The sequence below is a fragment of the Delphinapterus leucas genome, chromosome 2 (assembly GCF_059928025.1).
Source record: "Delphinapterus leucas isolate spDelLeu-1000000601 "Yukka" chromosome 2, BTC_Dleu_Yukka2, whole genome shotgun sequence".
NCBI lineage: Eukaryota > Metazoa > Chordata > Mammalia > Artiodactyla > Monodontidae > Delphinapterus > Delphinapterus leucas.
Genome location: NC_143130.1, coordinates 132,264,625 through 132,552,982, shown reverse-complemented (window position 1 = coordinate 132,552,982; position 288,358 = coordinate 132,264,625). Strand labels below are relative to the sequence as shown.

The following is a 288,358-nucleotide window of genomic DNA, read 5'->3' as shown; positions in this document are numbered from 1 at the left end:
GACTGAACCAGGAAGAAACAGAAAATATGAACAGACCAATCACAAGTAATGAAGTTGAAACTGTGATTAAAAATCTTCCAGAAAACAAAAGTCCAGGACCATGTGGCTTCACAGGTGAATTCTATCAAACATTTAGAGAAGAGCTAACACCCATCCTTCTCAAACTCTTCCAAAAAATTGCAGAGGAAGGAACACTCCCAAACTCATTCTGTGAGGCCACCATCAGCCTGATACCCAAACCAGACAAAGATACTACAAAAAAAAGAAAATTACACACCAATAACACTGACGAATATAGATTCAAAAATCCTCAACGAACTACTAGCAAACAGAATCCAACAACACATTAAAAGGATCATACACCATGATCAAGTGGGATTTATCCCAGGGATGCAAGGATTCTTCAATATGCGCAAATCAATCAGTGTTGTACACCATGTTAACAAATTGAAGAACAAAAACCATATGATCATCTCAATAGATGCAGAAAAAGCTTTTGACAAAATCCAACACCCATTTATGATAAAAACTCTCCAGAAAGTGGGCATAGAGGGAACCTACTTCAACATAATAAAGGCCATATATGACAAACCCACAGCAAACATCATTCTCAATGGTGAAAAACTGAAAGCATTTCCTCTAGGATCCGGAAGAAGACAAGGATGTCCATTCTTGCCACTGTTATTCAACATAGTTTTGGAAGTCCTAGCCACGGCATTCAGAGAAGAAAAAGAAATAAAAGGAATACAAATTGGAAAAGAAGAAGTAAAACTGTCACTGTTTGCAGATGACATTATACTATACATAGAGAATCCTAAAGATGCCACCAGAAAACTACTAGAGCTAATCAATGAATTTGGTAAAGTTGCAGGATACAAAATTAATGCACAGAAATCTCTTGCATTCCTATACACTGACAACGAAAGATCAGAAAGAGAAATTAAGGAAACAATCCCATTCACCATTGCAACAAAAAGAATAAAATACCTAGGAATAAACCTACCTAAGGAGGTAAAAGACATGTATACAGAAAGCTGTTAGACAATGATGAAAGAAATCAAAGATGACACAAACAGATGGAGAGCTATACCATGTTCTTGAATTGGAAGAATCAATATTGTGAAAATGACTATACTACCCAAAGCCATCTACAGATTCAATGCAATCCCTGTCAGATTGCCAGTGGCATTTTTACAGAACTAGAACAAAAAATCTTAAAATTTGTGTGGAGACACAAAAGACCCCGAATAGCCAAAGCAGTCTTGAGGGTAAAAAATGGAGCTGGAGGAATCAGACTCCCTGACTTCAGACTATACTACAAAGCTACAGTAATCAAGACAGTATGGTACTGGCACAAAAATAGAAATATAGATCAATGGAACAGGATAGAAAGCTCAGAGATAAACCCAAGTTGACCTATGGTCAGCTAATCTATGACAAGGGAGACAGGGATGTACAATGGAGAAAAGACAGTCTCTTCAATAAGTGGTGCTGGGAAAACTGGACAGCTACATGTAAAAGAATGAAATTAGAACACTCCCTAACACCATACACAAAAATAAACTCAAAATGGGTTAGACACCTATATGTAAGACTGGACACTGTAAAACTCTTAGAGGAAAACATAGGAAGAACACTCTTTGACATAAATCCCAGCAAGATCTTTTCTGATCCACCTCCTAGAGTAATGGAAGTAAAAACAAAAATAAACAAATGGGACCTAATGAGACTTAAAAGCTTTTGCAAAGCAAAGAAAACTACAAACAAGACAAAAAGACAACCCTCAGAATGGGAGAAAATATTTGCAAACGAATCAACGGACAAAGGATGAATCTCCAAAATATATAAACAGCTCATGCAGCTCAATATTAAAAAAGCAAATAACCCAATCCAAAAATGGGCAGAAGACCTAAATAGACATTTCTCCAAAGAATACATACAGATGGCCAAGAAGCACATGAAAAGCTGCTCAACATCACTAATTATTAGAGAAATGCAAATCAAAACTTCAATGATGTATCACCTCAGACCAATTGGAATGGGCATCATCAGAAAATCTACGAATAACAAATGCTGGAGAGGGTGTGGAGAAAAGGGGACCCTCTTGCACTGTTGGTGGGAATGTAAATTGATATGGCCACTATGGAGAACAGTATGAAGGTTCCTTAAAAAACTAAAAATAGAATTACCATATGACCCAGCAGTCCCACTACTGGGCATATACCCAGAGAAAACCATAATTCAAAAAGGCACATGCACCCCAGTGTTCACTGCAGCACTGTTTACAATATCCAGGTCACTGAAGCAACGTAAATACCCATCGACAGATGAATGGATAAAGATGTGGTACATATATACCGTGGAATATTACTCAGCCATAAAAAGGAATGAAATTGGGTCATTTGTAGAGACATGGATGGATCTAGAGACTGTCACACAGAGGGAAGTAAGTCAGAAAGAGAAAAACAAATATCGTATGTTAACGCATATATGTGGAACCTAGAAAAGTGGTACAGTTGAACCTGTTTGCAGGGCAGAAGTAGAGAATCAGATGTAGGTAACAAATGTATGGACACCAAGGGGGGAAAGTGGCGGGTGGTAGGGGTCGTGGTGTGATGAATTGGGAGATTGGGATTGACATATATACACTGATGCGTATAAAATTGATGACTAATAAGAACCTGCTGTATAAAAAAATAAATTAACTTAAATTTTTAAAAAAACTAAATAAAAATCAGTCTGCTTTTGAAGTCACTGTGACTGTGCTGGTCTTGAACTAAATATCCACAATTTCCAGATGGTGTGGCCAGCAGAATTATGTAGTGACAGGTGACAAGTATCAGAGATCTTTAAATGGCATTCCTTTGAGGATTAGCAAATCCTGTCTTCTCAAATTCACCAGTAATCTTTTTATTTGTACTTATTACAGGCTGGATACATAGTAAGAAATCAATAAGTTCTTTTTTTTGTTTGTTTGATTAAATTTTCCCATTGTGTAAATACACACCAAAAAAATCAGTCTGCTTTTTGTTATCATCATTCAGTCATTGACAACTCTAAACAATGTCAGTAATAAGATCTTCTCCTTGATAAAAACACTCTTCTCCCCTCAAAACAACCTTTTCCACACACACAGAACCTACTATGTGCACTTTAATCAATTTTGTTGCTGTACCCTACATGGTCTCTAGTTTCTCCACAATCTCTGTTATCAAATAGGACACACTATTAAGAGTCTGACCAACTCAGAAAATAATGGAAGACCTATTCTTAGCTGTTCAGACATTAAATTTCTTCAATATATCTCTGTTTTTAACAATATTTAAGCAATAGCACTGCCATTGCTAGTTGATATTTGGCTTTTGAGATCAACTATACCCAGTTCTTCTTTCCTCTAGTGTTTAGCCTTAAGCTACACTTCTGTATCTTAAATTTTCTATTTGAGGAGGTTTTTTTTTTTAATTTCCCCTAATTATACCATGGGATCCTTTTCCCTTCTGAAATCTGCCCATTGTTGAATTAGTCTTCCAGTTGGTTTAAGTCAACTTAAAAATTGTTCCCGCCTCCTAGAATCAGGAAGGGCACAGTCTTAAGTTAGTTTCCCTAGAAGCAGAGCCTGCAGTAGGGATTTAGGGTGTTTTATTGAGGGACTGGTCTTCAGAAAAAGGGATTGGGAGCTGAGTGAGGATGTGATCTCAGTGGTCTATCCTTGGCCTGAGCCACTGGGTTGTGTGTGCCTGTATGCGGAGGGTGCTCTGGGGTAAAAATCACAATGCAGAATCATCCTGCCTGTAACAGACTATCATTGTCTGTCCCCAGGAGGGAAGTATATAACCTCCCAAGCATCCTAGCCATGGGACTTGAAGAAGATGGAAGATATAGGTCTGGTTCTAGGTTATGTGGGGGGAGCACCAGCAGCATCTACTACATGTGCAGTGCTCAGGTTCACTGGCTTCCCACATTAAGTTCACTCCATCTAGATACAACTTCTCCAGGATTCTAGTTGGTCACAATTCCTGGGGAAGCTTGCAAGAGGAAGGTTAGAGGAAGAAGGTAGATTTCTGCTGTGGCAGTTGGTCCCAAGGCTATAACTAATGTTATTACTGCCTTTTTTTACCACCTGTTCTAGATTCCCCTCATCCTTGGCTAGTACTTCTACTAGTCTAAGTGGTTTGCTTGGTGGAATGACCTAGACCCACATCACTGAAGGGTCTGGGCTACACTTCACTGTGCCCTATCAGTCTGTGGTTGCTATACTTGCCCATTTACAGTTAAAATCAGGTATGGGAGAACCACAGGATGCCTCAGTAGATCACCTGAGTGCCAAATATATTCCTCCCACCCCCATTTTGTATCAGGCTTACCTCCTTATAATGATCAGGGTCAACTCCATCTGGCATTGTGGGAACTCCTTTGTGTGCCTGCCAGTCTACTGGCACAAGGAGCCTTAAGTGACCACATGGCAGCCACAGAAATAAGTGTAATAGGTATCTTGATGCACCACCTGTTGGAAATACCCCCCTTTTGTGAACCAGGACTTCTAGACCCACAGGGCCAAGGGTTGTGAGAAATGGGAAGCACAAAGTCCCCGAGTGGGTCACTGGGAATACCGGAGAGCAGTGCTACTCCTATTTCTGTCCCTTGGTTCCCCAGTCTATGTTGTTCTTCCACCTGTTTGGGCCATAGTACCATAATATGGCTTTTGGTCTACATCTTGAAGGATAATACCCCCTCCTCACAGGGTGTCTACCTCCAACTCGGCATGTCAGCGGTGCCTTCAAGTGTCCTTTCCACAGCTCTATCAAGCTGGCAACTTCTGGATGATGAAGTATGTGATAGAGCCAGTGGATCTCATGTTCATGTATCTTTTCCCACACTAGTGGTCTTTGCCATGAAGGTTCACTTAGTCCAGGGTGGTGTTTTTCAGGATACTGTGTCAGGTTATCAGGCAATCTGTGAACATTTGGATAGTGCTGCTGTACTGTGGGTAGGAAAAGGCAAACCTATACCTGAATTATGTGTCAGTCTTGATCAGTGATGAATCATTGACCTTTGCAGGGTAGAAGGCACCTGATGGAATCACCCTGCGTCACGTTGCTGGTGTGTCTCCTCAAGGATTGGTACAATATCAGGGGGGAAGTTTGGGTTTCTGTTGCTAGAAAGTGATACATTCAGCAGCAGGCATGGCTCCATGTTCTGTTGTGCCCAGACAGAGTCTCCACATATGCCTCAGTGGCTATTCTGTTCTTGAGCCCAATAAGTAAGCCCCGGGGTGGCCAATGACAGAGGCTGGCTGACATCTACTGACCAAGTCATCTTGTCTACTTGTTTACTTAGTGTTTCTTCTACAGTGGATGCTCGCTGGTGGGCATTATTGTGCAATATGAAGATCTTACACTTTGTTCCCACTCTAAAGTTCATTCACCTGCCTCTTTCACAGAACACTTTTGTTCCCATACCCTCTTGGTGGGCTGAGCTAGGGTATATATATACACACATTTTTATATATATTTGGAGAGAGAGAGAGTGCGCGTTATAGTTATATATATAAATCTATTAGTTTACACCAGTATCTCTAATTCAGTCCAATATCCGGGTGATAATTCTAGTTTTCTCCCTTTCTATATTTGTAACTCCCTTCTCCAACATTGAGAAGTCCAGTTCCCATTTTCCTTAATAAGGTTATTTATAGGAAATTTATAATTTCCCTATATGTAATCTATCTCATATTGCCGTTGTTGCCCCCTACCCATTATGGACACCCTCCTCACCCCGCTTGGGCTCCAATACCTGACACCAGTTCTTCCTTCCAAATGGATGCCTTCCTCATTCTGCTGAGGCTCTAATACCTCATGCCAGTCCTGTCCTTCTGCATGTCCTTCATTCTATTCCAACTTCGACACCTCTTGGAGGGAGGTAGGGCCCTCACACAGTCCCCGGGTCTGAACCACATGTTCCAAACCATCTTTACCAGAGCTTGACAGTAGAGACATTGGTTCAGATAATGAGGTAGAATTACCTTGTTTTTTTTCATTATCTTTTTTCTTTGTGTAAGTCTCTCTCTAGACTCACCCATGAAGGGGACAGGGCAAGAGGAAAGGATTGTTAGCAGGGCAGAATTGGAGAATTTCAATACCCTCAACTATTATGTTTCTAAACTTAGGCCCAATAAGTGATGAAGATGTAAAGATAAAAATGGAAAAGTATAGAAGTATCATTGTTGTGTGCCAGTATATGAGACATATTAATTTTCTTTGTTGTAACAGACGCTATACAGAACTCCTTGAGTGCATGTCAAAATATTCAGATTAACAAATTACAAGGTAATCACAATGGCCACATACAGTGGATGAGAACTGCCTTGAGTAACAGCCTTTTAATTTCCATCTACCACTTAACACCATAAAATTGCCCTCTTAATTTTATTATTCCACTTACTCCTGGAAATGCTTCAGTTTCAAAAGATAAAGGCAGGGGAAAACTTTCTCAAATGAAGTACTTCTTGCTGTAATAATTGTGTTTTCACCATAAATGATGAGCTCATGCCTATATCTCCTTGGCCTTAAGAGCTGGAAATGGACATTGAACTGCAGTTATTGCTGGTAGGTCAGTCACGGAATAAAAGCAAGAGCAGATTTTGAAATGTGTTAAGACTAGGGTCACCAAATAAAATACAGGTTGCCCAGTTACATTTGAATTTCAGATAAGCAAGGGATACTTTTAGGACAAGTATGTCCCAGATATTAAATGGGGTATACTTATACTAAAAAATTATTTGCTATTTATCTGAAATTTAAATCTAACAACATGTCCTGTATTTTTATCTGCTACATCTGGCAACCCAAGATGAGAAGAGAAGCCCCAAAATTCTAATCTATTTGTTTTTCTAAAGCCGTGGAACAATCTCAACCGCTTTACTCAATAAAAAGAATATAACCCAGAGAAAAGCAACTGGCACTAAGCTGGGAGTTTTTCCAGATGTTACCAGGATTGAAATTAACTGGTAAAAATGGAAGAAACAGACTAGGGGAATATCCCAATCCTAGGAGAAACAGAGAGAGTGAAAGAGGGAGAAACCAAGAAGGCAGAAGGAAATATAAGGAAGAGAAAAGAGAACAAGAAAGAAAGAAGACAGAAGGGGAGAGAAAGAAACTACTAGGAGAAGGAAGGTGGAGCCACAGAGGGGAGGGCGTAACCATTTTCACCAGCTTAGCAGAAGCAGAATGGAGACAAAGTCCACCATGGGAACCCCATGGCCATTCCGTCTCCAGCTCCAAAGCAAAGATATCTCCCATCTCAGAAATCATGATGAGATGCATATCAGATGAAGAATATAGTCAACTTAATGTCCCAGCCCCCAAAAGGACAAGCAATTATATCTGTGCTCCAGAGTCAAGCCATAGGCCCCGAGTGATTTCTTATTTTGAAAAATGCTTCTATAACATACCCACTTTCTCCAAAATGAGCCTCTCTAAATGCGTAACAAACATCCTTTCTTATTCATGGCTTTGGAAATTATTGCAATAAAATGTACTGGAATAGAGTCATAATAACATCCCAAAAGATCCTACCAAGAAATCAGATATTTTGTTACCACATACCACAAACAATATCCTAGAACTTCGTTTTCTTACATAGTAGAAACTTCTAACATTGTGTTTATATTGTAATAGTAACAAGATAGCATTATAATTCTGGCTGCAGAGTTTAAGCAAATGAGGAAACTGAAAAATATCATGGAAGCTTTAGAAACTATCTGATCCAAATATCTCTCCCAACAGATGCAGAAATTAACTATTAGGTCAACATCTCATCTAAGTTGAGCTTTAAGAAGTCTAGATCAGTTACAAAGTAATGGTATCAGACACTCTGGTGTCCCGCCCATAGTTCCCACCCTCACCAGGTTACTCTAGCATGGTTTCCAACTGCCAACACCATCATGTATTTGTCTGAGAGCAAGAACTCCTGCTGCTGGAACCAGCAAGATAAAACTTTACTTCCATCACTTTGTGATGGTCAGTGGGTGGGAAAATTAGCTCTTCCTGGGATCAGCCCTCAAGTGCTCCCCTATTCCTTAGGTGACATAACTGAGGTGTGCATGAGATCCAGGCTGGCTCCACACGTTCCTCCAGTGGGATCAAGCACAATCTCCCACATGGATAGCTCCCTGGATAACACCCTTTATTGGCTGACTTCCCTTCTTTGTCTCATTTCTTCACTCTTTTATCGGTGCTCTTTTCCCCTCCCAAATCAACTATTTGCACTTGAGTCATTGTTTGCTAGTGGGGAACCCAAACTAAGGCAGTCAGACTTCTAGAAGCCTGTTGTATCTCCAAATTTCTGATCAATATGATAGGTTATTAGAATGCATTTGGTCAATAAATCATTTTATTATACTTTGATAATATACTATTGTGCATAATAACAACAATAATTGCTACTTGGATCACAATATTTTCAAAGAATTTATATAGACATAAATATATATATTGCTAATTCAGTATTCTTTCATTCATTCATATTTTTTCTTTTAGATGAATTTGTGAATTAGCAAAATATCAGCAAGAAAAGTGAAACTTTACTATCAGTAGGTAGAAATCACTAGGCCCTTAAGATAAAACAAGAAGAAAAACATAACTGCTTTAAAAAAAAAAAAAAGTGAGGTGAGGCAGACAGAGAGAGAATGAAGTCCATTTAAACACTCTGGCATCATTTAAGTTGCTAATTATTTCTTATAGCAGCTAAATGGGCTAGGTTACCTTTGTCTGTGACCTACTAGATCAGTCTAAAAACTCTAGAATTAGGAAGTTCAGAGGTTTCTTTGAACTCTAAACATTTCTTCTTAAGTAGCCTCAGGAAAGTCATCTCAGTGTTTCAAGCACTCTACTTCTCAGGCAAGAAAGGATTTAAGAAAGTTAGGAGGAAAGAGACACTTTATTCGAGCCCCCATGGGGTAGACAGTTGATATATTTTGGGCTGCCCTACTCTTGGATCACCCTTCCTATATTGGGAAGTTCTCCATCTTTTGAGTCCTGTCCTTCCCCTGGCAGAAGCCAGAAACGCTTTCCCACCTCCCATACAACTAGGCACCAGCATGTGATAGGGGCCTCCCCAACCAGACCTACTCATGCAACACCTCAGTTCAGAGACTGGTGACCCACCTGAGCTAGTGCTACACAGATTCATTCTGGGGAAGGTGAATTGCAAAGACATGGACTTCCAGTGGCAGAGAGGGCCGAGGTTCAGCTGCAAGCTACAGCTTGTTTTGGGGGGCAGTAGTGAGCTCTGGCCTTGCCTCCATCTGGTGACTCCATGGGACCATACTGTGCAATGATTTACGTGTTGCTCCTGAGACTGCACACCTCAGATGAGACTCGAACCCAGCCAAAATTCACATTGGGACTGGAACCCACAGGCTGGGACTCAAACCCACTGCCTTTTAATTGAGATTGCACACCTGGTCTCAGGACTTAGTGAAGCTCAGGTTCTTTATGTCTCAGTGCAGAATGAATTCAGAGAGAGGCAAAGTGATTGGTTAGAAGTAGATTTGTTGAGAGAGAGAGACACACTCCATAGACAGAGTGTGGGTCATGCGGTCCATCTCAAAAGGCAAGGGCAGCCCCGAAATACGGGGTGGTTAGTTTTTATGGGCTGGGTAATTTCATAGGCTAATGAGTGGGAGGATTATTCCAGCTATTCCAATATTTCGGGAGAAGGGGTGGAGACTTCCAGGAATTGGGCCACTGCCCACTTTTTGGCCTTCTATGGTTAGCCTCAGAACTGTTATGGCACCTGTGGGTGTGTCATTTAGCATATGCTAATGCATTACAATGAGCATATAATGAGGGTCAAGGTCTATGGGAAGTCAAATCTTCCGCCATCTTGGACCTAGTTGGTTCTAATCAGTTTATGTCATATCCTCAATGGCTCTGACAGCCTTTTAAATGTTGTTCCCTGTCCCCTTCCCTCCTATTTCATTCTGGGCTATATAATCTTTAAAGCTGATTCTCTGGTCCTTTGGAAGAGGCGTTGTGCTATCAAAATCACTTGCTACATTTCTTTTATGCTTAAACTAGCTAGAGTTTGCAACTCTGTGGCCTGCAACTAAGAACTAGCTGACATACCCTTTATAATATGCAAAACTACAATGCAGGAAATTTGAAGGTGAATGTAATCTTTTCCTCAAGGAGTTTATATAGCACAGTGGAGAGAAAAAAAGCAAGTGACCACATGTACAGTAGACTCTGAGAAGGCAGAAGAATATTGTAGGTAGACCAAACCCTTTGGAGCCATACTGCCTGGGGTTCAAATCATGGCCCCACCATTGTTAACTTTGTTTCAATGGACAAGTTACTTAACTTCTCTGTGCCTCAGTGTTTTTATCTGTAAAATGGGGATAATAATATAACTATTTTATAGGGTTTTATCATGGAGAGTCCTGAATGTTTTCTCACATCCATTCTCTCCTTTCTGGGCACATGGCCAATCAACTAAAGATTTTATTTTCAACCTCCCTTAGAACTAACTCAATGCATCTATGTCACTAAGTGTTAACCACTGGAATGAGATCAGAAGCAATGTGCACTACCCTGGCTGTACTTGGTTAAAAGGAAATTCGTTATCCTGGACTTATACTCTTTCTTCCCTTCCCTCCGTTTGAAAATGTTGATTACGGGTGATGAATGGTGATGGTGAAACTTAATGTTGAGGATGGGCCATCCTGCTAGCCTGGGTTCGTGGATGACTCTGTGGAGCAGAGCAACCCTTCTACCATCATTGCAGTGTTATAAGAGAAATCAATGGCTGTATTAGTCAGAGTTCTCCAGAGAAACAGAGCCAATAGGAGATAGTTAGATACATACATACATACATACATACATACACACACAGAGATAGAGATATGTTAGAGGAGATTTATTAAGGGAGTTGGAGGCTGAGAAATGCTGTTGTTACTGAACCAAACTTGGGTCTGCTCACCTGCCACACAGCAAAGCCAGTCTACTGACACCAGGGTGTGATGAAGGAAAGTACAGTGTTTATTGCAGATGCCAAGCAAGGAGAATGGGAAGCTTATGCTCAAAAGATGCAAACTCCCCAATTGCTTTCAGGGAAGGGTTTTTAAAGGCAACGTTAAGGGTGAGGGTTGCAGGGTGCATGATCAGCTCATGGACTTTCTTCTGATTGGGTGGTGGTGAGGTAACTGGGTGGTGTTTTGGGAATCTTAATCATCATCCTTCTGGTTCCAGCCAGTCTGAAGTCTATGTGCTTGTGGTCAGTGTGTAGTCATCATCATCCACCTGGGTAGACGTCTTAGTTTCTGCAGAACAATTCAAAGATATGTGTCAGATTTTTACGTACATCCCTTGAGGGGAAACTAGGGGTCCTGTGATTCTGCTTTATCACTGAACTATTGTTTCAAGTATCACCGCTTTTCTTGCTTGATCACTTTTCCTTTATTTCTGCATTCCCTCACTTCCCTAATCAGTAACTTCTTGTGTCTGCTGTTTGGAACTCAGGGAAGACCTAGGAGACTAAAGCCTTTTTCTTTTTCTTTTATTTTTTTTCCTTATTGGCTTTTTAACAATTTGTTACTTATTAAATAGTTAGCAAGACTTTGAGGAACAGGGCTATGGTATCATATGAGGGGCTTTCAAACTTTTCTCCATAAAGTTGAAGAGTTCAAGGTGATCCTACATGACAATGATGCCCCAAAGAGTTAAGACTATAAATATGCAAAGTATAAAGGACTTGCCACTGAAGGGCCAGAGAAGGCATATAGGAAATGCACTACAGTGCAATAGTTTTGTGTACTACTAATATCATTATTTATAGGTGAATTCGTTTTTCATTTCATTACAAAATGCCATCATTAAGTTTCAGTAAGTTCTAAAAGTGAAGCCTTTTTCTATAAACAAGAAACAGGGGACATAGAGGGACTTTTATATCCAGGAAGGCCCCACAGGTGCTTGAGTTCATTGTTTGCAAACCGGAGAACCAGTTTGCAGTAATTCAGTCCAGATCTGAAGCCCTGAGAATGGGGGTTGGGAGGATAAAAGGTGATGAGGGGACACACTGGTGTAAGTCCAAAGGCCTAAGAACCAAGGGCTGCTGTGTCTGAGGACAGGAGAAGACAGACATCCCAGCTCAAGAAGGGAAAAAGAGAATTTGATCTTCCTTCACCTTTTTGGTCTCTTTGGGCCCTCAAAGGATTGGATGATGTCTACGGCCATTGATGAGGGCAGATTTTCTTTATTCAGTCTACTGATTCAAATGTTTATCTCTTCTGGAAACACTCTCATAGACATACCCAGAAATAATGTTTTACCAGCTATCTGGACATCTCTTAGCCCAGTCAACACATAAAATTAACCATCACAATGTCTTTATTTTTTAAGCCTTTGCATCACTGGGGCTCTTTATCACAGCTATGCTGGCTTTTACCCTAAATACTATAGTTATTACAAGGATTACACATGTTTTACCTGAGCTTAGAACAGTACCTGGCTTAAAGTAAGCACTATATACATTTTGCTTGTATTAGCCCCATTTTTTTTTTCATGTGAAGATACTGAGGCCTAGATAGATTAAGCAATTGAATCGTGGCTATACTCAAAGTGTCAGAATTAGGATTTAAACCCAATCTGTCTGCTGTAGAATGATGTATAAGTTTCAAATTATAAATGTCTTTGTTATTTAAACAAGTTTCACGCTTAAATAAAAATATCAAGGTCCTAACTGATATTGTCATCCCTGAGAATTTACATTTATTAGGTTCCCTTGAAGATCAGGAGGGGGCCTTTCTATCCCAGGCTTCCCTTATTCTCTTATTAACAATGAAATGAGTCATCAGGGGAATAGTAAGTGAGTGGCAGTGTCTCTAGAGCTGGCGTCCAGGAAGGTGATCATGAGAGAAGGATTCTAATTCTCACTGAACAGGCGCTCCGTGGGGTCCAGCTAGGAAGGGAGAAAGTGAGGGTAAAAGGACCAAGGGGGGTACTTCCCTGGCGGCGCAGTGGGTAAGAATCTGCCGGCCAATGCAGGGGACACGGGTTCGAGCCCTGATCCGGGAAGACCCCACATGCCGTGGAGCAACTGAGCCCGTGCACCACAACTACTGAGCCTGCGCTCTAGAGCCCACGTGCCACAACTACTGAAGTCTGCACGTCTAGAGCCCATGCTCCACAGCAAGAGAAGCCACCAAAATGAGAAGCCCACACACTGCAACAAAGAGTAGCCCCCACTTGCCACAACTAGAGAAAGCCCGTGCACAGCGACGAAGACCCAACGCAGCCAAAAAATAAATTAATTAATTAATTAGTTTTTTAAAAAGAGGACCAAGGGGCTTTGAGCCCAGGTACCAGCTCTCTGTCCCTCTAGGTATATAAAGAACAGGTGAAGCACAGGGAAGACTGGGAAAGACAGAAGGATGAGAAGTAGCTGTCACACAGGGTATTTCAGACCAAGCATAAAGACTGTTTCAGCCTTTGCCTTGATGGTTTGTACAAATTTGGTTTTCCCCTCCATTTTTTAAAAAATAAATTTATTTATTTAATTTATTTATTTTTGGCTGTGTTGGGTCTTCATTGCTGCGCACGGGCTTTCTCTAGTTGCAGCGAGCAGGGGCTACTCTTCGTTGTGGTGTGCAGGCTTCTCATTGCGGTGGCTTCTCTTGTTGCGGACCACGGGCTCTAGGAACACAGGCTTCAGTAGTTGTGGCACGCAAGCTCAGTAGTTGTGGCTCACGGGCTTTAGAACCCAGGCTCAGTAGTTGTGGCGCATGGGCTTAGTTGCTCCGCGGCATGTAGGATCTTCCTGGACCAGGGCTCGAACCTGTGTCCCCTGCGTTGGCAGGCGGATCTTAACCACTGTACCACCAGGGAAGCCCCCTTCCCTCCATTTTAATGGTCAATGAGATCTCCCTATCATCTCTTTGGGAGAGGTATTTCTTTTATGTTAACAGCTCATATCATTTCACTATCTTCTGCTTGCAAAGGATTTAGTCATTTAATGGTTCATTTGCTCAGTCTGATGATTGAAAACCTATACAGATTGCTTCTCGCAGCTTGACTGCATATGGATCTAATGTGACTTTTGATCAGTAGCCCTACTGTACAGCAATAGTAGGGGACTGCCAGGATTGCAAGGGAAGGAAAGGAGAGCTAGAGTTTATTGAGCACCCACTATGTGCTTGACATCTTAAGCATATAATTTTCTTTACTTTTACTAACTCATGACATTTTATCATCCCAGTTTTCAGACATGAGAAACCCAGGTTAAAGAGGTTACATAACTTATATGTAACCAGGGTCACAAATATAGCACGTGGAGGAAATGGTGTTCAAACTCAACCCCTTCTGACTCTGAAGTCTGTGCCCTCCACTCTACTCTGCACACACCCGTGAGGATGCTACCATTCAGACTGAACTGAATTTTCTCTATAAAATGGGGAGGATAAAGTTACTTACCTCACGTAACTGAATAAAATGAAATAATGTATGCAGTTAGCATGGTGCCTGGCACATAGTAGATGTTGAATGTGCTTGGAAACACGTACTCATTTTCTGTATGTGACCATGAATTGATAGAGTTCTAATGGCATTTCATTTTGCATCGAAATCTACGAAGCTGACTGATTTGTCATCTTGATCTGCCTCCCTAAGCTGTGAGTGGACCCTTGGGCTAATTGTTCCATTTGGTAGTAAATGACGTATTATTGTGTGAAGACAAAAAAATAATATGGTAGTTGAGTTTTCTTGGTTGCTGCAAAAGGTAAACAAAAGCAAATGGGTGGAAGTTATAGAAAGGCGGACTTCAACAATATCTAGAGAGAGAAGTCCAGTTGTCAGATGTTTCCTAAGGAAGTAAAGGCCACTGAACATGTCCAAGCTGACTGGGGGACCCCCTGATGAAGGTCGTGTGTGACAGCATCCTCTACTGGGCAAGGCACCGGACTACAATGTCTCACCCAGTGTCTTGGCCAAGTTTCTATTGCTTTTTTGTAGGTTGCAGAGAACAGTTCCTGGGTGATTTCAGGACATCTCAATCTTGAAATTTATATGAATTATGCTTGATTGAAGACTTTTCTTCTTCAAAAGTCAGTTTTCCCATTTGTTTTTCCCCTGCTGCACCTTTTGAGGGATGAACTGTGTTGAGCATCTGCTCCCAGATTTCTGTCCTGTCCTCCAGCTATGAAGAACACCCCCGTTCCCCTGTGGGCGGGAGGCTTGGCTCTCCTTTTAGAAATTCCCTTCTGTGCTGCGCTAATCACATCCTCAGTACATTTTGCATCTTATTTTTAGGAGCAAAGTATAAAGAATCCTAGCACCAACAGCAGTTTCTGTGGCAACCTGCATCGCCCCCTTGCTTGTCCAGCTGTGCAGAATTAAATTCTAAAAGAGGCCATTTTACATCATGTAAAGGAGATCCAAAGTGAGGGTGCTTTTTAAATGCAGGTTTTCTTCTAAGTTAAGTGGGAACCAGCCAGGAATTAGGTTGGGAGGTGGGTGGGTGAATAAAAGAAACAGAACCTTTACTTAGAACTAGAACTCTTATAAAGTGCCAGGTGTTCACAGGCATGCCCTAGTTGCCCTGATTTTTTCCCCACAGGACATCATTTTAGATACAGAAATAGCATTTAGAACAATGAAAACTAGGTTTGAATATTTATATCTGGGGAGTTTGTTGCTAAGTCCTCCCTCCTCTTCCTCCTCCTCTCGTGGGGTCTGCCTGCATAACCTTCCAGGTTAGACTTGATTAGAAAATGACATGCTTTTCATGTTTATCTTGAATAGCTCTTTCAAGCCAACTATCCAAGCTTCCAGGAGGCTTTCACCAAACTCTCCCTTCCTGACACAGTCAAAACAGGTTGAGTCCCCCTGGGCCAGGCCAGAGGGTGTGCCTGTAAAAGTTGTGCCCTGAGAATGTGATTTGGGGGACATGGAAAGACCACCCATCCAAAATAATCTCCTCCAAGGCCAACTGATGTCCCAGATTATTGTAATAACCACTACTTTGTGTTGTCATTTGGTTCCATCTGATTCTGGGAAATTACAAATATGATTCTGGGAGGAATAACATATTCTAATGAACGTTATATTTTACATTCTGTTTGCTTCTAGGAAAACATGACGTGGCCCATAATTTTTTTTTTTTAAAAAAAAGACATTTCTCCTAAGACCATTAGTTTAGAGACCACAAAAAAGAAAAAATAAATATGCCCCAAACTTAGACTATGCTTAAACATTGATTGAACTCCAAGTTTCCTGAATTCAAGTGAGTGTTTTAATTATGATTCATCACATGATTATCACCTGTTAAAAGATACCAGTTTGTCAGGAGAGAGACATTTTTCTGATACAAAATACTTTTTTTAAATTAATTTTTATTGGAGTATAGTTGCTTTCTGATACTAAATTCTTAAAAGGGATGCTTCTATATAGGAAACAGAAGAATTAACTTTTTTAACAATAATTTATGAAAAGATGCAAAATCATTCTCCACAGGACCATTTATAACATTGACCTTTGATAAAATCTAAGGTTATAACCTAAAAGTAAAACTCAGTAAAGCTACCAATGTAATGCATTAAAAAATTTTACAGTCAAAATATATTTTATCCTTGAAGTGTTTTTCTCTCCATTAGATACAGATTCATCAAAGGACAGGGACGCATTTTATCCATCTTGGCATCCTCAATACCCAACACAATAGCTTACATACATATTTGTTGAATGAACTGATAATAAGACCAGTTCTTCAAAGTATAACCTGTAACATCCCAGAAAAATTTACCGTGGCACTGGATTTAAAGAGTGTTACTCTTTCTAACGGGGACATGAGAGAGGAGGGGAAGTCTCATTTCTGCATCTCCATCTCCCTCGCCATGCCTGCCCCAGCAGCTGCTCAGCTCATGTCAGCATCCTCTTATTTGGCTCTATAGATAATTTGGGAGTTTGTGTAATCTTTTCTGGTAAAAGTCGTTGAGGCTGGGGAGATGACATCATAACAGGTGCCGGCATTAGGAGGAAGTCCGGCCAAGTGGCCCCTGAAAGAAGGCATGGCCAAGACTGGAGTGAGTGACGAGAATGCTGGCATGCTGCTTCCGGCAGCACAAAAACAGAACAAGCTCAGAGAAGCCCAATGACTGAAGGCTTCCTCACAGTTTCTGAGAATGAGAGTTTCTCCTTTACCCATCACTGGAATCATGGGTCCTTCTCTGTATTTCTCTAGAGTTCTTCTCAGTATCCATAAGATACTGAAGCATACAGTTTTGTATTAAATGTAAGGGAATGGTAGAGGCAACAGTGTGTACTAATCCGATGATTTACAAGCAGTTGAACCCATTCAATTGAACTTGGCATGTGTTCTTTGGTGGAACCTATTTTTAGGTCACTTCTCCCTCTCCTGTACCTGTGTGGCTCCAAGGATGTCTCACCACGTGCTCTTTGGCTCACTGAAGAAGCAAAGGCTGCTTTCCGTCAGTCCCTTACTTTTCAGTTGAAATGATTTCTGATTTTCATAGTCAGTTTCCTAACATCTACCTGGGATTTTGCACACAGAATTTCTTGAAAGTAAAGTTCTCCCTTTCCTGGGAAGATTCCTTTTTTTTTTTACAATATTTATGTCCATAGTTTTATTTCTGTGTACATACTTTTTTCAAATATGAATTATACTATATATTCAGTTTCATAATTTCTTCTTTTTCTTTTAATATTCCTGGGAAGATTCTATCCACACCAAGTCTCTTCTGTTGTTGCTTCTCTGAGATTCTCCCACTCTTTATCGAAATGCCCCAAATTCCCTAACAATTCCAGGCTTGACTCATTGTCTTACCTGACGAATTTTCACATATTTAGTGGAGGACTTTAGCCCACTCACATTTATTTTAACCACCAGTATATTTAGTCATATTTTTTACTTTATATTTCAAATTCTCTTTTTCATGATTTCCTGTTTGCTTTGTTTGTCCCTCTTTCCTGATCTGTACTGGATGGAGTTTTCTTTTTCTTTCCCTCTACAGCAGGGATACTTTTTCTGTTATGGGCCAGATAATAGATATTTTAGTCTCTGTAGGCCATACGGTCTCTGTCACAGCTCCTCAATTCTGATGTTATAGTGTGAAGCAGCCAGACAATACACAAATGAATGAGCATGGCTGTGTTTCAATAAAACTTTGTTTACAAAACAAGCAGCAGGCCAGACTTGGCCTGTGGCCGTAATTTACTAACCCTTGTTGTGGAGGATTAGAAGTTCTATATCCTTCATTTTTAACAAACATACCTTGCATTTATTAGAATATACATTCAAATTCTATGAAAGATAATGTAAATAATATGACTTAAACAAGACAGTTTATTTCTTTAATTATATGTGAGCAGTCAGGGGCTGCTTTGCAACACTGCAGTTTTGGCACGCAGGATTCTACCTCGTTGGTCCTAGTCACTAAGGTGTTGCGCTCACCTGTACCTACATCATCATCCACATTTCAGCCAGTGGAGAGGGGGAATGGGAAGTGGAGGACATGGCCCTTTTCTTTAGGGGGCACAGCCCTGAAGATGCACAAATGACTTCTACCTGCATCCCTTTGATTAGAAATTTGTCATAGGTCACACCTGGCCTATAAGGGAGCCTGAGATATGTAGACAAACTGGGAGGCCATGTACCCAGCTACAAATCCTAAGACGATGGAAGATGGGGAGGATAGATACTGGGAGGCATCTGGCAGTCTCCGCTGAAACTAAAATTTTGATTTTCTGACTTGCTTCAAAGATTAATTAGAATCTATAACCCCTCATCCAATCAAAACAAGACCTTTAGCATATATTTATTTAGCACAGTTAAAATCCAGTTATGTTTTTACTGCTGTCATCTCGCTAGATTTGGGTTCTTCTAACTCCCTTGGGAGTTTTTGCTGCTCCATGCCCCCTTTTTAATAGATGTGATTGGTTTCTCAATGATCCTTTTCTAAGATCTGACCTTCAGACTTTCAGGACAATTATTCCACACATCTTTCTCTCTTTTTTTTTTTTTTTTTTTTTTCGTGGAGAAAGAAGCAGCAGTACATGGGAAAGGCTTAATATTTTTGCTTAGAAAGGCCTGGGTTTTAATTACCGTAATTTACATATGAGTTTTGTGTTTAGTGGTGGACAGTGTGAAATGAAATATCTGCTAATGAGACATGACACTAAGTGAAGGAACAGCCCTCCACAGACAACATGTCAGTGAATTAATTCCCTGCTGTCGTATCTCTTCTGAGAACCTTAGTCGTCATCCCCAGTTATGAATAATTTTCCATTTGTATGTATGGGTGTCTGACAGTTTGTTTACATGAACATTGGGAGGAAAAGCCAAAATTATTTGGCTTAGCATCAAAAGCTGCCTCTATTTTTGTTGTCTGCACTGCTCTGATTCAATGCATTTTAATACGTTTTTAACAATGCATGAATTTGAGTCAGAGGAACTGGAGGGAAGGCTAGGATGACACATTACTTATTATAGGCCATAAAGGGATGAGACGTCATCTATTGCTTGCCATGCCAACAGCGCTTAAATTAATGCCCTTTTGCCTTCAGAACTGAATTGTTCTCATTACGACCAGGCATGAGCAACTTGGCATGATTTGGTGTGTTCCTTTAAGAGGTTTTAAATCTGAAGTCATGCTTGAGTTAATCTCCAAGTTCTATGTCACCTAGATTTTATCAGCTTTCTTCAAGGTCCAGGCTTTGGAAGATTTCTTCCCTACATGACCATTAGACGTTTGTAGTTCGTCATGTGGGAGTATATCTTAACCCATACAAAGGCAGACAAGAAATGCAGTATTGTTTTCTTTAGAAGCTGGAGAAATCCCTTTTTCTGCATGCTTGCCCTCCTGCTCTTTGGCTTACAATGTTGAACCAACAGTGTAACAAACTAAAATTTAAAAGCATTGGGGTATTTTAGTTTTTTTAATAGGTGGAAAAGTAATTTGGACTCTGTTATTTAGTCTTACTGAGTAGCCCCTGTATCAGGGACAAACCAGCATTGTTAAGCTGCCTGCAGTTTCTTCCTGTTGCTAGAGGTAGAATTTGAATTTTAACTGAAAGCCTGCTATCTGGGGGTTCATAACTAATTTCTGCATATTAAAATGGAAACAGAAGCTATTCTGCAGGCAAGCCCTTTTTAGGTTTTGCATTGTGGATAGATGTAAAGCAAATAATTCCATATTAATTTTGGGAAAGCCCTAAACCACTGAAATAATACAAATATAGTTGCCTCAGACTGGAATGTTTTCATTCAGTTTAGAAATAGGAATGGGATGTGTCTTTAGTAAGACTGTGTCCTTGCGGAAAAACCTCTTTTTTCTAAATATATATTTGAATTGCCCTGAATGTGTCCCAAAAGGGTAGTTATTTAGGACTGAATAACCTACACTTTTAATATGTTGCCTATTATTATGATTGCCTTGCAGTGGAGGGGGTAGGACATCAGACCACACTGACTTTCCACCCCCCCCATTAGTCATAAAAGGGGTGGAAAAAAGAAAGGTGGGCTTTAAGCTGAGGGAAAGGGAACTCTCTCTCCTAATGGCTGAGAGAGATGGGGAACTAAGCTGTTGGAGAAAGAACAAGGAATGAGCTATTTGTGGGGCATAAACAGGTGCCTGTATATAGCGGCAGATCTGGAGAAATGATCTGTAGGGGACCTCTGTGAAGGGGCATGGACCATGGGCTCTACTTAAATTTTTTAGCCCCAAATTTCCCAAATTTATTCAAATAAGGAATCCTTCTGTTGCATAACACTTGTTAACATGTCTTAGAATACTTTCCTGAAGAATACACCATGGGAAATAGCATTAGTCAGACAACCTCGTAGCATGTGTTGGAATCACCCAGATGGCTTGTGGGAACACAGATTTCTGGCCCCACTCCCAAAGTTTCAGATTCAGTAGGTCTGGGGTGGGCCTGAGGATTTGCATTTCTAAAAAGTTCCTGGGTACATGCTGATGCTGCTGGGTCCAGGAACCACATTTTGAGAGTGAATCGCAGACCAAAATGGTCTGGTTCCTTCTTTCTCTTTCTAGAGTAATACAAATCAAATCAAGAAGTAGTCACTGAAATAAAGACCACAAATATGAAAAGCCCACATCTAACATTATAGTTAATGGTGAAAAACTGAAAGCTTTTCCTCTAAGATCAGAAATAAGGCAAGGATGCACACTCTTGACACTTCTATTCAATATAGTACTAAAAGTTTTAGCCAGAGCAATTAGGCAAGAAAAGGAAATAAAAGACATGCAAATCAGAAAGGAAGAAGTAAAATTGTCCCTCTTTGCAGAAGACATGATCTTATATGTAGAAAACCCTAAAGACTCCACAAGAAGACTCTTAGAACTAATTAACTCAGTAAAGTTACAGGATACAAAATCAACATACAAAATTCAGTTGTGTTTCCATACACTAACAGCAAACAATCTGAAAAGAAAATTAAGAAAAAAAATCCCATTTACAATAGCACCAGAAAGAATTAAATATTTAGAAATAAATTTAACGAAGGAGGTTACTTGTATAGTGAAACTACCAAACATTGATGAAATAAACGAAAGAAGACACAAATGGAAAGTCATCCCATGTTCACAGTTTGGAAGACTTAATAATGTTAAAATCCTCATGATATCCAGAGCAATCTACAGATTCAAAGCAATCCCTATCAAAATTCCACTGGCATTTTCTACAGAAGTAGAAAAGCAATTCTGCAACTCATATGGAATCATAAAAGACCATGAATAGCTAAATTAATCTTGAGAAAGAATAAAATTGGTGCCATTACACTTCCTGGTCTTAAAATATATTACAAAGGCTATCATAATCAAAACAATATGGTACTGGTATAAAGACAGACCTACAAACAAATGGAACAGAATGGAGAGCCCAGAAATAAGTCCACACATATATGTTCAACTGATTTTCAACAAGCACACAGTAGGGAAAGTTTAGTCTCTTCAGCAATTTGTGTTGGGAAAACTGGATATCCATATGCAAAAGAATGAAATTGGACTCTTACACCGTACAAAAATCAACTCAAAATGGAATACAGACTTAAATGTAAGGCCTGAAACTGTAAAATTCCTAGGAAAAAACATATGGGAAAGCTTCATGACAGTGGTCTACACAGTTTCATAAATATGACATCAAAACACAGGCAACAAAAATAAAAATAGACAAGTGGGACTACATCACACTGAAAAGCTTCTGCACACCCAAGGAAACAGTGAACAGAGTAAAAAGGCAATGTACAGAATGGAAGAAAATATTTAGAAACCACATATCTGATAAGGGGTTAATCTCCAAAAAATACAAGGAACTCCTAAAACTCAATAGCCAAAAACACTAATATACCAATTTAAAAAATGGGCTAAGGACTTGAGTAGACACTTCTGCAGAGAAGACATGTAAATCACCAACAGCTATATGAAAAAATGCTCGATGACATTAAACATCAGGGAAATGAAAATCAAAACCACAGGGAGAGAATTGCTGAACAATCATCGACAGGAAGACACTGGAACTCACCAAAAAAGATACCCCACATCCAAAGACAAAGGAGAAGCCACAATGAGACAGTAGCAGGGGCGCAATCACAATAAAATCAAATCCCATAACTGCTGGGTGGGTGACTCACAAACTGGGGAACACTCATACCACAGAAGTCCACCCACTGGAGTGAAGGTTCTGAGCCCCACGTCAGGCTTCCGAACCTAGGGGTCCGGCAACGGGAGGAGGAATTCCTAGAGAATCAGACTTTGAAGGACAGCGGGATTTGACTGCAGGACTTCGACAGGACTGGGGGAAACAGAGACTCCATTCTTGGAGGGCACACACAAAGTAGTGTGCACATTGGGACCCAGGGGAAGGAGCAGTGACCCCATAGGAGACCGAACCAGACCTACCTGCTAGTGTTGGAGGGTCTCGTGCAGAGGCAGGGGGTGGCTCTGTCTCACCATGAGGACAAGGACACTGGCAGCAGAAGTTCTGGGAAGTACTCCTTGGCATGAGCCCTCCCAGAGTCCGCCATTAGCCCCACCAAAGAGCCCAGGTAGGCTCCAGTGTTGGGTCACCTCAGGCCAAACAACCAACAGGGAAGGAACCCAGCCCCACCCATCAGCAGTCAAGCGGATTAAAGTTTTACTGAGCTCTGCCCACCAGAGCAACAGCCAGCTCTACCCACCACCAGTGGACTGGACAGCTACATGTAAAAGAATGAAATTACAACACTCCCTAACACCATACACAAAAATAAACTCAAAATGGATTAGACACCTGAATGTAAGACTGGACACTATAAAACTCTTAGGGGAAAACATAGAAGAATACTCTTTGACATAAATCACAGCAAGATCTTTTCTGATCCACCTCCAAGTGTAATGGAAATAAAAACAAAAATAAACAAATGGGACCTAATGAAACTTAAAAGCTTTTGCACAGCAAAGGAAACCATAAACAGGATGAAAAGACAACCCTCAGAATGGGAGAAAATATTTGCAAACGAATCAATGGACAAAGGATGAATCTCCAAAATATATAAACAGCTCATGCAGCTCAATAGTAGAAAAATAACCCAATCCAAAAATGGGCAGAAGACCTAAATAGACATTTCTCCAAAGAAGACATACAGATGACCAGAAAGCACATGAAAAGCCGCTCAACATCACTAATTATTAGAGAAATGCAAATCAAAACTACAATGAGGTATCACCTCACACCAGTTAGAATGGGCATCATCAGAAAATCTACAAACAACAAATGCTGGAGAGGGTGTGGAGGAAAGGAAACCCTCTTGCACTGTTGGTGGGAATGTAAATTGATACAGCCACTATGGAGAACAGTATGGAGGTTCCTTAAAAAACTACAAATAGAACTACCATATGATCCAGCAATCCCACTACTGGGCATATACCCAGAGAAAACCATAATTCAAAAAGACACATGCACCCCAGTGTTCATTGCAGCACTATTTACAATAGCCAGGTCATGGAAGCAACCTAAATGCCCATTGACAGACGAATGGATAAAGAAGATGTGGTACATATATACAATGGAATATTACTCAGCCATAAAAAAGAACGAAATTGGGTCATTTGTAGAGACGTGGATGGATCTAGAGACTGTCACACCGAGTGAAGTAAGTCAGAAAGAGAAAAACAAATATCATATATTAACGCATATATGTGGAACCTAGAAAAATGGTACAGATGAACCGGTTTGCAGGGCAGAAATTGAGACACAGATGTAGAGAACAAACGTATGGACACCAAGGGGGGAAAGTGGCTGGGGGCGGTGGGGGTGGTGTGATGAATTGAGAGATTGGGATTGACATGTATACACTGATGTGTATAAAATTGATGACTAATAAGAACCTGCAGTATAAAACAAACAAACAAACAAAAAACAACTAATGCTAAGCTTTCTTTGGGTTATTTGTATGGAAATATGTTAATATAAATGTTTCAGACATCACATGAAATTTCTAAAAATCTTATATGTTCTCGTATAATGTTATAAGTCATAATTCTAGTTATTACTTTAAAATGTATATCTCAGAAATTAAAAAAAAGAACCTGCTGTATAAAAAAATAAATAAAATTCAAAAAAAAGAAAAACCACAGGGAGATATCAGCTCACACCTGTCAGGATGGCTATTATCAAAATAACAAAAGACAACAAATGTTGGCAAGGATGTGGAGAAATTTTTAACACTTGCAGCCACCATTTTATGGAGATATGGTTATATTTTATGGAGATACCTCAAAAAATTAAAAATAGACCTACCATATATCCTAGCAACCCCACTTCTGGGTATTTATCCAAAAAAATTGAAATCAGGATCTCAAAGAGCTATTAGTACTTCCAGGTTAGCAGCACTATTCACTGTAGCTAAGATATGGAAACAACCTAAACGTCCACTGACAGATGAAAGGATAAAGAAAACGAGGTCGGAATTCCCTGGCGGCGCAGTGGTTGGGAATCTGCCTGCCAATGCAGGGGACACGAGTTCGATACCTGGTCCCGGAAGATCACACATGCCGCGGAGCAGCTAAGCCCATGCGCCACAACTACTGAAGCCCACGTGCCTAGAGCCCGGGCTCACAATAAGAGAAGCCACTGCAATGAGCAGTCCGCGCACCGCAACAAAGAGTAGCCCCCGCTCGCTGCAAGTAGAGAGAAAGCCTGCACACAGCAAGACCCAACGCAGACAAAAATAAATAAATAAATAAATTTATTTTTTTAAAGAAAGAAAATGTGGTATATACATACAATTGAATTCAGCCTTAAAAAAGAAGGAAATTCTGCAATATGTGACAACATGGAGGAACCTGGAGGACATTATGCAAAGTAAAATAAGCCAGTCACAGAAGACAAATACTGCATGAATCCACTTATATAAGGGATCTACAATAATCAAATTAATAGAATCAAAGAATAGAATGGTGGTTGCCAGGGACTGGGAAGAAGGAGAATTACTAATCAATGGGCATAAAGTCTAATTAAACAAGATGAATAAGCTCTAGAGATCTGCTGTTCAACACTGGCTATAGTCAACAAGAATGTTTCGTAATGTTTTGTTAAGAGGGTATATCTCATATTAAATAGTCTTACCACAATAAGAGAAAACAAAACAAACAAAAAAGAAGTAGTCATTGAACTTGTCATTGAACTCATAGCATAAGCAGGGCATATAGGATTTGTTCTGCCCCAGAAACTCAAAAGCACACTGGTGAAGAAGATCCCAGAGACAACGATTTAAAATACAGTCACCCCTCAGTTATAGCAAGGGAATTTTGAAAATTAATAAGCACTTACTACATTATCCACACTTCCTGGCTATTTTGACCATTTTATAATGCAATAGTGTTTTGTTTCAAGTGTAAAATAATTGAAAGGAGTTTTACTCATTAATATTAGCTATAGTGAATTTTCTGCCATCTTGCCACCTTAAGAGCCATTTGGGCATGCTGGCTTATGTTGTCACAGCGGTCCAAGATCTAGTCAATTAAGTCTGAAGAAACCCAGTTAGTCATTAGGTGATTTGGAATTATAACAGTAAACAACTGGCTTTGTTGATTGCTTTGGCTGAATTGATTAAATGCCTCAGAGATATAGTAGAAACACTTCAGTTTGTGTGACAGCATTGCATTTCTGCTTTCCAGTAATTATAGTCTCTGTTGAGCCAATATTTCCAAAGGAAATGCTGTGAAATATTCTGAATTGGTGTCTCATTTTCAGTATATGATTATCTTTACTATATTTACCTGAAATAGGGAATTAGCAAAACAAAACCACAAATAAAGCAGAATAGATGAGCTTCCTGTCCCCAGCCAAAGTTCACCTGGAGAAGTTAAATATAAACACAATATTTCTATATCTGTGAGGCAATTAGAAAGTGATGTGCATTAACAGCCCACAAATGCAAATGGGCTTTCCTCCAAGTTGCTTTAGGCATTGCCTCTTGGCACATCTGTCTATAGTGATGAACTTTAAGAAAATGTCACAGGGCTTCCCTGGTCGAGCAGTGGTTGAGAGTCCGCCTGCATATGCAGGGGACACGGGTTTGTGTCCCGGTCTGGGAAGATCCCATATGCCATGGAGCGGCTGGGCCCGTGAGCCATGGCCGCTGAGCCTGCACGTCCGGAGCCTGTGCTCCGCAACGGGAGAGGCCACAACAGTGAGAGGCCCGCGTACCGCAAAAAAAAAAAAAAAAAGAAAGAAAATGTCACAGTCACTCATTCTGTGTTTCAGAGACTTAGGGCACCATTCATCTATCCATCTTGTAACGTGCATCTTAATGACTGTGGTGACCCTGAACTTGTGCTGCTCAGATATCCACTGTGATGGGCATAACTGACTGTGGCCCTCATAGCTGCCCCTCTGAATGCACCACCACATTTGTGCCAAGGTCACAATTCCCACAGGCTGCTTCCAGTCAGTGACTGAGCATGATGAAGATAGAAATGTGTTCTGTTCCTAAGAAACACAAGGCTCCTTCAATGGCTAACTTAGCTCGAGGACTTCCCTTTGGCTTGGCTGAACCTCTTTGGGAGCCACGCTGCAGTCTGAGACTCTTACCACCCAACCTTCCTACCCCTCTCCTTCCACAAGAGTCAGACCTTTGTTTCCATCTGAAAGCTCTTTCTGCCTTTTCCTGCTCTCCCTTCCTTTGTCCTTCACAGCTGTTACCCTCTCTTGCACATCTTACCCCATCTTGGCATCTACTTCTTGGAGGACGCGAACAAACAATGACCTTGATTTTTATGCTGTCACCCAAAACAAAATCAGGAAAACCTGTGGGAAAAATAATGCTGGGCCTAGTGTAAAAAAACAAACAAAACCAGAAACGAACAAATAAACAAAAAAACCCAACCAAAATCTAAAAGTTTAATAGTTTTCTTGTGAGAGCCACAAATTCTCTGTAAAACCAGTTGATATTTTCTGATGTTACTTCCTTTGTATTTTGCATGTCAAAACTATCCACAGCAGCATGTTACTATGAGAAGAAAGTCTGGCTTCTCCTGATATGCACTCTCTCTTATTCAAAGACTGATGCAGAGTTATTGAAAACTATCTTTCCTGCTTAAAAATTTTTCCCGTTAGAAAATCATTATGAAAAGTATAGAACACTATTTTTTAAAAAATTAAAATCACCAGCTAGTTCCAGCATCCAAAGATACATGATATCCAGTTACCATTTTAGTATGCTTTGGTCTGTGTTTTTTCTATGCATGTATTGTTGTCTACGTAGGTGAGATAATACTCTCTATATAAATTTAGTATCCTGCTTTTCCCCATGGTATTAAATTTTTTATGGAATACTTCTTATTTTTTTGGAATACTTTTAATGTCTCACAATATTCCATTGTACATTATCCTATGATTTACTTAACTATTATCTTACTGTCAGAATTCAGATAATTTCTAATTTTCTGGCTATTATAAACAGCCTATAATGAATATATGTGTTCATAAACTTTAGCCTACATCTTGGGATTTCTTTCCTCTGTATAGATCCCTAGAAGTCTTCCCTGGTTTCCTGATAAGCTTGCAGCTTGAGGAGAATCAACAAGTCTACTCCCCACATTCACATAACATGTTAGAAGGATACAGGCCTAGCAGTCAGAAGACTCACTGCTGGGCCTGTATCCTTCTAAAAATACCAAATCTCTTTACCTCAGAGTCCACAAGTGTAAAATCAGGGAGATGAATTAGATAATCCCTATTGTTCCATCCATATTTAGTATTTCTTAAACATTCAATTAGTGGACCTAGCTCCTATCCAGTGCCATAATTTTTCTTATACCTTTTAGGGCTGTATAGACACAAAAGTACATGAATGATAATAATGGATCTAGGGTATTACTATATTATTATCTTTATACCATAGACAACACTCCTTCATATAGGAATATAGTTGGCTCTATAACTCTGTTCTCTCCAACCCATATAACTTATAGCTATCTGTGTGTTTTTAAATTACTTTTGGCTTCTAAGTATTAAGTACTATATTATAGCTATGTGAACCTACTCACTGAGCCTTTTACTATTAACCCAAGCAAAATTAGATGTTAAAATATCACATTTGAAATTTTTCTTTTGTGTTCCCTAAATTTACATCTGGCTCCACCTTCATAAAAAAGACTGTATTGGGCTTCCCTGGCACAGTGGTTAAGAATCCGCCTGCCAATGCAGGGGACATGGTTTCGAGCCCTGGTCCAGGAAGATCCCACATGCCACGGAGCAGTTAAGCCCATGTGCCACAACTACTGAGCCTGCGCTCTAGAGCCCGCAAGCCACAACTACTGAGCCCATGTGCCACAACTACTGAAGCCCACGTGCCTAGAGCCCGTGCTCCAGAACAAAGAGAAGCCACCGCAATAAGAAGCCTCCGCACCGCAACGAAGAGTAGCCCCCACTCACTGCAACTAGAGAAAGCCCATGTGCAGCAACGAAGACCCAACACAGCCAAAAAAAGAGACTGTATTAAGTGTTTCTCTGTGCATGACCTTATGCTAGGAACTGAGTTATAAAGATGTTATTTTTGATGTCAAGGGATTTCTAATTTAAAAACCACAACACTGAGGACAAAGGAGCATCTAGCAACCAGTCTGGATCTCAGTGCCTGCCAGGTACTGAAGGCCTCTCGTGTGAGGTCAGAAAAGGGGGGCTCTGAGGAATTCTGGGTTTCAAGAGGCTGGAGCTGGTGTAGTATTGTGCTCCTCAGAGAGAAGATCTGTGGAGGAAATGGGATTCTGGAAGCTTTTCAAACTGAAGTGGTGAGGTTTGGGGTTTGCCAGAGAGAGAACATTTCAAGATCTGGGATCTAAATCAGGAAAGATTATTTTTCCTGATAAAGGTGGAAACAGAGCCATCTAATGTTTTACAGATTGAAAATATGTCAGATTCAGAATAAACAGGAATGATAGTAACTTAGGAAAGGCAGGTCTTAGCAAATGACAGTGCAAACAAGCAATGAGAGTGTGGAGGATTAAGGCTGAGCACTTGGACACACTGAAATGCTTACATGAGAAAATGCAATTACTTTCAGGTGCACTAGACCCAATTAGGTCCCCTTATTGCTTTTAATAACAGCCGCTCTTTATGAAATACAGTAGCTCTGGCGATTCGCTCATACATTGTATTGTGAGCTTTACCTGGCTCTGCCATCCATGACTGCATGAGGGGTATGGGAAAATGTTTTGTGGGAAAAATACTGCCTCTCCCCTAAATGGACCTGGGGTGGAGAGTGAAATGTAGTTTCGAGAATGCTAATATTACCAATCATCATTTAATTCTAAGCTGGGATATGTTTTCCAAGTGAGGATATTTAATAGGCTAACTGATGCCCAATGTACTGTGCCACCCATTCATGAAGTCTAGGAACTTGAAGTTCTAGCACAGAAGAAGAGCCTTAGATGCGGCTCCCCTGAAAGCAAAGTGTGAGACACAGACTGGAGTGTGGAGTTGAACTGGGAGGTGACCCCAAGGAGTGGGAGTGAGGCTGCTGAGAGAGGGAGACAGAGCAGGAGAGAGAATAATGCACAGTGACTTTTGACTTTGGAGGAGCCTGTATCTGAGGCCAGTAGAGGGAGAATTTTTACCGCCATGGACGGCAGGTACTCATCTCGCCACAGGCCCTCAGAGGGACTGTGGCCAATGTGTCCCAGGATTATCCCGCTGAAGGACAGGGAGGTGGGGGGATTCATTCACTAACTGCTCGTTCCTCATTCCCTGAAGTTTGTCCCCTGAGGCATTAACACACCCCACTTCCACATCACGTCCACGTGGACTGAGCAGACTCTGGAGAAAAGCTTCTGGACCCTCTTCCCGCGGAACATAGTCACTGGTTAGCTTCTCAGTGTCTGTCCTATAATAAACCAGTACAAACATGCCCTTCTGACTCTTCTCTCCACACTTTGCCCAAGCAGTTGTGGCATTTCTGCCTCATTTTTTGTAAGTTATTTTCATGTCCAACCAACAAGAACCCGGCCAGCAACTTATTAAGTGTCCCTGCCTGGAAGTTAAATCCTGAGTCATGGGAGGGTGCTCCCAGGTCAATAAATGCTCACTATACAATGCTCCCCCTTCACACTCCACCTCCCTCTGTCCATCACCCTCAAGATCCACTCCCACACTTGTTTCCATGTTCCTGTCAGTACATTTTAGTCCTTCCCCTAAGAAGGCTGTCTGCTCCTGCAGCAGGGACTGCTTGGGCAATGCAGAGAGCTGACCCAAATTATTAAAATCTGATGGCATCCGTGTCTTGACTACTGATAATAATGCTGCTCTGAACATTGGGGTGCATGTATCTTTTCAAATTAGAGTTTTCGTCTTTTCCAAATGTATGCCCAAGAAGTGGGAGTGCTGGGTCAATATGGTAGCTCTAAGCAACCTAAGTGTCCATCAACAGATGAATGGATAAAGAAGATGTGGTATATATATATATATATATATATATATATATATATACACACACACACACAGACACACACACACATGCAATGGAATATTACTCAGCCATAAAAAAGAATGAAATAATGCCATTTGTAGCAACATGGATGGACCTAGAGAGTATCATACAAAGTGAAGTAAGTCAGACAGAGAAAGACAAATTATCATATGATATCACTTATATGTGGAATCCAAAAAAATGATACAAATGGACTTATTTACAAAACAGAAACAGACTCACAGACATAGAAAACAAACTTATGGTTACCAAAGTAGAAAGGGAGTAGGGGAGAGATAAATTAGGAGCTTGGGATTAACAGATACACACCACTATAAATAAAACATATAAACGTCAAGGACCTACTGTATAGCACAGGGAACTATATTCAATATCTTGTAATAGCCTATAATGGAAAAGAATCTGAAAAAGAATAGATATATCTGCAGACACACATATATATATACACATATATATATGTATAACTGAATCACTTTGCTGTATACCTGAAACTAACACAACATTGTAAATCAACTATACTTCAATAAAAATAATCTGATGGCAATGATGGAAGCTGGGGTCAATCTTGATCAGGACAAGTATCATCTTACATCTGCCTCAGGTAAAGCCCTTGTGTCACCTATTGGCAAAGGGGGTGCTGCTCTTCTCTAGCAAGATAGAAGGGAATGTTTCTTCCCACTCAGAGGAATCCAGGGCTTCAAATTCTCAGGTACATCCACCTACATGCCTGATGAAGGTGAGGAGATGCAAGTCCATTAAAAAAATTTCCTTCCAACCAGACTCCTTTCTGAATGGTGCCAGTCCCATTCTTTATTCTGGTATCTCTTGGGCTCCTGGTTCCTTTCTTGGAAATAATCATCATGCTGATCTTCATTAAGGAACAGGTCCTGGTGCCTCCTGCTGCTCTCTTGGGACCAGCTAGACAATCTCTGAACAGATGTCTTTTTCTGGAAGAGCTCCTGCTGGCACCCACACTGTAGGACTTGGCTTCCGTGCCATGAAGCTCTTAAGGGGGGAGATGAGGACACAGCAACACTCATCACTGACGACCTGAGACTGTTTGATAACAGTAATAGCTGCAAGCATCATCTCAATCAAGTCACTGTAATCCCCTGCATGGGCTCCAGAAATCACTTTGGAAGTGACACTGTTGGAAATTGCTCTCTTTTGCTTCATGGTCTCTCCAAATTCAGCTTCACTCACCATAGAGGGTGGAAAGCCCAAATCTTGGCTGCAGTGGTGGATAGAGGGGCCAAAGGCCTTCATGTAAATATCTGGTGGAGGCCCCACTGTAGCATTTGGTGGGGGAGAGAAGGCTGGATCGAGGTAAAGGCTGTGGGATGACCCAGGAGAAGGTACAGCTAAATAAGGAGATAATGGAGGGGCATGAGATGCTCATGGTAGATGCCAGAAGGAAGAGGAGGGACTCCAAAGCTTGAGGAGAGAAGTGGTAGGGATGGAATTGGGACTGGGACCAGACCCATCAGGTGAAGGGCTGAAGGAGGGCAATTGAAGTTGGGCAGCACACTGAGGGACTTATCCATGTGGACGAATGAGAGTACAAGTTGCTCAGAGTGTGGCCCATCCACCAACAGAACCACTAGAATCTCGGGCATGGTCCCATGGAGCTTTTTCCACTCTTGACACTCAAATACATTCACGTTCTGAGCCCCTGCCTCAAACTGTGGCAGGTTCTGCCAGGTGGCTGACCTCACATCCACTTTTTCTCCATTAAGTACTTTTCTGGCAAGAATTTCCAACAGTTTTGCGGACAGTTTTCAGGGGCTTCCACCTCCTCAGCATACCCCCTTGGACTGGCCATTTGCTCCACTCTCTGTAAATTTCAACTCCACCACACCACAGACTCCTACGAAGTGAATAACCTGGCTCAGCTGCTTGTCTGTGGCCCAGCAGGAGAAGCTGCTCACATAGACAGCAGTTTGTCTGTTACTCAGGCCACTGTAGGTATGCAGAATTACAGGGCTTATTGGGCTTGGAGTTGACTCCTGGTGAACAGGAAGAGGTGGCTTAGTACTGCTTCTTCTATCATGTGAGGGCTGTAAGGTGGACATCAACAAATGGGATTGCTTTTCCCATAACACCCAAATTGTGATGTGGTTTCTGCCGAAGGAGGCGCGGCAACAGGGTCCTACAGTGCCCACGGAGGGATGGTACTTCTGCCCGCACGGCAAGCTGCATCTCATATGAGAAGGGATGGGGCATATAAGGTGAGACTTGGCACGTGAGAGGTAGGGTCACTGGAGACCTCTGGCTCAGCGGTGAGAGACTGAATTGGACTGAATTCTTCCTCTGTTCTCTGGACATTTCTAACATAGCCCTTAATCAGTCACTGAGGGAGTCTCCCCAGGGTCAAAGAGGCACATTGCCTTGGGAAAGAGGCTACAGGTTGTAGCATTTTCCCCCCGTCCCCCAACCTAACCCAACCTCCCCTCAAGAGCATGACAGCTGTCCAACCCGTCCAGTGGTAAGTGATGTGCTCATCCTCAAAGGGCAGTTCTGGGTGTCTTTAAAATGTAGAGATAACAAAATAAGGTGATAATTTGAGGAAAAGATATAGAATGCCAGAAGAGCCATTTACCCAGAGAATTTTGTCTCCCCATTTTTATTTTGTTTTTACTCAATAATACAACTTTTAGCTTTAATACTGAGAGCAAACAGAAAAAAAAGCCTTGTCCCTCTGTTGTCGGTTATTTGTTTATCTTTCTGGTAGGTTGAAAACTGTATAAGAAACTTGATGCTGTCAGCGTTTTATACTGCATTGTATTTTTTTCCTCTTCCCACAAAACATTTTAAAATGAGAAATGAGGTATGAGCTGTTAAACAAAAACTAAAAGACAAATATGTGATTCCACTTATATGAGTTAACCTAAAGTAGTCAAATTTATAGAAAGTAGACTGGTAGTTACCAGGGGCTGGGGAGAGGGGAGGGTGGGGAGTTAGTGTTTAATGGGTGCGAAGTTTCAGTTTGGGAAGATGAAAAGTTCTGGAGATGGATGGTGGCAGTGGTTTCACAATGTGAATGTACCTAGTACCACCGAGCTGTACACTTTAAAATGATTAAAATGATAAATTTAATGTTGTATCTATTTTACCATGATACAAAAGAAAGGAAGAAAGGAAAAAAGAAAGAAGGAAAGAGGGAGAGGGTGGACGAACCCAGAGAGGAGACAAACACTTATCTGTAGACAGAAAAAAATTCCGCTCGCAAATCAGGATCTCATCTTTCAGTCATGGAAGGGATAAAAACAAGACAGACTCCTACCAAATCTGTACCCAAGGGCAGCCCTCAACAGGCTCCCTCCCTGATGAGCCTTTCCTTCTGGAACAGAAAGCAAAAAAAGAGTATTAAATTGGATTTTTATGCCATTCGATATTTCAGACTCTGGGTGCGGTGTGATTGCTGTATTTACTGAATGCCTGCAGCGAACCAGACACTCTGTAAACCTCAGAGTCACTCCTATCAGATAGATCTTATTATTCTCTCTCTCTCTCTTTTTAAAAGATTAGCAAACTGAAACTCAGAGAGGTTGAACCACTTCCTGAGACCTTAATGGTCTATTAGGCTATTAATGGACTAGAAGCAGAATTTAGTCCTGGCTAGGCCTGTCTCCCAAACCCCACCCCACCACCCTCCCTTTCCTTCAGTAACACTTGCAATGCTCTTTGCTGGCTGGACTCATACCAAGAAGGGACATGGTTCAGGAGGGTGCAAATTTAGTTCATTTCAACAAATGTGACAGGATTCTGGTCACTGTGCTAGAAATTGATAAGTGGTGTGTGACCTTATATTATGTATTTCCATATAGTCTATAAAATGCCCTTCTGATTGTGACAAGAAAGCTAAAGTGGACAAAACATTTTGAAGGAGCCAGCTCAAAGGTGTTGCCACTGGCCATATGGAATATCATTTTGAAAATCCATGATACCCCTAGTGATACTCAGAGAGAGAGAGATAGAAAAAGAGAAAAGAGGAAAAGACCTTTATAGAAGAATAACTTAGAGAGAAGGAGATAATAAATAGAAACAAAATGATCTCATTAGAAATCATCATTTTGTAACCCTTATATAATAATTGATTCGGGCAAGGATTAATAAAGGATGCTAAAACCATTGGGTGAAAGTTTGTTGGAGAATAAGATAGTTATATTATTCAAATTATTACCCCACAGATTCTTCTTTAATCAAAAATGAAAAAATATGTTTACGGTGAAGATATCTGGCAGACGCGCCTTAACCAAGTGATCAAACTTGTTTCTCAGTAATAACAGAACAAAATTTACATTCTGTACCTCTTTCTCATAAGCTACAGGGGGAAATACACAATGTCATTTATGTAGTTGTCCTGCCAAAATGTTTAACTTGAATCTTATCATTAGGACCAATCCAGAATTGTGGCAAATCTATAAGACAGTAACTCAGCTTCTTCAAAATGTCAGTGTCAGGAAGGAAAGAAGAAAAGGCAGAGGGATACTATTCTGTATTAAAGGAGACGAAAGAGATGTAACAGCCAGACATAATGCATGAATCTGGATTTCATCTTGGATTATTTAAAATTATTTATTTATTTATTTATTTAGGTTGCACCAGGCCTTAGTTGCGGCAGGCGGGCTCCTTAGTTGCAGCACGTGGGTGCCTTAGTTGCAGTCTGCAGGCTCCTTAGTTGTGGCAGTCGGGCTCCTTAGTTGCAGCACTCGGGCTCCTTAGTTGCAGCATGCATGTGGGATCTAGTTCCCTGACCAGGGATCGAACGAACCTGGGCCCCCTGCATTAGGAGCTTGGAGTCTTAGCCACTGCACCACCAGGGAGGTCCCCTCATCTTGGATTTTAAAAATATGTAAATGCCATTTTGAAGATAAGTGGACTGTATGTTAGATGATATTATCAAGTCATTGAAAGTGTCATTTGGGGTGAAGTGTCATGATATTTGCAACTTATTTTTAAATGATTCAAAAAGTATGTTTTTATATATTATATGTTATATAAATATATAAATATAAAAGTTATATACGTATATAAATATATAGAGACAGACAAAGGCAGAGACTGAGTAGAAACAATGACCGACCTATTAGCAATGAGCATCCCTAGGGCCCACACTGTGGCCTTGAAATACTATTTCTCACTAAAAGAAACCAGAGCCTCTGGAAAAAATGGCTAATTCCAAGTCTGTGGCAGAAAATGACAAGATGAGCCGGGAATATCTTGTCTATCAAATACCAAGGAGGTTATCAAAGACTGTTAGGATCACCTCAAAACATTTCACAGCCCACCTGAAGAAGATTTCACTGGCCAAAGATGAGAGAACTGGAGCTTCAGTCATGATAATAGTAATTTTGATGGATTAAAACAAATCAAATATGTTTAAATCTATGAGCTCAAAAAGAATTGATCACCTTCAGAATGTGATAGGGCATCAATTCATTATCTTGAAAAATGGTTTAAATAAAAATAAAGAATCTATCCTGCCTTTCTATATGAACTGTATACCACTGGGTAACCAAATAATAGATTGGGGGAGTATCTCTTTATAATAGTGTTTCAACTAACAAATGAGTAGAAATTATTAAAATTAGAATATCTCCATTCTGCAAACCAAGTGAACTACTAGATAACAGGCAGTAATAATCACCAATGGCTGCTGACATCACACCGAGGGAGACAACCTGATGTGCCTACTACAGAATTGCCCGACACCTGCTTGCCTTGACAATGGGATCAAGGTGATCCAGCTGCCAATTTGCAGGAAATACAGAGGACAGAGAACCTGTTGAATTACACCACGAGCATGCACTCAACAGAATCCAGGCTGTGGGAAACTCTGCCAGTCGAAGGACGCAGATAAAATGTAAGGGAAAGAAAGAGATCATTAAGTTAAAACTTAAAATATATTTTGTAATAGGCAAGACTAAATTATAATGTCCAGGGACATTTGATCACAATTGGGTGATAAAACTATTTGCAAAGCAGCAATTACTGTAAAAGTAATTGGGGAAGAAAGTGTTCATCATTGGAATGAGTCTCATGGACAGAGCTTCTGAAGTGGAAGCCAAAGTTTTATTTTCTGACCTGGGTTGTAGTTACAAAGCTGTTCACTTTTATAAAAATTAATTGTCATACATTTGTTTCATGTAGTTTTCCATATCTTTATTTTATATTCTAATAAAATTAATTGTTTTAAAAAAGAGAAAGAGGGGACTTCCCTGGTGGCGCAGTGGTTAAGAATCCGCCTGCCAGTGCAGGGGACACGGGTTCAAGCCCTGGTGCAGGAAGATCCCACATGCCGCGGAGCAACTAAGCCCGCGAGCCACAGCTACTGAGCCTGCGCTCTAAAGCCCATGCTCCACAACAAGGGAGACCGATGCAATGAGAAGCCCACGCTCCGCAACGAAGAGTGGCCCCCGCGCACCGCAGCTAGAGAGAGCCCGTGCGCAGCAACAAAGACCCAACACAGCCAAAAATAAAAATAAATAAATTTTAAAAAATAAAATAAAATAAAAGAAAGATACTTTAGGAGACACAGCAACCAACTGCAATCGGTGGACCTTGTTTGGATCCTAATTTGAACAAACTATAAGCTATTTATGAGATAATCAGGCAAATTAAAACATTGACTAGATCTTTGATGATATTTAGGTATTATCGTTTAATTTTAGATGTAATAATGCTATTGTGTGTTTTAGAAAAAGAGTCATTATTTAAAGATACACACTGAAATATTTTAGATAATGCCTAAGGTTTACTTCAAAATAATACATTGGGGGTAGAAATGGCAAGTAGATGTATAAATGAAACAAATTGGCCAAAGTTGATAACTGGTGAGACTGGTTGCAGAGTACATGGGGAGGGGGGTCATTATAGTATTCCCTCGACTTCTGTGCATGTTTGAAATTTTCCATAATGAGAAATTTCTTTCATGATTTGAGCGAGTAGTTTATAAGCAAAGAAAGCTGGACCCCTAAGTTCTGGGTGTGGATGGCTCAAGTAGCTCCCTGTCTCTTCAGTGAACTGCTCTGAAAATTCTCCCTCCATGGAACAGTTGTTTAAGTCAACCAAAACTTCAGGGCCAGGTGTCATTTGTCAGATAAAATGTCCCTCCGTACTGAATATTCCCAACACTTCTTTCAGATCAGACTGGCCAAATAAAACATGTTTTCAGTTCTCTGTGGAGGGCTGAGGACTGTGAACCACAGCCTCTCTGCAGTGTGCATCCTGTCTAGGAGTTGAAGCCCAGATTGGTACCTTGTAGGACAGAACCTTCCATTCCATCCTGCAGAATTTCAGGTCCAGACCCAATATCTGTCTCTGAAGTGCCTCCCACACTTGTTGAACAGCTGCTCAATCTCAAGTTAGCACCCAAAGTAAAACATAATAATATGGGTTGTTTTTTAAGGCCTCGCTGCCTCAATTTTGTCATGCTGACATCAGCACCATATGCCTACTGGTGTGGCAAATTGAGAAGAAAGTGTTTCTATGGCCATGCTGCTGATTTCAAAAATAGCATAGCTAATGAGCCAGCTGTGGTTAGACAGAAAAACATTAATAATCATTTCTGCAGTTTCTTTCATCCTAAACAGTTCTCACATATTACTCTCTATCTTTTCAAAACTGTAATACAGATGTCATACAAATGGCCCATTTGATGGGTTCTATTCTAAACAAGCCACCTGGGAGATCACTGTTTTTATCAAAAGGTAGGGAAAATAATGTATCCCAGGTCAAATGGGCAGCGCTAAAAGTAAATTATGATTTTGACAAAATGATGTACGTTTTATAAGACAGTGTTATCAGTTCATGAAGATACAGTGATGTGTCCCCCTGGAACTTAAAAATGAGGGAAATAAAGATTCACTTGAGCATTAAACTGTGCAATCAATATATAGTGATCAGAGCTGAGAATATAAATCTGCTTAGAGACCAGACAGCTGTCAGGTCAGCAAGACTGGGCTGTCAAAGAATGAATATATTATGATACCTAAAGAGTATGTTCACCCAAAGTGTGTGGGGGGGGTGGTGTGTGATGTTGGTCCATCAGAGAAATACAGGAAAAAGTGTCACTCAGACAAGTGTTGGCTGTGTGTGTCTAAACATTGTTCAGGGGACGGGAGCCTTAACCAATGGCTCTGAATTACTTGAGTCTTATGGCTCAAGATCATGTGAGCCAGATGCATCAGGCTTTGGAAATTCAAGGCAGAGGTCGCAAACTGGAGTACTGGGCACCTAACCTCGCTTACAGCTGGATTCGTCTGGCTCTGTTAGGTTCTTTTTAACTGGAAACTTTGTTTTATTGAAAAGATTTTACGTAAGATTATCCTTTTATTACTTTTTTTGAAAAATCCCACACTCCCACGTGGCAGCAGTCAGCTAGAGCTGTGTAAGAGCTGTCCCCTGCAGACGGCTCTCTGCTGTCCACAGCCCACACCAGGCCCCTTCACTCAGCTCGCTTACGTCCCTGGCCCCTGGATACATCTGCACTGGCCACCCCCAGCTTAATACCTTCAGCTGGCCTCATTTCCTGTGTTTTGAATCCATGCTGCTCACAAAATCTTCTTTTCCGGCCTGACTTCCCTTGTTGGTCTTCTACAGGGAGAAAATGAGCTGGTCATTCAATGTGAGGATTCCTGACTTTGTGACAGTTTTATGTTTCAAGGCTCAGTAAGACACTGGCATTTTGATTTTACACAGCAATCTCCGATACATCGGCCCTAGAGAGATGGCTCCACTCTTGGTGTAACAACAAAACCAAGTGTCATTCTCCAAGGCTGACAATCAAACTTCTGTTGCTGCTAAACTCCCTAATGCAGTGACTTGGGACTAAACTATTCAATGTCACCATATGGAATCCTGCACAAAGAAGACATTTTCCAATTTTTACTTTATTTAGAAGATACTGTATGGTCTAATTTTGTTTTATAAATCACATTTGCTTACACTATACTTTTGTATGTAAGGGTGTGTGTGTGTGTGTGTGTGTGTGTGTGTGTAAAATCCAAAAATGGGAGATTAGGTTAGTGGAAGAGCATAGAAAATGAAAGTTTTGGTTCAAAAAATATGATCTTTGCCTTTCTAGCACTTCTTCCTGCAGAATGCTGAGGGTATGTTTTTGGTTCCTTTATCCTTTCTATTAGTATCACATTTCATGACTCTTTATTAATTGTGAAAGAATTAGTGCTTTTTCGAACTCTCAAACCTTATCTTCTCCACTTTGAATGCCATTGCCTCTGCAGTCACCCACTAGCCGCCTATATTTTATAATATAGAAAATGTCCACCTACATGTTGCACTTCCGTTGTGTCATCTGGCAAAAAGCAAGATGATTGGGAAAGAAAATCTTAAAAGCACTTCCTACACGTTCACACATTGCAGAGGCTTTACATCATAGGCATTCGGGAGTCCCACTATGTCTGAAAGAACTTTGGAATGATTCGTGCAGGAAATAACTTGGGAAAAGATAATTCTGAAAGATGCTCCTTAGCATGAGTACTGTATTGCTGACTCATGTAACAACTCTGAAATATTTAAGATCCTCCAACTCTTTCCCATTTCAGCCATAAACATAGACATCTCATTCATTCATTCATTTAAAAAAAAAAGTTACCAAGCATCTACTATGTGCAGGTAATTAAAGATATATCTAAAGCCAATAGAAAGCAGTTTTCCTAGACTTAGTATCAAAGATCATAATAATGATGATAACAATAAAACAGACAAGGACATTTTTGCCTTTGTAACCATGTGAGTGGTTTCACTTGTTCTGTTGTCTGTACTTCAGGCTAGAACTGTTTGGCAGCTTACAAGAACTTCCAAAAAGTGCCAAGTGGTTCTACACTTATGATTTTTGTTTTCCTCCCATAAAGAGTATCTTTGGACATCAAACTGGAGTTTGCTACAAAATGTAGGCTGAAGCCGGCAACTGTTTAGGGAACATTCCTTTTTTCTTTTAGTTTTTTTTTTTTTTTTTGCCCGCGCCACTCAGCATGTGGGATCTTAGTTTCCTGACCAGGGATCAAACCCGCACCCCTGCATTGGAAGCATGGGGTCTTAACCATGACCGCCAGGGAAGTCCCAGGGGAATATTTCTGAGTATTGCTTCTAGATAATTTTTAAAACACAACAGAATATCAGAAACTCTTTTTCTATCGATCTCTGTCCCTCCTATATCATTTCTATGTATCACTTATGGTGGAAGCATCTAAAAATGAAGTGAATATGTGGCATATTGAGAAACAATAACTAAACATATTTCTTAAAATTATGTTTTTGGAATCACAGATGCATTTGCTTTATACATTAGTCACACATAAAAAGATCCTAATTGAGTAACTTCTCAGACCTTTCATTTCTGCAAAACGGAGTACTTCAAGGCTGACCGTTCAATCTCTAAAATACATCTTCAACGACAGGAAGAAGTACTTGGGTTAATTCTTTATCAGGGTTACAAACTCAAGTTTGTTTTAGATCTTGCTTTCTAAGAATCAAAGAGAAGAATAGAAGAACAGAAAAATGACCACATTTTTGAAGGGCTGAATATTGATGTATTAATTACAGAATTGACAGTCCAGCTCCAGTAACTCAAATAAAGCATCTGGCTTTGGCCTGGGAATGGGTTTTATCCCATAAAGATATTACATTTGTTGCCTTTAATGAGTACATAGAATTCAGATAGAGATAGGAACATCAGAGATACAATTTTAATGTAGACATTAATGTAAGTAGGATCTATTTTTTTCCTAAAATAGATCTACTTGACTAAAAAATTGTTTCCTGTAAACTCTGTCAGCAATAAATCAAGGAATTTAGTCACCTAACAAATAGTGGTCTGGAAGCTATGTGAGATTATGTGTTCTTAAAACTTTTAAATAGCAAAACATAGTAACAAAACTATGTTTATCATAGTAACAAAACAATGACTCTGTGAGTTTTATGTGGCAACCCTGCAATTAATTTTAAAACTGCCTTAGCAACCTGGAGGTAAGCTTAGTGATGTGACAGTCAATGAAGACGTTTGATGGCCTCACAAGAGTGGATTTGATATGGTATTTTATAACAAAAGGGGAAAAAATATCAAGCTGAATGCCAAGTATGACGCATTCTGTAAGTAACCACAGAATGATAGCATTACATACATTGCATACATATTTACCTGTACTACTCAAAGCCACTGCCCAGCTGCTCTAAACATGAAGGACAGAAGGCAGATGACTCCCCTGCCTGGTATTTACTTTCCAAAGCAAGGACTGCAGTGAGTCTAATCTACTCCAGAATCTTTGGCTTCAGAATTAGACACTTAGGGTCTTTGTGACCTTGGCCAGTTTCCATAACCTGAGTTTAAGATTTTTATATATAAAATTAATAAAGTTAATCTATAAAAATAAAGAGAAATACCCTTCCTGCAAGACTGTAAGAATCAGATGAGATAACGTACTTAGCAGGGGGCCTGGTACATAGTAAGTGCTCAATAAGTGAGAAGACTTTATATTACCCTCTCTATGCCCTGTCTGCTACTGCCGGAAGCAAAGAAACAGATTTGCTTTGCTTTACCTCATAGATGTGGTCACCACAGCTGAACTGCAGCAGCTTCTGGTTTCTTCCTAGAAGAAGAAAATTTTATACTAGCAATATAATGTGTGTTTTCCTGAGGAGGATTGACTGTGGGGTGAATATGTGTATCCCCTTCCATGTGGCAGTGTGTGCCGGCCTCCCAGTGTAATTGAGACGGCCTCTTGGTTACATGGGAAACACAGGTGAAGACCATTTTCTCATTATGAATGGGATTGAACTTTTCCCCAATGGGTATTTCTCAACTCAAGTCGTTGCTCAAATATCACCTTCTCTACAAGGCCTCCTCTGACCACCACGTTGAAAATAGCAGCCCACCTCCCCATATTGATTCTCCTTGACCTTCTTCATTAGCCCCATTAATCTAATGGAAAATATTGTTTTCAAATTTATTACGCCTATGGTTTATCATCTGTCTCTTCCAGTTAGAATGTCATCTTTCGGGGGACAGGAATCTTTCTCTGTGTTTTGCCTGGAACACTTGATAATTTGTTGAATGAACAAATAAATCAATAGATTTATTCATATTTGCTTGTATATGCACAGAGAAACTCCGGAAACTTTCCTGAGAAAATAACAGTTGTTACTAGGGCAGGGAAAGTGGAAGACGTGGTCTGGATAAATTGGGGATGGGGTGGGAGGGAGATTCCAATTTTTGATTTTTGAACCATGTGAATTATATATATATAATAGATATATAAATCAGACATCACTATTTCTAAAGTTGCCTACCATCTCTGATAGGCCTTATTTCCTTCTCTCCACTGTCTCTAAAGAGACCTCTCTCTCCCATCTCCTTTTCCTGCACCCCCTTAGTTTCTCCGTTAAACCTCAAAATAACAAATTTTCTTCCTGCTACATATGCATATGCGTCTGTGCGTATCTCTTCTATACAAATGAATGTTGTAAGAAAAGTGTGAAGTTGAACTTCAATTTCAAAACAGAGATACTCTACTCAAATACAGGATATGACCAAGTAAAGGTTTACCAAACAAAAACAACAACAAAAAGTTGAATCCAAAGAGGAATGTCAACCAGGAAGAGTGATGGTGACTTTAGAGAGTTTGATAAACACATGGTATATGATGCTTTGCGTGCATCCGCCCTTGATCCCAGGGGTCACGTGGTGGATGTCCACTGTGTAGTAGGTGAAGTGACCTCTGTGCTGGGAGCAGGTGCTCTGAGATTCTCCCTGAGGCCAGATATCTGCTTCTGGGCCGCACACTCCACCATTCTGATCAGAGGACTCCTTGGTGTTGGGGCATCTGAGGCAAATGTCCCAGAGAGACTGAGGGAACACAAACAAGCAGATCTGCAACATGATGCAAAGAAAACAGAAGGGGCACGTGAGCTGGCATGTGTTAAGTGTTATGAATCCATTTACATAGTCACCAGTGGAAGCAACATAATCCAAAGTTTAGATGAAGCCAAGAGCCTTGCCTTCCTTCAAATCTCCAGGGAGTCAGAATATAAGTAAAAATTTTAAATATAGATGCTTTCTTCTTCCCTTCCAGCCTCTTTTCCACCTCCCTCCCATGTTTTCCAGCCAGTTTTAGGCAAGTGAATTATTATTCTAGCCAAATTCCTCTAGGAAGGAAAGAACAAGCTCAATCCATCTTCATTTCTCTCTTCTGACAAAGTAGGTAAGACAGTGATGATATCAGTCTTTTAACTCAAGGGATTTTGTTCACAGGGATTTAATGAATATTCGTTAATACACTGTGATAAGCAATGCAAAAATATGAGGCACAGCAAAATGATAAAAGCCACAAATTACAAATTCCTAAGCCCTTATTATGCAGAAAACTAATTTCTTCTTACTACATTAAGGTCTGACCATCCTCAGACCCAGTGCCTTTTATGTACTTCTATGAATTTTAATTATGTATAAATGAAAACCTGAAGAAAGGAGTCATTTTAAATACAAAGATCTATTCCTAATTTCTTACAAAACCATTTATCTTTACAAAAAATGTTAGTGAACAGTGGTCCTCCAGCATCGACAATGGTCAGAGTCACATGCCACAATGACTTGTAAATATTGTGTATTAAAACGAAGTCTAAAAAGATGCTTTAAATCCACTTCTCAGATTGTGCATTCTATTTAATCCTCTAGCCTAGAAAGTCATGTTAATGAAATTGGAAATTGAAATCAACATTTTCTAAACTGCTGCTTGATATTTTTCAGTGTTGGCTATTGCTTCTATCCTGAAGCACTATTATGAGAATCTCCCCTCAAAACTGTCACATGATGCCAGAGAAGCACATCATTCAGTTCTTTGCTTTTTCCCCCTACTTACTCACCACCATGGCTGTAGTTATTTTTCCACTGTGGGAGTCACACAGTGGGATAGGAGCAGGCCCCGTCTCATCTCCAGGTTACGTAAGCACCCCCCCAAAAGGGGCAACCCAGATCCTCTGAGGAGCACCGGCAGAGAGAGGGCTCAGACCCCAAATAGCAACTTTTGCACTGAGCAGCGAAAAGAAGACACAATTCCACTTATGATGTTCAGAGACTGCAGCAGTCTTCAAAATTGGGCTTTCCTAAAGCACTTAACAGAAGTCACACTTCACCGTCAAGTACTGGAGGAAGGGCCAAGACAGCACCAAAACCTCCAGCAGTTGCCATGGCAGCAGCGACAGGACAGGTTTCCAGAAGCAGGTCTGTCTCAAGAGTTTATAACACAATCACATGCTGTCTGTGTTTAGCACAGGCCGAATGAAGACAGATACAGTCTGTTTTCCAACTCCCTCCGTCAGTTTGCATTATGATTATGTGGTGAAATTCCGGCAAGGGAAGTGTGATGCATTCTCTGACCTGGGTCTTCAGGTTTGCCTGCAACAAAGAAGGCTCGAGCCTTTCTCCCCAGCTTGTGCAGGAAATGCAGCATAAACCAATCGCTGACTTGGGCTTAACCTGGTTGGCTGAAATTTCTGGTTATACTGTAACATTTACCGGTTAATGCAGTGTTTGATCTAATAGCAAAGCTGATTCTACCACTATAGTATTACTTGGAAATATTAAGACCTAATCCAGGTGGTACAAGGAAATGTTCTTTGAATCTAAATTCATTTCAGAAGAAGCAACAAGGAGTTATTTCTTTTTCTCTTTGTTCCTAAGTAATTTGCAGGGAAAATTAAGCTCTGATTGCAGATGTTGCCTCTTCCCTGGGACAAGAGGCCAGACCCTCAGATGTGGCTCCTTTCTGTAGATGAATTTTACCCTTCCCCAATCCCAGGGAGACCAAGTTGCTTCTTTATCGTGGTAAAATACACATAACTTAAAATTTATTGTCTTAACCATTTTTAAAAATTTATTTTTATTTATTTTTGGCTGCGTTGTGTCTTCCTTGCTGCGCGCGGGCTTTCTCTAGTTGCGCTGAGCGGGGGCTACTCTTGGTTGCGGTGCACGGGCTTCTCATTGCGGTGGCTTCTCTTGTGGAGCACAGGCTCTAGGCGCGTGAGCTTCAGTAGTTGTGGCACGTGGGCTCAGTAGTTGTGGCTCGCGAGCTCCAGAGCGCAGGCTCAGTAGTTGTGGCTCACGGGTTTAATTGCTCCGCGGCACATGGGATCTTCCCGGACCAGGGCTCGAACCCGTGTCCCCTGCATTGGCAGGCGGTTTCTTAACCACTGCACCACCAGGGAAGTCCTGTCTTAAGCATTTTTAAGTGTACAGTTCAGTGGTATTAGACATGCTAACAAAGTTGTGTAACCATCACCACTATCCATTTCCAGAACTTTTTCATCATCCCAAGTAGAAACTCTGTACCCATTAAACAATAACTCCCCACTACTCCCTCCCCTCAGCTCCTGGCAACCACCATTCTGCTTTCTGTCTTGATGAATCTGCCTATTCTGGATACTACATATAGCTGAAATCACATAGTATTTGTCCTTTTATGTGTCTGGCTTCTTTCACTTAGTATAATGTTTTCAAGGTTCATCCATTGTTGTTGCATGTATGAGAAGTTCCTTTTTAAGGGTGAATAATATTCCATTGTATTTATATTCAACATACACACGTTGTATGTATATTTTGTTTTTCCATTCCTCTGTTGATAGCCATTTGGGTTGTTTCTACCTTTGGCTACTGTGAATAATGCTGCTATGAATATTGATGTTAAGTACATATTTGAGTCCCTGGTATCCGTTCTTTGGGGTATATACCAGAAGTGGAATTACTAGATCGTATGGTAATTCTATGTTTAACTTTTTGAGGAACCATCACACTGGCTCCCATGGTGGTTGTACCATTTTACATTCCCAAAAAGTTCTCCCTTTTAATACCTTTGAAAAGATATAACCTCTGTGTTACTTTCCCAAATTTCAAGGTACTGGGGGAAGATTGCCAGTAGAAGCATCACTGTTGACAGTACATTTCCCTGATGTCACGCTGAAATCCTAAGTTAAAGTCAGTAAACATTCGTTGAATGCCTACTATGAGCCAGGTAACAACAGGGCCAGGCATTAAAGATACAAAGAGCACAAAGCTTAGTGAGGAAGATAGACATTTAAATGCAAAAGTATAGTGTGATGAATCCAATAATAGAAGGATATGCAAGGCAATAAAGGGGCAGGAAAAGCTTTGCAGAGGGATGACCGAGCTGGGTTTTGAATGACGAACAGGAGTTTGCCAGATGGGAGGAAGGAGAATAGCCCAAGCAGGGAATAGTAAGTTCAGAGAATATCCAAGAGAACATGGCACTCTCAGGGAACGAGGGAGAGTTCATTATGGCAACAGCTTCCTGCTTTTACTGGTTTCTGGCCTATTGGTGTCCCCTCAGAAGTTCTGTGGACAGGGAAGGAAGACAAGCATATGTGTGAGCATATGTTCATATATGTACTTGCATCTGAGGGTAGGAAGAGGTGGGACTTTACCAGGTGGTATCTGGAGTCTTGTGATTTGTGGCCCATAGTGATGCTGAGTGAGGAAGGTGATTGCAGGGTGAGAGCTGACACTTTGAGGCATTGAAGTGGTTGTTACCAAACAAAACTTTAAGGCCCCCAGAGATAGGAAATATGACTTAGAACTTTAGAAAAATCCACTTTTGATTGATCCAGTTTCAGCAATATGGCAGACTAGGAAACCTGAAAACCCTCCCACTGCAACCCCTAGAAAGGGTTTGTAAAATACAATAAAAATTCTTATAAATGCAAAGCCAAATTAACACACACACAAAATAGGGACATCTCCTGGTGCCAGAAAGGAGGTCAGTGGAAGCCAGAGCTGTGACCTGAAACCGTTACCGTGGGGACAGGGATGCAGGATGCATGGTGAAGGATAGGCAAAGTTTCCTTGCTCCTATAAAGCCAGCAGGAGAGCAGGAGTGAGAGTCAACAACAAGGAGTGTGATCTGATGTAATGTAACACAGTCATGGGAGTGCCAGCCCATCGCCTTTGCCATGTTTTCTTGGTTAGAAGCAGGTCCTGGGTCTCACTCACAAAGAGAGGGGATTATACAGGCCATGAATATCAGAAGACAGGGATCATGGGGGACCACTTTAGGGTCTGTCCACCACTGTCCACAGACCTTCATTGGTGTCACATCCCAGGAGTATCTGTTGAGACGTTTCTACCAACATCAGAGTTCAGACTTCTCATGCCACCTTTGGGACGCTAATGACATACTTTGTCCCATGGCCATTGCCTATAAGTGTTGAAGAATACAAGATTTATTAGTTTTTATTTATTTTTGAAAATACTACATGGTTATGGAAACATTCCAAACAGTGCAGACAAGGATAAGTACAAAGGACAGAGTCTCATCTTCTTTCCCATTCACAAACCCCATACTACTACTCAGAAGTTATCTTTGGAAATGGTTTCTGGATAGTGTGTGATATCAAAACTATCATCATTTCAGGAAAACAAAAGCACCATCTGTCCAAGAGAAAATTGGAGTTGTCCTGGAGTTGTTCAGCTATTTAGTTTTTTGAAGTTCCCAAGGTGAAGATGAAAGAGTAAGAGATTCATTAAAGGGGCAAGAGAGGCGACAGGGCAGCTGCAAAGGTGGCCTCCAGTCTGCCCTGCTGTCCTGTGACTTAAATAGTAAAGTTCAGTGGTAGGTTAAGAATAGAGTGCAACCGAAAGGTTACTTATAAAATAAGAGGATTAAAAATTAAAAGGAATGAAATAAATAAATTTACATAGAAAAAAACCACAAGAGATTATTTTGGAGTAAAGACAAAAATATTAACATGAAAACAGTACAAAGTATAAAAGTAAATAAAGGTCAAAAGTTAAAAGATACCACATTGAAAGTTAAAAGCCAAAGAATTACAAAAGCTAGGCTTAATTTTTTTAGAAAATATGGATGAAAAGATGAACTGACAATTTACAAAGAAACACAGATGGCCTGTATATGTGAAAATATTATAATTTAATCTTCCTTGTAACCAAAAAATAATAATAAAAATCACAATATACTATTTCTCACATATTAGATTAGCAAAGATTTAGAAGTTTGATAACATTCAGTATAAGCATGAGGAAAACAGTCCCATACACTACATTTCTATGAACTGTTTAGATGGCAACTTGACAATATCTACAAAAATTTACTTAGCTACTTGAATTAGCAATTCCATTTCTAAGACTGTATCTTAAAAGTATATTTGCGTGGTGTGTGTGTATAAATACATAAGATAGATAGATAGATGCATAGATACATGGATGCCTAGATTCACAGATAGATCATCATTGATTGAAACAGAGAAATGGTAGAACAACCGACATGTCTATCAATTGGGAATTGGTAACATAAGTTACTATTATCTCCATTAAATACGATTTATTCCCACAATATAGCTTTCTCCCACCTGAAATGGGCTTCTCTTCATTCTCCTCCTTCAGGAAGCCTTCTCAAATTATTCCATATCCAGTCACCAATTTGGGGGGGTTCTGTTTTCTCCCAATCTATCCCAGTTTCATCAGTGGTTCAAGACCTCAGTTGACACAGAACTGGTTTCAAATCCAGGAGAAAGAGGTATACCTGCAATCAATTACCCATGGTAAGGGAATTTTTTTTTTTAAAAAAGCAGGAAACTGTCAGATTGAGATGAACATGGCTTTATTTTGATCTTGAAAAAATGTCAAGCATTTTTTACAATGCTGTGTGACACAAATTGATTTAACCGTCTGTCCTCACTTTTATACTTTTACACTTTTATACTTAAAGCCTACGGAAAATAGATACTACAAAAGGAGAAGATGCCAGTGTTAACATTTTAAATCCCTAACTTTTAAATCCATCAGCTTTTCTTTCTGCTCAGTGCCTTTTCTAGAATCTCATCTTTTCCTTGCATTCTGTTTTTTTTTTTTTTCTTTTAACAGTCTTCAATTTTCTGAAACAAAGGAGGATTGATTAGAACCTTCATTCATGCTTCAGGTGCCCCATTCTTGGAAGACGTGTTTCTTCAAAAATCCTTTCTAAACAAGCTCTCAAGTCAATTACTCTCCTCTTTTGGTGATGTAAAACAAAGTGTACCATTAGTCATTTAGCAAGAGCAAAATGTCTCCCTTTGTGAAAACCACCAACCATTTGGTTTAAAAAACTAAAGGATAAATCAGTTCTAATGGGTGGAACTTGATAATTTTTCCATACGTTATTACTAAAGTTGACATGGCCGAAGTTGCCAAGAGGAAGCAATAAGCAGTAACACTAGAGGAGGAAGAATAGTTCTTGAATCCTCATTAAACGTATCTTTGTTTTAAAGTTTGATTGTTTTTCCACCGTGAAATTAATTGACATTTTCACTTATTATTTTCACTTACAACTAAACAGCTTGAAGAGAGTGGTTTTCAAAATACTCTTCCCAAAATCAGTCTATGGAAAAAGTAGCATTCCCAAGTAACTTTTTATGACACTTGGTTACCAGTGAGACTTATCCACATGCCCTTTTTATACCTAGCAAAGCAACAAAAAGATGCCCACATCTGCATCATTTGTCTTCTGTGATAGTGGACCTTGGCACAAGTAACATCAATTACAGGAAACTGGAATCTCCCAGAGCAAAATGACCTAAGTTCACATTGCTTTCTCTAAGTCCAGCCTGGATCTCCTAAGGTCATTGCCCATATTCAAAACATACACTCCTTTCTCCTGGCAATTATGTTGTATACCAATGGAGCTTCCTCTGAGAAGCTGAAAATTCTATTAATTTAATTCAATCTCTTTTTTGCTATTTAGCAATGGTTTCCCAAAAAAATTAATTGAAAAGGCTGTAATGGCAGCAAAAAGCCACTCTTACTGGATGGCAGGATGCCATTATTTTATATATATACATATATATGTGTGTGTGTGTGTGTATATATATATATGTATACATACATATATATGGGGGGAGAGTTTTGTTTTGTTTTGTTTTGTTGCCTCACTAGTCTCCTTTGTTTTTGTTTTAAGATGTTGGGGGTAGGAGTTTATTAATTAATTAATTTATTTTTGCTGTGTTGGGTCTTCGTTTCTGTGCGAGGGCTTTCTCTAGTTGTGGCAAGCGGGGGCCACTCTTCATCACGGTGCACGGGCCTCTCACTATCGCGGCCTCTCTTGTTGCGGAGCATGGGCTCCAGACGCGTAGGCTCAGCAGTTGTGGCTCACGGGCCTAGTTGCTCCGCGGCATGTGGGATCCTCCCAGACCAGGGCTCGTACCCGTGTCCCCTGCATTAGCAGGCAGATTCTCAACCACTGCGCCACCAGGGAAGCCTCTGTTTTTGTTTTTTAAGTAGTTTTTTTTTTTGTTTTTTTTTTTAACCTATCTGGACAGGTCATGACAGAAGACTGTTTCTTTTATAATAAAATTACATCCATGTTGTGGTTCTTTGAGTTGTTGAAAAATGTCCCCTTTTATATCCACTAAAGAGAGGTGTGATTCAAACAGAGGGAAGTATAAACTAATTTAGGAGTAACCATGAGCCAGGTGCTTTACATATGTTAGCTTATTTAGTCCTCCTAACCACTCTGTAATTTAGGTGTTATCATCTCTGTTTTCTAGTTGAGGAAATTAAGTCTCTTTAATAGATGAGATAACTTGCCCAAGACCATGTATGGAGTCAGAATGTGATCCCACGTGAGTCTGATCCCTTTCTTATTATCCAGTCATATTTTTTTTTTTTTTTTTGTGGTACGCGGGCCTCTCACTGCTGTGGCCTCTCCCGTTGTGGAGCACAGGCTCCGGACGCGCAGGCTCAGTGGCCATGGCTCACGGGCCCAGCCGCTCCGCGGCATGTGGGATCTTCCCGGACCGGGTCACGAACCCGTGTCCCCTGCATTGGCAGGCGGACTCTCAACCACTGTGCCAGCAGGGAAGCCCTATCCAGTCATATTTTAATAAAATCTATTTGAATGACACTTATAAGAAGGCACCAATATTCATCTCATTTAATTTCTATATCCATGATTATTTTCTCCTGTTTTTTTATTTAATCTACTACTTGCTTATATTTGACCTTTCTCAGTTGTCCAAAATGTAGGTATACAATTAAACTACAGTCCCCTATTACAAAACCCAAAACTTCCGTGACTTAACAGGCAAGAGAGGCAAGCTCTTTGCACAGACTCAGGACAAGCATCATGGTTTAAATTCCAGGCCCTGCCATCAGGCAGGCCTATTTCAAATCCTCAGGGATTTTTTGAGGACTAAACAAGATCATGTATTAAGCATCTGTTAGATGTACAGTAAATAGAAACTTAATTTGAAAAATACAGAGTGGTAAACAAAGCTGACCCAATTCCCACCCCCATTAGACCATGGAAGGGGAGAAAAGGAAGGAAAGGTGGAGGGAGGGGAGGAGGGAAACAGGAAAGAGCCTTAGGGCATGGAGCTCAACCAGCTGAGAACGCAAAGACCAAACCTTCTACTTTACAAAGTCAAGGGCTGTGGCTTTTAATTGTATCTGGGGCTTGGTAAAGCTTTTTTCTCCCGTTAGAGAACCTTCGCATTCCCACTTGAGAGAGAAACAATCAGGCTTGGCAGATAACAAGCCTCCCTGTGATGACAACAACGCTCTAACATCAAACCTGTTGACAGAACAAGCTGACAGGTTCATACCCTCTATGCGGGATTGCGAATTCTCAAATGTATTTTGCCACCTTCAAGTATGGACAGATGTATTTGGGGGGAAAAAATGACTTTATAGCAAATTAGATTTTTCGTGTATTACTGAGCAGCCCCTACAGTTTCGACAGGTGCAAGAGAGGCAGCAGAGGTAGGTTTGCAAATCAAGCCAGGATGCCTCCCCCAACTGTGCGAGGTGAATGATCAGCAGGATATGCGTGTAGGTTCCTGCTGGTATTTGTTCCATCAGGATAGACGTGACGAGTGCTGCTTGGAAGAAGCCTTCCTAGCTAAACTCACCCCACGTCCATCTTTCAGCCTTTGCGGTACATTCTTTTAGGGAGCTTACTGTGTGCACGTAGTGTTCTAAGTGCTGTATGTGTAATAAATCACTTTATGTTCACATCAGCCTATGAGGTAACCACTATATTATCCCCTCTTTACAAACAAGGAAACAGAGCCGTTAAATAGCTCACTCCCAGTCACACACCCAGGGCCTTGTACTGAGAGGCTGGAAATGCTGGGATTCTGTCCTGTCTCGCTACCTCCTCATGGCGAAGGCTACATTCATCCAGTTCATGTTGTGGTCCCAGCCCTGTGCTAAGCATCTTCAGTACATTTATCATTTAGTACGACACCTGTGGGAGGTAAACACTATTGTTAACCTTACAAATGGGGAAACTGAGGTTTAGAAGGGGTAAGGAATTGGAGTTGGAGCCAAAACTAAAAATTCAATCTGTCTGACTCCAGAGTCCAAGGTCTTAACTACTACAGTGCTCTGCTTCTGCCCCTTACTAATTGTCTTGAGTATCTGATCTCTCTCAGCCTCAGTGTCCTCATCTGTGAAATGGGGATACCATCAATAACTATCTCAAAGGACCAGTGTGTGGGTGAAACAAAGAAAGGTATGTGAAAATGATCTAAGAACCATAGTGTGCTATGCAATCTTAGTTACTATCATTTTTTCTGCATTGCTCTAGATTTGCTCCTTAGCTCTTTCAAATACTTATCCAACCATTCCCCCAACTAAATGCTAGTTTCTCAAGGGTAGACACCATGACTTCTCTGCTTGTAAGTTTATCTCCCATAGAATTTGGCCCTTTCTGGGTACATAGTTGGGGCCTGATAAGTGCTCCTTAAATAAGCACAGGCATGTGAAACAGCAATGCCAGAGGTTCTGTCTCAGGAGGAAACTTGGTTAAGCCATTTTGCAAAGGTTAATTCAGGCTTTTAGCCAAGAATTGTCCTGTTTATAATGATCATGAAAGACGTATACATTCTTCTACTTTAAAAAGTACATAAGCTAATGTAAATCAACCTCAAATCAATGTTGGAAAAGACTCAAAGAAAAAAAAGAGCTCTGTCATTTCACTAAATCCCTTAACCTGCAGCATCCATCCCCCACAGCTGTTCCAAAGGGTCCTGTGCTTAGGACAAGGAGAGTCTACTCTGTGGAAGTACATGATTGATGTAGCAGGACTAATGAAAATGGCTCCCCTTTTCTTGAATCTTCTAACCCATTCTCTACAAAGATAAACTTGTAAATCATGTAAATAAAGGTATTCTACTAGTAGTTTTAATCAGTGTGTGACCATTATATTATCAATTCACACACATGATCACCACACAGTATGGTAATTCATACTCTTCTCCAACCAAATTAATTCAATCCTTCCCAAAGCTGAAGGCTTTGGCACCTGTGACCCCTCATTGATTTATCAACATGATACATTTAGAGTGTGAAAGGGAGAAAAGAGAAGGCAAATCCCTTGCCTCTGTCTCCCCCACCAAGTGGTTTTGTGCAGGAGAACCCCAGACAATCCCTGTAGCATGGCCATGTCTTTAGTCTTGAATGAGGTAATAGCAAATATCTGAGCCTTTTTCCTTCAGACACGACAAGTTCCTTATATCAGGGTCTTTGCATTTGCCACTTCTTCTGTTTGGGGGTGCTTGTCCCTAGATTTTCCTTAGCTGCCTCCTTCCCATCTTTTTGGTCCTTTCTCAAGAGGCCTTCACCCCTGGCTAAAGTAGCCCTCCTGACTCAGTCCCACCCTGTAACCCTGATTAATCATCTCCACGACATTTCTCAGGGTCTGATGTTACCTTATTTGTTTAAGTTTATTGGGCATAAGCCCTCTTGGGTATAAGCTCCTTGAATGCAGGAAATGCTGCTGCATCCCCAAATGCTTGACACAGAGTAGGTGCTCATTAAATATGTGTGGACTAACTATAGGAAGACAAGTCCTCCTCTCAGAAACCCCACCTTTACCTCCATCCCATCTGTAAGCCAGAAAGGAGGTACAGAGGACATATCTAAGGAAATGGCACTCCCTGGTCCTTGGTGGTGATTGTCTGGTGGTGATTGGAGCACCATGGCTCTGCCTGTGGCAGCCTCAGTTCAAATTCTAATCCACACATTTGGTGTATTGTTTCAAGGAGTCTATGTCACTACTGCCAGGGTGCAAATTCCTGCTCTGGTTCTAACTAGCTGGGTGATCTTGGGCTAGTTATTTAATCCCACTATGCCTACATTTCTTTACCCTTGCAAAGGGGGGATATATCACCTATCCTGCAGAGTTGTGAAGGTTTACTAAGATAATGAATGTACCCGGCTGAGCCCAGTGGCTGGCACAGGGTCAGCGCACAATGAATTGTAGCTTTGAATTTATTAATGATGGAAGCTAATTTATACTCGTGCCACTAGTCTCTCTCCCATAGTAGACCTCACTAACTGATTATGCCATTCCTTCTTTTAAAAAATGGCCTCACAACCTTCATATAACACCACCCTCTCCTAGACAGTCACTACCAATCAATCATTTGGAGTTGGCGTGCAAACTGAAACCTATTAGCCCTTCCTGATTCAGGAAGCTCTTAAAAAGCTGTCAAGCAGGGTTATTAACATTGAGCTTGGTGTCCAAAAGTAAATTGGTAGTTAATTTTGCCACCGGAGAAGTGGCAAATTCAGCAGGATACATCCATGGGCAAATTCACTAGCATGGGAGAAGAGAGAGTCACGGGAGAACCCACTCTTGATAGATGAGGATAGAGGGGAAGGCCCTGCCCCTCCCATTAGGCTTGGTTCCCTAGAGGTTATAGAAATCAGGGCTTTTAGAAGGCAGGGTGTGAGCAGTGCTCAGATTTACTCTCTGATATATTCCTTTCCATGAAACAGCTCTGCTGGAAATTAGGAGTTCACCAGGAAAAAAAATCCCTCATGATTGGCTCCCTTTGAATTCTTATTAAATATTCCAAACACCTCCTAACAATTTCTGGATTCCAATCAGTATCAACAGAGGACTATAATGTTTACTAACTTATTTTTAAGTGATAGTCTAGCAGATTATTACCGGTGTGTGTGTGTGTATGCGTGTGTGTACCATTTTATAAGTGACAATGAGGTCATTGAGGAGCTTTTCCAAGAGCTAAGGAGCCTGCCGGCTTGGATGGATAGCAGTGACACTTTCAGAAAAGAAAACGAAGCGAGAAAGATGGAATATAGAAATAAAAATAAAGTAATGCTTGTGTTTGTTTAATTTACTTCCATAAATCTGGCTCTACCAAAAGTAGCAAATTAGGGCTTCCCTGGTGGCACAGTGGTTGAGAGTCCGCCTACCGATGCAGGGGACACGGGTTCGTGCCCAGGTCGGGGAGGATCCCGCGTGCCGCGGAGTGGCTGGGCCCGTGAGCCATGGCCGCTGGGCCTGCGCGTCCGGAGCCTGTGCTCCACAACAGGAGACGCCACAACAGTGAGAGGCCCACGTACCACAAAAAAAAAAAAAAAAAAAGTATTAGATTAGGAGAATGCCAGCTTTCTAGCATCCCCGGGTCCCCTTTCTTGCTCATTTTTCTTCATTCTCTAAAGGACCCAGTGCCCCAACTTTCTCCATGAGTTTCATCATCAAAATCTTTCTGCAGGAAATTAGTTGTAGAAAAACTAGTTCATACCAGAGTAGAAATGACTAGTGGCTTAATATTTCCTCTTATAGGCAATACACAGATTTTGTGACTTAAAGACACGGGCCAAATTGTGTTCACCCAAAATTCATTATGTTGAAGTCCTAACCCCTGGTAACTCAGAATGTGACTGTATTTGGAGATAGGGTCTCTAAAGAAGTAATTAAAGTTATATGACATCATTGAGGTGGGCCTTAACCAATATGACTGATGTCCTTATAAGAAGAGGAGATTAGGACACAGACAGGTACTGAGGGAAGACGATGTGAAGGCACGGGGAGAAGACAGCTATCTACCAGCCAAGGAGAGAGGCCTTAGAAGAAACCAACCCTGTTGACACTTTGATCTTTGACTTCTAGCCTCCAGAACTGTGAGGAAATAAGTTTCTGTTGTTTAGGCCACCCAGTCTGTAGTATTTTGTTATGGCAGCCCAAGCAGACAAATACAAATAGCTTAGAGGAGTTGGTAAGACTTGTGTTAGAATCGCAACTTTTCCATTTAGGAACTGTGAAATCTCAGTCAGTTAACTATCTGAGCTTCAGTTTTCTCAACCATAAATGGAGATGATAGTGCCTGTCTCATGAGGTGTGTGTGAGGATTTTTTTTTTAGTTTCTATTGGAGTAGAATTGATTTACAATGTCATATTAGTTTCAGGCGTACAGCAGAGTGATACGTATACATATATATCCACTCTTTTTTAGATTATTTTCCCATATAGGCCATTACAGAGTATTGAGTAGAGTTCCCTGTACTATACAGTGGGTTCTTATGAGTTATCTATTTTATATATAGTAGTGTGTATATGTCAATCCCAATCTCCCAGTTTATCCCTCCTCCCCCTTTCCCCCCGGTAACCGTAACTTTGTTTTCTACATCTGTGACTCTGTTTCTATTGTGTAAATAAGTTCATTTTTACCATTTTTTTTAGATTCTGCATATAAGCGATATCATATGATATTTGTCTTTCTCTGTCTGACCTACTTCACTCAGTATGACAATCTCTATGTCCATCCATGTTGCTGCAAATGGCATTATTTCGTTCTTTTTTATGCCTGAGTAATATTCCATTGTATATATGTATCACATCTTCTTTATCCATTCATCTGTTGATGGACATTTTGGTGTGAGGATTAAATGAGACAATACACATTATTGGTTAGCACAGTGTCTGTGTGGTACCTGGTACTTAGCACTTCATAAAGTGCTATTATTACTATTATTACAGTAGAATTTTAACTTGATGCAAAGTACTGACGAAATCAGTACTTCTGTACATCATTTGTCTTTACACCACAGATACTCAAAAAATATCTGTTACTGGATCACACTGCAATGGTGGCTTCTCACTACTAAGGGGCCCTTAATTCCCATACAGTTGGCATCAGAAGTTACAGATGTGGTCTTGGTCTCCAAAATGTAGACAAGAATTATGGGAAAATATAAGAAAAATCCGTACTGCAGTAAAAGAGGCAGATAAGAGTCTACCAACAAATGAAATAAAATTTAAACTTAAAGAACAGTGAGTAATTATGCTAAAACCTCTATATTTATACTAATAAGTAAGTAGCTTGTTTCTAATTAACTTTCTGAGGAAGCCTCTTAAGTGTAGGTTCTCAGGTAAATGTCTTGACTTGGAGGACAGTTATCTAATAACTGTGGTTTCAGGCCAGGCACATTAAATTTCAAATAAACATTCTGTATTTTAACACTTAAGTTATTTTTGGTATAAATGGTTCCTCTAGCAATCAAAACTCCCTACATGGGAAAGGAAGACAACACTAAAACTTATACCATTCTCCTGCCCCACAGTTTTACAAAAAAGGTTATGAAACAGATCACTGAAAACTATTTTCCCTCAAGGCAATCTACACAATCAGTATAATATGTCCGGTTGCCTTGTATCCCTCCAGGAAGCAGGAACAGAGCCACTTTGGACCTCTGGGTTCTGGGATTTTAGAGGTGAACACATTAGTATCCACTGCATATTTTGAGGCTTTTCCTGTGCTTTTATCTATAAATGGAAATAAAGCTGAGGTTGAAACAGCCAGGTACATAATGCCAAAATATAAAACCAGATGTAGGGCTTCCCTGGTGGCGCAGTGGTTGAGAGTCCGCCTGCCGATGCAGGGGACACGGGTTCGTGACCCGGTCCGGGAAGATCCCACATGCCGCGGAGCGGCTGGGCCCGTGAGCCATGGCCGCTGAGGCTGCGCGTCCAGAGCCTGTGTTCCGCAACGGGAGAGGCCACAACAGTGAGAGGCCCGCATACCGCAAAAAAAAAAAAAAACCAGATGTAGCCTTCTTCTGAGTCTTATTCCCAGTGTGCACAGTCTACCCCTGGCCATTCCTCCTCAGCAGCAGAAAGCTGCTCTGTCTTCTCTTTATCTCTGTATCCCAACTCTGGCATGAGATGTCTCCATTCATTAATCTGGAGTCCATAATGTTACCCATCCTGCAGCTCTGTGTTCTACTCTGTCCTCCTCACTCCTCTTGCCAGGCCCACTCATTTGTTCTTTGGTACCCAAAGCCCACTACGCCTCCCATTCTGACTTAGCTAGCTATCTCTTATCTATTTCCCTGTGCAATACAGCTGATTGCATTGTGCAACAGACACAAGAAATCCTGAGTAGAGAGGCTGAGTACCAGGTCCCATTCTTACATCAGGCCTCTGGAGCCTGGCTATTAAGAGTGTATCATTAGCCTGATAATTTAGCATCTCCCCAAATTCAAAATTCACCCAAAATGAATATACATTAAAATTTTTGGAGAAGTAGCCTAACAAAAGAAAAATAGAGAAAGGTTTGATTTTCTAGACTTCTATTTTCTCTTCAAGAAGAATGTAAGCAAGTAACCTTTTGAATTGAAGTGAAATTCTCTGTTGTAAATGGTTCTTTACATGAGCCTTGCCGAAAACCATTTCTCAACATCTCCATCAGAACAGAAAGGACCACAATGACACATTCCCTCAGCTCCTGTTAGTCTGACACCTCCCCATTGTCTAGCAGAAGAGAGAAGAAAAACTGACTTGTGGTTATTATAAATGCTATAACTGAAACTTTATTGCATATATATTTTCGCTCACTAAATTGCTGAACCCAGTAAAGATGTATTTGTTTTCTGCTTTTCTTAAGTAATGATGAATCAATAGGTCTGTTTAGCTCAGCTTCTTTACAGTTAAATCCCCTAGTGAAACATGAGGGTGGAAGAGAGGACCACACTTGATTTCCTTTGTATTACATTCTTCTATCTCCGAAAAGCTTCTCTGACTGTTCAGGTGACCTCACTCCCTAGGCTGGCTTAGCTATTCACGGGTAAACTTGGTTTGCAAGTGCACACCCATAGTCTTTGATTCACTGATTCCCCACATCACTGATTTTGTGTCTGACTGCACTATGCTGTCTCTCCTTTCATCACACTGTAATTTGTCAGTCAATTTTATCAACCAGTCAGTGTGATTTTTATTTTTTTAATTCTTTTAGGCTATACTAATGAAAGGAGACAAAAGCCATTAATGATTTAATCCTCTGAATTTTTTTTAGCGGTTCACGGAGGAATTTGGATTGATACAACTGGATGTGACAGCTTCCACAAATGTCCTGCAATGCCTTTTGCAGGACCTGATAAAATCTTCATATGCTCTCACAAGCAGATCTATTATCTTGTACAGGCAAAAGAACCCACTAGAGAATATAATTATGACTAGCTCAATCACAGAATCCCCTTAGAATAAAAATTAAAGGAATAAAATGAAATTAAAAGCAGCTAACATAATGTAATGCTCCCCATAAGCACTTAGTAGATACTCATTAACAGACAATGAGACAAAGAAGATACCAAAATGTGACTCGAGTCTGCACCTTCACAGAGCGCAGTCACTGACACACCACAGACACTTATGATGTCAGGCTTAATCGTCTCCTGCATCAGGTGATGGAGGCTTGAACTGGGGAAGTGTCATTTAAAAGGGAATATTTTTTTTGTCTTTAGCAGTGGTAACATCGATGGAACAGATTCTTTTCTGTTGTTGTTTTTACTGGAAATCTCCTAACTAAGCAAATACTCACCTTTGTTTGGTGGAAAACTGCCTTGTCAGCATTAACTAGAATGCACATACTTCCAAATGAGATGTTCGGTGTTCAGTCTAATAATGTATTGGGTCTATCTGTGCCCTTAGTAGGAGGAGAAGAATTTTTTCCCTATTTACTCCTAAAGGGAATGGATGTTTATCTGTCAGTCTCCGGGGACAGGAAATGACAGCTCACTGCCAGTCATCTTTGAATAGGAATGGAGGTGGGTCTTGCAATGAGGGTGGGAAAGGACTTTCTCTAGAGCCAGAGGTTGGACTGGCAATCTAAGGTATGGTGGTGGTTGGAGATTTTAATTTTTAAGGTTGCCTAACCTACTACTACTCAGAGGCCTATCCAGCCATGGGCCTAACAGTAGCCACTTTTGTGGGTGTATCTAAGCTATTCTCAAAGGTCGATTGACCTACACAGGCAAAGCCTCACTATTTCTTCTTCTTTATCACTTGCAAATCTTATCCTGAGTCTAAAAACAGAATGAAGTTTCTTATTTGCCATTGTATCCCCTAGCATCTAGCATAGTTCTTGGCCCACATTTTATTGGATTGATTTTGTAAAATTCAATGAAATGATCAGTACAGGAGTTTTATCTATATTGAATAAAAGGAGCTAGTCCTTTAAGTGACTTATTTCTAACTTGAGCTGCATTTATGGACAAAGTCTCGATCAACTGGCCTGCTTTCATTTTTGTAAAACTAAATTCATTGGTCATGTCATTGAAAACAGGTGAACCCACTGGTGCTCCCAGACAGATACAGAGGAGAGAATCATGGATTCGCCCTCCTGTCGCTCTGTGCCTTGTCTCCATTTCTCTCAGCACAGGCTGTGGCTGAGCCAGTGTAAAACATCACAGCCAATACTGGTTTCTTTTTCTAATCCATGGAGAGAGCACATTTTCATGGGGCTCTTGGGCCTACAGATATTAGACCACATATTTTTAAAAACCAGATGTACAGTCATAAAAATAAAAAAGTAATTAATTAATGAAAGATACAGTTAGTACATCTTGATCTGAAGATGGAAAGAAAGTCATGTGTTTAGAAACCTGGTACATGAAAGATACTGTGTTAGAGGATTTCCCTAACATTTTCTTATTTAATTTCTCAGTACAACTCCTTGAGTTAGGTATTATGTTTCCCACTATATTAATAAGGAAATTGAGGTTCAAAAGGAGCATTAATTTATCCAACAAATATTTACAAAGCGCTCATTATATCTCAGGCACTGTTCTCGATGCTGGAATACATAGCAATGAGAAAAACAATGTCCTCATGGAATTTATGCCCATGTTCTTGTGGCTAATAAGTGGGTTTACATCCAGATCTGTCTGATCCCAGTATTCATGCTTTTTTTCACTGCACATGGCAGCTGGAATGGAGGAACTCAAAGAGACAATTACAATATTTGTGTAACCTGAATAAATTCTATGTGACCCTGCCTTGGCTCTACAATAAAAGAGCTAGTGTACCCAAAAAGTAAAAGTACTTCAGTTCTTGGTTCTAAGTTATTTATTCTTCTTTTTATGACTATTATTTTTTAAATTTATTTATTTATTTTTGGCAGCGTTGGGTCTTCATTGCTGCACGCAGGCTTTTCTCTAGTTGTGGTGAGCAGGCTTCTCATTGTGGTGGCTTCTCTTATTGTGGAACACAGGCTCTAGGCACATGGGCTTCAGTAGTTGTGGCACGTGGGCTCAGTAGTGTGGCTCGCGGCCTCTGGAGCACAGGCTCGGTAGTTGTGGCACACGGGCTTAGTTGCTCTGCAGCATGTGGGATCTTCCCGGACCAGGGCTCGAACCCATGTCCCCTACACTGGCAGGCAGATTCTTTATCACTGTGCCACCAGGGAAGTCCCTAAGTTATTTATTCTTTTAAACGATTAACATATACTATTTTTTTTTTACTTAAAATATATTGTTAATTTCCCTTTTTCCTGTCTAGACTCTGGAGAGTATCAGATTTTTGTTAGTTAACAAGGAATTATTCTGACTCTTTCAGAGGATGCTAAGGCTCATGGACATGTTTCTGCCCTTTTGGAAAAAGTCCAGCTCCTTCTTCCATACATATGTTCTTGTGTCCTATACACTAAAATAATAACTCTGGGTTGATTCCCTTTACTACAAATTTTGTTTTCAAAAGACCCCAAACTCCAACTTCTCTGTTTACTATGTTCCCTACTGAATGTTCTTCCCAACCCTAACTGTTTCTTCTGAAATCCAACCCATGAAGGCTTCATAACCTCATCCACACATGCTCCCTCCTCTGACCCCCATGACACTATGGAACACATTTATGGCACTCACAGTCTTATACTGTGATCTTGAGGGATTTTGTCTTATTCTCTAATAAACATTCACTCTGAGAGGGCAGAGATGTGTTCCTTTAGTCTCTCATAATCAACAAATGAGCAATAAATATTTTTAATTGATTGTGTTATTTTTAAAAATTTAAGCCCATAATTATCTCTACCCAGATTTTTTTAAACTGTCATTTTACAGAACCGTCTATTTTCAAAACCACAAATAAACATGCCACTCAAATAAAAGCCCATGTTACAGTTATTGAATCTGTAAGAATGTAAAAGAGGATTTTTCATTCAACCCATAAATAATTATTTGTCCTCTACACTGCACAAATAATAATTCCAGGATAATTGGAGGTTGCAGTGAAGAACCATATGTACATCCAAATTTGTGAAGTGTTATAAAATAATTTAATAGCCAATCAATTAAGAGGTGATTGCAAGCAATTCAAAGAGATTTGAATTATGGAGTTGGAGCAAGAAAAATGATCTTACTCATTCAGGCTCTCATCAGAAGTAGATCAGGAAAATTGGAAAATCTGGGGCTCAAAAACCAGCAATAAATGAAACTATCCTAAGATCTACATAAAGGCCTTCTAATACACTATCCATTGGTGGCATCAAGGAAGAGAAATATGGAGCAATAAATATTAGCCACTTCATAAAAATGGCACCTCATTTTCTATGTTACTACCCAACAAATATCATTGAAGCTGAGAAAACATTGCATAAGAGAACGCTGCTATTAGAAATTATGACAACAAAATATTCTCTTACAAGTTGGTTTGGCTACTCCTATGTATGAACTGAATTATATAGCCCAATGCCATCTGCATGACCCTAGGCACGCCACTTAACCTTTAAGAATCTCTGTGTCTGTAAAGATAAAGTCACTTACCAGGATTATGAGAACCAAATGACATCTAATACATGAAAGTGTTCATGAAAAATGGGGTATCATGCCAAAGGTATTATTTCTTCTCTGCTTAAATATTAAATCAATATGTTTATTACATTAAACTTGTATTTTATTTTAAGGCATAAATAGATATTTTCTGCTTGATATTTGAGTAAAAATTCATACCAAAGAACAGAAATTAATAATGAAATGTCTAGAAGTACTACAGCCATATTTTAGCAATTTTCCTCTCCCAAATGAGTTTGAGCTCTATTTAATCCTATTTAGATGTCATCATGTAGCAAGTGGTTCTGACTTTTCACTTACTGCAAGAACTCATACAGAATGCTTTAAGTATTACGTGTTCCCCAGAGCCTATTCTCATTCTCAGTCAGCCTGGGGAGAAAATGATATGAAACATTTTTTCCTTGAAGACTATAGGACACATGCTCTTCCTCCTCCCCCTCCCCATCCTCTTCCTCCTCCTGCTCCTCCCCCTCCTCCTCCTCTTCCTCCTCCTCCTGCTCCTACCCTTCCCCCTCCTCCTCCCATCCCCTTCCTCCCCCTCCCCCTTCCCCTCCTCCTCCTCCTGCTCCCCCTCCCACTCCCCCTCCTTCTCCTCCCCTTCCCCTCCTCCTCCTCCACCTCCTCCCCTCCCCCTCCTCCTCCTGCTCCCCCTCCCCCTCCTCCTCCTCCTCCTCCTCCCCCTCCCCCTCCTCCTCCTCCTGCTCCTCTACTTCTTCTTTATCCCCTTCTCTTTTGCCTCCTCCTTCTTCCCAGAAATATAATGTGGATATGAAAGCCAGAGTTTCATAGAGCTTCAAAGGACCCAAGGAACCATCCAGGCATTCTTAAGACTTGGAAATTTGGGACCCACATGGTACAGGACATGCACAAGATCATATAGCTCAAATAATCCTGAGAAATCTAATTTTAGAACTGTAATCTGTGCTTTCTTCTTCAAGAAGCAGCCAAGTTGAAAGAATCAGTCCATTCGAGTCTTCACATTCAAGTCCAAGATCTTTACAAATTTCCTTAACTTGTTCTCTCCCTCACCAACATTAAGCAGTATGTAAACAATAATTTTATTCTTGTTTTTCTGATAGCTCAATGTAGGGGAAAGAGAATTGGACCAGAAGTAAGAAGTCCTGGCTTAATGTCCTGGCTCTGCTCCTTAATTTTTAACCTTGGATAAGTCACTAGATTTCTTTAAGTCCCTGTTTTTGTACTTGTAAAACTAAGATGCCTGTCTTAATTACCTTACAGAGTTTTAACAAATTAGAAGGTGAATCTGAATACCTTTTATTCTATTACTATATCTCTTAATGTGAATATCTTCTATTAAATTATACAGTTCCAAGTGAACACAGGCACTTTTATTATTTATTATTTGATCTCCTGGAAGGTTTCTGAAGATTAAAAGAGAAAATTTTATGGGGCAGAAATACAAACCACTTAAATTCTCTTTGTAAAATGTAGGATAAGAATGATGTCAGATTCTTGAGTTAAGTGTCCTATGAGGAGCTTCAGTGCACGTCCCAAGCTGAGGTGTCGGCTCAGCCGTTTCACGAGGAACTCTGGTCTGAAGGGCTGGGGGCAAGGCCTCTGCATGGGGCCCGTTATGAGCAAGTGAAACAGACTAAGCACAAAGGGAAAAAAGGTGGATGGGCTAAGCCTGAAGTGAGATTGCCAGATTTATGTCCTTTCCAAATGAAATGTGGACCCTCTAGCAGCAGGAGGTGTGAAGAGAGAGGACCTTCAAGATGGTGCAAAAGTAAGATGTGGAGATCACCTTCCTCCCCCAAGATACATTAAAAATACATCTACATGTGGAACAACTCCTACAGAACCCCTACTGAATGCTGACAGAAGACCGCAGACTTCCCAAAAGCCCTGTGGCTGACAAGGTCTTGGTGCTCTGGCCAGCTGTCAGGCCTGAGCCTCTGAGGTGGGAGAGCTGAGTTCAGGATATTGGACCACCAGAGACCTCCCAGCTCCACGTAATATCAATCAGCAAGGGCTCTCCCAGGGATCTCTGTCTCAACACTAAGACCCAGCTCCACTCAACAACCAGCAAGCTCCAGTGTTGGAAACCCCATGCCAAACAACTAGCAAGACAGGAACACAACCCCACCCAAGAGCAGAGAGGCTGCCTAAAATCATAATAAGGTCACAGACACCCCAAAACACACCACCAGATGCAGTCCTTCCAACCAGAAAGACAAGATCTGGCCTCATCCACTAGAACACAGGCACCAGTCCCCTCCACCAGTAAGCCTACACAACCCACTGAAACAAACTTAGCCACGGGGAGCAGACACCAAAAACAATGGGAACTACAGACCTGCAGCCTGCAAAAAGGAGACCCCAAACACAGTAAGTTAAGCAAAATAAGAAGACAGAAAAACACACAGCAGACAAAGAAGCAAGGTAAAAAGCCACCAGACCAAAGAAATGAAGAATAGGCAGTCTACCTGAAAAAGAATTCAGAGTAATGGCAGTAAAGATGATCCCAAATCTCAGAAATAGAATGGAGAAAATACAAGAAACATTTAACAAGGACCTAGAAGAACTAAAGAGCAACCAAACAATTATGAACAACACAATAAATGAAATTAAAAATTCTCTAGAAGGAATCACTAGCAGAATAACTGAGGAATAAGAATGGATAAGTGATGGGCTTCCCTGGTGGCACAGTGGTTGAGAGTCCACCTGCCGATGCAGGGGACACAGGTTCGTGCTCCGGTCCAGGAAGATCCCACATGCCGTGGAGCGGCTGGGCCCGTGAGCCATGGCCACTGAGCCTGTGTGTCCGGAGCCTGTGCTCCACAACGGGAGAGGCCACATCAGTGAGAGGCCCGCATACTGCAAAAAAAAAAAAAAAAAAAAGAACGGGTAAGTGACCTGGAAGATAAAATATTGGGAATAACTACTGCAGAGCAGAATAAAGAAAAAAGAATGAAAAGGATTGAGGACAGTCTCAGAAACCTCTGGGACAACATTAAACACACTGAATTCAAATTTTAGGGGTCCCAGAAGAAGAAGAGAAAAAGGGAATGAGAAAATATTTGAAGAGATTATAGTTGAAAACTTCCCTAATATGGGAAAGGAAAAGGTCAATCAAGTCCAGGAAGCGCAGAGAGTCCCATACAGGATAAACCAAAGGAGAAACACACCAAGACACATATTAATCAAACTATCAAAAATTAAATACAAAGAAAAAATATTAAAAGCAGCAAGGGAAAAACAAATAACATACAAGGGTATCCAAATAACGTTAACAGCTGATCTTTCAGCAGAATCTCTGCAAGCCAGAAGGGACTGGCAGGACATATTTTAAATGATGAAAGGGAAAAACCTACAACCAATATTACTCTACCCAGCAAGGATTTCATTCACATTTGAAAGAGAAATTAAAACCTTTACAGACAAGCAAAAGCTAAGAGAATTCAGCACCACAAAAACCAGCTTTACAACAAATGCTAAAGGAATATCTCTAGCAGGAAACACGAGAAAGAAAAGATCTACAATAAAAAACTCAAAACAATTAAGAAAATGGTAATAGGAACATACATATCGATAACTACCTTAAATGTAAATGGATTAAATGCACCAACCAAAAGACATAGACTGGATGAATGGATACGAAAACAACACCTATATATATGCTGTCTACAAGAGACCCACTTCAGACCTAGGGACACCTACAGACTGAAAGTGAGGGGATGAAAAAAGATATTCCATGCAAATGGAAATCAAAAGAAAGCTGGAGTAGCAATTCTCATATCAGACAAAATAGACTTTAAAATAAAGACTATTACAAGAGACAAAGAAGGACACTACATAATGATCAAGGGATGAATCCAAGAAGAAGATATAACAATTGTAAGTATTTATGTACCCCAACATAGGAGCACCTCAATACATAAGGCAAATGTTAACAGCCATAAAAGGGGAAATCAACAGTAACACAATCATAGCAGGGGACTTTAACACCCCACTTTCACCAATGGACAGATCAACCAAAATGAAAATAAATACGGAAACACAAGCTTTAAATGACACATTAAATAAGACGGATTTAATTGATATTTATAGGACATTCCATCCAAAAACAACAGAATACACTTTCTTCTCAAGTGCTCATGGAACATTCTCCAGGATAGATCATATCTTGGGTCACAAATCAAGCCTTGGTAAATTTAAGAAAACTGAAATCGTATCAAGTATCTTTTCCAACCACAACGCTAAGAGACTAGATATCAATTACAGGAGAAAAAATGTAAAAAATACAACCACATGGAGACTAAACAATACGCTAATAAATAACCAAGAGATCACTGAAGAAATCAGAGGAAATTTTAAAATACCTGGAAACAAATGACAATGAAAACACGACGACCCAAAACCTATGGGATACAGCAAAAGCAGTTCTAAGAGGGAAGTTTATAGCACTACAATCCTACCTCAAGAAACAAGAAAAGTCTCAAATAAACAACCTAACCTTACACCTAAAGCAATTAGAGAAAGAAGAACAAAAAACCCCAAAGTTAGCAGAAGGAAAGAAATCATAAAGATCAGATCAGAAATAAATGAAAAAGAAATGAAGGAAACAATAGCAAAGATCAATAAAATTAAAAGCTGGTTTGTTGAGAAGATAAACAAAATTGATAAACCATTAGCCAGACTCATCAAGAAAAAAAGGGAGGAGACTCAAATCAACAGAATTAGAAATGAAAAAGGAGAAGTAACAACTGACACTGCAGAAATACAAAGGATCATGAGAGATTACTACATGCAACTCTATGCCAAGCAAAATGGACAACCTGGAAGAAATGGACAAATTTTAGAAAAGCACAACCTTCCGAGGCTGAACCAGGAAGAAATAGAAAATGTAAACAGACCAATCACAACCACTGAAATTGAAACTGTGGTTAAAAATCTTCCAACAGACAAAAGCCCAGGATGGGGTAGCTTCACAGGCAAATTTTATCAGACATTTAGAGAACAGCTAACACCTATCCTTCTCAAACTCTTCCAAAATATATCACAGGGAGGAACACTCCCCAACTCATTCTACAAGGCCACCATCACCCTGATACCAAAACCAGACAAAGATGTCACAAAGAAAGAAAACTACAGGCCAATATCACTGATGAACATAGATGCAAAAATCCTCAACAAAATGCTAGCAAACAGAATCCAACAGCACATTAAAATGATCATACACCATGATCAAGTGGAGTTTATCCCAGGAATGCAAGGATTCTTCAAGGTACGCAAATCAATCAGTGTGATACACCATATTAACAAATTGAAGGATAAAAACCATATGATAATCTCAATAGATGCAGAAAAACTTTTGACAAAATTCAACACCCATTTATGATAAAAGCCCTCCAGAAAGTAGGCATAGAGGGAACTTACCTCAACATAATAAAGGCCATATATGACAAACCCATAGCCAACATTGTTCTCAATGGTGAAAAACTGAAACCATTTCCACTAAGAGCAGGAAGAAGACAAGATTGCCAACTGTCGCCACTGTTATTCAACATAGTTTTGGAAGTTTTAGCTACAGCAGTCAGAGAAGAAAAAGAAATAAAAGGAATACAAATTGGAAAAGAAGAAGTAAAACTGACACTGTTTGCAGATGACATTATATTATACATAGAGAATCCTAAAGATGCTACCAGAAAACTACTAGAGCTAATCAATGAATTTGATAGAGTAGCAGGATACAAAATTAATGCACAGAAATCTCTTGCATTCCTATACACTAATGATGAAGAATCTGAAAGAGACATTAAGGAAACACTCCCATTTACCATTGCAACAAAAAGAATAAAATACTGAGGAATAAACCTACCTAAGGAGATAAAAGACCTGTATGCAGAAAACTATAAGACACTGATGAAAGAAATTAAAGATGATACAAACAGATGGAGAGATGTACCATATTCTTGGATTGGAAGAATCAACATTGTGAAAATGACTATAATACCCAAAGCATTCTACAGATTCAATGCAATCCCTATCAAACTACCAATGGCATTTTTCACAGAACTAGAACCGAAAATTGCACAATTTGTATGGAAACACAAAAGACCCCGAAAAGCCAGGTCAATCTTGAGAAAGGAAAACGGAGCTGGGGGAATCAGGCTCCCTGACTTCAGACTATAGTACAAAGCTACAGTAATCAAGACAGTATGGTACTGGCACAGAAACAGAAATATAGATCAATGGAACAGGATAGAAAGCCCAGAGGTAAACCCACGCACATATGGTCACCTTATCTTTGACAAAGTAGGCAAGAATATACAATGGAGAAAAGACAGCCCCTTTAATAAGTGGTGCTGGGAAAACTGGACAACTACATATAAAAGAATGAAATTAGAACACTCCCTAACACCATACACAAAAATAAACTCAAAATGGATTAAAGATCTAAATGTAAGGCCAGACACTATAAAACTCTTAGAGAAAAACAAAGGCAGAACACTCTATGACATAAATCACAGCAAGATCCTTTTTGACCCAGCTCCTAGAGAAATAGAAATTAAAAACAAAAATAAACAAATGGGATCTAATGAAACTTAAAAGCTTTTGCACAGCAAAGGAAACCATAAACAAGATGAAAAGACAACCTTTAGAATGGGAGAAAATATTTGCAAATGAAGCAACTGACAAAGGATTAATTTCCGAAATATAGGATTAATTTCCAAAATATACAAGCAGCTCATGCAGCTCAATATCAAAAAAACAAACAACCCAATCAAAAACTGGGCAGAAGACCTAAATAGACATTTCTCCAAAGAAGATATACAGATTGCCAACGAACACATGAAAGGATGCTCAACGTCACTAATCATTAGAGAAATGCAAATCAAAACTACAATGAGGTATCACCTCACACCGGTCAGAATGGCCATCATCAAAAAACCTGCAAACAAAAAGCTACAAACAATAAATGCTGGAGAGGGTGTGGAGAAAATGGAACCCTCCTACACTGTTGGTGGACATGTAAATTGATACAGCCACTATGGAGAACAGTATGGAGGTTCCTTAAAAAACTAAAAATAGAACTATCATATGACCCAGCAATCCCACTACTGGGCATATACCCTGAGAAAACCATAACTCAAAAAGAGTCATGTGCCACAATGTTCACTGCAACACTATTTACAGTAGCCAGGACATGGAAGCAACCTAAGTGTCCATCAACAGATGAATGGATGAAGAAGATGTGGCACATACGTACAATGTAATATTACTCAGTCATAAAAAGACACGAAATTGAGTTATTTGTAGTGAGGTGGATGGACCTAGAATCTGTCATACAGAGTGAAGTAAGTCAGAAAGGGAAAAACAAATACTGTATGCTAACAGATATATATGGAATCAAAAAAAAAAAAAAACTCGTTCTGAAGAATCTAGGGGCAGGACAGGAATAAAGACGCAGATGTAGAGAGTGAACTTAAGGACAGGGGGATTAAGAAGTGTAAACTGGGACGAAGTCAGAGAGTATCATTGACATACATGCACTACCAAATGTAAAATAGATAGCTAGTGGGAAGCAGCCACATAGCACAGGGAGATCAGCTCGGTGCTTTGTGACCACCTAGAGGGATGGGATAGGGAGCATGGGAGGGAGACGCAAGAGGGAGGGGATATGAGGATATAAGTATATGCATAGGTGATTCACTTTGTTATACCGCAGAAACTAACACAACAATGTAAAGCAATTATACTCCAATAAAGATGTTTAAAAAGAAATAGAATGATGTCAGAAAGATAACAGAATAGGAAGCTGCAGCCCTCGTTCCCACACAGAGACACTGACTCAACAATATATAGACCAAAATGCCTTCACAAGAACTTCAGAAACGAGTCAAGATGTTGCAGAATGCCAGGTGAGTGCAAAGCCAAGAACAGCTGCGCTGAACTGAGTAAGGAAAGCCATTGCATTCTGTCTGCATTTGCACCTCACCTTAGCTGGCACAGCTTGGCACAATAGGGAGAGATCACCCAACTCGTGGCTTCTCCCTTGAGAGGGAAAGAGAAGCTTGGAATGTGCATTCAACATTCTGGCTTCTCAGGGGCTCCCCAAGGGACTGACTTCTGTCTTCCTGATATTTTGAATGCCTGGGGGTCATGGAGAACAAAAGAGAACTCTGGGACTTGTTGCAGCACCAAAGAACCTGCAGTACCACAAACAGAAAGCATGAGATAACAAGCTCCTAAAAAGTAAGCCAGCAGATCTCTCTGATTGGGAAATTATCTGCATAAGCCCACAGAAGATGGGTTCCCAGGAAAGGCTTGAGAGGTCCCCAGAATCTCTGGCCTGTCTGATTGGTGAAGGTCTTCCCTTGTACAAAACTGTTCCATAAAGACTGGAAGAGGTGGCTATTTTTTCAAATATCCCACTCTCAGAGGAAAAAAATTACAAGGCATACAAAGAAACAAGGAAACATGGCCCAATCAAAGGAACAAAAGTAAATCTCCAGAAATTGACCCTGAAAAAACAGATGTCTATGAATTACCTGACAAAGAATTCAAAATTGGTGTCTTAAGTTCAATGTGTATAGAACACAAACAAACCACTAAGTGAAATCAGGAAAATGATGCATGAAAAAAATGAATCATAAACAAAGGATGGAAACTAAAAAGGAACGAACTTAAGATTCTGGAGTTGAAATTAGGTAGTATAAAAGGCAGAATGGGTCGAACATCACAAAAAATGGGGGAAAAAATGACCATTTCATGAGATGAAGATTCTCTTCATTGCCTTCTTATGCACACAAAATGGTTATTTTGGTTTGGAAGCACATCTGGAGACATGAATTTAAGTGCAAGTATTTTATTTGGGGGATGATCCTAAGGAACACTGTTAAGGAATTGAAATAAGAAAAGACAAGAAGGCAGCCAGTAAAGGGTGAGTTATTAAGCCACTTTGGGCAACTTGAGCTGATCCTACTGGGGAACTCTGGGAGGCAATGTGGAAAAAGTCTCAAAATTATCTCAACCAAGAGATGTTAGGAACCTAGTTATTTATCCACCAACCCCTCACCTACCCAGCATCACTTGTTGGGGCTGCTTCCAGGGGCATTAATTCTCCAGGCTTCCCCTGTGTCTTGGCTGAGCATGCTCCTTGGGTAGAAAAATCCCTCAAAAACTCACAGTTTTTTGCACTAAGTGGCCTTTGGCATGAAGAGGTGCATGCTAAAGAAAAGTGAACAGAGCACCAACAGCATCTACGACAATGCAGATCTCAATATCTAAGTGATTAAAATGTGACTAACTGAATAGTTTGATTTTGGTCTTTTGATTGGAAGGAAAGAGAGCACACTTCAGCTAACCAAGAAAAGTTAAATTTATTGTAAAGATACCAATAAATTTGTGGCATACCAGTACAGAAACCAAAGTAATGCCAGGTCTAATGGGAACTATAACAAATAAACAGGTAAGAAGCAACATAGCTACTTTGTCTCTTTTAAGGGCTATACTCATGACTTGTCTCTGCCTATCTCTTCCATTTATCTCTCTTTACTACTATATTAGTCAGGTTAGGCTGTGCTGTGTTAGAGTAACACAGAACCCTCACATCTCTGGCTTAACACGCAAAAGCTAATTTTCCTCAGTTGTTCTTCAGGCAGTGAATCACCAGTTCTGATAGCTGCTTTCTATGTGCAGATTCAGGGATCCAAACAGCTTTGATCTATGGTTCAACAAAATCTCAACACATTTTCCATAACTTTGTGCAGGAGATTTTCATTAACTCAGTCTGGAAGTAACACACATTACTGCACACATTTCTATGGCCAGACCTGGTCACAAAGTCTTGCCTAACAACAAAAGTTTGCATAGTCTCCCATACATACGCCCAGGAGGGAAAAGATATTGCTAAGCACTGATAACATCTGCCACGCCAGACATGTTCCTTGAAACTTTAGCTTCCATATAACCGTACTGGCTAATTTGGCCTCTAGTACAGTTCATGACCTTTCTGGTTTGCACCTCCAATCAGTTTCCCAAATTCAAAATCCTAAGAGAAAAATTCCTATATTCCTATGTCCTATATTCTCCTGTATTGGTCTCCCAGCATTACCAAAAGTAATAACAACTAAATTTAAAAGAAATTGTGAATGACTCCTGACTTTGAGACTTAAACAGAGAAGAGCTTGGGGCAATGTTTACTGAACACCTACAGCAAAAGAATTCTGCTGACAAGTTAATTTTTCTAGCAAATTATCTGCTTCTTAAAGGCAGGGAAAAAATATTTGAAAACTTGTAGAAAGTAGAGAAATTCACCAGGAAGACAGCTCCAGAGAACACTCTAAGGCGCAATGGCATGGGAACTGTACTGGGAAGCTTAAGAAGAAACTAGCTCTGGTTTACTGTCAGGATAGAATACATGATATATTGTCAGATTAACACTGTAACAGCATATGTAAAGTAGAATTCCGAAATTTCAGATCAGAAACATGAGATGCTTTTTAATTCTGGCATGTAACAATATTAGATAGGAGAAAGGGAATTACAAGTAACAGTAGTCACACTCCTTCAGAAATTATTTCAAAATTCTTGTAAGAATTATTTTTTAGATATTTTTCAAGTTATAACACACTTGTAACACATTTGTTACAAAAAGTGAAATAACCTAGAACAAAGTGTATAAAGGCTAAGCCAACATTTTTCTTTGCTTTTTGAACTTTTTAACCTTATTGATGTTTGTTTTTAACTTTAATAGATGTTCCCACACAGCTTACTTAGAATCTTTATTTACCATTAATTGACCATAGATATATGAGTCTATTTCTAAACTCTATTCTGTTTCATTGATATATATTTCTATCCTTAAGCCACTAACACAACAGGTTAATTACTGTAGCTTTTTAGTAAGTCTTAAAATCAGTTAGTATAAATCTTGCAAGTTGGATCTTTTTCAAAATACTTTTGGCTGTTCAAGCTTCTTTGCATCTTCAAGTAGATTTTGGAATCAGCTTGTCAATTGCTTACCCTCAAAGACAGCCTTCTGAAAATTTTCATTGGAATTGCATTGAATCTATAAATCAATTGGGGTGAAATTGCCATCTAAACAATATTGAGTCTTACCAATCTATGAACATGGCATATCTCACCATTTATTAAAGTTGCTTTCATTTCTCTCTGAAACATTTTGTATTTGTCAGTGTATAGATCTTATACATATTTTGTTAATTCAAATTCATGAAATTTTGATGCTGTTATAAATGGTACAGTTTTAATATCAGTTGCTAATTGTGCATTGCTAATGTATTTTTGTATATTCAATGCTTCCTCTTCATTCCGGCTAAAGAGAATATGAACGATTCCTGGTCCTATGTGTGCTCTGAGAATTGTTTATATTACAAATCCAATAATTGCTCTTTCCTCAGAAGTTGTTATTGCCCATTCTTGTGGAGAGTAACCCTATACATGCTCACATTGTGTTCAAGCACTCAAGCAAATCCACGTGCAGATTCCTTGAAACTGTCTGTCTGATTCTTTCCTCTCTCCAATTCTAGCTTCCTTCACCTTCCCAAAATTGAATCTCTTTCTCCTCAACTCAGGGAGATTGGTGGGCTTGTTTGGATTCCTCCTCTGTATCACAGTCTGGAAATTACCATTTGGTCAAAAGCCTGGTTGAAGGTAGGGCTCACCTCTTTGTCTGCCTTCTCTCAGGAATTATAACCCTACACTGTCTGTTATCTAGTGTCTGACAATAGTTGATTCCTATAGTCAATCCTGCTTTTTAGTCATTTATGGAAGGAGGATTATTCCCATATGGCCAAAAGAGGGAATTTTGCCCCTTTAATTTTTCATGTAATAATTTGTGTTGATAGTTTACCTGACACTCAACCGTACTAAGATTCCTGGGGAAATCCTAAGATCCTAACCTTTTGCTACAGCGTTGAAATCTGTTTGCTAATATCCTACTTAGCATCTTTACATCTATTACTTAGGTGGTTTAGGTCTATAGTTTTTGATTTATTGCATTCTCTGTTAAATATATTATTATATTGTGTTATTAAACTTATGATGGCTTTATAAAGTGGACTAGGGAACACTCTATATTTTTCTTTAATTTAGGTTATTTCAATAACATTAAAATTACTTGTTCTTAAAAAGTTAACTAGAGCTCATCTGTATAACCATGCTATCCTTTTTAATGATAAATCAAAACTTAACCTTTCAAATGTCTTTTATGGAGGTTGGTCTATTTAAGCTTTCTACTTTGAAGGATTAATTCAGTTAATATAGCATTTTGCCAGGAAAATATCCATTTCTTTAAGTTTTAAAATTTGTTGTCATTGAATTTCACATAGCACTGCCCCCAGGTTTGTTAATTGTGAGTTATATTGTACTTTCCATTATATTAATAGTTATATTTCCTTTCCCAGGCCTCATAATGTATGCATATGTTTACTCTTAAGTGAAAAAGAAAAGATAATAAGTAATCCCTCCAACAAAAATATTCTATTTCTCACCTATCCTTTCACATTTTTTCTCTCTCCCCAATTCTGAGGTCCTCAGAATACTTTTACTTTCCCATCAGCTCCTTACGCATCTTGTGGACTCTAAGATTCATTTGTTATTTAGTTTAAAATCCTTCTCAAGTATTTTTCTTAGATGGAATATGTGAACGCTGTATTCTCTAAATTCTTGCAAAATCTTTTTTTAACCTGACAATCAAGTGATCTCTTGGCTGGCTATAAAATACTTAGACGTCTTCTTTTACTTCTAGTAGGCTGTAGACTTTATTTCACATTCTTCGTGCCTTCAGGGCTGCAAAATAGAAATCCAATGCCAATCTGATTCTTTTCTTTTTATAATTAAGTTGTTTCTGTCTGAGAGCTTATAGATGTTCTTTTTTCCTTGGAGTTCAAGAATTGTATCTGTATGTGCTTGAGTCTTTTTTTTAAATCAATGTCACATATAATTCTAAAATCCTTTCAATCTGTAATCTTATATCTTATATCAGGAAAATTATTTTTTTCAGTTGTGATCTTTCCTCCATCTGTGCCTTTTCCTCTTTCTAGGATTCCTATTATTCACAAGTTGGGTCTCCTGGATTTATTCTCCAGCTGTTTTACCTTAATATAAGATTCATTAAATTTCCATCTTCCCAGATTCTCCTGTCTACCCTTTCCAAAGTACTAGTCCCATATTACTCGTAGTTAGAAACAGAATTTGAATAAGGTCATGTTCCAGTAGTACTAAATGGGCAAAACATGCTTAATTTACTGTAATTATTGCATAATTAAAAAGAAAAAAAGAATATCAACAATAAATAAATGTGTAAGTTATTAAAGGATGACACAAACATTACAAGTTTAAAATTAAATATTAATGGGTTAAGTTACCCCATTAAAAAGTTTCCTCAAATTTCTTTTGAAATAGAACATCACCTCCATTATTTTCAAATAATGCAATTTTTACAAACCACATTCAGGAATACCCTTAATCACAAAATAAATACAGAATATGTTTATCTATTTGTCAGAGAATCTTAAAGTGCCAGAGCCTTTAATCAGCTCCTTTCATTGATTTTTTTTCCCCCTGTACCTAAGGATTGATGGCACTAGAAGAGAACGTGCGGGGAAGAGAGAGAATTCTTTCTCCTCTGAGTGTTCATTCTTTAGAATCAGAGACAGTTATGTTAATAATCAAGCACTGTAGTCAAAAGTAAATAGGAAAGCACCTAAATTTTTCATTGGAAAACACTTGTCTTTAAAAAAAATGGAAAAGCTGCTAGTACATTTTAAGTTTGCTCAACTTATTGCTAAAGAACATCATTTGGGTGAATAGTAAGTTTCAGAGGCACTTTACACAAATGAGAACATCTGCAGTCACTCCAGGATGATAAAATTACAGGGCTGTCAATCCTCACGCTTCAGGGCATGGGCTGATCACCAGCTGGAAGAGAGAAGATAGTCCCTATAGTATTTCTATAGTATCAACTACATTCAGATTTTTATTTCCTTTCAATACAACTCATTGGAGGGTTGTAAAGTACATTATGGCCAAATACTGCAACATGAGGGGAAAATATAAAATATTTTAGAGAAACAAATTCAAGAAAATGCTAAACTATCAGAGAAGGTAAGCAGAATAAGCATAGAAGTTAAAAAAGATCATTTGGTTTACATGCAGCTCAATAACAAAAAACAAACAACCCAATCCAAAAATGGGCAGAAGACCTAAATAGACATTTCTCCAAAGAAGATATACAGATTGCCAACAAACACATGAAAGAATGCTCAACATCACTAATCATTAGAGAAATGCAAATCAAAACTACAATGAGATATCATCTCACACCGGTCAGAATGGCCATCATCAAAAAACCTAGAAACAATAAATGCTGGAGAGGGTGTGGAGAAAAGGGAACACTCTTGCACTGTTGGTGGGAATGTAAATTGATACAGCCACTACGGAGAACAGTATGGAGGTTCCTTAAAAAACTACAAATAGGGCTTCCCTGGTGGCACAGTGGTTGAGAGTCCGCCTGCCGACGCAGGGGACACGGGTTCGTACCCCGGTCCGGGAAGATCCCACATGCCGCGGAGTGGCTGGGCCCATGAGCCATGGTCGCTGAGCCTGCGCGTCCGGAGCCTGTGATCCGCAAGGGAAGAGGCCACAGCAGTGAGGGGCCCTCGTACCGCACACACACACAAAAAAACTACAAATAGAACTACCATATGACCCAGCAATCCCACTACTGGGCATATACCCTGAGAAAACTATAATTCAAAAAGAGTCATGTACCAAAATGTTCATTGCAGCTCTATTTACAATAGCCAGGACATGGAAGCAACCTAAGTGTCCATCAACAGATGAATGGATAAAGAAGATGTGGCACATATATACAATGGAATATTATTCAGCCATAAAAAGAAACGAAATTGAGTTATTTGTAGTAAGGTGGATAGACCTAGAGTCTGTCATACAGAGTGAAGTAAGTCAGAAGGAGAAAAACAAATACCGTATGCTAACACATATATATGGAATCTAAGGGGAAAAAATGTCATGAAGAACCTAGGGGTAAGACGGGAATAAAGACACAGACCTACTAGAGCATGGACTTGAGGATATGGGGAGGGGGAAGGGTAAGCTGTGACAAAGTGAGAGAGTGGCATGGACATATACACACTACCAAACGTAAAATAGATAGCTAGTGGGAAGCAGCTGCATAGCACAGGGAGATCAGCTAGGTGCTTTGTGACCACCTAGAGGGGTGGGATAGGGAGGGTGGGAGGGAGGGAGATGCAAGAGGGAAGAGATATAGGAACATATGTATATGTATAACTGATTCACTTTGTTATAAAGCAGAAACTAACACACCATTGTAAAGCAATTATACTCCAATAAAGACATTAAAAAAAAAAAAAAGATCATTTGGGGTATTTATCACACACAGAGCCTGACAGAGAGTAGAGCTCAGCAGTTGTTGAATGAATGAATGAATGAACAAAGAAAGAAAGAAGCCCCTGCCTCACCAATATTTGACCTTCAGAACTTTGCTTATCCTCAGTTTACTCATCTTTAAAATGGGGATAATTATACCCATCTCTTCTTGTTATTACAGAGATTGAACTAGGTATGCATGTAAATAAATTAACTTACGTCCTGGAACAGTGTGAACACTAAACAAATGATACTCATTTAAATCTCCTGGGTTTGATTTAGCTAATCCTGACCAAATAGATCTAACAAATCATCTCAATATATTTCATATTTCATAGATTTCATATATATCTGTTACAGGTCTAGAGACTGGGAAGTACAAGGTCAAGGTGTTGGCAAATTTGGTAACTGGTGGAGATCCTCACAGTGGTGGTCTTCTCATGGTAACCTCACATGATGGAGGGGGCAAGGGAGATTTCTTGGGCTACTTTTATAAGAGCACTAATCCCATTCATGAAGGCTCTGCCAAGGGCCACACCTCCTGATACCATCACCTTGGGAGTTAGGATTTCAAGATAGGAATTTTGGGGCGACACTTTCAATCCATAGCAGATGTTATACTGTGATAAGCAAAGTTCAAACTCATAAAAAGAGTAACAGCAGCACACCTTGAAATGTCCAAAGCACTGGCTCAAGGCTACTACAATCAGCCAAATGCATATAAAAGTCATTTGAAGGATTGTAAATTATGAGTGGTACTGACGCTCCTTTCTATTTATTAATTATTAACTACTTGTTATTAGCAAATTATCTTGGGACCTATAAATTAGATGTATCCTGCAAATAGATAATGTTCCAACCTCGAAGAAGTTCAATGTTTATAAACAGAGTACATATGCCTTTGGATGCTCTGGACTCAACTAGTTAAAAGCTAGGTTAAAAATAAATCACATAGAAATCAACTATACTCCAATATATATATTTTTTAATATCACATAGCATTTGTAATTAACATAACTTAAAAAACAATGAAAAAAATTTTCCCCAAATAATGATCACGTGCTGTTTTTACTGCAATTGAAGGTGGGAAAGATAACCTAGTTTACGGACTATTTCTCCAAGGGCAGGGTTATAAAAAGTCCTTTTTTTTTTTTTTCTGCACAGTAGAGTGATTTAAATGAGCTGCATATAATCAAGTTATCTCTTTTTTGGAAGGCGGAAAATTGGAAGATTTGTTAAAACTTGGAAAGAAATTTTGTCATTTACTTCATGAATCACTCAGCAAAACAGCCATGTGCAACTTCAAATAAGTTATTACCTCAGAATATCACTAAGTCACTTAACCTAAATATGAGTTTTTTGTTTTTTGGATTTTCTTGTTCGCCATCATCAAATCAACAGTTCTGCAGGCAAGGGTCAGGACCAATTATCTCCAGCGATGTTTGGGGAGAGGGAGAAGAATGGAGCTTAATATATGAGGACTAACACTAGAACTAGGCCCCCACCATCACCATCACCTCTCGCACTTCACTGGAAGAAACAGAAAGAATCCATCATTCTGGAAGCTGTGGTAGATGCTCGGGCCACATTACATTGAATAAAGCTATTTGGAGTCACACACTGAGACTCGACAGTGACACAGTGATTCACCTACAGAGCTAGTTTACTAAACTATGGGCACTCAGAAATAAGCAACCCATTCCTGCCTCAACTGAACCAAAGGTTCTACTGGCCTTGTGAAAGCTCAGCCAGGTGCTGAGAGCCCCGGTGAGAGGACAGCTTTGGGGGGAGGAGGACTGAAGAGGGGACAGAAGCTCTTTTACATGAAGAGGGGATATAGAGACACGTTCACACCGCAAGGTAAGAAGCCTCTGGGCCAAGCCTGAATTGAAAGCGTGAAATGAAGGGGGCATAGATTTTAACTAATATATTGAGCCTTTACGTGGGTCGCGTAGTTTAAATCTCACAGCAACACTAGGAAATCGATACTGTCGATCCCCTTTTAGACACCAGGAACAGGGAGAAAAAGAAGCAAGAAGGCTGTTGCCAGGCCTGCGCCGTCAGACCCCCGGGATGCAGGAGCGCAGGGGCCGGCTTTCGCGAGTTCCTGAGCGGGAGAATGGCCCGGCTCGGGTACAGAAACCTAGGCCTGGGTGAGGCGCCAGCAGCGGGAGAAGGTGGGGTCTCCCGCGCGGCGCAGCACTGGCGAGCGGAGATCGGCGCGGAGACTACAGCTGCAAGCCAAACGCAGACGCCGGCGACAGGAACCAGCCCCTCTACCAGCCCCCTCGCAGCGCGGAGGGGTTTCTCACGCCCCGCTCTTGGGCGACTGAGCCGGAGGTCGGAAGGAAGCGGGGCGAGGGATGAGTCATCCCGCCTAATCCCTCCTTCCCGGTCCCCTCGCCTCCGCACGCCGGCCCCCTCCCGAGATTATGCAGCCCGAAACGAAGACTCCCCTCATCCTCAGAATCCTCCACCAAACCCCCCGTGGCCTGCGGAGGAGAGGAGAAGGACGGGGCGTGTGGCCAATGAGAGCTTTGCTCTCTCGCCCGCCGTCCAATAAGCCGCTGCTTACAGGCTGGGGCGGGACTAGAGGGGCAGGAGGGGGCGGTCCCGGGTTGGCGCTCGGCGCCGCGGTTCGGAGGCTCACAGAGAGAGCGCCTCACAGGGAGTCGGCGCCTAAGCGACGCGGGAAGGCGCCACTGCCAACGCCACCGCCGCCGCTGCTGGCCAAGGTGCTGGACACGACAGGCCGGCCGGCCACCTCGTCAGTTCAGGATCCAGTTGCAGCCGCCGCTGCTTCGCTCCCAGCCAGGTTCCCATGGAAGAGATGGAAGAAGAGTTAAAATGCCCCGTGTGCGGCTCCTTCTATCGGGAGCCCATCATCCTGCCTTGCTCTCACAATATATGTCAGGCGTGCGCCCGCAACATCCTGGTGCAGACCCCGGAGTCGGAGTCGCCCCAGAGCCGACGGGCCTCGGGCTCCGGGGTCTCCGACTATGATTATCTGGACCTTGACAAGATGAGCCTGTACAGCGAGGCGGACAGCGGCTATGGCTCCTACGGGGGGTTCGCCAGCGCCCCCACTACCCCGTGCCAGAAGTCCCCCAACGGCGTACGTGTGTTCCCCCCGGCTATGCCGCCACCGGCCACACACCTGTCACCGGCCTTGGCCCCGGTGCCCCGCAACTCCTGTATCACCTGCCCCCAGTGCCACCGCAGCCTCATCCTGGATGACCGGGGGCTCCGCGGCTTCCCCAAGAACCGCGTCCTGGAAGGGGTAATTGACCGCTACCAGCAGAGCAAAGCGGCGGCCCTTAAGTGCCAGCTTTGCGAGAAGGCACCCAAGGAGGCCACCGTCATGTGCGAACAGTGCGATGTCTTCTACTGTGATCCGTGCCGCCTGCGCTGCCACCCGCCCCGGGGGCCCCTAGCCAAGCACCGCCTGGTGCCCCCGGCCCAGGGCCGCGTGAGCCGGCGGCTGAGCCCGAGAAAGGTCTCCACCTGCACAGACCACGAGCTGGAGAACCACAGCATGTACTGCGTGCAGTGCAAGATGCCCGTGTGCTACCAGTGCTTGGAGGAAGGCAAACACTCCAGCCACGAAGTCAAGGCTCTGGGAGCCATGTGGAAACTGCACAAGGTGAGTCCTAAGAAAACCCACCCCTAACTCCCCGCGCCTCCGATCCTCCGGTTTTGCAGCAGACGGTCCCCCTCTTCTACGCACAGAGCCTCCCAACTGGGGCGCAATGCAGGTGGCTCCAATATCTGCTTCCCCCGTCTGGTGCATTGCAGGAAGCGCAGGGGACCGTAAACTGCGCACAGGGGAGTTGAACCTCTCCAGAGAGTTGAACCTCTCCAGAGAGTTGTTTCGGGGATGCGTAGAGCGGGTCTCCCGGTGCACGCTGCCTGCGAGCCAGGCTTAGGGCGCCCCCTCCCCGCCGCGGACGTGCAGCTCTCAGCGGCCACCAGCGTGCGGGAAGGCGATGAGTAGCTGGGCCGATCCGCGACTGTGCTCAGGGCCGCCAGGGAAGCTCCAGGGCAGAGCCGGTTGTGGGGCTCCGGCCGTGGTCCCCGGTGAGGAGGTGGGCGCGGCTGGGCGGCGCGGACCGCTGGGTGCTGGAGCTGCTGGATAGGCTGGAGCCTGGATTCGCAGAGGGGGCGGGGAACACGCCGCGAGCTGAATGCTGATAAGTCGGCGCTGGCCCAAGCCCAGCGGCAGCGCAGTAAGGATGCGGGTCCGGGTGCTTTTTGCACAGAGGTGTGCGAATGTGGAGTGGGGTGGAGAAAAAAAAAAAAGAAAGAAAAAAGAAAATCCTGTAGTCGCCATGGCAACACGGCCTGAAGGCTGCGGCCCTGACCCTCGCGGAGGGGATCTGGGCTGGAGTAGCAGGACTGGAGGTTTCTGCGCGGTCGCGGCCTGAAAGCTAGGCAGGTGCATCTCCCAGTCTCCCAGGGTAACCCCCTCCTATCGATCACCCACACACCCATTTGTCCAGAGTCCAACCCTTTTCCTCACAGTCAGTAGTTGTCTGTGAAAATTTGGGGACACCTGTTACCAAATTTATCTTTCTGATGTCATTTGATGGTACCTCCGCCAAAGCTAGCCTCCAGAACAGGGCCTTTAACGACTTGTTAGGTGATGCCACTCCTCTGTTCAAAATCCTCCAATTGCCCCCCGCGTTTCTTAGATGGTCCTTAGGGTAGTCCACCAGGACTTCACATGACCTGTTCCCACTTGGCCTCATCGCCCTCATTTCCTCCCATTCCCTCTGCTTCAGCCACGCAGTCCCTCTTGCTGTTCCTCCACCAACACCAGGCCCCTTCTGAACCCGGGGCCTTTGCATTTGATGTTCCTTCAGCCTGCATCTGAACAGCTCACTCTCTTGCCTCCTTCAGATCATTACTCAGATGTCACCCTTGCAGTGAGACCTTTCTGAACCCCTTGGTTCCCTCCCCGCTTTATTTTCCTCAGTAGTACTTACCACTAACTGGGATGCTATATATTTTAACTATCATGTTACTTTTGTATTTATCTATTGCCCCCCCCCAACATACACACACAAAATAAGCTTCCTGAGGAAAGAGATCTTTATAATGTTATTGCCCACACTGCTTAGAAGGAAGGGAACCACTCTTGAGGAGATGTACATAAATTGGACTTTTACTTTTTAAATAATCGACTTAGTTGGGTGTGCAAAGGGCAAGGCAGGGGTTCAGGACTCTCGTAGGGAGGTTTTCTTCACATCATTGAGTTGCAAGCCCCAGGATGAGGCAGGGCAGTAGAGATGGTGTTCAGGCATCAGCTCTGCCCCACTCAGGGTTTCCTGGAATTCCTTGGAGACTAGAAAGGCTAGCCTTTGAGAGAGGCCTTGGGGTTAAGGAGGAGAACATTGATATTTTATTTGCAGCAAGAAAAAATAAAATAAAGTAAAACATCACCATATTCAGCAATCTGGGAGCTCAACTCAATACTAAATGGGATCCATGTTTACAGTCATTTATGTTCTCACATATAGTCTATTAAACTGTATTAGTACTGATGGAGAGACTTAATTCAGCACAAATTTGAGCTCCCCTCCTAGGTACATGCCACTATTTTTTAAACACTTCAATTTGTTTAAATGATGTTTAATTTTGAAAGTTTTCAGAACTTTAGTTCATGGCCAATTTTTTCTTCATATTATGATTTCACTCTTAAACTGCTAACTATAGCCTATGTTAAATTGCCCTACAAAACTCTCCTTGGAACTAAGAAACTAATCACCTGTCTGGAAAAAGAACTTAGAGGCACATGCTAATTAGGATGGTCAAACCACTGCATTATTCTTCTATGAAGAAGAGCCTATACTTTATCCATTAAGACCAAAGGCAGCCTTTAAATCTCCGCCAAGCCCCGTGTAGATTTGAAATGTTAAACCATTTGTTTTAACGGTAATGGACATTGTGAGTAGACACTGTGGTGTGGACAGGGTTGAAATTTGGATGTCTGCTAAAAAAGAATAACGTAAAGCCCTTCAGACATGACATAAGTAGGCTAGGAAGGGAATATTGGTTCATTTTTTAAAAAGACCATTTCTTCTCTGACCTTTTGCACATTTTTTCAAAAGAGTAAATAGTTATATTTTTGTTCAGTCAATATCAAGATTATTAAACTGCCAATAAATATAAGGCAGAAGGATGACGGATTTTAACATTTACTTATCATCTGTTAGATGAACAACAAACATTATTCCCCCACCTTATCTCCTTAGTAAGGTAATGTGATAATGTGCGATTTTCTCCTATGTCTATCTTCCATCCTCACAAAAAGCTTATGGGCCAGAGTTTCTATGTCCTTCAAAACATAGGAGAGCAAAGAATTACACTAAGTAGTTCTCCCAAAGTTGGGCAGTTAGTTATCCACACAAGTTATCACCAGACCTGAAAGTTTTCATTAATATTTAGTCATTTCCAGTGATAAAGAAAACCCTGTAAATAACTGTTTCCCTCAGAAAGTCATCATCTTACACATTTAAGACAAAATGGCTGAAGTTTATCTTTTAAATGGTATTAAAAACAACTAGTTGAAATTCATTAGTTGTCAATTGACTAAAATACGTTTCAGATATAGATGGCCTTCAAAATCCATGAAAAATAATGCAGGAAGTGGCCTTATAGGGCAAATATCTGGTGACACTTTTTATTTAGTATCAGCACTTGCTCTATTCCTTATCAAACTTGGGTTGGTATAAAGAATTGCTACTCACACAAAAAAAGATTTTGTAGACATTTTCATATAGGCAATTGGAAACATTATTATTACCTTGTAATTTTGGCAATTCATATTTCTAAATCTAACATTATCCTTGAATTCTTGGTGTATTTTATCAATCACTGAATCAGTAATACATTTGTAACCGTTCCTTTGTGTTTGTACTGTTGAGCAAGAATTTTCTTTTCCTTTGTACTCTAAACACTGACTATTCATTCTGAATCTTGTCTCAAATGTTATTTCTCTATTACCTTCTTTTTTTTAAACAAAGATTTGCAAGTTAAACATTTTAAAATAAATCATCAGTTATTATGGTTTCACCTTCAAAGCCTTCTGGAAAAAATACCTGCTTTGTAGTATGGTGGCATCTCATCAAAAATTTTTGTACTAAATGTGTTATTTCATGTAACCAAAGTGGTGTTCAGTTTTATATATATATAAATATATATATTACATTATAATTATATATTATATTATTATATATATTATTATGATATATTACATATATTATAATATATGTAATATATATCAGCAGTAAATACAATATAATCTAGATGTCTGTATGGTAAATGTAACAGGTAACATATGTTCATGTTTTTAACTTCTTAAAAATTTACTTTTAGTATAATCAGAACGTTCTGTGAGCACTGTAAATATTCTTACAGGTATTAAGGAGAATGTTACAGAAGAATGAATTGATCCTCTTTGTGCTGAGGCAGAAATAGAAAGAACTAGATGAGGTTCTGGGTTCCAGACCTGATGCTGCCACTTACTCGCTGGTAATTTTAAGCAAGTCTATAACCTCTCTGTGCTTCCTACACACAGGATGTAAAGCACCTAAAACTATATTTGTGAAAATATTTTGAAAAAGTAATTTAGATGTTTATAACTTACTAATTTCAGTTTGGCAAAATAGAAAGTTTTTGCATAAAACGGAAGTTATTGTCTCACTAGTCAACAGTTACTGCATAAAAATCTCATCCCCCAATTTGGGATAATTTGCTTGCTCCTTACAGAGCACAAGGTGCCATACAAAGGCTACTCTTAAAGGTGGCCTAAAAGAGTGAGCCAGATCCTCATGCGTCCTCGGAGAATAGTCAGTTGAATTAACCCCAAGGAACAAGGACACACACAAAGATTTTTTTGTTTTTTTTGGTTTTTTGTTTTTTTGCGGTACGCAGGCCTCTCACTGTTGTGGCCTCTCCCATTGCGGAGCACAGGCTCTGGACACGCAGGCTCAGCGGCCATGGCTCACGGGCCTAGCCGCTCCGTGGCATGTGGGATCTTCCTGGACCGGGGCATGAACCCACGTCCCCTGTATCAGCAGGCGGACTCTCAACCACTGCGCCACCAGGGAAGCCCTTATTTGTATATTAAACAAAGGTATTTTGTTTTTCAATTACAAAGCTAAAATGATAACTGATATGATTCAGTTTTGAAGATATTATCACTTTTGAAGCAGCAGAAATTTTTCTTCCTGTATATACCATGAAAAGATGCTATTAACTGGAATTTCAGATCAACTCACAGTTTTCATAAAATTAGAGAAAACTGTCACAGCCATCTGTCATTGAGTAATAAATATAATGCACAGGCAAAAATTATCCTTACCATGAGTACAATAAATTGCACTTCTCTCACCTAAGCACCTTTCAAAGTGTGTGTATTCGTATAACTTAGTCTTGGCACAGAGGAAGCTAGAACCTATTGTATGATAAATGGTTAAGAAAAAAATAGTTCTAAATAATATTGCTTTTTATCAGTTTTATCAGAGATTGTTGGTAGTAAGGAACAGAAACCCACTTAGGGGATCTCAGAGGATTTCATGGGAAATAAGATCAACTCACAGGGAGACTGGAACTGGAAATCTAGAGATTAAATTCACTTCTGTGTATCAGTCAGCTTGGACTAAGTTATGCTGCAGTAACAAACAATTTTTTTGTTTTAAAAAACAAAAGAATAATTTTTAATTAAAAAATTAATTTTGTAAATTCTCAATGAATTACAACAATATCATATAATTTCTTACAATAATACCCACTGAAAGTCAGCTCTGGCCCTTCTCCACATCCTCCTTATTCTTGAACTTAGGCTGAAAGAGCATGTTTGGAACACACCAACCTTAGGGCAGAGAGAAGGGAGTAGAGCAGAACCACTCAATAGCACATAAAGTTTCCACTCAGACATTGCATGTCTCTTCTGCTTACATTCCATTGGCTAAAACAAACCATGTGACCAAGACTGACATCGGTTCTACAGGAAATTCACTCTTCCAACAGAGAAAGGCACCGAGAAGAGCCTTGTAGAGGAGGAAGAGAATATTTTGAACAAATAATACAGTCTGGCATATGCCTAACTCTCTCATGCCTGCTTCTGTCTCTGGATGGGCTTCCTTGGGCTGCACGAGGCCTGACATGACTCCTCCAGCCCCAGTGCAGCATGACATTTCTGTTCAAGTATCCACTCTCATCTAACTACTGTCTCTGTGTCTCTTAGGCCACATTTTGAAGTTTAGAGAAAGAATGTGATTGGCCCAACTTGAGTCAGGGGTCTACTGATGACTGCCTAGGTCACAAGCCTACCCCTTTAGTGAGGTGTATGCAGAAGACTTGGGTGAGACAAGTGAGGCACTCACCTTGGGTGAAAAACATAAGGGGGTACCAAAAACTCAGTAATCAGGATAAAAAATATTGTAAGGCAATATCTTAAAAAACAAAGATGAATACAAAAGCTCCATGATGAGCAGAATATCAACATTTTAAATGTTGATCAGTAACAGTGCCATGCTAAGCCATATTGGAGCCTGAGTCTGAAGGGAAAATCAGTACTATTGATCCTATCTTTGTTTAAGATTTTGCTCTTCTGTTCATCATGTATTTTGGGGCATTCATTTTTATTTTTAAAAACATTCCATTAAAATATTAGTGTCGACTACTGAGGTTTTTTGGCACCCTTTTAAATTCTGCATCAAGGAGAGTGCCTTACTCCCCTCACCCTAGTCCTGGCCCTAATGAACAGACACTTGATACAAACCTGGCTCCTGGTTTCACTGTTCAGCTGGAGGAAAGCCCAGGGCAGAATGCCTTTGTGAGCAGCAGGGACAGGGAGGCACTGACCGGCGCCTCTTGTACAGTCTAAGAGGAAACCATTCTGAGTGCAGAAGAAAGCCTTTTTGCTCTCCCTGGATCTTCTGCATTTTAAATACAGCACTAATTTCTTGAGATGCTTCAAAAGTGGAGCAACAGGGGCTTCCCTGGTGGCGCAGTGGTTGAGAGTCCGCCGGCTGATGCAGGGGACACGGGTTCGTGCCCCAGTCCGGGAAGATTCCACATGCCACGGAGCGGCTAGGCCCGTGAGCCATGGCCACTGAGCCTGCGCGTAAAAAAAAAAAAGTGGAGAAACAGAGTTGATGAAGAAAAAGAAGACAGAAAAGGGTAGAGAACACTCATAGCTATAGCTCAGTGCTTCCTCTCCCCAGTAATGCTCCACCACCAAGCAGTTTGTGTGGTTATTCCTACTGCTATTATATATTATGGTAAATGTGGCCACCTAAGAGCAAAGTGATCCCTCACTTGGCTTGTGTATGAGTGAAGGAAGGAGGACAGAAGGTGCCAAAACACAATTTTGCACTAACTTCAGGTGCCTCTTGAAAAGTATGTGATTGGGTTGGGAGTGGGGGGAATCATATAGTTTCATTTCAGTAATTCCATCTATTTGTTAGAAGAAAAGAGTGTATAGCAACCATAGAGTTTAGTGTTTTGTGTTGTTTATGTTTTGGTCTCATAACGGCAGTATTCTTCTTACTTAGTTAAGTGCTTCCCCACACCACCACATTCCTGCCTCTGCTCAGTCCTTGTGATTCTGGTGGGCTGCCAATCCAGTGCTCTGCCTTACCTGGCCAAGTGGGAGGGCATGTGACATAGGCCTGACCAAGCGTCACACCCTATCCCACTGGCCAAAGTGATTAATTCAAAAAATGAGCACATGAAGCAAGCCAATCCAATCAGAGTCCTCTTCTGAGGTTTATAGATACTGAATCAGGGACAGAAGAGCATTGCTTTCCTCTGGGCTTGTTGCAGCTAGAATAAAAGCCAGAGGTGTCTGTGTCCCTGACTCTTCCTCTTCCTCTTACATTAGTAGAAGAAAGTAAGGCAATCCCCAGAGTTACAGAGGTAAGAAACAGAGACTTCTGAGAACACTGTTGAGTCCCTGGAACCCTTCATAACCCCTTTCTACCCCCTCCTGCCTTTGCAGTTAAGTGAGTCAGCAAACCTCCCCCTCCTTTTTCTCTTTGGCTAGTTTGTATTGGTTTTCTGTCACTTTCAACCGAGATTTAGCACGTATAAACATTTGTATCTGAAGATACTAATTCTTATTCATTTTAAGTATTATCTCTAGAATACTATAGTTGGAAGGCTGCATTCTGATGCCATAAATACAAAAAAAGCAGTTTTGATTCAATGAAGCAGAAATTATATAATATTTAATCTAACTCTGTCTACTCGTTGACCACTGTGTAACCTTCACTAGTTTTTGGCTAGTCTCCTCTATTCTTATTGAGAGATTGCTTACAAAGAAGCCTCAGGGATTTTTTTTTAACCAATTCTAAATTACTTGGCATATATGGTTATGTTATGGTTAAGACCAACAGGCTGGACAGGGAGGTTCTGAAATCAAACTTCTGCCCAAAATCAATTTTGTTTGTTTTCAAAGGCAAGAAACTTCTGAAGACATGCATGTTGTTTTGACCCATTCTCTAGGTGGGAATTTTTTTAAGTGTATTCCCTCAAAGTTTCCATAATTAAAAAAGTTTGAGACTCTCTACTCTACACATGCTCTTGGTGATCCACATTCTGCATTGTTATATCCATATACCGATAGATCCTGAAACAAAGAAACCTGCTTGGTTCAACCTAGAATTTTCCAAACTTATTTGACTTTGGAAACTCTTTTCTGTTTGTTCGTTTCCTTTTTTTTCAGCTTTATTGAGACGTTATTGATGTATATATAAATTTAAGGTGTACAACATGATGAGTTGATACCTGTATATACTGTAAAATGATTACCACAGTAAGATTAGTTAACACGTCCATCCCCTCGCATAATTATCATTCTTTTTTTAACTTTCAAGTATATAATACAGCATTTTGAATTATAGTCACCATGCTGTACGTTAAATCCCCATAACGTTTATCCTATAGCTGGACATTTGTACCCTTTAGCCAACATCTCTCCACTTCCCCCCACCCCCAGCCCCTGGCAACCACCATTCTACTCTCTACTTCTTTGGGTTCAGATTTTTTAGATTCCACATATAAAGTGAGAACATACAGTATTTGTCTTTCTCTGTCTGACTTACTTTACTTAGCATAATACCTTTGAGGTCCATCCATATTGCCACAAATGGCAGGATTTCCTTCTTTTTATGACTGAATAATATTCCATTGCATGTGTGTGTGTAGGGGTGTGTGTGTGTATATATATATATATACCACATTTTCTTTATCCATTCATCTGTGGATGGACACTTAGGTTGTGGAGGCTCTCTTTGCTTCCACACAAGTTTGGGAGACATCATTCTAGGCAATGACTGGCCAATAAGTCAGTAAGGAGGCCAGTGTTCTTAATTTCTTGTGTGTGCAGAGTAGACTGCTCTAAAACTCCACCCTGTGGATAAATGTCCCTAATTAGCCTATCCTTAAATCTTGTGTTAAATCTAAAATATTAAAAGTTAAATTTATATTGTTCCTTAAATATTAAAGTCAAAGACAAAGAGGTAAAGCAATTATATAAATTTTGTAGTATGTATGTACATATATTTAATATATGTTGCTTCTCTTTCTATCATAAATAACTAAAAAATGATTTTGGACATCAGTAATCCTAATGTAATATAATTAAAAATAACTGCTTTGATCTACTTCTGACTACTTTTACACTTTGTATACATGATGCCCAATGACTGGCTCGATTGAGTTTTTCATTAAATTGTGATAGAAATAGATTGTTTTAAACATTCTATAAAGCAAAAAAGGACAATTTTTTTTTTTTTTTTTTTTTTTTTTTTTTTTGCGCTACGCGGGCCTCTCACTGTTGTGGCCTCTCCCGTTGCGGAGCACAGGCTCCGGACGCGCAGGCTCAGCGGCCATGGCTCACGGGCCCAGCCTCTCCCAGCAGCATGTGGGATCTTCCCAGACCGGGGCACGAACCCATGTCCCCTGCATCGATAGGCGGATTCTCAACCACTGCTCCACCAGGGAAGCCCAAAAGGACAATATTGAAAGGTCAAAACTGGTGCTGCTCTTGTAACAACAGAGCAGAACAATGTGTGAAAGTTAAGAGTAGTGCTTTGCCTGTTACATCCCAGCCTTTCTAATATTTTCATATTGACATTCAGGATCAATTTTTAACCTTGGAAAAGGAGTTATTATAAAATGGCCATCAGCAGAGAACCTAGATTATCAGAGACCATCTAGGTTTTGTCAACAGCATGTCTAATTCATCCCCTAAAACATCTCAAAGCCAAAAACCACTGTCCTGGGGTGTTCTCACAGCAGTTTTATCCCTAACCTGAAACTGGGCCCCTGTCTTAAACTGAGAACTATCTCAGAGTAAGATTACTAGGAAAAACCCAAGCGGAATGCACAGAAGGCACTTGACATCATTGTCAGGGAAATTGTCATTTCACTTCTGTTTGGCCCAGACTTTGCCATCTTTTTAACTTTTCTGGTTTATGTTGCAGATACAGCCATAGTCCCACCTGCCTGTCTAAGTTACCTCTTCCTTCTTGACCTTCATGGCCTTCCAGCTTCCCCACCAGCCCTCTCCCGGTCCACCAGGCCTCCCTCCACCATTTTCTTAGACTAGACCTTCAAATCACCCCACTAAGCTTGCCAGGCCCAGCTCACAGGAGCCAGCCTCAATAGCCTTGCCCCAGAGCAGCACGCCCACCGGGAACCTGCGTGCAGCTCTGTGTTCCAGCAGAGCCTCTCCTGCACCAGCAGAACTCCCACCCCAGCTGGGTTTAATTACAGACACTTTTTTTCCTTAACTGTAGAAAGAGTTTTCTTCATTTTGACTGATTGATTTTAAGCTGAAAGAGCAAGAAAACTCATCTTGAATTTCTAGTCACGAATAAAGAAACATCACTGACTTTTCTGTTCTCAACACACCTGTCTCTAGAGACTCATCTACCCCATGGCTTCAACTCCCATTTGTACCTGCATGTCTGGAACAGAACCGGTCATTTCAGTGCCCTGCCCGTTCACAGTGTGGTCCCAAACTCTGTTCTACCTTCTGTGCGCCCCACCCACCAACCCTCGCAGAGCTCCCATCTCTGTGTTCTAACACTGAACATCCTCCCACTGTATTATAATTGCATATTTTAGAATCTCCCATTGGACCCTGATAACTCAGTCATAGACTTTTCTTATATATCTCTGTTTTCCCCCATTTCTGCACTCTGAAGATGTTTTAAAAAGGTTTGTTTAATAAAAAGAAGAATCAGTACGAAAAAGATTAATGATTAGCAACATATCCTAATATTTTGTTTCTCATACGAGCCTGACTGTAATAATTAGACTTGAAAACCTGTATTTCACACTTTTTGTTAAAAATGTACTGAACACTGGGACTTCCCCGGTGGTCCCGTGGTAAAGAGTCCGCCTTACAATGCAGGGGACATGGGTTCGATCCCTGGTCAGGGAGCTAAGATCCCACATGCCGCGGGGCAACTAAGCCCACGTGCCACAACTACTGAGGTCTTGCGCCTCAACTAGAGAGCCTGCGTGCCGCAAACTACAGAGCCCACGTGCTCTGGAACCTGCGTGCCACGACTAGAGAGAGAAAACCTGCAGGCCACAACTAGAGAGAAGCCTGCACGCCGCAATGAAGAGCCCGCGTGCCGCAGCTAAGACCCAATGCAGCCTAAAATAAAATAAATAATAAATAAATAAATTATTCTCTTTAAAAAAGATGTATTGAGCACTTACTACATGCAAGGCACTGTTCTAAGCCCTTTCTAGCCACTTTCTCATTTAATCTCCAGAATTCACATATTTTCCTCTGAGAAAACTGAGGCACTGGGACTTTAAAGGTTATAAAGTCCTACCGGTTGTAAGAGGCAGAGCCAGAGTTTGAATCCAGGCTGACTCCAGAGCTCCTGTGTCGAACTGCTTTTCTGTCCTACCTTCTGATAATCCCAGGAAACATATGACTGCAAAGCACAGTTTTATGTTCTTACAAATTCAATGACATAACTGAGATCTTTTAGTTCTCGTGTATTAAAATTAGTGAGAAATTAAAAGTCATTTGTCTCCTAAGTCCCCTTGTGACAAAATTAATTTAAAGAGCAAAATAGGGGGTAGAGGGAAGGGAGAGACAAGTACGTTGAGTGTTCCATAGACCAGATCATCGGAAGTGTGCTGGATACCTCGGCCTTGTCAGAACCAAGCAAGCGACAGATAGGCAGTAAGGTTCTATCAGCTCAGCCAGGGGTTCATTGTCCTCTTCTAACAAAATAATCATCTTAAAATTTATAGGCAGAAATGATATAAAAGAACAAGTAGATTTTTTGGCATTTTAAGTATATTTCTGTAAATCTAAAACATTTATAAGTCTATCTTGGAAAACATCAAAATGCATTCAAACCTGTAAGCAGTTATTAATTCTGTTTACTTTCAGTTTTTTCTTGCACCTTTTGCCAAGATGGTTAAAAAAAAATTATGTGTATTCCTGTTCAGGAAAAGACTTAACCTGCCTTTTACCATAAATATAGAAAGGAATATGTGACCTGGAAAAGCCTATTGTTTAAGAATGGATTAAAGCACAACCAAATAAAATGGTTTTTCATAAGCCTTGCATAGAACCAGAACTGCACATTTTATCCTAGTAGCTCTGATCAAAGAAGAAACTGTTCCTTAAAAAATTAGCTTGGGAAGTAGAATGCTGAACCTTGTGCTTTGGTATGGGAATAACTACCTTCTGTCATTAGCCAGTACACATAGATGGTTCATCCTCATCTACTGCTGATTTATTCATTGAAGCTGACTGAGATTTTCCTTTATCCTCTCTTTACTCTTACTTTCCTTGCAGCTTGCATGTTAAGAAGCAACTGTTTGACACCAAGCACTTATCACTCCCTGCCACGCTCCAGGAAGAGCCTGCGAGAGGGCCGTGCTGCTCTGACCTGTGTTGTATATCAGTCTAAGACATTATCTAGTCTCTGAACAAAGCCGGTTGCAGAGAGAAGTAAATGTGAACGTGGGGGATTAAACAGTTTCTACCTAAGGCAGGTCTTCATGACAGGCTTTTTGATTTTGTAAGGAGCAAATGCTCAGAAGGTCAGATATACACAGATTCAGTTATAATTATAACTCACCCAAAGCCCAAGGGAAGTGACTTTACAACATAATCTACCAGTTTGGATCATCTGTACTTTAATTTCTTTTCATCAGTGCACATAATCAACAGCTGATTTTACTATAGATGTGCTACTTACTGAGGGTATTTATGCCATCACCCAGACACACCAATTCATGAACTTGAGAAGATGGTGTCACTTGTGCTGTGCCATCCCTACCCCCACGTCTATGAAATGTTATCCCAAGAGAATTAGTCACATAAAATCAAATGTAATATTGGGCTTCCATCCAGTCTAATAAATCTTACATGGCACAGATAAATCTGTGGTGCTTTTAACAAGCAGTTATTATTGATTTTATTGACCATCAATCATCTGGCCCAGACTCAGCAAGGAAATACGATAAACAGCTTTTAGCACACAGTCAGTGCCGTGTGAAGAAGCTCCATGTTTACATTCAACTTGTGTTACCTGGCTACCTTCTGCCATTATGGAAGCAAATCTCCCATTCATTGGTGGAACTAAAATATTATTCAGAATTTAATAAAATTTTCTCTACATTCTACTTGAAAGAACAAAAAATATGGAATATAGGAACTTGTATGAGCACTGAATTTCCAGGATAGCTTCACGAAGCATGATAAGCAAGTGTACAGAGTGTAACTACCATTCCCTTACCATTCAAAAATGACACCTTTCCACGTGAACTAAGAATGGCTGCTCTGGTCACTGTATATAGAAATTTTGTGGAAAAGTTTGACTTGACAGTAAGGTCCTGCTATGTAGGTTAAAAAACATATTAATAAATATTGGTATTAATTGGCAAGTCAACACACAAATATTTTACATTAATTTAAAAAAACAGCAAGCCAAAGAGAAAATTAATGCTTCCAGCATTGAGAATATCCTTGATTCTTGTTTTCCAAAGAGGCTGCATCATCTTACATTCCTACCAGCAATGGATGAGGGTTCCAATTTCTCCATATCCTCCCCAACACTTGTAATTGCCTGGTTTTTTGCCTAGAGCCATCCTAGTTGATGTGAATGGGCGTCTCATTGTGGTTTTGATTTGCAATTCCCTAATGACTGTGATGTTGGACATCTTTCCATGTCCAACATGGAAAGATATACTGGCTATCTTTATATCTTTTTTAGAGAAATGTCTATTCAAAGCCTTTACCCATTTTGAAATTGGGTTACTTCTCTTTTATCGTTGAGTTGTAAGAATTCTTTATATATTCTGAAGTTTACTCACTTTTTGAATGAAAGGAACAGAGGTGTGAGCCTCTCATCTCTCAGAGACACAGGAAATAAGAAAAAAATCAGACACAGATATGAGTGGGAGAAAAAACTTGTCAAGACTGGCCTACCAGGACCTACTGCTGCTTCCTTTCCCAGTAACCTCTATCAGCCAGTTCTGAAGCAGAGCTCAGATAGGCTCTACCAGGATTGGCTCATGACAAATAGGAAACATGGAGAAATCCAAAAGCGGGGGGAGGAAATAATTTCGTTATCAAAATCCCTGAATGTGATGGCTGTGCCTCCTCTTTACCTCAAGTTCTACTCCTCCCGACTTTAGTGATGGAGTTCACTTTAGTACAATATCATAAAGTTCCAGTGGTTCTGCGGTTCCTGTTACTTACAGGTTACCATTGTGGTATTCAAACAAGTCACTTCAGGGTGTCAAAGTGGTGGACGTTTCCCCTATATTTGAGAGTTATAAAATGATAGAATCGGGATCATTTGCCCAACCCCCTCAACAGTCAGAGAAATAAATCCCAGAGCACTTCAGTAAATTATGTACAGTATGTATTACCAAAAATGCCTTTGATTTCTTAGAACTTATATTAATTGTTCTGAACAACCAAGGACCTATTTTCAGTTGCTTCTGTGTGTATGTGTGTGTTTGTGTGTGTGTGTTTGCACGCACATGCGTGTGAAGCTCAATTGAAACACCTTTTCTCTCTTTTGGAGGCCTTCGCGTGCCCCCAGACAAGCATAATCACAGTTTTTTTCCCACACTCCATGACTACAACTATCAAAGTTTACCTTAACCTTGTTGTTCCCTCTTGAAGGGGAAATTATATATGTCTATACTATTGAATAATGTTCCTTCATTATAAATGATAGTCCTTTTTTAACATTTGCCTTCAGTATGCAGTGCCTTTGCTCAAAGCATCGATCTAATGGTAGGAATTTCAGCATAAAGGCTGGAAAAGGAAGAATTTGTAGGCAACAGGCTTTCCTTTGTCCCTCTCGCAGGGAGAGCTGCTGCATTGCAGCATGGCTGTCCCCTGATTGGCTCCTGCCCTGGCCAAAAGCACAAAAGAAGTTTATGAGACGATGCGAAAGAGTCTCCTGTTGCTCCCCTCCCCCTTCTGGTGCACTGCTTGCCAGCTTTGTTGGCACCTTACTGGCCACCACCCCTTTCTACTCCTCCCCCCCTCCCGCTCCCACTGTGGTCTCCTGTGAATCTCCTGGTTTCTGCTCACCTGTCTGCGGGCCCAGCTTTGGTTTCAATGTATGTCCCTTCCTTCCAGCCATCTCCATGCCTTGCTCTGACCAGTGTGTTTCCAGTCTGCTCATCTAGCTTCAGACCCTTGATAGCAACTTCCGGGGAGTCTCTCTGCCCAGCCCATCTGGCCTGTGCACCCTCTGCCTCCAACCTAACACTGACTTTCCCAGCCCTGGCTTCCTTCCCAGTGAACGTCCCAGTGCTGACAGCTCCTCAGCTCATACCACGTGGGTAGCAGCTGCAGGGCCGGCACTGATCCCAGCAAAAGATTACTGTAATGTACTTGGCCGATCACCTGTAATGTTAAAATAAGATTACAACGTATATATCTGGGTTGTATAAAAATGAACTCACATGACACTTTTCTTTTGAAACATGCCATAAAATGATTTAACTAAATACAAACACAGAATCCATTGACTTATAGCCACCACTGAAATGAAATATGGCAGCTCTTTAGTAGAACCTGGAAGCTCTGCTTACATTGAAGGCAGGAATTAAAGAATAATTTATAAATTTTATCTGCAAAACTGGGAAGGAATGAATTAGTAGGTAGAAGATTATTACCCAGTTTGGAGGCTGGCCAAGACTGGTCAATTACTCTCTTCTGAGTGGAGCCAAATAGTTCAATTATATTACAATTTCACTCCCTTAGGTCTTATATTTACTTTTATAAGAACAAAGTCATCAATTTACAATTCACATTATTTAATTTGCATGTTATGAGGGCTTTTGGGTTATGGTCAGTTATTAAGTTTTCTAAAACTATGTATAGAAGGTTATTATTGTGAGACACAGCCATCAAAAATTAACCCAGTGTTTTTAGAGAAATTCTATAGTTAGTATATCTGAAGGGATTGGTATAAAATTTGCATAAATATTAGATTTGAAAATTAATTTCATTTAGTATTTGTTCGTATCACATGATTTTCTTCAGGGATTAAATCGTATTTATCAGTGGTCTCTAAACCCACTACGTTCCTACTGTTCTTTAATCTTCCCAGCCATGTTAAGGAATTTAGATGGTCTGTATTCAGAGCTCAGTCCTCACTGTAACTTCCCCAAGGCCTAGTGTGGGCTGAGTGAGGACCTTACTGTTGTTGAATCAAGTTCAGGATACTGATGGTGCAGCGTGAGACCACTGGCTGTTTAGCCAGCTCTGAGCTCCGGGTTTATTCAGCTGCTCAACTGGGGAAACTCATACAATGAGGGAGATTTCCATTTTGATCATAAAAACAAAGCACTTTTATGTACCCAGAAAGAGGAGTGGATAATGGTTACACAGATAATGGCGTGTGACCATTTTAACTCCCAAGCACCTCTGAGAAGAACTGGTTCTTGTAATGTATTAAAACAAAGGTCACGGAACAGTTGTTGCTAGAACAGGATTTGCTGTGTGAACTGTGCTATGAGATGTGATGTCGCATCAGTGTCTTTTCCACCATGAACTATTTCTTTGATTTAACAGTGATCATCATTATAACTGGGTTAGGAGGGCTTCATCCATGTTGAAGTTGAGACTCAGGACCAGGACTAAAGTCTGACAGCTCATGATCACCTTACCTCAAACCTTAAAATACCCTATTGAGGCCACCATGTCACCTACCAGAAACATGAGACTCCTTCCTCCCCACTCCTAAAAGCAGTTGACCATGTATGCCATTGTGAAGTTGCCACATCAATGCCTTGTTGGCTGAGAGCAAATGATGGCAAGCATTTTAAAACTATATATAAACTAGAAGAATCTGAGTTGCACAGCAGGAATTCAGGTAACAGACAATAAAATAGGAGAAACAGGAAATAGAATGAGCATGGCGGAATGTAAAAACTAGTCTCTGGTTAAGCCCTTTTATAGTAAGCGCTGTAACGGGAGTTAGAACCAAAGGACTAGAGCCCAGCTGAAGAGGCCTTTTCATGATAAAGCTGTAGTGGAAGTGCCTGCATGGTACTGGGCCAGAAAAGTTAGTATAGGGCCAGAAGAGCTGTGTTCTGTTCCTGGGTCTGCTATTATTCAGGCAACACAATGGAGGAGTTAAGAACACGGACCTTGAAGCAGACTGCCTGGGTTTAAACCCTAGATTTTCTACCATTTAACTGCATGCACTTGGGTAAGTTACTTGACCTCTCTGTGCCTTGGTTTTCTCATCTGTAAAATGGGGATAATAATCAGATTGATCTCCAAGGATTGTCGTGAGGATGAAAGGAATGGTAGATACAACACCCTTGGAACAGAGCCTGACCAGAATAAGTGCATGATTAATGTGAGCTATTGTTACCTGTTAAATAGGACAGGAAATAATAATAAGTCATATATGTATATGACTTATTTTTAGGAATTGGCTCACACAGTTGGAGGCTGAGAAGTCCCATGATCTACCAGCTACAAGCTGGAGACACAGGCAAGCTGGTGGTGTAGTTCACTCTGAGTCTGAAGGCCTTCGAACCAGGGGAGCTGATGGTGTAATTCCCAGTCTGAGGGCAGGGGAAGAGCAAGGTCCCAGCTCAAGCAGTCAGTCATAGAGAGCAAATCCTCCTTTCCTCCACCTTTTTGTTCTGTTCAGGCCCTCAGTGGATTGGATGATGCCTGCTCACACTGGGAAGGGCAATCTGCTTTACTCAATCTACCAATCCAAATGCTACTCTCATCCCAAAACATCCTCACGGGCACACCCAGAAATAATGTGTAGCCAAATACCTGTGATCCAGTCATGCTGACACATAAAATTAACCAGCACATTGGGTTAGTCAGAAGCTGGCAAAGAGCAGTGAGAAACTCAGATAGGCTTGAGAGTGAGGGTAGCGCAGCCATCCACATTGCCGTCTGCTCTTCCCCAATGGCTGCTCCAAGGATTCCTGACTCTCTCACTCAACCTCTGGGTGTTTGTGAGGAATTCGGGCCATGACTTCAAGGAGGACAGCAAAAATGGAAAAAAAGATTGACAGGCAACAAGCTGCTAAGGACTGCTTCCAAAATGCAGCCCCAAGTGGGCATGTGTTCCTGTAAACTTCATGTAAAAAAAACCATATTTAAAAAAATTTTTTTAATTAATTTATTTTATTTTATTTTTGGCTGTGTTGGGTCTTTGTTGCTGCATGTGGGCTTTTCTGTAGTTGCGGCGAGCAGGGGCTACTCTTCTTTGTGATGCGGGGGCTTCTCATTGTGGTGGCTTCTCTTGTTGTGAAGCATGGGCTCTAGGCACGCAGGCTCAGTAGTTGTGGCTTGCGGGCTCTAGAGCGCAGGCTCAGTAGTTGTGGCACATGGGCTTAGTTGCTCTGTGGCATGTGGGGTCTTCCCAGACCAGGGTTCAAATGCTATCCCCTGCATTGGCAGGCGGATTCTTAACCACTGAGCCACCAGGGAAGCACAACAAAATCACATTTTAAATGTACTAGAAACATTTCCTACAAAGAAATCTCCGGTATATATTTTTCAAATGTAAATATCTGTTGTAAATCTACATTGCCTAGATTCTAGGATACCAACAAGTTAATAACAGGCTTTAATTTATTTCTAGGAAAAAAATGATAAACAAGAAAAAGAATTTTAAAAAGAATTACAAGGTACATCCCACATTCAGAAACATTAACATGGGCTTTCCTGGTGGCACAGTGGTTGGGAGTCCGCCTGCCGATGCAGGGGACACGGGTTCGTGCCCCGGTACGGGAGGATCCCACGTGCCGTGGAGTGGCTGGGCCCGTGAGCCATGGCTGCTGAGCCGGCGTGTCCGGAGCCTGTGCTCTGCAACGGGAGAGGCCACAGCAGTGAGAGGCCCGCGTACCGCAAAAAAAAAAAAAGAAACATTAACATGGAGTAAGAGTGGGGGAGAAGTCCATCAGGAATTTATGAAAGTGGCAACCAAGTCCCAATATAAATAGAAAAAGCAAGAGACACAGAGTTAGAGGCCCCTGTTCTGACCTTGTGTCTACCTCTTGGGCAACCCACTTGGCTTCTCTGGACATCCAGCTTCTTATGTATAGAATAAGGATGTAAGATTAGATGAGAGCTAGAGTCACCGTCAGTGTCAAATTTAATTGGGATCTAGATTTATTGATGTTTCTCTGGTTCATTTCCTGACAAGAGTTTCTTGGATAAAACTGTCTGCTGCCTGCTACTTGTGCCTTTGTGAAGAGACACTTTAATTTTCCTACTGTTTCAAGTTTCTCAGTTGGGGGCTTCAATGTTTGGGGATCAAAAGAAGATGGACCGGGTAGCTGCAGCATCTTCCGTTCCCCTCATATTACCCTGGCCTTGGAAGTGCCCCAGGGGCTCCAGAGCCGTGTGAGAGGGAGGCTGACAGCACAGGGTGGAATGGGCAGAGGCAGCTAGGTGGGGAGAGGGGAGCACGCGCCACCCAGCTTTGACTTCTGCTTCTCTATCCTGGGTGGGACAACCCACTGGCAGGTCTGTAATGACCCCTGTCTACAGATGACACTCACTGTCACCTCCTTGCAGAGAAAGAAAAGGGCAGGGCGGAGGGGGTGGTCAAAAAGGAACAAAAAAGCTACTTTGATTATTTACTTCCTAAAATGAGAAGATTTGATTGAGAGAGATAAAAGGTGAAAACAAAATGGGTAAATGTGCTTTAGCCTTCTCCCTTACCCACCATGAGGATTTTGAAGTTTGAGTCTTGATGTGGAGTTCCTTATCTCAGTGCAAGAGCCAGTCTGGTGCTAATCTTCTAAGGGGAATGTTCATTTTAGATGCCAAATTTCTTCAATTTCAAGTGATTATTATTTATGCAGAAAAATTTGTCACTGCTGTGGTTCAGTGGCACACTGGAAAAGAAAAAAAGTAAAGCCCTGATTTTTAGGGTTTGCCATGTCTGACTTCAAGCTATCCTGAAGTGAAGGCAATGACCTTGGAGCTGGGATGAGAGTCAGAACAAGCCAGCTCCAGCACACCACCACTCATTGTTAGTGCTTTTGCTTTATGTCAGACCCAGGAAGTGCCAGATTGCAAGTTTTCTGAAATTACTTCTAAAATTATTTGAGTCTGCAGCTGCAAAAAAAAAAAAAAGGAAACGTTACAGCAAGTTTTAGTGGAGAAATCATGAATGTACAGCTCAATGAATTTTCACAAACTGATCACACCTGTGCCTGCCAAGGGTCCAAGTATCCTGGCTTCTGACAGCATGTTAATTGTGCCCGGTTTTGTATTTCACGTGAATGTAATCAGGCAGCACACACTCCAACATGGCTTTGTTTTTTGTTTGTTTTTTTTTGCTTATCTTTATGTTTGTTGGATTCATTGGTATTGTTGCCTGTAGTTTTAAATCATTCATTTTCATTGTTTTATAGTATTCCATTTTAGGAATATTCCACAATGTATCCATTCTACCATTGGTGGACATCTGGGCAGTTTCCAGGTATTGGCTATTACGAGTAGTGCAGCTGTAAACATTATACTACATGTCTTTTGGTGTACGCACGTAAGCAGTTCTGTGCGTTATATCCCTAGGAAGGGAGCTGCTGGGTCATAGTGTACACATAAGCTCACCATTAGTCCATGCTGCTAAACAGTGTTACCAGGTGGCGGTGCCCTAGTGCGTTCCCACCAGCAGCACCCCCTCATTCTCACCAACACTTGCTATTAATTGTGTTTGCATTTTAGCTATCCTGGTAGGTGTATAGCGGGATCACAGTGTTGTGATAGCCAATGGTATTGAAAAGGTTTTCATATGTTTTCTGGTCATTTTAATATCTTCTTTTACATGTAGTCAGCTAAGTAATTTGCCCACTCTTCCACTGAGTTGTCTGCCTTCTTATTACTCACTTGTCTTTTAAATTTCTTTTCTTTCTTTTTTTTTTTTTTTACTCACAGATACTAAAAGAACCCTAATTCTGAAATAAGCTGCTTTTCCTTGGGGCCCAGAGGTACTAATTAGAAAAGATTTGCCACCTCTGCTTTCTCTACACTGTACATCTCCCTATCAAGTCATCAGATTTTGTGCATATTTCATAGTGTCACTTAGCAGTATTATGAAGCAATTTAGGGAGAAGGGCTTTTTAAGAGAAAACAGTGCAAATGCAAATACATTTTCAAAAGAGAACAATTCTTTCTTAAATGAAAGTAAGAGCTATTCAAATAGTCTGTTAGAAAAGAATGAGTTGAAACCTAAATAATCTCAAAAAAGTAATTCTGATTCCATATTAAATATGAATTTTTTTAAGTTTCCAGAGGTAAGGCTTCTTTTTCCTTTCAATTATCTCTATATAAAGGTTTTGTTCCTTATCCTCAGTCTTTTTTTTTTAGAACCTTGTCCACTAAGAATTGAATTCCTCTTACATATTGTGTGAGCTGTCTTATTTTTTAAATCCTTATTTAGATATGGGAGTGCAATCTATTAATCCATAGCTGATTCTATGGCAAGAATATAGAAAATTATAAAGAATAGTTCACTATTTCAGAGCTTAGGGAACTTTCCTTGGATGGCTGGATGTGGGACAGATATACCAACAGGTTTGCCATAGAAGCCTAATTACTTCATCCTCCTTCAGTATTTTTTCTCATGTAATAAGACAAAGTATGAAGATAACTATTTTGGGAGTGAGAGTTAAGTTTCCCTATGAGAAGGCAGAAATAAATTTCTTGAAATATTTCAGAAAGAATTGGGGATATTCCCAGTAATTTGAATTGGATCATAGACCTAAAAGTATAAGTTGGAACCATAAAGTTTCTAGAAGAAAATGTAGAAGAATATATTTTCAGTTTTGAAAAAGCAAAAATTTCTTAAAGAGGACACAAAAAATGCTAACCATAAAAGAAAAAAAATATAAATTAATGTCATCAAAATTTATAATTTTTCTACAAATCAAAAGGCATCAAGATGTAGACTAGGAAAAAATAAAACATATATCAAAGAATTTTAATCTGGTATATATATTCCTGTAACAAAAAGCAAACAATCCAATTTTAAAATGACAAAATACTTGAATAGACACTTTACCAAAGAAAATAGAGGAATGGCCATTAAGCACATGAAAAAGTACTCAACATCATTAATCATTAAATAAATGTGAATTAAAACCACAATAAGATACCATTTTATATTATATTATACATTATAATTATTTTTTACATTATATTATATTTTATATAATTTTTATACAATTAAAAAGACTGACAATACCAAATACTAGCAAAGGTATGAAGCAATTAGAAATTTCATCCATCACTGGTGGGAGAATAAATGATTTTTGGAAAGCTGACAATTTCTCATAGATATAAACGTGAATCAATAATGAATTGATCACTATTACACTATGAATCAATAACACCACTCTTAGGCATTTACCCAAGAATAATGAAAACATATGTCTACAAAAGACTTGTGCAAGAATATTTATAGTAGTCATATTCATAATAACCTAAAACTGGACACAACTCAAATGTCTATGAATAGGAGCGTGGATAAACAATTGTAGAAAATCCACATAGTGGAATACTACTCAACAACACAAAGGAATGAACATGCAACAGAACGAATGAATCTCAAAAACTTGATGTTGAGGAAAAGCAACTGATACTGTATGGTTCTATAAAAAATAAGAAAAGTATGATATGTGCAGAGAATGTTATGATGTTGACCTAAGAAGTAATGAAGGGATAAAGAGGTTGGCAAGGTGGTAACAGGAAGATTGGCTGATATAGGACTTTGAAGGGTAGTCTAGAGAATGAGAATTGACTAAACAAAATAATAATATTTAGACTCTTGACAGGTAAGTAATATGATAAAAATGCTTTCTGAAGACTATCCTACCAGTCAAGTGCATTTTTCTTTATAGAAGAAAGAAACAGAAAGCTAGAAAACCCATTACAAATTCTGAAGTTTTCCAGGCAGGAGGTGATTCGTCTGTGTATTCCAGTTTAGTGGAATTTTTTTTTAGTGAAAGAGCCATAAAAATCTTGAAACTGGGACAAAACATTTCTTTTACAGAATTTATTCCACATTTTCCACTTAATGAATTATTTGGAACCTGGTTTTAGAGCCTTGCTAGTAACCGGTATTCTAAAGAACCTACACTGATAGCTGTAGCTAGAGGAACATTAAATTCCCTAGTAAAGCTGTATTTTTTTCCCATTCTTCTCATTGTGCCCCCAATTCTATGTCCCCAATTTGTGGTGAACAATCGAAAGTAAATTTTGGAAGACAGGACTACCCCATCATGTATTTTTAGCAGATGGCCTGTAACTTCCTATTACTAAGGAAGGCACCTGGGTAAACGCTATGCTTATGGGGTCCACTATTGCTCTTTCTGTAGAACTTAATTCAAAAGTCATGTGGTAACCATGGTAATATCAGGCAAAGTTGTAGAAGTGGTGATTAGGGGAAATGAAAAATCCCAGCCTTTCTTCTTATCTCTGATTTTCTGTGCTCCACTGTTTCCCTCCTTGGAGGAAAGAGCTGATTTCCCAAAAACCATTATGGGGAGGATGGGCATTGGGCTGGTCCTAGGCCTAGCCAACTTAGCCTCCATTTCATCACTTCTTCCTTAAAAACACATTCTGGGGGACTTCCCTAGTGAATCAGTGGTTAAGAATCCGCCTGCCAATGCAGGGGACATGGGTTCGAGCCCTCGTCCGGGAAGATCCCACATGCCGCGGAGCAACTAAGCCTGTGTGCCACAACTACTGAGCCTTCACTTTAGAGCCCACTAGCCACAACTACTGAGCCCATGTGCCACAACTACTGAAGCCCGTGCGCCTAAAGCCCGTGCTCTACAACAAGAGAAGCCAACGCAATGAGAAGCCCGCGCACCACAACGAAGAGTAGCCCCCGCTCGCCGCAACTATAGAAGGCCCGCGGGCAGCAATGAAGACCCAGTGCAGCCAAAAATAAATAAATAAATACATTTATTAAAAAAGAAAACAAACACATTCTGACCTGCCCTACAGAACTTGGAGACCTGTGCAGTCAGCCCATGAGTCCCAAAATCCTTGTTTCCTACTATGATCTCCGAAGAAAAATGCAAATCATCACGAGAATTCTTACTTGTATGTGGAGAGCTAAGAATATAATTTTTAAGCTTAAGAAACAGCAATATTTTTCTTATTCTTTAAGCATCTTATAACAAATCCCATCCAGAATTTTCAGGGCATAGGTCATTCATATTTAGTGTGATTGGGACACACCACATGCAGCTGAATTGAAGGCACTTAAACATGATGGAAATTTTCTTCTTTTACATAAAAGTCTGAGCTGAGTGTACCTGTTCTGCTGAAGGAGTCATCAGGAATGTAGGTCCCTTTGGTCTTGCTGCCATTATCCTCACGGCCCAGGATTGCTCACCACCACACCTGCATTCTCACCACCACCATGGCCAGAGTTAGTTCTAGGGCGACACCCAGAGGCTAAGAAATACAGTCTTTATTCTCGTGGAAAGAATTCACATGCAGCTGAATCAATAACCTAATACATACGTGATCTCATTTAGTCTTCCCAACCTGTAACATTGATAGAATAGGCAACGCAGGAATAGCTCTTCCCATTAGGTGGATGTGAGACTCATAGCACCTCAGTAACTAGCTCAAGGGCACTCAGATAATAAGTTGTTATGTCTGAACTAGACTAGCATTTCAGCTCTGAGTTCCAGTGCAAGACTGTGTTGTGCTGTAAGTCCAGGACCCTCTCAGCCGTACTGAGGAAGGTTGAAATGTGCTAGCCCAGGCCCCTAGATCACCGTGGGACTTTTCTTCATTTTCACTTGTTTTTCAAGTCTCTTTACTAGGCTATCAATTGTTGCCTCTTGCTGTAATCTGTTTATGGAAACGTTACTTTCAGTGAGTCGTAGACTTTGAAACAAAACAATCAAGGTTGTTAGAATTTAATTTAAAATCAGAGTAAATTGTCTTGGAATCAGGGCCCAGCTTTCTCTCCTTTGAGTAAATTATCTTGAATTGATCTTTAGCGGATAAATTTGTGTATCAACTTGGCCCTGTCGACATCTTTTCCAACCCACCTCTTCTTTCTTACTGAGTTCCAGAGAGATGGTTTAGCCTTGTACAAATGTTTTGGTCTCAAAAGAATTTTTTTAATTTATGGATTTTATAACCTTGGTGATTTTTTTAGTCAACAGAGTATATTACTAGAAGAAAGATTAGTAAATTCAGATTAAAATACCATGATTTTTATTTTATAACAAAAATAAAGCATGATTTTCATATCTTCTGAAATTTGCTGATGTGCAATGCTATTCTGCCTATGTACTGTATGTCATATTTTCAGTGGGTCACAAATGAACAGTTGACAAGCAGATTTTAAAGATAAAATCTAAGAAAAAATTTCAAATATGACAAAGCAGTATTTTTAATTTAATGTATTTTATTTTAGCAGATAGAATATTACTCTAAAAGATAAGGGACTCAAGTTTTAATAATATTAATTATTATGGCTTCCCAGAAAACAAATCCCTTGATCTTTAAGAGGAAATAGTGTGACTTGCATTATAACCTTCCTGAAGACAGATAAAAGAATATTTGTAAATTTCTTTGGGTTATTTTAGAAAACAGAAACATTTCAATTCTGTAATATGAGCGGCACTTCTAATAATCAGGCTAATAACAATAATAGAACAATTCATCAGCTCAGTCATTTGCTGTTGAGACCACCCAAGCAATTTGCTTCCCATTGAAAGTGTGAGCAGCAATTTCTGTCAAAGTGGGGGGTGGCGGTTAGGGTGATGAAATAAGGATCAGAAGACTTAGAGCACAGCATCAATGGCCATGCAGGCATAATATGTCTGAAACCCCATGCTGGCTTCCCAAAGAGCCTTATCAATAAGTGCTCCAAAAAATGAACGTCTCCAGAATGATTCTGTTAATGAATGGGAAGTGGGTTCATTTACTCATTTTTTTATCTGATGGGCAGAAGCTAAGCCAAGCCAGATGAATATTAAGGTACAAAATATTGCCTTAAATCTCTATTTCACCGTAAGAAATATTTGCTTTCTGATCCCAGAAGCTGGAAACGCTGACCTTCGATTTGAAGAGGATCAGGGAAAGGGTTGGGAAAATTGCATTGTGTATGACAAGACAACAATGATAGAGGAAACAAAGAAATAAAAAGAAAAAAACTGTTGGCCAGAAAAAACAAGATCTTGGCCCAGTAACAATTAAGATCCTTCCTGGAATTGTGAAACTCGAAGGATAATGGCATAAGAATAACAAAAGAATAATTTTCTTTGATGGTTTGCTGAGCTGGTGCTCCAAACCAATGCCTAGGTCATCTATTTTGTATTCAGAGTACTGTGCCCCCTGAGGGATAGCTCACTGTGCCCAGGTGAGGTGACATTTCCAAATTGCCTGAAAAATGTTGGACTCATTCGTTTAATGTCAAGGTTTTATACATGAGATTATGAGATCTGGGATCTAGAGTGTAGTAGACCTGGTGCTGGAGATTATTCAAAGATTAGTTTGTTTATTTTGTTTTTAGAAATTCAGCTTTGGATTTAGGTAGTACAGTTGCAAATTATACATTTGTATAGAATGAATGTATTATGTGCTAGGCTGAGGGCTAACACAAAGAATTTGATATTTAAAATTTTTTGAAACCAAATAAATACCAATTAATGTTTTTCATTCCATTACATGATAAAGATTCACTGACTAAAAACTAATATCTGATCTGGTTAGAGAGGTTTTAATACTCTGGAATATTCTAATGTTTTAGCTGGATCAGTGATTATGAATGCATAGGCATTATTTTGTCCCATTGTAAAGGGTTTTTTTCCACATCTGTAATAAATAGAAGCGAGCAAAGCATCAGAGACAAGTGAAATGTTGAGTAGTAAGGTTGATTCCTGAACGTATTTATCTGAATTTATACATCCTAATGAAGGTTGTCCCCTATGGGAAAGGAGTGCATAATTAATCTTTTCAGGCTTGTCTAAAATTGTTTATGAATAACAATTGATAAGTCTCACGAATTTATATATCTAGTAAAATATAAATATTATAATTTCAAATTTGTACAAGTTATATTCATGGGTTCTAAGATGTACATTGTATTAGCTTCCTATCCCTGCCATAAAAAATCATACAAACTCAGGAATTCCCTGGCAGTCCTGTGGTTAGGACTCCGCACTTGCACTGCAGGGGGCATAGGTTTGATCCTTGGTCGGGGAACTCAGATCTCACATGCCGCACGACCAAAAAAAAAAAAAAAATTAATTAAAATAAATAATAAACGACAACTCACTAAAAAAAAAATTATACAAACTTGGTGGCTTGAACAATCACAGGTTTATTACCTTTTACAGTTCCGTGGGTTAGAAGTTCGATACAGATCTCTCTGGGCTAAAATCAGGGTGTCAGCAGGGCTGCATTCTTTCTGGAGGCTCTAGAGGGGAATCTATTTCCTTGCCTTTTCTAGCTTCTAGAGGCTACCCACCTTCTTCACTCATAGTTCCTTCCTCCATCTTCAAAGCCAACAACGTTGCTCCTCTCTGACGATTCTTCTGTAATCACATCTCCTTCTCACCCTTCTGCCTCTGTCTTCCACTTCAAGGACCTTTGTCATTATAATCCAGAATAATCTCCCCATCTTCTGATTAGCAGTGTTAATTCCATCTGCATGTATTCATCTATATGAATACCTAACATGTTTGTGGGTTCTGGAGATCAGGTTGTGGACATGTTTGGGGGCCATTATTCTGCCTACCACACACATTTTTTTTCACATTTTATCATTTCTGCAATCAGGATATGACTTACAATCAATGTGATTTTAAACAATTGCTTCATAGTTTAACTGGCAATGCTTTTCTTTCTTACTGGAACATAAAATGATGGTGCTTTTTAGGATCGATGGCATTTAGACCTAATGAAATAACTTATGGTAACTTCAAAGTAATATGCCAAATGAGTACAAGTAATGTTTAATCCTTTCTTTTCTGTGTGAGTCATAAATCATACTCTCAAAATGATGTCAAACTTCTTTCTAGAGAAAGATGAACTAATTCTGTGATGGTCCCTGGACTTCAATTACTAAATTTTAAGATAATGAATTTTTAAAATTCAGGTTGACCATTCATCTATCTTTAGAGATGATGGCTGATTAAATTGACAACTTCTTTTATTAAAGATTTTAAGAAAGCAGATGCTTGTAGATTCATTTTTGCCCATAAATATTTCCTGTACATTTGATAGTCTTTATCTTCAGGTGATAATTTGTAACCCCTCTCATCCCTAAGAATACTCGTTCTGATCAATCTTGCAGTTGAGCTTGTGTGTCTGAGAAACTCCCAAAGAGTGTGAAGTATGAACTACAGACTGAGTGTTGAATGAACTTTTCTGCATTTGAATTGAATGAAGCTTCATCCCTTGTTGTCAGTGTGTACAGGGCATCGCTTCTCATCAGTAAGAGCCTCCCCAGCTCCATAAAGACTAAGCTCTTTAAAAGAAAGTACCAGGAAGAAACAGATGATCTCCCTCAGGACTTTGGGAGGAAATGGGCTTGACAACTTGACTCATCTTGGGACCCTTAAGAGTCTGATAAATAGTGTGAGAGTACCTGAAATAAAGCTCATCTAATTATTATTAATAAAACATTTCATAAATATGAAATGAGTGCTCAGTGCAAGGTATTTTTCAAGATTCTTTTCAATTCTTAGTTTTTTGTTAGTTTGTTTAGTCTACAGAGAGTAAAATGACAAGTTCTTTCCATCAGTGTCAGGAATGAGGTATGGGGCTTATACTGTGCACCAATAAAGTGATGTGACCTGTGAATCCTAACTCTCAACACTTAGAGATTTACAGCCAACGCTGTCTGTATCTGGGGTCAAAAATGAGGGTTAAAGAGGAATCTGCTTAAGTAATGGAGTCTGAGTGCATAGTGGCAGCCGCTAAACTGAATTATAGAATCTTGGCAATCTCTGTGCCTATGTCAAAACTCTGCTTTGAAATCGGGGACTTGTATCAGTTGAAGAGTGTTGACATTTCAGAGTACGCTGCTTCAGGCAACAGAATCAGTGTCTCCTTCCCATTCAAAATAAAATCCATAGGGATCAAACACAAATTAAATGTTGCTAATAGCAACGATAGCCAAAATACTAAGGGACGAGACTGTTGATGATTAAATTTAATTCTCCTGAGAAGAGGAATTCCAGCAGACACACAACAGGGGGTAAAAATGTTTTGAAGACTCTTTATTAACTATAAAGCAATTCCTAATCTTTTTCACAGACCTTGGCTCTTTTGTTATTTGTATAGTGTCTCCTCAAGTGTTAGGGAGTTGGCAGTTTGCTTTACAACATTTATAGGTCTTTTTTCCACCATACTAATGATTTTGGAAAAATACATGTTGAGAGAATTAACTTAATGACAAGCCACATAAGGTATTAATAGAATTCAGTAGCTGGATCATTGTGCCTGTTAGATAAAAAGACCGTAAGTATGGGTTGTTTGACTGCTCCATCTTCAGGGAGCCTACATTTATACCTCACTATTAACCCAACTTTAGGATGATTTAGCTATTTGCATTCTACTCCTCTGCTAATTACACCCACACTGGCAAGTTAGGTGAATGCATCTCTTCCTGGGTGTTTTCTGTAAAAGTCTCTCAATCTCAATGTGCAGCAGAGGACTGCCTTCACCTCACCACCCCCAAATTCCTCTTCAATCCTTCCCTCACAGCGGTGGTTTGGCTAAGAGAATCACAGCTCCCCTGAGTGCCACCGGGGAGGCCAAGGAGGGAGGGAATGCGAGTAACTGAGAGAAAGTAGAGGAGCAACAACAAGAGAGAGGGGCATTAAAGAGAGAGCACAGGTGAGAGAGATGAGATAAAGAGACAGGAGGAAGGAGAAAAGATAGATACATGTTCAGGGACAAAGAGGCTTTCCTGTAGTTATCTGGTTATGATAATATTTTTTTGTAACTGGCAAATCAGAGCATGTCAGTTCCTTACTAAAAACCTTCCGATGACTTTCCATCGTACTTAGAATTAAATCCAGGCTCCTTACCATGACCTGCAAAGGCTTACGTGATCTAGCACTTAGTGACACCACTTAGTGACTAAAAACAATTCGTCGTCTCTCACAGTTTCTGTGGGTCAGGAATCAGGAGTGGCTTGGCTTCGTGATTCCGGCTCAGAGTCCCTCATGAGGTTGCAGTCAGATGTTAGCTGGCACCAAAGTCATCTGAAGGCTTGTGTAGGGGTGGAGAATCCATATCCAAGGAGGCTCACTCATATGGCTGGCACATCGGTGCTGGTTGTTTGCAGGAAGCCTCAGTTCCTCTCCATCAGCTTCTCCAAGGGGTCTGGTCTTCCTCACAACTTGTCAGGTGGGTTCCTATGGGTGAGCACCTATGGAGACGGGGAGGGAAGGAGGGAGAGAGAGAGGAGAGAGAGAGAGGAGAAGAGAAAGAGAGGGAGAGAGAGATTGGAAGCGAAGCAGAAGGAAGCTTTATCCTCTTTATGACCTAGCCTTGGAAGGCACATAAGATCACTTCTGTCACGCTGCAATGACTGGGACAATCCCAAGCCCCTCTCTAGCTTCAAGGAGAGGGAACATAGACCACTTCTCTTGGTGGGTCACGTTGTTAGAAGTACATCTAGGAAGAGATAAGTATATAGATATGGCCATCTTTGAAAAACACAGTCTTCCATGGGGAGGGTTCCCTGAGGTTATATGGTTATAATAACTATTTTATGTAAATGGTAAATCAGGTAATATCAGTTGGTCTAATGGCTCTCCATCAGTTACTTTCAAGAGCTCATTACCTAAAAATCCTTACATGACCTAGCCCTTCACTGTGAACCCTTCTTCTACTCCCCTTATCCCAGCCACACCCCTCTCCAGCCACGCTCATCTTTTTGACACTTCTCACACCTGCTAAGCACATTCCCTGTCCGCGGATTGGTTTTCTCCCAAATTGTCGCATGATTTGCTTCCTGGCTTCATTCAGGTCTCTGTTTAAAGGGTACCTTCTGAGAAAGGCCATCCCTGTGACCCCTCACTACATGCCCACATACACACTCACTTTCTCTCTCTCCTATCTTTCCCCTTACCTCACTCTACCTTTCTTCAAGGCACTTGTCACTACCTGACATCATGGATAGAGAGATGGATGGATAGATAGATGGATAGAAAGAGAGAGAGATCTATATCTATATAATGTCATATATTAGATACAGATACAGCTTTGTTCTCTTGCCTCTCAGCAGAATATGTGTTCGATGAGGGCAGGAACTCATTTTGTTCACCAAATGAGTTCCAATACACAGAACAGTGTCTACCCCAGAGTAAGTGCTCACTCTGTGCGTGTGTGTGTGTGTTGAGTGAGTGAATGAAAATAAAAAGGGATGGCACCTCTTCCTGAAGGCCATTCCCAGGTTCCTCTGATCAACGTTGGCAGCACCTTAACGAGTGTGTCTGGGAGGATCAGGAAAGGCAGCGCTCCACAGCATGTACACCTTCTAGCTGCTAAGTCACAGTGAGACCCAGTGTAATCTTTTCAGTCTTGATGAAAGAATAAGAAAAGCCCATCATGGTGCTTACACTAAACTAAGTTAACGTAAATGATAAGACTGAGACGGGATGACTTTTAATTTGTGGATTCAGAGTCCAACCCAGCCCTTTGCTTTGCTTTTGCGCTTGTTGATTGTGCCAAAATCAACAATCTCTGAGGCTTTTTGAAGTAGTGGAGCACTGTCTTAATGATGATATATCAAAGAGTTAAAACTTCAGGGTAAGTAGCATTCCGTAATGGATTTTAAAGGCAGGCTTGCCTTGCGTATCACTGGGTTCAAGGGAAATGGTACTGCTTAGGAGCTGAGAGTTCAGACCTTTTCTGAAAGCCAGCAGAATAAAAGCAAGAATAATGCCTATGCTTACTCATTTAAGAAATTTGGCAACAACTTGATCAGTGATGGTTCTGCTTACTACGGGAAGCAGAGAAAGCATCAGGGTATCTCTGGACCAGGCCTCCTCACTGCTGTGCTGCAGCCATGCCGAAAGACTCACAGTTCCCAACTAAGCCGGGCCATCTTATCCCTCCACACCTTTGCTCACTGGGAACGCTACAGCTCTTGAGCTTTACCTCCTGACGCTCTCTTAACCCACACTCCCCAAAGTAGAACCAGGTGCTGCATTCTGTTAGGCCCACAGTAGCCTGACGCACACCTCTCACAGCACCATAACACTTTTTTGCATTTATGTAAGTTCGCGTGCCTGCCTCCTCTCCTGGATCACCAGCTTCTCCAGGACAGTCTGGGGTCATGCTGGTCTTTGTGTCCCTACTAACTAACCAATGACTTTGACATAGGACACACTCAGTAGAAGGATTTGATGGATGGACAGGCAGACAGACAAGTGCATGAACTTTCTTAACAGTACTCTGTTGAGAACGGCTCTCGAAAAAATGAGAGAAGACATGCTCAGCACCCTGCTGTCATTCTCACTGGGGAAAAGCATTAGTGGCTCTCTTCCTAGACTGTCACATTGAATGTGGCTCCTGTCTGTAAAGTCTGTGAGATGAGAATTCTCAGGACAGGCCTTCGGGGACAGAGCTGCGCGACCTCTATATCACCTGCAGTCAAACCTTCACGCGGCAGGGACTGCCCATGTGATGATCCTTCCCTAAGCTGCCAGACATCCAGTTTAACCCTGAAAACCTCTGCATGTGCAACAGTTGGAGAATTTAATTTGGTATAGCTAGATATTCATTTTTCTAACATTAACGATAGAGCCTTGTAGGAGTAAAATTTAGGAAATGGCATCTTGGAGCAAGCTATTAATCAGGAAGGAAAATATTACCTTTCAGGGCCTGAATGAAGCATGGACTGTACAATGATAAGATTAGCTAAGGGGACTTTTTAAAAAGAATAAATTATGTAAGAACATATGTATGCGAAATAGATTGTTCTTTTAGGTGTTTCTTTAAATTACAATGAAATATAAATATTTGTTAAAAGCTATGTATTTCCATTGAAAATATTTTTATATGAAATGTTGCTAAAAGCTATATACTTCAATTGAAAGCTTAGCTCTTGTTCTCTAAAATGTGTTGCATTATTCTCACTTGGGGGAAAAAAAAATGAATCTCTCAAGATTTTCCCATAGTATTTGCTTGGTACCCTTCTTTGGCCATTTTTCTTACCAGATACAGATCATATGTGCAAGTCTTTCCTATACTAGATCTCATGTCCCTTGTCCTGTTTGTGTTTGTACACCAGGGCCTAGACCAGTGCCTTGCACATGTTAGATGCATCCGGAATATTTTAATTAATTACCAATCAAATAGCTTGCTTCAGAGTGTTAACCGTCCTCTCTTGCCTCCTGACTTTGCAACACTGCTGGTAACAAATCAGTCCCATGATTTCATCATCCTACAGGATGGTTTTCTAAGCATTATGTTCATTCCTCAATATTCAGCCATTGCCCAGTGGGCCTGACCTTGCCATCAAGAAGCTCTGGTGGGGACACAGCCATGGAAGAATGAGTGCTGAGGCAGGGGTAGATGAAGGTGCTGTCTGAGTGTGACTGATGGTCTCACCTGGGGCAGGGCAGTCAAGGACAGCATCTCAGAGGAGGCGATGTTTGAGCTACAGGACCCAAGAGATAACACACTATGCAGACAAATGATGCTCCCAATGTGTGCCTCCCCAGGGACATTCCCTTCCCCGTTATCGGAGGTGACTCTGTCCTGAATTTGTATTTATCACCTCCATGCATTTCTTTATAGTCTTACTATAAATATACGTATCCCTGTTTTCCACCTTTATATCAGTGGTACCATAGTGTTCATGCAATAGGAACCAATACGCCAGCACTGTTGTAAACACTGTACATATGCTGAGCCAGTTAATCCTCACAACAACTCGATGATGTGGGTGCTATGGTTATCCCATTTTTACTAAGAAAGAAACAAAGGCTTATAGTCTTCCATTTGTCCAGGGTTTCACAGATAATTAGTGGGAAAGCCAGGATTCAATCAGGCACTTGTAAGAAGTAATATCGAGAAATCCCTTCTACACTTTTTCCAGTTTCCTCAGTGGTAACATTTTGCAAAACAGTAGTACAATATTCCAATATAACAGGATATCGACACTGATACAATACACCAATTTTATTCCGATTTCCCAATTTTACTTTTACTTTCGTGTGTGTGTGATTTCTATATAATTTTAGCACTAGTATAAGTTTGTATAGACACCATCACACTCAAGATTATCAATAGGTTGGACCCCACAAGTCTCCCTCCTGTTGTACTTTTAAAACCACACTTTCTTTCTCACCATCCGACCCCCAACCTTCTCCAACCCTCACCTCTAACCCCATTCCTAACCAGTGGCAACCTCTAAACTGTCCTTCATTTCTAAAACGTTAGCATTCCAAAGCCCAAATTTTTAACCTCTCTATTATATTACAATTTGCTTTTTTTCCAATGAATATTTTATTTTCAAGATTGATACATAGTTTTTTTATTCTCTTGTTCATTCATTGTAACTGTGGTGTGCATACTCGCTGACTTACTTAACTTTTCTTCTGTTGATGGACATTGAGGTTGGTTCCAGGATTTTTTTCACCAGTACAAACAATTCATGAATATATCTCCTTGTGCAGACTGTTGCTTCTTCACACTTGAATTGGGGTCTGCTTTTGATGACCAAAGAAAGATGAATGAGAAAAATTATTTGTTACAGACAATGCACCTATTTGTTATAATCAAACTCATCAGAACTGTCTTATCAGAGTCATTCACTGTCCTCTTTCTCACAAATATCCAAATTACTAGCTCACTTCTAATGAAGGTGTTTGAGTTAAGGCAAACAATGTCACAATACAATGACAGTAGCGTCACATGTCCTCTATTTTAATGGGGATTTATGTTACAGTCTCCTTAGTCTGGACTACCTGGAAGGTCCATCTAGTTGGAAGGGACCTTCCAGGTAGTCCAGACTAGTTAGGTCTTGAATGCCCTCTACAATCTTCCCATCAAAGCTTGACATCCTATACCAAACCTCCAGGGTCAGGTAACTCTGCCCCTCTCCAGGCAGCCCATCACACCTCCTGATAGCTCGGAGAGTTGAAAGTCCTATTTGACATTAAAATGAAATCTGTCTAGGCGCAGCACTGCCATCACCGCAGCTGTCGGCGCCGGAGACCATGGCTCCACGCAGGCGGCGCTCGCGCCTCTGCTCCCCGGCCAGCCCACGCCCACCCAACTGCCAGGGCTGTCTCCAGGGTCCCGCCGCTGCCGCCGCATGGTCAGCAACACCGCTGCCGCCGCATGGTCGGCAGCGCTGCTGCTCGCCTTCCAGTCAGTAGTGAATCAGGCTTCTGACACCACCCATTATAGATAATATTCTCAGAGGACAAAAGTGCCCTTCTGGCAGCCAAATCCAGTGTCTCAGAAGCAAGAAGAACTACAGTCCTGCAGCCTGTGGAACAAAAACCACATTCACAGAAAGGTAAACAAGATGTAAAGGAGAGGGATATGTACCAGCTGAAGGAACAAGATAAAACCCCAGAAAAACAACTAAATGAAGTGGAAATAGGCAACCTTCCAGAAAAAGAATTCAGAATAATGAAAGTGAAGATGATCCAGGACCTTGGAAAAAGAATGGAGGCAAAGATCGAGAAGATGCAAGAAATGTTTAACAAAGACCTAGAAGAATTAAAGAACAACCAAACAGAGGTGAACAATACAATAACTGAAATGAAAAATACACTAGAAGGAATCAATAGCAGAATAACTGAGGTAGAAGAACGGATAAGTGACCTGGAAGACAGAATGGTGGAATTCACTGCTGTAGAACAGAATAAAGAAAAAAGATGAAAAAAAATGAAGACAGCCTAAGAGACCTCTGGGACAACATTAAATGCACCAACAGTCACATTATAGGGGTCCCAGAAGGAGAAGAGAGAGAGAAAGGACCCAAGAAAATATTTGAAGAGATTATAGTCGAAAACTTCCCTAACATGGGAAAGGAAATAGCCACCCAAGTCCAGGAAGCACAGAGAGTCCCATACAGGGTAAACCCAAGGAGAAACATGCTGAGACATATAGTAATCAAACTGTCAAAAATTAAAGACAAAGAAAAATTATTGAAAGCAACAAGGGAAAAATGACAAATAACATACAAGGGAACTCCCATAAGGTTAACAGCTGATTTCTCAGCAGAAACTCTACAAGCCAGAAGGGAGTGGCATGATATACTTAAAGTGATGAAAGGGAAAAACCTGCAGCCAAGATTACTCTACCCAGCAAGGATCTCATTCAGATTCCACGGAGAAATCAAAAGCTTTACAGACAAGCAAAAACTAAGAGAATTCAGCACCACCAAACAGCTCTACAACAAATGCTAAAGGAACTTATCTAAATGGGAAACACAAGAGAAGAAAAAGACCTACAAAACCAAACCTATAACAATTAAGAAAATGGTAATAGGAACATACATATTGGTAATTACCTTAAACGTGAATGGATTAAATGCTCCTACTAAAAGACACAGGCTCGCTGAATGGTTACAAAAAAAAGACACATATATATGCTGTCTAAAACAGATCCACTTCAGACCTAGGGACACATACTGACTGAAAGTGAGGGGATGGAAAAAGATATTCCATGCAAATGGAAATCAAAAGAAAGCTTGAGTGGCAATACTCATATCAGACAAAATAGACTTTAAAATAAAGAATGTTACAGAGACAAGGAAGGACACTACATGATGATCAAGGGATCAATCCAAGAAGAAGATATAACAATTATAAATATATATGCACCCAACATAGGAGCATCTGAATACATAAGGCAACTGCTAACAGCTATAAAAGAGGAAATCGACAGTAAATAATAGTGGGGGACTTTAACAGCTCACTTACACCAATGGACAGATCATCCAAACAGAATATTAATAAGGAAAAACAAGTTTTAAATGACATATTAAACAAGATGGGCTTAAATGATATTTATAGGATATTTCATCCAAAAACAGCAGATTACACTTTCTTCTCAAGTGTGCACAGAACATTCTCCAGGATAGATCACATCTTAGGTCACAAATCAAGCCTCAGTTAATGTAAGAAAATAGAAATCATATCAAGCATCTTTTCCAACCACAATCTTTTCTGAAATCAATTGCAGGGAGAAAAATATAAAGAACACAAACACATGGAGGATAAACAATTCATTACTAAATTACCAACAGATCACTGAAGAAATCAAAGAGGAAATCAAAAAATATCTAGAGACAAATGACAATGAAAACATGATGATACAAAACCTATGGGATGCAGCAAAAGCAGTTCTAAGAGGGAAGTTTATAGGAATACAATCCTACCTCAAGAAACAACAAACATCTCAAATAAACAATCTAACCTTACACCTAAAAGAACTAGAGAAACAAGAACAAACAAAACCCAAAGTTAGTAGAAGGAAAGAAATCATAAAGATCAGAGCAGAGGAATTCTCTGGTGGTGCAGTGGTTGAGAATCTGCCTGCCAATGTAGGGGACACGGGTTCGAGCCCTGGTCTGGGAAGATCCCACATGTCACGGAGCAACTGGGCCCGTGAGCCACAACTGCTGAGCCTGCGCGTCTGGAACCTGTGCTCCGCAACAAGAGAGGCCACGACAGTGAGAGGTCCGTGCACCGCGATGAAGAGTGGCCCCCGCTCGCCACAACTAGAGAAAGCCCTTGCACAGAAACGAAGACCCAACACAGCCATAAATTAATTAATTAATTAATTAATATAGAAAAAAGAAAAAAAAGATCAGAGCAGAGATAAGTGAAATAGAAACAAAGAAAACAATAGCAAAGATCAATAAAAGCTGGTTTTTTGAAAAGATAAAACAAAATTGATGAACAATTAGCCAGACTCATCAAGAAAAAGAGAGAAAGGACTCAAATCATTAAAATTAGAAATGAAAAAGGAGAAGTTACAACAGACGCTGCAGAAATACAAAGCATCCTAAGAGGCTACTACAAGCAACTCTATGCCAATAAAATGGACAACCTGGAAGAAATGGACAAATTCTTAGAAAGGTATAACCTTCCAAGACTGAACCAGGAACAAACAGAAAATATGAACAGACCAATCACAAGTACTGAAATTGAAACTGTGATTAAAAATCTTCCAAAAAACAAAATTCCAGGACCAGATGGCTTTACAGGTGAATTCAATCAAACGTTTAGAGAAGAGCTAGCACCCATCCTTTTCAAACTCTTCCAAAAAATTGCAGAGGAAGGAACACTCCCAAACTCATTCTATGAGGCCACCATCACCCTGATACCAAAACCAGACAAAGTTACTACAAAAAAAGAAAATTACAGACCAATATCACTGATGAATATAGATGGAAAAATCCTCAACAAAATACTCACAAACAGAATCCAACAACACATTAAAAAGATCATACACCATGATCAAGTGGGATTTATCCCAGGGATGCAAGGATTCTTCAATATATGCAGATCAATCAATGTGATACACCATATTAACTAATTGAAGAATAAAAACCATATGATCATCTCAATAGATGGAGAAAATGCTTTTGACAAAATTCAATACCCATTTATGATAAAAACTCTCCAGAAAGTGGGCATAGAGGGAACCTACTTCAACATAATAAAGGCCATATACGAGAAACCCACAGCAAACATCATTCTCAATGGTGAAAAAGTGAAAGCATTTCCTCTAAGATCAGGAAAAAGACAAGGATGTCCACTCTCACCACTCTTATTCAACATAGTTTTGGAAGTCCTAGCCGTGGCACTCAGAGAAGAAAAAGAAATAAAAGGAACCCAAATTGGAAAAGAAGAAGTAAAACTGTCACTGTTTGCAGATGACATGATACTATACACAGAGAATCCTAAATATGCCACCAGAAAACTACTAGAGCTAATCAATGAATTTGGTAAATTTGCAGGATACAAAATTAATGCACAGAAATCTCTTGCATTCCTATACACTAATGATGAAAAATCTGAAGGAGAAATTAAGGAAACACTCCCATTTACCATTGCAACAAAAAGAATAAAATACCTAGGAATAAACCTACCTAGGGAAACCAAAGACCTGTATGCAGAAAACTATAAGACAGTGATGAAAGAAATTAAAGATAATACCAACAGATGGAGAGATATACCATGTTCTTGGATTAGGAGAATCAATATTGTGAAAATGACTATACTACCCAAAGCAATCTACAGATTCAATGCAATCCCTATCAAATTACCAGTGGCATTTTTTATGGAACTAGAACAAAACATCTTAAAATTTGTATGGAGACACAAAAGACCCCGAAAAGCCAAAGCAGTCTTGAGAGATAAAAACAGAGCTGGAGGAATCAGACTCCCTGACTTCAGACTATACTACAAAGCTACAGTAATCAAGACAATATGGTACTGGCACAAAAACAGAAACATAGATGAATGGAAGAAGATAGAAACCCCAGAGATAAACCCACACACCTATGGTCAACTAACCTATGACAAAGGAGGCAAGGATATACAATGGAGAAAAGACAGTCTCTTCAATAAATGGTGCTAGGAATACTGGACAGCTACATGTAAAAGAATGAAATTAGAACACTCCCTAACACCATACACAAAAATAAACTCAAAATGGATTAGAGACCTAACTGTAAGACCGGGCACTATAAAACTCTTAAAGGAAAACATAGGAGAACACTCTTTGACATAAATCACAGCAAGATCTTTTTTGATCCACCTCCTAGAGTAATGGAAATAAAAACAAAAATAAACAAATGGGACCTAATGAAACTTAAAAGCTTTTACACAGCAAAGGAAACCATAAACAAGACGAAAAGGCAGCCCTCAGAATGGGAGAAAATATTTGCAAATGAATGAGCGGACAAAGGATTAATCTCCAAAATATATAAACAGCTCATGCAGCTCAATATTAAAAAAACAAACAACCCAATCCAAAAATGGGCAGAAGACCTAAATAGACATTTCTCCAAAGAATACATACAGTTGACCAAGAAGCACATGAAAAGCTGCTCAACATCACTAATTATTAGAGAAATGCAAATCAAAACTACAATGAGGTATCACCTCAGACCAGTTAGAATGGGCATCATCAGAAAATCTACGAACAACAAATGCTGGAGAGGGTGTGGAGAAAAGGGAACCCTCTTGCACTGTTGGTGGGAATGTAAGTAAATTGATACAGCCACTATGGAGAACAGTATGGAGGTTCCTTAAGAAACTAAAAATAGAATTACCATATGATCCAGCAATCCCACTACTGGGCATATACCCAGAGAAAACCATAATTCAAAAAGACATATGCACCCCAATGCTCATTGCAGCACTATTTACAATAGCCAGGTTACGGAAGCAACCTAAATGCCCATCAACAGACGAATGGATAAAGAAGATGTGGTACATATATACAATGGAATATTACTCAGCCATAAAAAGGAATGAAATTGGGTCATTTGCTGAGACGTGGATGGATCTAGAGACTGTCATACAGAGTGAAGTAAGTCAGAAAGAGAAAAACAAATATCATATATTAACGCATGTATGTGGAACCTAGAAAAATGGTACAGATGAACCAGTTTACAGGGCAGAAGTTGAGACACAGATGTAGAGAACAAACATATGGACACCAAGGGGGGAAAGCCACGGGGGGGTGGGGGTGGTTGTGTGATGAATTGGGCGATTGGGATTGACATGTATACACTGATGTGTATAAAATTGATGATTAATAAGAACCTGCTGTATAAAAAAATAAATTAAATTAAATTAAAATTTTTTTTTTAAAAATGAAATCTGTCTTGTCATAAACACTCATTAGCTAGTGTCACCCTCCTAGGGCCACACACACAAAAATTTGTTGTCTTTGAATATTCAGAGACAACCTTCACGTCCCGTTCCATCACGTATCCCCCAGTTCTTCTCAGAGCATAATATCCAGAACCAAACCTGGTGCCCAAGGTAGGACGTGAATGATGGCAGGGAATGAAACTGGTTCCTCACCACGGACCTGAGCTCATGAGCTGAGCTGGGGCTCGCAGACTGAGGCCAGCAGATGAGTCTTGAAAAGCCCCAACAGGGCCAGCCAACACAGTAGTTAAGAGTTTTCCATATTTTCACATGATGACAATCAACAGGAGGTGAGAAGCAGCCACTCTCTTATACAAATGAATTCTCTAGTTCACCACAATCCTCACCAATGCCAAGTATCTCTCAGGTGCAATATTAGGCTAATGTTAGAGATAGCCTGGATTTTTCTTCCTTAAGCAAAACCAAACAACTACTACTATTAATAGAAACTTCCATGTGGCAGAGATAATAGGGAGTGGCCAAGTAACAGCTACTCACCTAACCCATTTCATTCATTTTTCATAAGTTAAGACTGGATTTAGCCACATAATAGGAAACAAGATTGGATTCAATAAAATAAAATTTTTTCTCACTTGCATAATATAAACACAGAGACAGGTAGTCAGCTTATGGTGGCTACACTGTCATCAGAGACCTATGTTCCATCTATTGTTCTGCTCCACCATCCTTATTGTGCAGCTTCTACCCTCCAAGTTGCCTGATAGTTCAAAATAGCTGCTAAAGTTCCAGTCATCGAGGTCATGTCCCAGACAGGAAAAAGAAGAAAGGGAGGAAAGGGCTAAATGGCACCTGAGTCAGTTCCCATTAAAGAACTTCCTCAGAAGGCCTCTCAGAAACTTCAGCTACCTCTCATTGGCTAATCACAGCTGCAAGGGAGGTTCAGAAATCATTTTTAGCCAAACACATCATTGCCCCCAATAATATAGTGATCTGTTAGGATGGAAGAAGGAGGAACTGGCCATTAGGAAAGCAATTAGTAGCCCCTGGAAGAATTTGAATTGTTGACCTTTCTAAAGATGCAGATCTATATCAATGCATCCTGATTTTTTTCCTGCATTCACATCATTCTGTGACCTCTGCTGAACCTGTTTTCTAAAATTCCTAAACCACCTTTTTAAAATTAATTTTTATTGGAATATAGTTGCTTTACAATGTTGTGCTAGTTTCTACTGTACAGCAAAGCGAATCAGCCATACATATACATATATCCCCTCTTTTTTGGATTTCCTTCCCATTTAGGCCTAAACCACTTTTGACATTATTCTGCAAAATCACATCTTACGATCTTGGACTTGTGCAATTTTTTTTAGATTTTATCAAGGGCAAAGCATATAATCTGCTTCAATTCAGACTGTGGCTCCAATCAGAATCTCTTTGGATCCTCAGTCTGTCTTTTAATTTAAGTATATGCAAATATAGTATCCTCTTTGCTTTTAAGCCATCCATACTCCATTGAAATCTAAAAGATAAACCAAACAGGACCAACATTATGCCTGAACCATGCATTATACCTTCAGAAATCTCCCTTTGTTATTTAAAAAGTTACGCTCCACCAGCTAAATAATAAGCTAGTTAAATTTTCTTTCCCTTTTCTAGAAAGATATCACACTAGATTCATTCAAATGCCTTTTTAAAATCATACTATCAAGTAGGTTTGACAATACTTATTTCCTGTGAACCATTATTGGCTTCTGGGGATCACTGTTTTCCTTCTAAGTAAATACAACCCTACATTTAATAATTATCTTGAGACTTCATGATTTCTATTAGCTTATACTGAAAATAGAATTGCCTACATTTGAAATTTTATTTAGATTTTATATAGCTGAAACTCTGCTTCATTTATCAAAAAGACTTTGAGATTGATTTCTTAAGCAGTTGCTTTATTGAGATATAATTCACTCACCCTTTTAAAATTCACCGTTTCAAAGTTTACAATTCAGTGGGTTTTAGTATAGTACGCACAGACTTGTGCAACCATCACTACAATCTAATTCCAGAATATTTTCATCACTCCAAAAAGAAGTTCTGTACCCATTAGCAGTCACTCTCATTTCCCCCTCCCCCAGCCACTGGCAACTACTAATCTATAAAATTTTCTGGCTCTACAGATTTGTCTATTCTGGACTTTTCATAGAAATAGAATCATACAACATGTGTCCTCTTGCATCTTGCTTCTTTCAATTGGCATAGTGTTTTCAAGGGTCATCCATTTTGTAGCACATGTCAGTACTTCGTTCCTTTTTATTGTTGAATAATATTCAGCAATAATACTGCATAGATATAACATTTCATTTATCCATTCATTAGTTGTTGAACATTTGGATTTTTTTCACTTTTTGGCTTTCATGAATAATGCTGCTGTGAATATTTCTATACAAATTTTTGTGTAAACATATGTTTTCAATTCTCTTGAGTATATACCTAGAAGTGGAATTACTGGGTCATGTGGTAACTCTATAACTTTTTGAGGAACTGCCAAGCTGTTTTCCAATGTGGCTGCACCCTGTTACATGCCCACCAGCAATGTATGAGGTTTCAATTTCTCCATATCCTCCAACACTTATTATTGTCTGTCTTTTTTATTATATTCATCCTTGTGGGGATGAAAGGGTATCTCAATGGGTTTTGGTTTGCATTTTAATTTGATTTTTATATGCACAGCGTTCTTAGCATTAAAGAAGACTTTATTTGCTTACTCTAGAACTAAATGTTTTTCAAATCTTTCCCTTCTATATCAGCCAGGGTTCAATCAAAGAAGCAGAACCACTAGGAGATATGCCAGTTAGTTAGTTAGTTAGTTAGACAGGGGGATTTGTGACAAGGATTTGACCTCACACAATTGTAGGAGGAAGTGATTAAGCAGTCTCTGTAAGGCTGTTATCTGAATTCATATCTGATCCTGGAACTTGAAGTCCACAGGGCAGAACTAGAGGAGACTGAAACACACAAGCGCAAGCTGGAGCTCATGAGGACGGACCGAAACCCATGTCAGTTCTTCTTGCTTCTGACCTTGGTGATGTGATGCATGTGTCTTGCAGAATCTGGGGCCTTTTGTCATAGAACTAAACCACACACACACCTGGCCCAGGAACTGGAGAAGCTGGAGGGTCCAGGGGAAGGTGGAGCGATTGCTGGCTCAGTGGCTGCCTCATGCCAACTAGTTGAACCAGCATATAAGTGACAATGTGTGTAAGTTACCAAATGACTGATAATTCCCTCCCCCACTCCAAATCTCCTTCAAGGATCTCTCTTGTGGCCCACCCTAACTGGGCATCCAGGAAAGGGAATTCTGGAGAATGCAGTTCTACTTTCCTTCACACATTTCAAAGCCACCACCGCTTCTCAGTTTCTTTCTACAAGCAGAGAACTGAAAAGTAGTCATATAATTAGTGAGATGCCTAGTTCTATTAACTCTGTATGCACATCCTATAAAAACAGGTAAAGGATCTCTAAGTTATAAATCCTAATATTTGGTTTCCTGACCAAATTTCACATAAAACTTCTGTAGATAAGTGTCCATCATCGGATGAATGGATAATGAAGATGTGGCACATATATACAATGGAATATTACTCAGCCACAAAAAGAAATGAAATTGAGCTATTTGTAATGAGGTGGATGGACCTAGAGTCTGTCATATAGAGTGAAGTATGAAGTAAGTCAGAAAGAGAAAGACAAATACCGTATGCTAACACATATATATGGAAGTTAAGAAAAGAAAATGTCATGAAGAACCTAGGGGTAAGACAGGAATAAAGACACAGACCTACCAGAGAATGGACTTGAGGATATGGGGAGGGGGAAGGGTAAGCTGTGACAAAGCGAGAGAGTGGCATGGACATATATACACTCCCAAACGTAAAATAGATAGCTAGTGGGAAGCAGCCGCATAGCACAGGGAGATCAGCTCAGTGCTTTGTGACCACCTAGAGGGGTGGGATAGGGAGGGTGGGAGGGAGGGAGACGCAAGAGGGAAGAGATATGGGAACATATGTATATGTATAACTGATTCACTTTGTTATAAAGCAGAAACTAACACACCATTGTAAAGCAATTATACTCCAATAAATATGTTAAAAAAAAAAAAACCTGTAGATGGAATTGATCAAGGATGCTTATGAGTCAACAGGCATTTCAACACTACCCCAGATGGTCTAGTATTTGATTCTAACTTGTTCTCTATCTTCTCTTTCTACATTTCTATCTTGTTCTTCTCTCCATCGTTCCCACCATTCTCTGCCTTCCCCTCTTGGATGCCCCCCAACCAGCTTGATGTCTCTGCTGTGCTCTGCCCATGAGACCACATATTCTACCCACTCTGGTTTCTTCCTTCCCCAACACCTCTCCTCTCTCCATACTTAACTCTAATCAGTTAGCCATCAGCATACCAGAGCTCTGTCACTTTAAATATATAACTAGAAATAGACGGAAGATGATATTCTAAATATAAGACATTCAGGTAGACAATTCCCATAAAGCTGATTCACTCTAGTAATAACATTCTCAGTCAGAAATTCAGAAATTTCTCAGTCAGAAATTCAGAAACACTATAGGAGTTATAATGTATGCATTTTAGGACCTCATATAAGCAAGTTAAGCTGTTAACATTATTAACCATGAGCTTAATATTTTATGCTGGGAATATATATGTGTGATATATATGTAATTAGAAGTGGCAGAAGAGGAGGCCAGCCCTGTGTTCACCCAGAGAAGGTTGAGGCCAGGCCTAGAAGAAGCAGGCAGGTCTGTAGCAGAACAGGCTTGGCTCAGCTCCTGGGAAAGGCTCACGATGAAGGGACACCAGTTCCTCCACCCACACCTGCCAATTGGACCAGGCCCCCAAAGGCCTCAGAGGGCTGCTCTTACCCTAAGGAGGAAGATGCCCAATGGGAGGGATGGGAGGAGAGAAACTTTATCCTAAAAAGATCATTTCAGGTTTGCCTTTGTGGCCAGCACATTTGTAAAACTAATGTAACTTCAAGGTCCCCTTTCCTCATCAAAATTCTTCCCAGTTTTCTCAACATTACCAAAAATTCCCTTAACTACAAAGTCTTTCATTTGACAACTAGAAATAAAAGATTTAAAAGGGAACTCTTTGGTTTAGATAAAATTTTAATGTGAATGAATTTCAATGACAGGATAATGGCGTATTTGGTCGATCGTTCGATCATTCTTAAGTGACTGGTATCCGATCCTCCCTAAGCTATGAGAGGAAGGAGAAGAATTGACATCAGGGGACAGGCTGAGGGGACAAGGAGGGTGCACAACGCAGAGAGGCAGACTTTACCAGATTTGGCCATAATTATCTTCTGCTGGGTGGGGAGAATGACAGGTGGGATACTGAGGAATTGCTGTGTAATACTTGTAATGAAATTTAAAACCCCCTTAGCATAATGCAACTTAGGCTGGGGAGGGGGGGGTTGATTTAGCTATCAAGTTCACACGTTGCAGAGGGTCCTCATCACAGTCTTGAATAACCAGCATCCTCATTCAAAGCTGCATACTCATTCCCTTCTCCGTTCTCTGCAGAGGGCACCACCTCACTCCAACAGAACTTCCTGCTCCAGCAGTGAGTCCCACGGTTCAGAAGGAAATGTGGCTTAATGGATTCAGGAATGCAATTAATGGAATTCGCTTTGTTAATTATATACTGCTAGATCGATGGCAATTTTTTTCTTACAAATAAGAATTAACCATTATGAGTTGTATAAATGTTATTAGGAAAATATGTTTATAAAACATTATTTGAAACTCTGAACGTCATGTTAGGTTTTGAAATGAAAATTAAAAACCTGAAAATGTTCCTACATATCTTAACATATAGAATAAATAATATATTTTAAATTATTTTTGATTGATAAAATAAGATTACTAAGAAGGGGAAATGATGGTAAAGAGAAAAGAGTATTCTTGGACAATAGCAGCACCTTATTTTAACAGAGATAATAAGCAATTAAATTCATATCATACTTAAGAACAGCTCCGGGAATCTCGTCTTTTGAAGAACTAATAGTTTCTGGAAATAAGAGGAAAGACATTTGGGGGTGAACACTTGTCATTTGCTGTGAGGTGCTCTAAAATCTATTCCCTCTACCTCGGATGAAAACATCATTGAAATTCACAGGAGGGCTAGGCTGTGCAGCCCACACTTGGCGGGTGCAGAACGCAGCGAGCTGCAAGCTCCAAACAGGCCTTTCCCTGCACATTGCTCTGTCTGCGTGATGTCACCTCACATAACCCACCCTTGCTCATGCAAGCTTTTAACAGGCTTTTCTTTGGAAATGATTGCACAGTTATTTAGTTGTTTACAAAATCAACCAATTCCCATGGTGAGTTTATTTCTGCGGGAATCAAATCTTAGATTCTAACTAGCAGAGCGAAAAGCTGTTGTCATGGAAACCATTCCCATTTCACTAGGCAGGAGCTGCAATTCACTTGCCTGGAGATGGATTGACAAAGACGCAGAGGGAAAGGGTAAAAAGAAATCAGACATAGCTTAAATCCATTTTTCTGAACAATATTGATGATCGCTACTAATCTTACTTTGGATGGAAAATTGACCTGTAAATACTGGATCCTAACAAACCTTTCAATGCTGGGGGGAAGAAAAATTGAAGTATGTTTTAGAAGCTATTTAAGATAACCCAAAGAGTTTCTCTTTTGTCAATGAATAGGATCATGTATTAGAATAATAAGATTGTGTTTTAATTTGTTCTCAGAATAATTGAAGCCATGGTAGTGAGAGAGAGAGTTATGTTAAGGATAATTCAGTGTCCTTATATTTAGGCTTTATAAGTTAAATGTTAGGACTGTCAGAGAAGTAATATGTGGATTTATCATGAATATGAAAGGATCGCATGCATCTCAAACTCACAGTCAAACCAAGCACGTCTGCACACAAGTTCTTCTTCCTACAAACTTATGGCATCATGAGTTGACCAGAAAGGACATGTGTATTTCAAGCCTTATGGTATTCGTGCCTTCCTAAAGGACGGGACATTTCTAAGAGTAGGTGGAGGTACTAGTAGAGGTGGTGTGAGCCATCCCATTTCGTACTCCATGGGCCCAATCATTCCTCCTCCCTCTGAGAAATTACCACTTTTCAGATTAGGCATACATTTCCTCCTAAAGGACCTTCAACCAGACACATCCTTTATTCTATTTTTTATTGAAGTATAATTGATTTACAATGTTGTGTTAATTTCAGCTGTACAACAAAGTGATCGTTATACATATATATGCATTCCTTTGTATATTCTTTTCCATTATGATTTATCAGAGGATACTGAATCTAGTTCCCTGTGCTATACAGTAGGACCTTGTTATTTATCAAACCAGACACATCTTTTAAATTACAGTGATGTCATTGTGAGAGGGCACACAGATCAGAGTTAGCGGATGCCATGTGGCCAGATTTCAGGTGCTGCTGGGTATCTGCAACAGAAGTGAAGTGACAACACGGTCAGAGGAAGGGTTGAGAGATGACGGTCTTCATCCAAGGCAGCAATAGCTCCCAATATCAAGTATTACAGAAAATTGAGTGAAATATTTCTAGTAGTCAACTATAAGATCCTTGAGGGTTTTGTGGGTATCTGTTTAAATTCAGAGATTCAGTTGAAAGACAAACAAAGCCATCTGAAAAAATACTAACCCCACAGCATGGGGTCTTAGTAAACAAAGATTAATTATATACAAGGAGTATTTATCCTTGGGAAAAAAAATGTTCATTTTAAAATAAAAAGTGTAAAGTATCTCCAGTAAAATATACAAACCTTAAATTTACAGCTCGATGAATTTTTATATATATACAAACTTTTACACTTATATATATGTTTCCACCACCCAGATCAAGATGTAGAACATATCCCTACACGTAACACTTTCACCATTTTCCTGACTTCCATTATCATGGATTAGTTCTGCCTTTTCTTAAACTTTACATAAATACAATAGATATATTTTTGTGTCTCACTTCTTTTTATCAACATAATGTTTTAAAACTCATTTATGCTTCGCATATATCATTATCTTGAATGTGTTCATTGCTAAGCAGTATTCTATTGTATGAATATACAGAATTTATTTATCCATGTTACTATTGATAGACATCTGGGCAGTTTCCAACTTGGGGCTATTATAAATAAAGCTGCTATGAACATTTTATCTAAGTCTTTTGTGGACATATGCTGTCATGTAGGGTAGCTGTATATTTAACTTGCCTAGAAAGGGTCAGTTTTCTCAAGTGGTTTTGCCATTTTAACTCTCATTAGCCTCTGTGAGGCTCTCCATCCGCACCAGCACTCAGTGTTGTCAGTCTAGTGGGTGTGTAGTGGTCTCTCTGTGTGTGCCCTTTTTTCTAAAGAAGCTTTTTAAAGAAGCTGTGCTGCCTCAATGTTATAGGAGGGTCCTGAGGTCAGAATAAAAATTCAGATATTGTGATTAACACTTCCCAGCCTCCCAATGACACCATGACTTTGAAAAATGTAGCTTTTCCAAGATAAGTAAAATTTCAAGTGAGCTGAGATTTCAGGGTATATATAAACTGATGGTCATAACAGGTTCAAGTGGAAAGGAACACTGGTATCCAAAACACACGTCAGTTTAGGCTTGAACAAATAGCCACTTGCTCTGAAGAGACCAAAAATCTGTTTCCGGTCCCTGTTTTAAAAGAGCTGAAATTCAATAGCTGACTCCAGCCTCATGGGGAAGCTTCGCCCTTGGTGATTAGCCACAGGGCTATTGAGACAGCTCAATCTCCCAGAATTTCTAGTTTATGAGGAGGTCAGGTGCCTCAGATACTTCACATGTGTATGTAAAGGGCTGAATAGCCAATTATGGTTCCTTAACCTTGAAATGTGTCCACAGATTTCACTGGGCCAAATTCTTTGTGGTCATTCTACTTTTCTTTGGAAGCTAGTCCAATGTCAAAGGGAGAACAGAGGATGCATATTCTAAATACATTTACAATATATAAGATGAAGCAATCTGGCCATTGCCCAAGGGAGTGAGCATCCAGCTTCTAACTGACTGCCTTCTCAGGTGTGTTAGGTTTCTATTACCACAACCCTTCATGACTTAAAACAATGCAGATTTTTTAATCTTATAGTTCTGTAGGTTAAAAGTCCAACACACAGGGCTGAGTCCCTTCTGGATACTCTGGGGAGAATCAGTTTCCTTGCCTTTTTCATTTTCTAGAGGCCACCTGTGTCTGTTGGCTCATGGCCAGCTTCAGAGCCTGCAATGTGGCTTCTCCCTGATCCTTCTTCTCTTGTCACATCTCTCTCTCATTGACTGTAGCCCAGAAGGTCCTCTACTTTTAAGGACTGATGTGATTAGAATGGGCTCATCAAGATAATCCAGTATGATCTCCCCAAACCAAGGTCCATAACCTTAATCACATCTACAGAGGTTTTTTTGCCATGTGGGGTAAGATGACACAGGTTCCGAGGATTAGGGCATGAACATTTGGGGAAGGGGCATTATTCTGCATACTACATCAAGAAATAGAATCGACACCCAGGGACTGAACCTGGTCACCCTGATCCTGGTGGCTGAGCCCTGCTCTCAGTGACACTACTAAGGCACAGGTGCTCCCTTGGAGTGAACATTCAGGAGTGAACATTCATTAATGCTGCTTAATGGTGTAGATGCCACAAGTGTGGCTTTTATTCCTCCAAGGTGTCACAAAAGCTGAAGAATAGATGGTATGACACCTCTTGTATTTGTTTCCCAGTAAAGTTTAAAGGAAACTTGTGACTTTAATCTCAGTTACAGGATTGCTTAGCTGTGAGCTATTCTTTGATGTTATGAAAAATATTTTTAAAAGAGTTAGAGACCACTGTATCTTGCCATGCAACTCATAACTTAATACTGGAAAAAAAGACACTGAAATTATTGAACGTTCAGAACATAAGAAGAGTCTGCCAGAGCCATCCTGATGTAAGCACTTAAGTGCAAAAAAGCCTCTTCTTTCTTTTATGATCTGGCCACCATTGTGATTTACCTTTGAAAGTATATTAGAGTTGGAAGGATTCTATTCTGGGTCTAGGAGGTACAGGATAAGGAGAAGGGAAAAAAATATTGCTGGTTTTCCAAGTTCCATCTAAGAACAATATTTCTAGTAGGAACAATGTTATAAAGAGTGTGTGGGTTTCCTACCTCACCCAAATAATCATATTTTTGACTGTAATATATTTTCACAAATTATTTCTCCTCATTAATATCTAGATAAATTATAAATTCAGTTTCAGTTTCCAGTTTGATCCAAGGATTATTTAGAACGGTATTTTTTAACTTCTGAGAGATACATTAAGTGAAGCATTTGGGGTACTGTAGTGGGAAAGGAGAGTCAAAGTTATTAGTTAATTTTGACTCAGTAATGGACAAATGTAGGTTTACATGTGATGAAGATGGGAAAGTAGCAGCTTGCAAATGGAAAAACATAGCAAAACATCCAAATTAATTGGTGAGTGCGATTAAGATATTAAAAGAAATCTGATAAAGCCACACATTTTTTAAAAAGGAAAAATGGATTATAACAAAGAGAAATATAAACAATATTGATGGAATACAGTCAACTATATCAATTAATACAATAAGTGTAAATAGCCCAAATTTCCCTATGGTAATAAAAAAAAGTCAGATTGAGTTAAAAACAAATGTAGTTTTAAAATGAAAGATGAGCAAGATTTTACAAGAGAGACAGGAGGGTATATATATAGTAGTATCATATGAAATTGAATTCAAGGCCAAAAGAACTAAGTGAAACATAGAAGGATAAGATCTAGTGTTAAAAGGTATAAAGAAGATATAACAAAGAAGAAAGCCACAGATACAGAAAGCAAAAACTCCTAAAAATAAAGGAGAACATGATCCTTGTGGGAAATTTGATATCTATTTGTTTTAGAAAATTATGTCAAGTAGACAGATAATGAACAAAAATATAAAGTATCTTAATAACCCAATTAATAAGTTCAAGTATGTTTATAAATATGTTACAAAGGTTTATATTATGCATATCATCTTTATATTATACATATCCTGTCCTGTAAGAAGAGAGGATATTCATCTCTTATGCCTGTTACATGTTTACCAGAAGCTATCATGTACTTGTATCTGTCCACAAAATAATGATTATAAATTCAAAAGAGTAGAGATTTTGTGAACCAGACATTCTGACCATAATCTACTAAAACTAGCAACCTACGACTTCACTTCCTCTCCAACAGGCAACCTGAATTTTCCAGATCTCTTTCCAGTTTTGGGCCCCTAAGGTAAGCAAACACGTGTGGTGAGGCCAGCCTTGTCTAGTCATCAGCAGTGGGAAGAAACTAGCTTCTGTAATTAAACACTTAGGTAGCACCCCATGGACGAGGACCTCTTCTAAGGGCTTCACAAATAATACCAGTGAGAACTTATACCTTAACTAGGAAAAGATCAATAAGAAGCTTTTGAAAAAAACCCACCCACCCACGCTGGTAATTTTAAAATGCGAATTTTAAAAATGAGGTTCCATTCTTCGCCTATCAGATTACAAAGATAGATACAAATTATAATATTTAGAGTGAGATATACAGACAATAATACTTGCCTATATATTACCTTCAACAGGAGTGTAAATTAGATGATTACTTAGAGGGACATTTTGATAACATGATTTTTAAAACCTTCTAACTATGAAAGTTTGCTGATCAAGCAATTTCACTTTTGGAAATAATCAAGAATGTGTCCAAATACTTCCTACATGAATTTCATTTTGGCTCTTTGCAACAAGATGGAAACAAACTAAATATCCTAAAATAGGAGATTATTTAACTAAATTATGATACACCTGCACAGTGGGTTACCCTACAGTTTACCGGTGAATAGTACAGATTCTAGCCGCAGACTTCCTAGGTTTGAATCTCTGCTCTGCTTCTTAACAACTGTATGACTTTGGACCACTTAACCTCCCTTGCCTTCAATCTCTCACCTGTAAAAAATATGAATAACAATAATAACCACCTTTGCTGGGTTATTTTGTGAAAAAAGATGAGTTAATATGTGTAAAGCTTTGTGAGAAGTGTCTGCCATGTAGTAAATGTTATCAAAGTGTTATATAGCTATTATATAGTCAGATAGGTAGTCAGTGTACTTAGTCAGATGGAAAAATATTTATAGGATATTAAACGAAAAGGTCAGATTTCAAGACATCAATAAGTATATGACATTATCCCAATTTTGTTGATATACATATGTAATTGACTATAAGTATATACAAAATTTCAAAAGATAAACATCAAGGGTTCATTATCAAGGCTATTAGTAGTATGTCTCTGGTGAGATTGAGGGTTTTCTTTTTTCCTTCTAAGTCTCTTTGTTCTCTGATTTTTCTGAAATGAGCATATTCTGCCTTTGAAATAAGGTGGGAAAAGTTTTTTCTTAAAACAAATAAAAAGTCTTGCTCTTGCCAATTCTCCTCACTGGAAATTTGAAGGGGTGAGTAAGAAGTCATTCCTGTTTTGAGCACTTAAAACTTGAGTCTCTGAAAAAGCACAAAGCATTTCTATATGAAAAATAGTTCAGTGCTTTTTTACCTTTTCATGTATATTTCTAAGATCATGTTTTAAACTATTTAGTGAAAAGTGCTTATTTTAGAACTGATAGTTTCTGTCTGAGGTATTTAAATACTATTAAGAACTGAAAATTTATAGATCTTAAATCTGTTTTGCTTGTCTTAAAACAATTCCCTGGTAGTAGCAGACAAAGCAGAATGCTGTAATACCACCTGGAAGAACATGATGGACCAGTGTGGACGTGAAGGCAGCCAGGGGGATCCACAGAGAAAATAGCTTTCTGGAAAATCACTCAGAGCCTGCTGGTTGGGGCCCTAGAATTCTCCTAGGAGAAAAGGCAACACACACACAAAGGAGATCTATCCTGTACTCCATCTCCAGGATGTAAAATCCAATATTTGCACGAAGGCTTAGTCCAAGGTAGGCATATTTCTGATTCTCGGCTGTAAACACTTAGTAACTGCCTAACAACACACATGTCGTGGCTTAGAATATCCACAGAAAGGCGAGCTCTGCCTTGGGAAGAGTGGTGTTGACCTTACAGCCTGTGTGCCTGCTACTTTATTAAAGTTTCAAGCCTTCAGTCACAACAGTTTCTGCATGAATTCTTTCACAGCTTGCAGCACTCTAAGCAAAAGCCATAGAGACATTGAAAATCAATTTCCACCAAGAAACTATGAACATTGGGGTGAGGCAGCTGTTATTTTGCTTTGCGGTGAGGTAAAAAGTGGCTCCTCTATTTCATTGCTGAAAAAACCTTCAGTGTTGATTTGCATCTCCATTTTGAGTGTTTTCTGTCTAAGACAGAGAAAGATCTGAAGTTTGGTGGATAAAGGCTGTGCAGAGAACCTCTGGAATCAAACTCTGGCCAGAACTGGCTATGTCTTACTAGGAAAGCAGATACTTCTCATTTTCCCTGAGAAGTGGAGTAGCTACATTTCTGTTGTTAGTTGTTAGAATATTCCAGCTTTCTTCTGCTTTATTAGAGAGCCTATGGGAGAGAACTTTTAAAGGGGACATTATTAAGCTCAGAATGGTGGAAGTTTCAATGCAATGATGGTTCCTTGAGGCAAGAGATTATGTCTACTGTCTTTATTATTGTTTTCCTGGCATGAATCACTGTGCCTGGTCCATGGTAAAAATGGAAGGTTGATTAAATTAATAAATCATGAAGGGAAAGTTATAATTGCTATCTGTATTAGTCAGTTTTGCTGCAGTAACAAACAACCCCCAAAATCTCAGTGGCTTATAAACCAAACGTTTATTTCTTGCTCATATTATATCATAGGAAGTAGTCTGAAGTTCCATTATACATGTCTTCTTTCTAAGGGCCACAGCCACCATGTGGGATATGCCCTGTGGCATGCTGACCTGACTTATACCAGCCCACAGCTCAAAAGAGTTGATGGTGCACATCTCTCCCCAACTCTGTTCAGTGATGCCATGTTGGTGGCCTAAAATTAACTATGTATTTACACCATGGGAATTGGCAAACACTGCAAATCAAAATTTGTTTGTTTCTTGGTTTTGTTTTTTGAGGGCCAATTTATCAATACACCCCTGGATCTGTGTGACAAAGAGCAAAAAAGCTGGTAGAAAATCACAAGGCCTCTTTAAGCTAAAGCAAACCACATGTCCAAGGGTGACAATGGGGCAGGAACACATGCTCCATCTACAGGAGGTCCTCCAAGTCCTGTGGCAAGGATGGGGAGGGAACAAACAATTGTAAATACTACAATATACCCAACTGTCTAGATAATTGTAATTGACCAAACCCCACATTGGGACATGTGGTATGACAAAGTGTTTTAATGATTTATGTATGTGTATTTTAACATAATTCTCATTGTAAAAACAATACTATTTATTAAATGCTTATAATATGCCATGTGTTGTATAGAACCTTCTATAGTACATGATCCTCACCACAGTACTATGATACAGGCACTGTGATTATCCACGTGTTGCAGATGAGGAAACTGAAGCCTGGAAAATTGTTTTTTTAGATAGGGTCCCCTGGACACAGATTCAGAGAGTTGAATAGGGATGGTTAGTTGCTCAGTGGTCTCCATAGATCCACCTCCAAGGAAGTGAGAAGGCCAGGATTGAGCAGAGGGAGGAGCTGACCTGCAGGAGTTCTGGAGCTGGGATGACCCTTCAGCATCATTCTCAAAACAAGGTAAGGGGGTCCCAGCTGGTCTCTATCCATGGGACATCCCTGAAAGGAGGCATAGCCTTGAGCAGCCCAGTTTGCTACGGCCAAGAGCAGTTCCTAGCGTAATTTATCAACAGCAGATAGTCCCAGCTGGAGGAAGTGTGCAGCAGCCTGGAAAGGGAACCTGGGCAGAGCACCAGAGGATGCACTGTGGTTAGGTGATATGTCCAGGGCCACACAGCTAGTAAAAGGCTAGGATTGAAACCCATGTCCACCTGCAAAGGAGGCAAGAGTATACAATGGAGAAAAGACAGTCTCTTCGATACATGGTGCTGGGACAACTAGACAGATACATGTAAAAGGATGAAATTAGAACATTATCTAACACCATATACAAAAATAAACTCAAAATGGATTAAAGACCTAAATGTAAGGCCAGATACTATAAAATTCATAGAGGAAAACATAGACAGACAGACACTTTAAGGGAGACTAGGGTCATCCTAGGGATGCAGTCTTGAGCTATTAGAAAGTATGTTAGTGTTTGTTCAAGTCTTTGTAGGCCAAAATTGAGTCCTATAAAGTAAACAAGAGGGCTCAGAGGAGCCTGGCTAGATAGAGTTTGGTCAAGGAGAGACTCTTTGTCACAACCAATTAGCAATAAGCAGCAGTTTAGTGGACCAGTGCCCTACCCTTAAGACCACTGTGATACAAGCCTCATCCAAAGCTAAGAGCCTCCCCATACACCACTGATGAGGTAGCTCATACACACACAGTCACATACTCTCACACACTCTATACTCACATTCACACTCACATATACACTCACATTTACATACAATCACACGTAGGCTTTCGCACACACATATGCATACACACTCACATACACAGCCTCGCACACACATATGCATACACACTCACATACACAGCCTCGCACACACATGTTCTCACACTCCCATACACTCACACACACACACTTGCCCCTGGACTGTGTGTTTCAGTTCCCAGGCCCAGCTACTCAGTTTGTAGATTGCAGCCTGTTCGCTGCCCCAGCCCTGCTGTTAAGTAAGAGACAGGGTGGCAGCTCCAAGCAGGCCAGCCTCTGAGGCCTCCCACCCATCTAACTACCGTGAGCTGGGGCTGGGGTAGATCCAGGATTTCCCACCAACAGACCAGAGGAAAGAGCCCTTCGTCGGGGGAGGAAAGGCACAGGCAGGAACTGAAGTTCTAAGTGGAAGGAGAATCAGGCCCCTTGGGTAGCTCAGCTTGGAGGTTCCCCAGGTTCTACTCACTTTTCTCTTCCTTGATCTCATTCCACACTCAGCCCAGTCCCTGCCCGAGATCTCAGGTCAGTAGGTGATAAAGCCAGCATTGGACCCCAAACTAAAGCTTCTGGCCCTCTCCCATGAGACCCCTCTCTTTGACAGGGGTCATTTTTAAAGTCACTAAAAATGCTTTATGAAGGAAAAAAGTTGACCATTTCATAGGGTAACTAGTCTTGCTGTGGTTTACATGTAAGCTGACTGTTAAGAATAATCAAATTCCCTAATAATCATAATCCCCTCCTCAACTCACATTCTTTCGTTTTACATACTCTCACCATGGGTTGTTTTTGTTTCTTCCTCTGTGGGTGGGGAAAGAACTCTCTTCTCAGGAGGCTGGAGCAAAGAGCACAGCTTTGGAATCAGACTAGGGTTTGTGTTCTGGCTCTTCCTTGAACCGGTGAGTGGTAAAGCCTTAACTCAGGAGTATCCACACCTTTGAACCTCTGCAAAATGGCAGGGAGGTGATTGGGGTTAAATAGGACACCTGATAAAAGCACCCATCAGAGTTCGTGGCTCATAAGAAATGACCAATATGTTGACACCATTTGAATTTCTTGTTTTTACTTTTTAATTATATAATGTCAGTAATGTAGTGAGAATCAAAAATCAGTATTTCTTCAATAAAAATTGTTATTCTCCCGGTGGGGGGGGGGCGGTGGGGGGCGGGTCCTTCTGAATCGCATTGCATCGATCCTCACTTTTCTCCTGTGTTTTGTGGTGACCTTGGTATCTGGCAAAGAGGTGGCGTGGGCCACAGTCTCAAGCGGGGTGCACTATGTCAGAGCTGCCCAGGGTGGCAGCAAGGTCGTTTTGGGGCCATCAAGGTGCCTTTACACATTTGCCACCTCACCTATTTTGTACCAAATCTTGGTTGACCCTTTTTGACCCATCTCGTGCTTATAACTTCAGATCCCAGACAGCAAGGAAGCTTCCTTTCATTTGTTCCAATTTGTCTCCATCCAGTATTTGTAGTAAATTAAGGGGGGGAAATGACAGAAGAATAATGTTCACGGCAGGGAAAGGAAAGAAGACATGACTTTCTGTCTGGGAAAGCTTGGTATCTGGGAGGATGCACTGAATCCGTTACCGGTTTCCTGAACCTAAATAATAGTAGTTCTGAAACGTCCTCCACAGGGGCTCCCAGACTGAGCTCTGACCTCTTATAACATACACTCCTTTGCAAGGCTAGGGGAGCCAGCCAGGGTAGAAGCTGGAGGGGAAAAAGCCCGGGAGAAGGAAGGGAGGAGGTGGAGTTCTTTGTTTCTCTCCTTCAAGCTCCAAACAACTTGCCATCTTTCTGGGTGATCTTGGTTATTCCGAGCATTCTCTGAGCTCTGGACTGGAAATTTGTCAGTGCTTCTTTGGCTACATCATTTTCCCACTCCCATTCACTTTCTGATCATGACATCTTTTCAAAACTAAATTGGAAAACAAATATCCAAGAAATCAGGATGTCATTGCTTAGGCATTATAAACAGCTTCTGATGGCTACAGGTTCAGCCAAAGATGCCAAAATGAAAACACATACTACATATTTTCATCTTCAGTGTTCTGGTGTAAATTTACAGGGCTGCTCTGTGGTCCTGAATACAGAACATCTCTGTTAGCATAGAGCAGGAATTTAAGTGCTTCTGGGAAACAAAATCAATAAAAAATAATGTTCTTCTACATCAGATGTGGCTTATAAATGTAATCAAAAGACTGTCCTATGAAAGCAACGCACATATAAATCCTTACAAGAAGAGCATTGTCTAGTGATAGATAGATTCCAGGATTTTTCATTGTCTCCTGCTCTGTTTCCACAAGGTGGCAAATCTTAAGAGAAAGGTTTCTAGATCTTTATCTTATAATGCAGTTGTTTATCAAATACCAGAACAATCATTAGCCAGGTAGAAGGCCTGAACATAGACACAAAGGGAGGAAATCCACAAATAAATTGAGTTTTGCAGTTTATGTACTGCTTTACTGTATAAAATCCAGGGAATGGTTGAGGCCAGCACTCTTTTTCTACTATAGTATAATTTTCTTCTAAGTATATAGCAGCACCTGGTCAACAATTCTTACTGGGTGTCAGATCTGACTTACATTATATACACACACATTTAGTTGCAAGGCTGGACTGTAAGAAATCAGGTAGCTCCAGTTCTGTGCAGCTGAATGAATTTGACTTCTCTACTCAAACCTCCAAATGTGGTTACTGAGGCATGGGTTACAATAAAAGGGGGAAGAAAACTGTGGTAGCCCAGCCAACTCTGACTCATTTAGAAGAAGAGAGAATATGAGTTCTAAAGTCACAAGGACAAACTTTTTCCTTTAGAATATGATTCTCATTCTATTGCTCACTCTTCCAAATAAGACTCTCTTTACCTTTTTCATCCCCTGGGCTCCTGAAAAAGTTCTTGAGACAACTTTTAACCCAAGTTATAGTGCAGCTGGGACCCAGTAATAAATCATTGAGTAGCCCTTTCAGCAACTTAACTGTAGGCTCGCTTTCTACTTTTTCTTCCTGGGCTGCATCGGTTTAGACTCCCAGAGTTTGAATACCTCATCACTCCCAAGTGATGAAGGGTATCCTCCAAAAGATCCTGTGCCAGGATCCTGCCCTGTGAATCCCACCCCAGTCAGTTCACAGGTGTTTGTGGGCAGGAAGGAAGAGGTGAGTAAGAGTTAATAACGGCTGACATTTATTAGCATGCACCATGTGCCAGCAGGGTTCTGGACTTTAGATACAGTATCTCATGCCGTGCCCACAGCACCCAAGAATTGTAGCGTTCTTCTCATTTATGGATGAGGTCAAACTATGTGTAAGATATGAACAGCTGGTAACTGACAGCATTTGAGAATTTGGAATAGTTCCCCTAACCACTATCCTTTATTAGCAGGAGCCTTCAGGCTGATGAATGCCTTAAGCCTTCACAGTAACCCAACTACAAAATATTATTATTCCCACTTTTTCCATTGGAGTAACTCAGGCAGAGGTCACTTTCTCAAGGTCTGAGCCCTTGAGAATCAGAATCTGAACCCTTCCAAAGTCTGTGCTCTTACTGCCTCCCCACAGTGCTTGCACCAGGCCTGTGGCATGCACACTTTTAAAGAGATTCAGTGCCTGACTGCATATGTAATAATGCAAATATAAGTGAAAAACATCCATAGGACCAAGAGATATAATTTTAAGATTCTGCCCTTTAGCTGAAAGGACAGAGTGGATGAGGCACTGTGTTGGCAAGGAGGAGAAAGGGCTTCAGTGTTCAAAGAAAGTGTTGTGGGGAAAGGCAGCGTGTCTCTGTAATTTATAGGAGGGATGGAAGGACTTGCCCAGTCTGCCAGGAGCAGGAATTTTGTACCAAGTACAGTGGTAATGGCTGCAAGTAACGGTAAACTCCAGTACAGGGATTAAACTCGGAGGTAATTTTCCCCCAACAATAACAAGAAGTTTGGTAGTAGGAGACTTCAAGTGTTGGTTCAGATGCTCAAAGATGCCATTGGAACCCAGGCAACTTTCTCCTTTCCCCGCCCTCCCTTACCACGTTGGCCTTCTCTTCTTGAGAGTCACAAGGCATCTGCCATAAAGTCAGCAGCGAAAGGGAAAAGGTTGCACCAGCCACAATGGTCCCATGTTAGCAGAAAAGCAGAATCTTTCTCAGACCCCTCCAGCCCCCATCCAACTTCCACTTAGGTCTCGTCAATCAGCAACAGAGATTGGGAGCCCGTGTGGAGGATGTTTCAGAACCACTATTATTTAGGCTCAGGAAACCGGTAATGAATTCAGTGCATCCTCCCAGAGAACAAGTGCCACCCCCCAGCAGCAAGTACTTACCTGGACACCTGGCCCCCCCAGCAGAACTGCATCCGCATGTGGACGGGGTGGGGTCGACAGTCAGAAGAGAGCGCACCTTGCTTTAGGAGGCTAGTGTGGAGAGGAGCTGGGGCAACAGGGCTGTACTTGAGAGAAGGACGAAGACGCCGATGAGGAAGAACATCATCCTGCCCTCTGTATCTGTCGTTACATTTAAGTGACCCCAGAGCATGGCACGGGCTCTCACCCTTTCTTCCCTCATCCTGTTCTTAACTGTCTTCGTCCTTTCTGCCCTAATCCCAGATCAGTAACACATGGAGCTAAGTAATATTGATAAGTATCAGATCATCTGACTCACTGTTTTTTTTTAATTAAATAAATTATTGCTGAATTAATTAAGTAATTAATGATATGAGGAACTTCCAGGCAGATATTAGCTGGGAAGGGCCTTTGACTGCGATGGCCAGAAGTTTTCACCTTCTCAGAGGAGACAGTCCTCAGGCGCCTCTGGAAGGAGTCGGGATGCCGTTATTACCTGCATCCTCAAGTACAGATGTTGGCTCAGTGGCCCAGCTCAGACAAGAGGAATCTGAGGAGGGCGAGGGCTCCTGGGTCTTGGATGAAAACCACCCTGTGCGGCCTTGTGGATGCCTCCTATGATGAGAGCTCCATGGTTTCCTTCTTCATCTCTGCAGAGCCAGCTTTCCCAGGCACTGAACGGGCTGTCGGACAGGGCCAAGGAAGCCAAGGAGTTCCTGGTGCAGCTGCGCAACATGGTCCAGCAGATCCAGGTATTGGCAGCACCGGAGGCGGAAAGCACGCCCCGCGGGTTAAGATGTAACTGTGGGGCGGGCGGGGAGGGGTTGTCTGTCTCTTTTATTTTCTGTTTTGTGGGAAATTTCCTATGTATTTTTTTCCTGATCTTTCTCTTCTAATACATACGAACACACATACAGGCCAACTTCAAATATACCCCTTCTCAAGGTGGTTACGTTTCCCCAACAGGCCAAAGACACAACCCCGTTTTCCAACTGGTTCCCATCTTCCACACTGAGCTCCTAATTCTCTGCTGCCTAATAGGTAAAGATACCTATTTCTTTGTGAATGCGGTCATTATTGTTAAGTTTTTTTAATTCTATAGGTTCCCAAAGCACCTTGCAATCATTATATCTTATCTAACGGTATCAAACAGGTCACATTTTCTTTTTTTCGTCCTTCTTTCCTTCCTTCCTATCCCATAATAATGCTTCTCCTCTACTTAGATACTTAAATGTTTTTCAACCGTGATCCCCTGGCAACTAGAATTTGCACAGTGACCAACGGATCAGCTGACATTTGAGAGCTTGTGAGCTCTCTACTATAGCTGAAGGGGAGAAGCCAGAAATTGCATGAGATGCTAGAATAATGACCTTCTTCACTGTTTACTGTTCTTATGTTTTGAGGTTTGCCTCACAGAAATAACCTTAGCTCTGGCCTCCAATAGATTGGCGTTCTGAGTTAATATTTAACCTGTGTCAAGGCAGAAATGGCTTTTTAAATGTAAGCCTGGCTTCCAGAGCATCTCACACTGATTTCTTTGCCTTTAGTTGGCGTGCAGGCCCATGTTAAAACTTTTGATTCCCTAACAACCTAACAGTTGTACACTTCCTCCTGTTTTCCAAAGCAGTAGAGTTTATCAGTTGGTCCTTTCTTTGCTTTTGCTGGCATAAAGTGTGCAGCCCCAGGCTTGCCTCTGCACCTCACCTCTTCATCAGAGCAAAGCTTTCTTTCTGCTTTAAATCAGAGCCTGTATGAAGACAGCTGCCCCCTCCCTACCAATATTACCCTGCTTGGGACATAGAGAGCTCTTCAATGATGTTTTCCAGGACAGTTCTGTGAGAGCTCAAAAGCAATTGCCACGAAAACCAAAACCTAACATTTGTAGAAGTCATTGCTGAAGCAATTACAAATGCACACCTTATACAGGCGTGTATAAGACCTTGCGTTTGAGACAGTGACTTAATACCCGTCCATAGATCCTTATACTAAGAGACACAGTTCTTGATGACTTTGGGAATAAATTAAAATTTGATAGGCTAAGCTGTTTCTTCCTTTCCAGCCCCCCAACTTTTACTCAGTTTACTCAGTTGACTGCTATTTTTTCAATACTATTACTGTATATGTAACGAGTATTCAGCTTTCATTTGCTGTAAATTACAATTGTTTTCCAGATTATGGTTTGAGAATCAAAATTACATATGTAACATATTGAAAGGGTTACCTTTAACTTAGGGAGAGAATTGCTTAAAAGAAATGTCTGTAGCATGTGCAGATTTAAATCACGTAAAAAATTTTAGATCCAACATTCAATTTAAACGTCATGGGAAAGCTATGATCCATTTAGAACATGCTTACTGTTCCCCACAAGCTGGTTGGTTCACATCTGATTTTTACAGCAGGCTGATGCCTGTTACGTATACCAGTTATTCTTCACTGCCTACATGCACTCATGACTTGCTTTTTCAATGAGAGGAGCAAGTGCTTAAAACCATGATTATTCTGCTGTCATTGGATTATTGTTTAATATCGAAGACGATTGCCATCCGCTTTCTTCTTTGTCCCCCTGGATTCGATGATTCTTTCTCCCTCATGCCTCAACAATACCCCATTCCCCCAGCAACCAGCCTTTCTGAATGCCACCTTCCACCATGCACAGCTGGGCGCGTGCCAGCCCTCAAAAGGATTCATGTTCAACTCTACAAACTAAAACTTTATTTTACTTGATATAAGTCAAACTGTGGAGATGATTTCCTTCTGATAAGAATAAATGTATGAAGTAACATTTATTCCTTTGAATCTAAATTTAACGTGAAACACTACCACTGTTGAACAAAATTTATTCCGTTATTTATAAAAAGCAGATGTGCACTGTGCACGGGGCTCCTCTTCCTTCCCTTCAGCAGGGATGTCCACCCCACAAGTGGACAGGGGTTCTGCTGTCTCTGGCAGCCCCAGGTGCCCAGGCGCCTCGCGGCTGAGAGCTGTGCTCTGTCATGCAGGAGAACAGTGTGGAGTTCGAGGCCTGCCTGGTAGCTCAGTGCGACGCCCTCATTGACGCCCTCAACAGGAGGAAAGCCCAGCTGCTCGCCCGTGTCAACAAGGAGCACGAGCACAAGCTAAAGGTGAGCGCTGCGCACCGGGGGAAGCAGAAGGCCCGCAAGCCTGGCTCCCAGGCTGGGACAGGCAGATGTACGCCCGCCCGCAGCCTTGGATGGCCAGTAGCCCGGCCGGGGGGAAGCAGGCACGTCCCTTCATTCACCACTCACTCCCTCCTTGACATCACCGATACTCACTGAGTGATTTCTCTGGACCAGGAATTGCTCTGGGTACAGACATAATAAATAAATAAAAATCCCTGCCCTCCTGGGGCTTGTGTTCTACCAGAAGGGATAAACGGGAAGCAAGATAAGTAAGTAAAATATGCAGTATGTTAGTAAAAAGTGCTAAGAAAAAATAAGGAAAAAGGGATGGGGAATACGAAGGATGGGGGTTGAAATTTTTGACAGAGTGGCCAGAACAACCATGCAGAGGCAAATGTATTTTTGAATTGGGAAATGGAATCTGTACTTTCCAGAAAACAAACAAGATTTGTCTTAACTTCTGAAGCAAACTATGCAACTGAACAGCTGTACAGACTTTGGTCATCACACAGTAGAAGCAATTGATTGCAAGTCTGGGGCCCTATTGGCAGGAGGACTGATCTTCCTGGAGACATCTGATACCCCATCTATTGCCCCCTTGGAGCAGGGCAACAACACGTGAGAGCAGGCTGGATAGACATAGATGGGCAGCGGCCAGCCGAAGGAAGCAAGAAGTAGACCATCCGGAGAGGGCCACATACGTGGGAAATAGCCTCAGGGTGGCTACCAGTGGGTAGTGGGTGGGCAGTGTGCCATGTTGGCCTGGCATTGGGGTGGAGGGAGAAGTTTGGTCTGACCATTGGTTCTCTGTTGGGGTCAGGCAGTCAGCATCAGGGAGCTTCAGTACTGGGCAAGAGTGAGGGGACACAGCCTCGGGGGAGCTGGGGACTGGTGAGCAGCCCAGGAAGTGGCAGATATCCCCAGCAGGCTTGGAACAGGCTTTAGTCCCTGAAGAACAAAAGGAGATCCCATTTCTAAAAGAGTGGGATTCCAGTAGGAGAGCCAAGGGAGAGTTTCAAAATGAAGAACTAAGACAACAGAGCTTACAAGGTTTGGGGCCAAAGCTTGGTGGCAGGGAAACTTCAGACAGGGCCAGTGCCCAGTTCATGGTTACTAGAAACAAGGCAAGAAACTAGTTGTTAACTGGGGCACGAGACCTCAGCAAGACCTGCAGCAAGACGGCAGTGCTGAGCCCTGAGCAGCGGAGTCACCGTCCTTAATCTGTGCCCAGCACACAGCAGCACCCAGGGCCCAGGGGACTCTGCTGTGAGCATGGGGAGCTGGGCAGCATGAAAAGAGAAACATTTCCCCAGGGAAGCTTAACAGATCTCTCCAAAGTTGAAGGAAACCCCAACTCTATCTTCTTCCTTAAGGTTCCCTCCTCTGCTACCCACCTGCAGCTCCTCAAAACGCATTTAGATCCACATACCCACTTCTTCCTTCCCCAAAGCCAGGGCAGTGATGTGGCCGGAATATAAACCTTTCTCCCCTGCCTTTGTGACTTACCAACCTGTCACTCTGAAGGTGCCTGTGACATGGAGGCTGAGCTGCGACAACAGGGTCCAAGCCAGAAAGGGCCTGTGAGGGCTGTGCCCTACAATAAAGTTGGCCGGCCTGACCTCACTGGTGCTGTGTCAGGGCCATGTCCCTTTGAGTGTTCCCGATGTGACACAGAAGAGCAACTGCATCAAGGAGAGGCACAGCAGATTCTTTGTTAAAGAAAATTGCATGTCTCGAAGTTGGAATCTGAACCAGGAGTTAGGAAAGAAGAGTGCCCAGGGATTGAATGTTCAGAGAGCCTCAGTCTGTTGGCTTGGACAGCAAACCAAGGCTGGGGATCTTACCGCTTCTTCCAGAGAGGCCATTGCTGTTTTGAGGTGGTGGGCCTAACTGGAAGACCCTCTCAGTTTCATCTTAGAATGAATACAAGCCCCTGAGGGGCACCACACCAACCCCAGCCCTGTGGAGCCTTCGCACTGAACTGCAGGTGATCAAGAGAGCCCTGGGTTTTCCTCGGGAGACACCCACAACTGACCCGTGTCATGCATGACTCACAAAGTGCTGACTCAGGGCGAGTTTTACTTAGACGACTTTCTCTAGCTCATCAGTTTCCAGGCTCCTGTCCCTTAGTGTCTGTCATCAAGTTTTTTGCTTTTGACTTTTGTAAAGGGCCACTGGACTGTGTGTGTGTTTCATGGTAACATATGTAGTCATTCCTAAAATGTGCAGGAGACAAGTGTGGGTGTATTAAAGATGCTGTTTTTTTACCCAGAAAGTTCTCTGAAGGTTGTACTATGTGGATGCTAATCTTATACATTTAGCCGCAACAACCTGGGAAATGGGTTTAAATCCATAAGCATTTTCATCCAAGGTAAGTTAGGCCTAAGTGAAAAATTCTTCTGGAGTCACCACTTTTTTTTTTTTCTTGTGGTACGCGGGCCTCTCACTGCTGTGGCCTCTCCCTGCTGTGGCCTCTCCCGTTGCGGAGCACAGTCTCCGGACACGCAGGCTCAGCAGCCATGGCTCATGGGCCCAGCCGCTCTGCGGCATGTGGGATCTTCCCAAACCGGGGCACAAACCCATGTCCCCTGCATCGGCAGGCAGACTCTGAACGACTGCGCCACCAGGGAAGCCCTGGAGTCACCATTTTTTATCTGAATTAAAATCTAGAAGTGCTGTGAAATGTGATTCTGTAGTTACCCAGGAGCAACACAGAATGAGCATCCTTGATGGCCAAGCCCTGGCTTTCATAACAGCAGTAGCTGACGTTCGGGGATACTTTCTTTGAGGCAGCACTATACAAACTGTGTTACAGGGATCAGCTCCTCTGTTCCTCACAACAACTCTGCAAGGTCATTATTACTACTATCCACATTCTAGAGTTGAGGAAACCATGGCACCACGACATTAAGAACTGGTCCAAGGATCCAGAATTCCAGTCCTGGCAACCTGGCTTCAGAACCCAGAATCTGGACCGTGGCCCCCTACTGCCTCTGGCTGGCAGTACAGTGCAGAGAGAAGGCGTACGGGGATTTACCTAATCCGTTCACCAGTCAGCCAGCACCTACCTAATGCACACCGGCTAGGAGCAGAGTGCTGGGCACAGGGGCAGGGGGAGGGGGACACAAAGGTGACTCAGGATTATGGGGCTTACAGTCCTGTGGATGAGATCAGTCACACCCACAGATGACTCCAACACAGGTAGAAAGTGAGTTTCCAGGAGAAGGTGGCCCATGTCGTTAGAGCTGTGAGGAGGGCAAAGTTACTTCCAGCTAAAAGGGTCACAGAGTGCCTCATGGAAAAGCTGGCATTGGAGGAGCCCGAAGTCTGGGAGGCGTGTGTTGATGGCGACTTGCATTCTTGCCTGCAGGGATGGGCCAAGCTGTGTGAGAAGAAGAGGGTGATCAGCAGAGTGCACCCTGGTCTTGGTGCATCCAGTTAGTCATGAGGACCGATGGGTGCTTTTTCTGTTTCCATCTCCTGCTCTAACACTACTAAAAGCATTATCACCATAGCCCTCCCTTTTATCACCCTTCAGAAACCCAGAACTTTTATTGTTATAGTGGAACTTAAAATGTCATTTGAACCACATAGAGTAATAGAGTATCTAAAATAAAACCACAGCTGTCTTCGGGCAATGAGCTGGACAGCTGGGATTTTCCCTCTAATAGTGGACCAGCCGTTTTAATATGTAGCCATAAAATTTTAACTTTTTCCTTAACGGACGTCTCTTTTGTGAAACGTTGCAGACACTTTCCTGGCATCTTTAAACAGAAACTGGGAACAGTTTGTGTTAAGTCATAGGGTGACAACAGTGGCATCTCTGGGCTTTCTATACGGGAGAGATGTAAGGGCAGCAATCTGGACAGATAGGGGATCGAGGATCGAGAAAACATCATTCATCCATATCAAAAAATGCAGAGCCCCCTGTCTCCCTCTCCTTATTGCTGCCTCTGCAGGACGGGACTTTGTGGAAATCAGTTATAGGCTGTGCTGTGGGGATGGATGGGGATGGCACAGGAATAGCCGAAATGCATCTCGGGGACCCCACGTCCAGTGTCAGTTCATCGGTGCTGGTGGTCTGACCAGCCAAGCACACTGATGCACTCGGGGACCACTGAGCAGAGGCAGCTGCCTGCCCTCATTACACCCTGCCCGGGGTGGAGTTCCCTGCCCCAGATCCCAAAGGGCTACTGAAACGAGAGACAGGTGGCTGGCTGTGGCCCACGGCAGCAAAGCTGTTCTGTCTTCTGTCTCGAGTGATTTGTTTCTCTGCTGTTTTCAGCTGATTGTATGTCGCTGCTTCTGAAAACAGCCAGCAAGGTCGACACCGCGACTGCTGATGTCAGCCTCCGAATGTCTCCCTCCCTCTGCTTTTCTCCTCCTGCCTCTTCCCTTTCTTGTCACTTCTGTTGCTCCTCAGATTTGTGAGAAAAGACTGGCCTTTTATAGACATCGCTTGCCAAGCACAGTACTTCTTTCTGTCTTTGTTGGCTAGCCCATCACTCACGGTCTGGCAGGGGTAATCTTATGGTCTTCCGCTTCCCTTTGGCAGAGTTCTCTTGGGGGCCTGCTTTTTGCTGACAAAGAGGAGAGTTGTATGTGTGTGTTTTTCTGGCAACCTTCTCTTCTTGAGCCATGCAAAAGACTAGGGGAGCTGGAAAGCAAGTGTGCATAAAGGCAGTCTTTATAATCTACTCATGCCCCTCTCTGAAAGCACTGATTGCTTGAGCAGATTGAACAGTTCTGGTTCTGAGGCAAGATGGAGCTGAGGGATGAGAAGCCCAGATTCTGGGTCATAGAGAACGGGGCGTGAGGACAGACTTTATCACTTACTAGGTCTCTAACCATGGACAAGTCTACAGCTCCATTTCTTTCACCTGTGCGTAAAATAAGGCTAGACGTAGTCGACACCTCACAGGGCATTGTAAAGCACTTAGCACAGTACTCAAGATATTAGCTTTACGGTTGCTGTCATTGGAAGACTGGAAATGTGGCCTCACTCAGCACACTGAAGAAGTGCTCCTAGGGACTCATTTTCCATAATACCAGAGTTCATATTGTAAACTTAGACTATGTGCTGGTGTGATTGTCTCTGAACCTAGGAAATTCTTTAGCGGCTTGAGTATAATTGATCATCGCATAAACTAGTGCACCAAATTTGGTGAGCTATTTTTAAAAGCTGAAAAAAAGGCTTTGAGGCATATGCAGATGTGACCATATTTTAGGAACACTGTCTGAAATATAAATTATAGTTAATGCTGTCCTGTGGTTTGAAAACACACTGGGAGCCAAATGTCTGTTTTCAGGGTGTGGTAAACTAATCAAATGTCAGAAAGCTACTGGAGGGAAAAAGTGCTTGTGAGCTTTCAAAAACCATTACTAACTCACATTTGGTACTACTTGGGCAATGTCCCCACTAGCAGCAGAGTCAGCTGCGTCCCCAGCTTTCTTGTACGAACTGTGTATTTTGTCAATATCCTTCCCAGGTCTTCCTTAGCTGAGTAAGGCTTTAAAATATCTTCATTGCCTGTGATCCTCAGAGGGAATTTGTGACAACACTTAAAATGTGTCATTAATGAGATCCATGCTTTTTTTTCAGGAACTTTACAAATGTCATTTTTCTTTTGGTAAGCCCAAAGAAATATCTGAGAATTATTTTTATTTATGTAACATTCAGAATTTGAAATAATTCCACAATCATCTTAAATGTGTTCTCGCCCCAGTATTTTAGAATGAATTCATGTGTTGAATAGTAACAACTATGATGATAGGTGATAAGTGACAGGTGTCTTCTTGGTTTCTTGGTTCCCTTGCAACTCTAGAGCCTCTGAAAGAAAAAAAATAGTTATAACTATTCAAATATATTCTGAGAAAATCTAATCTTTAATTTCCATGTGTGGTTGGTAAATTAACATACCAATGACATTACTCGGTGAGAATGCTGAGGGATAATCATAAAGCTTACTGTTTTACAGAGCTTTCACTTTTACAGAGGGCTTCCATGTCCCAACTGTAGTTATCTATGGAATGCTTGATTTTGAATCCAAGTGTACCATTGGGTTTTGTTAGATTCATTATCACGATTGGCATTGTTATCTTTGTTATTATTTACCATGTATTGCCTGTATGTCCCCATTATGCTAGCAAAAACATTAGTTATAGGGCCATATCATTAAGAGTAGAAATTTACACTAGGGATATTACTGGCTTACTTAAGCCATTTTGCCAATGCTTCATAACAGGCAAGTAATCCTTTGATTCAGGTTGAGAGAGAAAGAGAGAATGGAAGAAAAGGAAGAAGGTAGTCAGGAAGGAAGGAGGGAAGGAAAGACGACCAAGCTCACAAAGAATTTAAAAATAATTAGATAGGATTTGACTGTTACAGTCATTTCTAGAAAGAAAAGCAAAAACTAGAAAGAAAAAGTCAATAACCCACTCAATTCCCATAAAACTACTGGCAAGGAGTTCCATTAGTTCATTACAGTGAAGACATTTGGAAAAATTAGGCACACTGGAACACTTGAAACCTTTGCCCTCACAGAAGTCTTTTGGGGGTCAACTTTCATAATTTAACCACAGTTATTATTGATTACAAGCCTATCATTAATGGGGAATTCATTCGGCAAATTCTGTGGTCCTCTGCTTCCCACCGTGTAGGAGCAAAAGTCACAGAGGGCGTGTAAGGAATAGAGTGCCCAAGGTGCCCGTGGAATCGTCAGGATGCCATCACACACAGTTGGAACTCACCAAGGTTAGAGGACATACCTTTAAACACCCTCAACCCACTCTGGCAATGCCAATGAAGCATAGTCACAGAACTTGTTTAATGCCCTTTGCCTAAACCCATATATGAGTGACACTCTTAGCTCCAGAAGACACTTAAAGCACACTTTGAAGATGATGGAATAATCCACCGTATCTCACATCTTACAAAACACCATACTGGATGCATCACTTTCATTGCGGAACAGCATAAATTGTAAATGTTCTCCTGTGTGGGTGGGACCACACCAGGATGCTTCTCTCTCTCCAAATACCTTGTATTTCTTCCTTCATTAACTTCTCTGTACAAGGATACAGTATTCTATACACTAAGAGCATAATTTGGATATTCCACTCAATGTTTATTGATGAGGTTATTGGCATTCACACTTCTGAGATAGAAAGTTCACAGTTTTACTGTTAAAATCTCAAGCCTTCCTCAAAACAGGTATGTGTTTTATTTATTTAATAGGCCTAAATGATCCTTTTATTTTATTTATTTATTTATTTATTTTTGCGGTACGCGGGCCTCTCACTGTTGTGGCCTCTCCCGTTGCGGAGCACAGGCTCCAGACGCGCAGGCTCAGCGGCCATGGCTCATGGGCCCAGCCGTTCCGCGGCATGTGGGATCTTCCCGGACCGGGGCACGAACCCGTGTCCCCTGCATCGGCAGGCGGACTCTCAACCACTGCGCCACCAGGGCAGCCCAATGATCCTTTTATTGATTAAAAACTCAAAACCTCAGACTTGTCTTTGAAATAATTAGTTGCCAGTGTGGTTCAATTAATAACACTAGTACAGAGGATGGTATCTAGAGAATGGGGGAAATAGCTGCTGTATTTCCATAAACCATGTGGGAGAATGGTGGCATGTGAGAAATTAAAAATGTCCTTCCTTAATTTAAATGCCTCTAAGTTTCAATGAATGTAATAATATAGGAGATAATATTCTACTCCAGGAGAAAATCAAGAGAATTATTTATTTTACTAGATGAATCTAATGGTCAAAGTACTTCACCTGTAACTCACCAATGAGTTAATTCAAAGTATCAGTTGGACATCTTGCTTCAGGACATTATGGGACACATAGAAAAAACTATCCCCACTGACCAAAGGGACCTGTGAAGAATAAATTCTTCAAGACTGTATCTTGAAAGTACTTGTATCTTAGAAAAAAAAAAAAAGAATTGCATTATACTTCGAGGAAATTGTTTTAAATGGTGATGGAAATGTATAGATTCTATTTAAGAAAGACTATCTTGAAATATGAGAGAGAGAATGTTAGTATTTACTTAGACTAAAAATTCATTAGTCTTATCCCTCCAGACCCCATGATGAGAGAAAATACTATGAGAAAAAGTATTTATTAAAAAGAAGATTTAAAGAACAATTTTTAAAGAGCCACATGTAAGAGGGAGAGGTGAATGGAGGTGGAGGAAAGGTGTCAAGGTCAATATTGGATAAAATAATGAAATTCCCCTTAATTAACCTCAGTTCTTGCTGCTCTTTGTATCACCTGAGCTGAGTGGCGAGAGATTGGCCTGTTCAAGGTGTGGCGGGAAAATGTAGTTGTGGATAGGCAGAATGAAATTTCACATTTGTACTGTATAAGCTCTCGTGGGTTACTCTCTGACACTAAAAAAGTCTAAGCATTCAAAGGGCACAGCAGTCTGTTCTCAAATTCTCCTTTTCTGAAAAGGTACAGTGTCATATCCTGACCCAAGAAATGACCTTTATAAATTTGCCACTCAACAAAATAAAGCTCTTCAAGTGATCAGTAAGATTTGCCATCCAGAAAAGATGGTGACTGCTTATAAAATTGTGGAAGCCTTCTCTGAAACTGTGGACCACAGATTAATTGTCCCCTGAGAGCTGGTTTAGGCTTTAATGCACATGAAAACGGGAAGATTGTTTCCAAGTTCCTATTTGTGTCACTCCCGCAACTTGTACATTTCCTTCTTAAGAAAAGAAAATCCGGACTTCCCTGGTGGCACAGTCATTAAGAATCCGGCTGCCAATGCAGGGGACACAGGTTCAATCCCTGGTCTGGGAAAATCCCACATGCCACGGAGCAACTAAGCCCATGTGCCCCAACTGCTGAGCCTGCGCTCTAGAACCTGTGAGCCACAACTACTGAGCCCACGTGCCGCAACTACTGAAGCCCACGGGCCTAGAGCCTGTGCTCCGCAGCAAGAGAAACCACCACAAGGAGAAGCCCCCGCACTGCAACAAAGAGTAGCCCCCGCTCGCCGCAACTAGAGATAGCCTGCATGCAGCAACGAAGACCCAACGCAGTCAAAAAAAATTAAATAAATAAAAGAAACTACTTAAATCCAGCCAGCTGCAAACATGGTGCCAAGGGTTTCTCCAGAGCATCAGAGCCACTGCACAGAAATGTGGAACTCAAAGAAAAAGTGATATGGCCTGGCTTCCTAAGAATTGTTTTTCATAAAAAAATATAATGTAGAAATAAATAATAATAATGTGGTAGAAATAACACAGAGTAAAGAAGGTAGCAAGTAAGAAAGCTGATAAAGACACTCAGAGAGGGACTTCCCTGGCGGTCCAGTGTTTAAGACTTCGCCTTCCAATGCAGGGGGTAGGGGTTTGATCCCTGATCCGGGAGCTAAGATCCCAAATGCCTTGTGGCCAAAAAAACCAAAACATAAAACAGAAGCAATATTGTAACAAATTCAATAAAGACTTTTAAAAATGGTCCACATCAAAAAGATCTTTAAAAAAAGGGGGGGGGCTTCCCTGGTGGCACAGTGGTTGAGAGTCCGCCTGCCGATGCAGGGGACGCAGGTTCGTGCCCCGGTCTGGGAAGATTCCACAAGCCGCGGAGCGGCTGAGCCCGTGAGCCATGGTCGCTGAGCCTGCGCGTCCAGAGCCTGTGCTCCGCAACGGGAGAGGCCACAACAGTGAGAGTCCTGAGTACCGCAAAAAAAAAAAAAAAAAGACACTCAGAGAAAAAAATATTTATACTCTTAAAAGATTTAATTATCTGGCTGATTTCCATAAGATGGGAAATCTTGCTAGATTAATTATTTGAGAAACTAAAAGTTAATTATGAGGGACTTCTGTGGTGACGCAGTGGTTAAAAATCCGCCTCTCAACGCAGGAGACATGGGTTCAAGCCCTGGTCTGGGAAGATCCCACATGCTGCAGAGCAGCTAAGCCCGTGCGCCACAACTACTGAGCCTGCGCTCTAGAACCCGTGAGCCACAGCTACTGAGCCCACGTGCCACAACTACTGAAGCCCATGCACCTAGAGCCTGTGCTCCACAAGAGAAGCCACTGCAAGGAGAAGCCCACGCACTGCAACGAAGAGTAGCCCCCACTCGCCACACCTAGAGAAAGCCCGTGCTCATCAACGAAGACCCAACGCAGCCAAAAATAAATAAATATATATATATATAAATAAAATTTTTTCAATCTTATAAAAAAATGTTAGTTATGAAACACCCAAAAATGCTGCTTCTGGGAACCTCACTGTTTAATTTTTAACAGTGATTTTTATCACAGGCTACTGTGATCATTGCAAAACGGTTCATTAAAATACTTTAAAAATGGACCAGCATCCATTGTGGCAACAGTGGGAGTTGAGAGCCAAGAATTTAGGGATGTTGAGTCCTTCCAAGAAGCTTGAACCATGGACTACAGGAGCCAATGGCAAACAGCCTTGAAACTCACAGACTCTTGGCAGTGCAACAGCGAAGTTTCTTAAGAGTAGTCAGAGCCCCCAACACTCCCACAGCTCCTGTTGCACCAAAAAACCTTGCTTGAGAAGGAAATTTATAGAGGCAGACATAGAATTTTATGAGGCCTGAGTAATGTATTTATTTCAGCACATTTAGGTCATAAAATTATCATTGAGCTGAATGTTCTGGAAAGTAAACACAATTCCGTCTTTTTTGCCTCAAAAGCAGACTTACTTTGGGTTACAGCGCTCAGATCCAGTCTGTGCTTGTTGTTTGGACTTTCAGTACCAGTCAGTTCTGCATAGTCTAGAGCAGATGCCATTTGGATAGTGAATGGTGACTGCTGAGGTTTCTGCTACCTAGCAGCATTGATGCACAGGCGGCTGAAATGTAAAAACATTTTCTGGGAACAATTTAGTCAAGCCTCATACAGCAGAGAGGAGTAGCGTATTAGCTGTAGGTCACCTGTGTTGCATTTTTAAGGGTTTAACCTGTGGGTGTTTTTTTTCCCCTAAGAAGCAGAAACTTAACCTTTCTTTACTTTCCGATTTTAAAGTAAAATAATAAAATATAGTAATTTGCATTCCTTGAGCCCAGACCAACAGACGGTGGTGGTAGTTTGACAGAAACATACTAGATGTCAGAAGAAAATAAATCAAACAGTGAATTTAAAATTTGATCTCTCCACCCCCGCCAGTCAAAATCACAAAACAATCCCCACATCAAAGTTGGTTTCTTTCACCAATTCCGATAAAGAGATTTTAAAGCCTACATTTTATTTTTTATTTTAATTATATTAAAAGTTTAAAAGCAATAACAAATCAGCTGTCAAAATATTAGGAGACTCCAAATAGTCAAAACAATCTTGCAAAAGAAGGGCAAAATTGGAGTTCTCACACTTCCTAATTACAAAATGTACTGCAAAGCTGTGAAGTATAATACTGGCATAAAGACAGACAAAAGACCACTATTGAATAGAGCCCAGAAATAAACTCTCACACATATGGTCAAATGATTTTTGACAAGGGTTCCAAGACCATTCAATGGGAAAAAGGAAGTTTTGTAACAAATGATGCTGGGGAAACTGGCTATCCTCATGCAAAAAATGAAGTTGGGCAGGTATAAAAATTAACCCAAGGTAGATCAAAGATTGAAATGTAAGAATTGAAACTATAAAACTCATAGATGAAAACATAGGGCAAATGCTTCATGACACTGGATTTGGCAATGATTTCTTGGATATGACACCAAAGGCACAGGCAACAAAATAAAAAGTAGACAAATCGGACTTCATGAAAATTTATAAACTTTGTGCATCAAAAGATAGGAAGAAAACCAAACAATCCAATTTAAAAATGGGCAAAGGACTTGAATAGACCTTTCGCCAAAGAAGATACACAATAAGCACATGAAAAGATGCTCAAGGGCTTCCCTTGGTGGCGCAGTGGTTGAGAGTCCGCCTGCCGATGCAGAGTCCGCCTGCCGATGCAGGAGACACGGGTTCTTTCCCTGGTCCGGGAAGATCCCGCATGCCGCGGAGCGGCTGGGCGCATGAGCCATGGCCACTGAGCCTGCGCGTCCGGAGCCTGTGCTCCGCAACAGGAGAGGCCACAACAGTGAAAGGCCCGCATAGCGCAAAAAAAAAAAAAAAGTTAAAATAGTAAGTTTTATGTATATTTTATGAAAATAAAAAAATCAGAAAGGAAGATCAACAATAATGAATGGATGAACTGTCAAAAAATTAGGAAGAACTTTGTGTCAAAAAAATAGGTTAAATTATGATAAGCCACGCAATCAGATATTTATGTAACCAGTAACATTTATTGATGGCGGCAACACGGGAAATGCCTATGATATGGTGTTAAGTGGGAGGAGATAAAATTGTCACATACTATAATTACAGCTATAACTAAATCTAGCTCGGAAAGAAAACTGAAAGGAAATATCAAAATGCTTTAACAATTTGCATTGGAGTGGTGAGGTGATTTGCTTCTTTTTTTTTTTTTTTACCTATTTTCCTATTGTTTTTGAAAGAGGATGTCATAATCTTTCATGGAAAATAAATGTATAATGAAAACTGAAAAGAAGGAACAAGGAAAAGTTTTAAAATCATTGTTATTAAAACCCCTTTTAGTTATTACCCATAAAATCCAGAATGGTGGTTATTTTTGAGGCTTTTGCCAAGTAGTATAAATATAGAGGATGAGTAATTGAGGTTCCTAGAAAACCCTTGTTCAACTCTATGCTTCAAAAACTGCTTCAGGATTTGGGTCACTGAGCAGAGGACACAGAAGATGAACGTTTCTAAAGAAGGAAACTTTTCAAGGACTGCCATGCCCTTGATACTGGGCAAAGACAACTTCCTGGAGAGAAAAACTGCATGTTCAGAGAGATGCCTCTCTAGGTTAAGGTAGACTCATCTCTCGGCAAATTGCCTTGGAAACTGCTTTCCAAAGTGAAGCAGTGAGTGGTGCTAAGTGGATTATAACTTGATTCTGTATCCATCTTTCTCTGGCATACTTGCTGTCATTAGCTCATTGTCTTTCAGCAAGTTCCACCTCTAGCCCTACTCTACCACCCACCCAGGGAAAAGAGAATTGGAACAAGAGAGGATCTGGGTTCAGATGATGTCTGCTCTTTAGGAGGGACCGGTAGAGGGCTTCTGTCCCAGAGCAGAAGCTGCAGCTGCGCCTCAGGTTACTCAGCTCCTTGACAGGCTCTCCACGACCTCCCACTTAGAGCAGCTCCCGGAAGAGGGGAGTGAGGGGGACCTGTGGAAGATGTCCCTTGAGGCACCAAGGTAACCCGCTTCCCAGAGGTCCAACATCTGCATGCCTTTCTGATGGGTCTGGTTGTTATAAGCCCCTCCCCATAAAAGCCATTATCTAATCCGTCTTCCAGAGCCATTGTCCACAGCAGACATTGCCACACCACAAATATTCTCATAAATTTAGTTCCATTCCATGATGCTCTTGGATTCTGGTTGAAAGAAGCTTTCCAAAGTCCCAGTTTGCTTTCTTTTCTACCCTCTGCCATTTTGAACCATTCTGTTGTCTCATCAATCCTAGGTGGTTCGAGATCAGATCTCTCACTGCACAGTGAAATTGCGCCAGACCACGGGTCTCATGGAGTACTGCCTGGAGGTGATTAAGGAAAATGATCCTAGTGGCTTTTTGCAGGTAAGTGTCAACTAGTTTCTGCTTCAGATTCTCAATGCCCCACGAGACTGAGTCTACAACGCCAAGGCCAGACTCCCAACGGCCCTGGCTGGGCATAGGCCCCTGCACATCAGAACCCACCTTTGTGTGGCCGTGCGGACATGGGTGCCTGCAGAACTTCACTGGCTTCTCAGAAGTCTCTGCCACCACGTGCTACAAGGTTGAGAAGTGCATGGGCTTTTAAATTTGTTTTTGTTTATGTTTGATCATGAAAACATAATTCCCTCTAAGTTCCTCCAAAACAGAGTTATTGCCTTGCTTAAGAATTGGGTTCCTTTACTAATATCCTGGACAGTTTTGTCAGCTAGAGATGTAATTATACAAGGTTTCTACCTTTTTTGACACCTCCTTCTTGCCAGTAAGTCAGTGATTTCCCAAATAAATTGAAGTTTTTTCATTCCTTGGATGTCTCATGATTTCTTCAGAGTTGTTTTAGTGACATGTTATGATGTCAACTAAATTTTACTTGACTTTTGATCCCAGTGATTAAGGGACCTTTTATTAAGGAACGTGTAGATTCCTTCCAACTGACATTCTACCAAACTGGCCAAGAACAACAGAGGGGACCTAAATATAAGAAACAAAATAGTTCTCTACCAAAGAATAAAGTCATACATGAAGATGATATGCTTAAAGTGTAGGAAATTCTATATTACAGGTTAGCATATGCAGCCTCTCTGAACTATTAATAAAAGTAATTTCTAAGTCTTGACAGGATACCCACAGCTCATATCAGAAACTTAGGGCCATTGGTTCTAGTAGGTTTAAATAATTGCTAACATATCATTATTTAATGTTGTTGGCTTTTAGTTGATAAGTCATAAACAGCATGATCATATATCCAGACCATATATTAGAGCAATTAACAGCAGCTAATTATATATAGTGCCTCCCTCTGACTCCCAAAAGTGTTCAGATTTTCATGATAAATCACGGGTCACCCTCGTCATAAAAGGCTCCTTGCTGCCTGCACAGAGACAGGAAGGGTGTGAGTCCCGAGGCACTCGGTGGGCTGCTCTGGGAGAGCCGAAGAGCTCTGTGTCCATTGTGGGGATGTATTTCTTAGGCTGTGGTCTTTGTTGTGATAGATTTCTGACGCCCTCATAAGGAGAGTGCACCTGACTGAGGATCAGTGGGGGAAAGGCACGCTCACTCCCAGGATGACCACGGACTTCGACTTGAGTCTGGACAACAGCCCTCTGCTGCAGTCTATCCACCAGCTCGACTTTGTGCAGATGAAAAGTGAGTGCCTATGCCACCCCCCTGCCCAGTCATAGCAGTACCCCAAGTGGATCCTGGTGCTGGAATCAGGATAAAGGCGGCTTGCCAGATTGCAGCAAACAAAAGGCAGCCTCCAGGTTTATAAATCAGCTGAGAGGTGGGAAAGTACACACACACACACACACACACACACACACACACACACACACACACACACCCCTCTCTGGTTAATGTTACAAAAATCTGGAGTGGCTCCTGTCTTATCATGTAATAGAAATGTACCCTTTTAGCTGGGTGACCTGCCTCTCAGAAAGTCAGATAAATCCAGATCAACTCAATGCTTGCGTCTTTGAGAATCTTAGAGATTTCACATGCTCAGCATCAGAGAATAGCTGACATAAAAAGAGGAAGAAAGAGAGAGAGCTGTACATAAAATCTTGTTACAGATAGTAACCCAGATATATTGATATAAATCAAGGGAGTTAGAATTGAGACTGCTTCCACAGGAGTAGAGATAGTGGCAAACAATTGAGTGTAGATTAGCGGGAATTTGAGAGGATCAGTCAGCCTGCCTATAGTGGTCAGGAAAATGAGAGCCTGGACACAGAAGGAAAATGAAAATATGAAATAAATTTTAACTTTTTAAACTTTTTGGTCCATGCAATTAGGGGATATGGCAAGATCTGTTTGAGATTTGGGGTGGCTGAGGGGAAGTACAAGTACTTAAAATTATCTTAAGGAAAATAACTCTTTGAAAAAAAGCTAAAAACTCAAACCAAACATGCAATGATATTTTTATGGCAGTGTAAGTAATAGCCCATTTGAAAAGTATTTCTGATTTTTAAAACTTCTTATTGTGAAATAATTATACATTCACAGGAAGTTGCAGCAATATTAAGGAGAGGTCCCTGGTACCCTTCAGCCAGTTTCCATCAGTGGTTACATCTAGCATTTAACTATCACATAATATCAAAACCAGGAAATTGACATTGGTACAGTTCTGTGCCATCAGATCACATGTATAACCGCCTCTGCAATCGAGATACAGAACTATTCCATCACCACAAAGATTTCCCTCCTGCTGCCTCTTTTAGTTACACCCACACGCCTCCCCTCCCCCATCCCCAATCCCTGGCAACCACTGATCGTCCTCTATCCCTCTAACTTTGTCATTTTCTAATCTTTTTTTAAAACTGAAGAAATTGATTTGCTCTTTGCTTCTCCCAATTTAAGCATCCGTGTAATAAATAACTTAGAATTCAGTGCTTTAACATTTTTGTTTCTTAAGAAAAATCTGCATGCGTCCTTTTATTAGACAGAGAGAGCCATATAACCCAGCGAGTGTTAGGGCTACAGACTACATCATGCAGTTACACTCATCCCTGTCCCTGGTACATGTACTTCCCTCATTTTTTTAATGGATTTTGGCCCTCTTTTATTTTCAGTTTTCTCATCTTTTTGTTTCATATGTATTGCTTTGGGATAATGCCTTAATTTTCGAAGTAAGTAGTGTATAGATTATAAATAAAAATGCTTCATTGTAGTAACAAAAATAGTTAGCATTTACTGACTGCCTACCAAACCAGACACACTCCTAATTGCTTTCCATGGATTAACTCATTTTATTCTCACAATCCTAGTAGGCAGCTGAGAAAACTGAGGCACAGGAAGACTGGGTTACTTGCCTGAGCTCACCCAGCTAGTGAGTGGCAGGGCCGGGATTCAAACGCGGGGAGCATGGTTCCAGAACCCACACCTACAACTTCTGGTTTGTGCTGTAAAGTTAATGCCTTACTAAGTGGCTTCTTCAAGGAATAACTGAAGTCTTCTCTTAAACTTAAGAAATTTAACTTTTTGTTGCAGCAGTGCTTTCAAGCTTTAAATTTTTTTTTTTCTTTAACACCTACACGGTAGCCTGTGATGTGTCACCATCCAAGTCGTATAGAGAGCCTGAGGTAAAGCCCCCTTGATCAGCCTCTCTCTTTGCCCAGTTCCTTCAAGGAGGTAGAATCATTGAAAGGTTATGTCATAAGTAGCTCAGAGGAGAAAATGTGTCACAAGAGGGCAATGTAAGGGCTTTTGGTGGAAGAGAAAAAAAAAAAAAGAGCCAATCCAATTAGCCTTGGTGATGGGGCAGGAGGAGGGCTGGTAGAGGATAGAAGCCTCAGGGCTTTCAGACGGTTTAATCAACTGGAGAGCCCTCTCCTCCCCCATCCGTCCTGAGTCATGTCCATCTGCCACGGTGGACTCCAGGCCAGCTGGCACGATGGTAACTATTGTACTGGAGTGAACTGGCCCTTCATCTGATGTGGGAACTGCAGGTTCGCGAGTCGTGCATCACAGACCACATTCCTAAAGCATTCTCACTGGGCCATTTAGGGCTGCACGCAGGAGTTAAGTGTGGACGCGGACTGCACACACAGGAGAGGATGTCACACACGCTAAAGGCCAAAACGCAGAAAACTCTCACAGCAGAAACTCACCTGGAACACAAAATTATCCAGAACAGTTATTTATGAATTTAATATAGCAGGTCATTTGGTATGAGAGTGGATTATTCCATTTTCCTTTTCAACACTTCATGTTAATTTAATTTACTTCTGTTAAGTATCCCTCTGCAGAGTTCATTTATAAGCTTTGCTTTGTGCTCATTAAGTTTAATTAATTCAGTGAGAGCCCAGTCCTCTTTAGAATCTGAATAATTTTTATCTGTCATGCTTTCAATGGAAAGAAAAAGCCAAAAGGTATGACACAGTAGAACTTGATTGACGGTAGTTAAGACTTCTCCTACTGGCCCCTTTGATATCTGTTAGTATATACACAACCTTGCCTTGTGTAGTGTTGGTCTTTTTATTGTCTTAGGGTATTCATAGTCAGTTTAATAAACTGTGCTTTCACAGCTTGTCAGTAAAAATATCTCAAGAAATTACACCCCAATATCCATGTACAAATGGCCAAATTTAAGTAGCATTTGGAATGGTGTTAATCTGACCATTGTGAGACTAACAATACATTAGTTTCAATATATGATATCTAATTGTGCGAAGTGGATTAGCAGAAACTTTAAAATGTTTTCAAAGTTACTAGAAATATGTATTTAAAGCTATGATTCAAACTTACAGCTAGAATATCTGTTTAATGCCTGACTCAAAATCTGAGCATTTCTCTGGTTTTGAAATTTCATGTCAGGTGCCTTTTTTTTTTTTTTTTTTTTTTTTTGCGGTACGCGGGCCTCTCACTGTTGTGGCCTCTCCCGTTGCGGAGCACAGGCTCCAGACGCGCAGGCTCAGCGGCCATGGCTCACGGGCCCAGCTGCTCCGCGGCATGTGGGATCTTCCCAGACCGGGACACGAACCCGCGTCCCCTGCATCGGCAGGCAGACTCTCAACCACTGCGCCACCAGGGAAGCCCACCTTTCTTTTTTTAATATCAAAGAAGGTAGGTCTGTGGTTGGTTTTTAAATATTTCCACTTAGGCCAGCTGCTACTCAGCTAAAACGCATTGCCTGAAATTATTCTCTTATTAGTTAAGGATTTAACTGATCTGCTCTTTCTGATTCCATATCACCCTCAGGCAATTGAGATTTGAGTAGAGAATGCTGGTACCCTCTTTGTTCAAATATTCCTAAATTGTGATGGCATGTTTTCCAGTTGCATTTTGATTAGAAAATCATCTTACCCTCTTGCCAGACTATGGGAGTTGTGCTTGATCTCTCAGGCTTTTCTTTTGTAGAAAACAACTGATTAAACTTTGTTTTCTGTTTTTATTATGGAGTAATGAACACATTTTTCCTTAATTCTAAATGGCTATTTTCAACGCTTACCAGGTCATGGGAAGGAAATTTTAATGTTTTTTTCCCCAGTCTATCAAGGGCTCTGCTGCTTGGCTCAGAATAGATTTCAGACACCTACCTTCTCCCAGAAAAATATTACCCCAGAATTGCCTAAGTACACAAAGTGGTCCAAGGTTCATGAGTCAGTGCTGAAATGAAACACCAGTGTGTTCATTCCAGCCCAGGATGAAACATTGACCTAATGGTCTATCAAGCGTTTTTAGCACATAGACCAATGGCTGTTAATCCCTTGAGTGCCTCTACTCACCTAAGGACACATTTATCTTCATTAGCTAGTGTTGAATGTTAAAAGCCCTGAGTATGCACCAAGGTCATGGGCAAGGACAGTATGATCTGAACAGACCCTCCTATAAATCATGGAGAACGAATGCACAGAGATTTGGCAGTGATGGGAATGAGCACACGTGCGGACTCGTGTGGAATCTGTTCATGGTCTGAGGGCCTGGAATTCATGTCCTCAAAGCCCGTGTTCACATTTATCCTTAGCAAAGTACTAGTGATAGCTTTCCAGAAACAGCCTGTCCTTCCTCTAAAGTCTAAACTTTCCTCAGATGCCATTTGTATTATTCAACCACCATAAAAAGGAAAGACAGTCTACAAAGGAACCTTCAGAGAACATGACGGAGTAAAATTGCTTTCCCAACCACCATAGCTCTTAAGGTGAAATGTTTCTTTAACCTATACCAGCAATTCTTGAGAAGCTTTATTGTTCACATTATAGGAACCAAAAATGTTTCATTCTCTTGGAATTAGGCCTACACTGTCCGTCTCATTCACTATTACTGAACCCCAGACTGGAGAGGCAATAAAAACATTCAGCCCCTGGAACCAACCAGCTGGGCATCAAAACCCAGCTCTGCCACTGACTAGTGGTGAACTCTTTCTGTGTTTCAGTTTCTTTGTCTAAAATAGGGATAATAACAGTACCTACCTTGTGGGGTCGTGCTGAAAATTAAATGAGTGAACACATGTAAGCCTCTGCCCACAGTCTGGCCCTCAGCAGTGTTTCCACAGCACGGGATCTCTTTTCTCCCATTGTCCTCACCACACTCCTGTGAAACCTCACAGAGGAATTCTGGATGGTTGTGAGTGCTCTCAATCTGAAAAGTACTGGGAAGAGGGAAAAGTAAACAAATGTGAAAAACGTGAGAGATAATTTGAACTAGAATGGCCTTTAAAAGGTAAGACACTTGAGGGCTTCCCTGGTGGCGCAGTGGTTGAGCGTCTGCCTGCCGATGCAGGGGACACGGGTTCGTGCCCCGGTCCGGGAAGATCCCACATGCCGCGGAGCGGCTAGGCCGGTGAGCCATAGCCTCTGAGCCTGCGCGTCTGGAGCCTGTGCTGCGCAACGGGAGAGGCCACAACGGTGAGAGGCCTGCGTACAGCAAAAAAAAAAAAAAAAAAAGGTAAGACATTACAAAAAAAGGTAAGACATAACAAGCCACTGTGGCAGAATTTAATTTTGAGATGAGGCTCCACCAGACCCCAGGGAAGTCAATAAGAACACCGACCCTCCTGTGTCGAAGAGAATTTTTAGCCTGAAGCTTGATTTTACAGGCTAAAAGGATGCTGAGTACTAGAATTCTGATCAGGTCAGGGGAAACTAGTTCTTTAGGAAAAATAAACATGTCCAGGAATGATCATGAAGGAGTTAAGATCGTTATTGTAGCTCCAACTATAGGAATTTCAATAAAATAAAACCTTCTCTCTCAGAGTTCAGCCCAGGAACTGTAATGCTGTCCATTTCTAAAACACAAGAGATAAATCAATTTGAAAATACTTTATATTCTTGTAGGTCATTTATTTTATACCTAATAAAGTGAAAAAGGGTAATAATAATATAACACCCAGTATAAAATCCGTTGTTCTGAAATGCCAGCCTTAGTCTTTGCTAATGAGGCTGTAATTATGTCACATTTCCTTTTATATGCAACATCACTTTGGGGTAAATAAGGAAAAAGAAAAAATAATTCTCAGCACATTGAGAATAGATTTAGATACATGCAAATGTTTCTGGGTTCCTTCCTTCTCTCTCTTCCTTTCTCTCTCTCTCTCTCTCTCTCTCTGTCTCTCACTTTGCTTTCTTTGTTTGCTTGTTTGTTTAAATTTGGGACACTGTTAAGATCTGAAGATTAGTGACTGGTTAGACTTTTTTCTCTCTTCTTGGCCTTTTAAAGTGTATCCACTGAGGACTTATGAATGAAGTTCACATGCTTTAATTATATATGACACCATGTATTTCAATTAATCTTTTAATTATACCTATGTCTATATGGGAAATTTGAGGTTTCTTATCAGAGACATTGCAAGTATTTGTATGATTCAAATTGAAAACATCTTGTGATCTTATTCTTTGATTTTAAAATTGATGAAATGTAAACTTGCCTGAAACATGAACAAAGGGAAAATGAAGACTGATAGGGCACATAATGAAATAGAGTCCAAGAAATTGTTGTTCTATGGAAGGCTGTAACCATTAGGCACAGCTAAGAGCAAATGTCCCCAGGGAGAATCATTCCATGTCTCTAGAAGCCCTCTGAAGAATGGTTTGCTTAAACTTGTCAGATTTTACTCCACTGTTGATATGTTAAGATGTATTCTGTTTATACGGAAAAAAATTTAAATGACAAAGTAAATTCCTAACTGGAATAATGACCTTAAGTTAACCTCCAATTACAACTCCTAGATGATACCTGTTACATGTAGATGGTCATTAGAATCATTCGAAGCAGCTCTGTCTTCTGTCTCCTCTTCCCAGCCAGTCCTGTAGTCTATGTATTGAACAAGGCAGTGAGTTTATTTCCTTTCCTCCAATTCCAGATTTCCTCTGCGGCTGCAGAGCCATTGTTCTCTGATAAGATTCCACCTGAACCCTGTGCAATTGAAACTTGAAACGTTATTTCCCTTCCTAAACTGATGACCTCCAATTACCTGGGGGTAATTTTGATTTAATTATGTTTGATCTGGTAACTCAGGCATGGTTTTCTTGTCATGTACCAGCCTTGTTAATTATAAGATAATAGACCTGCTTCACCTTCATATCACTTATAGTCACTGCTTTTGTTTTCTAGGTAATCCACCATAGAACCTGTTTTCTAAACTGCTGTTAAATTAACCATCTTAGTCAGGGTGACTGGCAAGGAGATTTAATTCAGTGCATGACACTCCAAGTCCAGTTTTGGTACAGCATACCAGGTGTTCCACAGTTAACATTTGTTCACCTGAATGTCCCTGGACGTGGTCCACACCATTCTCTCCTGTGTTAAAGTGCTACAAAAATAAATTCATGTTTTGGTGCTGAAAAATAATTTTAAGCAGTTAGTAAAAACACTGCTCCCAGATACATAAATTGAGTTCGTATGTTAGGAGCTAGGATTATTCATTCGCTGACATTTCTATGTCTGTATGTCTGAAGGCTCAACTAATCTGCAGTTTCAAGTAATACAAGACTCAACACAAAATGGGGGGGGTGGTTTTGTGACTAGTAACACTGTGACAGATTCTCACAAGGTCACAAGGACACTCTGACCTTCCCTGCCAGGCCCCATCTGTTCCCATACTCCTCTCTAGGTTCACAGTTGACTGCTCTACACCTACAGAAAGAACAGACTTGAGCTAGTGCCATTTTCAAGGTATAGCTGCTTTGAAAGAACGGTGTCAAATTCCTCAGAAGTTTCAAAACTGAGAAATCACTGTTTGTGTCACTTGGTACCAAATTTTCAAAATTCCAGAGCTATAGCTACTTATGTGCACAAAACCTTGAGTGGAATCACTAATAAAAAATGATAGAACCTTAGAAATATAGTGGTTTCAGAGCTATTTCTCAGCATAGGCAGTTCCCATTTTATTAAATGTGGTTTAAGGCTCAGAATAAACTCTATGATAAATTCATCAGCCATGTTATGGGGGTGAAACAGGCTTCAGTGGGCTGGATGGGACATCCATTTCCTACGTGAAACACTTCTCTTAGGGGTGATGTCTCCGGTGCTCAAGGGGGTGAGAACAGAGCCGTTGTCTCCCCGCCAGGTAAGGTAGGAATTGCCACCATGAGCTGGGAAAAGGCAGTGCAGTAGACCAGAAACCACTGCCACTCCTGGAGACTCTAGGAGGGATCCTGTTCAGGCGCCCCCCACCTCCATGCACCCCAGGCTAGCTACTTAGCCCAGCCACTTGGCCTAAGTAAGGGCGTGCTTCTCATTCCTAGATACTGAAAATGTTGGCAGCTCGACAGAAGCCAGTGTTACACTAATTTCTGTTTAGCTTCCTCTCCAGTCCCAGCGACTCCCATCCTACAGCTGGAGGAGTGCTGCACCCACAACAACAGCGCTACGCTGTCCTGGAAACAGCCGCCCCTGTCCACGGTGCCCGCCGAAGGATACATTCTGGAGCTGGATGACGGCAATGGTGGTCAGTTCCGGGTAAGTGGAGAACCTACGGCTTGTCAGCCAAAACCGGTAATGACCTCGGAGGACCCACCATGGAGTCTCTGACCCATCCCGGCAGGACCTGCCTGCTCTTCATCTGAGGCCTGCTTTCTCCATGTCCCATCAAAGAAGGACAAAGGAGTCCCTGAATAGAAACTGCTCCACTCTTCTGAAGAGAAAACATTGATACGTGCAGTACTGCCAGCTCTGGTGTCAGATTGCCTGCATTCAAGTCCCAACTCCCCCACTTGGCTCTGGGACTGTGCCCATTTCTCAGCTCTCTGAGCCTTCAGGTCCTCATTTGTAAAAAGGGGATGACAATAATATGTACCTCGTGCACTGTTGTTAAGAGCCACTTAGATAATTCATATAAAATTCTTAGCATGCTGCGATCTCAGACCCCAGTCTACTGAGTATCCCACTGACAAGTTGTCATTTTAAGGCTGTGCTTTTGATGCAAATTATTTTTACTCATTACATCAGCATAACGTTGCAACGTGTACAGCTAAAGAGAGAGGCATCTGCCTAACCTATGCTAAGGATGCATTATGCTAGGATTTATTTTAAGCTTTTGAAATGTCATTCTTCCTCCCTTCCCTGTTTCCTCCCTCTTCCTTCTGTACTGTGGTGAAAATCTGAATACTCATGATTTCCCTTCCTAAACTTCAAAACTCCTATGCTTTGTGACAGTTTCTGAAGTTATCAGTGGGTTATAAACATAGCATAGAGACCACTGCGTGTTTTCAAACCTGTTTTTTACAAATCATACTGATGAATAAAGAGCTCAGTAGGTATAATATACTGAATAAATGCCAATAATAATAATAAGCATAATGGTAACTGTAAGTACCCAGTTTTAATCTTTTAAGCCCTATCTGCTAATAACTAGCATTCAGTAAGCTGCCAGACCCATGCTAAACACAAGGCACTATGCTAGTCAGTTTGCACGTATGACCTTATATAATCCTCACACCAACCTCATAAGGTAGGTATTTTTGTCCCCATTTTACAGAGAAGGAAACTGAGGCTAAAAGAGGTCAATTCAGTGCCCAGTAGCTCACAGGATGAGCTCAGATCAGGCAGACCCCAAAGCACCTGCTCCTGTCCACCCTGCAACATTGCCTCCTGACCAGCCCCGGGCAAGGGTTCGAGTTAAATGGTGGCCTGTTCTTTTCTGCCCCTCAGGAAGTGTATGTTGGAAAGGAGACCATGTGCACCGTGGATGGTCTTCACTTCAACAGCACATACAATGCTCGCATCAAGGCCTTCAACAAAACAGGAGTCAGCCAGTACAGCAAGACCCTGGTCCTCCAGACGTCCGAGGGTAAGGCCCTTCAGCAGTATCCCTCAGAGCGAGAACTGCGAGGCATCTAGAATGGCTGGCAAGCCCGGAGGTAACCCCACCACTGCCCACATTCGCAAGTGTTTCCATGACTTGCCCTGCATTCTGGCACAGAGCCGCCGTTTCTCTCCTGCCTTTAGCGAGCCCATGGTATGTGGACGTGATCAAACCAAAGAGTCCACAGCGGCAGTTCCAATGGCCTTGGCCGGCGGCTTCCTTTGATAACGCTCTAAATAAGCTGCAGCGGAAGAAGCTGAAAAGTGAAGGCCTCAATGTGCCGCGGTGTGTGAGACAGATGTATGTAGGCTCTAGGGCAGGCTCCCATTTTCCACGATACACACCACTGGCCAGTTTTGCCCAGACGATTCTCAATTGCTTTGTAGCGCGTGCTTGTGTCTGAGGGCGGGGCTGAGGTCCTTTCCAGCTGCGGATTTATCTGACTGAACGTGTTTCCAAGGGGTGTGGGGCGCAGGAGCCTTTCCGAGAGGGCCTGTCGGCCACTCCTGGCTTAACCAGCAAGTTCCGTTTCACACGCTGGGACCGAGGCTCCCCGTGGGCACCAGCCAGGAAGAGGCCAGCGCCTCTGCGTTACCTCGCCATTTTCACCTTTGCCAGTCCCTCTAGGCTTGGTTAGGCTGCCCGGGGCCTCCGCACAAGGTCCATCTCCAGACAACTTTCGCTTCTTGGCTATACTGTAAATATTTTGGCCATCAAAGGCAAGCCATCCACCTCAGGAGAGGGGCCTGCATTTGATGGCCAGGTATAACCTCTGAGGCTGTTAACATTTTCACTCTAAAAGCAATTGCAACACATGAAATGAAACCTATGACGAGGTATTTGTGGTCGGTGCCAAAGCATTTTCAGACCTTCTGGGTGTCACTTTAATCATAGAAGCCACCCCCATCCCATGGCATTCTCCGTAACTTCCCTCCGCAGAACTGATTATGTTGATTTTGTTCACATTCAAAATGTTAGCAAAAAGAACTGTGCTCCGCTTCCCACAAACCTCAGCATGTGCCAGTCACCCCTAAAATGGTTCACATGGTTAAAAATAAGCACAACTTCAAACCCCACAGCAAGGTTGAAAGGCCCCTAGTCGTGAAAACCACACTTGGGGAGCACTTGTAAGTCTGAATGATGCTACTCAAAGAGAAGGATCTGGTGAAGGGGAAATGCCCACATACCTCTCCCGCTTTGGGTTATAGGGATGTGGTAGCTGAGCCTCCCCTGGGATGATCATTTTAGCAACTTCTCTCTGGGAAGAGACCTATCAGCTTGAGAGCAATTGCCTCTTTTCCCAAAGCACCATGCTAGATGCTAAAGCCCTCCAGAAGTGTTCCTAGGTGCAATGCAGAAGGCCCTTGATGGGGATGGCCTTGTTTCCCGTGTGTGTACAAAGCGGTTTGATTGAAGAGTGAAGTGCATGCTATCAGAGCAGGGAGACGATCTGCAGCAACGTTGTTAATCTGTGTCACCAGACCTATGGGAAAACTATTTCTATTCATAATGCATCATGGGAATCATACTATTCTGCTAAAATCAGTTATTAGCACAGCAGCCTGAGCACTTATGTCTCTCTTTTCATCCTGCAGGAGGATGTAGTTTCTAAGTTTCGATTAATGTTCATAAGATTATGGTGTCTAATAAATTACAGGATTGGAACTGCGATCCTTGGTACCACAGTCACAGAACTGGGGGTCATTTTCTAAAAGAAACTAACGGAACAAGTCCTCTTCCAACAAAGAAACTGTACTGTAGAAATTAATTTCCTCCATGAATTTTATATATTGTGTACAAATATAAGGTATGTATCTAAATACAAAGAAAACCCTATCATCGTGTAGATATCAGTATTCTCTGTTACTGCACAGAAGTGATTTTCTCATGATGAAATAAAGTTCACACACATACTTTCTCCATAACTTTGGTTTGTTCTATTTGTTTCTCCCTCATTCTAATTCATTCCAACAGTGAGACAAGATTTAGAAAGCAAGAAAAAATATAACGAATAGCTTATTAGGAAAAAAAAGATTTGATCGATCTGTAACAATTGAGAAAGCCTGTAGAACTAAAGAATTATACCTCCTTTTTTGTTTTTTAGAAACCAATGAGGAAAATGCCATTAACAGAGTTTTAATAAGTTAACTGAACTTATACTTTATTAATCTTATTTCTTACCATTCCTGGAAAGATTTGCTTTGGAGATTTTTTTTCTTTGCTGCTATTGTGGGTGATGGGATGGTTGGTTTGCTTCCTACTTTAATAAAATCTTTTATGTTCTTTTTAGCAAGAGTTGACCCCTTTCCAAGGTTCAAAATAAAAAGTCTGTATCACAGAAGGGTACGATCTCGTATGTGATAGCAAGTCTAACTCGTATTTACATGCATTTAGTCCAAGGTTTAAATCACTTATCACTTATACTCTCTGAACTATTAGAGAACCTTCTGCTGACCTAAAGGTAACTTTATGCAGGGGAGATCAAATGTCCACATTGTTGTGAATTCTGACCTTTTTTTTTCAAAAGCAAATTTGTTTGTCTATTTGTTGGGCAGTATTTGATAAGTGTCTGATATGAGTATAGAGTGTTGAGCAGAGGTCACCCCAGCTGTCACGGAGCTCACAGTCTAGGAAGAGAGACAGGCCTTAAAGAAATAGACATGCAAATATTGCATACTTACAAATTACGATAAACACTGTGAGAGAAGGAAAAGGGACCGTAAGGAAGACATAATTTATATAAGGGAATCAGTCAGGAAGACAATGAAAAATAATTTAATGCAATGGAATTATAAAGAATGTGTTATCAAAAGAGAAAAGGAAAGGAAAACAAATTAGTATATGAGTTCAAGTTTGCTTAATTCCCTGAAAGCAAAGTTCTTGGGAATGTACCTAACACAGCCATGAGAATAAGGCCAGTTGCAGATCTAAACCAAATTACCCTGACTTAAGAAGAAACTTAACTGTAAGCAATTAATAATTTTAATGAAATTTTAAAATAAGCCCCACAACCTGGTTGTATATATCTTTAAAGTAATTCATTTAATAGCTGTGATGGCTGTGTCACGGTCTCTGAAACCATCTACAAAAGAGTATTTGTTTAAAATATTATGTGACAAGGCCTTGTTAATACATAGAGTTCTAGGGCTCATTCTGTGTCTGGGAGACTATCCTCCTGCCCCCCACCCCCAAAGAAAAATAGACATGGGTGAGAATAGTATGGAAAAATTTTTGTTCATTTTTCTCTATTTTCCTTCTACCTACCTAAACAGACTACTTTTTTTTCTTCTTTTCAAATCTGGAGAAAAAATAAGATAGACCAAAGATAATATTCCTGGTGCTCAAATAATTCACTGAGACTATTATCTGGCTGGAGAAAGGTCTTTCTCTGACTTCCCTCAGCTCCCAGAGCCAGGGAACTGCTTCACACAGCCTTCTCAGCACAGGAGGAGCTGCAGCTCACCAATCCTTCAGGGGAATTAGAACACAGAGGGTTGCGCCTTCTGTGCAAAAAATCCTCTTTAATCCAAATCTTTGCGAAAAAGATCATTTCACTGGACACATTCTTAGAAGTAGAATTACTAGACTAAAGAGTATGAACGTTTTTAAGCCCTTGATCTATGTTTGCAAATTGCTTTCCGGATAGATTTTACACCAGAAATGTATGAGCCGTTCCATTTTTAATATCACCTTAATTCTACTATTTAGAGTTTAATTTCGACTAACAAGCAGCCTCTTCTAAAAGTAAAAATGTTTCTAACAGAGGGTTTTTTAACTCGTATTTTCATAGACATAATATTCTGATTGTCTTACATCTAATAACTACATGAAATACAACACACTACAGGGAAAATGAACATGATCTAAAGGGAAGGAGAGACTTCTCAGAGAAGGGAGAGAGAGAAATCCTAACAGAGGGAATAACTGTAGGTAAGGTAAAAACTTCAAATTATGCCTTGAGCTGACTTTGCAAAGGAGGCCTCATTCACTCAAAAACATTAATTGAGCGAGCCGATTTGACGATCACAGCGATGAATACAGCATGGCCCTGCCCAGTGACTATGGGCTTTACTCTTCCTCCTTCCCTGAACTCCATGGCACCTGGCTCAGAGTGCCTAAAACTATGGTACCACCTCACCCCTCGAGAACTAAGATTTCCACCCTACAGTGTAGGCAGTCATCTTACAGTCAAGATTAAGCAACAATGACCTGTGATTGGTAGGAAAAGGAAGGACAGAGTTCAGGCACAGAAGCTCCTACGTTGTTCTCACGGCAGAGCCCTTGGTGTCACTCGGCTCTCCCTCTTTTTATGCACAATTCCGCTGAGCTCAGTGACCCATTTGCAAAGAGCACAGCAGACCGGAAACCTCACATTAGAAGAGAAAGGAATTTGGCATAGAAGTGAATTGAGGCTGTTGGCAGCACTGAGCAAGGAAGGTAACTGGAAAAACTGTGAACAATCCAAAAAAAAAAAAAAAGGGAGAGAAAGAGAACGTTCTGTGGCATATGCTCAGAAAGTTAGAAAGTATATAATGCATTTTAGAAAGATTTCCACCTAATACGTTTAAAAGTCAGTATATATTCTGGAACTCTTGATAATGGAGTATTAAGTATATCAGAAGGCTTTATGGAATTACAGTATAAGTACCCCCCCAAAAAAAATACTATGGGAATTTTGTGTAGAGCTTCCAAGAACTTTCTTCATTGCCCATTAAAAGATTCCATGAAAAAAGACAGCAATTTGAAAGCCAGCAAATATTTTCAGGGTACTGAAACCCAGCAGAGGAATTGCATAAAAGCCATCCATTTACTATAAGGTCCTAAAAATAGGGATTCTTTTCTCTTCACCCTAAGACTGCTATATACCTCTGTACCCACTGCTATTGTTTAGACCTCCCTTCTGTTCTGTTGCTGCAACATTCCAGATTTGCCCTATGTATTACTTTCCCATTGCTGCTTTAACAAATTACCACAAGCTTAGCAGCTTAAAACAACACAGATTTATCACCTTACAGTTCTAGAGATCAGAATCCTAAATGGGTTTCACTGGGCTAAAAGTGAGGTGTCAGCAGGACTGCGTTCCTTGGAGGTGGTTCTAGGGGAGAATCTGTTCTGTTTCTTTCCCAGCTTCTAGAAACCACCGGCATCCCTTGGCTCACGGCCCCTTCCTCCATCTTCAAAGCCAGCAGCATAGCGTCTTCCAATCTCTTTCTGACTCTAACCCTCCTGTTTCCCTTTTATAAGCATCCTTGTGATTTATTACCTTGGGCCCACCTGCATAGTCCAGGATAATCTCCCATCTCAAGATCCTTAACTTCGTCACATCTGCAAAGTTCCTTTTGGCATGTTAGGTGCCATAGTCACAGATTCCGGGGATTATGACATGGAGATTTTTTGACGGGCCATTGTTCTGCCTACCACACTCTATGAAGAAAGTGTTATTATTATTATTCTACTCTACACATGGCAAAACGGAGCCTTCCCTCTCCTATCCTGGGAGAGGATAAATGACGCGCCAGGCCTGGGCCTTTCAGCTCCAATGCCCAGCACAGCACACTTTGATGCTGACATTAAAACAGTGCTATTTGCACTCAACCAAAAAGAGGAAAAGAGGAAAAACTACCCTAAGTCTGTTTGCTAGATGTCTGAAGACAGCTTGTAGAAGCAGTACTGTGTAGCTGCCTCACATGTTCATCCAGAAACCCCAGGCAGAAATTGGACTTTAACACTTTCAGTCATGTTAGACTTTTGCTCTAAAGAATAATATTCCTGCTTTAAGAAGGAGATGTGAGAATGACTGCCATTTCCAGTATCCAAGCACGTCCTTGGGTACTGTCCTTTTTCCATGTCTTCCCTCTGGCTCCCCAACCCCCCGGGCTGAGCTTCTCTCCAACGTGGACACTTTCAGCTGGCAGTGATGGGTCACTGCCTGGGAAGGAAAAGGATGTCAGAGCCACATCTTTGAGGTCCTTGAAAGACCCCACCAAGTGAGGTCTGGGACTGGGAGCCCTGCTCGGGTTGAAACCACAGAGCTATTTATTCACAGAAGCTCTCAGCCTTCCAGATCTCAACTGTGAGGAAAAGTGGGAAGCATAATCAGGGATCATGAGAGAATCAGGCTGTAGATAAGGCTGTAAATTGTAGCATTCTCTGCACACAGGTGCTCAGAGCACTGAGCAAAAGTGCTCTCAAGCATTGTCTTACTTGAACAGCCGTAAAAGCCATCTCCCCAATGCTTTCCAGGATTGTTTTATCTAATGACAACAAAAGGGGTGGGACTCTTGAAATCACATCTTAGAAACTGCTTTCTAAAAGGGGACATAGAAGGTGTTATTCATAAAGATTAAAATGCCTTTTTCTTTCGCATTAGGCTCTCAGCATCACAGCACCCTTTCCAGTGTGCTAGCTTCTTGTCCCACACATCACAGAAAATAACCCAGAGAATATTCAGTGATGCAGGCAGAATACAGGCCCAGAATGACCCCAGATGCATCTGTTCAAAAGTCTCTTTGCAGATATTTTATAGTGATTTGGGGCCAGGATAAGCGTTGTACTCTTCAACCTTAATGTACTGAGACACGCACCCACCCCGCTTCCCACCAGAGAATATGTAACCTTGTGTCAGGAAAAGAACCTCATCTGATCTCAGCCCGCCCACCTTGAGTGGTCAGAATCCCAAAGGGGAGGGTGACGTATTTGCCTTTCAATTCCTAACCACCACAGTCCACGGAACCACTCTATATAGACAAGAAAGATTCATCCTCAGTATAATGCAGGGCGTGGAGAATGATAATTAGGTCCTGCACACAATCCTTGGTCACCCCTGAGACCACCGGAATGTGCCCCATGGCCTATAGCATCGACCTTACCTTTTATACATTTCCAAGGCACAAAAGAGAGCAATGGCCTTGTCAGCCACCAAATTTTATCTACCAGGAATTGATCTGCCTGGGGCCCTTATCCTGTCCCATCACAGCTGGCAGTGTGACTTAGATGTGTCCCTTAATCTCTCTGGACTTCAGGGTTTTGTTTGGGGGTGGGGGGTGGATTGTTTTGTCTCTAAAACTATATACTTAGAGCAGATGACCTCTAAGTTCTTTACAGTTAATACCCCCTGGTTTTCTTCTGTGGCTTCTCTCTTCAAAATCACAGCCGAAAGCTGTTACTATTTCAGGAAACGCTATGGACTGGCGTAGCTGCCTCCTGCTCCCCCCAGGGGTTCTAGTGGGTCTCAGAGGTTGCCTGTGACACGGAAAATTCAACACTAGTAGGAAGTAGCCGGTAAAGGGTCACACAAGGAAAAGCGTATGGTCCACTCTGCCTCGGCTGTAGTTTTCGTGACTCCGAGCACCAGAGCCGTCCCTGCAACCCCAAATAAAAGTATCTAGTTAGAGGGATATGCATTTCCAGGACCCATTCCTCAAGGTAGGTAAACCATACCTGAACAAATCCGGGTAGATTTTATGAAATCCAAGGTGAGAGGCATCGTGACAGCTTTCAGAGCCCAGAAAAGAGGTGCTTTGCTCTTTCTAATTTTGACAACATGCACGACATCCCAGAGAATTGCCTGATTTTCCATAGGACCGAACTGGATCCAAACCCTATTTTCGCTTTTGGAGAATGTACTTTGCACTTGACACTCTGGGGAGCAGTTTAGTCCTTTGGAATCTTTTGTATCTCTTTGAAATATAGGAATTTTCAGTTCTGACGATAGTTCCTTATGAATAATGCCCTGGTGTTCTAAATTGGAGTGGAGGACTTGGTGACAGAGTGGGCAGCTGTCCCAAGGGTGGAAAGAGGCTGTTGCATTTCTTCTTTTAAAAGGAGCTTTTCAGAACGGAAGTGTTTCTCACTTCTCAACTGCAGTTAATGCCACACTTAAGAAAGATTATAATACCACCTTTCACTGTAAATTATGTACCAGTGGGACATAACTGTGACTTTGGATGCTTATTAGATCATTTAAGGACACTCAACCCCTTCATTCATTTCTTTGTCTCTTTTCAAGCCTTCCCACAAAAGCAAATTATTTTACAGCTGGTTTATAATTGAACTGAAACTCATTTTTAAAGCTGCTTGTGCAGTTCTTAGTGACATATCTTGCCTTACTGTACTCTGAAATACAACCATCTTGTTGAACCAGGGTCCAAGGACTGCTTAAGTTATGCAGCTGTTCACTACCAGACAGGAAGATAACCAAGAATTCTACCAGAGCACAAAAGAAGCTGGGTTAGCATATGGAATCCCTGTCAGTTTGCCTTTCCTCTTTGAATTCCAAAAATAATATCTCAAAGACTTTACTTTACATTTCCAAATATTCCACATCTGTAGAAATCTTTAGTGCACTGTACATGTTGGAATCAGTCAAGAAAGTCTACCCTCAGAAGTATAAAAACCAATTAGTAGTGTAAGATACAGATTTTCTCTAAATACGGTCAGTTCTCCCAACTTCATGTGTCCCGTTTCCCAGCTGCTCAGGTTTAATGCAATGTCTGCTAATGAACAAATAAAATAAATATACAGTAAGGCAAAAAAGGAGCACACCACTTAAATATTCTTTTTTTGCCTCAAACCCAAAAGTCAGTAAATAATAAGTGTGGTCCCCAGCCAATCTTTGCTTTGATGATTCTTGATTACTTCTTCCAAGCAGAGGCCCCAACTCCAGAGTCCAGCCAATCCAGGTGGGAAGGGAAAGCAGTCCAGGCAAAGGCAAGAGGAGAGTGATGGTCACTGACAGAGTTGAGGGAAAGTGTGTCTTGTCACACTCCCATTATAAACACTGTCCTCATCCCAGAGTTACTGATATGCCCGGAGCTGCCACACCAGTATTCCGTTGGCGTTCTGTTTCCCGTTGCTCTTTCCTACTAAACTGCTTTTTGCTCAGCAAAGCTCTTCAGCAGACAGGATCACTGCATGTGATGAAACATGACAAAAAATTTAAAATCTTTGAAGGGGCTATTTTTCTTCCTCCAGCGACCTATACATGAAAAATTAATAATAGTTATCCTGGTTATTAGCTATGACCTGAAACATAGCTTCGTATCATGTATTCTGAAAAAAGCACTAACCCAATTCCTCTTTGTCGTGACTGACAGAATATTAATGGCTGAAAAGCCTTCTCCAGATCTCAGTAATTGTGCTTTGAAGGAGAGGTAAGGAAGTGGCATGTACATCCTTCCTGCATCCTGGGTATAACACAGAATACACTCTTGGGTAGCTATGTGTAGGCTCAATGTTAGTTGTGTGATTTGGCTAAACATGGGTGTGGCACCACTGTTCCCAATATTGTCTTACTGTCTTTGATTCATGTCTTTGAACATGTCCAGAGGGGCACGATGAGGAGAGTAAAGATTTGAAATCCACACCCTAGAAGAAAGGTCGGAAATTGATTCTATTTATCCCAGAAAAGGGATGATTTAAAGGGGACCGGTGACTGCTCTCAAATATTTGAAGAACTAGCGTGCTGTTCTGTATGGCCCCAGATAGTAATGGTACGATTAAGGAGTCGAGTTCCCAAAGAGATATATCCAGACCCATGTAAGCAATGACTACAAACAGGAGGGGGCTGCCGGAGGCCATGAGATCCTCAACCTAGGGGACTTCAAGGGGAAGCTTGTGATTGCTGCTCAGATGTTATCGAGATAAGTGTCTTCCCTCTTAGACTCCTGCAACCTAAGGTAATATCAAGTGACTTAGATGACCTGTAGGCAACTGACCCAACACTTGCACCATGTGCCCATGGGGAAGGGCACAGAGAGTCTGCTGGGATCAAGTGGAAAGTGCTCTCTTGCACTTCATTTGGACAATTTTCATGACAAGGTAGGAAGTTTTTTTTAGGAGCTTCTTAGAGAAAATGGGGTAAGAGCCCAGCTGGTAGGGTATGGGAGGCCATAGGTGGGAAACATTCAGAGACAGAGATGGAGTGATTGGGTAACATGTATATTAAATAAGCTTGCTTGAATAGAGAGCATGGTTCAAGACTGAGAGGAGTCAGGGACAATTGGGTCATCAATAAATAATGGATCTACATAAAAGGATAGAAAAGCTAACCATTTTAGTGTCAAGTTATTAATCCCATGAATAACCATAGCTGCCCTCAGCCCAGTCCCGCAGAGTGGTGCCGTCACCAACTCTAAGTGCTTCTTCCTGGTGCTGAGACTAGAAAAGGTGAGTATGATGGGATTGGATATGCTCGCTGAGTCTGCGTTCAGTACCCGTCTCTTCACTGGTTTTCAGATGATCACTTGAGAGTTCAATATACTCCAAAATTCATTCTACTGTATGTGTCCTTTCCCTTAATTTTCAGGGCAACAAGTATTTTAAGGATAATGAATTAATTATTATTACTTGGTGAAAAATACATTTCCAAGCAAATTCTTGTTAAAAATGTTTTACTGAGATAAATATAGTTGTAAATTCTCTCCCTAAAAGAAGCCCGTATCAGTTTGTGGTGCTGTGCAATTGTCTTTCAAATTTTTCCATTAAACTAAAAGACTAATTCCCCCCTGAGATCATTATAATGTAAATCATTTCTGAACCAGGAAATGATCACACATGCCAAATTACCCGAACCATTTGAAGTTTAGGTAGAAGAAAATTGGAATGTATTATTATTGGGAACACAAAGCCTTAACTCCATAAGTAGCCATTTCTTTTCTCTGAAAATCTGCTTTACACTTTTCTGTAAAAAAGTAAAAAAGAAAAAGAAAAGAATTTTCCCCGAGGATAAGTCTAAAGCCTGAAAATCTAATTTTAATATGTTCAGAAATGAAAATGAGACCGGGTTGGCAGTATTAAGCTGAAATGCTCCGCCAATGCCCTTGCTCTGAGCCCTTCAAATAGAATCCCGTTCTGCACACACGTGCTCCACTGAGCGTGCGCAGAATAGCATTTGGATAGGATAAGGATGTGTTCAACACAGAGGAACATGCTAACAGACTCAAACCAGAAAAATATTCCCAGGAACACTCTCTGGCCACCAAAACAAAATTATTTTTTCAATGAGAAGAAAGTTCCTTGGTGGTTTTGGACATAGAATACTACCATCATGCCATCTGTATTTCCTAAATTATTACTATCAAACTAAGCTCTACGAAGGCCCCTATTGGTAAAACATCTGACTCTGACCAGATAACCGTACTGCATACAACCACCTATTGTTCAACAAAAGAGAAAGGAATGATTTTAGTAATTTAGAGGAACTACCTCTAAATTACTCTAAATGTTAGAACCAAATCAAGTAATTGATATGTCCTTACTCTGGGATAATAGTGATCTTCATGCCAGACCTGACTATCTGAAAATAAAGACATTTTTGCCACAAATGCACCTCACCACTGCCCATGGTCTGTTTATTGTTAGAGAACCAGAGATGTTCAAGGGCATCCCTAGGGTCTCATCTTAATGCAGAAACAAAGGTAAGGCTCCTTCCCTGATTACTTGTTCAGTCCTATCTTCCTCTCCTATTCAAAGACCAAGTCTTCAGTGTGCTGGTATAGAAAAACCATCTTGTCCATTTAGAAATGGAAAAAATAAGAGACAAAAGGAAAAATATGGAACAGCAAAGAGTTGGTCAAAATCGTCACCTCCTAAATAGAAACTCTTTAAGAGGCCATTGTTGTACAGGTAGTAACATCCAAGGGAGCTGGAGAGGGTGAAGTATTAATCTCCTCTTGGTCATCAATGGGTAAAATTTACCTCTAAGGTTTCTAAATTCAACTCTAAAGGTACTTAATTAAACGGAAACTTCCAATACCTTCTCTACCACTAAAAATTGGGAGAAGAGAAGACAATTGTCTGTGATATTTGAAGTATCCTCTGGTCATGGGTTCCGACCTGCCGAGAATTCCCTCCCTGTCTCAAACCACATTGGCAACTACGGGGTGGATGAGGCTTTGTGAAAATGCATTCGTAAGGCAGGTCTTGGGGAAAACTGTGCACAGCAGGTGGCAGATTTCTGATCTCTAGTTTGCATTGATCTTACATTTAGACACAGATTCAGAAGAACAGACAGTCCCTTTTCCAGTGCCTTCGGAAAGATTGCCGCTCCGTAGAATGAGTCCTTTCTCCTCCACCCTTAATCTACAGCCCAGCTTCCCCAGGAGATCCTACTTTGATTTCCGATCCTCACCCCATCAGCTGAGCTTGCATTCCTCTTTACAGTCTCTCAATGCACCGGGTGAGCTGAGCTCGTCTGACCTTTCCTCTTGATCTCTGTGCCTTGAAGGCATCTCTGAATACCTGTTTCATTCTTGGCGTCCATGTGCGTGCAGAGGGTGATGAGCTAGTCTCTATGTCTGTGGCCTGCTTCCCGTATGAGGAGCATCTGGATGAGGGAGCTTTGTGGCATTCTTGTGTGTGTGGTGTGAGGACCAACCCATCGAGCTGCGGTCAATGTATATAATGGTGTTGGAAAGTGATGAGTGAAGTTGTTCTTTTTGCACAAGCTGGTACCACCATGAGAAACCTGCTCTGTCATCACATGCAGTGGCATAGCACGCGCAGGTGCTGGCTGAGTGGAGTCTGTGGCCTTAGTATGGAGGTTTGCAGCCCTGCTGTATCCAGGAAACCAGCTGTGTCTGGGAGACTGGATCAGTGCACCCAGCCTGGAGTGGTCTGATTAAACATAGACTCAAGAGATCTTTATTGAAAAAATAAAAGTAAAAAACTTGCCAACAGCAGAATGCATCATACAAAGCAGACACACCAGAGAGCAACAAGTGAAAGTATTTCCTGCCGAAGCCTGTGCTCACTGGTCAGACAGTCAGGGTCATGGCTGATTTTTTTCTAAGCGAAGGGGAGGAACCACCACCAGCTAAATCAGAAACCCTCAACTAGCCTAAGGCGCAAAAGATGGGAGTCACTGAAAAGTCTGGCCTCCCGAAGTTTCCCACAGCTAAGAGGGTTGTGACACGGCTTCAGGCTGACTTCAGGAAGCTGGACTAGTGATACTATGCCATGAACTCTGTCTAGCCCATAGAACCTTAAAATATCTAAGCTACAGTCCTCTTTGATCTCTTCAGGACTATATTGTAATCAGGGATACATATGATGCACATTTCACATTTCCAAAGGTTTCTTTTGTTTGTTATTTTATTCTGTTTGCTCATCCCACATCCTGGAATGAAGAAGGCCACAGCATGACAGTGCAAAAAGGATGCAGGGACTTCAAGCTCTCTTTAAAATGACATTTTTCTTTGTGCTTTTATGTTTCTTAATGTTTTTCTGTGCGCTATTGGCTTTTAGACATGCTTTGTTATGGAAGCCTTTTCACTTGTGTCTAATGTACTGAAATATTGTTGTAGTCTTTGTAATGTATATTGTCTCAAGAATAAAATATGTGGGTTTGGGGATATCTGATGGCTGTATTTGACACCATTGTTCTAGTTGTATCGTTGAAACTTAAATGTACGATGGTGTGTTTAAAGTAGTGTAAAAAAGATTTCAGAAAACTTGTTTTGAAAAAGACTTGCACAAGGCATGATTCATTTAAAAAATTTAAAAGCCCTATTCAGATTCTACAAATTTATGTCCAAAGCTGGATATCAGATTCAGTTTTAAAACTCCAGGTGTTCTGTACTCACTAAGTTCTAACCTGTGAATAGGAATTGAAGTGATAATTGATACAAACTAAACATAAGTATTCAGCCATGAGTTGGAGAAAATGATTATTCTGCATATCAATTCACCCCAGAGGAAAAAAAAACCAAAAGTAATATCATAATCTTTACATTTTGTTTTTAATTCAATCATTAGTCCTTTCTAAGGTGCTTTCTTAATTCTTCTAAAATTCTTTTAATTCAGTGTATTATCCTTTATTTAGCACATAAGGGCCTTACTGAATTGAAAAAACATTAAATGATCCTTTCTAGGAGATACCCTGGTGCTCATCAAAAACACATTTCCTAGATCAGTCACTGACAGCACTTGAAATTGTAGTTCACACACCTTTGAACATTTTAAGACTAGACTGCTTCATCCACCCTGATGAAACTTCTCATGGAGTAGGTAAGGGTATGTTAGGGAAAGAGGGAGATGGTTGCAAAAGTCACACAGGTGATTCCAATACATCTCTGAGGTCACTCCCACCCCCTTCAGCACCATCCCCCCCTCCCTCCCTTAGGTGAAAAGGACTCATGTAGTAAAACAATCTAAGAAAGAGATGAGGTCATTTTCATATTTACGACATTTAATTCATGTCATTATTAATAATTACCAGATGTATGTATTAACATAGGGATTACATTACACATCTAGTTATATAATTATCATGTGACTTGAGCCCAAGTCACAGCAAAGGCCTCTGGGCATAACCAGAGTTACGTACATGGAATAGTGATGTAGAATGGAGTTTTATCAAGATTCAGTGATTTCTCCATTTCAACTGGATGAATTTTTCTCATTTTCTTCTGAATACGGAAACTTTAGTGGAAAAGATTAAACTTGGAAGATGATGAAAATTTAAGCTGTACAGTTCAGAAACAATTGGAGGAGATTTTATTAAATGAAAAAAAAAAAAAAAAGATTTACTATTCACTTTGAAAGAGCAGAGAGGCAATTTTTACCCAGGCAAGTAAACCAATATAGAAAGGGCTTTGGTTTTTCATGAATCAGGCCTCTGGTGACTCTCTTCAGCTGGTGCTTTTTACATGTATACAAATAATTTTTATTGACCTGGTTGTTGTTTCGTAGCTTTGATGTGTAGTATCTCTTTATAGGATGCAATTTTGAGACACAACCTGCACCTTACTCTCAATTAGGCAAGTATACCTATTGTAATTGTTATCTTTTACATACGTGCTTGGTGTGCTCCACTCCCTTCACAAAATAAATGGTGGCAGCTTATTCTATGTCAATAAAATTGTCTAATTGTCATTCAAATCCCATTATAGCAGTTTCTCACATGCGCAGAAAAAATGAGTCTGTATTTTTAAATTTTATGCCTCAGAGAAGATTACTTTTCCCCCAGATTTCTTGTACATCAATGCAAAGCACTCTTTATAAGCAGAGCACTTGTGGGCAAAGGTACTAATCAGACCGATACAGTTTCAAACTGAGTAGTGTATATGCAGTTTTAAACTGAGCCCTTTTTTGGTATGAGTCTATCAAGAGAGACATGTTTTCTTATCAATGTCAATTTTGCTTCCTATTTCTCTCTCCCATGCCTTTCACTTGGAATGACAACAGTTGATATTAAAAAGCTGTTGGCAGGTATGGAATAACCTTATTCTGTTACAAATAACAAAGACCAAAGTGCATGTGTGGTGGCTCACAGATCTGATAAATCAGCAATTTCGTCTGTCCAGAGCAAGTTCTGGGCAGGTGACATTTAGAACTCGGGCACAGCGCTGCGTACAAAGACGTCATTCCATCTGCACCTAAGGTCCAAAACGTTTTACACGGTAGTTTTAGGAGTAACAAGGAGACTGCATTTGTGGTGAAGGAAGCAACCTGTCTTACATCCAAGTCACAATCACTCATGAAAATTAGTTTCTGTTGCTGATAGCGTTCGCTAACACTGAGGACATTTTCAAAACTAGTAGACCCGAGCACTTCTGCAGAAGGGATATTTCCTTGTTCCACTGAGTGTGTTCTATCCCTCCTCCATCTAGGACTCTAGCTCCTAGCCTCCCCATCTCGGGGTTACACAGGCATCTTAGCGCATCCCTCTCCCCTTATGTCTCTGGTGTACTGTCCTGCCAGTCACCGCGTGAAGGGACCTGCACCTTCCAAAATCGATGCCGCTGCGCTTCCGGATCACCCGGCTGGGAGCGCAGGCTGAGCCGGGTAACCCCTGCTGAATCGGTCGTGTGTCCTCCGTCTGCTTCTGGGCGCAGAGAGCCCTAGCTCCCAGGAAGTGCCCCCTGTCTACTCACTCACAGCCCCTTCTGGCCCTGGACACCTCCTTCCCGCATGGAAGCATGAAAACGGGACAAGACGCTCCTCTCCGGCCCAGGAGTGCGTTATGGCGTGAGCTCAGTGGGTCCGTCTTAGTAACCGCCCTCCCTTCTGTTGTTCCCAGTGGCCTGGTTTGCTTTTGACCCTGGCTCGGCGCACTGTGACATCATCTTCTCCAATGACAACCTGACTGTGACCTGCAGTAGCTACGATGACCGGGTGGTGCTGGGGAAGACTGGCTTCTCCAAGGGTGTCCATTACTGGGAGCTCACGGTGGATCGCTATGACAACCACCCAGACCCTGCCTTTGGTGTGGCTCGCAACAACGTGATGAAGGATGTGATGTTAGGAAAGGACGACAAAGCCTGGGCAATGTATGTGGACAACAACCGGAGCTGGTTCATGCACAACAACTCGCACACCAACAGGTACCCTGCAGCCCCTACCCCCCATGCAAGCCTTCTTCACGTTGGCTTCTGGTCGAGAACGAGAGCCCAAGTTCAGAGACCTGTTAAACAGACAACATGAAGGAAGACAGGCAGGCGATCTTTATGAAGCAGAAGTCCTACTGCTCTTGGCTGAGTCCATCCTGGAGTTTTATTTTATTTTATTTGCATAATGACAGAGACATGAGTACTTTCCTAGGTCCCTCATTGCTACGTTCCACCCAGGGCTGGAAACTAAGAATCCTCATGCATATGTATTATAGAAAAACATTCCAGGATTCTAAAATCCAGACTTACAACTTCCCAGAGAAGCACTGTTGGACAAGATACTTAGTTTTTCTGAACATCGGTTTCCAAATCCACCAGTTAGGAAAATCATGTTTTTCCATGCATAGATGTTCCCATGATTACATGAATCATGCAAAAATGCCTCCCATCCACCTGAAAATAGAAGCCACTGTTCTTCTTATTATGATTATTATCAATGCCACTTCTCAGAATAGTAGCCATTCATTAAACGAAGTCGTATGGATGCCAATTTGGATAGTTTTGTACTTGAAGAACTCTCTTATTATTGTATGGACTCAGAGTACCCAGTTTGCTGGGGAAAGAGAACAAAGGTAAATAAAGGTTTTCCTTTAACACCAAAATATAGGCAAGTATAATTTAACCCATGCTATCATATTTTTTCTAGACCTCCTTTTTCACATGGTTTGCGTTTTCTTCCTCAAATGTATTTGTCACAAATTTCCTAGGTAGAGAAGTGTCTTTTATGGATCCTGGTCCACCTTATTCTCAAAGATTTCCCCAGGATACATTCTCATTGGTGTCTCTGGAAAAAAAACAAAAATACAGTTGTAGTCAGTTGGATCACAAGGAAAGTGAGTCAGGCAGTAGTAGGCAGTGGACTCCACTGTCTCAGCTTTTTCTCTATGCTCATCACTGCCCCTTTCCTAGCCAGTAGGACTCCTAGGTCCTTCAGTTCCTGTCCCCTTGGTTAGCTTCTATACATCTGCATTCAGTTGTGTATTATTCACCATCACTTGAAGTGAGCACACATGCCGTTCCAGCCTGATATCAAATCCTACTAGATGTATATAAGCCATTGTCTTCAGTAATTCACATTTGGGGGGACCCTCTGTCACCAGATTCCCTGATGCCATGTTCCACGCTTACTTTTAGCTTCTTTATTTTGGAGTGAAGGAGTGAGTAATAACACAACTGCCACGCTATGCAGGGAAATACTTTCTTAAGGCAGAGCACATCTGCTTGCATGCAAACTACATGTCACCAGTGCCCTCACTGCTGAAGCTGTGAATTTCCAAGATGAAATTGATACCCCTGTGTTTTAACCGCTATGTGCAGTCTGTGTTCTGCGTGCCGGGGGGAAAGAACAACACTCTAACATTTCTGTGCTCTGCTGAGATGAGGCTGAAGTTCAGTATTGCTAGCTCTCAAAGAGGAGGAAAAAGACAAATCTGATCATCCATGCTTAATGGCTTTTGTGAAACCATCAATGGAAGCGTAAGACACAATTCATGGTCAAATGACAGTCACTCCACCTCCTACAGTATAATTAATTATTTCACCTTACAGAGAGGAGATTCCTCTTCTCCGGTGTTGGCATTTTATGAAGAGCCTCCAACTTCTCCAAATTCAGCATGCCCCAAATTACCATCTTTCTGGAACGAGCTTTTCTGTTTCATGGAGAGCAGAAGGGCCCAAATCCAATTTTTCATGCATGTGTTTTAGGTTCAGCTTAAGTGCTTCTTTGACTTTCAAATTAAATCATTTTGTATTTAATGATGTTTAATTCACACCATATGTGCAAAGCGTGAGACTCAGCTCTAGGCAGAGCTCTGATAGCCCAGAGGCTACTTTTTGCTCCTGGCCTTTGATGCTTTGTTTTCTACTAGACGACAGCCTGTAGAGACCCTGTATGAAGGAGTTCGCTCTCAGCAACAACAGAGCAGCGCAGTGAACCCATACATTCTCAACAGGGGAGTGAAAATTGGTTTTCCAGGGAGCGAGCAAAAGATCTTACTTCTTATATATATAAAGCACAGATATACGTACAGCCCATCAGCAGATACACAGTGTATCTGCGGTATTAAAATTGTAAGTGAGGAGGGGCGATTAAGGGGGAAAAGGCTCCTGGGGTGGGGATGAGGAACAATACTTTTAAACAAGTTAAAAAATACTGGTTTAACCATACAAAACGGGAAGCTTCTAGAATGATGACAGGCAAGTGAAACCCCATGTTTTCTCTTCCCACAGAACTGAGGGAGGGATCACAAAGGGGGCCACGATCGGGGTCCTCCTAGACTTAAATAGAAAAACCTTGACATTTTTTATCAACGACGAGCAGCAAGGTCCCATCGCGTTTGAGAACGTGGAAGGGCTGTTCTTCCCGGCAGTCAGCCTGAACAGGAACGTGCAGGTGAGCTGCAGACTCTGCTTCTGAGGCTGCCCACGGGCAGTGAACTCAGCCCCTGCCCACCGAAGGCTCAGACCAAGACGCGGAGGAAGGGTGGGGGAGCGCCGGGTGGGATGGACGTGACAAGTGAGATGATTCCAGACCAGCGTGAGCCCCTCGGTTATATTTAGACACAATCTAGTGAACAGCAGGTGGGAAACTGGGATTCTCTGCATGGCTGGCTAATGACTGTCCCTCTGAGCCCTAGATTCCTCTCTAGTAGAAAGGAAACTCTTGAATCAGCTGGCATGAAAACAAATGAAATCACTGATGCAAAGCGCCGTGAGTGCCAGAGAAGTGAAGGTGCGAGCCTGAAGTGCTAGCACGATGCTCAGAAATTTGGGGCGTTTTCTCTGCACTCTTATCAGTTCTGTCAGGCGCTTCGGGGACAGAAAACACATACTGATGATTTACTGTAAATAAAAACAACAAGTTCTCATTCGTTCATTCAACAAATATCTATTGAGTGCCTTTAATATGTCAGGCACTATTGAATTATTATGAGTATTGTTGTTTACCAGTGAAAACAAAACAAAAATCTTTCCCTCTTAGGGCTCACATTCTAGTTATAGGAGACAGACAGTGAATAATAAGCACAATTGCTGTGTTAATTATATAGTATGTTAGAAGGCGATATCCAGTGGAGACAAGACCGAGGGAGGGCAGTGGCCGTCTTAAGCAGCGTCGTCAGCATAGGTGGACCTTATTGTAGTCACAGGTGAGCTGAGCCTTGAAGCGGGTGAGGGAGTGAGCTGTGTGGGGCTTTCCAGGCAGAGGGAACAGCCAGGACAAAGTTTCTAAGGCACGAGGGACCTCACTTAAGCAAGGAAGGGCCAGGAGGTGGCAACTGGGGCAGATGAGGGGCAGTGGGAGAGAAGATCAGAGCCATGCGGGAGGGTGTGCCCTGCCAGCCTCTGCCGGGACGGGACCTTTCACTTCCGTCCTGAGCTAGAGCTCATCATCGACCGTGACCCTCATTCAGCAAATGGCTGCTTTACGATAGGATAAATAGGGCTTGAGAAGCAAAACACTGCTGGTGATTTTTGCTCTATATAAAACCACGTCTTGGGAGCTATTTTAAAAATCCGTTGTTGTTTATCAGTATGTGCACTAGAAGTGATTGCAACCCAGTGACCTCTGCCCTTCTGTCTTGCTGCAACTAGATGGGTTTTTCTGGATGGCTGACATCTAATCAATCAGAGTGCAGCCTCTACATTGAACAAAAGAAAGCTATAGATTTCCCTAGAAGTGTGTCTTAGAAAACCCTCATTCAAAGTTTTCCACATTTTCAGCTGTTTCCCTTGCAAAGAATATTGTACTCGATGCTCTTTAGGGGTTTCTGAGTATCTTTAGAGAAAGACTCTTGGGCTGGGGAAGACAGGGACAAGACAAGAAGGGGAGAGATGACAGACAGCAGTGCATGAAATGTTTCTAGCCTGGTCCGTGCAGCTGAAGTATGAGGTGGGACAAAATTCAGTGAAATATTAAATAAGTGCCCACGTTTCTTCATACCTGGCAATCATGTAGTCCATCCCTAAATGAAAGGCTTATCCTAACTGGAATAACTAGTGGACAAATAATAGGGGAAGGGTTGTCTGCGCATCTGCTTTCTGTCCATGGACATGGCAGTGATCACCGCCGTGTGGCCAACAGGCTTTTCTACCTTCATATCCATGCCTGTGTCTTCAGTCATAGGAACACAATCTCCCCAGAATCCTTTGAAGAAGCAAGTGGCTGTGAACCATATTATCAAGTGTCTCCAAGAGTGGGGAGCCCAGCATGGTGGCCAGGTTCTTAGCACCAGCTGAACTCTACTAGAATTCTCTTTAATGCCTGCTAGAATAGATGTTACAGAAAACTGAACAGATCCCCTTTTGAGTGAGGAACACACCCGCTGTGCTCTGGGGAAGGGGTGCAGGGGGGGATCCTGCAGTGCCTTTGGGACTCACAGTCTCTTCCCACAGGTCACGCTCCACACGGGGCTCCCAGTCCCTGACTGCTACTCCAGCAGAGCATCAATAGCCTAAAGATGTGCTGTGGAGGCGCCAGCTGCCTGTTCTTACCTCCACCTGAGAGCGACAGCAAGGAGCTCAGCCAGAGCTGGAGGGAGAGGGAGGAGGAGAGAGATGCTGGTCCTCGCACCCCGCAGCCCCCCTTTCCCTCCAGCCTCTCTACTGCTGTAAAGCCTGCTTTCTCTTCCATGTTCAGCAGTTCTAACCAACGGAAGACCTAGACAGCCCACCATGTCACTTTGTTTCCACAGCCAGATTTTGCTTTTAGTTACATTGTTTTTTTTAATGTAGGTGAGTTATCTTTTCTTTCTCCTTTGATCATGTCATTGGTGACTTACTGACCTGGCACTGCCAAGAGAAAATTCTCCTGATAAATTTTTTCTTAAACTTTCTGTCAAGGAGGTAGGTAGTAGGGAGAGCTAAGGAAGAATGAGCTGAATTCGGAGCTGGCCGTTTAGAACGTTCTTGAGTGTTCTTACCCTGCGACCTCTCATGCAGCGTTAGCTCTGCAAAGCTAGTCTTTTCAGCAGTGAAAAGTTTTACTATCCACTAAAGCACAAAGGTATCAGTGACCCGACTACACAAAGACGAAGGGGTAGAGGCTCACAGGACAGCTAGGTCATTAGGACATGCCAGAAACCCTGGTCACTGAATGAAATGGGAAGGTCTCTAAATAGAGGCAGGACAGGGGACTCCATGATTTGGTTCATTCATTTAATACAGGTTTTTAATTGAAAACCGATTCTGGACCAGGCACTGTTCTAGACAATGGAGACAGAGTGGTGAATACATAGGTGTGGTCTCTGCCCTCCCGGAGCTTATATGGTCCTAGGAGAACGAGCCAAAAATAAAATTATTACAAATTGTTATTAGTATTAGGAAGGAAATAAACAAGGGCCAAAGAGGCTCCTTGGTAAGATCTTTCAGATCCCCTAGAATGATGCTAAAAATCCATACATTCTGGCCATAGCACCAGAAACATACCAACTCAATGCCTTTTCAACTGTGCTATTTTAACTATGGTACTTGCTGCCATTCACCAGAGTCCCTTTTTGGTAGAAATGATGTCAGCATTCTTATTTGTTAATACTGCGATGATACTAAGCCTTAAAAATAAGTGTGAAAAAAAACATAATGACCAGAAGGAGGAAGACTCATTGTCCATAACGGAGGATCTTAAGTTGCAGTTCACAGCATCCACATTCTCAGGATCAATGTGCTTGTCTCCGTGTAGACTATCTGTGCCTGTTACAAATGAACAATCCATCCTCTCTGCTGCCATCCACAACCCAACTTTCTGGAATTGTTCAAATGTTCGGGAGGAAATGAAATTGTAGGTCATTGCTATGATGGATAGCAGAATAATAAGCTTACTACTTCCGTGTAGAGATAGACTTATATAAGCTACCCTTCCGATCCTTTGGTTTGACATGAAGTTTTAGAAAATGTAGCACCTAGAAAGAGGTTCTGGTTAGTTGTCTAAATATTTGCCAGGGAGCCAAGAAATTCACCATGAAAAAAAAAAACAAAACAAGAATAACAAAAGGGAAGAGGTAGGATGGGAAGGCTAACAAATTAAAGTTTGGGCAAAAAGTAATATATGTAAATAGCTACTAATTTACTTTTGGGCTTACCTTATTTAGATTGTTTCTATCAGCTGTGGTGTTTTTCTAGTTAAGTGTACCTGATTTATTGAATGGGTGCTATCCTATTTGTGTCCACCTTGGTTTTTCTTGGCTACAGAAACATTCTGTTGCAGGCCAACACTAATTTGATATATGATTTATTCTCCAATGAGACTCGATGGCTGGGCCGCTGTAGACTCATAGTTACTCTTGTTCCTTATTAAATTCATCCTGCTAATTAGATTTCTAGTGACCGGTAACACGTAGTTTACACAGAATTGCAGTTATAGATGCATACAGCTACTGTACTAGAACAGATGGATATTTCTGGTGTGCCAATAAATGATTTTTATGAGAGAACATCCTATGTGTCTTTAGAGTTTCTTAGTTTTTGCCTTTTGGGGACGACAGTTCGCCTTTGTCAGAGCAAAGTGTCATGGGAAGGTCCCGCAGAGCCCGGGAAAACACCTGCACTTCATTCCATCTCCTCAGGAGCCTTGCACTGTCGCCTAGTGGTGCTGACCACCTGAATCTTAACTTAGTATGAAACATTAACAGTGAGATGCTGTTGAGGGTCTGCCTCCAAACACTGGGCACTTACCTTAACAAACCTGCTCCTAGAAGCTCCACAAACTTGTACTGCAAGATACAGTGTCACTGACTTTTTCTAACCTGGTTCCTTCACCACTTCTTGGAGTAGCTAAGCAATACGATTGTTTTAAAATAATTACAACAACTAGCCTTTTCAAATGAACAGCCTCGGTTTTATATTAAAAGGAAAACATGACCTAAAAGCATATCGAAAGCACGGGTTAAATCCATTTCACCTGCCTTCCCGAATCTAGGTTGTTTTACGACCCGGCTGGCAGCCTAAACTATAAGGTGTTTGAGGGAGTGGTTTTTCCAGGAACTTGGCATCAGCTGTGTCTAATTCCAGCTGAGCTGGTTAAGACTGGATAGGATTACCAACCCCTCAACTGGGCATGCGTGAGTGTCCTCTCGGTGACCTTCTGAAGGCGCAGAGGCCTGTAATTAGTTACAGCTGGGCAGAAGGACACTTACCGCACCTTTTTCCAATCACCTTTCCCCATGCCCCCCACGCGCCCCAGGAGCCCCATACCTCAGACCAACCTGCTTCCTTATGCAGTTATCCCATAAATACCCCAGCCCCTTGCCTTGGGTGGGGAGGCGGGTTTGAGATTTGTTCCCTCCTCTGTTTGCTTTGCTGGAAACCTCAGCATCCCAGCGTTTTGGTGTGCTGTGCCATGGGCAGAACAAACCTGCTTCAGGGCTTCCCTGGTGGTGCAGTGGTTAAGAATCCGCCTGCCAATGCAGGGGACATGGGCTCGAGCCCTGGTCCTGGAAGATCCCACATGCCACGGAGCAACTAAGCCCGTGCGCCACAACTACTGAGCCTGTGCTTTAGAGCCCACGTGCCACAACTACTGAAGCCCCGTGCCACAATTACTGAAGCCCGTGCGCCTGGAGCCCGTGCTTCGCAACAAGAGAAGCCACCGCAATGAGAAGCCCGCGCACCGCAGCAGAGTAGTCCCTGCTTGACACAACTAGAGAAAGCCCACGTGCAGCAACAAAGATCCAACGCAGCCAAAAATAAATAAACTAATTAAATTAATTTTTTAAAGAACTTGGTTCAGTAACAGTATGATCCAGGTTGTAACCTGAGTGGAACCTCAGGCAGTTGTTAGGAGCTGCTGCTCTGTGTCCGTCCAGGTTTCTGCACTCTTCTTTCCTCACCGCCTACCCTGATATTTTGTTCTTCTTTCTCTATTGGCCCCATCTTCTGGTTTCCTTCTCTTCTGTTTGCTACCTAATGGAACACTTTAGTCATGTTTTCCTCTTCCCGTGGTGTTGAGGTTAATAGAACTTCTGATCCCCCTCGAATTTCCTCATACTAGTGACTAAGTGATTTGCAAGAAATCACCCTATTTTCTGGAAATGAGATCCTCTTTTTCTGCCTCTAATGTGTGCGTTCATCTTTTGCCCATCTATTCAACTCACTGATAAGAAAGGAGGGCTTGCCATTGAATCAGAATTTCTGATTATGGAGCAAAGAAACTATAGTAATTAAAGAAGATCTTAGATCACACTACCTTATAAGTTTTATGAACATGCTAAAGATATCTGCGTATATTCTTCAACTATATGAGCCAGCTACTTCCACTGAGACTGGTGTTTAGGGAACCTTGGGTCTGACATAATACATCACAGATAACTGAGGCTACTTAAATCGTGTCTTTTTCTGAAGAACCAGTTTTGGGGATACATCCAGAATTGAGGGTATCAAATAGGAATGAACAGTTGGAAGCACCTAATTAAATACACAGAAACATCAGCCTGGTCATTTGGACCCGTTACCAGCTCCACTCTGCCACAGCTGTGCTAGGGAAAGCTGCATGTACAGAATTAGATAAAACAGAATTAGATAGTGGCAGTGGTTGCATAACCTTGTAAATACATTAAAAATCACTGAGTTGTACACGCTAAAGGGGTGAGAGGCCATGTTGGACATGACCAGGACTCTCCTTACAGCCTTTATCAAACTACTTAATAGTCGGTTCCTATTTCCCCAAACCTGTCCTCTGAAATAAAGCCTAAGGCAGAGAGGGAGCGGTATTGAGGACTGAGGCGCCGACCTCCTGCCTCTACCTTTTCTTCCTCTTCCCATATTCCCTTAGTCAGTGGAAGGGCTTTGGTTTGCTTCCTCTTCCTGTGTGTTGAAGACGGCCTCTACATTTCGTCCTTGGCCTTCCTATCATGGACTTTAACCCGCCCCTTTCCTGAGGGTCATAGTGGCGGAGAGAGTAGAAAACCTGGCTACCATTAAGGAAGCAATTCAAAATAGGTCTTACATCCCCCCGGTGGGTATGAACCTTGCTCACATCTTTTTTCCTTCTCCCACCAGGTAGAAATAAACATTCACCATGAAATCTAAAAGGGCTAATATTTTGGTTTGTGTTCTCGCCCTTTTTCCCCCAATATTTTTTCCTAAAATTCTCTAAGCAATGAAGATAATAAATTATAATTCCACTAATAAGCATGGCTGAATGTTCAATCACCTGTTAACCTACAAAACGTCTTTTGCTGTATGGCCACGATTTTTAATGTGTATGATGAAGGAAACCGTAAAGCTAAAGAAACCACCTTGATGAGAGAAACTTCATGAAGGTATAAACCAGTGAGTCATTCTCCACCCTGGCTAAAACTCTGTAATAAGAGCAATATGTCCAACTATGCATTTATATATGTTCTGCACAAAGAAAGGGGCACAAAGCAAAGCATGTAAAAGTGCTTTGTGCAATAGAGATGAAAGACATGTTAAATATAATTATTAAGTGACCTCTATCCTCTGCACTGTCAGAAAACATGAGAGTGGTCAGGTACAGCAGCTGAGGGCACAGCATCTGTTGGTGACCGTCTGAATTCTGGTCCTGGCTCCAAGGTGTGCCAGCTGCACGCCCTGGAGCAAGCAATGAAAACTCACCCACAGTTTCCACATCTCTAAAGTGGAGGTAAAAACAGAATTTTTTTGAGGGTTAAACCAAATAATAAATGTAAAACACTCCGAACCGTACCTAGCCCATAATGAGTGTTATGAACTGTTAGGTATTTTTCTTTTCTGTGCCATCTGTTGGTGATGTCAGTTCCATCCCTTCCCTAAGATACCAACTGAGTGTCAGTAATGATTCTTACCGTCATCTTCTTGGGTGACAATGTCTGTCTTTAGAACTTGACAAAAACTCTTTGTCAAATTCTTCCACAACAATTAACAGAAGAATGTAGGCAAGGAAATTCTGAGAAAAAGCAGTAAGTTGACTTATATGACACATTAAAATCTATTTCAAAGCCACAGTAATCGAAATGGTATTGTATTACTAAACTCAGCTATAACTCAGAAATAGATATTTCAATGAATGTTGAACACAGAATCACAAAGGAAGAAATGCAAATTATTCCAAAATGTATTAGCTGAAATTTAGTTAACTATTTGGAAACTATATTTTAATCATATCACATCTCAGATATTAAGATGTTAAACATGAAATATTTAAAACTTTAATAAACCAGAAGACATGCAAATATTCATCTGATCTTTCTCAAGGACGCTTAAGTCACTGTGGATTACTTTATGCAATAGATTTATCAATTTTCTAAAACTCCTCTCCAACTTATATTTTACGTTTTAAACCCTCCTTTGTTATTCCTGCCTATACACCATAGCCATCTGTCTTCCTCTTTAATTAACTGGGCCCATCTTTATCCTGTCTAAACCCACTTTCTAGTACTATAGATTTATTGAATGTATTGATTTATTGTTTTGCTGCCATTTAACAAACTACTTTTAAGGAAAGATGGAGTTATTAAATATGAACTACTCTACACTCCGTTTCTGGACTGTATTTTCAACCTAACAGTTAATGAGTTTCTAATGAGCAAGTCATATGAAGTAAATGAGGATCCTAATTGTTCTTCTGTAAAGGCTGATTTCCACATGTGATCTGTGAGAAGACTACTCCACTCAATATATTTTCCTAATTGCCTGGTGAACAGCGTGGCTGTCAGATGTGAAGAAATAAGTCTCCAGGCTTATCGGTTGGTAGGCTTAAAATGATGAGCAGGTGAAGGTTAATTGCAGCTTCTCAAGAGGTTGGTTTCATGCTTAGCAATAAATGGGCTTTGCAGAATATGCAAACTTTATCTAGGTATAGTGATGCTCTCAGACCTGCTATGCCTGCAGAAAAAACAAATCTCAAATATCTATCAGAAAGAAATCAGTAAATCTTAGAAACTCCTGAGGATCAGTCAAAACTCCATGCCACTATTAAATTCCCTGTCTTCAAGATTTCAACTAAGACCAAGAATAAAAACAGTGTAGTTATGTATGCTCTGTGTGTTAGTTGTCCATCATCCAAGTTGAGGGGACACTTTTCCTTGATGTTGAGAGAATCTGAGCATCTGCTCTCCACGGCTTGGGGAGAGAGAATCCCAGCGGATCAGGTGAAGCACTGAGAGCTAGTTCAAGGGCAATCAGGATGCCACATCAGGGACCCAAAGGGAACAAGAGAGAACAGGATACAGGGGCACACTCAGCAACAAGGAGATTCAGATGCATTTCACATGTGCATTTTTTTTCCTAGAGGTCTCAAGTGTTAGGCTTCATCCTTAAGCCTCTTGTCGAGCCTTTGGCAATAACCATTGGAAACTCAATCACTGGGGCACATTCCTAGTAGAAACTTTCAAAGATACTATAAAGGACAACAAAGAAACATCGGTTCTTCCACCAAGTGGGTCTGACTCAATATGATATTTTTCATGGTCTGAATCATCTCGGGGCTAGGCTAATAATAACATCATCATAATAATACCCTATTTTCTTATTTCTTGAATACAAGGGTGGTTTGTTTTTTTATTTTTGTTTTCCACACTTTAACATCTCTGCAATGAAGATACATCTCACACGTATCAAAAGAAATTCACCACTGGTAAAGTGGTGATTCTCAACCTTCGCCACGCATTGACGTCATCTGAAGGACTTTAAAGATACTGATACCAGGCTACTAATTTAATTGGCTTGAGATGCAGCCTGGGAATGTGGGCTTTTTTAAGTTCCCCAGGTGATTCTAACATGCAGCCAGGGTTGAGAATGAAGGGGTAAGGGATGAGGGGGTGGCATGCACTCAGAGACAGTTTTTATTGCCTGTACATTTGGGAAATTAATAAGATGTGGGGATGGGGAGACCATCAGTTCATCAGTCTGTTACTTCTGTGGAGTTATTTGCCTTGATAACTTGTAAACTTAAATTCACATCGTAATTTCCACTTAAAAGATCTTCTAAAAGATCCCACTACAAGACATTCCCTGTAGTGTAGTTAGGGCTCCACACTTCCGCTGCAGGGGGCCCGGATTTGATCCCTGGTCAGTAAACTAAGATCCCTCAAGTCACGTGGAACGGACAAAAAACAAAAAAACAAAAAAACTCAGTACAATGTAGTATAGAAAAGAAAAAATATATTGTGTGTACACAAAATTAATCACATACTGGATAATGCAACTGAAGGCAATAAAAATAGCCAAAATTCTGAGACCAGATCACAGCTTTTCAATTGTTGGGACCAACAGATGTGTTAAAAAAACTATCCTTCAGATGTCCAAATCTGTCAAAAGCTCCCAGCTACTTTCCAAAAAAGCTCTTTACTTTAGTTATGTGTAATTCAGTTAGCGATAATACAAACAAAATAGCCAAGAGGGAAATACAAACAAGCAAACAAACAAAACCCTACAGAACGCACAGTATTCTTTGGTATGTGTTTAAATTATTCTGCAGCATCACAAAGATGCTGACAAGGTCCAGATCATCAGCAGGGGTGACCTGACCATTACATGTAGCTGCCAGTGGCCATAATTGAGAGATAGGCATTTTAGACCCCAACTGTGATTGTCATTCTGAAGAGGAAAGTAGCATGTATTTGTGGGTATAAATATACACTGTGGTAAATTAGATTTTTTTTAAGGTTGTATACATTTTATGTTGTATTTGGTTTTGTCCAAAGAACTGTCAATAATATTGTCAGTGGTGCATCTTACAATCTGTAACAAATTTTCTTACAACTGAGAAATACTCTAATAATATAGTAGCTATATATTGGATCTCATTGTTTTCTGTGCAATGCCCAAAGGCTTTAAGTGAATCATCTTACTTAATCTTCATCTTACCTACATATTTTTATTATAACCATTCTAGAAATGAGAAAATTGAAGCACAGAGCAGTTATGTAACTTGCCCAAAGTCACACAGCAAGCAAGTGCCAGGATTTGAGCCTAGATGGCCTAACTTCAGGGCTCACGCTCTTAACCATTTGGTGATAGGGCACTGTGATTGCTGCACATAGGGTGTACCCCACACAATACCTTCAGTAAGTAGTTAATGAGCACCTATTAAATGCTATAAACATTGTCATAATAACTGGAGATACTAGCAAATAAAATAGTCAAGGTCTCTACCTTCTTAGAGCTGATATTCTAACAGGGAAATGCAAATAAGTAAATAAAGCTCAGGGTAATTTTAGGTAGTAATAAATACTATATCAGAAATTGAACAGGCGGATGAGCTAGAAGGCTTCGGGGTGGTCAGCAATGGCTTCCCTGAGGAGATGACGTTTGGGCTGAAGGGGGGGTGGGGACGGGGGGGCTGGGGGGTGGGCACAGGGGGCAGGGGGCTGGATTGGGAACGGCAGGGGCAAAGGCCTTGGGGCAAAAATAAGCTTTGTGTGTCCAAGGAGCTAGAGTCAGTTTGACTGACAAGCAGTGAGAGGAGGGGAGAGAGAGAGGAGAGCAGCACCAGGTGTATGTGTGCTTGGGGCGGGATTGGGCCAGACCACTGAGGCTCCTGCAGGCCAGGTGCACCAGCTGGGAGTCTGGTTACAAAAAAACAAACTTGACTCTGGCTGACCTAAAGACACAGAAGGAAGGTACTAGAATGGCAGGGAGCAGCTCAGAAAGATGGGATCCAGGGCAGCTCTAGGTATCAAGGGAGCAGGAACTGATTCGCAACGGCCTTCTCCAAGCCCCCGAGGCCGTATACTCCCGCAGTGCCTCATCTCTTAGTCTCTGCTCAAGATTTGACTCCAGAAAGACAGTGTCTGCTTTGGCTTCGCTCCAGTGTCTGCCTCTTAGCTGACATCAGGACCTAGAACCCCAACTACTGCATCCGATCTGTGTGCTGTTTCCAGAAAGGTAGGGGACGCGTGCTGGCAGCCAAATGAACAAAGCAAAGGGACGGGTTCTATCCAGGTCATGTTTTGAATGAATGAATGCTGCTTACGTCTGTGCCTTCAGTTTCTGGGATGCAGGGTCGGGGGTGGTTTGGGGGGCGGGCGGTGTGTGTTTACAAAAGCAAATGTTTTAGAAATGGTAGGAAGAGAGGAGGCTTAATTTCAATCCCTGCAGAGAATGAACAGTGAAGGGGGATGTTCTCTTCAGTACTGACTTTACATCTCAGGATACTAAACGCTCACAACTTATTTAGCTCAGAAAACAACAGAGCTCCTATAACTCAGTAGAAACTGGGACCACAGCCAATTTTACCTAATACAAATTTCCAAGCAATGAACACAGAAATCGTTGCCTCTAAGCTACTCAGAACGGAGCTGGGAATTCTTTCTCATGGCATAAAGAGTCACACAGTCGATTTTTTACAATTATTCTTTGGGTCCTGCTCATCTGAAAATCTGCCTCAACATGAGCTGTAAAGCCACAAAAACCAGTTTCCCAGCCCAGATCAACCACTTATTAGATATAAGCTTAGACACGTTAATTAACCTCCATCAGCCTTAGTTTGTGATAAACTGGAGATAATAATGCCTACACCATAGGGTGATTGTAAGGACTGAGTTAGAAAATACGTTGCGTACCTAATACAGCACCTCTTTGGGATTCCTCTTGGTTAAGCACTTGTTGATCCTTGCCATGAGAATGCTCTGCATACAATTAAAAAATACATTGCTAGGGGCTTCCCTGGTGGCACAGTGGTTGAGGGTCCGCCTGCCGATGCAGGGGACGCGGGTTCGTGCCCCGGTCCGGGAAGATCCCACATGCCGCAGAGCGGCTGGGCCCGTGAGCCATGGCCGCTGAGCCTGTGCGTCCGGAGCCTGTGCTCCGCAACGGGAGAGGCCACAACACTGAGAGGCCCACGTACCGCAAAAAAAAAAAAAAAATTGCTAGTTTGCTTACATTAGTGTGGATGTGGAGGGGGAAGAAAGTTGACGCAAGGTCTTGGCCTTGAATAAATTTAAAAGATTTACATTCCTTGGGAATATAGTTCATGCCAATGTTTCATCGTTACTATTACTTTAGTGCTCACAATGTCCCAGGCACTGTCCCAAGCACTTCACGTTAATTTACTTATTTAATCTATACAACAACCCCATGAGGTTGGCATTATTATTATCCCACATCTTAAAAATGAGAAAACTAGAACAAATAAAGTTTGTGTATGTGCCCAAGGTCACACAGTTGGTGGGTGACAGAGCTGGGAGTTGAACCCCTACGTGTTGGTTCTGGGGCCTTCACTCCTAACCATTGTGCTTCACTTTCCAAATAGCAAAGAAGCACTAGTCTACACACGACCTCACCCATGGGCAACTCCCTCCTTTGCATGCAAGTTGTTCCATTTGGAGTAACAAATTAAGCCCCCAGTTATAAAGTTATGTGTGTTGCATGGATCCTCAAAGAAATCAAAGAATGGAATGGTGGTTGCCAGAGGCTGTTGGAGGTGGGAATGAGGAATTGCTAATCAACAGACATAAAGTTTCAGTTAAGCAAGATGAATAAGTTCTAGAGATCTGTTGTGCCACACTGTACTTATAGTTAACAATACTGTATTGTGCACTTAAAAATTTGCGAAGAGGGACTTCCCTGGTGGCGCGGTGGTTAAGAATCCGCCTGCCAATGCAGGGGACACGGGTTCGAGCCCAGGTCCAGGAAGATCCCACATGCCACGGAGCAACTAAGCCCGTGTGCCACAACTACTGAAGCCCGCACGCCTAGAACTACTGAAGCCCGCGCCTAGAGCAACAAGAGAAGTCACCGCAATGAGAAGCCCACGCACTGCAACGAAGAGTAGCCCCTGCTCGCCGTAACTAGAAATAGCCCACGCACAGCAACAAAGACCCCACGCAGCCATAAATAAATAAATAACTTAAAAATAATAATTTGCCGAGAGCATAAATCTCATGTTGTGTTCTCACCCCAATAAAACAAAACAAAATTAAATTAAGTAATAAAATGAGAGGTTTATGCCCAGGACCTGGAGGAATTCTGAAGGAAACCTGGTCTCCCTGAAACCTGGCCCTTGGCCTTGGCCTCCTCGGAGGATCGCTAAGCTATTGTAAAGAGGCTCTCTTCTCTAGACTTTATTGTCCTATTTCGTGTCCTGGAGGATAGAGGACAAAGCCAACTCCAGGCAAAATTCCAAAGTAAACAAGGTGTCTTTTTGACACATTCTCTTTCCTTTCTGTGTTCATCACTCCTCACCAGGAATACAGTATCCAAAGTACTGAAAATTTCCAACAGTGACAACTTACCCCATGCCTCAGGAGCTCAATCTCTTTTCCATTTCCCTCATTTATCAAATCTCCCAGTCTTCAATTTCCGGGTTATTGCTGTGACAGGGTAATAAACTCCAATATAGTTTCTTGCAACTTCCTACTAAGATATCCATATAAGCTTCTTAACATATAAAAGTTTCAACAGCATTAAAAATCCTATCAACCAACTGACAGTGCCTAAAAAGGATTCACACCAATGTCAGCATAAAGGGGGCTGACAATTGTGGCCAAAATGCAAAAGGAATTTATTGAAATAAACAGGCTTTACCCCCTGGGACAGAGCAGCATGGTCACCTGGGAAGGAGAGAAAAAGAGGCTTGAGTCACCCCACTATCAACACCCAGCTCAGGAATGCAGGTCCTGCACAAAATAACACCCAGGGACCTATGCCCTGCTGCAGCCAAGAGGGGAACTACCTCTTTTTTTTGTTTTGTTTTTGTTTTTTTTTTTTCAGTACGCGGGCCTCTCACTGCTGTGGCCTCTCCTGCTGCGGAGCACAGGCTCCGACGCACAGGCTCAGCGGCCATGGCTCACGGGCCCAGCCGCTCCACGGCATGCGGGATCCTCCCGGACCGGGGCGCGAACCCGCGTCCCCTGCATCGGCAGGCGGACTCTCAACCACTGCGCCACCAGGGAAGTCCGGAAACCACCTCTTTTTGTATCCATTCACGACTATACCTCTCAGCGCACACATGACAGCTGTATGCAGACAGGATGCTCTGCCATGGAGGTGATGCTGGCGCCTGAGGGCAGGGGCAGAAGATCTTCAGAGGCAAGCCATGCTCAGGGTGTTTTGCCAATATTTTTGAGGACAAAAATGGTCTTCCTTAGTAAGACAGAGCGAAAGAGAAGGAGTTAGGAGCAGGGTGACTAGAGAGAAAAGAAGTTTTTAAGCTGCAGCCATTGCTGGCATTGAGGACACTGTAAACAACTGCTTTGGGTGAAACTGCTTTTTTTCTTCTTTTTTCCCCCTTTTTTGTTAAAATGCCTTAAAGGGACCTCTGATTATACAACAGGAAAGCCCCAGCCCATCCCAGTAGGGATGGCTGAGAGAATGCGGAGCTAAATAGCTCTGTGCGGTAACGTGAGCGTTTCATCTTTGTGCAGGTAAGGCTTGGGGAGAGGGGTTTGTTTGTTTCATTTTAAGGGACTTCTTTTTTTCTCCTGGCGGCCCAAAGATTACACTTGGTGGTCCCAAAAGAAAGAGGAGATGGAAAAAGCCACTCTAATCGAAAAGGGTGGTCTCTAGGATCATGGAAGCAGAATAGGACCCAAGGAAAGAAACAGTCAGTAAGGAATTCCCTCTGACACCGTTTGTCTAATGATCTCTGGCCTCAACGCTGTCTAAAATCTGATTTCAAGATATCTCCTGTGTTGCGACACAATTCTCTTCTATTATCACCCTCCCTGACGAGTCTTTAGAGAAGCCTAACTTATATAACCCAGTGCCAGTTTTAAGCGAGAGGTGCCTCACTGCTTGAGAGTGAGTGATCTGGGGATCGGAGGGTTAAACTAAAATGCCCAGGGATGACTGAATAAGCCAGCACCCAAGCAACATGTATAGTGATTCTTCCAACACATGTAGTGCACTCAGTAAGGAGGACTCTAGAAATAAAAATTTCTTAATTTTATTACATATTTGTACTTATTTTTAAGTTTCCTTCTGTTTCCTATATTAACTCTTTTTTGATTGTGTGTCAGTTCTGTCTGTTGAATCCATGCGTGTCAATCTGTTGGCTTTCCTTAAATGTTTCGCTGCATTTGTGTTGAGGGTATGTTGAACTATACTGGTAGCAGCATGTTGTTTTTGCTTTCATACCAGTGAGACTGTTCCCCGTAGCAGAATTGTTCAGGGCAGAGGAGGCTGTGGATGGAATAGGTTGGCTCTTCCTCAGGAAAGCATTCCCAACCCTCCTGTGGCTGCAAGGTACCTGGGACATTAATCCATTTCTCTTGCCCAGATCTCCACTCCTGGAGCACCACGTTTGAGGAGACTCACTCCAGGAGTTATATTCCCAGCTCTGCCCTAAAGGTCACCATAAAAGTATAGGTAATGACTCACCTGGTAATTTAATTTCCCGGGGGGGGGGCGTTCAGGTGTATCAGGTGTCCCCCCAAGACCAACCTCATGTTCAGTGATTTGCTAGAAGGACTCAGGACTAAGAGGTAGTTATACTCACAGGTACAGTTTATTGAAATGAAAGGATACAAAACGAAACCAGCAAAGGGAACAGGCGCATGGGGCAAAGCCTGGAGGAAACCAGGCAGAAGCTTTCCAGAGTCCTCTCCCAGTGGAGCTGCACGGGGGGCGCCTAATTCCTCCCATGGCACCGTGTGACAATACTTGCAAAGTGTGTCTGCCAGGGAAGTTCACTGGCCTCATCGTCGAGCTTTTTATTGGAGGTTGGCCACATACAGACCCTCTGCCAAACACGTGTCAAAATTTCAGACTCCCAGAAGGAAGCAGGTGTTCAGCATGAACATATTGTTTGCACAGTCTAGACACAGTGAACTGTCCTTATCATTAGGGAATGTTGGGAAAACTCCTGAAATCCAAGTTCCCAGATGCTAGACAAGGGCCAAACTTGCAAGCAGGGCTTACTAAGAACAGGTGTCTCAGGGCTGCTATGTCAACTCTTTTCTACACAGTCTCCCAGAGGCCCCTCTCCCCAGCCCCCATCGCCTCTGATCTTGGACTTGTCCCGGATTCTGTTGGGTAAGCTTAAGTCTTGGAAACCCTGTAAGATCTCAGGATCTCTGGTTTTATTCAGTTTTGCCATTAGTACATAAGAAGCTCTCAAAAACATGTGTTACATAAATGAGTCATGTAAAAAGAAAAAAATTGGATAATTTAAAGCCTGAAAGAAAATACTCTGAAATATATTAACAAGGGAAAATGCTATCACATGAGAGTTTTATTTGTTGTATTTTTATATGCCTTCCAAATTTTTTAGAATAAACACATACTATTGCTATAATTAAAAAACAAGTAGAAATAAATGTTATTTTCCAACAAATCTGAGTGTTGGTCCTGTAGATTAGATGCAGAATCTGCAGGGATCGGCCCAGATTCACTGGATAACTTTGACCTCAGGGATATTTTTGGCCACAGGCATTCTGAGTGAGGCCCACATCACAAAGCATTTGTCCTTTGGGACCCAAACTTAGTGTTGTTCTCTTCCATTCAGTCTTCATAAATAAACTCGGAAAATACAATGGTCAACACTTAAAGAAGATTTGTCAACTGATAAACTGAAAATAAAAACTCAGAAGATCCACTGATGTTTCTCAGCTTCCAGTGGCAAATGCTACAAACTATAGTGATGCAATCAACTTTTAGCGATCTCCACTGATGGATGGAAACAATTTTTAAAAATTTTTAATTACTTTCCAAGCATATCTTCCTAAGGTTAATATTAAAACTTAGCTTGTAGGAGGGGGAATCCTAAACACATTCTAGGTAGCAGTGGGAAATGATCCTAAATGTTTTTCAGTTTGGCATCAGCAATACAACAGTTTACATTGTTACCACTTATTATGACTTATGATAACCAGCAAGGATTCAACATTAAGTACCCAATTTGTCAATACCCGGCTACTCTGAGTAATGTCAACTCTTTATTTCCCCCCTCATAGATGAACTTAGTTTCTTCATCACTTCAATCCCTTTACGGCAAGAGAACTGTACATCTATAGCTAAACTACATTTTCCACAACGGGAAGAAAAAAATGTCATTAAAACTATAGATCAGATCTAGCAATTATATTCCCAACAGAAATGGGGGGCCTGTGTGCAGTAAAAACATATCCAATATCTTTATGGCGGCTTTGTTCATAATTACCAAAAACTGGATACAACCCAAATGTCCATCAACAGTGGATACATAAAACATGGGTAACTAAAAAAAGGGATAAAATTGTGCTACATTCATATAACGGAACACTATACACCAATGAAAAGCTATGAAGTTTGGCAAGAACACAAAACATACAGACATAATGTTGAGTAAAAGAAGTCAGGCAAAATAGAGATGCACTGTATAATTAATTCCATTTATGCAAAGTTTAAAACAGGCAAAAGTAATTTGCAATATTGGAAAACAGGGTAGTGATTACCCTTAGAGAGGGAAGGGGCACAAGAGAGGCTTCCGAGCTGCTCGTAATATTCTGTAGCTCAGTCTTGGTGGAGTTTGCACAAGTTATTCATTTGTAAAAATTCACTGTGATAAAAACTTAAGATTTATACACCTGTCTGTATACTTTACTGCTATAAAAATATTACTCATGGGGACTTCCCTGGCGGTCCAGTGGTTAAGGCTCTGCGCTTCCAATGCAGGGGCACGGGTTTGATCCCTGGTCAGGGAACTAAGATCCCACATGCTGCGTGGTGTGGCCACAAATAAATAAATAAATAGATAAAATAGTAAAAAATAAAATAAATATTAACCAGAAAGGAGGGTTTTACAAAGAGCTTATACATCAAAAACAGATATAGTAATTACGGTTCTTTTAGTAAATGTTCAATAACTCTAAGAACCTGATCAACAGTATATATGTAATGCCTGTTTCTCCAGATTTTATGCGTCTTTGAGTCGGAGGAATCTCGTTAACTCCAGCGCAAATGTCTGGGTCTTGCTCCCATTTTCCATAGCAAACCTCCACGCCCTGTGGACCAAGTCGTGTGTTTCTGGGAGCCTCCATGTGCTCCCAGTCATGCTGGCAATTCCTCTGCCCATTGAGCCAAGTGCTTCCTCCAGACCCTCTAAGCTGTGCAGGAGTGAAGCGCAAGAGATTGAGTCACCTGCTCAGGTGGGATGTTAAAACAGTGTTTCTTGGTTCTGAGTACTTTTTATAAAGCTCAGTGAGAAAACTCTTTCAGTTTTTACTGACGGCCTTCTACGTGCTCGTGGAAATCATGCGTCTAGATACTTAGACCAGGGTATAAAGAAACTGCTACAGTGCCCCATCAGACTTACTGCTCCCCTCTGACAGCTAAGGTTTCTTGCTGGCTCAAGCTCATCAGCAGATCCCTTCTACCCTTAGGGTGATTTCCTGCCCAGGAAACTCCTCAGCCTCCAGCAGCCTCCCACAGCTGGACATGCCCTCACCCCAGCAACGGGAAGGGCATGACTTCTTTCCCCATGATTCCAACCTTCCCTGGGTGTATTCATGTCACTCAGGCCTGTTTCACCAGTTCACTGATGTGCTCAGACAGGCCTGAAAACCTGTGATAGACCCCAGATAAACCAGTGTAGCAATCCCTCTACTCTGCTACTTTAATATTTGCAAACTCAGATGCTTCACTCATATGGGAGCCCAAGCCACCAGTATACCCAACTCTGAGTGTGTTCTAAATCTAGCATAAGAATGTTAAGATTCTTAAAGACACAGACGTAGAGAATGGACCTGAGGACACGGGGAGGGGGAAGGGGAAGCTGGGACGAAGTGAGAGAGTGGCACGGACATATATACACTACCAAATGTAAAATAGATAGCTAGTGGGAAGCAGCCGCATAGCACAAGGAGATCAGTTTGGTGCTTTGTGACCACCTAGAGGGGTGGGATAGGGAGGGTGGGAGGGAGATGCAAGAGGGAGGGGATATGGGGATATATGTATACGTATAGCCGATTCACTTTGTTATACAGCAGAAACTTACACGACAATGTAAAGCAATTACACTTCCATAAAGATGTTTTAAAAAATGTAAAAAAAAAAAGAATGTTAAGATTCTTAACAGAATGTTAAAATCTTCTTTTTTAAAAAGACTTCTTCAATGTTCTGTGTGAGAATAAATTATTACTTTAGATGTCAATACATCTACATCTAAGATTTTGAAAGGGAGAAAGTGCCATCTATTTTATTCTCTGGCTAGAGGGATGAAAATAGCCAATTTTGATTCATCTTCTTCAGAATACAGGTAATTTTTGTTTGCTTGTTTTTCTTTTATTTTATTCAAGTATAGTTGATTTACAATGTTGTGTTAATTTCTGCTGTACAGCAAAGTGATTCAGTTACACACACACACACACACACACACACACACATATATATATATACATTCTTTTTCATCAGAATATAGGTAATTTTTTCAGAGTTGCATAAATATCTGGAACAAAGAAAGAGAAATAAAGCAATAATTAAAATTGCAATCACATCCTCTGCTGAACCACTGGATGGCCTGAGATGTTGAGTTCAAATAGAAAATTCCTCCACCTGCTGGTATAAGCTTGACTCTGCAGTTCTCACACTTAAATCTCAAAAATATAAAATGATGATTTGTCATGAAAATTATGGGTGGAGTGAAACTTCATGTTTTCATCTTAAACTGGAAATGTACTGTGATCCCATGACTAATATACTATGATTCAAGGGTATGGAGGAAGAAATAGCACTTCCAAGAAGAAAGAGAAACAGCTGTTGTCATTTGGCTTCAAGATGAATACAAGATGCTCTTTCCTTCCTGTGAACTGAGCACTTAAGTTCTGGGCTAACTGTTTTTTCCTTCAGCGTACTCTGCCTTGTATTTTCATGTGAGTGTGGTGCCTTAACCTAGTTTAAAAGTTCTTGGTAAGGCAGAGACCGTGGCCTGTATTTTTTGTACCATTAACAGTGAGCACAGTTCCTTGCATACAATGGGTGCTCTTTCAATGATTGATTTGTTGACTTTCCAAGTTGGTCCATCCTTCCAGTTCCTTCTTTCACCGGGAACATGACCAAAAGGGAGTCCTCTATAGTCATTGTTGTAAAATGACCACTCCCACGATATACTTAAGTATAAAGGGGAGAGGGGAAGCAGATAAAGAGAGGGAGTGAGTTCCCAGGAAACCAGGGACCGGGGAAATAATGTGCCTGGATACTCTGTCATCAGTTTGGTTCACTGATGTATCCCAAGTGCCCAGCAAAAGGCTGGACACATAGCAGTTTCTTAACAAATATTTTTTAAATAAATCAATAAATTAAAACATTGAATTTGAAAAACAGAGATAGGCTATGCTATGCGAACCTATGCTGAATGAACTCTAGTACAAACAACAAGAAATGCAAAAAGAAAAGCCTGACATTTGTGCATGAGATCAGCTTTTAATACATCATCCAGACTCCCAGGCTCCATCCTTGAAAACATTAAATGAAAAGGAAGCTATTTTTTTTCTCTGTAATATGTTTTAAGCTGATAAATGTTACCTCAAATCCAAGCATCCTATTGGTTAGAGCTTTAAAGATGGATGATTAACAGCTCAGAGAAGTTAAAAGTGTTTGCATTTGAGAACCTGGTGTTTGTGATTCCTTCAGTTTACTCCTTAAGAGAACAAAATTTTAAGAACAGTAATATTTGTATGGCAGCTATATGTTTTATAGGTAGTCCCCGCAATAAATCTATTACGCACAAAGAACAAGTGAAAATGTGGACCAGCTATGGTCAGCACGACAAAGGCCCTGAGACAAGGTGGCAGGGAGGCTGTCTCTAGTGCACGTTGCATCCTGATTATCTGCTGAAACCCTAGGCTTAGCACACTTCTCACTTCCCTTCCTCTGTCAGGATTTGTTCATATCTCCTTGCAAAACTTTCCCAGAATTTATCTCCTATAAATGTTATTCATTCCCATAACAAGGTGAAAACTTTTTCGGAAACATGAGTCTTGTTGCGTTAGTAATAATACCAGAGGGTAAAGCAGATACAAACAGTACGAAAACTCAGGTGTGTACAAAATGCAGCTTTATTTTTTATACATAATCTGAATTTCTAATTGGAACACTCATTCCTCCAGGAAAGGGAAAATGTGATCTCACTTAACTGGCCCATTCACTCCAAGCACCAGTGGCAGGGGATTGGGGGTGGGAAGCCCAGGCCTTGACAAGTCTCCCCCTGGGTATTTTCTGAGTCAGCCTTCGGCATCCGGTCTTCACCCAAGGGCTATCCCACGCCTCCCTGGGGATGGGAGTCTCTGTGACCGTGCCTAAGCCCTGACTACTGACAGCCTCCTCCCTGAGGTCCTGCTACTTCCCCTGGATCTTCCAGACAAGCAGGGCCACACCCCAGGCTGCTCCCTGGGGTTTCTGCTGCCTCCCCAGGGAGGCAGGCTCCCTCCAGGCTCCTTGCTCCAAGATCAGTGACATCTCTACTCCCCTCACACCCACTGTGATAGCTTCTCACTCCTGTGAATCTTCTCAGACCCCTGGCTCTCATTCAGCGTCTCCCAAATGTTAACCTAGACGAGCTACAAACCAGGAAGGCTACGTCCTTCCTCAGCGAGTAGGAGCACAAGGTAGAGTGGAAAAGTAAACCACCAGGAGAATAAGGGAAATGCTGACTAATATTTCAAAAAATAATCCCATCCTGGGCTTCCCTGGTGGCGCAGTGGTTGAGAGTCCGCCTGCCGATTCAGGGGACACGGGTTCGTGCCCCGGTCCGGGAAGATCCCACATGCCGCGGAGCGGCTGGGCCCGTGAGCCACGGCCGCTGAGCCTGCGCGTCCGGAGCCTGTGCTCCGCAACGGGAGAGGCCACAACAGTGAGAGGCCCACGTACCGCAAAAAAAAAAAGGCCAGAGAACAGTATAAAACAAACTAAGGGGACAGGGTAAGTAGGTCAGCTAAAGTGCAGTGAGAATTCATGCTTACTTAACAGATCCCAAACCTGAAAACAATATGCAAATATTTGAAAACCTCTTCAGCCTCTTATCTGTTAAGTGATCTTGAGCAAACTACTTAACTTCTCCAAGCCTCAGTTTCTTCATCTACAAAATGAGAAGAAGAATAGAACTTGCCCTACAGAGCTGGTAAGAGGATTAAATGAGGGAACACACATTAAGAGCCTAGCCAGAGCCCTTGGAAAATGCTAGCTGCAGATTTGATGAATCTGAAAGTGGTGTGCCAACACAGTAAGCCCTACTTTGGAATATAGTGGCTGTTAACCTATGTTTGTTATCTGATATCTTTCTGGTGGTTACCAGAATGGGCCTCACAGACTTCCAACTGCAGGGAGCATAACTGACCAAGGGCCACGGATGTCCTTGCTGGGCTTGTGAAAAGGCCACGCCTCCCCAGGTTGCTCCCAGCAATGGCTAAGAGAGCATGGGATCTTCCTGGGACTGAGGGCAGTCTGGGATCGTCCCTCCCACTGTTCCCCCCATCTCTTCTTCACTGGGGGTCAGACTTGCATCATAGCCTGAAACTCTACCAGGCTAACTTGGCTCCTTCCCCATTTTCTTTCCTGCAGGCATTTGCCCTAACAAAATCCTTGCATGCTGAATCCTGTCTCGGCATCTGCTTCTCTGAAGACCTGGACTGACACGCTTTCCCAAGTTCTTTTCTGACAGTGGCCAACTTACACTTGTCTTGTGAGGTCTGCACAGTTTGTTCAGCTATTCGCAAGGGCCATTTCATCAGAGCAGCCATGAGGAAGCCACAGCTGAGAAACAGGAATTAAAAGGGGTCATCGTTGCCCAGGCTGGTGTAAACAGAGGTGAGCCACATAAGTCTGACACTTTTTCAGGGAACCACAGTTTTGGGTGTTTCTAGTCAGGGAGAGGCTGAAGGAAAGGTTTTTAAAGATCGTAATCTTCTTGGTCAAGTAACTTAACCTCTCTGGGCCTCAGTGTCCTAGACCAGTACAGAATGAGCAGATGTTAGATTTCAAAGGGACCTGGGAGACCATAAGCTCTGTGTTTCCCAAACTTCAGTTACATTTGTACACTTTTAGGCCAACCCATGTGCCACCCAAATGCTAACTTTTCTTCAAGTAAATTCACTTTAACTTAAAATTTAAAAAGCGAAGTTTACGTCAGAGTGTTAACTGGAGAAGTAAGTATCCTTTACCATAAATGGAAGACAACGTTATTAAATTCTTGTTAGTTGCTAAAACCTGAAGAAGGTGTAGAGTCTGGACCTGCTTTCTGTTAAAAATATAGATTAACAAGTGTTAGAGACCTGCTAACACCAAATACTTTCTAGAAAGAATGGAAGAGAAGTGAAAAGACTATCTGACAATGTGATTCATTGTCATTCAAGACTAGATCTATGCCACACTCCTAAGTCCCCTAAATCACCCCTTTCACATGGGCTTGGACATCCCTCCCCTCATGCTGTAGTTTGGACATTCTACCATTCACAGTTTTTCCACTTTGAGGGATGTGCAACTCAGGGGTGTAGGTTTACTAACCGGCTACAGAATCAAGCAAATAGTGTGTTTATTAGTTCATCATTATCCTGGGTTTCCAACAAGAACTTAGTCCATCTAAGTAGATAGGGGGGCTAGGATCCACCTATTTGAAATTTTCTTAAACGAAACGAAGAAGCAGCAAGTTTGCCTTTGGTGGCTTCCATCTCTTCTTTTGCACCCCCTAATTCCTCACTCCCCATCCAAGCACCCAGACAATTCTTTTGCCTTTTGCTGTTCAGGCCTCCCTGGGAGTAAGATCTACTCAGACCTAGCTTCCCCTCATCTCACTGCTCCACCCTATTTTCCATCTAACTGTTGAACTATTTCACACCAACCCGTGAATGACCCACAACTGGCTTAATGCTGTGACCATCCTAGAGGTATTCAAAACTGCTTTTAGAAACATATTTTTTATCATCTAATTTGTCAAGAGACCTGCCCTTTCAGCCCCCCCTCAAACTTTACCATAGAGGCCTGGTTATTTTAAGATCAACTTTTTTTTTTCATTTATTTATTTTTTATTTAAGTATGGTTGATTTACAATATTAGTTTCAGGTGTACAACACAGTGATTCAACATTTTTATAGATTATACTCCATTTAAAGTTATTACAAAAGAATGGCTATAGTCCCTCTGCTGTACAATATATCCTTGTTGCTTTTTTTTTTCTTTTTTTTTTTTGTCTGCGTTGGGTCTTTGTTGCTGTGCGCGGGCTTTCTCTAGTTGCGGCAAGCAGGGGCTACTCTTCGTTGCAGTGCGCAGGCTTCTCATTGCAGTGGCTTCTCTTGTTGCAGAGCACGGGCTCTAGGCACTTGGGCTTCAGTAGTTGTGGCTTGCAGGCTCTAGAGCACAGGCTCAGTAGTTGTGGCGCACGGGCTTAGTTGCTCTGTGGCATGTGGGATCTTCCTGGACCAGGGCTCGAACCCATGTCCCTGCATTGGCAGGCGGATTATTAACGACTGTGCCACCAGGGAAGTCCCTCATTGCTTATTTATTTTATACCTAGCAGTTTGTATATCTTAATCCCCTCCCCCCCTCCTTCTCTCCACTGGTAACCACTGGTTTGTTCTATCTGTAAGATCAACCATTTTGATGCTGCTCCACTCTCACTTTTAATTCAGGGTATTTCTGGCCTCATCCAGATGGCCAGACCCTCATCCTTGTGTCTCCTAAATGCTTTCCTATGCAGGTCATCAGTACTACAGGCACTGCATATTGTAACTCAGTCCTGGCTCTGCCCCAAAGGCCTAGAGTCTAAAGCCCTGACATTGGGAGGACAAGGGGTCTGGATATTTTGCTAGACCTATGAGATCTGAAGTTGTATTTTGATGGTGAGAGCTGCATTTAGCCTGAGTCAAATAATCCTCCCCCACACACCACATCAACTCAAAATAATCAGCTTTGGTTTATTATTAACAGTAGAGTCCATTAATAAGTTGCACTAAGATTTTTTGGGGGGAAATTCAATTCTGGCAATGGACTGTTTCTAAAATAATAGATTAATACCACATCTTACTGAAAAAGAAAAAGCCTCTGACATCCTTTGCCAATGTTTAAACACACACACACACGCGCACGCGCACACACACACACAAATAAATACCACCAACGCTGGAGGTGAATGGTGCAAAGATCAGCCTATACTGCAGGGTAACACAGACTGCTTTGTTTCCTGTAAACGAGGCAACCAGCCCAGTGAGTTATCCCTTCATTTTACAGGACACACCTTTCTTTTTTCTCCTCCCTCCACCCTGCCTTCGGTTAAACAAGAGGCCAAAGGTAAAAGCCCCTGCCACCTAATCAGCCTGAAGGTCCAACTCAGAACTTCTGATTCTCACTAACTTGTCTGTACAGATGAGCAGTAGGAGGCTTTGACAGGGCAAGCATGAGTCTAAGAGTCAAGAAGCCCGAATTCCTGACTCCTCAAAAACTAAATGAAAGCAAAGGGGGTGCCCTGGGTTTCTTTTCTGATCCTAGATGGGGGGATGTCAAGGACACACAGGGACATGGGACAACCGAAGTAAAAGAGCGCTGACCCTCCAGGATCCCTTCCGAAGCTTGTGGTAGAACGCATTCCAGGTGAGAAATAATAGCAATATTAATAGCAAATAAACCTCCGTAAAACAAAAGTTTGCCAGCAACCTGCTGTTACCTGAAAACTGGGTTCGCCTCTTGGTGGGTGTCGAGCCAAAAGACACAACCAAGCCAAAGATTGGGAGAAGGAAGGATTTATTACTTGCAGCAAGTAAGGAGAGCACCCGGAATCCTTCCCAAAGCAGAGTCTCCCTGAACAGCAAAACTGGGGATGTTTTAAGCTAAGGGTACATGCATATTCATGAAAGGGCTGGAGCAGAGGAGAACTCAGCAAAGAATTGGGGCAAAGGTAGACAGAAGCCAAGCTTTCGTTGACTTAAGTCATGAGGGTCAACATCATCATTCCATCATTCCATCATTATCACTGAGACCTCTTCAAGGACAAGCATTGTGGCCAGGCTTAGATCACAACATGGCTTAGGCCAAAAATGCCTTCTCTTACGTCAAGAAAGCCATGCAGGTGGTTCCCATCTCCAGGGACCTTCTCCCCCTGCCCCCCATCTGCTTACAACGCTTTCACACCAGACATCCTCTTTCTACCCAAGACTCTAGAGTGAGGAGGCAGGATAAATTCCCTCCTCTACTCACCCCCCAGCCCCATTCCCCAGATCCGGAAGGAGGCGTCAGAGTGTCCACGTGAGTCACCAAAGGTCCCACCTTCAACTGCCAAGAGTATTCAGCCCAGGTCCCTGGCCGCCAGCCCCCCACCTCCACCCCCTGGCATATCGGGTGCGCAGAGGTCGCGACAGGTGCTCTCCCATCGCCCTACGCGCCCTGCCCGGCCCAGAGTCAAAGGGAGTGGCCAGGGTTTCCCTCCGCCTCTCAGGAGGGCGGGCTGCAACCCCGGGCGGCGCCGCACCGAGGGGCGGGCTTCAAACTTTTCGCCGACTCAAAAGCGGCGAGAGGCGCAGGGCGACTCCGACCCTGTCCTGCCGCCGGGCGTCTGGAGCCGAACGTCCTGCTCGCCGCCGCCATGGCCAAGCCCCTGACCGACCAGGAGAAGCGGCGGCAGATCAGCATCCGCGGCATCGTGGGCGTGGAGAACGTGGCCGAGCTGAAGAAGGGCTTCAACCGGCATCTGCACTTCACGCTGGTCAAGGACCGCAATGTGGCCACCCCCCGCGACTACTTCTTCGCGCTGGCGCACACGGTGCGCGACCACCTGGTGGGGCGCTGGATCCGCACGCAGCAGCACTACTACGAGACGTGCCCCAAGGTACGCGCCCGGGCGCGGGGGGTGGGGGTGGGGGGGAGGGGGGCTCCTCGCCGCCCCTCGCCGGGTCGTGCCCTTCCGGGACCATGCGAGTCCAGCATCCGGGCGCCGGGGCGGTGTCCGCGGCGGGGTGGGTGGAGGCCCCGGAGTGACCTCTCCTCACCCCGTTCTTGCCCCACGCGAAGTCCGGCGTAGAGCGTCTGGGCGGCGGGTGGGCAGCCCAAGGGACAGATGCGGCCCTCCGCCAACACCCCGTTCACCTCTCGTGGGCCTCACTGCGCTTCCTGCCCCTGGGGACCGCCTGGAGCCGACGCCCAGGCCTACCTCGCCTGTCCACTTGCTTCACAAACTTTTTTGGAGCATTCCTCTCAGCGTTTACTCTGAGATATAGGGCGGCTCCTCTCTGTATGCCAGACACAGTTCTCGGCCCCAGGCAGTCGACCCAGAACAAAACGGATGAGAACCCTGCCTCGGGGAAGGTGAATGTTTAGGGAGGGAGACAAATGCAAAGGTCGTCAAAAGGTAATAAGAATTAAGGGGAGGTAGGTGGGGAAGAGTGGGAAGAAGGTGCTTCGGAGCCCATAGAACTTTTGGAGGACTAGATGGGAGTTTCGCGGGAGACCCGGGCTTGTCGTAGGTACTGCCCGAGTGTGGTGAAGAGGGAGGGGTAGAGGTCCCACCCCATGGTCAGAGCTCTGAGCGCCCCCCGCCCCTCGCCCAACACGCAGTTCCTAGGAGTGGGGTGTGGAGCTTCTGGACTTCCTTGATTCCTGCGGACTGGAGACCGAGGGCCAGGCCACCCGGGAACTGCTGAGGACTGCTGTTCACAGACAACCCCTACCCAGTGCGCGGGAGCTAGAGTGGACGCTGCTGGGCGCACGGAGGAACACTATTTCCACCTGGCCAACCTGGGAAGGCGGGGTGGGGAGGACTGAGTAGGACTTGGCAGCCAGAGGGATTGTGTTGTGTAGAGTGTGGGTGAGAGAGCAGCTCTGGCAGCAGCAGTGAGGATGGTTGTGCGTCTTGAGAGAGGAAGCTGGAAACGCCGGTTGGAGGCATATTGGAAAGGGTGAATGATGGGAATATCCTGGAGGTAGTGGGAAATACACATAAACATTTATTAGGATTTTTTTTAATATGTAAAGCATGAAAAAGAATAGCCCATATTCCAAGTGCTCAAAGAACCCCTAAGCAAAACAGTCCTCAGAGTGAGAAATTGCAGCTGTAACAGAGCTTTCAAATGGAAAGTAACTTCCCCGCCCCTGAGGCTTAGGCCTCTACCCAAAGGTAGCAACTGCTAAACTATATCGTCAGAAAACACTTTATGTATACATATATTTACCGTAATTTTTATTTGCATAGAGGGGACTGCACCTTACATTAAAAATTATTATTTAAGTTTTTAAGCTGGAGAGTGAGATGATGAGCTGTATTTTAGAGCCTGCCCCCCTCCCCTCCCCACACACTTCCAAAGCATTTAGTGCCATAGAACACAGTCGCCTTGTACGTTTCTCCTCCAGTGACTTATCTGGTACTTTACGGTTTTCTTGTTCTCTTGTTCGTTTCTGCACTGGGCAAGCATTTCTTACTTACGCAGGTATAAACCAGGTATTCTGATAGTGATACAAGTGAACAAGATCCAGTCCACACGTGTTCATAAAGTGTCTGCTCTGTGACAGTCATGCACATAACAGAAGGTCCCTGCCCTCAGCACGGAGTGGAGCCAGTAGGTGTGTCCAGCCTTCTCTCCCACCTCCCCTGCTTTCCAGTAACTGCAGATGAATCCCAAATCTGGATCTCTAGTCTCAATTCCTTTTCTGGCTCCATTCCTACATTTGTAAGTGCTCGGTAAACATACCTAGATCTCCCCTTATTCCCTTAAACTCAGCATGTTAAAAACTCAAATCATCATCCCTCCCAATCCTGCCGTCTCTTCTGTGTTTCTAATGTTAATAGCATTGTCATCCTGACAGTCACCCAGACACAAAACTTTAGTTTCGCCTTTGATTTCCTCCTGTATTCCCCGTTCAACAAGTTGCCAAATTCTGTTGATTTCTGCAGTTTGCCTTGAAAATACCCACTCTCCTCCATTCTCACTTCTCTCTGCCTGAGGCCCTGGCCTCTGGTCTTCGATGAAGTAGATTTCTAAGTGTTTACCTTGCTTCCCAGAAATGGTTGAACTGGCTGCATGCAACTGAATATGGCTAGCAGACTTATTTTATTTGGTCGGTTAGACATCTTTAAGCAGTTTTACTTTCCGTACCTTGGGCAGGACACTCCAGTTCTTGGCCCTGTACTCCACATTGTTTTCTGTGACTGCCTTTACACACTTATTTTCTGTCTGGCTCCTGAAGGCATTTGAGTTTGCAGTCCCATCTCATTCTATGCGTTATAGTCTGATTAAACCTCTTAAAGACATCCATCTTGCCCTCTGCTCAGATCTTTATCACTGGCAGTGTTGCCTTCCACAGTCCTTAAGCACTGAAGGCCCTCCTCAGCCCAGGTGAGCCTGTCCCTCCCATTCATTACCTTGCTCTCCCACCAGGCCAATTTGCCGTCCCCATCCATGCCCTGTTCTCCCCACTTCCGGGCCTCTGCCCACACTGCACCCTTCACCCGGAATGCCCTTCCCACCACGTGGGACTCTGCTCAACTCTTGCTTGCCCTGCAAGTCTCAGTTGTGTTGCCACCTATTCCATACACCTAGTAATTAATACTAGGAACAAATTTAAAGTATTTTTTAAATATTGCTTATTGTTATGTCTTCTTTATTTTATCTATACAAGCCTTTTGAAAATTTCTAATTTTTGTAAAATATACATAAGATATTAGTAATAGAAGTGCATGCATGTAATCTATAAGCTGTATTGGAGATGCTCAAATATTTTACTACCAGAAGTATGTTTTAAATGTTTAGGAACCACTAACTAAGACGATGAGGGAGATCAATTTTTTAAGGTCTTTTATACCCCCAAATATAAGGTGCTATCCCCCCCAAAAAATTTATTTGTGGGAAAATAGGAAACCACCTTAAATTCATGTCCTTGGAAAATCTGTCATGTAACAAGATGCTCTCTATCAACTACTTTATTTTAAGCAGCAACATTTTTTTAGGAAGACCTTGAAATGTCTTAAGAACTCTTAAGTCCATGCTAATTTAGAATCCTTAAAAGGGAGACAAAGAAACTTAACATAGATGTCGTCATTATTCCTGGGGCTATGACCTCACAATTGCAAGTGTTGGATATATATACTGTATTTATAACCAAGCTTTTTATAGATCACTAAAAAGTAAAAAGCAATAGGTAGTGGTTATATTATAGAGATCATGAAAATGCACACAGGGAAGAATGAAAAAAACTGCCCTGATGTTATGTAAATGGATATTTGTGGCTTGAGATGCTCTTTTTTGTGATGCATTGGTACATTGGCGCCAGCAGTTCGGGGGTGAGTGACGCCTTGCACCTCTTTGGCCTGAGTCTGCCCCAGGAAAGATACCTTTTCCCAGCTCACAGAAAGGTATCTAATAAACTAATGAGGGCCCTAATGACAGCATTATAGATATTCAAACAACTTGGATAAAAATAATGATGATGTGGAAATCATTTGGAAAATATTGTTTGATAACATGTTGACTATCCATGGGAAGACTTAGAATTCAATTGTTTCATAAAATGAAAGTAGGGAAAAGTAAGATTTCTGAATTGACATTTTCATATAATATTTTAAGTATATATGTGTAACTAATGATTTAAATATCATAATAGGCATTTCTTCTTTATTTATTTATTTTTATTTATTTATTTTTTTTGCGGTACGCGGGCCTCTCACTGTTGTGGCCTCTCTCGTTGCGGAGCACAGGCTCCGGAAGCGCAGGCTCAGCGGCCATGGCTCACGGGCCCAGCCGCTCCGCGGCATGTGGGATCTTCGCAGACCGGGGCACAAACCTGCGTCCCCTGCATCGGCAGGCGGACTCTCAACCACTGTGCCACCAGGGAAGCCCCTTTTTTTATTTTTATAATAGGCATTTCTTATATTGAACTATATTCATTTTTTTTTTTTTTTAGTACTTCCTGGTTGACCAAATCCTTTTCTTTGGGGTTCTTCCTATTGAGAAATGGGGAAGTCCCTAAAATTTGAGGTGACTTTATATTGATACTGATGCATTTACAGATTTTTATTGTTTTGTTTTGTGTTTGGTGAAAAAGAAAAGAGGAACTGATACAGAGAGTAAGATATTTTATAAGAGGATGATGAAGTTACTGACCCTTTTTGTTTTTTTGACTAGTAAACTGTGCTTGTATTTTAAAGGGTTTTAGGAAAGTCTGAGCTTTGCACCTTTTGCTTTCAACTCTGATTACTATTGATATTTACTTGGCTTTTACTATGTCAAAGGCAAACAGTTTCTAACCTGATAGAGAAATGTCCTATTTCACCAAGAACAGACACCAATAAACCTGAGGCAGTCTTTTGTTATACAGAAGGAACTATTGCCAGTTCATAGACTTTCTAGGATAATTTTAATTCTAAAATATTTAATTATAATATTACTTGCAGTAACAGTTAAGGAGGAATACTTTGTAGCCATTGGGTGTATCTTGAAGGAGTTAATCTCTGTGTTTCTTGGATGACTTGAGATGCTCACAGCCAACCCCACCTGACCCTCATCCTGTAAACATTTTACAGATGAATGATGAGCTATGTCAGTCTGACTTCCATTTACCCCAAACATATGTTTTTTCATGAGGCTCATGAACAGGAAGAAAAAACCCACAAAACAGTGAATCTAATGAGTTGGATGAGTTTGCTTTTTTTCCCCTCCCTGGGGGTAAAAGATATATATTTTTTAAGTATTACCACCAAAACCAGGATATGAAATGGTTTTTCCAAAGCCAGTTAGTTATCAGAAGTGCTTTTCTTTAGCCCTTCATGCATCTATAGGAGTCTCATTTGAACCTGAGTTAAAGTAGTTCTGCTTGTTTGTTTCTTATTGGTGACCTTGTGTTTTTACGTTGACAAGTAAGGTTGGCCTCATAGCCGTTAACATGACCTCTCTCTTCTTTGTTTCAGAGGGTTTATTACCTCTCTTTGGAATTTTACATGGGCCGAACATTACAGAACACCATGATCAACCTTGGCCTGCAGAATGCCTGTGACGAGGCCATTTACCAGGTACATTGTCTCCGTATTTCTCTCATTCTCTCCCTTTAAATTTCAAGTTCAACTCAGGAACCTTGGGGATATAGCCACCCCACCCCCCCCCAAAAAATGGTGAAAAATTGCTTCTGTAGACATGGCTATTACAAACTATTAGAAATCTGTAGTACTCCTGATCTCTGGGTTAAGAGGAACAAAGCTAGAGAACTAGTTTTGCCTCATGAGAATTTTGTCCTGCAGTCAGCTTTTGACAGCATTATGCAACAAATTACATTTTAGAAATTAGCATCTGAACAAGCCTTTAAGAAGTACTTGAGTCCCTGCTATCGGAACCACAAGCTTTACTTTGGGTTCCTATATACTTTTTTAAAGGGATCAAAGTTTGACTGTTATTTGTATATCAAGGCAATACGTGAAAGTAATAAACTTTTAAAATTCTGTTGTCATACTTTCTCTTTTGCTTAATGAGATGTAAAATACACTTCCTCTTTAAATGAGGAGCCTGAGGTCTTGAACCTAATGTGCTAATTTGTTTGAATGAACGTATTTAACTGTTTCTCCTTTGACCTTCAAGCATCTTCATACCAAAAATAGTCCTTAACCTTTCTGATGTGGTTAATAGGAGGAACGAGTATTTGCAAAGGTGCACTTTAAGTAAGAGACTGTTCAAGTCGCTTTTGGCCTGGCATAGGGCTTTCGTCCTCTAATGTGGCCAGCTGCTTGTCACTAGGGCTGGTTTCCTTTGTGTGGGTTTAGTAGAGCATTTCGTGTGAAAGAACCATTGCAGCTCCTCTCTGCTTCCCTTTTCTTTGCTTCCCCTGATATCAGCTGAAAAAAATATACCTCCTTTGCACCATAATCTAACCAGGTGGGATGAAGCGACCCATGTCTCCTTGCTCAAGGTTTATAGCCTACTCTAGACTCGCATGTTTAGAATGTTAAAAGTCCTGAGCACTAGCATTAGCAGTTGATGTCACAAGGACCCCAGGACTCTAGTCACCAGGGAGCAAGTTTGAAAGCCCTTTGAACAATGAACAGAAGCAAATCCATTTTTGAACTCTTAGAAGATTTAGTTATCAGGACTTGTGTCAGAAAGCAACTTTTGAATAAGGGTAGGGATCCAAGCAGGTAACCCCACGGCAACTGGGGCATCCACTTCAAGCATAGTTACATCTTGTGCGTATGTTTTCAAATGTGTAAATTATGTTTCCATGTAAAATTTCATGGATTGCATCACTTTCAGATTAAGAATGCAGTCACTTCCCAATGGACCATTATTAGCCAGGCATGGGCTAGATTATTATCTAGTCAGCAGAGGACAGGTCGTTTAGTTTATCTGGCCATCAATTTCCTCATTGTAAGATGAACAGTCCAAAGTGACCTCTACAGCTGCAGAATTTTGATATGAGTCCACACTGCTGCTAGTGACCTCTGGCTGTGCGGGTCCCAACACTTTGTGGCAGGGAGCTGACTGGCAACCAATTCCATCCATCCCCAAGGTCACAGATGCTCCTTGGCCTCCCACAGTCTCTCTCTCTCTTTTTTTAATTGACTATAGTTAATTTACAGTGTTGTGTTAGTTTCAAGCGTACAGCAAAGTGACTCAGCTGTATAGTCTTTTTTAGTTTCTTCTCCATTATAGGTTATTACAAGATGTTGAGTATAGTTCCCTACGCTATGCAGTAGGTCCTTGTTTTTGTTTTTTTTTTAATAAATTTATTTATTTTATTTATTTATTTTTGGCTGCATTGGGTCTTCATTGCTGCACACGGGCTTTCTCTAGCTGCGGCAAGCGGGGGCTACTCTTCGTTGCGGTACGCAGGCTTCTCATTGCGGTGGCTTCTCTTGTTGCAGAGCACGGGCTCTAGGCGCACAGGCTTCAGTAGTTGTGGCACGCGGGCTCAGTAGTTGTGGCTTGCGGGCTTAGTTGCTGTGTGGCATGTGGGATCTTCCCAGACCAGGGATCAAACCCATGTCCCCTGCATTGGCAGGCAGATTCTTAACCACTGCACCACCAGGGAAGCCCAGTAGGTCCTTGTTGTTTACCTATTTTATATACAGTACTGTGTATATGTTAATCCCACCTCCTAATTTATCTCCCCCTCCCATTATCCCCCCCACAGTCTGTTATCTACCCCAGAGAGAAGTAGAGGATTTTAGGCCCATCCAGCAGGAACACGGGGCTGAGGTTTCCCTGACTGCTGTCTGGCCCCTGGTGTCATGGGCAGTGACTCACTAACTGCTTTTGGGTTAACAACCTTTGACCTTACTGAGTAAATATGTTGTGGTCATGAAAAGATGAACTGTAGTCCATCCCAGAAAATCTGACCTCATACCTTTTGGTAATTTTCAAAATTTAGTCCAGTTAGTATCAACTTGGTACTGGTCTATTTCTGAGGTTTTACCCTGGCAACAAAAAATAATTTTAAGAAATAGTGATAGCCAACATTTATCAAGAAATACCTACCCAGGCATCATTCTGAATGCTTTGTTTGTATAATCTCATTTAATTCACAGCCCTAAATGAAGTAGATACTATTATCCTCATTTTTAAACGAGAAGTGAAAGGCATAGTGAGATTTACTACCTTGCTCAGGTTCATATAGCTAAGAAGTAACAGAGTCGGTAATGGACATTTAGAGCCCATACTCTTCTCCAAGCTGCTGCTGTGCCATCTCGGACAGTTTGCATCTTCAGTCACCAGCATCCGCAGCGGGTATCTGATGGCAGTTCAAGCAGTGAGGGACCTGGCAGGATTGAGTTCACAGATGAACCTGAAGACCCAACCCAGAGCTTTAGGAAATGACTCTTCTCTCTGAAGTGGCCTGTTTGTATATCTGAAGTTTGTATCCACGCCCTATGTTGTTTTTCTTTCATCACCAGCTTGGATTGGATATGGAGGAGTTAGAAGAAATTGAAGAAGATGCTGGGCTTGGCAATGGTGGTCTTGGGAGGCTTGCTGGTAAGTGTGCTATTGTCTGGCCCTTGACGCCGTCTCAGATGCCATGCACAGCCATGCTTAAAGAACCAGAAGACTGTCTAGAAGTGCACAGTGTGAGCCGGTTGTAGCTGTGTTTGTTTCTGAGTCTGCACGGTGGTTTGACCAGTTCTAGACAAACAGTAGAGAAACGATCTTTAACAAAAGAGACATTGCTTAAGAAGTTTGGAGACATTGCTTCAAACCCCAAAGCTAACCAGATCCTTCCTGTTCACTTAAGGGTTTCCAAAGTGGCCCCTTCACTTCACTGTTATTTGTTCACAGCTGCTCAATTCACATACTCGTGTGGTAGCTCCTAAGTTGTTTACCCATTGGGTTATCGTCCTGTGCACTTAACAGTTTGCTTTTTGATTAACTAGTAGGCAGTGATACACTTGTTATACTATTGGTATGATTGAATTAATGAGTATTTTTGTTTTGTATGGATGACGTTTGAGTTCTTTGCTTTATCCAGGAAATGATTTTTCCACAAATATAGAGGAAAACATTAAAAATATAATACCAATGCCATTAAATTAAAAATATGCATCCTTACCACCAAGCAATTCTACTTCCTGATATCTACCCTAAAGAAATACTCCAACATGTACACAAGGAGGCATGTGAAAAAAATTGCTACAGTATTGTTTGTAAAAGCAAAATTTTAGAAATAACCTAATGTCCATTGATAGAATAGGTAAATAAGTAGAGGAACACCATGTTACAGAATAATATGTGTCAACCTAAAAGTGAACTATTTGTACTTCCCTGCATAGACCTCCAAGAGGTGGGGGGCTGGAGGCAGAGGAAACAAGTTGCATTAAAAGCCACACACTGTGATACCATTTATGTTTTTTAAAAATTAGTATTTTATGTGAGAATGTATATATGTAAATCCATAGAAAAAGTCTGGAATTTGAAATACTGAACTGCTCCTTGTGACTTTCTGTCGAGAGGAGCGCAGAATTGGGGGTGGCAGTCAAAAGGGATGCTAGCCCTGTCGGTAACATTTTATAGTGTTTATTTATTTTTACTTGTTGACAGTTTGCTTTATTTATTTATTTATGGCTGTGTTGGGTCTTCGTTTCTGTGCGAGGGCTTTCTCTAGTTGTGGCAAGCGGGGGCCACTCTTCATCGCGGTGCGCGGGCCTCTCACTATCGCGGCCTCTCTTGTGGAGCACAGGCTCCAGACGCGCAGGCTCAGTAATTGTGGCTTACGGGCCCAGTTGCTCCGTGGCATGTGGGATCTTCCCAGACCAGGGCTCGAACTCGTGTCCCCTGCATTGGCAGGCAGATTCTCAACCACTGCGCCACCAGGGAAGCCCTGTCAGTAACATTTTAATTGTTTTTACAAAGAGGATGTTACTATATTATTTACTTGTGAAATTTAAATTTAATAATAGAATGTACGACCTCACATGTATGTATCAGATCGTACTCTATGAAAAATAAATGTCTGCGTCTTCTCTTTTAGAAATGATTCCACAATCTCTTAATTTTACACAGTTTCAAATGACTAGAACTCCATTTGCATGTGTTTCATATTGTTTATTCCTTACTACATTAGTGGCCATGTGTTTTAACGCTGCCCTTGGCATACTTGGCCACCTTGAGAAGTTAATCATCGGGTAATTAGTAGGCTTTCCATGGAGCTATAGGAAGACCAGCAGAGCCAACGGCATGCTCATCTAAGACTGACAAGGTAGCCTGCCTTCCTTTTATGTAAAGTCCCGGGCCTATTTTTTGGCAGCGTTAACCCCACTCGGGGCCTGACAGGGAAGGGGTGAATGAGGCTGAGTAATTCTCATTAGATGACCTCATCTCTTACCAGACTGAAAAAACTGGGACCCCCATTCTGGTGAGGCTCTAAGGATAATTTGATCAGGACCCAGGAAAAGACAAATCACCGCAGCTCCGAGAGAGCAGGAACTGGGACAGAGCCAGGCCACATGAGCACAGGGACTGGAAGACCATTGTGATGTTACAGTAACTTGAAGGTCTTGGCCATTGGCCTTTGTGGATCTGTTTTAGGACTCCACTGTGAACCTAGCTCAGTCTCTTCCTGTTTGATCTGCAATTTTCAATGTTCTTTTCAGTTTTAGATCCTACTATATTTTCTCATTCTCTGTATATTTCTCAGTTCAGATTCCTGAGAGGGGCAACATGCTTAGCGTAACCCCTAAAATTGCTCCTGACCACAAGATAGATCCTACCCAGCCTGTTGATTGGCTGCTCTAGATCAGGTGCTCTGTCATTAAAGCCGTTGGCTACAAGAAACAGAAAACCTAGCAAAAGCTAGTTCCACCAACAAGGACATGTATTATCACAGAACGAGAACTTCAGAGGTTGGCCATTTTAAGATTAATTTATTCAGCAGCACAATTCTGTCAGGACTCTGGGTCTCTATGGTTCTTTTGACTTTAGCTTCATGGAAGAAAGACGGCAGCAGTAAGGAAAATCTTTCACTGTACCCAGCAGACTTTCTAGCACCTCTCATTGGATTGAATGTCATTGAATGCTCATGCCAAAACCCAAACTGGTGAAGGACATAAAATTACTATGATTAGCTTAGAAGTTTAGTCAAGATTCAGTTGGTCCAGCCTCCCTGAAGCATAAGGCCACCTGATAATGTGAACCACACTGGAATTCCATTAGCCAGAAAGAGAGTCTGCCCCAGATGTCCAGCTAGTCAGTCAATTTACACGTAAATTATACACGTCTTTTCAAGCAGGGGGGCATGGAGACAGCTTCCCCTAGAGAGGGCAGTGTGAGGAACAGACATAATAAAGGAATTTCTAACATAGACATAATAAAGGACCTTTCTAACGTAGACATCTGGCATTTCTCAGATGAAATGCCAACACAGTGGTTATTTCTGGATGGTGAGGTAATAAATGTTTGTTTTCTTCTTTATACATGTTTGTATTTTCTACCTTTTCTATAGTTTATTCTATAATTAGAATGTTATTTTAAAAACAATACCCGCTGTGCTGCAGTCTCTGCTTTAAGATACAAATATGGTTTCTCATAGAGAAATGTTTTGTGGCTGCCATGTTTTTTAGAGAAAGACAAAATTTTGAGTAACCTTGATGACGCTGCCTGTGGCCTGTGCTCTGTTTAATTTAGCCTGCTTCTTGGATTCCATGGCAACTCTGGGGCTTGCAGCCTATGGCTATGGCATCCGATATGAATATGGAATCTTCAATCAGAAGATTCGAGATGGATGGCAGGTACGTGAGACATATTTTTTAATTTTGTCATTAAAGTCCTTTGTCTTCATGGTGTTCTGGATGGTTTATAATTTATGGACATTTTACGTAGAGCTTTACTACTTTCTGTGGCATTTGGTTGACATCAGTGAATACTGTCAGTCTTCCCACTTTGAGGCGTAAGCTCCCTAAGAGCAGAGAGCCTGCCGGTATCGCCAATATCATTCACCACCAGATCCGTAGCATCTTGTACGGTGCCAGACTCACAGGGGTGCTCTGAAGATAGTTATCACTGATTGCCTGCATGTGGACTACCTATAATGTGCAGTGTCCTATCTCTGCAGCGTATAAAATGGAGGAGCACATCTTTTAGCTCATGATCTTCCCCAATAACATTTTTTCTTTTTTTAAAAATTTATTTATTTATTTATTTATTTGTGGCTACGTTGGGTCTTTTTTATTATTCTTATTTATTTATTTTTGGCTGCATTGGGTTTTCTTTGCTGCGCGCGGACTTTCTCTAGTTGCAGCAAGCCGGGGGCCGCTCTTCGTTGGGGTGCTTGGGCTTCTCATTGCAGTGGCTTTTCTTGTTGCGGAGCACGGGCTCTAGGCGCGCAGAGGCTTCAGTAGTTGTGGCTCGTGGGCCCTAGAGCGCAGGCTTAGTAGTTGTAGCACACAGGCTTAGTTGCTCTGTGGTATGTGGGATCTTCCCCGACAAGGGCTCGAACCCGTATCCCCTGCATTGGCAGACGTCTTCTTAACCTCTGCGCCACCAGGGAAGTCCCCCAATAACTCTTGATAGTAGGAAGCATGTCACCACTTTTGTAGGTGAGAAAACTGAAGATCTTAAGAGGGGAAGTCACCTCAGATCACACAGCTGGCAAATAAGGCTGTATATCCTCAGATTTCCAGGTCCACATTCAGTATTCTTTTCTACACTCAGAGTCTTGCCCTCCTTAACATGCCTATCTTACAAGATATGTAAGCTCAGTGTTCTAATTTTTTTTATAAGACAAAAGCAGGCAGTCCTGTTAACTATTATATTAAAAAACTCTGGCACACATGTAATATGTACAATTATAGTGCTCTGTAGAAAACTGCACAAATAGTAATGAATCCATACAAATGACTCTCATTTTATTTTTATATAACCAAACTAGATTCTTAAGTATTTGTTTATCTTTGCTAACTCTTTGAACTACAGTCAGCCCTGGCATGGACAGTTTTCCCCGATGCTAAGTGTGATTTAGGTTTTTTCTCTCCGTACCTTTGTCTCATACACACACATCACTGGCAAAAGGATACTGGATATTCAAGAAGCCTGAGCTCTCTGAGCCCTCCCAAGAGTCAGTCCAAGGTCAGCGTGATCAGGCATCGGGTTGAGGGACCTAGGCTGGAGCTAATCCCAGGGGAGAGGAAGGATGAGAAGCTGAGTGTCACTGCCATCCACTTTCCCCTCCCTCAGTGTTTGGACATTCTGGGCCAAAGAAGAAGGGCACTAAAAGATTTGATATATAAGAGAATGCACCAAGGGAAGTCCCAGGAGGAGAATATTGGGAACATATTGAAAGACAAACTTCCAAATTTTGTTAAGAACCAGTGTATCTTTAGCTACTCCTAAATCAATTAGGAGGCAGCATTGGGTAGAAAAAAAATTGGGCCCTAATATGAGATCTAATTTCTAATTTGAGGCCTAAGTGCAACTCATTACCCTTATGAAGTTTGTTGTCTTGATTAGGTTATCTAGCTTCCCTGAGCCTCACTTTTCTTGTCTGCAAAATGGAGATGCCAGCTTCACAGAACTATGAAAATATGTAAAATGTCTGTTGCACAAATAGGCACTCAATGAAATGTTAATTTGGCCTAATAAAAGGAGGATAATTTTTTTAATTGTGGTATTATATAATAAAATATTAATGTAACCATTAATATCATGTTTTTAATTAATTATAATGAAATGGGAAATCGTTTATGACAGCTGAAAAAAGGAGGTATAGGATCATTTGGATAGTATGACCTATCCAAAAGAAACCAAAAAGATAAAGTGCTAGAAAAAAAAAATAATGTCAAAGCTTCAACAGTAATTAATTATCTCTGGGAGATAAGATTATGGGTGACTTTGACTATCTTCTGTTTGTTCTCCTACATGTCGCATATTTCATAGGAAATGTGTATTTTATAATCATAAAAAGATATAAAAACGGGGCTTCCCTGGTGGCGCAGTGGCTGAGAGTCCGCCTGCAGATGCAGGGGACGTGGGTTTGTGCCCCGGTCCGGGAAGATCCCACGTGCCGCGGAGCGGCTGGGCCCGTGAGCCATGGCCGCTGAGCCTGCGCGTCCAGAGCCTGTGCTCCGTGACAGGAGAGGCCACAACAGTGAGAGGCCCGTGTACCGCAAAAAAATAGAAAAAAAAAAAAGATATAAAAACAAAATAATTGGTTCCCTTCCACAGTGAAGTAATCTAGGGCTACATGGTGAGAAGCCTAGCTTGGCAGGTATTTCCAGTAGGACCAAGATTTTAACACAACCTGACCAAGCGATACATGGTATCCATTCTCAGTCTTTGTATCCTGTATGGTACTCATTATACCCCAGGATGTTTAAGGATTTTATTTCTTACTTTTCTGTGAAAGATTTTTTTTAACTCAGCAGATCAGTCTCAAAAACTTGTCTTTCAAGTGCATTTTCCCCAAAGTCTTATGAAAGGTCACTCTTTATTAATCCCACCTATGACCTTTGCTACTTTAAAATGGCCTTATTTCAGGAAACCATCCCTTCTCTCCTGTGAGACCCAAGAAGTATATATTCTAGTGTTTTTAAAGGAAAAAGAGAGACCAAGTGGCTTTTGCTAGTCTCCAGAGCTAGCTTTACTACATCATCACTTCTTTCATTACAACTGAAATTGAGTCAGAAGGACACCTAATTTTATCTACCATAGCCATTGTTCACTGGGATGGGATTTTAAAAAGCAAACATAAAAAAGAAACTGTTTCCGTGAAAAACAAAAAATATCTTCCAGGAAAGCAGAATGCCTTTTGGGGGCGTGGTCACTGCTCTACTCACATCAGCTACATGGTTGCTCTTACAATGGAGAAGGCCGATGAAAATTGCACAAACTAGGAAGATTTTTAAAGGTTGATAGACTTTCAGTTTTGAAGGCTCTCTTCAAGGAAGATTTGCAGTAATAAAGTGTTTGTTGTGAACTCCACCCCACCCCCCAAGGAAAACAATTTTATTGCTCAAATGCTTGACTTACCTCGAACTCTAATGGGGATCATTGAAACCTTCTCAGAATAGTCCTCTGAAAATGACTGGCCACTGGGAGGAAGAGGAGGAAAGGCAGTTGCGACAGCCTCAAGTTAAACAGTCACACACTAAAGTTCTGAGTGGAAAGACGCTGATAGTAGAAATCTCAGGGTTGAATCAAGCAGTCTGCTGGAACATTCTTTCTCTTAGAACCCTGCTATACCTAGTCATGCACAGTTCACATTACCCAGCAAGCCTCCCTCTCCTGACCATTGTTGAATTCCTGGTGCTCCCCAGAAACATTTACCAATGACTGGTACTATCAGAAAGCAAAGTTTGTTGACAGCCCCTGATGGTTGCTCACTGGTTCTTCATGTCCCGTGTATCCCGCAGTTGAGGGGAAAAGCGTTTCTTCGAATTCAGTCACTCACAGAGGCCCTGAGCTGACCTCTGCTTCCATGCTGGCTGGAATAGATCCCACCGAGTAATCTCTCTAGGAAGACCCCAGATCCAGCTGCCATGCATCCCCTGCCACACACACCACCACTGCCACCACCACCCAGGCGGGCATGCTGCTCCCCACGCCACAGTCTCCTGCTTGCTTTGTCTCAGCTCCTTTTCATCTGGGATGTTCAGATCCACACAGCCCACTTGGATATAAATGGAAGCTCTCCTCCCGTCTGGCCCCTGCCCTTCATATGGCTCAGCAAGTTAGTGCACTCAGGGATCACTGGTTACATGGAAATCTAAATTTACAGACCAGTTTGTTGATTTGTTGGAAGAAAGCAAGATAGAAAGAAGGTTTATCACCATCCCGCAGCCTCTGTGGATTGAGCTGGGGTGGCTGGAGGCAGTTCTCTCTTTCTCCTCTGATCTGCTCAGACCAGCTTGCTTTTATGAAATATCTATTTTTCAATTTACCTTAAAAACAAGCTTTGCATAACTGAGGGCTGATTTCTTGCCAAAATCAGGAAGAGACTCAATAAAGAACAGCAAGCTAGGAGTCCTATTCTCCTACAGAACTTGTTAACCCAGTGAAATTAAAACCAGCCATTATTTGGGAGGGAAAAATCAGACCAACATTGAGAGTGACTGGCTGACTAGTCCCTTGTCGCTTAACAGCGTGTCCTCAAAAGAGCAAATGCAGCTTCTGATTTGCAAAGGAGGCCAGGAGGGGCCGGCCAGTGGTGGGAAGCCCAGAGTTCAGCCTCTCTTGTACGGGCATTTCACAGTGCTTGAGGGGAGAAGAGTCTGCTTCTGCTGCATTTTTCAGCAGAAAATATCTTGTCAGCTCACCTGTGCACATGATTTTCGAGAGGAATGCTGTTTCTGCCTCCTCGTCCTCCTGGTTCATGTAAAAACTTAAGGTGTATTTTACAACACTCCTGAGCGCTGAAATGAGGCAAATAGGCCGTAAGGTTCTTTCCTGTTACAGGAAGCATTGTGTGTTCACATTGACCAATAATTTGAAACCCAGAACACTGCCCTTGCCTAAGTGCAGCGTGAAGTGTTTTGTAAGTCAGGATGTTTGATCTTTGTGCATATCCTCATTTATTTTTCATAGAGTTTCTAGTTATTAACACGAGCTAGAGGACTCTAACTTAACCAATTTCTTATCAACTGATAAAATTCAGTCCTTTCCTTGTTAAATTTTAATTGTATTTTTGTTCTCTTTATGAATGGGATAGTCGAAGTCTCAATTCTGAATTACAGTTCCTGACTTTGTATCGCTGTGTAGCTCCCTGCTGCACCGTGTACCCAATGGCTACATGTTAAGATGCAAATTTTTTTTTTTTTTGCGGTATGCGAGCCTCTCACTGTTGTGGCCTCTCCCGTTGTGGAACACAGGCTCCGGACGCGCAGGCTTAGTGGCCATGGTTCACGGGCCTAGCCACTCCGCGGCATGTGGAATCTTCCCGGACCGGGGCACAAACCCGCGTCCCATGCATTGACAGGCGGACTCTCAACCACTGCGCCACCAGGGAAGCCCCAAGATGCAAATTTTTAAATGGAAAATTTAAGACCCCTCCCCAGACTGCCAGGGACTCTGCATTTTAACAAGGTGCATTGTATTGATTAGCTCACATCTAGGTCCAGCCTTCCCTAGGCTTCATCCTGCATCTGCTACATCCTCCTGCAGCTCTCTAATTCCAGACCTTCTATCTAAAGATGTTGTTTCTGTGTGTCCCCTTTTCATTCATCATGCTGGTAGCTCTTGTTAATGAGCAGCTTACTAGCATTCCCAATATGATCAGTGTTTGAATAAATGGATGTGTGTTTGCTTGTCTGGCTGTTGACATTAATGTTTTGTCTAATATCTCAAAAGATAGCTGTGTGTGTTTGCCTCTCTCCACACTGTGCCTGGGGCAGACACTGAACTCATACACAGGTGATCATGAAGCATCCAGCATTGTGTCATAATTCATCATTAATATCTTTTTAAACTAAAGCTGAGTTTTCTAAGAGGGAAGGATGAGGAATCAGGTAGGTAAAATAACCATATTGGGGGTAATCTCATTGACAAGGGAGCTTTGTACTAAAAACCTTACCCCTCCCTTCTTGCCAGAACACGATTGCATTTTTTAATATATATGGAATATTTTAAAGGTTTCACTCATAATACCTTTACTTTAAAAGTGCAACCCCAGCCCCACCATGTGTCTTTTGTTCTTGTTTTGGCATTTTTATTTGTTTCTTTATAGAAAACAAAATGCATTTGATGTCCAGGATACCCTAAATACGAATTAGATTTTTAAATTTTTATGAGAAATATTTTGTTATAAATTGACATAAATACATGGGAAAATGTTGTAATTGTCAATAAAATAAATTCCTTACATTTTAGTATATGTCATTTTCAAAACGAATTAGAAATAATAGTTCATGGGACTTCCCTGGTGGTGCAGTGGTTAAGACTCCACACTCCCAATGCAGGGGGCCCGGGTTCCAGCCCTGGTCAGGGAACTAGATCCCACATGCGTGCTGCAACTAAGAGTTTGCATGCCGCAACTAAGGAGCTGGTGAGCTGCAACTAAGGAGCCCCCCCACCTACCCCGGCTGCAACAAAGGAGCACACATGCCGCAACTAAGACCTGGCATGACCAAATAAATAAATAAAATATAATAAATAATAGTTCATTATCAGATCAAAATTCCATAAGGATTAAATTAAACAAAGACTACAAAATGTGTTCTGTTGATGGGAATGTAAATTGGTGCAGCCACTATGGAAATAAGTATGGACGTTCCTTAAAAAACTAAAAATAGAACTACCATGTGGTCCAGCAATTCCATTCCTGGGTATATATCTGGAAAAAATGAAAACGCTAATTCAAAAAGATACATGCACCCCAGTGTTCATAGAAGCAGTGTTTACAATTGTCAAGGCATGGAAGCAACCCAAGTGCCCATCAACAGATGAATGGATAAAGAAGATGTGGTGTATTATATATGCAATGGAATATTACTCAGCAATAAAAAATGAATTAAATATTGCCACTTGCAGCAACATGGATGGACCTAAATAATATTATGCTTAGTGAAATAAGTCACACAGAGAAAGACAAATACTGTATGTTATCACTTATATGTGGAATCTAAAAAATAATACAAATGAATGCATATGCAGAACAGAAACAGACTCACAGATATAGAAAACAAATTTGTGGTTACCAAAGGGGAGAAGGAACGGGGGGAGGGACAAATTAGGGATATGGTGTTAACAAACTACTATGTATAAAATAGATAATAACAAGGATATACTGTATAACACAGGAAAGTATACCTATTATCTTATAATAACCTATAATGGAATATAATCTGCAAAAATACTGAAACACTATGCTGTACACCTGAAACTAACACAATATTGTAAATCAACTATACTCCAAATTAAAAAATGAAAACAAAAGTAATAGTGTTCTGTACCTATACTGAAATAAGCCTTATTAAGGGAGCTTTCTATGAGTAGTTTTTCTCAACCGATTCTGTGCTTTCAAGGCACAAAGCTCTTGACAGAAACCATAATGTAGGACCCATCAGGTCCAGGTATCCAACAATAAACATCCCTGGGAAGCCTCTCTCTTTCCCTCAAGCTAGACAATTGGATTCACAGATGTTGAGACACAGGCTTTAGAACTCACAGACCTACCATCAAATCTTACCTGTATCATTTACTATCCGTGCAACTTTGAGCAAGTTACAATTTCCTTAACAAAGGGAGAAGCCATAGCTCCCTCCTATATTTGCTATGAGGATTAAATGCAATACTATGTATAAAACATTTAGAGCAATACTAGCCAGTATTGTTGTTGATTTAGGCTGTACGACAATAACAAAGATGAATTGAGATTGACAAAACCAACATCTTTCTTGCCAAAACAGTATTCTTGAGTTGATTCAGTCAAAAATATATATATATATTTTTATAAATTTATTTGGCTGCGTTGGATCTTTGTTGCTGCACACGGGCTTCCTCTAGTTGTGGCGAGTAGGGGCTACTCTTCCTTGAGGTGCGCGGGTTTCTTATTGCGGTGGCTTCTCTGGTTGCAGAGCACGGGCTCTAGGCGTATGGGCTTCCGTGGTTGCTGCTCACGGGCTCTAGAGCGCAGGCTCAGTAGTTGTGGCACGTGGGCTCAGTAGTTGTGGCTCGCAGGCTTAGTTGCTCCGAGGCACGTGGGATCTTCGTGGACCAGGGACCGAACCTGTGTCCCCTGAATTGGCAGGCGGATTCTTAACCACTGCGCCACCAGGGAAGTCCCCCAAAATATTTTAAATTTGATATAATTGAAGGGCTAGGTCCACCGCTCCTGAAAAACAAATTCTAAGCCATGTCCTTTTTGCAGATAGAAGAGGCAGATGACTGGCTCAGGCATGGAAACCCCTGGGAGAAGGCCCGCCCCGAGTTCATGCTGCCTGTTCACTTCTACGGGAGCGTAGAGCACACAGAGGCCGGAACCAAGTGGATCAACACGCAGGTATTCTGAGAGTCCTCGTGCTGAGCATTGTATAGAGGATGGCACAGCGTGTGACGTGTATGTGGTGTTGAGTATAGTGTGTAGTATATTGAATAATAAAGTATATTTTTATAAATAAATCTGTTACTTCTCTTGGTGAACCCACTCATTTTGGAGACCAGGGAGCTGAGGCCAAGAGAGAAGTGACTTCCCCAAGGTCAAGTGACTTACCAGGGTCATTTTGTCATCCGGTTTATAAGAAATTAATCAATTCTATAATCCCAGCATGCTTAGCTCTCCAGCTTTATATAAAGCTGTTGAAACCAAGATTGAATAAAGTTAAATGTCATTCTTCACCCCACTGCCATATGTACATTGACTTGTAAATTCTAAGGGGTAAATATTTTTAAAGTGAAGTATTTATTCAAAGGATTACCAAAGTTCTTCTTCATTACAAAGTCAAGAAAAATAATGCAAAATATTGCAAAATGCACTGTTACTGTGTGCCAAATCACTTCTAGAGAAATAATGCTGGTGTCAATCCAAGTGTACTTAATTCACGGCCGTGTGTTTATCCTGCCACCAGATTAGAGTGTTACCTGCTACTGAACAATTTACTTTTCAGCTCCTCTAGTGGTGGTTTGTGCTTTGCTGTCTTCATACGTCCTGATAAATAACCCCTAAGAACTACCGGATTGCATTGTCCAATCACTGGAGGCTCCACTTGAGATATTTGTTTAGTAAATATAGTCTTAGGCCAGAAAAGATGTCTCACTGGCCACTTTAAAAGCTTAAAGAACATGGTAAAGACCAAGGAAATGCTGTTCTTATATGGCAAAATCAGGAACAAAATTCAGTATTGTAATGCTAAATTCAGTTGGTTTGCGGACTCTAGACCCATGTTATAGTGGACTTGTAAGCTGATGCTTTATTCTGCTGATCCATGCAAGGCTATTCACAGTTCACAAAAGAAAGACTGCTTTTGAAGTTTTTCCTATCTGAACATGATTTTTTCAGCATATGAAATAATGGATTAGAAGCTAAAATAGGTCATTATATATAATAAGGAATAAACTAATACTGTAATTTCAAGATGTTTCCCTCTATCCATCCCCCCCCTTTTATTTTGGTTAAACAATAGACCACAACTGAGTTGCAGTTGATTACAAATATGATCATAAGAACTGCAACAAATCAATTGTTAATATGCCTAAAGAATTCTCACATATTTTGGGTATTAATCTAGCAAGTATTTGGTGTCTAAAACTTCCAGTGCCTTCTGATCTGTTTAAACGTACGCAGGTTATACTCCCAATCCTGGAAGCATTCTGTTTACTTCATAAGTCCCACTGATGACCTTATGATGACCTGATAATATATTTACAAAGCACCTCTAGACATTTTCATAATATATCCAGAAATTCAATCAGGGAGAGTGTGTTTTTCTGTGCCCACAAAGGCAAGTTTATGGGGCAGATGTAATAAAGGGTGAGCTGACCCAACCTGTGCAGAATTTTATGGATTGACGCCACTGCCTGATCAGCCCCAGATTTGTAGCTAGTGAGGTCAGAGAGCTCGAGGTCAGACCTCATGTATGCCTGCTGTGAAGGCTTCCAGTAAACTGAGTTATTTGTTTCATTTCTTGTGTCAGTTCAGGTCCTCTGGGAAGCAGACAGAAGGGAGAATTAGAAGTACAAGTGATCTATTGCAGAAATGCCTGTGAAAGATAAAGGGAAAGGGGACGGGAGGAGGGGGGAAGTCGTTCAGACTGCAACGCGGGTGTGACACCTGTGAAGAGAGAGAGGGAAAGAAGGATTCTCGGGAAGGAGCCTCACACTGCAGTGCATCTCTGAACAAGTGCCCAGGCTGATGGGACATTGCTCATGAGGGGAGTCCTGGCTCTCATGCTCCCACCACGATGGGAGCATCCCAAAGAAAGCACAGCCTCGTGTGAGCTCTGAGGTGGCAACTTCTCCCTGAAGTTCTCTAAAGGGACCTCCAAGCCATGTGCTTCCCCAGCTGCCTCAATTATGTTTTGAGGGTCAGAAGGATGAGTCATGTTTGGACCCAGACTCAGAGTCCCACTCTGTAAGTGACTTCTCCTGATTGACCACAACTTGCTCTTAGAACTCCAGAGATCTTTATTTCCTAGTAAAAGATATTCACATAAATGTGATTTATTACTCTGTGGTTATGATGTTCATGAAAGCATGACTAAATGTATGTGACTGATTGATATAGGCTAGAGTGTTTCATTCCTTCATAATTCAGCAGACCAAATTAAAGATATCTGTGGTTAGGTTTCAACACTACCACTGACTATGACCTTGGGTAAGTCACTTCTCTCGCAGCTTCATTCCCCTCATATCCAAAACACCTTAAGTTGCACTAGATGATCTCTAGCATCCTCCAATTCAATCCTTCTGTCATTCCCCTTCCTTAGAGCTTCTTGATTCTGATGAGGCAGGGAATAGAAAATTGTCTTCTCCCACATAAATTTTAAATTCATGTGAAACGTGGTTCATCTTCCTGTTCTTCTCTATTTCCCTGACTGTCACAAATATTGAGCTAAATTTTCCAAAGCTCACCTCTTAGACACATCTCAGCTAATTATCAGCTTATTTGTTAGATCACTAAAATAACTCTTCTTCGTGCAACTTTGAAAAATCCAGCATAGCATTTTAAACATCATATGTAGTATTTATCTTCGTAAATTTCCTATTCTGCTAATTTTCACCATATTTGAAATCAGATCATTGAATAGCCTACATGAAACTTATCTTGATTACTGTTGTTTAATGGGTACAGGTTCACATTTACCACTTTGCACATCATATTTTGCTCTCTTTAGAGCAATGGCTTGATCTTGAAACATGAAAGATCTGTGTCCAGATCAGGGCAAGGGACACAAAGGGAAGTCAGCGTGGAAATGATGTGGAGGACCATCTGGGACCATCTGTCTGGGTCATTCCAGCCATCCATATTGTTCCAAGTGGGAGGAGGACCGACATGGCCCCTAATACCACCTCCAGCCTTGGGACCCTCAGCTTGGTTTAGGGATCATACAGTTTGAGTTGGTGATGGAGCCAGGAACCAAATTCCAGCTGCTGTCTCCCACCTCTGTTCAACCTCCTCCATCCACGTGGGTAACGGTAAGGAACTGCTTTGGTTTCACCCCGCAGGTGGTCCTTGCTCTTCCATATGACACCCCGGTGCCTGGATATCTGAACAACACGGTCAACACCATGCGCCTCTGGTCCGCTCGCGCACCCAATGACTTTAACCTCAGAGACTGTGAGTACAGCGTGGGCTCCCTTTCCTCATGTGTACCTTTAATCTTTCTGTCCAATAATTAGAGCCAGGTTGCACTGAGTTTCTGATCCGAACTCTTTAGTGACTAAAGCATTATATGGAGCAGGTATGGGGCACATGGTTAAATCAGTCCTTCAGTCTAACCCTCTTAGACTGTCATGTGAATCACAGCATGAAGGTTTGCTGGAATCTTTTTGGATTTTTAGGAATCCCACATGGTACCCAACAAGCATCAGGTGAGATCAGGGGGCTTCTGAAAACAGTGGCTGGCTCGTCTGTTTATTCATTTTTCTAACATTTCCCTCAGTTAACGTTGGAGACTACATTCAGGCTGTGCTGGACCGGAATCTGGCCGAGAACATCTCCCGGGTCCTCTATCCCAATGATAATGTGAGTGATCAAGCTTGCTTTCTCAGTGGAAACAGAAGCAGCTTATTTCAGAAGCACCTCTTCAGTAGCCATAAAGCACATACTTAATATTGGGTTTTTTCCTTCAGTGAGGAATAATCACCATATCTCTTCCTGACTTGTGTAGATTTCCCCTCCCACCCATGTAAGGAAAACGAATTTGTACAATTCATGAAATCAGAATTGGTGTTTCGCCCTTGATTAGTGACCCCATCACTAATTGGGAGGCTCTGTACATGTATTTCAAAACAAAACCTGGCTATAAAAGATGAGGTGCAGTACAGGTGAAGCACTCCTTCCTTTCCAAACAGAAATTTCATCCACAGCATCAGAAGTCCCTGGAGGTGTCTTGCCTGTCCTCTTCCCCTCACTCATGGGTCTCCTCTGACCCAAGGCAAGGTGGGGTCATGGACCTCAGAATAGACCCAGGAGCAGACACTTGTTTCTTATGCCACTTATTTATCTCATTAAACTTTTTCTTATAGGTGATCATTACAAAGTTTACACGAAAAATAACTTAGTTTAAGAAAAAAAAAAAAAACACTTGGAACTGGATCTCAGATGACTGTTATGGATCTTTTTTTTTTTTTTTTTTTTTTTGCCGTATGCGGGCCTCTCACTGTTGTGGCCTCTCCCGTTGCAGAGCACAGGCTCCGGACGTGCAGGCTCAGCGGCCATGGCTCACGGGCCCAGCCGCTCCACAGCATGTGGGATCTTCCCGGACCGGGGCACGAACCCGTGTCCCCTGCATCGGCAGGCGGACTCAACCACTGCGCCACCAGGGAAACCCACTGTTATGGATTCTTAGTGGGTTAAAATAGACTTGGCTCTAACTTATCCATGAGTAAAATAATTTTCTGGACGCTATAATAATTTAAAAAAAAAAAAAATCTCAGAAGTAACCAAACTAGTACTCTGCTCCACAAAGATGTCCACAAAACAAGGATCTTGGGGACTAGGACATAAATGATCCTAAGACCAGATGTCCACTTAGTGTTAAACCCATCTCCAAGGAGGATTAAGTGGATTTGCTGCAGCATTTTTAGGAACTTAACGGTATATGTTATTTTTCCTTTGGGAGAAACGATGTGTCTTCAGTACCTTAAAAGAAATCTGTAACGCAAAAGCAAAAGACTGTTCTGTTTCAAGGTCAATTAAAGTAAGAATCCTTCCAAGACTGGGGCCACACTGCCTAGCCAAACCCAATCCTGCAGGATTGCTTAACTAGAAGGGGCTTGAAATTCATCCTCCTATCTTCAGTAGGGCCCAAACCTAACTTTACTTGGAAATAATCAATAATATTCCAATAAATAAACAATTGGTAACACATACTAGGTTAGCATGGGGTGCAAAGTTGACTAAATTCATTGGGCAAAAAAGGTAACTCTCAGGGTTATGCTTGTTTTTAAGTAGAAGTTGATAAATCTTTTTCGTACTGTAACCACAAGAACAGACTCATTCCCTCTCCCGAACTTGGCCATAGCCCTATTAGTCTATCTTCCAAGAATCTTGCCCCCTGTCCTCACTCTGCAACTAATGAGATTTTTTTTTCCTTGCTTAAAATTCTTTAAGGCTTTTGCTTACCCCTAAGAGAAGTACAGAATCGTAGGTGTATCTTCATCTATGTGGTCATCAGTTCTGACACATCCTCTGTGATCTTGCCCTACCAATAGGTCCCAGCTGTAGAGGGTTATTTGCCCTGTTCTTTCTAACCTCCATGCTTTGCCCAGGTTTCCTCTGTGTGCAGGGAATACTCTGGCCCTCTGCGCTCACCTCAAATTCCTACTTACCTTTCAGGACTCAGATAAAGAAATCACCTGAGTATTTAGGTCCCCAAAGTACTGTGTATACACTTAAATACAACATAAATGTTTTTAAAAACTGTCTTGTTTGATTTCAAGCCTTGATTATACATCTGTCTCTGCCCAGTAGTTTGAACTTAACTGAGGTCAGTGATTGTTTAATTAATCATTTTATTTCTAGCACATTAAAAATTCCCTAACTCAATAAACATTTAAATTCATTGTGGATGGATTCATGTGCTTTTTTTAGAATAATGATTTCATTATATTTTTTACTATGAAACATGCTATTAGAAAAAGAAATATAAGCAATATAAAAAACTACCAAGTAAAAAAAAAAATTCCAAATTCTACCACCTATAAATTCCCATTGGTAATATCCATCCAGACAGTTTCCTATTAATGACTTAAAATTTTTCTTTTGGTTTTTAAACTTTTATCAAAGTTGTACCTGCACATAGTTTAAAGAGAAAAGCAGCTCTCTGAGGCTTACTATAAAATCAGCCTCCTATTTCCCACTTCCCCAAAGCAACTACATCCCCTTGCTTTGAATTGCTTTCCTGGATACTTACCTCCATATTTCTAACAACATGCTGTTACTGCTGCTTCGTGATTTCCTCTTTTTACAATACTGACTCCCCGCTACTGAAGATGAGAATTTAGCTCCCTTCCTCCCATAGACTTCCACCCCCACCACAAAAACACGTTTTCTATGCCCACTCTCTCAACATAATCACATGGTGATTTGCACTAGCTCTTCAGCTAGTGTTTACATTATTATGACGCTGTCAGTGCTACAGACAGCTGATCTGTGCACATACATGTCATCATCTCTTGATTATTTTTCCTTTCCTTAAAATGTTCTCCTTTCCTGGAGTTAATCATTGTTTTGTTCGTTTGCTTGGTTTTCTGAGTACTTTTCCCTAATTTAGCCTACACTCTACCCCAGTCGTAGAAATTTCCTCTCAATATATTCAAACACCTTAGGTATTCTGTTGACTCAGTCTTCTTGAAGTCTCTTCTGGATCTCTTCTGGTTGGCTGCTCCGCTGTCATCCTGGGATCTACTTTTCCCATTGTTCTGAGGACGTCTGTACTCATATACTCTCTGGGGTCATTTGTTTCCAGGATCCCATGTCTTGGTTTGCTCCCTTGTTTTGGTAGTACACATGCCTGGGCCTTCCTAGGAAAGGGTGCAAGTGAGGTCAATTTTTTTGAGACCTTGCATGTTGGAAAATGTCTTTATTTTGCCCTCTCATTGGGAGTTTGCCTGGATACTGAAGACTCAAAAGTTGTTTTTTTTTTAATCTCCTAGTTTTTGGTGCTGCCGAAAAGTACAATGCAATTGGATTCTTGATCTTTTGTTTGAATTCTGCTTTCTTCCCCCTTTGAAAGTTTCTAGTCTCCCTCTCTCTCTTCCCCTCCCTCTGTCCCTCTCCAAACCCCCTCTCTCCGAGTGTACTAAAAGTTTTGGGGGGTGTGCTTTGGTGTAAGTCTGCTTTCACTTATCACGCCTGGGTACCCTTTCAGTCTGGGGACACAGGACTACAGCTCTCTGAGAAATGGTCTGGAATTGTTAAACATCCTCAACTGGTTTAGTCTTCTTACCTTTTTTCTTTTATTTATCATCTCTTTGTCTTCCTGCTCACATTTTGGGCAATCACAAATCTCTCTTCCAATCTTCCTATTGGGTTTTTCACTTTGGCTGTCATGTTTTAATTTCCAAGTAATCTTTTTTTGCTCTAGATATTTTCTTGAAGCATCTTATTCTTATTTCTTGAATACAATATCTAATCTATCTGAGGATACTGATAGTATTCTTCTAATCATTCTTTTCTCTAATCTCTGTTACCTCTAAGTTGGCTTTTATTATTTTAACATGTTTTAGAAGTTTTTCTTAGCTGTCTAATGGTCCTTAGCTGCCCACTGAAACTTAAGAGAAAGGTACCAACAAGTTTTGGGGAGCTCTGTACACTTGTTTGGGATTTATCTATTTGGTTTCCCTCACCTGTGACCTGCTGGGGCCGCTTCCTGGTGGAGTTCCTCATGTCCATGTCTTTAGGTCCTCCCTCCTGTGCTGGTCGAATTCCCTAGAGAAGACGCTTGAAGCTTCTTTCCTGGTGGAATTAACACTGGCTGCCTGTGTTCTCAAATTCAGTTGGGAGATGAAGACTGAAATCATCAGTATTCAGTACAGAAACTTTCACTGAGCCTCTTCCCCCATTTTTAGTATGGATGGTACCCCTGCCTCCCACTTTACCTGCTGCCCTCCAGTCCAGAGACCCCTGTTATACCATCTCCAGAGAACAGACCTCCAGCTTCTGCCTGAGTTGGCAAAGGAGATTGTCCAGTTGAGGGAATTGGAGAGGAGGTCTGAGGCCAACTACTTCTTAGGTTCCCCACTAACCTTTTACCCCCTCTTCACCCCTACTTCTGAAGGCACCCAACGCTGACAATTCTTGGGCCTTTTGGGAGCTTCAGTGTATACACTGCGTTGTTCCTTTGGCTTTTCTCCACACCAGGTCAGGATGCAGCTTTCCTGGGTCTTCTGGTTCAGTTTACCATTTATCCATCTGTTTTTCGGCTTCTGAAAAGTTGTTGCTGTTGTCTTCTCTCCATTCCCTTCATCCTTTATCAGTATTGCCTTTTTTCAATCCCTTTACTGTCATTTTAGTGGAGTTTCAGGAGGCTGATGCTTGGCATTCAACCTGCCAGCTTCCACCAGACATCCCATGGGCTTTAGCCTTAAAGTCCCCTGGTGTAGGGGACGCCACCCATGTTCTGGCCACTCCTAGCAATGTGAGCCCTCTCACTCAGTCTCTCTGGCTTGAAGTTTTTTGAAGGGAAGGAGCTGAGACTGAAGCAGGAGTACTTTGTGGTGGCTGCTACCTTGCAAGATGTCATCCGACGTTTCAAAGCCTCTAAGTTTGGGTCCAGCAGGAGTGCCAGAACTGCGTTTGATGCCTTCCCAGATCAGGCGAGTATTCAGCCTGAACGCAGGCGGGAACAACTGAGGGCATCAGGACTTCCATTAGATTTACTTCTCTGTCTCCATGCTAAAAAAAAAATCTGAGTGTCTATATACCAATCAGAAACAGGCTCACAGACAGAAAACAAGCTTGTGGTTACCAAAGGGGGTGGAGGGAGGCAAACTAGGAGTATGGGATTAACAGATACACACTGCTATACATAAAATAGATAAGCAACAAGGATTTCCTGTGTAGCACAGGAAATTTACTTACCTATAATGGAAAATAATCTGAGAATATTTATATATAACTGAATCACTATGCTGTACACCTGAAACTAACACAATATTTTAAATCAACTATACTTCAATTAAAAAATAAAACCGAGTAGCTACAGTATACTTAAAGCCTCCCATAGAGGGCAGACGTTTTGTTTGGTGCACGTATGAGGCATGGATGAGAACAAGGGCCTGGGCCGTTGGTGACCTTCACATCGGTTTTCCCCTCGCAGGTTGCCATCCAGCTGAATGACACTCACCCTGCGCTCGCCATCCCTGAGCTGATGCGGATTTTTGTGGACATTGAAAAATTGCCCTGGTCCAAGGTCCGGATGCTTTGGCTTCTTTTTCCTTTGACTGGCCAGAATATCTGTGCTTAAGAGATTCTGCCCAAAGCGCCTTTCACAGTTTTTCAAAATAAGTCACTGTTGCTAACTTCCAACAGTTAAAGGTAAACTTTGCCCTGGCACCGATATGTCTCGGCTCTTACTGCTTTACAGGGAGTAAGACTAAGAAATAAATAAACACATTGCTAATGGGACACAGCTCAGTGGCTATATTAAGGCTTATATTGTGTTTGCCATTTTTGTGTCTAAAAGGATTCGAAATTAAACTCTCTAGCCTCAGAATACAGCTAACTGAAGGTGTCTCCATCGATTTTAAACATACTTGGTACTTTCTCAGAACATTACTGAAGTTTTATTCCTCAAGTTTTGTTTGTTTAACAAATGAAAGACAAGTTAGGATACTAGAGAAGATTTATCAGCATATGCTGTCCTAAATTTTATCAGACAATTTACTGCTTTTCCTCCCCCTCCCCCCCAAAAAAAACATGTTCCCATTACCTGGACCATTCAGGAACCTAGCGGAATTGTGTCTAACTGTATACATGCAGATAGAATTGTCCTGTTGCTGACGGGCAGGAGTTGAGGAAGTGTTTGGCCTGCAGGATGGGGCACACCTGCAGGCCGCCTTTCCTGCAGAGGCAAGCACTGAGCCCCCCTCTCCCCACAGGCATGGGAGATCACCCAGAAGACCTTTGCCTACACCAACCATACAGTGCTCCCGGAAGCCCTGGAGCGCTGGCCTGTAGAGCTGGTGGAAAAGCTGCTTCCTCGACATTTGCAGATCATTTACGAGATGAATCAAAAGCATTTAGATGTAAGTCACTTTGACAGATTCATAACCCTTTTGAGAAGGAGGTCTAGAGATGTTAAGGGTGGCTGCAGTCTTCCCTCTTACCAAACCTGAGGCCCAAACATCTTTCAGTCATTGATACATCAAAAGCACTCAAGTCTGGGTGGGGCTCTGTTAATGACATCCTTTTGAAAATACTAACCTGGAGGGATGGCATCTCCCTAGGCATCTTCACTCCTCTCTGTGGGAGTGAAGTTTTACCTTTGCTTCATCAAAGGTTTTGGTTGGGAAGTGAATGACGTTATCCCAGGGTTGCTGGAAACCTGAGTGACCAGTAAGGCCTTTCTCTTCCTTTGCCTAGAAAATTGCCGCCTTGTTTCCTAAAGATGTCGACCGCCTGAGAAGGATGTCTCTGATAGAAGAGGAAGGAGGCAAAAGGATCAACATGGCCCATCTCTGCATTGTGGGCTCCCATGCTGTGAACGGCGTGGCTAAAATTCACTCAGACATCGTGAAGAACCAAGTGTGAGCCTCCACCCCTGTCGCAGTGGGTCTCACATTGCTGAGGAATAGAGCGGGGCTAGCGAATGCAGGGTTGCGGTTGGAGATGAGGAAAGGCCCCGTTAAATATTTAAAAGTAATGTCTTCTATACAAAGAACCCTTCTCTAAAAGGAAAAGGCCTTCCTCTCTGAACAGTCCTAATTCTAGACTTACAAGAAAAAAAAAACAAAACTCTTCTGCTCAGAAGTCTGATATATATGTCAGTGCCAGGGAATCATATGAAGGCGATTAGATTGGATTTTTTCTTGCAATTATTTTGAATTGCAAATGGATTTCTATTTAGAATGACACCCATAGCTGCTGTCAGCCCCTCTCTCCACTTTTATTTAACCTTTCTAAGCCTACACTCTGCTCCTTAGATCTAACCCTAAACTTCATCCAGCATGCGGGAACCTGCCGTTCCAGCCACGTTTAGTGATGTGTCTCTTCCATCTCCAGATTCAAGGACTTCAGTGAGCTAGAGCCAGACAAGTTTCAGAATAAAACCAATGGGATCACTCCAAGGCGCTGGCTGTTACTCTGCAACCCAGGACTGGCAGAGTTAATAGCAGAGGTAACCGGGAAGTGCCGAGGGAAAGGGGGCTTCTGACTAGAATTCAAGAGGCAGGGAGTGCGCTTATAACTTGCAAATCCAGTCTGCAGCAGGGCCTGCTTCACCCCCAAGCCAGTGGCCTGTGCAACCCCACAGGGCTCCGCACTGGTTTCCTTCTCCGCCGTAGCCAGCTTGAAATTCTGAATTTCAGAACAGAGAGACCCCACGCATTACGTAGCTGGCCCTGGTGAACAGTGCTCATATGACACACAGATGGTACCCCTGTTTAACAAAAGAGGATAACAGAGGTCCTCTAACAGGACCTTTGTTTGTCCTCTAATAGTACCTAGTAGAACCTGGGTTATTTGTCACCCTTTTTAGGTAGATTTCCTGTTTTTAACACTTAATACCACTGAAGGTCTAGCAAGTGTTCTTCCCACACGGCGTTTTCAGCATCTCCTGTGAATGAAGCCATTCTGCGTGCTGTGGGGTGCGAGTGTTAGGGGCGTGTGAGCCCTTGCCACAGACTGACAGAAACTGCTCATGTGGGCTTGACTGCCTTCCCTGATTCGAGTCACCTTTTCCTTTAAACTGAAAGAAAATCGGGGAGGACTGTGTGAAGGACTTGAGCCAGCTGACGAAGCTGAACAGCTTCCTGGGCGACGACATCTTCCTCCGGGAGATTTCCAACGTGAAGCAGGTGAGGCTTCCCGGTGTGGATGCTTTGCCCAGCGGCACTTGCTTGGAGGGTTCATGCCCCACTCTTTAAAAACAGACCACCCACCCAATGCTTCTGAGTCCAAAGGGCTCTGGCCCCATGCACTGTCTCAACAGGAGAACAAGCTGAAGTTTTCTCAGTTCCTGGAGAAGGAGTACAAAGTGAAGATCAACCCATCCTCCATGTTTGATGTGCAGGTGAAGAGGATCCATGAGTACAAGCGGCAGCTCCTGAACTGCCTGCATGTGGTCACCATGTACAACCGTGAGTCAGCCCTGCAGCCCCCGACCAGCCCCCAGAGGTGGAGCTCTCACCACCCTGGCCATCCACCGTCTTCCGTTCCATCCCCTTCTCCATCTTTTGCAGGCATTAAGAAAGACCCGAAGAAGCTATTCGTGCCCAGAACAGTTATAATCGGTGGCAAAGTAAGTTGCTTCTCTTCCCTGGGTACTTGGGGGCTCTTGTCTCTTTTGCCGTTTCTCCACTTCATCATGCCTGCATTCTGTCATGTGTCCACACCCTTCCCCAAGGCTGCCCCAGGATATCACATGGCCAAACTGATCATAAAGCTGATCACTTCAGTGGCAGAGGTGGTGAACAATGACCCCATGGTTGGAAGCAAGTTGAAACTCATCTTCCTGGAGAACTACAGAGTGTCTCTTGCTGAAAAAGGTAGTGCTGTCCTCACAAACCATGCGGGGCCAGGGCACATGCTAGGGATGGATTACACGTTATAGAAAAATGGAGCAGCTGACCTCGGGAGCCAGTGACTTAGGATAGAAGGTGTCACTCTTAGGCAGAATATGACCCTAAGCTAAGAATATTTAAGGTGACCCAGCTGACACTGAGATGACTGTCCCCAGACTCCACATCAGAGGTTACATCTGCAAGCACATTTTCCTCTCAGCTGCTCAGGGCTGGGTGTTGGAGGAGGTGGCCCTGAGGTATTGGTAAAGTACAGACCGTGCTCTACAAAAGAAAAAAAGATCTTCAGTTCCCAGTCCCAGTTCTGCAATAGAACACCAGTGCCCCAATCCCCGGATATTCCTCTGGTCACTCCATGGAAAGAAGGGCTGTCATTTGTTCATGTGGCAGCAGGGAATGAGGGCAGATGTCAGGCTGCCAAAGCCCTAGGCTTAGACGTGCCTCAGACAGGCGCTCAGAGCAGGCGTGGAGTTCCCATGTGGGGACAGGCAGACTGGCAAGAAGCCAACATCCCTTTCTTTTCTTCTTGCATCACAAAGCACCACCCACATGCAAATGCCAACTGTGTGTTTGCCCTTTTCCCAAATTGAAAAGGGACCTTTCTCTTTCTGAGGTGTTTTTGGGTCCTCTGATGTTACAATTTAAGAACTGTCTGCATAAAGAAAAAAAGAGCCAGGTTTTTATGGGCACAAATGAAGGTATGTCTAATCCACAAATAAGCTCTCAAAGTAAAGCTCTCAAAGTAAAGCAGGTCCTGTGCTTTGTAGTGGAGGCAACGGAGGGATGCTGCAGGCAGCAGGAACTTCTGTGTGAATCAGACTGAAAGGTCTGCCCTGGGCACACCTCAGTTGCCTGTGGCTTATTTCCCTGCAGTGAAAGTGGAAGGAAGGTGGTAAGGAGTGGAAGGAATGGCACAATCCAGTTTCCTCAGATTGCAAAAGAGGGGTCAGGGAAGATTCTGAATTTTAAGGATCAAGAAAGAGAAGTTTAGGTACATTTTATAAAGTTATAAAATAGAAGAAATAAAACCATAACAAAAACTGAAAGGAAGAAGGAGGAGAAGAGAAATGTAAAGTTGATAAAAAATTAATCAGCCCATCCAAGAAAGAAATGGAAAATTTTATTTGAGCCAAATTGAGGATTATAAACCAGGAACAGCAGATCAGAAAGTTCCAAGAACTGTTCCACCCATTAGAAGTCAAAGCAGTTATATAAGTTTTTTGAGACAGGGGGCTCTACATTAAATGCTGTATTGTTGACAGTTTACACAATCCAGATCTTCAGGTACAAAGTGGTGGGTCATTGTGACCCCTTACAAGATCAAGAAGGAATGTTATCTTTTAAGGAGTTGTCTTGTTGGTGCCAGGAGAACGTTGCTCTTTATGGCTGAGTAGATATTTCTGCCGATGGGGAGGTTTGGTCCATGCCTAATGCAGATACACAATGCACAGGAGAAGGGAGAGAGGAGGCCAAAGGGCAGAGAAAAATGTTCATGTTTAACTTTTTCTTGTCTTGCCATAAAATAGGAATTTTATTTCACAGTAGTGTCAACTTTTATAGCAGAGAGTCAATAGATGCTCTTTAAAGTTTATAGACCAAGGAAGAGTAGTGTAAGCATAGAGTTATTTAGCACTGTGGCCATAATCACCAAGAAGCACATCAGAAAGGGGCAAAAGTGGTTGCCAGAGTCAAGGGGAAGAGTGAGATCCATCCTACACCATTTGAATGTTTATCTTGATGTACACATACTACTTTAATGATTAGAACAGGCCAGCTAGGTGAATGCTTGGATACCGTACAAGCGGATCCAGAGAGACAGGATCACTAATTCTATCACTAATGCCTTGCTTGCAGTCATTCCAGCCGCAGATCTGTCGGAGCAGATTTCTACCGCAGGCACCGAAGCCTCGGGGACAGGCAATATGAAGTTCATGCTGAACGGGGCCCTGACTATCGGGACCATGGATGGGGCCAATGTGGAAATGGCCGAGGAAGCCGGGGAAGAGAACCTGTTCATCTTTGGCATGAGAATAGAGGACGTGGCTGCTTTGGACAAGAAAGGGTGAGAGAGCACTCCTGCTTGTTGAGCAGGTATCCCCCCAGGAGGGTACCTGCCCACCCAGGTGTCCCATTGAGGCAGGTCCCATGAGAGTGACAGCAGAACATCTCCCATGAGTCAGGGGACCCTCGTGACCACAGATTAGTCTTGTTACACGCAGCAAGTGAAAGTGAAAGGAGCTTGGGCACAGGTACATGGGCTCGTTGCTATTTGTTATCAGCCATGACAGAGCTGGCCTCATGAGCTATTCACTTCTCCACATCTGTGATCTTTACTTTGATCAAAACACTGAACCAGTGTGTAGTTGAAGTTTTTGCCTATTAATTAAACCATCTAGTGTTCCTTTAAGACCTCAAAGAGATGGACTAAAATGTGGTAGATGATAGGCCTGGTTGTATAGAAGTACCCAGAATACTTGTTCCACTTAATACCTGGATAGGTTTATTAACCTGGATTCAAATAAGAAGTAAAGAAAGATGCTGCTCAAAGGAACCACAGCAATCACAAAATCTGGAGGGTGTCAAATATACTTCCCAACCCTTGGAAGTAAATTTTTGTTCAGTAGCAACAAATTTGGGAATCTGTGGGACCAAAGAGCAACTGTCGGAGACCTCCCTGGTGGTCCAGTGGTAAAGAATCCGCCTTACAATGCAGGGGATGCGGGTTCGATCCCTGGTCAGGGGACTAAGATCCCACATGCTGTGGGGCAACTAAGCCCGCGCGCCACAACTGCTGAGCCCGTGTGCTGCAAACTACAGAGACCACGAGCTCTGGAACCCGTGCGCCACAACTATAGAGCCCAAGCGCCCTGGAGCCTGCACACCACAGCTAGAGAAGAGAAAACCCGCCGCCACACTAGAGAGAAGCCCACAGGCCACAATGCAAGATCCCACGTGCTGCAACTAAGAGCCGACGCAGCCAAAAATAAATTAAAGAAAGAAAGAAATAATAAGTAAATCTTTTTTTAAAAAAGCAACTGTACGATGCTTGTTTAGAGCCATAAAGCCTGCTTTGAAATGAATCTTAATGTATTTTACCGGATTAGACTATTGCTCTGTGACTAGGATTTTTATTATCTACTGTCCTTAGTGTCTTTGGTTACAAGGAACTAATCAAATTTAGTTGGGAAAAAAGATGTTAGGATCTAGTTAAGTATTATTTATACCCTGTTGAACTCTATAATGACTTTATAAATACCATATTTCTGAATGCATTTTTCACAGCTAATGTAGCATCCAGTGTGTCATTAAAAAACATTAACAGAACCTTTTCTTATCCCCTGCCCCGACCCTACAGGTATAAGGCAAAAGAATATTACGAGGCACTTCCAGAGCTAAAGCTGGCCATCGATCAAATTGACAAGGGCTTCTTTTCTCCCAAGCAGCCTGACCTCTTCAAAGACTTAGTCAACATGCTATTTTATCATGACAGGTGAGTTCCCACAAGAAGATGGTGCTGTTTGGGCCGTGGAAAGGGGATGAGAATATCTTAAACCAACTGCAACACATGTAGATTAGCATAGATCTGTGATCTGATAAGCTAACGTAGACTTGGAAAGGAAAATTAGGTATTCTCCACTAACAATGCAAGGAGAAGACTTAAGAATAAGACCCACAAGTTTGGTATTCTTTTTCTCTTTCCACGGGTGTACCCAACTTTCAGATGCATCCGTGTGATAACATTCTCACGTGTGGGAAGAAAGGTTGAGGGCTGGTTGAAACCCTTGTGAATAGAAGTGTCAGATTGGTAAGCCAGCCGTGCCTGACATTAAGCAAAAGCGAATTTTGAATGGAATCTTAGCACACATCTATTAATGAAGCTTTTTGTCTTTTCCTTCTAATCACAAAAAAAGGTTTAAAGTTTTTGCAGACTATGAAGCCTACGTCAAGTGTCAAGAAAAAGTCAGTCAGCTGTACATGGTGAGTACATGGCCGAGACTTACAAAGGAAACCAGTTTACGGTTCATTAAAATTTTGGTTTCTTTTTATTAAATCTAAATAACAGGGCCCCACCAACCAATCAGAAATGGGAAGTGAGGCAGCTCTTTAGGTTTTTCAGATCAAAACTTGACTGTTCCCGAATTCAGGCAAAGGTTGGCATTTGACATTTCAGTTGCAGTTGTAGGTTTTTTAATATCCAAGTAAAAAGTCACAAATAATTCAGTATTTATTGAGCACCCACCATGCAGCAGGCATATCCTAGAGACTAAGAGTATAAAGCGAAATTAAATACTCACTTTACCCACTCATTTATTCAACAGAGAGGCACTGGGGCATTGGGTGCCTCCATGGCAGGCACCATGTTGGGCACTGAGGCCCCAGCATGGACAAAGCCAAGGCCCCTCCAGGAGCGTATTTAGGGCCGGGGCCCTTAAACAGAAGTGCATCAGAATCACCAAGCAGTTTTCTCAAAGTACAGATGCCCACCGCCTTCTAAGAGATTCTGACCCAGTAGTGGGTGGGACCACCATCAGCATTTGAAAAATCTGCTAAATTGCCCGGAGATGGAAACAACCTAGGTGTCCATCATCGGATGAATGGATAAAGAAGATGTGGCACATATATACAATGGAATATTACTCAGCCATAAAAAGAAACGAAATTGAGCCATTCGTAATGAGGTGGATAGACCTAGAGTCTGTCATACAGAGTGAAGTAAGTCAGAAAGAGAAAGACAAATACCGTATGCTAACACATATATATGGAATTTAAGGAAAAAAAAATGTCATGAAGAACCTAGGGGTAAGACAGGAATAAAGACACAGACCTACCAGAGAATGGACTTGAGGATATGGGGAGGGGGAAGGGTAAGCTGTGACAAAGCGAGAGAGAGGCATGGACATATATACACTACCAGATGTAAGGTAGATAGCTAGTGGGAAGCAGCCACATAACACAGGGAGATCAGGTCAGTGCTTTGTGACCGCCTGGAGGGGTGGGATAGGGAGGGTGGGAGGGAGGGAGACGCAAGAGGGAAGAGATATGGGAACATATGTATATGTAAAACTGATTCACTTTGTTATAAAGCAGAAACTAACACACCATTGTAAAGCAATTATACTCCAATAAAGATGTAAAAAAAAAGAAAAAGAAAAAGAAAAATCTGCTAAATTGATTCTAAGGCTGAACCTTCGTTTATCAGGAAAGGACTGACCCCCCCTAGTATTTGAAAATTGTAAAGTAAGTTCCTCTCCTGGATTACCCATGGAGTGGTGCTATATGAATAGAATATAAATGTATAGAAAGAGGGGAGGTTTCGCATTTGAATTTAAAAAAAAGAAAAAGAAAAAGGAATGAAACAAGGAAAGAAAGAGAGAGAGAGAGAGAGGGAGGGAGGGAGGGAGGAAAGAAGGAAAGAAAGAAAGAAAGAAAAGAAAAGAAAAGGAAGGAAAGGGAGAGAGAAAAAGAAAAGAAAAGGGCTAGAGCCACGTGAGTAACCCTTCATGTGCAAAGTCATACATCTTTACCAAAGAGCCCAGCCCTCTAGGTACATTTAGTAAATATATGGAAAGGCGATCATCTCTGATAGGAAAGACTCGTAGGGAACTGCAGAAACCACAGAAGAACAGATACAGGAGGAGGCTGGCCCTGTGCTAAGACTCCAGCTTGGGCTTCTTGAGGTAGCCATCCTTGCCCACACAGTCTCCATTTTGGCTCTCCAACTAGAAAGCCATTATAGACCAGACCAGTGGGAACGCATAAACTCTCCACCTCTTGCCCTCTGGACACATCAGTCACTATTTCCGACAGAAACATACTGTGCTAAGATTTCTTTCTGTTCCTTTCCCAAAGCCAGGTGACAAGGTAGTTCCCATAGTCATCCCAGATATCCCTTTGGGGTTTTAAAACAGGATCACTCAAGGCCTGTGCTGCTTTACAGCATATCCAGCCCCCCAAAAGTGTATATAAACCAGAGTTTTATATACTTCCCAAGGAGAGGCAGTGCTAGATTTAAGCAGAGTGGCTCACTTCCTGCTCCTTGAACACTGGAGAGAGCAGCCACATACAGCCTCCAAGAACTCAAAGACAGAGGAAAGAAAATGGCCCTCTCTAGCTCCTTCCTCTTGATCTCAACCCATGCTTGTTATGTAGAAAAGCTGTTTAGGAAAAGAAACAGAAGTGAAACAGAGCAGGAGAAGAAAATATGAGTGAGGGCATGCACAAATGTGAATGTTGGTTTTGCACAATGGTCCCTTCTGTTAAAATGATGGCCCTGATCCAAAGGATGCCCACCTAGAAGGCCAGCATTCTGTTCCATCTTCCTTGTTCAGTAGTGCAAACTGCAGCTTTTACTCTTAACAATAATTGTATTGTTGAAGCGTAGAAAACATGGCCCACATGGTTGGAAAGTCTAGTCATTATCCCTTTAAATAAAGAACGTGAAGAGAGGAAGCGTTTATTCTCTTCTTATTTTAGTAAGTTTCCAAAGTCTGAATAAACTAATTTCAGACTGTGTTTTAGTTTTTCTTATAAATGTTTATAATTGATTGCTGTTGTTTTCAAATAATATTCTGGTCATTTCCCTAGAACTCCTTCTTAGAGTTCTTTACGAAATCACGAGACTCTAAGTAGATTCTCAGCTGCATAGCACAGGGAGATCAGCTCGGTGCTTTGCAACCCACCTAGAGGGGTGAGATAAGGAGGGTGGGAGGGAGACCCACCAAAAGGGAGGGGAGATAGGGATATACATATGCATACAGCTGATTCACTTTGTTATACAGCAGAAACTAACACAACACTGTAAAGCAATTATACTCCAATAAAGATGTTAATAAAAAATAAATAACTTCTTATACTTTTTACATAAAATTATGAGATATATATTTTATTTAGATATATAGATGTATATTTTTTATTTAGGATAAAACCTTAATTGGTCCTGTTTTCAAACCCCAGTGGAGTATTTGGGATTCAGTGTAAACCTATTGGAGTATCTACCTTCTGAAAAAAACAGGAAAAGAGAAGTCGGTGAATAAAGTCTCCCATGGGACTGTTTGCCTGCATGGTAGCTAATGTTCTAGAGTAGTGTTTTTCGAGCTCTGGCTGTGAGCCACGGGATAAATTTCTTACGTGGCATCTAGCAGACAATGAATGTTAGTCTCTTCCTTTCCCCCGTAGTTTAAAGGGAGATGAGGTATCTTCATTCAAAATGAAGCATGGGAAATAAGGCTTACATGCCAAAACATTGTAACTATGGCAGATATTACCAATTAGGGTTTCTGTAAGAGTGAAAAATACTTTCTTTTTCATTTTAGAGAAATATAATCTAAAATAGGAGAAAAGCACAGTCTGCCCTGTCCAGCTCCCAACTGTGAAACAAATGTATTTATGATTCATTACAATTTACTCCTGTCACTTTCCCCATAAATTGTACTTGGATGTGCTTGGCCTGATGTTTGTCATACAGCTTGTTGGGCACTCAGGCCCTGAGCCTTAGATGCACATCAATTTAATTTAATTCAATTAAACAAGTATAATTCTTGTTTACAGAATCCAAAGGCCTGGAGCATCATGGTACTCAGAAACATAGCCGCCTCAGGGAAATTCTCCAGTGACCGAACAATTAAGGAGTATGCCCGGGACATCTGGAACATGGAGCCTTCTGACATAAAGATTTCCCTGTCCAGTGAACCCAGCAGTGGGGTGGACAAAGCCAATGGAAAGTAAGTTGTAAAATGTCCTGAGAAAAAATAGCTTCTTACTGGACTTCAACATTTTCACAACATTCTTTGATTTTGTTTTGTTTTATTAAATAATAATCTAGTTAAGTATCTCTGGGAATTGGGAGGGAAACTGTATGACTATATTAGGGCTAAAAATACAGTGTTAATTTCCAAAGGCTACATGAGTGCCAAATCTTACTATTTTATAGCAGATTGAATAGCATGCTAGGACTTTCCCCAATGCTATTCAGAAAGCTAGAAAACAGCTTGGAACTTTTTAATGCCATTTAAATTAACTAAACTGAAATACAAATTATTTAACTACACTGGAGCATCTTTCTTGCTACTGCTTGCTGTCTAGGTGCAAATCAAAAACCACCTTATCCACAGATATCCCCAGAATGTTTGGTAACTGTACATTTTTAGATGGGATCAAATTTTTACCAAATTCTGATTCTCCACAGTGAAGTTTTGGCATGTTCCACAAAGTAGACTATGACAAGCTAAACACGAACATTCCATAATGCCCAGCATCCATGCTTTCCCTTACTAAAATGGCAAGTGACTTGTAGAAATGTCAGTAACTTCAGCTCACCCAAGCAGCCCAGTACAGTTTTACATTAGAAATATACACAAGTGGTGTTTGGACCAAGTCTTCGCTCTCCGCTGTACTCAGACCTCACGCGCACTGCTGGCTCAGGAAATCTCTGCAGGAAAAGGACTTAGATGAGCTCACATGCGTTCCCCACCTCATGGTCTAAGTAAACCAGAGCAGCCCTCATTGCATTTAGCAAAGCAAATCTTACCTCACGGTTTTTAACAGTGTGGTGCTTTTACACAGGAAGGTGTGTTGGAGGCCAGGAGGAAAGATCACCATCTTCACCCTCTCTTTGTTCCTATATGCACTGTGTGCAATTTCATAGAGCTGCAAGGGGCAGAAAGACAAGGACTCAGAGGCTGATCATTGAAGCAGTTGTTTTCCTAGTCTAATTTTCCTAAAAGGGTATGGAAACAGCCAGCTTAAGGAGTTAGTCCCATTAAGTCAGAGATAATGAGCACCCTGCATATCCCTGAGTGGTTGCCTCTACAACCAAGGAACTGAAAGCTGCACAGCTCATGGAACAGTGGCAACAGTGTATTGTATACACCAGGCGGCACAGCAATTCAGGGATGCAGAGAACCCCTTATAATGTCAGAGACCCTTCTTTAGGCCCTAATCAAAGTTTGGCTGGCTGAGAAAATGGTGAAATTAGTAGAGTATGTTTCTGTCAGCCGCTGAACTTAGTTTACCTTTTTTTCCAAATTCCAAAGGCACCGTTTTGTCATCCTCACCGTGTATGATAAGAAGGGGAGAAGACAGGAATTTAACACTAGGAACAAGTGGAAGAAAAGCTTTCAGTTCAAGAAATATACATTGAGATTTCTCCTCTTCTAAGTTAAGGCTTTAGCAAAACATGAGGTTTGCCCAAAATAAAGGAATGCTCTTTCCATCCCTCCCAGGAAATACAACTTCATATATAATAAGCTTCATATAGTGACTTTTTTTTCCTCCAGGCAAGAGTCTTCTGTTTACTCATACAATTTACTTAGCTTATTTGATTTAATTTATTCCTGTGTGATTTTTGAAAATAAGGAACAAAAACACTGAATTTGTACAGAATTAGCAGAACCTCACCTTTTCCTTATTCTGCCTTATTTCATAATATCTGGAATGTTTTAATTAAACGAAAACAAAGTAAGTCAAAACCAAAAAATAACAAGAACTACCACAGGACCAAGGAGAACTCTTTGTAGCAATTTGTTTACATTTCCCCATAAATGTACAGGATGGACATGAGATCAGTAGGTTTGATTAGCCTCCTGGTCAACTTCCTATCTGGTAATTCGAAAAGGCTATGACATGAAGAATGACTAATAGTACTTCCCTGTCCCCTTCCAAATTCTGATACCATCCACCCCTGCCACAGTGACTCGCTGTTACTCCTGAGGATGTTAGATCCCTCAAGTGTGCTGAAACAGAAAAAATACTGATAACGACTGCCTATTTGTAGGCACTCGAGATTCTCCAACTGTGAGAGGCTAACTTGCCAGATTCTAGTCACTGGACTTGCTGTTGGGTTATTCGGCTGGATGGTGTATGGATTTTGGTTACATGGGGAATAAGACCTAGAACTCAGAGATTCCTCCAAGGAATACTAGGTTAGACCGTACAGGACCTTTAAAGGGTCCTGAAACACCCTAAACCTACAACTCCCTTTATAACTTCAGAGAAAGTACTGAATTGGTAAAGTCATTAAATTAGACATAAGGATAATACCAAATACTAAAAATTTGTAGATACTGTAGATACCTTACCCCAAATCCTAGTGCCCATCTAAGAATTCTCACCTACTCATTCAGACTGGTCATCTCCCCATTCAATAAGTCACATGAGAATTACCCACCAGATCCTATAGATATAGTAATAATGGACATCTTTACGTCATTAAGTTACTTTTCATCACTGGGGAAGACTAGTTCGTCTTTCCTCAGGGCATCCATAACCGTGCTTAAAAATCCTGGAAGTTTCCAGTAAATCTATTTTTTAAAAAGGAAAAAAAAGTTGAAACATGGCCTATAGCTATGTCATTTGTTATAGTTTCCCACTATGAACTGTAGTAATATAGAGAGTAGTGAGTTTCTAAATATAATAAACTTTTTTTTGGAAATATAACTTTTATGTTTTAAAAGTAATTCACATTATTGTAGGAAATTTGGAAAATAGAAGAAAGAAGAAACAAATCACACATAATCCCACCATCCATAGATAACCACATTAAACATTTTGTGGTTTTTACTTATCTTTTTTTAAAGTACAAGTAGCACCACTAACTTATTTCTTCATACTCATAAAGGAGCAGTGATACGCATAATCTAAAAATGGCTTCTACAGTGAACTGCAGAATACTTAAGTGGTTTAGTTGGGGAAAAGAATATTCTGATTAGTTCGAAATTCTGATAAAGTATACAATCCATAGATAAAGTATACAATACATAGATATACAAAGTATACAATACATAGATAATTGGCTTTAAAGGATTTGAACATTATAAACTCTGTTGAATATGATTTAATATTGCAATGTTTTAAAAAGGCATTTTAGGTTTTAATAATGACCATAGGACTCCAAATATAACAATTATCATTCTAAACATACTGAATTTCCTCATTAATGGAAAGTTCCAGTAAAAAGAATGCTAGCTAAATCAGCTCTTGCCATATTTTGATTAAGTCGAAAGGTAAATTAGCTTATATGCCCTAAAAACATCCATTTCAACTGAAAATGAGGAAAGGACATAAACCCTGAGCAATACTGCACCTTCCTCAAACTTTTAACCCTGCCTCTAAACTACTCCCAAGTCCATTCAGTTCTCTCCATTTCCACTAATCACCCAGCCTAACCCAGCCCTCATCTCTTGCTTGGATTACACCAACAGTCCCAGGTGGCTTCCTGTTCCACCCTCGCCCTGCTGTAACCCAGTTCCCACAGGGAAACCAGAGTGATCATTTTAACGTGCAACTCTCATCACATCCCTCTTTTGCTTCACATCCTTCAAAGGCACGTGGATTAAACCCAAGCATCACCTTGGCCTTGGAGGCCTTACAGAATCTGGCTACAGCCTCTGTCGCCTATCACTAAGCCCACTCCTCTCCACCCCCAGGCCCTGCTGTCTTCTGCTCCCGGAACACGTCAGCCTGGATCCCACTGCAGGGCCCTTGCCTTTCTCTTCCCTCAGCCGAGACCTCCAGATTCTGCCATGACAACTGGCTCCTTGTCATGCAAGTCTCAGTTTAGATGATACTTCTTCAAAGAGGTCCTCCCCTAACTAGCCATCGAACCTTGTCCCCCATCACCTCCCAGTCATTCCTTTCACACGATTTTATTACTTTTACAGCACTTCTCACTATTCAAAATCCTCTTATTGCATACTTGTCTTCTACGTGCCTCTCCAGCAACTATACAAACTTCATAGGAGCTTAGACCACAACTTTCTTATTCCCTGTGGTATCCCCAGAACCTAGAAAAGTTCCTGGTACCTAATAGACACCTGATAAATATTTGCTAAAGAAGGAATGAATCGACTGTGCAAATATCCCTGATGTACACTTTAAGCTATTATCTGTCATTTTCATCTCAGTGTGACTGAATTTCATTCAGTTTATTCCTTGGAACAGACCTGCAAAGAGAAAAGACCAACAACGTATATTATGTATATTCCTCTGCGGTGCTGAGCAGGGAGGGGGGTGCAATGTAGTAAGTGGGACGTTGCCAAGGGAAGGGAGTGGGTACAGAATAGGTAGGCTGGGGCCATAAATGCAAACGTCTGCTTTGCAGTTTAAAAAGAAAAGAATTATGTTCAGGTTCATTGTAGAAGCAAGTTTTAGATTTCTGCTTGTCACTGCTCCTTTATGAGTATGGAGAAATAAGAGTTAGTGGTCATTGCCCCAGCGCTATAATACGTCATTTGTTGTAGTCTCCCACTATGAACTGTAGTAATAGAATAGTAACTTTCCAAATATAAGGACCTTTAAAAAAATTTTTTTTCCTGATTATAAAAAGGAAATTCATGCCTGGTAGGGAAGTTGGTAGGGAAATGGGTACAGAATATGCAGGTCGAGGTCAGTAAAGGCAAACTTCTTCTGCTTCACAGTTTTGACATGGGCCTGCTGCTTGCAGAAACCTGCGTGGTTTCCCAGGGTCGGTCTGGCCTGCATTTTTTGCGTGGTCTCACAGCAAATGACTCGCGTTTGGGGACAGTCTGGAAATCCCAATACTACTTCTCTTTCCCTTCCTTCCTTTGCCCTCCTCTTACCCGTGCTAAGGGCAAGATTTCTTGGTTTTCTCTTTCCTTTGTCTTCTGGTTCTGCTACCCCTGGAATCAGGACTTCTCTGAGGAGAATTCAGTAAGAGAAGCCCTTCAGCAATTCATCTCAAATTACGAAGGCATAAGGAGAAACCGGGCCCCAGTCAGTCTACTCCCCTTATCCCTCACTCCTCACCAGCCAGAAGTGCCCCTCGAGACTCACAGGTCAGACCACCCCTCCAGCCCAGACCACAGCGAGGGGCTCCTAATTGTTTCCCTGGCTTCAAATTCCACCAGATAAATATTCTTAAAATACCAGTTACCTGAAATATGCTGTTACAAAGCTTTGGGAGTGGAACACTATCTATTTAAACAGACAAAAAACTCCTATCTTGGCTGTAAGCCCATCCGCATCTGGCCACAGTCTTTCATCCCAAAAGCTGCACACCTCCATCTGACTGCCTGGAGTTAGAAAATGCAGGATCGAGTCCCGTTTCCTCTCTATAGGGTATGTGGCAATTGGGCAAGCCTTTAAGCCTCCATTTCGCTCAGTGGAGGCAATGGTGCCAAACTCAGAGGTGCTGTGAGGATTTAAAAGAATGACGAGTGTGAAAGGTCTTATATAGAGGTCCTCCGTGACTCTCAGGTATTTCATAACATAATCACCCCATTCTGGCCCCGTGCCTTGGCTCACATTCTCCCCTCCTGTCTGTGTTTTCTAACTGCTCTCCCTCGCCTTCCAGAAATGAGCTTAGATCCTAGCTCCCTGTAAGTCATTGTCGGTCACACCTGCACACAAGACCCTTCTCTTCCCTGAATTCTCCCTACCCTGGTATTATTGTTCTGGTCCTCCCCTAACACCTAACTTAGTCTACTGTATTATAGAAGGAGTGGAAAAAAGGAACAAGCATTTGTTGAATGCCCATATTTTTGCACGATTATTTTACTTAATTCAACACAACCCTATGCAGTACCAACCTCATTATAGAAATAGGAAAAATACAACAAAGGGAGATAATTTACCAAAGTCATAATTGGTTAGTGGCAGAGGCCAAATTTGAACCCAAATCCAAATCTGTCTAGCTTCATAGCCCATGGTCTTTTTCCACTATGCTGAGTAATGAAATTGACTCCCAAGTGATACTCGGAAATCCACATCATTACTTTATACCCCCCGTTAACTTCCTATCTCCCTCAAGAAACGTCTTGAGGGTAAGGACCTATGCCTTTCACTACATCCGTGTCTCATCCCACCTACACTTTTTTATTCAACAGTAATGTTCAGAATTACGGCACTCCACTGATAATAAAAATAGCTAACGGCCATTGAGTGCTTACTCTGTATCAGGCACTATCATACATGCTTTTCATATGTGAATCTACCACAACAATCTTGATAGACTGTGATTACACCCATTTATAGATGAAGCATTAAAAACAGTTAGTCCAAGATTACACAGCTGTTAAGTGACACCCCTGGGGAAAAAAACCCAGAAAGTCTGACACCAGAGCCATGGTTCTTAAAGAAAATATTTTAAAAACGTTTCTGTGAAGGTATCAGAGACCTACCAAAGTAATGAGGTCTTGAGTGGCCTAGATCCCAGAGAGAAGGGAAGCCCAGAGAGGTGAGCCTGACACTCAACACACTTTTCTCCTTGAGACAGCTGCCAAGTCAGAAGAAAGCCAGAAAGTAGAGGCAAAAGAACACAGAACAGATGACACAAATAGAAAACAGAGAGAGTAGATTTAAGCCTAAATAATATCATAATTACATTAAATGTACACAGACTAAATACTACGATTAACAGACGTTTGTCATACTGAAAAAGAAATCAAAACTGTACTATATGTTGCTTACAAAAGATATATATTAAATATAAGATTTCAGAAAAGTTGAAAGTCAAGGAATAGAAAATGACATATCATGCAAACACTACTCAAGACAAAGGTATATTAATATTGGACAAAGTTGACTTTATGTTAAGAAGCATTGGGACTTCCGTGGTGCTCACTGGTTAAGAATCTGCCTGCCAATGCAGGGGACATGGGTTTGATCCCTGGTCCAGGAAGATCCCACACGCCACGGAGCAACTCAGCCCATGCGCCACAACTACTGAGCCTGTGCTCTAGAGCCCGTGAGCCACAACTACTGAGCCCACATGCCACAACTACTGAAGCCCATGCGCCTAGAGCCCATGCTCCACAACAAGAGAAGCCACTGCAATGAGAAGCCCGCGCACTGCAACGAAGAGTAGCCCCCACCTGGCGCAACCAGAGAAAGCCTGCACGCAGCAATGGAGACCTAACACAGCCAAAAATTTAATTAATTAATTTTTTTTAAAAAGTACCCTTAAGATGCTTTCCAAGATTAGTCGACAATTTACAAACTTGGGCCATATGTCCCCTCTAAGAATCTTACCCACCCCCCTCTCATTTGCTAACATTTCTATGGAGGTATGACTATAAGCAGTTGAGCATCAGACATGGAATGAAATTATAAAATTAGGATAATATATACAACAGATTAAAAAAAAACACATCTTGTCAGTCAATTCTTTATCTTCTTGGAAAGATCATCTTCTCTACCTGGGATGCTGTGTAAAACCATTCAGCAACTTCCTTGAATTCTCTAGAGACTTCCTTCTCATAAAATAATGAAAGATGTGGTTGACATTCATAGGGCTGAAAATGATGTATGAGAGGTCTGTTTTCACTTTAAAAGGAATAATAAATAAACAAACCTAAGTCAAGTCTATCTATGAAAAAAATTATAAAAGATACGAGGTACAGTTAGTTAATGGGGAAAAAAAAGCTTTGGCTCAATCTATTAGAAGGAAATAAAAGGACTACAAAATCCAAAAGCCGCTGTGCCCCCCTTTAATAGCAACTGGCTAATAACCTATCACAAGTTAGAATAACTTAGAAATATATAAAACTATTTAAGAAAAGGAAAATTGTTAATAAACGTGTGTGGAAACAACCTACACTTTGACATCTTGTAAAGATCTATCACTCACCTTTAACAAGGGATAATTGATTCTTGCAACCCATATGTTGGTAAATGGAGCCTCCAAGATAATAGCATCAACTGGAAATCCTTGAAAAGAAGAAAAAAGAAATAACTCCCCTATCATATTTCAATACTATCTTTCCTAAATAAGGGATCTTCAAGGTCTTGTACATGAACTACCTACATCAAAATCAGTTGTGAATCTTATTAATAATGCAAATTCATGAACCCACACCAGAGTCCAGTCAGAAGTCAGTATCTAGGGGGTGGGGAGTGTGAGAATGTGCATTTTTAACTAGCACCCTCGCTAAAGAGATTTCATTCCTAGGTACATGATAATTGAAAACCACCACCTTCTTCTAAAACACAAACAGATTTTCATGACTTGGATAATTTAAGAAAGCAAAGTACTTCAGGAAGGGAGAGTGTTCGGCAGAGGCTGACGAGGTTGTTTTGGCCAACACTCCCTCTGAAAACAAAAGATCTAAACATTGGAGTTACTGTATATGTACTTTAAAATAACTTACTGAAAATAACAAATGGTAAAATAGTACAATATTTATTAAAACTTTAATGTTAAAGAAAATTTCGTATGATATATTGAACAGGGTATAATGTGTAAAATATATGTAAATATATTTAAATTAGAGCACAAAGAGAAAAATGTCTGGAAAACTCAGAAAAGAACACTGGAAACATATAAGACATGGGAACAGATAAAATATATATATATATATATATATATATATATATATATATATATAATTATAGTCCCAGATAAAGAGAAGACAAAGAATGGAGCAGGCATAATATTTGAAGATATAATGACCAATAATTTTCCAAAATGGATGAATATCAGGCCACAGTTAAGCAGGATAAGTACCAAGAATACCTAGGAAAATCAGAGTAAAAATGCTGAAAAACAAAGAAAAAAAGAAATCTCAAAAATAACCAAAAGAAAAAGTAAACATTATCTTTAAAGGAGCAACAGTAAGACTGGCAGCTGACTTTCTAATGAAACTGTAAAAGCAAGAACAAAGTGGATGACATCTTAGAAAGGTTGAAATAAATGCCACTCTAGAACTCTATGCCCAGGAAAAATAGCCTTCAAAAATGAAGATGAAATAAAGACATTTTCAGACCAAAACTGAGAGAAATCTTCACCAACAGACAGGTGGAAGAAAAATCCCAGATGGAAGCACAGCGATGCTGGAAACAAACAGCAAAGAAAAGGGTAAATCTAAATACTGACTTTATAGTATGAGAATAATCATTTTTATGGAGTATGTAATATAGAGAAAATTAAAATACATGGTAGCAAGAGTTCATAAGTTGGGGACTTAATGTAATTAAAATGTTCTAAGGTAATTGCATTATCCAGGAAGTCAAGTATTCATTTATGTGGGAATTTAATTCAGGTAATTCATCATTGTCAACATTGAAGGAGCCATGAGAGTTTAGAGGACCAATGAAATGACATTTCTTTTATTTCCATAAGTAATTAAGATTGTGTATAGCAGGTGACACACTTTAAAATGTTTACGGTAACTCACCCTGACCTGTACTGCCAAGTAAAGTTTAAGATACACTGCAAGTGATTACAAGCTTTTAACACGTATCAAGATCACCTGGTCTTAGTCACAGGGATTCCATTTTATGAAGACAGCTAGGATCCACCTAGCTGTCACCTGTGTTTCTAACAAACACCCCCTGCAGATTCTGACAAAGGCAGTTCTCAGAACACTTTGAGAAACACTGATATAAATATTATGTAAGGAGGGCTGCAGAAAGCAAGTCCTGCCTATTACTTCATAATGTATTATTTTCCTCCCCTGTAATCCAGATTACTCCATAACAACACTTATTATCACTTCACAGTGAGGGCTTTCTTAAGGTAATTTTAACTCTTTCCTTAGTATTTACTTTTAATTTCATAACTCTGAAAAGCAGGTATTGTGTATATTAAATAGAAAAAAGAGAGTTTATTAGACTATCAGGAACTGTCTAAAGTTGGGGTGCTCCAGGTATCTCTGTGTTCAGATTGTGCACAATAGTCTCTTCACTGTTTTTCTTTTCCCACATCAAGCCAAGAAATTATACGATGTAAAATAAGCATTTTATCATACCTTTCTCTTCTAGAACTTTTGCAGCATTTGTTGCAACTCTGTAAAGCAATGAAAATTAGTACATATGCGAAGCAGTGACTTAACAGTCAACAGTACAAAATGCAACATCCAGTATGAGCATCTGATGAAAGCTCTTGACCCTCGCATGTGCACGGACACAAAATTTTTCACAGGATGTCAAGGGGTTCCACTGGCCCTAAACAAGAATGCTTTCATTTAAAACGCTCAAGGAGAGTTCTGGAATGGGCTTCAGTGTCATAGACAGCCGGAGAGCTAGACCCTCCCTTGTATTACAGACAGGCATGCTGAGGTGTAAGGTCACTAGCCCCATGTGGAACCTGAGAGAAACCATCTCCTAGCTCAAGGGTCCTCCTGCTGCCCACTGCTGCCTATAATATGACACTAACACCCCAAGGACCCACCGCAGCACCCATCTTCAGACCCCACTCACCCGGTTCCCAGAGAGTGGCCCCAGAGACACACAGGGGTGGTACCATTTCTCACCTCGGTCCATTCATAGACACAGACAGCATCCGCAGTCAGCCCATCCTCCGTGGGTTTACCCGTTGAGTCCCCGAACCCTGGCAGCAAGGAAAGGCAAACACAATATCACTGCCTCCAAAATGAGGGCTATCAAAAGGCCCCTTCTTACTGAAAAATCTTTGTACACTTTTCCTAACACATACCTCCGTAGTCAACAGACAAGACATGAAAACCACCGTCACTCAGCACCTAGATGACAAAGGAGCTGTTATCACTTTAATTGGGAGATGTAAACAGAAAAGGTGGTCTCACCTCCTCCACACTTCCATAATCCTGGTTATGATGGCTTAATAGGTAGGGAAAAATGCATTTCTGAAATCTGGTGTTTGACTTCAAACTTGAGAAGATCAGGCTCAACGGGAAAGAAGGAAAGCAGCATGGCAGAATAGGACCACACAGCCTGGGTCACACCTGGCTCTGTCACTTAGCAGCTGTCTGACCTTGCGAAAGCCACTTAACATCTAACTGTGTAAATATAGTCTGAGAAGTGAAAAATAATACCTTCAGGATCGTTGGAAGGTTGCATGAGATTATGTATTAAAGTACCTTGGTACATAGTAAATGCCTTTTTTTAGGAATTTCCTGGAGGATAAGAACTCCACACAGAGTTGTAGTAGAAGCAAGCAAATAACGGGAAGATATTTATATTAAGTATGAACAGATAAAGAGTTAATATTGATCAAAAATAAAGAGATCACTTGGTTACATGAAACCACTGCCAGCCCCAAATAGATAAATGAGAAAAGAATATAAAAACATAATTTTAAATGAAAAAAAAATACAGTGATAGACGAAGGGAAGGGAGATAAAAGGGGACAAAAGTTTACTGTGCAGGCACTTTTAAATCTTTACTTAATTCTCACAACAGTCCTACAAGGTATGTGTTCTCCACATTTTACAGAGAAAGAAACCGAGCCTTGGAGAGCTTAAGTAACTTGTTCACAGACACCCAAATGGCCAGCAGCAGAACTAAGATTCACACCTGGGCCTGCCTGTGTCCAAACATTGTAACAAAAATCACTACCATACTGCTGGCATCTGATCTCACGCCTTTCTTTTTCAGGTTAGACAAATAACCAGGAGAGAGGGCAATGCTTCTCGGTGTCATAGCCCACGCGCCTGTGTCAGGGTGAATGACCCACAGCTCCCCTCTGCTGCCGCCTTCCCCCAAGTGAGCACCGGCTCCCCGGACCGCTAGCGCTTCTCAACGTAAGCATTTGATTGAACTGCTGACAATCCATCTCCTTCCACTGCTGCACAGCAAAACCTATTTCTAAGAATACTCTAGAAGCTAAAGGAAAATAAGTTCCAGAAAGTGGCTTTTCAGAAAAAGGGATGATATAATCAAGTTCACTAAAGGAAGATCTGCCTGCATCCTGTCCACTCTGCCAAGAGGTACAAGATGAAGTGAAGGAGAGAGATTCACAGCCCTGGAGGTACAAGAAATACTTTTTTCCAAAAGAACCACAGTCTGCTCTCTGTTAACCACATAAAAGGGAGATAAAGATGATTCAAAAGGCAGAGGATTCTTTAAAAAAACATTTGAATTTGTTTTAGAGCCAAGTTTCTTAAACCTTAGTGGGTCATGGAGCCCTTTGAACATGTACATGTAATTAAAGCTATGGACCCGCTGCCCCAAAAAATGTATCCACTCTTCAAATTTTGTGTACAATTTTGGGTTGGGAGTTCATGGACCCTCTGGGGCTTCCATGGATCCCAAGTATAGAACCACTGCTTTCATCAAGGTTCCCTGCGATCTGTCATTTGGCCTCCTTCCAGCTCAGTACTGCCAAGAGCAAGCTGAGACTTCCGGGCAGGAGACAGGAAGGTGCAGCTGACCCCAAACCAGGAAATCTGGGATAACTGAGGGCAAGAGCGGATTCACTCAGAGGGCAGACGTGACTGTGTGATTCACATGACCCTTTAAATAAAAATGCATTGTAACGCCGTGCCCAAGTCTACACCATCAGAACAAGGATAAGCAATGTTGAAAAATGTTGATTTCACAGGAAATCTCTGTAAATGTGACTCTGAAACATACACCTCAAGAAAGCCCCTTGAGCAAAGGCAAGTCTTGAGAAGGCCATCTTCTGACACAAAAAGACAGTGAGTAAAAGAGACAGAGGCAGGGGAGCCGAGGGGCAGATTCCAGACCTTGTCACTGAGTTTGAAGTGTCCTCCCAGAGACAGAGCGAGGTCTGCGGGTCTCTGAGGCACATCGCCCCTCCCCCATGCTGAGACCCGCAGTCACAGCCAATACTCATCACCCACCATAATGACACAGGCTCACAGAGGGACTGGCAGTGCACCAAAGGACAGCCAGCCTCCTGGGAGGTGCTCTTGGTTACCAAGCAAGGTTGGGACCACAGAGAGCAGGCCGAGGCATCAGTATTCCAGACTAGAATTAGTCAGGTGGCCCCCAGTAGCCGTGATCAGAATTCCAGGTGATCTCTCCTAGGGAATCCATACTTTTGATTAATAGGATTCGTGCCAAATAAATGAATCTCCATGTGGTTCTGTGAGAAGACCACTGATGTGGAAACTGCTCTTCCTTTTCTCCATACCTCATGCCTACTCCCTACCCAGTCGTCCATGGATTTGATCCATCATTTCCGACACTCTTAGGGAGTAAAGGAACCATTGCCTTCTTTGAAATCAGTATCCAAATTTTGGAAGTTAGTTTCCCTTTCAGTTAAGGATCCACATTATTCTACATATAGAATATATAGATTTTTTAAAAAGAGAAGCCTATTGCCAGAACACCCTCAAATTTCAACAAAGGGAAAAAAATACGTGAAGGGATGCTTACAGACCTAAAAACTGAGCTCTGCCTTACATTCCCCCTCAGGGCTGAAATACTCTTTCACTCTGTAAAAAAAAAAAAATACATCCAAGCAAAGGCAACTGACTTGTGTTCTGCACCGCCATGAAGATAAACAATAATTGGGTTGCCGTCATGGAGGGCTGCTTCGTAGCAGCTACAGCCCTTCCCCTTAGCATCCTCCCCCCACCGGCAGCTAGAAACTGTGTGCCTGAAAAGCAAGGAAAGGTTTCAGCCAACATGGACAGAGAGAAGACTTCTCTATCCTTGCCAAAGTCTGAAACCTCCTTATGTCAATCAGATACATATTTATATTTATATGTTTATATACTATTAGAATATATAATGGATTATTATATGTAAATAGTCAATATATTTACATACAGATATTTATCTGCTTAATATATATGCACATGGTAAAAATTAAAATATAATGCTACAAACGTCTTATAATGAAAACCACTACTGCCTTACCCCCCCTCTCCCATGCCGAGATAACCCCTTTTAACCATTTACTGTTTTAGTTCTTCTGACTCCTATACCAATCATGCTTCCAAGACTGCAATTCTTAGGTGTGGTTTGTTGAAATGCAATCCACTGGGTGGAAACAAGTAAAAGACAATAGATATCTGCCACCTGCTATTGGTTTGGCTGAAGAAACAAATTGGAAACAAAGGGAAACCAGTTTAGGTAGGAGAAAAGAGCTTGAACATGAAATTAAGCTATTCTACTCAAGAAACCCAGTGACCTTGTGATTTTAAACACCTGAGTGAGCTCCAGTTCCTCCACCTTGTTAAACCAATGAATGAACCCTGCTAACACAAACACTGCCATATGACATGTCACCAGGAGACCTGGAGAATTGGCCATGTGATGATAAATCTTCAGTTCCTCAATCTTTTTTTTTTTTTTTTGTCACACCGCATGCAGCATGTGGGATCTTAGTTCCCCAACCAGGGATCAAACCCATGCCCCCTGCAGTGGAAGTGCAGAGTCCTAACCACCAGACCACGAGGGAAGTCCCAGTCTCTCAATCATTTAGAAGCAAAAAGTCTGACATCAAACCCCAAGGCCTCTGTACTGCGAAGACGGGCGTTGCTGCCAGCTAGATAAGCTAGTCATGAGGACAGCTGACTCACCAAACAAGGACTGATGGGGCAAGAGTAAAGAAGAAAGATGTTTTCAAATTCCAACACTATTAGTGGGACTGTACCCTGCAGATCAGGAAGAAGTTATGTGAACCCATCCATATTGGCCCCCAAACATTCTGTGATCACATGTTTAAACTCAGGGAGATGAAATATAAAACAGGGCACTGGAAAACTGGCAGCCACGAACAAGTAGGTGAACCAAACAGAAGAAAATACTGAGATCAGCAGAGCAAAACAGACAGTAGGATGCTCAAGGCCTTGATGGACAAGTATTTATGGAGTGCCCTCTGCCAAGCACTGTGCTGAGCAATGGAAACCCACCAACAAAGTCCCCCACCTATGAAGTTATTGTCTCATAAGGAAGACAAACATTCATCAGATAATCACACAAGCACTTATTCAATTACAGTGGGGATAAACGCAGTAAAGGACAAGCACAGGTTGCACTGACATATGCCGAAAATGGGGGGTGGTGGTGAGGAAAGGCTTTCCTGAAAATTACCGTTTAAAATGAGACCCAAGAGATGGGTAAGCAGTTAGTTAGGCAAAAGGAGGGAACAGAGGGAACAGAGAGAGAGAAAGAAATGTTGCAGACAGAGCATGGCTTCTATACACGGAGGCCAGTGGGTCTGGAGCAGGGTGGGAAGGGGGTGAGGCATAAGGCAGGGAAGAAGACAGACCCAAGGCACCTGAGAGACTCCACACTCCAACGTAAGAGTCCTGAAAAGCAAATGCAAGCAAGTCAAGCTTCAATATAAAGGGAAGCTGTGTGAAACAGCTTCCTCCAAGGAACACCGACCTCTCCCCAGGCAAGTAACACAGCACTGCTCACCTCTGCCCTTGTGACATGAAAGCCACACCCACCAAGCACCCCAGGGTCCAATCAGTGCACTCACCATGTTCCCAGAATCACCCTAGGTTCACCTTTGATGTAGCAGCTCACTGTGTGAGGAATCTTTAACTCCGGTTTCTTTAAATCCACAAGAAATGGTGCTTTGACTGGAAAGGAGAATTCATTATCAACTCCCAGAATCGAATTCCATGTCTCTTAATCACAATCAAAAAAAGTAATTAGCCTCATGATTGACATGTTTCTAAGTTGCAAGCTACTACACTCAATTCCAAGCAAAGTATTTTTATTTTATAAACTAGGACTAGCCTGCAAAAGGGTTGCCCCCCCTCAAAAAAAAAACTAAAGCTAGACTTAAAAATACCACCAGTGTTATATATAGCCTCTAATGGAGTTTATTCAATCTTCGTCCCCGTTTCAAGCGAAAAGCAAAGGAGACCATTCACCTAAAAAGTAAGAGGGTCTAGAAGAAGGTAATGAGTATTTTGCTACTTAAGTCATGAGTTACTTTTTGCACTAAGTAAAACCTAGTCATTAGCCATAAGCCACGAAATGTCCAAGATCAACATACACCTGGAGGCATGCAGGTGAGAGCATCACCTGTGCTCTAGAAGAACTGTGTGTCGCGCTGACTAACGCAGCACTTGGTAGAAAAAACATGGGAAAATAGATTTCTCACATCAACCTCTCTCTGTCTCTCTCTCGAGGGATACAGGCAAGAAGAGGAAGAGAAAAGGCACAGAATACAGGAAGCAGTAAGGTATACAGATTAATAGCCAATTTGAAGACTGAGCTCCTGAATTGAAACCCTACCCACAAGGCCATATTTTTCTATCTATCCCAACAGTTTGCAAGGATTCATCCTAGACCCCAAAGCCAATATTAAATAGGTTTCAGACCATTTAAGTCTAGCCACAATTTTATAACTGACATATCTTTTTCATTATGCCATAACTGTAAGGGCAGTAAGTTCTCTATTTGGGAAAAAAAAATATAAAGGCAAATTCACAAAAGGTACATACAAAAGTTGAAAAAAATCACCATGTGCATCAGAGGAGGGAAAATATGTTCGTTTAATGATTTAGTGGTAAAGCTGTCACACAGAGTGGCAATTTTTCTTCTGAGAGTTGAACAGGAGTATGGGAAAGATCTGTAAGAGATTGTGAAACAAACAAGGTATTCAAAATCAGTCCAAGTGTTGTCCCTGTTTGTTTCTCCTTTTAACCTCCAAATCGAATTTCACAGACCGACACTGGGAATTACAGGCAGGTTGGCATTTAAGCAAAATCCTTTACAGAACTGTATGTAATTAGGGCAGATCCAGATCAGGCACTAAGGGAGAACCAGGAGAGGAAAGCAATAAGTCAGGGCCCCTACCAGCTGCTCAGAAAGCCCAGGTGTGACAGGACAGGAGGGGAGGGGACACGGATGTACTCGCATCAGACTTGTTTCCTCAGTGTACCCCACAGAAGGCCAAGGCTGGACCCCGAAGTCACCAGGAAACAGGATTCAGACTGTTTTAACAGTTGCCACAGTTTTCAATCACATCACAGTTCAGTGCTGTATGTGCTAGCTATTATTAGTATTAGTCTAAAGCAGTGAATGAATAATCGTCAGATTCCCACCGCCCCTTCTGGCTGGGTCTTGGGAAGCAATGAGACAAAGCCCTCACATCTGAGGTGACATCCCTGGTGGGCGGGGCCGTGAGGAGCAGCGTGGGGTGCAGGGGGGCACCTGGAGGCTGGACGCAGCAGGGCCTGGTCAGGGAATGGGACACGGGGGGCCACGCACATCTTGTTCATTCTACTGCCCCCTATGACACGAACCATCCAAACTGGGGGCCACCAGCAGACAAGTTATGGTTTGTCCATGAGGGCTCACTCAGGCTACCTCTGTCTCTAGCCACATCTCCCATGAGGACTGAGTGTCTCCTACCTTTGAGAAACGAGGGACACAGGAGGTCAGTGTCACCACCTACTACTCCCAGTTTTTGTCCACATCGTCCATGACAAGAGTCCCTTTCCCTACTGTGAACGGTCAGTGTGATCAAATCGTGAGGCTGTAGGGGATGGAAAGCATTTCTGATGCACTGTCTCCCCTGCCCTGATTGCTCTGCTAGACCAGAGGCATCTTAGAAGACAGCTGTTATTACCTCTGCTTTACAGATGAGGAGACTGAAAAGTTAAGGACCCTTCCCAAGGTCACACAGCCAATGAATGGCAGAGCCACGTGAACCCAGGTCTGTACAACCCCAGAATTCCACGGTGATGTCCAATGAGCTGTCACAGTCCTGGTGAGTTCTACTTGTCATCCTTGAAGCAAAAATGAGCCCCAGGAACAAGGCTGGGCTCTGGTAAAATTCAGCTCTTGAGAGAGTTGTTTCAGGATCCTTTTCTCCCCTTCTGCACCCTTGATCCTCTCAGGGTCCCTCCTTCCTCCCACTTTCTTCCTTCCTGCTCCCGTATCCTCAGAAGATAGCCAAAGGCATCAAAGAAAGACCTCTAAAAAAATTCTCCCTCAAGTGTTAATAACTTAAAAATCAGGGCACTTACACGTGTTTGGAAAAGGCATGGAGGCAGAAGATAATGAATCTCTGATGAATTTCCAGCAATTCTGCTGGGAGTGGAAAAGATAAGCAGGCTAAGGGTGATGGACAGCTCTTCAAATACATCAGCCATGGGCAACTGCCTACACATAAAATCAGCAAGAAAGAAACGAAAATGATTGTTTCATACTTTAAAATAGCCTCCATGAAGGTGGTCGGAAGCAGAGGATATGGCTGTTCTGATTTTAGAGATAAGAAATCAAAACCCAGAGGAGCCACTTTGAGCCACAGATCACGCCCAGACAGATGAGCAGAACTGAATTCTTATGCTCCCTTCCAGTTGGCTGGCTCTGGCTTTCTTTCTCCTGACTCTCTGAACTCCCACTACCCTGCCTGTTAGACTCCCGCTAAGTTGCCTTTTACAGGTAGCAGGGTGCTTGGGAAGCTGGGGCAAGACAGGGAAATATGTTTCTGTTTTTAAAGAATAATTCATACAGGACCCTTCTCTCAAATAGCTCAAGGCATTTCTGTGAGAATTGCTGCGGGAAGAGAACAGAGTGACCACGTCCCTCACAGCATCAATAATGCACAGCGGCTCCTTTTAACTAGGGGCCTGTCAGTTTGACTTCCCCTAGATCAATAGGGGATCAAAAGTCACCAGTGGCTAATAGACCTTATTTGAGCAGAGAATGCAGTTTCAGCCCGATCCTCGCTCACGGCCAGCACATCAAACAGCCACCTTGATGCTTTGGTGTTCTTCACCTGCCCTTTGATTAGCCGTGGCTGTAACTGCACTGCATCCCACAGGGGCTACAGAACCTAACTGGATGATTCTTACTGGCAAAACCTGGTGGAACCAGCTGCTACAGGGCGAATCATTTCTCCTTCATGCTCAGAGGTACCAGCTTTGGGAAGCCCAACTCTGACCACATTTGGCAAGACAACGATTCCAAATATTAAGACATGCCACACATCCACCCTGTGCCCATTCATCCCGCCAACATGTATTGATCACCAACTCACCAAGCACCAAGTTACATCTGTGTTCTCCTCCCTTCTTTCCTCCCAACCAAATCCTCCCTTTCCTTCACATCCACTCAAGTGTCCCTCTTTTTTATTTTCAAAGCTTCTCTAGACAGATCTTCTCATGGTGACTTTTCCTCTTTTCACCCCTCCCACTAATTATAATCGGGGCCTCAATTTGACCCTTAATTGTTTTCTGATTGTTTTCCCACTATCAGTCCTGTCTCCCCAGTGACAAGAACCACGTGACAGATAATACTGCTTTTACATTCCACTCTGCCTAGCACAGGGCCGAGCTCCATAAATATTCATTGAATGAAAGGTTGAGAACAGAAAGAAGAGTGTATTTCTTTCATAAAGGAGAAGGAAGCAAGGCTTATTGGTAGCTTTGGGGGACAGGGGAAGGGATTCCTTCTCTGTTTTGAATTATTGATACAACTGAAAATTAATCAATGTGAGCTCCCCAAGAGCAGGGGTTTTGCCTGTTTTATTTATGGCTGTGTGCCCAGGGCCTAGATGAGTGCCTGATAGGGAGTGGGATGTCCAATACTCTGGTGAAGATGGATACGTTTATCAGCCTTCTCATGGTGATTTTCTAAGCACTATCTAGAAAAGTAAAAACTTGGGATGAAATAGGGAGAAATGAAGAGGAAAATAGCCCTTCGGCTTCCCCCAACTTCTTTCCTGAACATGGTTTCCATTTTTCTAATTTGAAGAAAATCAGTTGCAAGTGGAGATTTACTTTCCTGGGCCCATCCATCTTCAGAAGCAACTACATCTGATGAGACTTTTATAAAATAAATAAATAGATCCCCAAGGCATTAAAAAATAATCACTGAAAACAACATGGTTAAATGTTCTCCCTGAGTTTCACAACATATCACAATAGATCCACAGCTACAGGCTGTTCCAGGTGCACAGCAAGCCCTCCATGAATGTTTGCTGAACTAACCAGGCTCCAAGAAACAAAAAGGACTCGGGATGCTGGATATCAGTCTGTGCCTCAGCACGGCCTACATTAGATCAGTAATTTTCTGCTCAGATGAAGAAATGCCCAAGTATTTTATTCTTTCACGAAGCATCTCGAGAAGTATTTTTAGTAACTACGAAGGCAAGTAAGGGGCCCCAAATCCCCATCTCCACTCCGCTATCAACAAAGTGGGCTGTTCTCTAAAAGCGTGAACTGCAGCTTTGATTCTCTACCAAATAAATGTTAAATAATCAGCCATCCACTAAAAGGTGGTAAATGCTAGCTTTCCCAGAACAACCGTATCTGGGAGGTAAGGCCCATGATGGTGAAAAGTGCAGCCAGTCAGGACATTCTGACTGGTGTTCAGATCCAACACAGAAAGGGGGCTCCGGCCTGCACCGCTGGGCCAGGAGAGGGCCGCTCTCTGCTTCCTGCCTTTGGCCACAGCAGGAAGAGAGGAAAGGAGATTGGTGTTTGTCTTCACCACTCAGACATTCCAAAGTGAAGTCTCCTGTGCCTGGGTATGATTTTTGGATATCTTGTAATCAGCAAAAATTTAACTAAGCAAAACAAAGGAATCGAAAGAAGAAAGGTAAACAAAACTGCCAATACCTTCCCACACCAACAAGACAAAACAAGACACGCAGTCTTTTGGGTCCAAGGTCTCCAACCAATACCTGGCTTCAACGCAAACGAGACTGTCAGTGCATTGCTGGTCGACTGAGATAGTCTAAGATTACTGCTCAAGCCAAGGATTCATGGAAGGAAGAAAATGAAAAACCTGTGCTGACCTACACATTTCACATTTAAAGGATATAAGAACTAGGCACAGGCAATGATGCCAAGTTATGGTTTCAATGTACCATGCATCTCTAGCATTATGGAGAGGCGTTCTTTACACGCCAGACGCTTCACACTCAGGGAGGTGGCCTTCCGATCCTTCTCCATCTACACAGATAGCCCTTGACCTAACAGAATGCCTTCCAAGACTACAACACCGATTATTATTGTCACTATTATTATTTTTTAAAATCCGTCCTGCTGTTAGTAAAATGTCAAGGCAGATAAGAGATTGGCACAGGAACCTGAACCAGCTTTCTGGAATCTCTAGTTCAGAAGCCCCAAAGGGATATAGGTTCCTGAAAAGTCAAACGTGCGAGTCTCGCCGGCGCGGGTAGGGGTTGGGGCTGAGGATACAGCCGTCCAAGAGCTCTGGGGGCCTCCGAAGCCCCGGGAGTCAGCGCTCGGCCACCAGCCCTGCGTCACTGCCCGGCGGTACCCACCCTGCAGCATTCCGGGCGGTCGGAGCCGGCGGGGCGCTGCCGGGGCGCACAGGGCGCGGCGTGCACTCACCTCAGGCTCCACGCGACCATGTGCCACCACGCGGGCACGCAGCCCTGCTTGTCTGTCTCCATCCCGCGTCACGTCTGGATCCGCCGCCGCCGCCGCGGGAGCTGCCGCCGGTAGCTCAGAGCCGCGCCCCGGTCGCTCTCCTCCCCCGCGGGTGTGGCGACCCGGGGGCCCTGCGGCGGGTGGAGTGGGGCGCCTGACCCAGCGCGCGGCTGGGCGCGGCCCGGGGGCGCCCCCGACGCCACACGCACTGATGTGTGATGGAAATAAGTGCCCTACTCTTCTAGCTGGCTACGCGCAAACTTATTTTCTGTTTTATTCTATACATCTCTGTGTGTGTGTGTGTGTGTGTGTGCGCGCGCGCGCGCGCTCGCGTGCGCGCCCTGCGTGGAGTAAAATACATTTCTTACTGTCATAGTAATAAAACAAAAGTCTGAGAGTCGCAGCTTTAGAAGATCCTCCTGAAGGACATATGCTTTCCTCCACTTTAACCCTTCTTTTTTCTTTCTCCCTTTTGTTTTTCCCTTTTTCCCTGAACCTTCCCTTCCCAACCCCCATCTTCTCCCTCTCTCTCCCTCTCTCCTCTCTCTCTTTCCCTCCCTCTCTCTTTCTCTCTCTCTGTCTCTCTCACACACACACAAACCTGTCATCATTACTGTAGTAAGAATTTCTTTAGCTCCCTTCCATTGATTACTACTTTATCTGTCCACAGGGTTATGAACTACGCAATTACTCCATGTGTACAAATGCACCACCTTTTTGGTGTTTTGTTTACCTAGCAGCAGGTAGCAGAAACCTCCACCTCCACTCCCCCTTGTATCAGGAGTTCAGGCTTCGAAAGGTTTGGCAGCGATGCGCTTACATCGTGCACTGTCTTCTGGAGCAGAAACCGTCCTTCACCAGAGCTGTTCCAGGGAAGCCACGGGGCAAAGTGTGAGGGCAAAGGGGGACAAAGGGAATGAGGTTCCATTTGGAACCAATTTGATGCCAGCACCAAGACTGCATCTGGGAGGCAAGGTACAACCTCCCCAGAGGGAAAAAGTGGTCTCTCATGTGTCTGAGCTGTTGGGCCTTTGCCAGCTAAGCAGAAGGCCTAGCAAGGACTGCCAACCCACAGAAAGTGCATAGGGACGCATCAGCTTGGGGCAGCTGGCCAGTCTAGAGGAAAGCACCAACACCTTTCAAGAAAGGGCAGTTCCCTTCGAGAACTAGGCCATTTCAGATAACTGGTCAGACAAGGGGGAATTTTGGTCACCTCTTCTTGTCGTTTCTCTAGGAATGTCAACTTTTGGATGCACATCAAGATAGAAGAGGAATCAGATGAGGAAGGACCAGAGGAATCTGAGCCTGCCTGATGAGCCAGCTGCAGCTGGGTCACACCCTGCATGATGAGAAACCTTAAGCCACCGTCAGATTCCACCCCCGGAGTCATCCGTGAAATGGGTCTGGAATCTCACAGAACTTATTCAGGGGAGCTCCGGAGGATACCCTGGGCCATGCCCTGTGGAGGTGGAGGGATCAGAGATGGCAAGAACAGGGGGAGGAGAGAGCAGCAGCTGCGTTTGGTCCCAGCTTCTATTTCCATCTGTTTATTCAGGTTGAGAGGTCAGAGGCCCACGTGCTGGTTGAGCAAACAAAGTTGTAAGTCCCAAGTCTAAGGAAATGGTTGAAATGCTCAGCAAAATCTCTGAAGTTAGAAATAACTATGGCCCTTTTTTTTTTTTAAAGACTGTATAAATTAAAACTCTAGGAGAAATCTTTCCCCAGCATTAATAGCCCCTTTTCAAACGGCACATCCTGGAAATCAGAGAGCAGAGTCTCTGAAATGATTTGGCAAAACCTGAAAAACAAGTGATTCATTTATTTTTTAAGCACCTATTTCCTGAGTACATTTTGGGTGCCAGGTACCACATTTGGCTCTATAGGGATACAAAGCAGGATCCTGCGTGCTAGAGAGACTTACCTAAAGATAAATGACAACACAAAATAGGGATGGAAGAGTGCCCTTGGGACAGAAATCAAGTAAGATGGGGGGGGTGGGGGCGAGGCTGCCAGGGCCTAGATGTGGAGAAACGGGGTGACTACAAAGGGACATTTTAGGGTGATGGAAATAGTCTATATCTCAAGTTTGTCGGTGATTACATGACTGTACGCGTTCACCAAAATTCACTGAATTGGAAACGTTCCAAAGGTGAATTTGACGAAACATAAATTATACCTTAACAAGGCTGAGTTTTAGAAAAGTGACCTGGGGGGGGGGGGATGGGGTCAAGATGGCGGACTAGGAGGACGCAGAATTTGCGTCTCCTCACAACTAGGGCACCTACCAGGCACCGGTGGGGGACCACGGACACCGAAGGGGATGGGAGGAACCCTCAGCGACCGGGTAGGGCCTGGGGCATGGGGGGAGTGAAGGGGGAGGAGAAGTGGAGGCGGGATGGGACTGGTGCCCCTGAGGGGCGGCTGGGGGAGGGGAAGGGATCCCACGCCCGAAGAGGGAAAGTGGGGGACCATTGAGAGGGCAGAGGATCAAAAGGGAGCGTGGCCAGGTTTCCCCTGCCCACTTGGGCCCCTGGGAGCCTGCTGAGATCCCGGGCCTGATCCCCTGCCCACCGAGGACCCTTACAGCCACTCGGGTCCTGAGGGAGTGGGAGGGAGGGAGGGAGGGAAAGGGGGAGCAAAAGTAAAGGCCAGGGCTTCCCTGGTGGCGCAGTGGTTGAGAGTCCGCCTGCCGATGCAGGGGACACGGGTTCGTGACCCGGTCCGGGAAGATCCCACATGCCGCGGAGGGACTGGGCCCGTGAGCCATGGCCGCTGAGCCTGCGCATCCGGAGCCTGTGCTCCGCAACGGGAGAGGGCACAACAGTGGGAGACCCACGTACCGGAAAAAAAAAAAAAAAAGTAAAGGCCAGACCAAGGGGACCAGCACCCCTGAGGGGCGGCTGGGGGAGGGAGGAGTTCCTACACCCAGCGTGACCCACCCACGGTTAGGGGTCCAGCAGGACAGAGGAGGCCCTCGTCCTCGTGTTACCGTATGCTAACACGTATGTATGGAACTTTAAAAACTGGTACTGATGAACCTACTGGCAGGGCAGGAATAAAGACGCAGACGTAGTGAACAGGCTTGAGGGCACGGGGTGGGGGGGGCAAGGGGAAGCTGGGATGAAGTGAGAGAGTGGCATGGACTTATATATACTAACAAATGTAAAACAGCTAGTGGGAAGCAGCCGCATAGCACAGGGAGATCAGCTCAGTGCTTTGTGATGACCTAGAGGGGTGGGGTAGGGAGGGTGGGAGGGAGACGCAAGAGGGAGGGGATATGGGGATATATGTATGCGAATAGCTGATTCACTTTGTTATACAGCAGAAGCTAACACACCATTGTAAAGCATTTATACTCCAATAAAGATGTGAAGAAAAAAATAGAAAAGTGATCTAAAAAATGTACAGATAAACTGCATAAACAAACATGTCCTTTCTGATGTCATAGAAATGGAAAGACAAAGCTGTGGGTACAAATCCGTCAGAAACCAGTAGTTGAATGTTATTTGTGCTTCTAGCAGAAAAAGAGATCTCATTAGAGATAGATTAATTTTACCACCTCAAATTATTCTAGAGAAAACGAACTGGGGACAAGAACAACTGTCTCTCAGCTGCCATACAGCTGTGGAGGTAAACCACTGGTGATAGAGCATTTGAGGGGCGAAGAACTAGCAAACAACAAGTAACTGATTTTCCATTATTTGGAGAATGTTTTTTCTTGAAAAGAGAGTATTTATCCACTTTGAATTTTTTTCTTTTTTTATTGAGATATAATTGATATATAATATAATATATTAGTTTCAGATGTACAACATGATTCAATATTTTTATATATTTTGAAATGATCACCATATTAAATCTCATTAATATCCATCACCACACATAGTTACAATTTTTTTTCCTGTGATAACTCTTAAGATCTACTCTCTTAGCAATTTTAAAATATAAACTACAGTGTAATTAACTATAGTCAAGCTGTACATTACATCCCCAGGATTTATTTATTTTATAACTGGAAGTTTGTTTTGTATCTTTTGACCCCTTCACGCATTCATCCATCCCCATCCCCACCTCTGGCAGAAACAACCAATCTGTTCTCTGTATCTATGAGTTTAGGTTTTGTTTGTTTGTTTTTAGATTCCACATATAAGTGAGATCTTTATCTTTTGTCTTTCTCTGACATTTCACTTAGCATAATGCTCTCAATGTCCAACCATGTTGTCACAAAAGGCAAGATTTTCTTCGTTTTATGGCTGAGTAATATTCCACTGTGTATATATACATATGTGTGTATCACATTTTCTTTATCCATTCATCCATTGATGGTCACAGCTTCTTTCCATGTCTTGGCTACTGTAAAGCTACAATGAACATTGGGGTGCATATATCTTTTTGAGTTAGTATTTTTGTTTCCTTCAGATAAATACCCAGAAGTGGAATTGCTGGATCATATGGTAGTTCCATTTTTAATTTTTGAGGAACCTCCATACTGTTTCTCATAGTGGCTGCACCAATTTACATTCCTAACATCAGTGCACACGGGTTCCCTTTTTTCCACATTTTTGCTACCACTTTATTTGGTGCCTTTTTGATGACAGCCATTCTAACAGCTATGAGGTGACATCTCATTGTGGCTTTGATTTGCATTTTCCTGATGATTAGTGATGTTGAGCACCTTTTCATGCACTGCTGGCCATCTGTGTGTCTTCTTTGGAAAAATGTCAGTTCAGATCCTCTGTCCATAGCTTTATTGAGATATAATTCACATATCATAAAATTCACCCTTTGAAAGTACAGTTCAGTGGTTTTACTATATTCACAGAGTTGTGCATTTATCACCACTATTTAATTTTAGAACACTCTAATTCACCCCAAAAGGAAACTCCATACCCCTTGCTGGGTCATACGTTAATTTTATGTTTAATTTTTTACGGAACTACAAAACTGTTTTCCAAAGTGGCTACATTGTACAATCCCACTAGCATGAGCCCTACATAAACTACTACCTTGCGTTTTCCCATTCTTGTCCTTTTCACCCTTTCTCAACTTTCCATACATAGATGCAGGATATTGAAAACAAAACAAAACAAAAACACAAAAAAACAGATGCTGTTGAGATTGAAACGCAACATTAAAGGGAAGTTTGAGGATAGTTCCAGAAGACAGGGAGTGAGTCAGATAACTTATTCAGATCATTTATTTTTCTATGTCGTTTAGGTTTTGTACTGTCTTAGCCTATATCAGATCTAATTTATAGTTACATATATAACTATATATAGTTATATAGTTAGATTATAGTTACAAGCATGGATGTTGGGTTCTCATGGTCTTGGATCTGAGCATGTTGATACGGGCTTCCTTTTAGCAAAGGAGGTGATTTCTTTGAGAAGAGACAGTGATTAGAGTTGGACTAGAAGTGCCTGAGTGCCTTCTTTCTTCCAAAGAACGCTGCACTTTCCAAGACATAGCCCAGAGGCTCTCTTGTTCCTTGGCAAGAGATGGAAGTTGGTTTTCCCATGTATCTGTGGAAGGAGTGAGCCAGGATTAAAAGCCAGGGGTGAAAACTCCCTCCTACATCTCTGGATGCTCCTTTTCAAATTCCTCCTGCCAGTCCTTAAAAGTTAGTTGTCCTGCAGGCTTCCTTCATAGCCCTGCTTCTCTTGTGTTATATCAGTGTGTCCATAATCATGTTCAATTATTTGGGGAGCTCTAGGCTACACACAGTAAAATAAGTTCCTTTGTCCAGGATCTCACGTCTCAAAATCGTTACTTGGCTAATGTTCTTTGAGGATCTGGAATTAGGAGGTATAGAATGTAGCTTGTCACTAAATTCACCTCGTCCCCACCCTCCTCCAAACCTGTTCCTCTTGCAGGATTCTCTCTCTTGAAGAGCAGCATCATCACACACCAAGTTTCCCAAACCACAAACTTGGGACTCACCGTTGATTCTTCTGCTTCCCTTAGGCCCAAAATTCCCTATGGATGATTTCTTGCTGTGATATCTATTTATTTAACAAATATTTACAGAGCACATTTTATAAAGTATCTGGCTTGGGAAGCTTACACTCTAATTGTAAGGACAGGACAGGATCTACACAGATGAAAAGCTAAATACCAACATGAGATGTGTCACCAGATAATAAATAAATGTGTATTACAGATAATGTAATGCTGCAGGCTCAGGGAGAAACATCTTTTTAGGCTGAAGAGGTCAAACAACGAGTTCAGGGAAGTACTGTTCTGTTGCTTAGAAACAGCTTTGGCGATGGGAGATTATTTTATTATTTTTTAAAAATACTATTCATTTATTTTATTTTTTAAAGTATATATTTTATTTATTTATTTGGTTGCGCCAGGTCTTAGTTGCGGCAGGCGGGCTCCATAGTGGCAGCTCGCCAGCTCCTTGGTTGTAGCATGTGAACTCTTAGTGGCGGCACACATATGGGATCTAGTTCCCTGACCAGGGATAGAGCCCCGGGCTCCCTGCATTGCAAGCATGGAGTCTTAACCACTGCACCACCAGTGAAGCCCCAGGAGATCATTTTAAATGGCTATCCAAAAGGACCCATAGAATGTTCAAACTGGAAGATATAAAGCAGCCATTTGCCAATACTCTCATTTTACGTAGAGGAAATGAGACTCGGTGACACCAACTGATAGATGTTAGGCTGCATTCATTCAGTATTTATTGAGCACCCACTGCATGCAAAGGCACAGAATGTACTACACTTACTCAAAACAGCAGGCAAGGTGAGGCTAATTCTCCAAGGGCACCTGGATCTTGTAGGAAACTAAACCTGTGTCAAAGTGTCCCAAGGGGCAGGGCTGTGATGGCAAAGTGGTGGGACCAATTGATAGTTGTAAACTGGGTTATTGGTCCTTCCACTAACCCTTCAAGATAAAAGAATTAAAATAGTTAATCATGGGTTAGTTATTTCTGCTTTGTGAGCAATCAGGGTGAAGGAATTTACCACCACCTACAGTGTCCTGCTGTCTCATTAGATATCCAGCTAGGAGATTCTGAAGCAATCTTTACTCTGTCCACTGGAGGGAAGGTGACAGCAGAGTTCTTGTGAAGTGGAAACACTGTGGTTGATTTCAGGACGATACAGACTGGGAGGTGCGGAGAGTCTCATCACCAAGGATTTTTTTTTTCTTCTACTTGCGTTATTTTTTAAATGATCCTCTAACAAATTCAGAGTAAGGGCACTTCATGGTCCACGTTCCAGCCTTAGGGAAAACAGTGACATGGGGCTTTTACTCCAGAGGAATTCATACAGGAAAAGCTAAAAGCTCAGGGAAGAATATGTAAAAATATCTTCTTGAAAATGAAGGCACATGCATCGAGAAAGTGTTGACAGGAAAAAAGTCACAGCTGTCGAGAAATAAACAGGAACTGACTTTCCAGTTCCAGAAGACTAAATGTTTCCAATTCTGGGCTTTCTGGATGCCAGACATTAGTTTGACATCATCTATGCCTCAGTTTGTAGAATCTCCAAAGACAGAAAAAAGCCTCACTTCCTTCGTTCCCCTGTTCATGCCCTGAGTGTACGTGTGCTTTCAGCACAGCTTGAAATTAGCATACTTTTTCATCTTTGCCTTTAGTTTTTTAACAAGCAGGGAGAGACCCAAGGGGACCTGGACTTGCGTGCACCTTGGACTGCAAAGCCGTGTCAGGTAGCCTGAGGCGGGTCTGCATTATCCTCAACCGAGCTGGGCATGCGTGGAACAACCCGCCCCTAGAAAGGAGTTTTAAAATCATATTATGTAGTGTGAAATGAGATCATAGATACGAAAGCTCTTCTTTGAAGTTAAAAAAATTTTCAGCCCACAAATGCACAGTATTGATATTATTTATTAATGAATGTATTTGATACTCTCTTTGTCCGGTTCCTAGCCATATTCAAATGCATTCATTTAAAAAGACAATCATCAGCCTTATGGCTTACAGACTAACATAGAAATTTAATTACTAATAACTACTAATATATACACAAATGTACTCCCTGAGGAGGCCACGCAGCCACTCTCTTCTACTTCACTGCCAACCAAAAGGAATTAAAAATTGATGTCAGCAGGAGATTCCCTCCCTTCCTTATAGTGTGTGAGACAAAGGAATGTAAGAGGTTGTGGGTGGGGGGTACTGCTCAAAGAGGATAGGAACTCCCAAAGGAGCCCACCCCACCCAGCAGTCATAAATGACTTAGCAAACACCAGCTCATTAATCCAGATGTGACTGTGAGTAGTATTGTGAGGTGGCCTGAGAAACAATTTTTAAGCAGAAAGGCTATAGTGTTTAACAGGCAACCCTATAGTCTTGCACTATAGGAATTAGGAATCCTTGCGTTTGACGTTACTTGTCCAGTTTGGAACAAAATATCATGCACGCAGGCTACGTGTATCCCCAGCACCTAGCATAACACCTGGCACAAAGCAGGGGCTCCTAAGTAAATGAAGGAGTAATTGAATAATTGCAAAACTTGAATCTATCTGTACAGCAGCCAGTCCAGTGCCACACAATTCCAATCTTTCCATCACATGTATTCTCGATAGGCCCCTCTGGCATCCTCTGATTCAAATCTATAAAAGTCTGAACTGCATGATGATAGGAAGGAAGAATCCAGGACTGGAAGGTCTACTGTGGAAGCCGTCGCAGGGTCCACTGCCTTGTTCTCACCTTCCCCACCCGGAGCCAACTTCCCAGCTCAGTGTAGCCATCATGCCCTGCACTACCTTTGACCCCTCTGAGGATTCGACAGGTATTCCTTCTCTTGTGCGATCCCACTCCACGAGCATTCATCAAATGCCAACTGCATGTATTACACCGTGCTAGGTACTGTGGGAGTACTGCTAGGTACTGCTAGGTACTGTGGGAGTACTGCTAGGTACTGTGGGAGTACTGCTAGGTACTGCTAGGTACTGTGGGAGTACTGCTAGGTACTGTGGGAGTACTGCTAGGTACTGCTAGGTAGTACTGCTAGGCACTGTGGGAGTACTGCTAGGTACTGTGGGAGTACTGCTAGGTACTGCTAGGTACTGTGGGAGTACTGCTAGGTACTGCTAGGCACTGTGGGAGAGAGCAGAAATATAAGATCAGGCCCCTGATCTCAAGAACTAGCATTATGGTTAGGGAGACTCTTCATTATTCTTCATTTATTCTACAGACATTTTGAGCATATGTGCTTAGTACCATTCTAAGTGCCTGGGATTCGGTGTTGACAAGACAGATATCTTCCTTGCTCCCATGATACTGACATTCTAGAGGGGGAAGACAAAAAAACAATCATATAAACAAATAAATACATGACGAAAATTCAGACAAGTGCTACCAAAATGAAATCAGGTCATAGAGAAACTATTTTATCTGAGATCTTAGTGACAAGACTTGAGAGCAGACTTCCAACCAGAGGAAATAGTAAGTTCAAAGTCACCCAGGTGAGAACACAAGCTTGAGTGTTCAAGACCCAGCAGGAAGCCCAGAGACCGTGGGAAGAGATAGGAGACAAAGTCGGGTAGGCAGGGGCCGGCACATGGAGGTTGTGTCCTTTGCTACTCAAAGTGTGGTCCGTGGACCAGCAGCATCAGCATCACCTGGGAGTTTGTTTAAAATGACCCCCAATCTCAATTTCCTTTCTTTTGCAGCCAAAGGACTATCAACTTTTAGATGGCATATATCTGCCTGCAGTAAAGACCACTTCTCCAAACCTCCCTTGCAGATAGCTGTGGCTATGTGACATAAAGGGAGTGATAGATGTGGCTTCTGGAAATGGCCCTAAAGGGCATGTTTTCTTCTTTCCTGCTCTCTGGATACAAATTTAAAGGCTACTTCTCCAGCAGCTATCTTGGACCATGAAATGTCTTTGAGGATGGAAGCTACCCAAGGCCAAACAGCAAGCAGAGAGCCCATGTCCCTGCCCTGAAAAGGCCTTACCAGCCCTGAACTGACTACCTGTCAAACTCCTGAATATAAAAAAGAAAGAAACTTCCATTTTCCTTAAGCCACTGGTTTTTTGGAGTTTTCTGTTACTTCCAGCTGAACTCAATCCTAACTAATTCACACTCTTTATCATTATTTCT

The 288,358-nt window shown here is 41.7% G+C and overlaps 3 protein-coding genes and 1 pseudogene across 5 annotated transcripts; 2 read left to right on the top strand and 2 right to left on the bottom strand.

Annotated features, from left to right (window-relative positions):
• Positions 1–29,937: 29,937 nt before the first annotated feature.
• Positions 29,938–33,070, bottom strand: LOC111173285 (cleavage and polyadenylation specificity factor subunit 7 pseudogene; annotated as a pseudogene).
• A 48,025-nt stretch (positions 33,071–81,095) lies between these two features.
• On the top strand, positions 81,096–194,066 carry TRIM9 (tripartite motif containing 9). Of its 2 annotated transcripts, XM_022570576.3 has the most exons (13): positions 81,096–82,934; positions 144,268–144,363; positions 146,611–146,733; positions 160,285–160,395; positions 161,523–161,676; positions 169,769–169,926; positions 171,118–171,256; positions 183,261–183,449; positions 185,989–186,030; positions 186,458–186,481; positions 187,293–187,596; positions 189,892–190,054; positions 192,055–194,066. In XM_022570576.3, the coding sequence occupies exons 1-13, from the start codon at positions 82,113–82,115 to the stop codon at positions 192,115–192,117; spliced, it is 2,388 nt and encodes a 795-aa protein (XP_022426284.1). In that variant the 5' UTR covers positions 81,096–82,112; the 3' UTR covers positions 192,118–194,066. The 2 variants fall into 2 exon arrangements, with proteins under 2 accessions (XP_022426284.1, XP_022426287.1); XM_022570579.3 differs by lacking the exons at positions 183,261–183,449; positions 185,989–186,030; positions 186,458–186,481.
• A 22,918-nt stretch (positions 194,067–216,984) lies between these two features.
• Positions 216,985–269,480, top strand: PYGL (glycogen phosphorylase L). 2 transcript variants are annotated; one of them, XM_022570581.3, is made up of 21 exons: positions 216,986–217,321; positions 222,389–222,490; positions 225,359–225,437; positions 228,579–228,682; positions 236,752–236,883; positions 240,045–240,156; positions 240,482–240,564; positions 245,217–245,360; positions 245,864–245,956; positions 246,645–246,791; positions 247,129–247,292; positions 247,768–247,882; positions 248,460–248,561; positions 248,696–248,843; positions 248,946–249,004; positions 249,110–249,251; positions 251,139–251,346; positions 252,640–252,774; positions 253,196–253,262; positions 256,833–257,005; positions 268,593–269,480. In XM_022570581.3, exons 1-21 carry the CDS (start codon positions 217,079–217,081, stop codon positions 268,603–268,605), a joined length of 2,565 nt encoding a protein of 854 aa, XP_022426289.1. In that variant the 5' UTR covers positions 216,986–217,078; the 3' UTR covers positions 268,606–269,480. The 2 variants fall into 2 exon arrangements, with proteins under 2 accessions (XP_089763807.1, XP_022426289.1); XM_089907681.1 differs by lacking the exon at positions 268,593–269,480 and having other exon boundaries at positions 216,985–217,321; positions 256,833–257,009.
• On the bottom strand, positions 257,004–278,358 carry ABHD12B (abhydrolase domain containing 12B). The gene is made up of 12 exons (XM_089907682.1): positions 278,243–278,358; positions 273,374–273,501; positions 272,398–272,500; positions 270,426–270,561; positions 268,446–268,463; positions 267,673–267,718; positions 267,438–267,567; positions 266,987–267,024; positions 264,868–264,947; positions 259,500–259,582; positions 258,299–258,375; positions 257,004–257,932 (listed from the first exon to the last, which is right to left on the bottom strand). The coding sequence occupies exons 1-12, from the start codon at positions 278,302–278,304 to the stop codon at positions 257,808–257,810; spliced, it is 1,026 nt and encodes a 341-aa protein (XP_089763808.1). The 5' UTR covers positions 278,305–278,358; the 3' UTR covers positions 257,004–257,807.
• Between the last annotated feature and the right edge of the window lie 10,000 nt (positions 278,359–288,358).

Coding starts and splice junctions, on each gene's coding strand:
- TRIM9 (XM_022570576.3), top strand. CDS start 82,113: ATGGAAGAGATGGAAGAAGAGTTAAAATGCCCCGTGTGCGGCTCCTTC. Junction 144,364..146,610: donor ACATGGTCCAGCAGATCCAG/GTATTGGCAGCA, acceptor TCTGTCATGCAG/GAGAACAGTGTGGAGTTCGA. Junction 161,677..169,768: donor CGACTTTGTGCAGATGAAAA/GTGAGTGCCTAT, acceptor ATTTCTGTTTAG/CTTCCTCTCCAGTCCCAGCG.
- PYGL (XM_022570581.3), top strand. CDS start 217,079: ATGGCCAAGCCCCTGACCGACCAGGAGAAGCGGCGGCAGATCAGCATC. Junction 228,683..236,751: donor AGATTCGAGATGGATGGCAG/GTACGTGAGACA, acceptor TCCTTTTTGCAG/ATAGAAGAGGCAGATGACTG. Junction 240,157..240,481: donor TGACTTTAACCTCAGAGACT/GTGAGTACAGCG, acceptor CATTTCCCTCAG/TTAACGTTGGAGACTACATT.
- ABHD12B (XM_089907682.1), bottom strand. CDS start 278,304: ATGGAGACAGACAAGCAGGGCTGCGTGCCCGCGTGGTGGCACATGGTC. Junction 273,502..278,242: donor ATGGTCGCGTGGAGCCTGAG/GTGAGTGCACGC, acceptor AATCTCTTACAG/ATCTTTCCCATACTCCTGTT. Junction 257,933..258,298: donor GCCTTTGGAATTTGGAAAAA/AAGGTAAACTAA, acceptor TCTGCCCCTTGC/AGCTCTATGAAATTGCACAC.